General features: G+C 42.1%; 6 protein-coding genes and 1 pseudogene across 39 annotated transcripts; 5 read left to right on the top strand and 2 right to left on the bottom strand.

The window, feature by feature from the left end:
* Window positions 1-3,337: 3,337 nt before the first annotated feature.
* LOC110508603 (dystrobrevin alpha) lies at window positions 3,338-38,984 on the top strand. Of its 23 annotated transcripts, none has more exons than XM_090225466.1 (23): window positions 3,338-3,569; window positions 13,735-13,802; window positions 14,143-14,223; window positions 14,339-14,552; window positions 15,451-15,536; window positions 18,119-18,273; window positions 19,524-19,629; window positions 20,117-20,283; window positions 20,526-20,650; window positions 21,825-21,908; window positions 22,221-22,304; window positions 23,752-23,847; window positions 26,403-26,490; window positions 26,796-26,896; window positions 29,630-29,743; window positions 31,158-31,254; window positions 32,396-32,416; window positions 33,092-33,251; window positions 33,371-33,460; window positions 33,552-33,636; window positions 35,380-35,509; window positions 35,629-35,667; window positions 35,771-38,984. In XM_090225466.1, the coding sequence occupies exons 2-22, from the start codon at window positions 13,736-13,738 to the stop codon at window positions 35,644-35,646; spliced, it is 2,169 nt and encodes a 722-aa protein (XP_090081592.1). In that variant the 5' UTR covers window positions 3,338-3,569; window position 13,735; the 3' UTR covers window positions 35,647-35,667; window positions 35,771-38,984. The 23 variants fall into 23 exon arrangements, with proteins under 23 accessions (XP_090081592.1, XP_090081596.1, XP_090081598.1 ...); XM_036966266.2 differs by lacking the exon at window positions 3,338-3,569 and adding an exon at window positions 9,797-10,072; XM_090225465.1 differs by lacking the exon at window positions 3,338-3,569 and adding an exon at window positions 10,871-11,051.
* Window positions 38,985-42,261: 3,277 nt separating this feature from the next.
* mapre2 (microtubule-associated protein, RP/EB family, member 2) lies at window positions 42,262-60,879 on the top strand. Of its 6 annotated transcripts, none has more exons than XR_016492842.1 (8): window positions 42,262-43,147; window positions 54,126-54,253; window positions 54,849-54,994; window positions 55,258-55,477; window positions 55,967-56,124; window positions 56,519-56,677; window positions 56,963-57,103; window positions 60,399-60,879. XR_016492842.1 is itself a non-coding variant. In XM_090225464.1 (8 exons), exons 2-7 carry the CDS (start codon window positions 54,133-54,135, stop codon window positions 57,041-57,043), a joined length of 885 nt encoding a protein of 294 aa, XP_090081590.1. In that variant the 5' UTR covers window positions 42,262-43,147; window positions 54,126-54,132; the 3' UTR covers window positions 57,044-57,085; window positions 57,178-58,467. The 6 variants fall into 6 exon arrangements, 4 of the variants coding, with proteins under 4 accessions (XP_090081590.1, XP_021444914.1, XP_021444913.1 ...); XM_090225464.1 differs by lacking the exon at window positions 60,399-60,879 and adding an exon at window positions 57,178-58,467 and having other exon boundaries at window positions 56,963-57,085; XR_002471334.3 differs by lacking the exon at window positions 42,262-43,147 and adding an exon at window positions 51,968-52,323.
* A 4,548-nt stretch (window positions 60,880-65,427) lies between these two features.
* Window positions 65,428-67,389, bottom strand: LOC149970728 (E3 SUMO-protein ligase KIAA1586-like; annotated as a pseudogene).
* Window positions 67,390-69,804: 2,415 nt separating this feature from the next.
* Window positions 69,805-155,319, top strand: spidr (scaffold protein involved in DNA repair). Of its 5 annotated transcripts, XM_021589233.3 has the most exons (20): window positions 69,805-70,022; window positions 70,424-70,579; window positions 70,713-70,776; window positions 72,895-73,107; window positions 82,041-82,189; window positions 92,660-92,913; window positions 98,662-98,765; window positions 102,520-102,808; window positions 108,308-108,518; window positions 108,810-109,042; window positions 136,780-136,938; window positions 144,206-144,293; window positions 144,506-144,646; window positions 144,843-144,902; window positions 145,668-145,878; window positions 146,162-146,398; window positions 147,823-147,916; window positions 148,082-148,196; window positions 148,605-148,658; window positions 154,834-155,319. In XM_021589233.3, the coding sequence occupies exons 1-20, from the start codon at window positions 70,005-70,007 to the stop codon at window positions 154,951-154,953; spliced, it is 2,970 nt and encodes a 989-aa protein (XP_021444908.3). In that variant the 5' UTR covers window positions 69,805-70,004; the 3' UTR covers window positions 154,954-155,319. The 5 variants fall into 5 exon arrangements, with proteins under 5 accessions (XP_021444908.3, XP_036822594.1, XP_090081587.1 ...); XM_036966699.2 differs by lacking the exon at window positions 82,041-82,189 and having other exon boundaries at window positions 69,815-70,022; XM_090225461.1 differs by lacking the exon at window positions 92,660-92,913 and having other exon boundaries at window positions 69,815-70,022.
* Window positions 155,320-155,757: 438 nt separating this feature from the next.
* cebpd (CCAAT enhancer binding protein delta) lies at window positions 155,758-156,793 on the bottom strand. Its single transcript, NM_001172499.1, has one exon. It carries the CDS (start codon window positions 156,791-156,793, stop codon window positions 155,879-155,881), a length of 915 nt encoding a protein of 304 aa, NP_001165970.1. The 3' UTR covers window positions 155,758-155,878.
* Window positions 156,794-158,204: 1,411 nt separating this feature from the next.
* Window positions 158,205-173,838, top strand: LOC110508600 (DNA replication licensing factor mcm4-A). Of its 2 annotated transcripts, none has more exons than XM_021589236.3 (17): window positions 158,205-158,539; window positions 159,192-159,291; window positions 159,431-159,586; window positions 162,179-162,342; window positions 162,552-162,653; window positions 162,795-162,890; window positions 163,020-163,115; window positions 163,503-163,641; window positions 166,521-166,741; window positions 167,024-167,144; window positions 170,641-170,900; window positions 171,233-171,598; window positions 171,915-172,042; window positions 172,298-172,505; window positions 172,785-173,013; window positions 173,225-173,358; window positions 173,528-173,838. In XM_021589236.3, exons 2-17 carry the CDS (start codon window positions 159,210-159,212, stop codon window positions 173,618-173,620), a joined length of 2,595 nt encoding a protein of 864 aa, XP_021444911.3. In that variant the 5' UTR covers window positions 158,205-158,539; window positions 159,192-159,209; the 3' UTR covers window positions 173,621-173,838. The 2 variants fall into 2 exon arrangements, with proteins under 2 accessions (XP_021444911.3, XP_021444910.3); XM_021589235.3 differs by having other exon boundaries at window positions 158,207-158,539; window positions 159,171-159,291.
* A 379-nt stretch (window positions 173,839-174,217) lies between these two features.
* Window positions 174,218-190,259, top strand: ub2v2 (Ubiquitin-conjugating enzyme E2 variant 2). 2 transcript variants are annotated; one of them, XM_021588584.3, is made up of 4 exons: window positions 174,218-174,364; window positions 184,862-185,010; window positions 189,190-189,315; window positions 189,457-190,259. In XM_021588584.3, exons 1-4 carry the CDS (start codon window positions 174,349-174,351, stop codon window positions 189,601-189,603), a joined length of 438 nt encoding a protein of 145 aa, XP_021444259.1. In that variant the 5' UTR covers window positions 174,218-174,348; the 3' UTR covers window positions 189,604-190,259.
* Window positions 190,260-243,793: the final 53,534 nt, after the last annotated feature.

The following is a 243,793-nucleotide window of genomic DNA, read 5'->3' as shown; positions in this document are numbered from 1 at the left end:
CAGTACAGCTATGGGCTCATCCTATATTTTATTTATTTCACCTTTATTTAACCAGGTAGGCTAGTTGAGAACAAATTCTCATTTGCAACTGCGACCTGGCCAAGATAAGGCGTAGCAATTCAACACATACAACAACACAGAGTTACATATGGAATAAACAAAACATACAGTCAATAATACAGTAGAACAAAAGAAAACAAAAAGTCTATATACAGTGAGTGCAAATGAGGTAACTTAAGGAAATAAATAGGCCATGGTGGCGAAGTAATTACAATATAACAATTAAACACTGGAATGGTAGATCGGCAGAAGATGAATGTGCAGGTAGAGATACTGGGGTGCAAAGGAGCAAAATAAATAAATAAATACCAGTATGGGGATGAGGTAGGTAGATAGATGGGCTAAGTACAGGTGCAGTGATCTGTAAAAATGCTCTGACAGCTGGTGCTTAAAGCAAGTGAGGGAGATGTGAGTCTCCAGCTTCAGAGATTTTTGCAATTCGTTCCAGTCATGGGCAGCAGAGAACTGGAAGGAAAGACGACCAAAGGAAGAATTGACTTTGGGGGTGACCAGTGAGATATACCTGCTGGAGCGCGTGCTACGAGTGGGTGCTGCTAAGGTGACCAGTGAGCTGAGATAAGGCGGGGCTTTACCTAGCAGAGACTTATATATCTACTGCTGTACACACCTTTCCTATTCCTATACTGTTCATACTGTCTATGTTTATATTCCGGACTCTGATATTGCTCATTATGATATTTCTTTCTTTTGGGATTTGTGTGTATTGTTGGTGCTAGAAACATAAGCATTCAGCTGCACCTGCGATAACATCTGCAAAATATGTGTATGCGACCAATCAAATTTGATTTGATTTGAAGAACTACATCTGCTGGCTGTCTCAAAGTCCACTCCAAACACCCACCAACTAAGTTGTACTGAGAATACCTCAAATTCCTACTTTACAAGCACACAGAAACTGGAAAAGGATTATTCAATGTAACTGAAGGGCTGCATTTACACAGGCAGCCTAATTATTATATAATTTTTTTGCCAATAATTGGTCTTTTGACCAATAAGTGTAGATATTTTGCGAATAATTAGGCAAAAAAAAAAATCGGGGGTGCGTTCAGTTTGATTAATCACTTGCTACGTTGCATGACGGTTTTACTGAAAGACGCATTTTACAAAAACGTTCTTCAACGTTCTTGAACAGACTTTGAGGTACGTTTGCTCCGTTTTGTGGGTGTGGTGGGGTGTGGCTTGAAGCAATGAGTGATGGTATTTAGAGGGCAGCAGAGCGTCCCCAACCCACCATCCAACCCCTTTCTGTTCTGAACGCAGGGAGTTTGATTAATCTCGCCCGGCGCCCGTGTAGATGTGTTTTGCACTGGCTGAAAGTCGAAAGCCCCACTGCAAAGTCGGTTCAAAACAGAAGTGATGTAATTAAGCACGTGTAGTAATGAGTAGGATTCTGTGTTTTCACATGCAAAAGTGATTGCTTTTAATGGAAACGCTTTATCTGCCTTACCAATGGAAACAATTTTGAAAAGTCAAACATTTATTTTTGGGAAAAGATGATGCCCCATGTTGCGTTGTTGGCAATTTGACGAAACTGCATAGATTACGTTAGATTTGAGAAAGGCGCTCCTCTCTTCCCGCTTTCGCCCGATGATGTGACAAGCCATAGCGTGACATGGTAGCGTAAACTATATTTGTATATTTATTTAACTAGGCAAGTCAGTTAAGAACAAATTCTTATTCTTGTTTACAATGACAGCCTACACCGGGCCAAACCCAGACAACGCTGGACCAATTGTGCGCCGCCCTTTGGGACGCCCGGCCAGTTGTGATTCAGTTTGGATTCAAACCAGGGTGTCTGTAGTGACACATCTAGCACTGAGATGCAGTGCCTTAGACCGCTGTGCCACTAGGAGGCCCCATCATTATCTTTGGTAGATTATATTAAATGATATATGTTATTAGTTATTACAACAAGACAGTTAACCCACTGTTTCCCGTAATTGTAAATAAGAATTTGTTCTTAACTGACTTGCCTAGATAAATAAAGGTTACTTTTAAAAATTAAAAATACAATTACATTATATAGACATAGGCCCACTGTAACCAAGTCATCTAAGGAAGTGCTATTTTGTTGTCCTCTGCATCCTCTCTATCTGTGTGAGGTAGCCTGTGCAGCCTAGTAGGGGCTATGGATCTCAACTATTGTCTGGGTTTAATGTGCCCAGCCTAGAACAATCCAGATGTTTCACCGGATGCACAAATCTGAAGCATCCGTTTGGCGTTTCCACTCTTTAGCAAATGTGGTGGTTAGAGGGAGCCCAGTGGCCGGCAGTGGGAGAAAATAGAGCGAGATTGATTTTGGACGACCGGTTCGTACGTAACGCATTCTCTATTCCGGCTGCAAATACATCTGTTTCCTCCTTAACTTGCTTTAATGGTGTGCCGCGTGATTGTTTTTTTAATGTGCGTACTGTATTAATAAAACGTAATTTTCCACCACCATTTTGAGATTTTTGGACAACTTCAGAATGTTTCATACCGCGTTCAGCCAATCCGGTTGCAGCAGTCGGTTGTTTACCCTTAGTTGAGGTGGCCAACATCACGAAGTAGCATTAGCCACTTTAGCATGGTGGTGGAAAATTACGCACATTTTTTCAGTTTTTTCCCACAGTGGCACGCAATTAAAACTAGTTAAGGAGGAAACCGATGACTTTGCATTCTGAATGGAGGATGTTTTATGTACGAACCGTTCGCCGGGGGCCACCAGCGTAATAGCCGCTGGTCACATAGCCTAGATGATAGTGAAGATCAATAGCTCCCACTAACGGTTTCCCAGGCTATGCACGTGGAGGATGTTTTGTCTTGTTTGTTCATTTCTAAACTGTGCTTATCTGACTCCGATGTGATGCAAATTTCTCTCATCAGTTTCTCACCATTCAAAAATGTATTTATCAGATGGGGATTGTTTCCACAGACCCCACAAGCAGTCAGCCCCTGACTAGTACAACTCAGAGACAGGGCAGTCCAGTGTAATACACTCCCAGACAGACAACACCAAATTGTTGAGACTTCTTATTTACTGGCCATATATGTTACAATAAACACTTTGACGTGATACAGATTTCTCTCATCAGTTTCTCACCATGTTTTAATTATTATTTTTTAGATGTGGTTTGGTTTCACAGACTGCACTTATCCTTCCTGTGCATTGTATTAATGGGTTTATACAGTAAGTATATGGCTGAATCAACATGTATTTGTATGTTTATTTTGTCAACTTCAACATTTGTAAAGAATACACTGACGCAAGTGAAGAGATTCCGCATTACGTCATTGTCAGAAGCCACACGTACTCGAGGCAAATGCTGGGTTGCGCTACTCGAAAATTTCCATCACATCACCGCTGCAAAAAGCGTTCGTAATTACAGGAATAGACCGTTCTAGGGGTATTGTACAATTGACCTAAATTAATCGTAATCACATCTATGGACACGGCTGACACGTCTATCCTGGATGTAAACAATGCAGTTTTATTCCTCGAAATCCTGGTAAGTATAGACAGCACAAGTGCACCGGAACGACCTTAATATCACTCCTGTAAAATCCAAGTTACTGTATAGGAACTAGTGAGATCGAGATTTGTTTTAATCCCGAGGCAAATTGCATGTCAACTGTTAGAATTGAAGGATTGACAATTTGGGGGTTACCGTTATTATGCCTCATTTGTAGTGCCTCTGTCGTAACGGGATACAGATTATTGCAATGGATGTGCATATAAATCTGTCATATACAGCCTGTTGTTGCCTTTCTTCACTCATCATGTGTGTTTGACAAGAAATGTTGACAATGATGCTCTTGGTATTTCACACTGTCAACCATAGTGTTTCTCCATTCTTTCTGAAATACACCAGAGCTGAGCAGGATCCATTGTAATTAAAGTAACCAAGTCATTGACATGGCTATCATGGCTAGTTTGTAAAACTGTTATGGCATCATCAACTAACAGTTTGGTACACTACATGACCAGAAATATGTGGACACCTGCTCTTCAAACATCTCATTCCAAAATCATGGACATTAATATGGAGTTGGGCCCCCCCTTTGCCGCTATAATAGCTTCCACTTTTCTGGGAAGGCATTCCATTGGATGTTCCACAAGATGTTCTACAAGAGCATTGGTGAGGTCGGGCATTGATGTTTGGTGATTAGGCCTGGCCTTCAGCATTCCAATTCATCCCAAAGGTGTTCGATGGGCTTGAGGTCAGAGCTCTGTGCAAGCCAGTCAAGGTCTTCCACACCAATCTCGACAAACCATTTCTGTATGGCCCTTGCTTTGTGCACTGGGGCATTATCATGCTGAAACAGGAAAGGGCCTTCCCCAAACTGTTGCCACAAAGTTGGAAGCACAGAATTGTCTAGAATGACATTGTATGCTGTAGCGCTAAGATGTCCCTTCACTGGAACTAAGGGGCCTAGCCCGAACCATGAAAAACAGCCTCAGACCATTATTCCTCCTCTACCAAACTTTACAGTTGGTACTATGCATTCGGGCAAGTAGTGTTATCCTAGCATCCACCAAACCCAGATTAGTCCGTCGGACTGCCAGATGGTTAAGTGTGATTCATCACTCCAGAAAACGTGTTTCCACTGCTCCAGAGTCCAATGGCTGCTAGCTTTACACCACTCCTGCAGATGCTTGACATTGCGCATGGTGATCTTAGGCTTGTGTGCAGCTGCTCGGCCATGGAAACCCATTTCATGAAGCTCCAGATGAACAGTTATTGTGCTGGCATTGCTTCCAGAGGCAGGTTGGAACTTGGTAGTGAGTGTTGCAACCGAGGACAGATGATTTTTACGTGCTACACGCTTCAGCACTTGCCGGTCCCATTCTGTGAGCTTGTGTGGCCTACCATTCCATGGCTAAGCCGTTGTTGTTCCTAGACATTTTTCACTTCACAATAAAAGCACTTACAGCTGACCGGGACAGCTTTAGCAGGGCAGAAATTTGACGAACTGACTTGTTAGAAAGGTGGCATCCTATGACAGTGCCACATTGAAAGTCACTGAGCTCTTCAGTAAGGCCATGTTACTGCCAGTGTTTGTCTATGGAGATTGCATGGCGGTGTGCTCGATTTTATACGCCTGTCAGCAACTGGTGTGGCTGAAATAACCAAATCCACTCATTTGAATGGGTGTCCACATACTTTTGTATATATTGTGTAAATATCAGCATATTCCCACCGATCCAGTTTTTCTGTTGTTGCAGCAATTTCCCGAAGCAGTTTCACTAATCACCTTTGTAAAGCAGCCAGTATCAGAGTTTTTTTTTCTTCCAGTAAGGAGCTCACATTGGGACACAGGGTAAGTTCAGGAACAACAACCACAAACATGTTAAAAAACGGATAGAATGCTTTCTGTATTATGGAGCAAAGAACCATGGGACCAGAGGCCCCACAGGCAGACAGCATTTACTAGTACAACTCAGAGACAGGCAGTGGTGAAAAAGTAGCCAATTGTCATACTTTAGTAAAAGTAAAGATACCTTATTAGAAAATGACTCAAGTAAAAGTCAACCAGTAAAATTCTACTTGAGTAAAAGTCAAAGTATTTGGTTTAAAAAAATACTTAAGTCTCAAAAGTAAATGTAATTGCTAAAATATACTTACGTATCAAAAGTACAAATTATAAAAAAAATCCTTATATTAAGCAAAACAGATGGCACACTTTTCTTGTTTTTTAAATGTATGGATAGCCAGGGGCACACTCCAACACTCAGACATCTTTTACAAACAAAGCATTTGTGTTTAGTGAGTCCACCAGATCAGAGGCATTAGGGATGACCAGGGATGTTCGCTTGATAAGTGTGTGAATTGGACCATTTTCTGTCTTGCTAAGCATTTAAAATGTGATGAGTACTTTTGGGTGTAAGGGGGAATGTATGGAGTAAAAAGTACATTATTTTCTTTAGGAATGTAGTGGAGTAAAAGTACAAGTTAAAAAAAAATAGTAAAGTAATGTGCAGATACCCCAAAAAACGATTTAAGTAGTACTTTTTACTTAAGTACTTTACACCACTGGAGACAGGGCAGCCCAGTGTAATACACTCCCCGACAAACAACACAAGATTGTTGAGACTTCTTATTAACTGGCTCTATAGGTTGCTATACATACATGCAGTACCAGTCAAAGGTTCGGACACACCTACTCATTCAAGGGTTTTTTCATTATTTTTTACTATTTTCTACATTGTAGAATAATAGTGAAGACATCTAAACTATGAAATAGCACATATGGAATCATGTAGTAACCAAAAACGTGTTAAACAAATCAAAATAATTTTATATTTGACATTCTTCAAAGTAGCCACCCTTTGCCTTGATGACAGCTTTGCACACTCTTGGCATTTGCTCAACCAATTTAACCTGGAATGCTTTTCTAACACTATTGAAGGAGTTCCCACATATGCTGAGCACTTGTTGGCTGCTTTTCCCTCACTCTGCTGTCCAACTCATCCCAAACCATCTCAATTGGGTTGAAGTCGGGTGATTGTGGAGGCCAGGTCATCTGATGCATCACTCCAACACTCTCCTTCTTGGTCAGATAGCCCTTACACAGCCTGTAGGTGTGTTGGATCATTGTCCTGTTAAAAAAACTAATGATAGTCCAACTAAGCACAAACCAGGCGGGATGGCGTATCGCTGCAGAATGCTGTGGTTGCCATGCTAGTTAAATGTGCCTTGAATTCTAAATAAATCACAGCCAGTGTCACCAGCAAAGCACCCCCACAACATCACACCTTCTCCTCTATGCTTCACGGTGGGAACTACACACACAGATATCATCCGTTCACCTACTCTGCATCTCACAAGAACACTGCGTTTGAACACGACGAACCAAAAATCCAAATTTTGACTCATCAGACCAAAGGACAGATTTCCACCAGTTTAATGTCCATTGCTCGTGTTTCTTGGCCCAATAAAGTATCTTCTTATTATTGGTGTCCTTTAGTAGTGGTTTCTTTGCAGCAATTTGACCATGAAGGCCTGATTCACACAGTCTCCTCTGAACAGATGATGTAGAGATGTGTCTGTTACTTGAACTGTGTGAAGCATTTATTTGGGTTGCAATTTCTGAGTCTGGTAACTCTAATGAACTTATCCTCTGCATCAGAGGTAACTCTGGGTCTTCCTTTCCTGTGGCGGTCTTCATGAGAGCCAGTTTCATCATAGCGCTTGATAGTTTTTACTTAACATTTTCCAGATTGACTGACCTTCATGTCTTAAAGTAATGATGGACTGTCATTTCTCTTTGCTTATTTGAGCTGTTCTTGCCATAATATGGACTTGGTCTTTTACCAAATAGGGCAATCTTCTGTACGCCACCCCTACTGTACCTTGTCACAACACAACTGATTGGCTCAAACGCATTAAGAAGGACAGAAATTCCACAAATTCACTTTAAACAAGGCACACCTGTTAATTGAAATGCATTCCAGGTGACTGCCTCATGAATCTGGTTGAGAGAATGCCAAGAGTGTGCAAAGCTGTCATCTAGGCAAAGGGTGGCTACTTTTGAAGAAACTCAAATAAAACATATATTTTGATTTGTTTAACACTTTTTTGGTTACTACATGATTCCATATGTGCTCTTTCATAGTTTAGATGTCTTCACTGTTATTCTACAATGTAGAAAATAGTACAAATACAGAAAAACCCTTGAGTGAGTAGGTGTGTCCAAACTTTTGACTGGTCCTGTAATTTCAATATGTGATGGGTGTTTTTGTTGACGATTGTTGTACAGTTAACTTCATTACTGAACAAAGCAGGCAGCTTTACACACAGCTCTACCCTGTGGTTATAAATCTGATATCAATTATATTCTTATGGTGTAAAATAACACTGGGCAATCAGTGGATGTAAGTAAATACATGAACAGCTGCAATATATAGCTGATGTCTAAGTGGGGAAAAATATGGGGAAATACAGGGCCATAACTCAAACAACTGCTCATGTCTCAGAAATACTGTACCCCTTTGCTTTTCTTTCTTTGACTGTGGTAAAAAAAAAAAGAGCCATAATATACAGTGCCTTGAGAAAGTATTCGGCCCCCTTGAACTTTGCGACCTTTTGCCACATTTCAGGCTTCAAACATAAAGATATAAAACTGTATTTTTTTGTGAAGAATCAACAACAAGTGGGACACAATCATGAAGTGTCATGAAGTTCTTTCCACAGATTCTCGATTGGATTCAAGTCTGGACTTTGACTTGGCCATTCTAACACCTGGATATGTTTATTTTTGAACCATTCCATTGTAGATTTTGCTTTATGTTTTGGATCATTGTCTTGTTGGAAGACAAGTCTCCGTCCCAGTCTCAGGTCTTTTGCAGACTCCATCAGGTTTTCTTCCAGAATGGTCCTGTATTTGGCTCCATCCATCTTCCCATCAATTTTAACCATCTTCCCTGTCCCTGCTGAAGAAAAGCAGGCCCAAACCATGATGCTGCCACCACCATGTTTGACAGTGGGGATGGTGTGTTCAGGGTGATGAGCTGTGTTGCTTTTACGCCAAACATAACGTTTTGCATTGTTGCCAAAAAGTTCAATTTTGGTTTCATCTGACCAGAGCACCTTCTTCCACATGTTTGGTGTGTCTCGCAGGTGGCTTGTGGCAAACTTTAAACAACACTTTTTATGGATATCTTTAAGAAATGGCTTTCTTCTTGCCACTCTTCCATAAAGGCCAGATTTGTGCAATATACGACTGATTGTTGTCCTATGGACAGAGTCTCCCACCTCAGCTGTAGATCTCTGCAGTTCATCCAGAGTGATCATGGGCCTCTTGGCTGCATCTCTGATCAGTATTCTCCTTGTATGAGCTGAAAGTTTAGAGGGACGGCCAGGTCTTGGTAGATTTGCAGTGGTCTGATACTCCTTCCATTTCAATAATATCGCTTGCACAGTGCTCCTTGGGATGTTTAAAGCTTGGGAAATCTTTTTGTATCCAAATCCGGCTTTAAACTTCTTCACAACAGTATCTCGGACCTGCCTGGTGTGTTCCTTGTTCTTCATGATGCTCTCTGCGCTTTTAACGGACCTCTGAGACTATCACAGTGCAGGTGCATTTATACGGAGACTTGATTACACACAGGTGGATTGTATTTATCATCATTAGTCATTTAGGTCAACATTGGATCATTCAGTGATCCTCACTGAACTTCTGGAGAGTTTGCTGCACTGAAAGTAAAGGGGCTGAATACATTTGCACGCCCAATTTTTCAGTTTTTGATTTGTTAAAAAAGTTTGAAATATCCAATAAATGTCGTTCCACTTCATGATTGTGTCCCACTTGTTGTTGATTCTTCACAAAAAAATACAGTTTTATATCTTTATGTTTGAAGCCTGAAATGTGGCAAAAGGTCGCAAAGTTCAAGGGGGCCGAATACTTTCGCAAGGCACTGTACATAAGAGACTAATAAGGGAAGGGTTCAGCGTGCCTGAAATTCAGTTAATAACTGGGCAAGAGAGTTTATCTATCCACTGCAGGAAGAAATGTGATAGTTTTAATATTGCTAAGAGAAACTGTCTTTATAGCCTTGGTTTGATTCTGGCAGGGGTGGAGTGTTACAAGTTATCTGCAATGTTTATGGTATACAATGATTTGCTCATTTCAGGGCAGTTATTTTTAATACTGCAAGTGTATGTGACGCTAGCACAGAGCAAGAGTAATGCTCGCTGGGTGGGCGCCAAGTGAGAGGTTGGAAGGGGCTGCAACTGGAGAGCCAGTAAAGCTGTACAAGAATGTCAAGCCTGCTCATTTGAAGTTAAAGATAGAGGCAGCAGCACAACCTGTGTCCTGACAGTTTCTAATTTCAGATATGTGACTGTAGCTAAGCTAACCCTTTCCAACTGGGGCTGGCTGCTTTTTGTTGTCATGTTTGCCTGGTAGAGAGGGCTTTATATACTCTGTACAGTTGTTATCAAGAATGACAAGCCTTTGGAGTAGCACACAGACAGACAAGGAAACAGAGGACCATGGTACATTCTGAAGGGTATGTTCAACATTGAGAAGTTTGTTATCTCCTGAGTTGTGTTGCTTGTGGTTGTTTTCAATCTTCAACAGGGGAATAGTAGTTTGTGTCAATCTTAGCTATTTATTTCACAGATTTAGAATAGCATTTGTAAGGTCAAATACTTGGCACAAGAGCTTGGCTCTGTTCCTTTGTGATATGAATTGGCAGTTTGAGTATGTTACATTGTTATTATTAGTTAGTTGCTATGCGTTTGTTGTACTATATGAGACTCAAGTAGATTGTGCTTGGATGATTAATGAATGATTCACTCAAAAGTGTTTAACATTGTTGTAACTTACTTAAACTAAAACTTGACATTACAAACAGATAATGTTTGTTTGCAGTCATCTTTATTGTGTGAATACAGTGTCTAGGAGTGAATGCGCTACTTGCTACCAATTTGATCCAGTGTTACCATAGAGGGCGTTACTCTGCAGAGAAGGGTCTATGTGCAGAAACTGTTTTCATTTTTTGTGTATGTGTACAGTACCTTCAATTAGCATTTGGCATGAAGCATTTGGAAGTTTCTGCATGTAACCTGAGGCCACTGCATAATATTTTCATATTTATTTAATTATTCAATTAACTTCTACTTCATTGGTGAAAAGTGGCCAGTCGTAGTAGAAAGAGTATAATGAATCGTTTATAATTTTGTTGTCATTGATGTTTTGCTCCACAAAATCTGGTCCCTTTTAAAGTGAGAGAGGGGGGGGGCATTGCACCCTGTTTTTTAGGAATGGAGTGACTGGGTTCTTTGCTACCATGGCAACTTACCACATGACTAGGTGTATTAGATTTCCTTGGACAGTGTGCAGCGAGGCATAGTGTGAGCATTCGCTAGCTGCTGTGAAACGTTCGTCCTTGTCTCGCTCAAGTTTTTCAATGCCCTGTAGGGACTGTCCGCAGGCTACAGTTTTAAAAAAACAACCATTATTTAATATGTCCTGACGGTCACCAGGTAAGAAATGATGTGTCATGTTGCCATTTATTCAAGTGAAAATGGCCAGTGTGAGGTGGTCAAAAGTTATTAGCGTTGATGGAAAAAATGACTGGGTTGTGTCAATCATGTCACAGATTATGTTTAGTGAAGGACTTTTGGTACTAATGATACAGTATCTTGTGGTGATTCAGGCTATGAAGTGAACTGAGATAATAGAGTGTGGATGGGGATACAGTACGTAGAGATAACCAAGAGGATGGTAGTGTTGCTGTTGTAGAAGGGGTGTCAGACACTTAGTACTGTAGTGTTGCATTGAGACTAGCATGTACACTACCGTTCAAAAATTTGGGGTCACTTAGAAATGTCCTTGTTTTCCATAAAAACATACATGAAAATGAGTTGCAAAATGAATAGGAAATAGAGTCAAGACGTTGACAAGGTTATAAATAATGATTTTTAATTGAAATAATCGTTGTGACCTTCAAACTTTGCTTTCGTCAAAAATCCTCCATTTGTAGCAATTACAGCCTTGCAGACCTTTGGCATTCTAGTTGTCAATTTGTTGAGGTAATCTGAAGAGATTTCACCCCAAATTGGATAGGCTTGATGGGCACTTCTTACATACCATACGGTCAAGCTGCTTCCACAACAGCTCAAAAGGGTTGAGATCCAGTGACTGTGCTGGCCACTCCAGTATAGACAGAATACCAGCTGACTGCTTCTTCCCTAAATAGTTCTTGCATAGTTTGGAGCTGTGCTTTGGATCATTCTCTTGTTGTAGGAGGAAATTGGCTCTAATTAAGCGCCGTCCACAGGGTATGGCATGGCGTTCCAAAAATGGAGTGATAGCCTCCCTTCTTCAAGATCCCTTTTATTCTGTACAAATCTCCCACTTTACCACCACCAAAGCACCCCAATACCATCACATTGCCTCCACCATGCTTGACAGGTGGCATCAAGCACTCCTCCAGCATCTTTTCATTTTTTCTGCGTCTCACAAATGTTCTTCTTTGTGATCCGAACACCTCAAACTTAGATTTGTCCATCCATAACACTTTTTTCCAAATTTCCTCTGCCCAGTGTCTGTGTTCTTTTGCCCATCTTAATCTTTTATTTTTATTGGTCAGTCTGAGATGTGGCTTTTTCTTTGCAACTCTGCCTAGAAGGCCAGCATCCCAGAATCGCCTCTTCACTGTTGACGTTGAGACTTGTGTTTTGCGGGTACTATTTAATGAAGTCAGTTGAGGACTTGTGAGGCGTCTGTTTCTCAAACTAAACACTTGTACTTGTCCTCTTGATCCGTTGTGCACCGGGGCCTCCCACTCCTCTTTCTATTCTGGTTAAAGCTAGTTTGCGCTGTTCTGTGAAGGGAGCAGTACACAGCATTGTACGAGATATTCAGTTTCTTGGCAATTTCTTGCATGGAATAGCCTTCATTTCTCAGAACAAGAATAGACTGACGAGTTTCAGAAGAAAGTTCTTTGTTTCTGGCCATTTTGAGCCTGTAATCAAACCCACTAATGCTGATGCTCCAGATACTTGTCTAAAGAAGGCCAGTTTTATTGCTTCAACAGCTTTCAGCTGTGCTAACATAATTGCAAAAGGGTTTTCTAATGATCATTTTGCCTTTTAAAATAAATGATCAACTTGTATTAGCTAACACAACGTGCCATTGGAACACAGGAGTGGTGGTTACTGATAATGAGCCTCTGTACGCCTATGTAGATATTAAAGCAACAATAGTCATTTACAACATTAACAATGTCTACACTGTGTTTCTGATCAATTTGATGTTATTTTAATGGACAAAAAATGTTATTTTCTTTCAAAAACAAGGACATTTCTAAGTGACCTCAAACTTTTGAACGGTAGTGTACATTAAATTATAGTAGTTGCGGCTGAACAGTGGCACTACTATGAGTTATACTACAACTACTAAAGCTGTTGAGTTAGTAGTGTTACGTTAATGTATCTTTTTTTGTAAAATGACCACCTGGGAAGCAATATTGTATTGTCTGCACACAATAATGACCTAATCATTGATCCATTACAAACGTGTCACTATTAGGACTCAAGTACTGAAAGAATAAAATAAATGTGTATTATTTTAATTCAAACTGTCATGGCCCAGTGAGTGTAAGTCATTACTCATGAACAGTTTTAAGAAACCAATAACTAGCCTACTGATTTTGCTGCAGTCGTTATGTCTAGGGGTGTTAGGCCTAGAAACATTGTCTGTAACCTGAATGAATGGCTGCTTGAATGTGAGAAATCAGTGTTTAAGGACCGTGTTGGATGCACATGTGCCCAGAGAGACAGCAACCTTACCTTGGTCCAAGGCTAGCTCTGTCTCTCTTGACCTCTTGGTTTGCCAGTCCAAGCAGATTATTATTTGCTCAGATGGTGACAAAACAGAAATATGTACAAAAAGGAAAAACACCAAAGGCATGCCCAAAGTAAAGACTCAAAAACAAACGGAAAGCCTGATGGCCACCAAGCAAAACCAGCAGCTTCGTGGCTTGCAAGCTGGGACATTGACTGACAATCCTAATTGACAGTACCTGATATGCTTATCGAGCCTTGGCTCAGCACCTAGACACTGCCACCTGTGGGATGGAGTGTGGAAGTGTGTCCTGGATAGTGTGTTTGTCTTTGTCCTAACACTAACCTTCCCTCATATCATCTGTTTCCTCCTGATCAGAATGATTGAAGATCGTGGGAGGAGTGGTGACATAATGGCGGAGAGACGACAACTGTTCGCAGAGATGCGTAAGTGTACAGGCCGATCTCTGAAAAGTAGTGAACCACACTCAAAGTATTATAACTGTTGTATGCATAATAACAACATTCACCAGGTTATTAATAACATTTACCAAGTCATTTACCATGCTACCTCAAAGAAAGATTCCAATATAGGCCAACACAGCTTACTTTCATTAGCAATAATAGACAGGAATCTATTGTTGATGACCACATGGATGCACTCTGCATGGACAGTGTGTGAAGCAACACTCTTCCCCCAGTAGCTCCACAAAGTCTCATCATCACCAGAATTCCTGTGTTACTGTCCGTCATATTACCTTGCACACAAATGTATTTTTTCCTACAGGGGCACAAGAGTTGGATTCCATAAGATTGTCCACGTATAGGACAGCTTGCAAACTCAGATTCGTACAGAAGAAATGCAACCGTGAGTATGGCGTGATGTCCTCTGTCTGAGGTTTGATTGGGATTGTCTTGTGTCTCTAAAAACACGTAGCTAAAAGGGAGACGTGTCTGTGCATTTCTATTCTGTCTTTTCACAGTCCATTTGGTGGACATCTGGAATGTGATTGAGGCGTTCAGAGAGAACGGCCTGAACACCATGGACCTCAACACAGAGTTCACTGTGGCTCGCCTGGAAGCAATACTCTCCACCATCTTCTACCAGCTCAACAAGCGCATGCCCACCACCCACCAGATCAATGTGGAACAGTCCATCAGTATGCTGCTCAACTTCCTGCTGGCTGCCTATGACCCGTGAGGATCCACCATGACCGCATCACTGTGTGACGGTCACTGAGCGTGATGATGGGGCAATTGTGTTGCATGTGTTTGTGTACGTGTGTGGCGTGTGTGGCGTCTGTTCATGGGAGAACGAAATCCAGACTGGCTGTTGTTTTAACAATGTAATGGTCTCACAATAGTCTTGTGTCAAGTGATACATCTTTAGTTCTGATGAAAGACAAGAGAAAGCAAACAGTGAAAATGACATAGTGATGATGATAAATACAGTTGAACCATTTTTGCAGTGTATAAGAGCAACTTAAAGGTGCTACACATAGGATTTTTGGTAATTTTTGCGCTGTAATTTCAGAAAATGTTCATAATATATTTGGCACTAATAGTGGAATAATACTGTTTCACAGTATTACTTACCCGCTAGTGTTGTGATTGGCTGTGATATTCGTCTATTTATTTCTCCTGCCAGAGTATCATCTGTCAAACCGGGAAAGCTGTTCTGACCTTGTTTTCTCACATAAACTGAAATTGAGCAAACAGTGTAGAATTGTAGCAACCGGGAAATGACAGAGCGATTTCCACTAGATAACACAGCCACAAAGTCAGAACAGCTTTCCCAGTTTGACAACAGATGCTGCTCCGGTGGGAGAAATCAATAGGCGAGTATCACAACCATTCAAAAGAATGTAAGTCATACTGTGAAACACTATCATTCCACTATTAGCGCCAGATATATTAATAGACATTTTCAGAAATGATAATACAAAAATACAAAAATATCCTAGGGGTAGCACCTTGAATGTGAAAGTGTTTAGATTATTGCAGGTATTATCATTGTACTGCATATTCTTGACTTTTTCACAAATACACAAATTATACAAATCTGAAAAAATACTAAACACATTTCTTATTTTAGGGAAAGCCTCGGAAAAATCTCTGTCTTTGTTGTGAAGATGGCCCTGGCAACCATCTGCGGAGGGAAGATTTTGGATAAATTAAGATGTAAGATACATGGTTAATATTTCTTAAGATTATAGATTAAGATGAAGATGAATGAATCATTTACAGAGAATGATTTGCCCAACATTACTGTCCAGTGTTTACAGATTTCTATTAAATAAGACCTATAATTAATTACAATATTAGTGAAATAGTTTTCCTTCGAAGAAATGCTAATTGAGTATGCTAAAAAGCATATTTTCTGTGTTGGAATGATGTGGGCATTAGTGGTGCGTGGGTCAGCTGTTTGTGCACCTTCACCCTCCCGCAATTGCTAATAACACATCTGCAACCGCCGGACTATATGTGATAAAGTGAAAATCTGAGGCCTGCACCTGACCCTAACCTGCTAAGACAGAAAATGCCCTGCAGGCTACAGTCAGAGACAGCGGAGTGATTTTTTGACAGGGGGTGCAGGATATTTTTGCCTGATTTAGATATGTTTGTGCATATCATTTCATACATTTTGGTAGGCTATTTGTTTGTCAAATTGTCTATAATTAGATACATGCAGCTTATCTTCTCTTATTATACACTGAGTGTGCAAAAACATTAAGAACACCTTCCTATTATTGAGTTGCACGCACACCTTTCTCCCTCAGAACAGCCTCATTTCGTCTGGACATGGACTCTACGAGGTGTCGAAAGCGTTCCACGGGGATGCTGGCCCATGTTGACTCCAATGCTTCCTACGGTTGTGTCAAGTTGGCTGGATGTCCTTTAGGTGGTGGACCATTATTGAAAAACCTAGCAGTGTTACAGTTCTTGACACAAACCAGTGTGCCTGGTGCCTACTACCATACCCCGTTCAATGCGCTGGTGGCACTTTTTAATTGGATAGGACGGGCTCGTGATAATGGCTGGAGCGGAATCAGTGGAATGGTATCAAACCAAGACATGGTTTAATGCCATTCCATTTGCTCTGTTCCAGCCATTATTATGAGCCGTCCTCCCTCCTCAGCAGCCTCCACTGGTTCAAAGGCACTTAAATCTTTTGTTTTTCCCATTCACCCGCTGAATGGAACACATATACAATCCATGTCTCAATTGTCTCAAGGCTTAAAAAGCCTTCTTTAACCGGTCGCTTTCTCTTCATCTACAGTGATTGAAGTGGATTTAACAAGTGACATCAATAAGGGATCATAGCTTTCACCTGAATTCACCTGGTCGGTCTGTAATGGAAAGATTTCTTAATGTTTTGTATACTCAATGTATGTTGCCCTAGCAGACTAAATAAACCCTTGCTCACCAGAATAATTTTAATAGATGGATTTAATGAAAGCTTCAATCTAGTTGAGATTGGTCAAATTTGCTCTGTCATCTCTGCTTCTTTCATAGATGTTTAGGGACCGGGGAGAAAATGCAATAACCCTAAAGAAACGGGAAATATTTTCTTAGAAACATTTCCAAATTACATCAGTTTGACCGGTTGTAGAAAATAGAAAGCTGTGAAAACGACCCAACATGTTTCTGATAAGATTTCAGTTCGGCTTGGATGCATATTTTATGTGGTTGCAATATGATCAGCTTTTATGATGCTGATTAAGATAGCACCTCTACAGACAATATCTAACTGCACATTCACATTCTCTCAAGATACCAAAATAAATACATTTCTCCACGCCTGTTCCCAAGTTAAAATGTAGCCCACATTTGGTGTATCATTTTACTGCAAGAAATGTTTAATTCTGAGGGAGTTAATATTAAGGCTATGTGAGAGGTTGTAGACCTACAGTCCGTGTTCAGATTTCAGTTTCCATTTAACCAATCTGAACAGTAGGCTACAGTCCTTTTGACGTATCATAGGCCTACAGTCCCGTGAAAAAGTATTTGCCTCTCTTTCTGATTTTCTAAATTTTAGCATATTTTTGATACTGAATGTTATCAGATCTTCAACCAAAACCTAATATTAGATCAACGGAACCTGAGTTTACAAATAACAAAAAAATATATACTACTTATATTTATTTAATTAACAAAGTTATGCAACACCCAATGCCCCTGTGTGAAAAAGTAATTTCCCCCTTACACTCAAAAACTAGTTGTGTCACCTTTAGCTGCAATGACTGCAACCAAATGCTTCCTATAGTTGTTAATCGGTCTCTCACATCGCTGTGAAGGAATTTTGGCCCACTTGCATTCAGAACTGCTTTAACTCAGCGACATTTTGGGGTTTTCAAGCATGAACTGCTCGTTTTAAGTCCTTCCACAACATCTCAATTGGGATTAGGTTTGGACTATATCAACAATGGACAAATAATGAAACAAATACCAAATAACTATTCATGGCTGGGAGAAGTAATTATTTATAATAAAAAGGATAGGGCTTATTACTTAATCCACTAATTTATTGCAGCAGAGCAGCCACAGCTACTCATAGGGAAAGTAAATGATGGGTTAGGGCATTTTAGCTTATGTTTTGTGGTAATTACTACGGATTGCTACCCAGCTCTCATTTGTTTTAGTTTTGTTTCAGTGATTGCACTGCCTATTGCTGCAATTAGCTAACAATGGTGACAGCTGACAATTAATTTGATCAATTAATTATATATTTTGGAGTAACCCCCCCCCCATTTTCTGCCCAGATATTTTTTCACAGATATCAGACCCTGGTGGCATAATGGTATACTCCCAATTTGACCAGTTTCTGAGGGAGGTTCTCAAATTACCAATGACTGTTTTTGAGGCACCTTCCTTTGGCTATACTGAGCAAGCCACAAGAACTTGCTTTGCACAGCAGGTGAGAGTCCCATCTACACAAAAAATGAACATCAATTTTCAAGTAAATTGAATGTACAGTACAGTGCATTTGGAAAGTATTCAGACCCCTTGACTTTTTCCCCTTGACTTTTTCCACATTTTGTTACAGCCTGATTCTAAAATTGATTACGTTTGTTTTATTCCTCATCAGTCTACACACAATACCCCATAATGACAAAGCAAACTGATTTTTAGACATTTTTGCAAATGTATTTAAAAAAAAATGAAATATCGTATTTGCATAACTATTCAGACCCTTTACTCAGTACTTTGTTGAAGCACCTTTGGAAGCGATTACAGCCTCGAGCTTTCTTGGGTATGAGACTACAAGCTTGGTCTGAGAGTCCTTTAGGTGCCTTTTGGCAAACTCCAAGCGGGCTGTCATGTGCCTTTTACTGAGGAGTGTCTTCCATCTGGCCACTCAACCATAAAGGCCTGATTTGTGGAGTGCTGCAGAGATGGTTGTACTTCTGGAAGGTTCTCCCATCTCCAGAGAGGAATTCTGGATCTCTGTCAGAGTGACCATTGGGTTCTTGGTCATCTTCCTGACCAAGGCCCCTTTCCCCCGATCCCTCAGCTCTAGGAAGAGTCTTGGTGGTTCCAAACTTATTCCACTTAAGAATGATGGAGGCCACTGTGTTCTTGGGGACCTTCAATGTTGCAGACATTCATTTTTTGGTACCCTTCCTCAGATCCGTGCCTCGACACATTCCTGTCTCGGAGCTCTACGGACAATTTCTTCGATCTCATGGCTTGGTTTTTGCTCTGACATGCTCTGTCAACTGTGGGACCTTATATAGTCAGGTGTGTGCCTTTCCAAATCATGTCCAATCAATTGAAATTACCACAGGTGGACTCCAATCAAGTTGCAGAAACATCTCAAGGAGAATCAATGGAAACAGGATGCACCTGAGTTCAATTTTGTAAATAATTTTGTAAATAATGTATTTCTGTTAAAAAAATAAAAAAGTTTTCACTTTGTCATTGTGGGGTATTGTGTGTAGGTCGATGAATAAGGCTGTAACGTAACAAAATGTGGAAAAAGGGAAAGGGTCTGAATAGTTTCTGAATGCACTGTATACAACACACTATTGGTATAGATACTGTATGGATCTGTGTATAATTGTGTATAAAACATCCCATCATCCCACTGTATTTTCTTTCTAGTACTACCCCATATGCCAAACCTGTATTTGATGTGTAACCCCGTCCTCTACTGTATGTTGACAGAAAAAGGTCTCCCTCAACACATTCCTGGACACGCTGATGTCAGACCCTCCTCCTCAGTGTCTGGTGTGGTTACCACTCATGCATCGCTTGGCTAATGTGGAGAATGGTGAGCCACCACAGCATATTTAACACATTCATGGGATGGCTGCGGGTAGGAATGATGGGTCATTTTGTCTCATATCATCGCATTGAGTCACTACACAGTAAACATACAGTAGCGAGCACACACACGCAGCCTTCCACCATCGCCCACCTCCCAACCCCTCATGAATGACAAGGAACTGACAACAGAATTAAAGTCTTACACACACTGATGATCACAGAACACCCTTCCTTATTTGATGTAAATCAAAAGAATGCTGTCTAATAGACCTGCAAAACATCCCAGTGCCATTGTTTTTTTTATAAAGATATTGGTTGCACCAAATATGTGTTTGTATCAACAACCTTTGGTGTGTGTGTGTGTGCGTCTGTGTGTGTGGTATATATCTGCACATGTGTGTGTGTATGTGTGTGTGTACGTGCATCCCCATGCACGTGTTTGTGTGTCTGTGTGCGTGCACATGTTTGTGTGTGTGCCATGCCCCCTGCAGTGTTCCACCCGGTCGAGTGCTCTTACTGCCACAGTGAGAGTATGATGGGTTTCCGCTACCGCTGCCAGCAATGTCATAATTACCAGCTGTGTCAGGACTGCTTCTGGAGGGGGCATGCCAGCGGTTCCCATAGCAACCAGCACCAAATGAAGGAGTACACCTCATGGGTAAGGGGGGGGGGGGGGGGGTGACAGCATCAGGCCAGCCAGCCAGTGCAGCAGCCATTTCCGCTTTGCTTCACCCGATGCAGTGCTATGGGGATGGTGATGAGACTGTGATTCGATTCTCTTACATTTTGGTCAATGACATCTAGTCCTGTATCACATTTTTGAAAGTCATTACTCTGTTTTTAAGTGCCTCTCCCTGCCCTCTCGAAATCAGACGTAGCATCTTTTTGGGTTTCTCCCAGAAATCGCCTGCTAAGAAGTTATCTAATGCTCTCAGCAAGTCTCTGAGCTGTGCATCCAGCAGAGAACCTTTACACCCTATGTTTCCCGACATGCCAGAGAAACCTCTGAACCTAGCCCACATTGTGTAAGTATGGTGTAAGTTGTGTAGGTATTCTATTACATTCCTACAGTAATATAGTAAAACTTGTATTCAATAGCACAATCCTCCTTTTCAATTTCAATACATTTCATATCCATCCCATCATCCCTAACTAGCCCCTTATCCCCAAAGTAAATGTTGAAACGTTATGAATTGTACGTACTGTATATCTACATGTTTTGTAATTGCCTTTATATACATTACACTACATGCTTCTAACACTCAAGTAATAACAATCAGTCAGTTGTCGGATGCACATGATCAATTCATGTTAGCTGTAGGAATAACCACAATTGATAAAAACAGATGCTTTATCTTTGCTCAGTTTTTTGCTGGAAAATCAACAGAGACAATATGAAGACAAGGTCTTCTAGAACTACAGTATGTCTTTGATACTTTAACAGCTAAGCTGAGCCCAGTCTGTAGTGTGGGAAACGAGTGGCAATTCATTCTAATGGCTGACAGACAAATATGGATTTGGTCATCTAGACCCTTTTCATGTGCAAGTGAATTCAGTTGTACCACTTCACTGTGGCCTTTGTAGTGCATGAATGGGTGATCGTAACAAATGTCTTTGTTCTTTTCTTGCTGCAAAATAGAGACACTTGGTAAGTTTGCTTTGAATATTTGCCTAGAATATGTAGAATATACCTGTAGTACATTTAATTAGATCAACTCAAGTAATATAGAAGGTAGTGTAATATATTACTAGTAGCTAGTGCAATATTATTTTGTCCCAGTATACTATGCCCTGTAGCTCCTGAACGTCACTTCAGTTTTAGCACAACCTACTTGTGTGCAGTTTACTACCGATTTCTGCATCAGTTATCCCAACTCTCCTTTGTGCCACATGTGAATACCTTTTTAGGTCATGTAAACAATAAGATTATGAGGAGTCAATGACCTTTGGATGAGTGAAGAGGGAATCCACACCCACGCATTGTTTACATAACAATATTGTCACAATCAGAAACTGCCCTGACTCCCCAGACCCATTCAATGCTCCGTCAGCCTTCTGAGACCTAGATCAGAAAGACACAGGCACACACACACACACACACACACACACACATACACACACACACACACACACACACACACACATAGACTCTCTGTCATGTTGGCTGTTTGAACATGATAAAGTTTGTCTCCTGCACAGGCCTCCCAGACCAATGAACAGCACCAATGACTTCATGCTCTCCCACTCCATGCCCACGTCAGGGAACCCTTACTCCACTAAGAAGTAAGTATCTGAGATCAGAAAGACTGCAACGAGGCCGTATGCAGAATCAGGTTACTGTACATATTCATTAAGATTAAAGATTACTACATCCACTTAAGTCCCCTGAAAGTCCACATATACCCGTATGAATTCTACTAACCAGTCCTTATTTCTGTAAACCTGTATGGTTGTATCTGGCTGGTTGGTACAGGGTAGAGTGTTGGTGGAGGTGTGTGTGAGTGTGAGTGTTGTGTTTGTGTGTGCCTGGGTCAATTGTTGTGTTTGTGTGTGTTGCTCCTTTCGCGGTCTCACTCTTTTGTCTGGTGTAAATAGCTTGCCTTATAAAACCAAGAATAATGAAGCTGAGCAGAGAAAACAGTTGGCTAGGGCTGCTCCAGATCTGTTGAAAGGAAGGGGGTAAGTAACCCAGTGATCCAAGGGTGCCTACTGCCTGTGAGAATGGTTTGGTGACTCAAATGCATGCACAAACTAATTTAGATAGATATAGGCTTTAATTGAAATGGAACAATATTCCCTATATAGCGCATTACTTTTGACCATGCTCAGGCCTGTGGGGCTCTATTATAGGGAATGTGGTGCCATTTCAGACGTAGATATAGTCATTATAGAGCGTACACTGTAGTGCTCATTGTCCCAGTGGAGCCATTCACTCTTCTGGTTTCCTACAGTGTAGATGGTTTTACACAGTGATACTCAAGGGGCTATTTGAAAGATGCTAGATAGTGCATGCATAACAAAGACCATTGACCATTCATTAGGGTAGAGTATCTATTACAGTCATTTTCATACGTGTCCCACGTTACCTGGGAGAGTGAAGGTAACTGCTGCAAGTCACTAATATTAGCTTGGAGTCTCTCAAGTTTATTTTACAATGATTAACATACAACTACACTCCTTTTGACTTACTTTTTATATCCTTTTATTTTCTGTTTCGCTGGCTGGTAGCGTCAGCCTTGGACTCAGGAATAGTACAAGTGCACGGTAGATACAGACACACACACACACACACACACACACACACACTGAGCGAGCCAGGGAAATTTACAGGAGAAGTTACATGCATAGTTATCTGGCGTCAGTGAGTCCTCATCTCTATGTATCGTAGCTGCACCTCTACTTGATGCTAGTTTAAGGAAAGAGACAAAGGGCTCCATTGGTTTAAACACTGAACTCATTTGTAGAGCCAGGTTTCTAAAGATATGTACCTTCAGTGGATGTGATGATTAGTAGAGGTTGTACGGGGTCATTTGTTGACGATGTGGTTAAGGTGGGGTTTTGGTCTTGTGAGTCAGTAGTAAACAAACAGTACTTAGCAAAAACCACTCATTCTTGCCTTGACAATCTTATTGAAATCATTAGCTTTATCAGACAGAGTGGCAGTTAGTGCATGACGACGCTTTGCATCTTGGCGCTATGGGTTATTTAGCACATTTTTCAACATGTCAAATGAACGACATATCAATGTTTTGACATTCATTTACTTATAGTACTTTCACAGTTGAAAACCTAAACACTGTCTATTCAGATAACAATTCCCATAAAGGGATTATGATACAGAATTAGAGATATAAATGCATGTTTTTTTTTCTCTTCTTTCTGTACTGTAAATTATTTGAAAATGCAGTACAGGTACAGCATCACATTCCTATCCATAGTATTAGTATCTAAAGAGAATACAACAGGGATAGCATAACACAGTTTCGTGTTTTCTTCTATTGATCATTCAATGACTGAGAAGACATTGTGTCTCTCTCCAGACCTGTTCTTGTCCGGTCCTCTTTTCTCCTTGTTCTCATCATGTGTGCCGTTTGTGTTTGTGTTCTGAAACCCTACACTGTTCCAGGTTAAACTACAGTCTCGATGTGGCCGATAGACTGGCTGATGAACATGTTCTCATTGGGCTGTATGTGAATCTCCTACAACACAACCCCACGTCATGGTTAGTCTGGATTCCTGTCTGTAAAGTAACAGTGGAAAAAAAGTAACAGTGGAAACTACTAGCTACAGTGCCTTCAGAAAATATTCCACATTTTGTTGTGTTGTAGCCTGAGTTCAACATGGGTCAAATATTTTTTCTCTCTCGCCCATCTACACACAATATACCATAATGACAAAGTGAGAAAAAAAAATGTAAGAAATTTTAGCAAATGTATTGAAAATGAACAACAGAAATATCTCATTTACATAAGTATTCACACCTCTGAGTCAATACATGTTAGAATCACCTTTGGCAGCGATTACAGCTGTGAGTCTTTCTGGGTAAGTCTCTAAGAGCTTTGCGTAATTGGCACAGCATCGTCCGGGTTAGGGGAGGGTTTGGCTGGCTGGGATTTACTTGTCCCATTGCGGTCTTGTGGCGGGCCGGGTGCCTGCAAGCTGACTATGGCCACTATCGATGGGACAAAACTGTAAATACCAATTGGATATCACGAAAAGGGGTAAAAGTAAACCCCCCAAAATATATAGTAATTTGAAACACTATTATTGCACACAAAGTTTATGCAACTTATTATGTGACTTGTTAAGCAAAGTTTTACTCCTGAACTTATTTAGGAATGCTATAATAAAGGGGTTGAATACATATTGACTGAAAACAGCTTTTCATTTTTAATTAATTTGTAAATGTCACGGCTTCCGCCGTGTTCGGGCGGCGTTCGGGGGTCGACGTCACCGGTCTTCTAGCCATCGCCGCTCCACCTTTCATTTTCCATTTGTTTTGTCTTGTTTTCCCACACACCTGGTTCACATTCCCTCATCAGACTAAATGTATATTACCCTCTGTTTCCCCCATGTCCGTGTGTGGAATTGTTCTTTGTCTAGGGTGTTACACTACAGGCTGACTTGCGCTAGGTTTGTTTGTTTTGTTTAATCCGGTTCATTGTACCGTGGTTGTGCTTTATGCTGCCTCCTCGCCTGTGCCTTTGGGCCAGGGTGTATATTAAAGTTCTCCTGTTATCACCCATCTCTGCTCTTCTGACTTCCCGGGCAACCAGTCACTCACCCCGTTACAGTAAAAAAATTATAAAAACATAATTCCACTTTGACATTATGGGGTATTGTGTGTTGGTCGGTGACACAAAATCTAAATATAATCCATTTTAAATTCCGTCTGTAATGACAAAATGTTGAAAAAATCAGAGGGTTTGAGTACTTTCTGAAGGCACTGTATTCACATTGTATTTACACCACCCCTGGCACGGCTCTCCCTTTATTAATTGGAGCTACAAGCCTTAATACTGCATACATTACTCACATCAAGCAGAATAAATGAATAATGTCTATTCACAAACCATTGACATGTCTTTTAACAGCTGACATACAGTAATGTAGCTAAGCCATTAGAAAATGTAACACTTTTTTCATTCACCATAATGCTTTTGCCAGCTGTTGTGCTACTTAGCAATCATTTTTGAAGGCTAAATCAACATGATCTTGCTCATTAAGTTGTTACAGGGCTGTAGAAAGTTGCATTTGTTTTGCTCTTCACGTAGTAAAAATCTAGTTTACTGCCCTAGAATTGTCATTTTAATGTGCTTATGATGACAGCTTGGAATTTGCTGCTTTTCCTTTGCTTTGATAAGTGGCAGTAGTCAGTTATTTTCAGAGAACATCTGTGTGTTTATGTTTGTCCTCTATTAGAACAACTTGGGCCGTTACATTAAATTGTTTGATTGGATTTAGATTCTTGGACGTGTTCATGAGTTGCAATAAATGCTGTACAATAGAGCTCAAAGTTTTCAACAGTATTGGGATTGTTCCTTTTCTCTGAAAGAAAACTCAGACCTTAACAAAATGATCCAGTGGAAGCTACTGACCGTTTACTGAAGTATCCATCCAAATGGACTATTTTGTAAGGGTGCTAAGATTGTTGGAATCATCTGCTTTAGTCCTTGCTGTTCCTCTCTCCTGCTGCCTCCGCCTCTCTTGACGCTGTGTAGTAGTATCATCTTAGAGATCTTTCTGCAGATTAAAAATACTTACAGTTTCAATTGCATGTTACCTTCCTTAGCATTTGTATAAGCTTAATGTTGTTCTTTAGTGCGTATAGTGTGTGTGTGTGTGTGTGTGTGTGTGTGTGTGTGTGTGTGTGTGTGTGTGTGTGTGTGTGTGTGTGTGTGTGTGTGTGTGTGTGTGTGTGTGTGTGTGTGTGTGTGTGTGTGTGTGTGTGTGTGTGTGTGTGTGTGTGTGTGTGCGCGCGTTGGTATCTAGCTGCTTTAAGGCTTTGGCAAAATGGCTATGATTTGTCCCTAAATAGCATCTCCAATTGACAAACAAACTAACAGTGTTTGCATGTAAATACTGTGCATTATACTTAACTAAACAGACACACTGTTCCAATTATCATTTCCATGAGGAAATTCCCATGAAATATTCTTTCCCAATGTATATACAGTAATGTAAGTACAGTACAGAACTACTTTTTATATTTGGCTGCGGTAAATATATAGGTGGAAGTGTGACTCTGTCTCCTCTCCTCTCTCCACCTGTAAACAGTTTGCTGGAGAGCAGTAACCACCAGGATGAAGAGCACAGTCTCATCGCCCGCTACGCTGCTAGACTAGCCTCTGACGGAGCCGCCGTGGTGAGACACATGCTCTCTGAGGGCATAGAGGGAGAAAATACCATGATTAGCAACCTGACATCTTTATGTGCACAGCACAAATACACATTTGTTCCAATTGTCTGTCTCTGAAGATAAAAGTTGAGCGTGGGCCCTGAGTCAGGCCACCCAGTCAGGAAAAACTTGTGCCCCTAAGCGTATGAGGTGGTTTATGAGTAGCTTTGAATAAGGAAATGACATCAGCAGGATTAACCTCAGTACAATAGATAATGTCATGTGTGTTATGGTAATGTCATGATCATGTCATGTGCCTCTGTGTTTTACAGCAACAAGCCCAGCAGCAGAGGGTCCCCAACGACATCTCTTTCACTCTGGACGCCAACAAGCAGCAGAGGCAGCTTATTGCCGAGCTGGAGAGCAAAAACAGGTCAGGGATGGATTCCCTCTGAATTCGCTTTTCTCTCTCTGTTCGCCTCTTTTTTTACAAACCTGCCAATCGTGCCAAATTACAAGAATGGTGATAGCTTACTTAATGTTCTACCCAATGTGCTTCTCACACAAGCTGTGGTCGCAAGTTATTCTAATAGGCTGTAGTAGGGCTGTGACAATTATGGAATTTTGGGTAACAGTCAATTGTCATGCAAATAGCCACGGTTATTATCATAATTGTAATTTTTGTTGTAAAGTGTTTTGAACCTCTAATGCATTTTTCAAAATTAGCTACAACACTAAAAAAATGCAACAACACAGCTTTATGAATGGTTTTGACCGCTTGGAACTTTTGGAAATGAAGCATATCCTCCCGACCATGCCGTTCTGCTCGTAAAATGAGCAGAACTGCACCAAACTTTACCCACTTGTACAAATTAAACTGCTATTGGGTGAACTATATCTACTTGAATATAAAGTTGAACTCCCCTTCTTTTAAAATTATTATTACGATTGTGACGTTGTTGTTTTTTCACAGTTATTGTCCATAATTGTCGGTTACACGATTATACACGTTCATACCGTGCCTGTGCCATCCCGGGTATACGGTATTACCGGTGATCCCAAAAAAAAATGTCAATGTTAAAAAAAGTCCCCAATGGGCCTCCCCTCCCGAATGGCGCATGCGGTCTAAGGCACTGCATCACCACAGATCCTGGTTCGACACCGTGCTGTGTTGCAGGCGGCCATGACTGGGAGACCCGTGAGGCAACGCACAATTGGCCAAGCGTTGTCCGGGTTAGGGGTGGGTTTGGCCTTGTCCCATCGTGCTCTAGCGACTCCTGTGACAGGTCGGGCGCATGGGGAAAAAGACCCCAAGAATTCCGTAACCAAAAAGCTAACCAGATGCTAACAAGTACTAAGTATATAGTGGATGCTAGGTAAATGCTAACGAGCTCATAAATGTATTCAAGATTCTGAAAAGGCTACTTACTCACATTTTGCTGCACACACAAAACAAATACAAGACGGCAGGGATGTCAAGCTAGGAGGGGATTGTCTCTACTATTACCAAGATTTAAGAAGCTTGATCTTGCAAGGTAACATCAGCCCCTTGGCTAGCAAGTTAGAAAACCAAGTACGCAGCTGGATAGAATTTATTTGGTAACTTAATAGTGTTAAGATATATAGCTGACAAAACAGTCAATTTCATACAAGTTTAACTTGATCACCTCACTAACTTGCGCTGCAGGGGAATATGACTCTGTTCTGCTTCTTTGTTAACAACCACACGTGACTGGCTCAACAGCTGTTTTGGTGAACTACCGGTAAGCTTCACGATAAAACATGATCTAACAGGTAAAATGAAAAATGCGATTTGCTTCATCTATTTAATGCACAAGTTGACTGCAGGTATTTATTTAAAAAGTACACATTTGAAAATGTATTCAAAAACAAAACAACACATTTTTTCCTACGGTATTGAAAATCATACCATGAGCATTTCAAAATACTGAGGAATACGGTATATATGGTATACTTCCCAACCCTAGTGACAGCCCTTGGCTGTAGCCCTGTTTTCATGGTAGTACCAGAACAATTTGACAGCAAGTCAAATTACTTGATGTGGTTGTGGTAGACTTAATGTAGTCAAGCTAGCTGTTAATAATAATAATAATAATTTGGTGCTTAGAAAATGTCCTATTTCACACATGTATGTACAAGTTTGTATATTATATGCATGTGTGAACTGGAAATCTGTTTTTTTGCATATCCCAACTCCCCCTAAAGTGGTTCACGGCCAGGGTCAGCCATTATCAACAGCAACCCTGGGGCAATTAGGGTTAAGTCCCGTGCTCAAGGGCACATCAACAGATTTTTCACCTTGTCAGCTAGAGGATTCAAACAAGCAACCTTTTGGTTACTGGGCCAACACTCTAACCACTAGGTTACCTGCCGTCCCTAGACCCCACCTGTAAGCCAAAACACACCATCTGAAATGCACAAAACAAAACTATACTGAACAAAAATAAAAATGCAACATTCAACAATTTCAACGATTTTACTGAGTTACAGTTCGTTGAAGGAAATCAGTCAATTTAAATAAATAAATTAGGCACTATTCTATGGATTTCACATGACTGGGCACGGGCGCAGCCATGGGTGGGCTTGGAGCCAAGCCCACCCACTGGGGAGCTAGGGGCAGACAATCAGAATTTTTGCTCACAAAAGGGCTTTATTACAGACAGAAAGACTCCTCCTCAGTTTCGACGGCTTATGGTAAATTATCTTGCAACAATTCTGGTGGACATTCTTGCAGTCAGCATGCCAATTGCACACTCCCTCAAAACCTGAGACATCTGTGGCATTGTGTTGTGTGACAAATCTGCACATTTTAGAGTGTCCTTTTATTGTCCCCACCACAAGGTGTACCAGTGTAATGATCATGCTGTTTAATCAGCTTCTTGATATGCCACACCTGTCAGGTGGATGGATTATATTGGCAAATGAGAATTCACTAACAGGGATGTAAACAAATGTGTGCACAACATTTGAGTTAATTAAGCTTTTTGTGCTTATGGAACATTTCTTGGATCTTGTAATTCAGCTCAGGAAACATGGGACCAACACTTTACATGTTGCGTTTATATTTTTGTTCAGTTATACTTCAAAAAGTTTACATATGTGATATACTAGCTTCAACTGGCATGTGTGTACGTGTGTGTCACAGAGAGATCTTGCAAGAGATCCAGCGCCTGCGAGTGCAGCACGAGCAGGCCTCCCAGCCGCCAACGGGCACCGCCCAACAGAACCCCACTCTGCTGGCCGAGCTACGTCTTCTCAGGTAGACCCATATCAAGTTTCTTTAAAAAAAATCATTCCTGACCATGTAAAGGGACATTTAAATGTGTGCATATAAACTCAATAAAAAAAGAAATGTCCTCTCACTGTCAAATGCGTTTATTTTCAGCAAACTTAACATGTGTCCATATTTGTATGAACGTAATAAGATTCAACAACTGAGACATAAACTGAACAAGTTCCACAGACATGTGACTAACAGAAATGGAATAATGTATCCCTGAACAAAGGGGGTGTCAAAATCAAAAGTAACAGTCAGTATCTGGTGTGGCCACCAGCTGCATTAAGTACTGCAGTGCATCTCCTCCTCATGGACTGCACCAGATTTGCCAGTTCTTGCTGTGAGATGTTACCCCACTCTTCCACAAAGTTACCTGCAAGTTCCCAAACATTTCTGGGGGGGAATAGCCCTAGTCCTTACACTCCGATCCAACAGGCCCCAGACGTGCTCAATGGGATTGAGATCCGGGCTCTTTGCTGGCCATGGCAGAACACTGACATTCCTGTCTTGCAGGAAATCACGCACAGAGCGAGCAGTATGGCTGGTGGCATTGTCATGCTGGAGGTTCATGTCAGGATGAGCCTGCAGGAAGGGTACCACATGAGGGAGGAGGATGTCTTCCCTGTAACGCACAATGTTGAGATTGCCTGCAATGACAACAAGCTCAGTCCGATGATGCTGTGACACACCGCCCAAGACCATGATGGACCCTCCACCTCCAAATCGACCCCGCTCCAGAGTACAGGCCTTGGTGTAACGCTCATTCCTTCAACGATAAACGTGAATCCGACCATCACCCCTGGTGAGACAAAACTCTTCAGTGAAGAGCACTTTTTGGTCTGGGGCTGTTTTTCATGGTTCGGGCTAGGCCCCTCAGTTCCAGTGAAGGGAAATCTTAACGCTAAAGCATACAATGACATTCTAGACGATTCTGTGCTTCCAACTTTGTGGCAACAGTTTGGGGAAGGTCCTTTCCTGTTTCTGCATGACAATGCCCCTGTGCACAAAATGAGGTCCATTTAGAAAGGGTTTGTTGAGATCGGTGTGGAAGAACTTGACTGGACTGCAGAGAGCCCTGACCTCAAACCCATCGAACAGCTTTCGGATGAATTGGAACGCTGATTGCGAGCCAGGACTAATCACCCAACATCCGTGCCAGACCTCACTAATGTTCTTGTAGCTAAATGTTCCAACATCTAGTGGAAATCCTTCCCAGAAGAGTGGAGGCTGTTATAGCAGCAAACGGGGGACCAACTCGATATTAATGCCCATGATTTTGGAGTGACATGTCCGATGAGCAGGTGTCCACATACTTTTGGTCATGTAGTGTGTGTGTATATATATATAAATATAATATATATATATATATATATTATGGTTGTTTTTCCTCAACCAGGCAACGCAAAGATGAGCTGGAGCAGAGGATGTCTGCTCTGCAGGAGAGTCGCAGGGAACTCATGGTACAGCTGGAGCAGCTGATGCTGCTGCTGAAGGTGCGTAAGAACGCACTATGCATGCCATACAGTTTAATTTCTACTATAATATAGGTCTACTAAGTCCCCTCCAGAATTCGCGATTCTGTGATCGCAACATTTTTGCAAAAGTATTTGCGAGGGCTTGAAAATTGTACCAAACACCGCACTATTTCTGCATAAAACTGACCCTGCAGCGCAGTACAAAAAGAGGGCTCGCAAATTCAACCAATCAGCGAACATTTACCACGTTTTTAAAAAAAATATTATTATTTTTTCACCTTTATTTAACTTGGAAAATCAGTTAAGAACAAATTCTTATTTACAATGACGGCCTACCCCGGCCAAACCCTAACGACGCTGGGCCAATATGCTTCAATCAAGTCAAACGTCAACAAACGTTCCTTCGTCAGCGCATTTTTTGCGACAAATTGGACAAAATCATTGCATATTACCATGCTAAATATCAGAATTGCCGCTGCAATATCACGCATTTTTGCCCACAAATATCCCTCCAGCTAAATCCAGGATGGACTGGGGAGGAGAGAAAATAGAACGCACATTTCATTATTTGCCCACTAGAGGGCGCACTTCAACTTTCACTGCGGAATTTCCCTGGTGTTAGTAAATCCTGAGGTGTTGCTCTGGTCTTGACAGGTCTTCCCTTCTCATCCTCTGACCATAGCCCATAACTCTGTCTTTATCAAAAATTACTTTGTGTTCCCCAATTTCTTCCATGTCAAGATATCGAGATATACGCTTTAACAGACCTTCTTCTGGTCTGTCTACCCAAGGACATTGTTTTGATCATAGGATTATGACCACTGACAATATACAACCAACATCACTTTCACATAATAAAACAGTATATAGGATAATATTCAGCCGGAGTCAGTCGCAACAATAATGGATAGAATTCTGACATAAACTGCTTACTCTACTGGATTAAGTGGTAAGGCTATCAATCTAATTACTCAACTGAAAGGATCAATGCAATTCTAGTTAGCCCTACCTAGCATTAGCATGCTAGCATCAGACTTGCTTTAGGCCTAGGCAGAAAATCCCAATAGGTTTTTACATGTGAAAGAAATTGTCTTCATTGAATGATTATGCTATTGTGTGTTTTTTGGGACAGTAAATAAATAACATTTTTTCTTAACAGGAGGAGGAAAGGAAGCAAGCTGTAAGTCTGTCTGTAAAACCTAAAAATAACTAATGCTTCTTTCAAAGAGATGTGAAGAGACTTGAGGACAAATGAATGTGATTATATTGTGTTTGTTTGTGGTTTTGCTGACAATATGTGATCAGCTCTCATTGGAAATGAAAATGCAGCAGTCAGTTGAACTAACAGCATGTTAAATGTTTAGATCATTTTGATTTCATGAAAATTGCTACTAAATGAACTTACAATTCATTATGGCATGTGTGCAATGTTTGTTGCTCACCATTTTTTGATGTATTTTTTAACTATGATTTTATATGCATAACAGCTTTTTCAGCACAGCTGGTCTGAACTTGAGGATTTTTTGCTCCATTACTGGGTCTTATAACATTGTAATTGACATATGGGTATGATAACATATTTATTGGAGGTTTTAAGCAGTGATGATGAGTAGGACCTTGAGCTTTTCTTGACCAAAGCTACAATCCCCACTTTAATTTCCCCATACAGACCTATAGAGATTCATAACAGAAACATTCAGTATAAAAATAGCTCCACCAACATTAGATAGATCAATGTTAATCAAGATAATCACTGGTTGTTACTGCACTGGTGTACTACTACTACTACTACTACTGAAACAGTGACAGGAAGGGACACCTAGAGTCACACTAAAACCCCTACTTCCTGTTTCAGACTCAAGGGCCTGGCTCCCCCCGCTCATCCCCCAGCCACGCAGTCAGCCGGCCCATCCCCATGCCAACCCAGTCAGAGTCTGCCGGCACCACACCCACTCACACCCCTCAGGACTCACTCATGGGTGTGGGAGGAGACGTGCAGGAGGCCTTTGCTCAGGGTAATACACACATGCATGTATTCACACACACACATACACAACTTTACAGATGAGAGTGGATTGGCCTACTCTGGTTCTGGAGAGCCACAGTCTTCACAGAGGCTCTGTTCTATCTCCAGGCCCCAGGAGAAACTTGAGAAATGACCTTCTTGTTGCTGCTGACTCCATCACCAACACCATGTCTTCATTGGTTAAAGAGCTCAATTCAGGTGATACTATAGTCTCACTGTTTCTATCTGACTTTTGAAAGTATACTTTGCTCATCATTTCAACAGTTTAACACTGTGTTGTCTCCGTCAGAGGCTGGAAGTGAGACAGAGAGCAACATGGAACTGGTCTCCTCTCCCACTTCTGATCTTCTAGCACAGATGACCACTAAACCACGGTAAATACAGTATGCCATTGTATAGATGTCGCCGAAAAGGATGGCTGACGTTTTACATGCTCATAACCAATTGTGCTATTTTGTTAGATTTTTGTATTGTTTGTAACTTATTTTTTTACTTATTTTGTACATAATGTTGCTGCTACCGTCTATTATGACCAGCAATAACTTCTGGACATCAGAACAGCGATTACACACCACGAACTTGAAGAAGCTTTTTCCTTTAACGAGTCTGACGAGAAGGATATACTGCTCTCCCGGGAACAGGCCCAGATCCCGGTCATTTGCGTGAAGAAAAGACAGAGTAAAAGAGGACGCAGATCGTGCTGCCTTCTGTGAATCCGTAGACAAGCGATCCATTCTACTTCCTAACATGCTATCATTGGAAAATAAAATTGATGACCTACGATTGCGACTATCCTACCAACGGGACATTAATAAGAACTGTAATGTCTTATGTTTCACCAAGTCGTGGCTGAACAATGGCACAATCGCACTCCACACTGTCCTTTCCCACCTGTACAAAAGGAACACTTATGTGAGAATGCTGTTCATTGACTACAGCTCAATGTGAGCAAGACAAAGTAGCTGATCGTGGACTACAGGAAAAGGCAGGCCGAACAGGCCCTCATTAACATCAACGGGGCCAACGGGGCTGTAGGGGAGTGGGTCGAGAGTTTCAAGTTCCTTGGTGTCCACATCACCAACAAACTATCATGGTCCAAACACACCAAGACAGTCGTGAGGGCACGACTGAGGGCACGACAAAACCCTTTCCCCCTCAGGAGACTGAAAAGATTTGGCAGGGGTCCCCAGATCCTCAAAACGTTCTACAGCTGCACCATCGAGAGCATCCTGACCAGTTGCATCACTGCCTGGTATGGCAACTGCTCGGCGTCTGACCGTAAGGCGCTTCAGAGGCCAAGCTTCCTGCAATCCAGGACCAATATACTAGGCGGTGTCGGAGGAAAGCCCATAAAATTGTCAGAGACTTCAGTCGCCCAAGTCATAGACTGTTTTCTCTGCTACCTCACGGCAAGCAGTACCGGAGCGCCAAGTCTAGGACGAAAAGGCTCCTTAACAGTTTCTACCCCGAAGCCATAAGACTGCTGAACAATTTCTCAAATGTCCACCGGACTATTACATTGACCCCCACCCCCTTCCATATGTTTTGTACACTGCTGCTACTCGCTGCTTATTATCTATGCATAGTCACTTCATCCCTGCCTACATGTACAAATTACCTCAACTAACCTGTACTCCCGCACACTGACTCGTACCGGTACTCCCTGTATATAGCATCATTATTGTTATCTTATTGTGTTACTTTTTATTATTTTACATTTTTTACTTGAGTTTATTTGTTAAATATTTTCTTAACTCTTCTTGAACTACACTGTTGGTTAAGGGCTTGTAAGTAAGCATTTCACGGTAAGGTCTACACTTGTTGTATGTGACAAATAAAGTTTGATTTGATGCAGTATGCAGTATGTGGATCAGTACTTGACTTGGGCAGAAGCTCACCGGAACTAAGTTCTTGCAACTCATATAGAATATTAGCTCAAAAGTATTGAGGGGTTTCTGCACCTGAATATAAATGGTACCGGCACCCAAAATGAGTACTGGCACCTATTTCAGTCCACGTCAAGCACTGGAGCAGATCTAGGAATCTAGGAATCTATAAAGGCTGCACAATCATATACAGTAGATTTTAGTATGGTAATGTTGGATTTACCTCCATAGTGTTGGTGGCAGGAACACTGGTGGAGTTGAGGAGGAGTGCTATGAGAACGACCTGGTTCAGGTGCTGGAGGATGAGCTGAAGATGGAGGAACTACTAAAACACAGACAGGAGCAAGAGAAAACCCGCATGGTGAGCTATGGTTAAATATATTTAAAACGAGGGGAAATGGTGCATTACAAAACATATTCCTTATATTATTATTTGAAATCTTCTCTCTTCGTCTTGGCTATGTTCCTGGTGCTATACAGGTGACATTGCAGCAATGACCATGCTGAACCAGTTTTGTGGTAAAGTAGCCTAATTCATTTCTCTGTGGTCTTCTACATCTTCTCACAATTTCTCACTACACTATATGCCAACTCAGTATTTAACTCCCTATCCTCTGAACAGGTAAACAATATGCGAAGCAACAAAAGTAGAAAAACACTGGAAGATGGATGAGAAGAGAAGGCACTGAGAGGCTTATGAGGAGATGATGGTCCGCAGGCATGCATGATCTCCAAGTCAAGCTGAAGAAAAAGTGACAGGAAGGAAGGATCAAAGTTATGACACTGCTAAATCCAACAATAGAGTACATAGTTATATTATGTAAAGATCTATTTTTAAAACCAACAGCATATTTAAGTGAATACTGTGAACCGATATGGAGAGATCATATAACAACAGAGCTGTCTATTATACCACCGGTGCCATAAAATCAAGTAACTTTATTGGGAAGTATTTGTTGATTTTTAATCATATTATGTTTAGGTAAGAGCTGTTAAAGAATTGTGCAAGTATATGTTGTAGGTGTATGGTGGGCAAACCAGGCAGTTGTGTTTCAGTGAGATTGCTTTTGAATCCAAATATTAACCTGGTGTATGTGTAAACTGAGGCACAACTGTCTATAACCTAGAGGTTAGCTATAGTACGTCTGACCGCTATGACCAGGTTGGCCTACCAGTCCAAGGATTTTTAACTACTGGTGTTGTTTGGCTTTTGTATGTGTTGTTTGACCTTTTATCTTTTGCTTTTAACCATTTGAAAGAGTGGCTTGTCAGAGAATGTATTTCTTTTGACATATCTCATATTGTGTGCACTGCCTTAGCTGATTAGCCTAGCTCACCTTTGGATGGGGTACAGACAAACCTTCAATGCAACATGTAGCTAACATTGTTTCTGCCACTGTTAAAATGCAAATGTTCATCACTGTCAAAATCACATTGTTTAATTCACCCATACATATAGTAGTTAAATAGTACTAGCTACAGTGCCTTGCGAAAGTATTCGGCCCCCTTGAACTTTGCGACCTTTTGCCACATTTCAGGCTTCAAACATAAAGATATAAAACTGTATTTTTTTGTGAAGAATCAACAACAAGTGGGACACAATCATGAAGTGGAACGACATTTATTGGATATTTCAAACTTTTTTAACAAATCAAAAACTGAAAAATGGGGCGTGCAAAATTATTCAGCCCCTTTACTTTCAGTGCAGCAAACTCTCTCCAGAAGTTCAGTGAGGATCTCTGAATGATCCAATGTTGACCTAAATGACTAATGATGATAAATACAATCCACCTGTGTGTAATCAAGTCTCCGTATAAATGCACCTGCACTGTGATAGTCTCAGAGGTCCGTTAAAAGCGCAGAGAGCATCATGAAGAACAAGGAACACACCAGGCAGGTCCGAGATACTGTTGTGAAGAAGTTTAAAGCCGGATTTGGATACAAAAAGATTTCCCAAGCTTTAAACATCCCAAGGAGCACTGTGCAAGCGATAATATTGAAATGGAAGGAGTATCAGACCACTGCAAATCTACCAAGACCTGGCCGTCCCTCTAAACTTTCAGCTCATACAAGGAGAAGACTGATCAGAGATGCAGCCAAGAGGCCCATGATCACTCTGGATGAACTGCAGAGATCTACAGCTGAGGTGGGAGACTCTGTCCATAGGACAACAATCAGTCGTATATTGCACAAATCTGGCCTTTATGGAAGAGTGGCAAGAAGAAAGCCATTTCTTAAAGATATCCATAAAAAGTGTTGTTTAAAGTTTGCCACAAGCCACCTGGGAGACACACCAAACATGTGGAAGAAGGTGCTCTGGTCAGATGAAACCAAAATTGAACTTTTTGGCAACAATGCAAAACGTTATGTTTGGCGTAAAAGCAACACAGCTGAACACACCATCCCCACTGTCAAACATGGTGGTGGCAGCATCATGGTTTGGGCCTGCTTTTCTTCAGCAGGGACAGGGAAGATGGTTAAAATTGATGGGAAGATGGATGGAGCCAAATACAGGACCATTCTGGAAGAAAACCTGATGGGAGTCTGCAAAAGACCTGAGACTGGGACGGAGATTTGTCTTCCAACAAGACAATGATCCAAAACATAAAGCAAAATCTACAATGGAATGGTTCAAAAATAAACATATCCAGGTGTTAGAATGGCCAAGTCAAAGTCCAGACCTGAATCCAATCGAGAATCTGTGGAAAGAACTGAAAACTGCTGTTCACAAATGCTCTCCATCCAACCTCACTGAGCTCGAGCTGTTTTGCAAGGAGGAATGGGAAAAAATTTCAGTCTCTCGATGTGCAAAACTGATAGAGACATACCCCAAGCGACTTACAGCTGTAATCGCAGCAAAAGGTGGCGCTACAAAGTATTAACTTAAGGGGGCTGAATAATTTTGCACGCCCAATTTTTCAGTTTTTGATTTGTTAAAAAAGTTTGAAATATCCAATAAATGTCGTTCCACTTCATGATTGTGTCCCACTTGTTGTTGATTCTTCACAAAAAAATACAGTTTTATATCTTTATGTTTGAAGCCTGAAATGTGGCAAAAGGTCGCAAAGTTCAAGGGGGCCGAATACTTTCGCAAGGCACTGTATATTAGGTAAGAACTTTGTGGCAGAAGGACAATGTTATTTATGTCTTCTGCATTTTGTGTTTGCCACATTGCATATTTAACTGAATTCCACCTGGTGTATTGCGCCTGTAGGTGATACTAAGCGAATGAGACCGTATAGGAAGAACAAGCTGAACTTTTTATAAATCTGATGCTGGAAAGTGATATTGTCTACTGAGGGATTTCATTAACTAATAGCTATATGTTGATGAAGAGTTATAGTTGAGTTTATTTTACTAATACCTGCTTGAGATTTAAAGATGTGATGACAGACATGAAATTGGAGTAGGAAGTACAATACCTTAAAGAAGAATAGAATGGAAACATTGTTCATAGCACTTCAGTTTCAAAGGTTTACACTTGCAAGAATGGAGAACATTGTTTGTTTCCCATGTTTCAGAATCAATATCTACTGTCTTACCATAGATTTTGAAGTTGCTTTGTCATTTAAATGTTCTGACCAAATTATTCGCATTTTTCTGCTCACTCACACACAAATCTCTCTCAAACATACACTCAAAGACGCTCACAGTCACACTCTTGATACCTGAGATCTGTGTGTGTAAAATGTTACCCAGTCACTTTTAAATAAGTGGTGCAAGCCAATTTGAAATCATAAATGTGTGAAATATATGTAGTATGATTTTCGAGCTAGTTCATATCAGTGATTTTGCATGTTGGTGATGATGCATAATAAAGAATTGACACAACATGAGAATGTTGTCTCTATGAGCTCTTTCTTGCTTCTTTTTTTCCATCACTTATGAAAGGCACCTGGCACTGCATAGCCTGGAATCAACTGAAACAATGGTGAAATGGAGCACATCAGTTTGGATTCTGGGCTAGCACTATGAATTCCCATAGGCATGGTTAACTGCTCCACATTTATTGTCTGATACTAGTTCACTGCTGACAGCTCACTGCATCTAATTCATCACATACCATCCCAGCTAGAATAAAAAAAGCAGACAACCATTGCTAGATGAGATCATTGCACTCATACTTTTGAATAACTGCCCACATACAGTAGGTGTGTATCTCTTGGCTTTTATTTTTATTTCACCTTTATTTAACCAGGTAGGCTAGTTGAGAACAAGTTCTCATTTACAACTGCGACCTGGCCAAGATAAAGCATAGCAGTGTGAACAGACAACAACACAGAGTTACACATGGAGTAAATAATAAACAAGTCAATAACACAGTAGAAAAAAAAGAGTCTATATACATTGTGTGCAAAAGGCATGAAGAGGTAGGCGAATAATTACAATTTAGCAGATTAACACTGGAGTGATAAATGATCAGATGGTCATGTGCAGGTAGAGATACTGGTGTGCAAAAGAGCAGAAAAGTAAATAAATAAAAACAGTATGGGGATGAGGTAGGTAAATTGGGTGGACTATTTACCGATGGACTATGTACAGCTGCAGCGATCGGTTAGCTGCTCAGATAGCAGATGTTTAAAGTTGGTGAGGGAGATAAAAGTCTCCAACTTCAGCGATTTTTGCAATTCGTTCCAGTCACAGGCAGCAGAGAACTGGAAGGAAAGGTGGCCAAATTAGGTGTTGGCTTTAGGGATGATCAGTGACATGCGCGTGCTACGGGTGGGTGTTGCCATCGTGACTAGTGAACTGAGATAAGGCGGAGCTATACCTAGCATGGACTTGTAGATGACCTGGAGCCAGTGGGTCTGGCGACGAATATGTAGCGAGGGCCAGCCGACTAGAGCATACAGGTCGCAGTGGTGGGTGGTATAAGGTGCTTTAGTAACAAAATGGATGGCACTGTGATAAACTGCATCCAGTTTGCTGAGTAGAGTATTGGAAGTTATTTTGTAGATGACATCGCCGAAGTCGAGGATCGGTAGGATAGTCAGTTTTACTAGGGTAAGTTTGGCGGCGTGAGTGAAGGAGGCTTTGTTGCGAAATAGAAAGCCAACTCTAGATTTGATTTTAGATTGGAGATGTTTGATATGAGTCTGGAAGGAGAGTTTACAGTCTAGCCAGACACCTAGGTATTTATAGATGTCCACATATTCTAGGTCGGAACCATCCAGGGTGGTGATGCTAGTCGGGCGTGCGTGCGGGTGCAGGCAGCGAACGGTTGAAAAGCATTCATTTGGTTATAATAGCGTTTAAGAGCAGTTGGAGGCCACGGAAGGAGTGTTGTATGGCATTGAAGCTCGTTTGGAGGTTAGATAGCACAGTGTCCAAGGAAGGGCCAGAAGTATACAGAATGGTGTCGTCTGCGTAGAGGTGGATCAGGGAATCGCCCGCAGCAAGAGCAACATCATTGATATATACAGAGAAAAGAGTCGGCCCGAGAATTGAACGCTGTGGCACCCCCATAGAGACTGCCAGAGGACCAGACAACACGCCCTCCGATTTCACACACTGAACTCTGTCTGCAAAGTAGTTGGTGAACCAGGCAAGGCAGTCATTAGAAAAACCGAGGCTACTGAGTCTGCCGATAAGAATATGGTGATTGACAGAGTTGAAAGCTTTGGCCATGTCGATGAAGACGGCTGCACAGTACTGTCTTTTATCGATGGCGGTTATGATGTCGTTTAGTACCTTGAGCGTGGCTGAGGTGCACCCGTGACTGGCTCGGAAACAGTAAGCTATTGTCAGTAAAATAGGATCCCTGTCAAATAGGGAATTATGTCAACTTGAAGACTAAGAATTAAAAACAGTCTAGAAAAACATGCAGGCATCAGCTGGTATTGAACATCTGAAAGTCTGTCAAATAATCCCTTGGGCCAAAGAAAAGGCCTTTGACTAACTTCAGCCAAGGTCATCTTAAATGCTAATGTTTTTCATGCTTTCTTGCTCCTGATTTTTGAAACGGATACCATCGTCTCATTGATTTGCCAGCTCTGTCCTCTGTGTCTGCTCCCCTGCTCTTGCTTGACATGCCACTCCATCATCTGTCTTCCTCCTTTCTACGTAGGACTTGATTGCCTGCCCCCTGCAGAGGAAGAAGTATCTCAGCACCAAGAACCAAATAATGTCTGCAACACAACAATTAGCTGTGTTTCTTTCCTACAAGCAATGGTTCAACCAGCTGTTGGGTCCAAGACAAATTATTCCTCTTGTTATTCACTTTCATAGTTTTTTTTTTTTGAGTGCCTGCACAGACATTGCTACACACGCTGTGATGATATATACCTGAGAACCTTAATGGCCCGTTTCCTAGACACATATTAAGCCTAAAAGCGTTCTTAATGGAGATTATCCATTGAGTTTAATCTGTGTCTGGGAAACAGGCACCAAGAGTAGTTGTTTCCCCCCTTCTAAAACCAAAGTTGCACCCCTGACCCAGAGTATACACTTTTGCAAATGGCACACTATGATTGACCAATATCTGATAGATTTTCTGTGACAATTTATATAATTTCTGTGTGCTAAGAGTAATGCCAAGGGAAATATTTTTTTATGATGAGTGTAACCGATGTGAAATGGCTAGCTAGTTAGCGGTGGTACCGTTAATAGCGTTTCAATCGGTGACGTCCTCGCTCTGAGACCTAGACGTAGTGGTTCCCCTTGCTCTGCAAGTGCCGCTGCTTTTATGGAGCGATGGGTAACGATGCTTCGTGGGTGTCAGTTGTCTATGTGTGCAGAGGGTCCCTGGTTCGAGCCGGGGTAGGAGCGAGGTGACGGATTAAAGTTAAACTGTTAAAATTAGAAAATTATATATGGTATTCCTAGCCTTACAAGATACGTTTAAACAAACACATGACACTTGTTTGGATTTAGAGCTTAATTTAGCAAATGTGGAAACTAAATGTACTGTACTTATCATATCCAACTTGGAATAGGAATCTTGAAGATTAAACCCTTCATTTGAAGTACAAGATGCATAGTTGCGTAATTTAAAATAAATATAAAACATGAAGCATTAAGAAATTAAATAACATATTGCATTATCTGTAAAAATGGTGTTATTGTATGATAATAAAATAAATGCGCGCATGCATTATTTATCATGTACAAAACAAGGAGAGAGGGAGAGGCACTTGAGCGCTTAGGTTACTTCGATGCCCACATACAGCTGTCCTCAATGAGCAACGCATCAAGTTATGACAGGTCGAAATCACTCCAGATCAAACCCATCAACTTCAGCAACGCTTGTCGAAGAAAATATGTGTCGGTTGTCCACGTCATCAGCTTCTACAATCGGTGGATTCGATTATGCTGAGCCGCGTGACACCAATCTATGGCCCATGACGTGACCGGGCAAAAGCGGTGAGTGAGTAGCACCATTCTCAAATCGAACAGTAATCTGCGAGGCTGTGCTGCTGGGTCATGTTGTCTACAAGGCAGCTTGGTGCATTGTCCAGAAACATACAGCATCTATTTTCCATAAAATATAGGCCTATGCTATGTTTGAATTTTCAAACTAGTTTTCATTGGGAAGGCAGATAAAGGGTTTTTATCAAAAGCAATCACTTTTGCATGTGAATCCCACTCATTACTCCCAGTGCTTAATTAAATTGCTTTGTTTTGAGACGACTTCACCCTGACCGTTTTTGTTCAAAAGAACTGGGAACTCGGAAATCTCCGACTTCCGACTTCAGTACGTTCAAGACAACTGGGAACTCGAGAAAAAACTCTTGACTGGGAAAATCGTTTTAAAAACGGTCATCCAACTTGGAATTCCAAGTCGGAAAATCTAGCATATTTTTTTTCTAGAGCTCCAACTTTATGGCCTGAAGATAACTGACATCATGATTTTACCTAATTTTTTCCCGACTTCCGATCAACTTTCACCAGTTGCAAAACACTCCTACACGGGAACCCGGGCCGGATTAATCAAGTCCCTTCATTGAATGGATAGAGCCGTTTTTTTTAAGACGAAGTAACCTGGGACCTGAGTTCACTGGTGAGTCAAAGATCTACGGTTGCAATGTGTGATAAAAAAAATATATTCATAATAATAAACGTGTGGGATATGTTTCAGGACATGTACACTTCAGTGTTATGTTTTTGAATTATACTCGATGTAATGTGGTAAATATCTTGGCCACCAGTTTCTGTCAAAGTGAGTTTGTAATTATTGCTAACTGGTTAGCTAGTCCAGTGTACAGTACACTAGCAAAGATGGTGGATAAATGAAGATGTCCCACTTTGGCCGTTTACCGTAGAAAAAATGGGTCAGTTCCGGTCATCTTAACGGGGCACCAATGCATTAAAGCAGCTAAGGTCTGGTCTGCTAGTTAATTGACAGTATATGAACCAGAAAAAATTAGGCAGTTGGATGTCTCGCTTCCTCTTCCGCCTCTGGTGCTAGCTACCGGAGCCGATGTTGACTAGGTATGCCTTGATTAGTTAGCTAACTAGCTGGCATGCTAACTGTTTGGTTTGACAGCTGGCCAACTAGCAAGCAAGTTTCAGTCACTACTCCACTTTCATTTTGGTCTGTGTCGTTTTCACAATTGACACTTAATGCACATTTAAACCACTGTGCGCGGGACAGGGGACTGCACATTTGTAGCCAAAACTCTCTTGCTAAAGTTGCAAGAATGTCAAACTTGGATATCGAAAACCAAGCAAAAGCTTGTAAAAAATGACGTTCAACTATTAAGTTCATTGCAAGTCTCAGCCACCAGAGACATATCCTAATTGTATTGTTGTTCGGGTTCAACACATTTAACAATGACACCACAATGGCACGGTGCTAATCAATGTTGCAATTCAGCTGCAGCCAGCAAGGTGGCCGAGACAGCTGATGCCGCACAGCAGCTGCTAAAAAATGCATGTTGAGATCTGAAATTCTCAGGTCAACTTGGCATTTTTGCATTATGGCATGATTTCTGCAGTCATTATGTTTGCATGGAGAACACCTATGTGGCAAATCACAATAATTCCATGCAATCTCTTTGGACATTATTTTATTAATCATGTGTGCGTGCACTGACTGAATAGTCCACTGTGTTGTAGTTTACCAAAAATAAAGCGTGTGCACAGTCAGAAGATTACAATTTAGGCTGGCTTCTATTTCATTCCAATTGTATATATAAAAACAAAACAAGTTTCAATTCATTGTTCAGAGATGATCAAAATATCCATTCTATATTCACACACTGAGGTATGTCAATTATGCATAGGGTTGCAAAACTGGAAACTTTAGAAGTTTACGAGTAAACTAAAGTAGACTACATGACCAAAAGTATGTGGACACCAGCTCATCGAACATCTCATTCCAAAATCATGGGCATTAATATGGACTTGGTCCCCTCTTTTCGGCTATAACAGCCTTCACTCTTCTGGGAAGGCATTCCACTAGATGTTGGAACATTGCTGCGGGGCACAGATGTTTGGCGCTTATGCCTGGCTCGCAGTCGGCGTTCCATTTCATCCCAAAGGTGTTCGATAGGGTTGAGGTCAGGGCTCTGTGCAGGCCAGTCAAGTTCTTCCACACCGATCTCGACAAACAATTCTGTATGGACCTCGCTTTGTGTATGGGGGCATGCTGAAATAGGAAAATGCTGAAATAGGAAAAGGCCTTTACCAAACTGTTGCCACAAAGTTGGAAGCACAGCATCATCTAGAATGCCATTGTATGCTGTAGCGTTAAGATGTCCCTTCACTGGAACTAAGGGGCCTAGCCCGAACCATGATAACAGCCCCAGACCATTATTCCTCCTCCACCAAACTTGACAGTTTTCGCTATGCATTCAGGCAGGTAGCGTTCTCCTGGCATACGCCAAACCCAGATTAGTCAGTCGGAATCCCAGATGGTGAAGCGTGATTCATCACTCGAAAGAACGCTTTTCCACTGCTCCAGAGTTCAATGGTGATGAGCTTTACACCACTCCAGCCCAGAGTTCAATGGTGATGAGCTTTACTCCACTCCAGCCAACGCTTGGCATTGCACATGGTGATCTTAGGCTTGTGTGTGGCTGCTCGGCCATGGAAACCCATTTCATGAAGCTTCCGACAAACATTTATTGTGCTGATGCTGCTTCCAGAGGCAGTTTGGAACTCGGTAGTGAGTGTTGCAACTGAGGACAGGTGTTTTTTACACACTACGTGCTTCAGCACTTCTGTGCGCTTGTGTGGCCTACCACTTCGCAGCTGAGCCTTTTTTTGCTCCTAGATGTTTCCATTTCACAATAACAACACTTACAGTTGACCTGGTTAGCTCTAGCAAGGCAGAAATTTGATTTACTGACTTGTTGGAAAGGTGGCATCCCATGACGGTGCCACGTTGAAAGTCACTGAGCTCTTCAGTAAGGCCATTCTACTGGCAATATTTGTCTATGGAGACTGCATGGTGGTGTCCTCGATTTTATACACCTGTCAGCAACGGGTGTGGCTGAAATAGCTGAATCCACTCATTTGAAGGGGTGTCCACATACCTTTGTATATACACTGCTCAAAAAAATAAAAGGAACACTTAAACAACACAATGTAACTCCAAGTCAATCACACTTCTCTGAAATCAAACTGCCCACTTAGGAAGCAACACTGACAATACATTTCACATGCTGTTGTGCAAATGGAATAGACAACAGGTGGAAATTATAGGCAATTAGCAAGACACCCCCAATAAAGGAGTGGTTCTGCAGGTGGTGAACCCAGACCACTTTTCAGTTCCTATGCTTCCTGGCTGATGTTTTGGTCACTTTTGAATGCTGGCGGTGCTTTCACTCTAGTGGTAGCATGAGACGGAGTCTACAACCCACACAAGTGGCTCAGGTAGTGCAGCTCATCCAGGATGGCACATCAATGCGAGCTGTGGCAAGAAGGTTTGCTGTGTCTGTCAGCGTAGTGTCTAGAGCATGGAGGCGCTACCAGGAGACAGGCCAGTACATCAGGAGACGTGGAGGAGGCTGCAGGAGGGCAACAACCCAGCAGCAGGACCGCTACCTCCGCCTTTGTGCAAGGAGGAGCAGGAGGAGCACTGCCAGAGCCCAGCAAAAGGACCTCCAGCAGGCCACAAATGTGCATGTGTCTGCTCAAACGGTCAGAAACAGACTCCATGAGGGTGGCATGAGGGCCCGACGTCCACAGGTGGGGGTTGTGCTTACAGCCCAACACCGTGCAGGATGTTTGGCATTTGCCAGAGAACACCAAGATTGGCAAATTCGCCACTGGCGCCCTGTGCTCTTTACAGATGAAAGCAGGTTCACACTGAGCACATGTGACAGACGTGACAGAGTCTGGAGACGCCGTGGAGAACGTTCTGCTGCCTGCAACATCCTCCAACATGACCGGTTTGGCGGTTATCCTCAGACCCCTTGTGAAACCATATGCTGGTGCGGTTGGCCCTGGGTTCCTCCTAATGCAAGACAATGCTAGACCTCATGTGGCTGGAGTGTGTCAGCAGTTCCTGCAAGAGGAAGGCATTAATGCTATGGACTGGCCCGCCCGTTCCCCAGACCTGAATCCAATTGAGCACATCTGGGACATCGTGTCTCGCTCCATCCACCAACGTCACGTTGCACCACAGACTGTCCAGGAGTTGTAGGGAGGTCATACAGGCACGTGGAGGCCACACACACTACTGAGCCTCATTTTTACTTGTTTTAAGGACATCAAAGTTGGATCAGCCTGTAGTGTGGTTTTCCACTTTAATTTTGAGTGTGACTCCAAATCCAGACCTCCATGGGTTGATAAATTTGATTTCCATTGATCATTTTTGTGATTTTGTTGTCAGCACATTCAACTATGTAAAGAAAAAACTATTTAATAAGCATATTTCATTCATTCAGATCTAGGATGTGTTATTTTAGTGTTCCCTTTATTTTTTGAGCAGTGTATATTGTATCTCTGTCCCTCTGTATGGCCTTAACACGTGAAATATATAAAATAATCAAATAAGATGATAAAAACATTTGGACAAACCTGTAAAACATTATCCTAAATATAAACCAACTTAGTGAATACCATTGGTGTTTAATATGAGGGTTTCAGCATGAAATATTCTTCATTTCTTTCACACACTTATTTATTTTGCAATGTTAAAGGTCCAATGCAGTCATTTTTTATCTCAATATCAAATAATTTCTGGGTAACAATTGAGTAACTTACTGTGATTGTTTTCAATTAAAATGGTTAAAAAGAAACAAAAATAGCATGTTTTTTTTCAGAAGGGGAGTTGGCCTACATGTAGCTATCTAGTCGAGCTATATTTAGGCCTACACAGCATAAAAAAAAAGGAAAACACGCCTCACGATTGGTGCAGCGGTCTAAAGCGGGGCAGCGGTCTAAGGCACTGCATCGCAATGCTAGAGGTGCCACTACAGACCTGGGTTCGATTCCGGGCTGTTCGCAGCCGGCCGCAACCGGGAGACCCACGGCGCACAATTGGCCCAGCGTCGTCCAGGTTAAAGGAGGGTTTGGCCAGCTGTGATGTTGTTGTCCCATTGCACTCTAGTGACTTCTTGTGGAGTGCCGGGCACCTGTACGCTCACTTGTGTCGCCAGTTGTATGGTGTTTCCTCAGACACATTGGTGCACAGCAGTGCGGCTTGGCAGGGTCGTGTTTCAGAAGACGCATGGCTCTTGACCTTTGCCTCTCCCGAGTCCATACCGGAATTGCAGCGACGGGACAAGACTGTAACTACCAATTGGATATCATGAAATTGGAGAGAAAAAGGGGTAAAAAGTACAAGGTAAAGACAGTCAGGCTGTCAATAGCAAACATTGGCTATTGTTGGGAGGCAGAGTTATTTTTTCAGCAACTCTGGCTATGTGTCAGCATAAAGCTTTCATCATCACACAAAACGCTGATAGTTTTGCCCCAATGCAATGTGTAGACGGCATCTTGCTTGTTCTATGGCAATATTCATTAGAACAGACAAAATGACTACAATTGCAATAGATTGCCATATATAACCTGTTAATGACCTAAATTACCATAGATTCCGGTCATTTTAGTAAATTGCTGGTAGCTTTGCAACCCTAACTCTGCATGACAATAATCATTGGAATGGTTGGAATGTCTAACCCTGGGAGAATCTGTCGGGATTCACAGGAATCAGTCAACTGGCAACCAGAGGTTACTGGCATCACTTTCTCAGGTGCAACCTACAACTATTGTGTCCTTGAGCAAGGCAGGTCTTTACGCGCCCGGCCTAACCAGGTGCTGCCCTACAGCTGACCCTTTACTGCTCCCAGCCTGCCATGTGGCGTGTCAGTGGGGCCAGTGCGGCCCGCTATGTACAGTACATTCAGAAATAATTCAGACCCCTTTAAATTGTTTTTTCACCTCATCAATCTACACACAATACCCCATAATAACAGGTTTTTAGACATTTTTGCAAATTTATTAGAAATAAAAGACTGAAATATTGCATTTACATAAGTATTCAGACACTTTACTCAGTACTTTGCTGAAGCACTTTTGGCAGCGATTACAGCCTCGAGTCATCTTGGGTATGACGTTACAAGCTTGGCACACCTGTAATTGGGGAGTTTCTCCCATTCTTCTCTGCAGATCCTCTCAAGCTCTGTCAGGTTGGATGGTGAGCGTCGCTGCACAGCTATTTTCAGGTCTCACGAGAGATTAGATCGGGTTCAAGTTCGGGCTCTGACTGGGCCACTCAAGGACATTCAGAGACTTGTCCCGAAGCCACTTCTGTGTTGTCTTGGCTGTGTGCTTATGGTTGTTGTCCTGTTAGAAGGTGAACCTTCACCCCAGTCTGAGGTCCTGAGTGCTCTGGAGCAGCTTTTCATGAAGGATCTCTCTGTACTTTGCTCCATTCATTTTTGCCTCAATCCTGACTAGTCTCTCAGTCCCTGCCGCTGAAAAAAATCCCCACAGCATGATGCTGCCACCACCATGCTTCACCGTAGGGATGGTGCCAGGTTTCCTCCAGAAGTGGCCAAAGAGTTAAATCTTGGTTTCAACAGACCAGAGAATCCTGTTTCTCATGGTCTGAGAGGCCCTTAAGTGCCTTTTGGCAAACTCCAATTGGGCTGTCATATGCCTTTTAATGACAAGTGGCTTCTGTCTACCACAAAGACCTGATTGGTGGAGTGCTGCAGAGATGGTTGTCCTTCTGGAAGGTTCTCCCATCTCCACAGAGGAACTCTGGAGCTCTGTCAGAGGGACCATCGGGTTCTTGGTCACCTTTAAACTAGGAAAACAGACTCTTAATCTTATACTTGGGACCACACAGCCACTCCACTGAATAGCAGGCTAATGATTGCTTTGCAATGCTTGCAGTTAGCCACTAAATCCTTCCAAACCACTCATTGTTGAATTTGCGATTTCCTACTTGTTGTGTAATTTTTATGTCCAATGGCCCAGGAGCAACTTAACATTTTAACTATAATTCATCTTCATTATTTCTCTTCATATGACAAGGATTAAAAAGGATTTGCCAGTAGATTGTCGACTTGATTCATGATGATGTCTGCTAGCTAAGATTTTAAAAGTGTGATGTTGACATGATCAGTCCAATCAAAGCTACTGTAGATAGAATGACGTCAAATCACGTTATATCTGTGGCCAATGACCTTGAGCCTTCTTGGATGGGCACTTCTAATGTAACTCTATGGTAGCACTCAAGGGGTTTGAATTTCCGAGCTCTACCCATAGTGTCCCCATTAGTGACAGAACACTGAGCCAATCAAGCCGCAAAGCTCCGTATTTTACGATGGCTTGCCCCACCACCACACAAAGCATTGAGCTAGGCTGAAACACCTGCATTTTGGAGCCTCCTTACACTTCGATCACACCGACAGCGTCATTGCACAAAATAGTACACAGCATCATCTGAATATGTATGCAACAAAAGTTCAACATTCACCTTCTGCTACCATTTCTGTCAAGCCGTCTACGCATACAGTTTGACGCATACGTTCGATAAATCCAACATTTGCACCACTAGGCAAGCGCAGCGTTTCATTGGAAATTAATGTGATTCTGGTGTACCAAAATGCAATGACGCTGTTGGTGTGATCGAAGCGTTACTCAAGACAACAAAAAAGAGACCATGTTTGTATGTGGCTTTATTAACTTAATGATATATATTTTTACATTGTTTGCTATATGATATGTGACACGTATTAATGCCAAAATAACCTGCAAAACAGGCAAGCCTAAAAAAAATATGATTTTGTATTTTTTTAATGTGGGGCTCAAAACAGTTGAATGACAAGTCGCCACTGAGCACAATAGATGCATAATCTTATAATTTAGTCCTGTCATTTAAATATCTACAAGTAGACCAGCTATTGAAGCAGAGACACAAAATAAAGAAAGCATTTTAGCGTATGAGTGAGAAAGTGGCCATATGCCCCACGCTCCTCTCAATTTACATCAACAACATAGCTCTGGCAGTAGGAAGCTCTCTCATCCATTTATATGCAGATGATACAGTATTATACTCAACTGGCCCCTCCCTGGATTTTGTGTTAAACACTCTACAACAAAGCTTTCTTAATGTCCAAAAAGCTTTCTCTGCCCTTAACCTTGTTCTGAACACCTCAAAAACAAAGGTCATGTGGTTTGGTAAGAAGAATGCCCCTCTCCCCACAGGAGTGACTACTACCTCTGATGGTTTAGAGCTTGAGGTCTAAAGTTTGAGTGTTTGGCTAGACGGTACACTGTCCTTCTCTCAGCACATATCAAAGCTGAAGGCTAAATATTTTTTAAAGATGTTTTAAATGTAAGCTTTATTTAACTAGGCAAGTCATTTAAGAACAAATTATTATTTACAATGACGGCCTACAGGGGAACCGTGGATTAACTGACTTGTTCAGGGGCAGAACAACAGATTACCTTGTCAGCTCGGGGATTCGACCCAGCAACCTTTTGGTTATTGGCCCAAAGCTCTATCCACTAGGCTACCTACCACCCCTTAAGGTAAATCTAGAATTGGTTTCCTCTATCGTAATCGCTCCTCTTTCACCCCAGCTGCCAAACTAACCCTGATTCAGATGACCATCCTACCTGCTAGATTACGGAGACGTAATTTATAGATCGACAGGTAAGAGTGCTCTCGAGCGGCTAGATGTTCTTTACCATTCGGCCATCAGATTTGCCACCATTGCTCCTAATAGGACACATCACTGCACTCTACTCCTCTGTAAACTGGTAATCTCTGTATACCCTTCGCAAGACCCACTGGTTGATGCTCATTTATAAAACCCTCTTAGGCCTCACTCCCCCCGATCTGACATATCTACTGCAGCCCTCATCCAACACCCATTCTGCCAGTCACATTCTGTCCCCAAAGCACACACATCCCTGGGTTGCTCCTCTTTTCAGTTCACTGCAGCTAGCGACTGGAACGAGCTGCAACAAACACTCAAACACCAAAACACTCTAATTCAAAGACTTATTCAATGACACTCTTACTGACAGTTGTGGCTGCTTTGCGTGATGTATTGTTGTCTCTACCTTCTTGCCCTTTGCTGCTGTCTGTGCCCAATCATGTTTTACCATGTTTTGTTCTGCAGCCATATTGTTGCTACCATGTTGTTGTCATGTTGTGTTGCTACCATGCTATGTTGTCGTCTTAGGCCTCTCTCTATAGCGTGTTGTCTCTCTTGTGTGATGTGTATTTTGTCCTATATTTTTATTTAATTTATGTATATTTTTAATCCCAGCCCCCGTCCCGCATGAGGCCTTTTGGTAGGCCATCATTGTAAATAAGAATTAGTTCTTAACTGACTTGCCTAGTTAAATAAAGGTTTTTATATATATATATGTATGTATGTATGTATGTGTGTGTGTGTGTGTGTGTGTGTGTATGTATGCTATGTCCCTTCGTTTTCTATTCGTGGAATTCTCCGTCCACTGTCCAAGAAGCGCGCCCCCATCACCAGTCACGTGGTTGGTTAGGGTGCACCTACGTCATCAGAGTCAGATTTGTGAAGAATAAGCAGACAGGAGAACGAGCCCGAGGTGCGGCACTTTATATCGCATCGTCCTTTCATAGAGAGAGAACAGGTAATCTGTTCAATATTTTAGAGACCCAATGCCAGGGCCCACCCAAGCACTGTCCCCAAATGGAGAGAATAACAACGACATCATCCCAACGGATGGATCCAACTGCATTCCTTACAGAAAAAATACAGTGCGAGGAGAGCGCGCCTACAGGTAAATCAGTGCAAATGCCGCATTCGGCGTGGCTTCACAGCAAGGCTTTGAGCAATAATAAGGTTGCTGCAAAACTCTGAACATTTGTTTCAGGAGCATTGGATTTTTCCACGCCATCCGCTCGCTCCTTTTCAATTCTGTTACAATGTATCAGCTCGTGCATAACGTTGGATGTATTTCCTTCTTGGTGACTGTTTCTTGACCATGGCGTAAATTGTCTTGAGGAGGCCCATGCAAGTTCACAATAATGCCAAAGCGAAATCGGTGACATTTAAACATAAAATAACACACATTGTCTGGCCAGTTGGAAAAGGGACCGCTGTGGGGAAAAACTAGCAAGTTAGCTTGCTTCATTGTCAAATACAGTCACTGTCTTGACTGTAATGATAGCAATAGCTGCTAGAATATTCTTGTTGGCCCCACGCTACCCAATCGTGTGTTCTGGGAAAAGGGTCACCGTTATAAAAAATATATATAAACTCGTTTGTTTGGGTCAAGTAGAGCCAATGAGCTAACAAAGCTAGCAGTACATCCGCTTTGTTGACACGAGAACGGCTGTCCGATTTTCTGTCTCAGTGCGCAATCAATGGAAGAGGATAGTTGGAAAACGAAACTCCAGTCCACATCTTGTCAGCTTTTGCCATTCATGTTTAGGGTTTAGCTGTTAGGATGTTGACTATGCGCTTGATGTAATTGTAGACTAACGTTAGCTGTTACCATATTTTTATCAAATGGAAATGCATTGTCCGTCGCATTATAGCCAGCCCTCCGTGTGTGACAAACGATTTAAACTCATTAGCTGAATGTTTGCATTTGGAATGGTGGAGTGATAGATAGTGGTAACGTTAGACATTTGGCTCATATGTCCTAAGCACCAGGCCCGTTATTTTCTTCGGGTACCCATTGGCGAATATGATATGTTGCAACAGCAATTCAGGTCTTACATTTTGACCTTATATGCTCCAGCCTGCCTCATCATTAGAATGAAAATATACCAAATACCAAAGCTGTGAAAAATGTTATTTTTTTGCTGCACTTTACAAGGCGTTTGCATAATGTAGGCTACACTTAAAGACCATTTTTGCATTTACTGTGAAGGGTGGTCAACAGTTTCAAACATTTGTTTGCAAGTCATCACTTTCATGTCACTTTGCTCTGTTGATGTTTCTGAAGATAACATCTCAACTCTTCATTATGAAAATGACAGTTTTTTGTTGTTGTTCATTCTCATCCAATCTGTTCCTCATCCCATATAGATTTTGTGCTACACCCACACTCAAACTCCTATGAGTGTGTTTACAAGAGTCTGTATACATTTCAGCTAAATTGGGCATCCCAATATTATAACCGCATTACAAACATGTTATTACATTACTGGACCTAACATGTGATATGCATGGAGATAAATTGTAATAGATGTTGTTAAGCAATTTGACAGTGGAAATTGGTTGGAATGAAAATCAGCATACACACTGATCTCACATAATTTGATTTGAGACCAGTGTGCCTTTATTTCGTTACTAGTAGCTCTGGTTATAGGCCTAGGTTTACTGGCTTGCTGTCGAGTTTCCCCTTGATGGTTTGTATTGTTGTTATCTGCCTTGCTTTACATTTACATGTAATGTTAGTAGTTGAAATTATATGGTGGCTTTTATCTGTTGGTCAACAATTGTGTGTACAGAACATGTTGGCTAACCATTCTGTAAAAGAGATTACAAAAAAAAATCCTCATTTTGAGATGGTAATGTTTTGGAGAAAATGAATTGTAACTAACTGCTTAGTGCCTTTTCTGTCTTTTGCAGTTGGGGAATGGCGGTCAATGTATATTCTACCTCAATAACCCAGGAGACTATGAGCAGGCATGACATCACTGCCTGGGTTAACGATCTTCTCGGTCTGAACTACACTAAAGTGGAGCAGCTCTCCTCAGGTAAGAATAATTACCCTGTTAACCTTGCTGTAAACTGTTCTTCCTTCCAGACCCAAGGACCTCATTATGGGCTCAGGATATAGGCTTAGCATAGAAAGGGAGATGCAGGATGAAAGGGAGAGTGATGCGGTTTTGGCGTGGGAGAGATATGTCCATGCTTTTCCTCTGTTCCACACCAAGCTTCTGCCAATGATCTAGTAATGTGTATAGTCAAAGAAACCTGGTGTAAACCTAACCCTGCTCCTAACCTATCCTTGCTCTGACAGAGAAGACGGACAGTGCTATAAATACAACTAGTTTGCGCACTTGCTGTGGCTACCATGCCATGGCTGCCCCAAGTAATCCAATCTCTGCTGAACCACACACAGTCCTGTAGCAAGGTGTGCTAATGGTACTATTTTGAGGTTAAAGCCGCTTGTCACTTCCAACGCTGTCAAGCCTGTTGTGTCTGGTCTGCCGTAGGTAGTGTTGTGCTAGGTTGGCTGAAAAATATAATTTGTTCATTATCATTAGTTTCGAACCTGTATCAGAAGAGAAACAATTTGTAGTTTTGTGTCACATCTTCTGACGTGGTTTTGTTTTCATTCACTTGTAGGAGCGGCCTACTGCCAGTTCATGGATTTGCTCTTCCCTGGCTGCGTCAGTCTTAAGAAGGTTAAGTTCCAAGCTAAATTTGAGCATGAGTACATTCACAACTTCAAGCTACTGCAGGCCTCCTTCAAGAGAATGAATGTGGACAAGGTGAGAGAATGAGGCTGAGTGAGTAGTGTCCTGACGGGACCTACTGTAGCTACTTATAACAGTTTACCATTAGATAGGGCTTTTCTTTAGTTACTATGGCTAGCCCAGGCTATATTTGATTGAACAAACACACACACACACGCGCTCACTTTGCTCCTAAAAAATATTTTTAAATGAAGGTGTCATATCACGTGAAGTGCAGATTATAAAACAGGTACCCCAATTTTTTGTTCTTGATCATTTCTTTCCACTTCTCTATGAAGATTATTCCTGTGGAAAAGCTGGTGAAAGCCAGATTTCAGGACAACCTTGACTTCATCCAGTGGTTCAAGAGGTTCTTTGACGCCAACTACGACGGTAAAGATTACGACCCACTTCAGGCCAGACAGGGTCAGGATGCCATCCCCCCACCTGACCCCGGTGAGCAGATCTTCAACCTGCCAAAGAAGTCTCAACACCACGCAGCCAGCTCCCCCACTGCAGGTAAGAAGACCAGCCGCCTGAAGGGTATAATACAAAGCACGATCAATGAGTTAGCCAGTTTACTTGCCTAAATACTCTGAAATAACAGTTTTATTTTTGAGAAATAAGCTTGAAATGGGTATGGTCTAATTGACTTGACAACCAAAAACAAAGTGTAGCTTTCTTAATAAACCAGAAAATGTTAGCTGGCCAGGAGTTTTGAAATAGGTGGTACACATGAGTAAGATGCCTGTAAAGGGGGCTCTGTCCGCCCTCGGACTCAGAGATTTTTGCATTTTTGAACACCTAACTGCCATTTCCTGCAATCTCGAGCCTTAAATGATAACAAATAAAGTTTACATAGTGGCACAGCAAGTCCACAAGGTAGTGCAGCGCCCATCTTATATTATTTTGGAAGAACTCTGCGTTGATTGTAGTATACCCCTCTGTACAGCAGACATTGTTTACGTAGATTAGGAAACTGACTGACTAACCTATATTTGTGTTCAGGAGCAACCAGGGCGAGCGCAACAACGCCGAAACAAAACCCTTGCAGCCCCCATCCGTCCTCCAGACCATCTTCAGCCAAAAGAATCCCAGTTGCAACGACAACTCCGGCCAAAGGAGAGCGGGAACTGGAAGCACAGGTCACATTGCTCAATGACCAGGTAAAAAGCCACTACTACTGCATCATAACAACTTCATATATATAAGTTACTACAACCACGTCATTACAACTTAATATATCTAAGTTTGGCAGAACCAAAATGATAAGTAATTCCAAACTGCCTTGAATGATAATTCCATAATCTTGATTTTACAAGGATTAGATTAACAGAAACATGAAAAGGGTCCGAGAAACAATAAGTTGGGGATCAGAGGAGCAGCAGTGTATAACAGCAATAGTTTTATGATGGTGCACGTGACCATTTGGATTTGATTGACAATAGAAAAATCATTAATACTGCAAGAACAGTTTACACACAGACAAATGTTGTTGTTTAAAGTCAAATAGCAAGATATGAAAGGAATATAAATTTGTCTGTCTTGTTTTGTGTGCAGGTGAACACATTAAAACTTGCACTGGAGGGGGTGGAGAAGGAGAGGGATTTTTACTTTGGAAAGCTGCGGGAGGTGGAAGTGCTGGCACAGGAGCAAGGTCAGGAGAGCGCACAGTTCGTGGAGAGGCTAATGGAGATCCTGTACTCTGCAGACGAACAGGTCAATCGGCTGTTATTGACTCTTCAGTGATTATTCATAGGAGATTCCCGAAGGGGATTGGGTGTGGGATGTTGTTGTGCAACATTTGTTTTAGATTCTAGAATGTTCGTACTGGATTGGGCAGTAATTATCTCCCTTCTTTTCTAGGGAGATATTTTCTTTGTAATCACAGGCCTTTGATTAATTGAGCAATTGATTTAGGTTACCTAATGCTGTTAATTACAAGAAAAGATCTATGGCGGTTGTTGCCCTAACATTTTGCTATGACCGCTTGTGTCCCCTTAGGAAGGTGCAGGAGAGGGGGAGGACGTGGACCCAGGGGTCCATGAAGAAGAGGTTCCTGATGATCAGCAGGATGAGTACTGACTGCCATCCCTCCGTGTCCCCACCACCATGCCCTTTTACTTTGTGAGAACTTTGTTACAGGTATCATTTTTTTGTTTCTTTTTATTACATTTTTTTTTCTCCTAATGGTTTGTTTCTTTTTCGTTCTCTTGAAGACTGAGCACATGAAGCAACCTCGTGAAAAGAAGCACGACCCTTGTTTTTTATTTTTTAGATATCCCTCAGACGTTCTGCGTTCTGTGTGTTTTGTTGACTGTCGGTGAAATGCTGTGGCCAGGTTGCTGTTATTACATACCGCCACATGCAGAAAAGCTCAGACCATCACAGAAGTTTCCAAGGCCATTGAAAAAGGGTGAAAAAAGTATGTAATTCAAAATTCTCTATTTGATGAAATTGTAATATGGAGTAGACCGTGTTTTTTATCTGACAGCACGTGTTAAGTATGTTGCCAGTCTCGGTCGGTCCCATGATCCATCCATTATGTACGTTGTTTCAAAGTTATTGTTTATTTTAAGACTTGTACATATTAATCATGAGAACGCAATAAGCTAAACCCTGAAGGGCCGGTAGTAGCTCCTATTTAACCTTCCTCCATATGTTGCACTGTAATTTGACTCTGGAATGGACAATCTGTCCATAGATTCTCACAATTCACACTTACAAATTGAATTGCAAAAATGATATTTATTAAAAACTAAGGAGACTTGATATTGCCTTTATGCGATGGGAGGCAGTTTAGTCCATGAGAATTATTAATGAAAAGTAGTAGTAAGTTAGACAAATTATGAGTAGCATGTGACTGTCTTCAGCAATTCAAAGAATTTTGATAATCAGTGCGTACTCAAAAATGCCTTATTTGGTGCTACAGTGACAGAAACAAGGTTGATTCATCAGTATGGCTTCATCATACGGGAAAGGGTTAGTGTAGACTAGAATGATCACAGTAAACATTTTTTTTAAACTTCAAGAGCAACTAGCCACCATCGTATTCAATGGAAGTCGGGTATATTTCAGATGTTTTCATGACTTTTGAACCACAGGTCTTAGGGAAAGTTGTGAGTCAGTTCACTGAGTAATTTGACATACTATATTCCAAGTACGTATATTGTATACCCTTTCTTAATGTTGCATTTATTCTTATTGAACTCAGCAGTGCACCATAATACTTTAGTCGTATGTTGTGTAAATGAAAAGGAATGTAAACATGTACTGTCAATAATTATAAATAGATCATGTTTTTCTTCTGATGTCCCACTCATTATGCATTCCCCAAAATGTGTTGCATGTTTGCATTTTATTTGTGAATAACTTGACCTGCTTTTTACATATTTAATAAAAAACAACTATGTTAAGTGAGCTGTGTTTTGTATGTTTAACTTGCTATTTCAAACTGTTGAGATTTGGATGGATTTGCTGTAATAAAACCTTTCACCTTTTCAGTCAAAGGGAGTGTTTCATTACGTTGTCTTATCCATCAAATAACCAACCTTCACTCCTGCTCCCCCTCGCCGGCGCTCAACGTCGCCAGTCTACTCACCACCGGTCCTGGCAACCCATCTATACGCACTCCTGCGTCTCATCAGTCACACCTGGACTTCATTACTCCCTGAATACTTACCCTTTATATAGCACTTGTTATCAGTTACCAGGCAGCATTGGTTGTTAGCTTGTCAGACATTTCTCTACCACAAGTCGAGCCAGCACCCCAGCCCATCCAACAGTCTGCCCAAGTCAGTGATGCCCGTTTGTCCCTCTCAGACAAATATGACGGGTCTCCCTCCAAATGCTGTGACTTCCTACTCCAGTGCTCCCTCTATTTCACTCATCATCAGATGGGAGCCCCCACTACGGAGAGGTCTGAGGTTGCCACGGTTATTTCCCTGCTGACCGGACGGGTGTTGGGAGTGGGCTACTGCTGTCTGGGAGAGAAGAGGAGCTGCGTTCCTATGAGGGGTTCATGGCTCTGTTCAGGGGGGTCTTTGACCATCCACTGGAGGGCAGAGGAGCAGGGGGGGGGGGGGGGGGAGCTCCAGGCGAAGTTGACGTACTGAGATGCTAATCTAACCTTGGACACACTCATCGCGATGGCCATCTGTCTGGGCAACCTTCTTCGGGAGTGCCGGCACCTCCATCACCTCTCTCCCTCCTTCGTTGACCGTCAGAGCCTGAACCCATGGAGATAGGGGCCACACGTCTCCCCGCGGCTGAGAGACGCCGTCAGAGACAGTTAAGGCTCTTACGACCGGGAGGGGCATCAGCTTCAACGGTGTCCGGTATGTCCCAAACCGGAATCCACGAGAGCAGAGGGACGGCCCCGTGATCATCCATCTCCTATGTTAGGCATGAGTTCTCAATCACCTTTTTTAGTCTCGATTTCACTCATCTATTGTTTCTATAGCTCTAGTGGATTCCGGTGCCGCAGGGAATTTTATTGACCAGGCCCTTGCCTCCTCCCTGCACTACACCTCGTACCCGTTCTCCACTTCGTTTCCGGTCCAAGTGTTGGATATGCGACCATTGGGATCCAGCACTATTACGCACGTCACAGCTCCACTCACCCTCACCGTGGGAACCAAGCACCAGGAAAGCCTTTCCTTCCTCATCACTTACGCACCCGTGCACAAAGTCATCCTTGGCCTCCTGTGGCTCCAATTCCTGGTCAGAGAGGAGGATTACTGCCTGACGGAGCGCATCTACGTCCCCACGGGGGTCAGAGATCGGTTGCTGACCTGGGCACACACGTCCCTCACCACTGGACACCCAGGTACCACCCGCACCAGTCAATCCCTTTCTGAGAAATACTGGTGGTCCACTTTGGCGCAGGACGTTGCACACCATGTCTACTCATGCTCAGTATGTACTTGATCTAAATCTCCCTGGCACGCTCCAGCTGGAAGACACCTTCCCCTTCCCGTGCCTCAGTGTCCCTGGTCTCATCTGCCCATTGATTTTGTCACTGATCTCCCCTCCTCTGATGGTTTCACCACCATTTTGGTGGTTGTGGATAGATTCTCAAAATCATGCGGTTTCATCCCTCTCTCTGGTCTCCCTACCGCTGAGGCATTGATCCAGCAACTCTTCCAGCACTATGGCCAGCAGATATGGTCTCCGATCGTGGCCCCCAATTCACATCACGTGTATGGAAGGCTTTCATGGAGAAGCCTGGGATCACGGTCAGCTTCACTTCTGGGTACCGGCCTCAATCTAACGCGCCTGGCTCTCCACCAGGAACCTCCCTCTCCGCCTGTCCTGTAAGAAGCTGAGTCCCCGGTTTGTGGGGCCGTTCAAGGTCCTCCCGAGGGTCAACGAGCTAACTTACAGATTACAACTCTCCACTAACTACCGTATCTCACCATCCTTTTCATGTTTCCCTCAGGCCGGTGGTTCCTGGTCCCCTGGCTGATGCCGTCCCCCACGACACCCCTCCGCCTCCCTTGGACATCGAGGGGAGCCCTGCCTATGCCGTCAGATCAGTCCTGGACTCCCAACATCATGGGGGTTGGCTCCAGTGCCTGGTGGATTTGGAGGGGTACGGACCAAAGGAGTGGTGCTGGGTTCCAGTGGACGACCTAGATCCCAACCTCACCCAAGAATTCCACCTTCGCCGTCTGGACTGGCCCGCTCCTCGTGCTCTACGTCAGTGGTCTACTAACCATTGGTCCTGGCAACCAATCTTTACACACTCCTGCATCTCATCAGTCACACCTGAACTTCATTACTCCCTGATTACTTACCCTTTATATAGCACTCTTTTGTATCGATTATCAGCCAGTATTGGTTATCTTTCCTTGTCAGACGTTTCTCTTGTTTTGTATCATTGTATGTTCATTAATATTAAACTCACTAAGAGCACCTGCTTCCTGACTCCCTGTGTCGACGTTACACCTGAGTTTTGATGTAGGAATCAATCAAGAGGTATTGATGACCAAAACATGCTCTGCCTACCTGTGTGTGTACTGAAGGAACTGACTCCATTTGGGTTGAGAGAGTATAATTGTTCTCATGCTCCTGTTCCTGTCTATGGTATTTAAATAAAAGTAGGGCACTGTAGAGTATACAGAAGTCATTCAAATGATCTTGCCCCAATGAAGCCTCTAACATTTGTCAATTTAGAACCAAGTTATCAGCCGCAGACTCAGAGGTCAGACGGTGGTAGATAAAGCCTCTTGCTATTCACTTGCTAAGTAATTAAACATCAATAAATCATCAAATATACTGAACAAAAATAAACGCAACATGCAACAATTTCAAAGATTTTACAGAGTCAGTTCGTATAAGGAAATCAGTCAATTGAAATGAATTCATTAGGCCCTAATCTATGGATTTACATGACTGGGAATACAGATATGAATCTGTTGGTCCCAAATACCTTAAAGGTAGGGGCGTGGATCATCAAACCAGGAAATATATTGGGGAATACATTGGGCCTCAGGATCTCGTCACGGTATCTCTACATTCAAATTGGCATAGATAAAATGCAATTGTGTTCGTTGTCTGTAGTTTATGCCTGCCCATATCATAACCACATCATGGGGCACGCTGTTCACAACTTTGACATCAACAAACCGCTCGCCAGGCACAACGCCATACACGTGGTCTGAGGCTGTGAGGCCGGTTGGACGTACTGCAGTGTTTCCTCTGGAAAATGTGTTAGCTGTGGGGGAAAAGTTAGCTGGGGGGGGGGGGGGGGGGGGGGGGGGCGATCCTGTGATTTTCTTTAAGGAAAAAAATTCTAATAAACCATCTGAAATATAATTTCCACCCCCAGAATTGAGCTCAATAACGTATTGGTAAAATTATTATAGTATACAAAATGCAATTTAAGGTTGAGTGCTGCAGCTATCTAAAGTTTATCATCTTGACAAAATGAACAGAGGAACATTTGATTGAACATGAATGAGAGTTCACTAAGAGCCCACTCATGAGAGCCCACTCATGTTCATACCTAAAGGAGGACGTTGGAAATCTCTTTCCAGGTTCTGACAAAAACCTAGTTCTGACGTAGTTTACAGTCTTGGTCAGAGCCCTTTATTATTCTGGGCTTTTGGAAAAAGATTTCCAAAGCCCTCCTGTAATTGAGCTCCTTGATGGGAGGGCCGTTGATGGAGAGCCGCATGCAGGCGGCTAGATGCTCTCCCTGCACTCTGTTCCTTAAGTCTGTTTTGTGTTGACCCTTCTTTTTCAAGACCTCTGCGATCCGCCCTGGCATGCTGTCAATTAACTTCTGGGCCACATCCTGACTGATGGCAGCCCATTCTTGCATAATCAATGCTTGGAATTTGTCAGAATTTGTGGGTTTTTGTTTGTCCACCCGCCTCTTGAGGATTGACCACAAGTTCTCAATGGGATTAAGGTCTGGGGAGTTTCCTGGCCTTGGACCCAAAATACCGATGTGTTGTTTCCCGAGCCACTTAGTTATCACTTTTGCCTTATGGCAAGGTGCTCCATCATGCTGGAAAAGGCATTGTTCGTCACCAAACTGTTCCTGGATGTTTGGGAGAAGTTGCTCTCAGAGGATGTGTTGGTACCATTCTTTATTCATGGCTGTGTTCTTAGGCATAATTGTGAGTGAGCCCACTCCCTTGGCTGGGAAGCAACCTCACACATGAATGGTCTCAGGATGCTTTACTGTTGGCATGACACAGGACTGATGGTAGCGCTCACCTTGTCTTCTCTGGACAAGCTTTTTTCCGAATGCCCCAAACAATCGGAAAGGGGATTCATCAGAGAAAATGACTTTACCCCAGTCCTCAGCAGTCCAATCCCTGTACCTTTTGCAGAATATCAGTCTGTCCCTGATGTTTTTCCTGGAGAGAAGTGGCTTCTTTGCTGCCCTTCTTGACACCAGGCCATCCTCCGAAAGTCTTTGCCTCACTGTGCGTGCAGATGCACTCACACCTGCCTGCTGCCATTCCTGAGCAAGCTCTGTGGTGCTGAATCAACTTTAGGAGACGGTCCTGGCGCTTGCTGGACTTTCATGGGCGCCCTGAAGCCTTCTTCACAACAATTGAACCGCTCTCCTTGAAGTTCTTGATGATCCGATAAATGGTTGATTTAGGTGCAGTCTTACTGGCAGCAATATCCTGCCTGTGAAGCCCTTTTTGTGCAAAGCAATGAGGACGGCACATGTTTCCTTGCAGGTAACCATGGATGACAGAGGAAGAACAAGGATTCCAAGCACCACCCTCCTTTTGAAGTTTCCAGTCTGTTATTCGAACTCAATCAGCATGACAGAGTGATCTCCAGCCTTGTCCTCATTAACACTCACACCTGTGTTAACGAGAGAATCACTGACATGATGTCAGGTGGTCCATTTGTGGCAGGGCTGATATGCAGTGGAAATGTTTTTGGGGGATTCAGTTAATTTGCATGGCAAAGAGGGACTTTGCAATGAATTGCAATTCATCTTATCACTCTTCATAACATTCTAGAGTACAGTGCCTTGCGAAAGTATTCGGCCCCCTTGACCTTTGCGACCTTTTGCCACATTTCAGGCTTCAAACATAAAGATATAAAACTGTATTTTTTTGTGAAGAATCAACAACAAGTGGGACACAATCATGAAGTGGAACGACATTTATTGGATATTTCAAACTTTTTTAACAAATCAAAAACTGAAAAATTGGGCGTGCAAAATTATTCAGCCCCCTTACGTTAATACTTTGTAGCGCCACCTTTTGCTGCGATTACAGCTGTAAGTCGCTTGGGGTATGTCTCTATCCGTTTTGCACATCGAGAGACTGAATTTTTTTCCCATTCCTCCTTGCAAAACAGCTCGAGCTCAGTGAGGTTGGATGGAGAGCATTTGTGAACAGCAGTTTTCAGTTCTTTCCACAGATTCTCGATTGGATTCAGGTCTGGACTTTGACTTGGCCATTCTAACACCTGGATATGTTTATTTTTGAACCTTTCCATTGTAGATTTTGCTTTATGTTTTGGATCATTGTCTTGTTGGAAGAAAAATCTCCGTCCCAGTCTCAGGTCTTTTGCAGACTCCATCAGGTTTTCTTCCAGAATGGTCCTGTATTTGGCTCCATCCATCTTCCCATCATTTTTAACCATCTTCCCTGTCCCTGCTGAAGAAAAGCAGGCCCAAACCATGATGCTGCCACCACCATGTTTGACAGTGGGGATGGTGTCTTCAGGGTGATGAGCTGTGTTGCTTTCACGCCAAACATAACGTTTTGCACTGTTGCCAAAAAGTTTAATTTTGGTTTCATCTGACCAGAGCACCTTCTTCCACATGTTTGGTGTGTCTCCCAGGTGGCTTGTGGCAAACTTTAAACAACACTTTTTATGGATATCTTTAAGAAATGGCTTTCTTCTTGCCACTCTTCCATAAAGGCCAGATTTGTGCAATATACGACTGATTGTTGTCCTATGGACAGAGTCTCCCACCTCAGCTGTAGATCTCTGCAGTTCATCCAGAGTGATCATGGGCCTCTTGGCTGCATCTCTGATCAGTATTCTCCTTGTATGAGCTGAAAGTTTAGAGGGACGGCCAGGTCTTGGTAGATTTGCAGTGGTCTGATACTCCTTCCATTTCAATATTATCGCTTGCACAGTGCTCCTTGGGATGTTTAAAGCTTGGGAAATCTTTTTGTATCCAAATCCGGCTTTAAACTTCTTCACAACAGTATCTCGGACCTGCCTGGTGTGTTCCTTGTTCTTCATGATGCTCTCTGCGCTTTTAATGGACCTCTGAGACTATTACAGTGCAGGTGCATTTATACGGAGACTTGATTACACACAGGTTGATTGTATTTATCATCATTAGTCATTTAGGTCAACATTGGATCATTCAGAGATCCTCACTGAACTTCTGGAGAGAGTTTGCTGCACTGAAAGTAAAGGGGCGGAATAATTTTGCACGCCCAATTTTTCAGTTTTTGATTGTTAAAAAAGTTTGAAATATCCAATAAATGTCGTTCCACTTCATGATTGTGTCCCACTTGTTGTTGATTCTTCAAAAAAAATACAGTTTTATATCTTTATGTTTGAAGCCTGAAATGTGGCAAAAGGTCGCAAAGTTCAAGGGGGCCGAATACTTTCGCAAGGCACTGTATATGCAAATTGCCATCATACAAACTGAGGCAGCAGACTTTGTGAAAATTAATATTTGTGTAATTCTCAAAACTTTTGGCCACGACTGTATAGTCAGTACGATTGCTGCCAGCTGGCTAAAGCAGGGGTAGAGCTGCCCCCATTCATCAAACTGCGAGGCCAGCTTTGTCATTGTCGTCAGTTGGTCCAACCCCTGAAATACATGAAACACTAAAAGACGTACAACATTATAGAAGAGCCAACAGAGTGGTAGTTCAACAGGAAATAGGGTTGGCCAACACTGGCCTAAAACGTTATCTTCAAAAGATTGTCACACTCATGCCATACCTTGAATGCTCCAACTAGCACATGTTGCTTGTGAGAGTGCCACTCTTGCAGCACAGCAGCCTCTGGCGCTTGCAATAACTGCCTGGAGAGGAGGGCCAGGTTAAAAGGTGTTTATCCTCTCACTAGAGAACACAGCCTAAGGTTGGAACCTCTGGTCTAGGCTGTCCTGGAGGCCAACAAGATATGGATCCATGACCTAATTACAGCACAAAACAGACAATAAATTATTAATAGCTGTTTGTTTTAGTTTATCCAACACCCATGATGTAACATTGGTTTCATCACAGCATTTGAAAACAAATGTTCTTACCTCCTCTCTGAACCGAGCCCAGAACTGCTCCCTGGTCTTGGTCTTCTCCACCTGGCCTCTCCCTCTCCCTGATGTTGAATGCCCCTAGACCCATTGGGTCATCGAGGTCCTGGTGGAGTTGGCTCAGAATCATCAGCATTTTTTTTATGGCAAGGAGTGATGCCATTGTCACAGGGACCTACAACACAAGAGTTATTTTGCTTGAAGTTATTATAATGAAGTGTTAGTAGTTCTTAAATATTTAATTGAGTCGTGCTGTTAAACTGAGACATTTGCACACATTTGAACATGAAGATAGAAAATAATGTACCCGCTCTTTTATGGCCTGGAAGTTTACATCCTCCTTTTGGAATACTTTTGAAAGCCACGTCAGGCGAGGCAGCACGTCCGCCTGCAGGTAAAGTCCTGCCACAAATCTGTAGAGTTAAAAAAAGTGTTTCACTCCACAATGATACATCAATTGACAGTACAAAACAGGTTTTAAAAGCCACATTGTGGACCATTCAAGTAAGAGTTTTGAGACACTGAAAGCAGTAATAGCATCATAGTACATTTATTTAATTTGAGTCCACTATAATCTATAATACATTTAGGCCTACCTGTATGTGGCACAGAAAGCATAGTGGCCCTAAGCAGTTGGGCACCTGTTCACCTCCACCTCCTCAGACTATGCAGCCAACACTGCGCTGAGGTTTCGCTGAAGATTAGCCGCGGCCAGGTGCTGGGACAGTCAGCGAACATTCTTTACTTGCTACAAAATACATTTATTTTGAGTGTAGATGCAGTAGGTAAACAAGAGGAGACCAGACTAGCCAAGTGAAGAAATTTGATGCATAATCTTACCTTAACTTTTAAGTACTGAAGGCCCAGGGTCGTTGAAGCAGCTTTTAAGACTTCTGTCTTGTTACTGCTTTTGGCAAATTAACTATGAAGCTGCTGCAGGTGCTCCTTGAAAGTGTCCATATAGGAGACCTCAGCTGATGCATCTTTACAGGCCAGAACAAGACTATGGGCTGCACAAGCCACAGACGCCATCCACGGGAAGGCATCCTTTAGCTGTTTTGCCAAACCACTATGTTGTCGTGTTCGAAGACGAGGAAAATGATTTGTATCACAAGACCTACCGTAAAAAATAATAATAATAATCATTTAATTCTAAGACCTTGTGTTGTGTCCATACCAGTCATCACTGTAGCTCTATCAGTGCCCAAGCCGTACAATCTCTCTGTTGGTATCTTTCTGATGTGCAGCACCTCCTTGATGGCAGGAGTGTCTGCCTTGCCATCAGGGACTGACACCAGGTCCAGGAACTGGTTGTAAAGTTGAACCTCTTGGTCCATGTATCTGGAAAACATAAAAAAAATCCACACACATTATTAGTCATGTGACTGTAGAATATCACTATTAAAAATCATTTTGTAACTCTTATTGAAATAATACCTGACATGTAAATCCAGCTGCTTATTAGTTGCCATATCTGTAGTTTCATCAGTATCCAGGCCAATGGCTACAGATGTCATGACATTGAGGATAGGCTCCTCCACAAGTTGAGCCAGAATCTTCAACATTTCGTCCACTATTATGTAGGACCTGTAGTTTGTGTTCTTGTCAATCTTTAAGTAAATGAGAACAATGTGAAATAAGTCCGGTGACATTTAAAAATCAAGTGAAGAAAACATTAGCAAAAACACAGAATTGCGGAGCAGTCATTCACCTTGAGCTTTGTGAAATAGTCACAAGCAACCCAGCAATTCAGCAAGGTCCAGCAGTTCTGGAAAGTTTGTGTGATGGTGCAGACATTTAAAACCCCCAATGACGGCCTCGTGCTCAAGCACTGTGGTTGGCTAGATGCAACCATGACTGAGGAACCTGTGAACAGCAACAGGCATAATGTGTTATTATTGAGCCACAATTAGTGCACAACCTGAGACATCTTTTACATTAGAAGACATTTTGAGAAATGGAAGGATCCAATAAAACAATCTTTACCTTTTGCCAGCATTGCATGAGCCCTCATACTTTCCATGTGGTGCTCTGTCCCTGGGTACTGGTTAATATAGTCCAGCTATAGTTATGTAGAGTGTAGTTTAGTGGAATTACTGGTGGCTGGAGCAATACCTATTACAGATAGAAAGCATTACAACACTACACATAATGCTACAAACTAGTACAGTCTAAATATGCAGAAACATTTTTAGCCCTTAGCCTAATTAAAGGAAATATGACTAACAATGTGGTGTATTATATAGCCACGGCTTCAGTCTGTCAATTTTAAGCCACTTTGGGTCCCATCCGGATTGCCGGTGGTGCACACTTGGACTTACTACTCGCTCCTCTCCTTTTATCAACTCCTTCCCTCTGCTCTCCTCTCTCCTTTTCTCCTTCCATCTGCCCTCCTGGCTCTCGCCTTTCCTCTGTTCCACTCTGCTCTCCTCTCTCCTTTTCTCGTTCCATCTCCCCTCTTGGCTCTCTCCTCTGCTCTATTCTGTCCCTTATATGCCCCTACCTCACTCCCCGGATTATGCCTCTTCTCTGTCTAGTAAAGTAAGCCATACACTTGTTATAAAAACGATAGCTTAAGCTTTTAAAGAGTTAGCTAACTAAAGAAAGTTTAATTTAATTCAGGCTGATTTCACATTAGCTAGCTAAGTTAACATTAGCTGATGCTCTTGTCCCTGCTCCCTCTTTCTCTTTCACTGCTGTGGCTGGAAATATTTCAATAAACTCATCTGAGAAAGAAAAAATCTAATCGAAGACAGATAAATGTAACTATCTTGCTTGCACTTGATACAGTTCCAAATTAACTAGCTAGCTAACTTGCTAGACTAGTAACATTAGTTAACCATGTTTCTGTCATCAACATACTTGTGGATATTGGGTAGCTAATTGCCGTTACAATTGTGGCAGCAATATTATAGATCTAAATGATGTTAGTAGGTTATAGCTAGCTTATGTAGTTAACTAGTTGGCTAGGTAATGTTAGTCAAACAAACAAACTAACATGAACGTCTTCCTATCACCATAAAATACCGCCATGAATTAACATGGACTGTCATTGGAGAAAAGTTTTTTTTGTAAGGCGTCGAGCTGCTGAAGGGTTCACGTCACGTTCATTTCACGTGACACGTACACGTCATGTAGACGTAGTAAGGCGACATGTTAGTTAAACGCAGACGTCCATAGACATTAGTAAGGTGTTGGTATCGTGTCATATCAGTCAGATGTTCAATGGTAGGCGACAGCCACACGTTGGTACGGTTGCCTAAGCTTAATTCTGGCATGTATCACCCCCCATACAAGTGCATTCTGAAGTGATTCAAATCCAGAGTCTTTATCAAGCACTGGTCACTCGCACACTGGTCACTGGCGCACTGTGTTTCTTGAGTTGCAGGCTGCCTGCCACCACTCACAGAGCTAAATAACCTTCAGAACTGTGTTGAACCCAGACATATTATCTATTTACCAAGAAAAGCAAATGTGCTTTACATAACTTTATTGAAACTATGTTTGGTAGAAATAGGATGTTTATTTTTGTGCGGCGGCAATGATTCTGCTGTGGCACAGCGCCACACTTAAATGAATGCAGAGGAAACACTGGGTTGTACGGGCAAATTCTCTAAAACAACATTGGAGGCGGCATATGGTAGAGAAATTAACATTACATTTTCTGGCAACAGCTCTGGTGGACATTCATGCAGTCAGCATGCCAGTTGCACACTCCCTCAAAATTTGAGACATCTGCACATTTTTAGAGTGGCCAATTATTGTCCCCAAATTGCAATGGTGCAATGATTGTGCTGTTTAATCAACTTCTTGATTTGCCACACCAGTCAGGTGGATAAATTATCTTGCCAAATGAGAAATGCTCACTATTAGGGATGCAAACAAATTTGTGGACAAAATTTGAGAGAAAAATGATTTTGTGCGTATGGAACATTTCTGGGATCTTTACATGTTGCGTTAATATTTTTTTGCTTCCAGCATCTTCCCCTGGATGAATCTAAGGACCGTGCTACAAGCAAATTACTGGAGTAAAGATGCGTAACAAACCTTTAGTACTGCATTTCCCAGGAGCCAAATAAGATTTGACCACTTCCGGAAAGCTTCACGTGAACAAACGTCGCCAGTGGCGCGCCAAGAAGAAAAGTTGTGTAGAAGGCAGCTACCGTTAGTGGTCATTTCATATACTGGCTAAAATACTGTATATCACAATATTTTAATATGTTTGGACATTTTATGTCATACCCACTCATACAAAACGACATGTAACCATTTGCCAACATGCCTTTTCAAGGAAAGGTACGTTTCTCTAAGTCTATTCTGCTTGGTAGCTAACGTTAGCTAGCTAACTTAGACTGCTCTGAGTCTGGTTCAATTGTGCGACGACAACAACGTTCTAAGGATTTTCTCAGAGAGGGTTTTCCCCACGATTCATGTTTAGTGACTGGCATCATTATACTTTAGTAACTCACCAAAGTGAATGTTGATAGAATGCAGAGCCAAAATACGAAATAAACTAATTTTGAGCACGCCAGAATAACTTCGGTCCACGCGTTTTCTGGGATGCGAATGCATCTGGTAGTGCAGATCCGACGCTTGCACATGGACCAGAGTTATCTAGCTAACTAGCCAGCTATCTAGACAGTTTAAGTAAATATCAACTTTGCACTGTTTTACATATGAAGTCATTTATTTTTCAGCGCAAAAGATATTCCAAGGACATACAGTGTATGTTATTTCCTGATGTCAAAGTTGGTGTCAGAAAAGTGGGACGAGGGCCTTCAATCACTGACAGTTCTGCTACCAAGTCCTGGGAGAGTTGTGGAGACAGCTTTTTGGACACTCCTGTGATAAAGGTGGGTAATGTACACAGACTATATGATCTAGAAGCAGTCTGAGCTACTGTACTTCATGTTGTCATTCCAATTCATCTCCATGATGCCGAGTTTCTCATATTGCTTCAAACATATCATTGTGGATTTATTTTAGAACCTAAGTTCATCTGGGAACAAATGGCGAGCTGTACGACGACTGGCACAGTCACCGGCACAAGGTATTGTAAACAATAGTTGAATAGTCAACAATACGGTTGGACGATATTATTATTCTTGGTCTATCGCCGATTGACAGCCATCTTCGATGGTGACTACATCGGGACGATCGTTTATACTATTTTAAGTTGACTGGCTTCCCTATCTGCTATAGCCTATTTCAATAAATATGTACAGAACGACACAGAGGAATGGAGGCTCAAAGGTTTAAGGGTTTTTCTTTATTTTTACTATTTTATACATTGCAGAATAATAGTTGACAACAAAACTATGAAATAACACATGGAATCATGTAGTAACCTTTTTTTTTTTTTTTTAACAAATCAAAATATGTTTTATATTTGAAATTCTTCAAAGTAACCACCCTGCCTTGATGACAGCTTTGCACACTCTTGGCATTCTCTGAACCTGCTGTTCCCAAATATGCTGAGCACTTGTTGGCTGATTTTCCTTTACTCCAACTCATCCCAAACCATCTTAATTGGGTTGAGTTTGGGTGATGGTGGAGGCCAGGTCATCTGATGCTGCACTCCATCACTCTCTATAAACTGCGTGTACAAAAAATGTCCATGTCATTGACTGACCAGGTGAATTTAGGTGATCACTATGATCCCTTATTGTTTTCACTTGTTAAATCCACTTCAATCAGTGTAGCTGAAGTGGTGGAGACAGGTTAAAGAAGGATATTTAGGCCTTGAGACAATTTAGACATGGATTGTCTATGCGCCATTTAGAGGGTGAATGGGCAAGACAAAATATTTAAGTGCCTTTGAACGGGGTATGGTAGTAGGTGCAGGGGCACCGGTTTGTGTCAAGAACAGCAACGCTGCTGGGTTTTTCATGGTCAACAGTTTCCCGTGTATCATGAATGGTCCACTACCCGAAGGACATCCAGCCAACTTGACACAACTGTGAGAAGCATTGGAGTCAACATCTCAAAGTTTGAATATCCTAAAAACACAAGGTAGCCAAACTAAAGATTAGCATGAGCAAACAATATCAATAGCCTATTGAAAAATCGAATGACAAGTTTAATCAATTTAAGTTTATTAAGAAGGAAATGATCCATGCAGGGAGGAAAAATTCCTCCATGCCAGGTTGAAAACCAAATGGCCAAATCCTCCTACAAAACCTATCATAAAAGCTTTAAGACAAGGTAAAGTAATGAACAGTAGCCTATTTCCCAAATATTGTAATAGCTTAAGGTGTCCAAAAGTTGCCACTTTCAAAAAGAACAAGAATGAAAGTTTGATTCTATAGGCATAGGCTTTTCTCAATCACAGTTTTATGAGAGATCCAGAGATTAAACAATGTTAAGAGAGGCGGATTACTCAAATAAAGCAAAAATTATCCAGTTCTGAAGACGATAGACTTTTAGCTTTTATCCAGCCCATGATTTATAACATTGCCTAACTCACTACGGCAAGGCAATGCGTTCATCATTGGAGACGGACAAACCTGTTTCATGCTGAACCTCCACCAGAAAGGAATATTAGAAAATATTTCCCTGCCTCACCAGAAGGGAATATTATAAAATATTTCCCTGCTTCACCAGAAGGGAATATTATAAAATATTTCCCTGCTTCACCAGAAGGGAATATTAGAAAATATTTCCCTGCCTCACCAGAAGGAAATATTAGAAAAGATTTCCCTGCCTCACAAGAAGGGAATATTAGAAAAGATTTCCCTGCCTCACCAGAAGGGAATATTAGAAAAGATTTGCCTGCACTTAGCCTCTGTCCAGGGTTTCAACAACATTCTCTTCTGTCATGATTCGTCTAGTTGTAGAATGCAATTTCATACTATAGCCCAACAGTGGTTAAGCTGAGTTTTAAAATAACAAAAATATTTGGTTGGCCAATAGGGGGCGATACCATTGCATATCAATGTTTTATGAGTACCTAATCACAATAGGACAACAATGCTTCATGATGTTTACTTGTCATTTGTGTCTGTGTCTAGTGATAACTAACTTGTCAAATACGTTTTACTATACTGACTTAAAATATGTATTGGAAGGTTCTATAAGTGCCTGATGCAAATCCATTGACAATCCATTATTACTGAAAATGCTTTATTATTATCCATGAACATCCATTAAAACTTTGTATCGCATCCAGTGCAGTGCAGTGGTCTGCAGTGTGATGAGGACCCAGTGCACATCGCCTGGAGCTCCAGTGAGAGTGAGTCTTCTGACAGTGAGCCCCAAGGCCAGCAGCCTCCTCCAACTCCCCCCAGCAGCATTGTGGCTCAGGTGCACCGCGGGCCCGGGAGACAAGGAGCCTCCATCCAGTCCTACAGCCGAGCCCAGCGCATGCTCAGCACTGAAACAGGTACTTGAAACGGGTGCAATGTTTAGTGCTCTGTTTGCATTCAGCTTGCATTGTATGACACAATCTGGTTGGTATTTTGATTTCAATATGTATTTGTCTTTAAATGGCTTTCAGAGAATATACATCAATGCCTCCGAAAAGGTTGTAATTAAGAATTGAATATACTGTTGGGATGGGGGAAAAATCGATTTAGTAGAGTATTGCAATATTATTTTTGCAGATTTTATATCCATACTGTGATACTTTTTTTCCTGGGTAGTTAATGCCTGTACCTGCACCAAAAATGTTTTTTTTTTGTGACCAACTTTTATTTAGTTTGTCATCTTTTCAGAAGGGTGGTACAGGTATAACATCCAAAGTAATATTCATTCAGATATATTCATATATTTTTGCATTTTGATATTTTCTTGTACCTGTGTGCTGCCACAAACAAAACAGAAATATGAGAAATGCAAATAAAGAACAGTATCAACAGTTTTGTATTATTTTGTATGCAAGGAAAATAAACAAAGGCTCCCCCCCCCCCAATAATGACCAGAGGACCCTCAAAAAGCATTTAACTGCATGGCACTCCCGCATCATGTGAAGGAATGTGCCTACCTGATTTAGCGAACAGAGTGAACATAAGGGGACAATTTCATTTATACATCTTTATTGTGTGTTAGTCATAGCTGACCTAAATTGGAGATAAAGAAAAAAAGAGTTACCTTGTAATATAAATGCTTCTTTCAGATCTTGGAATGTCTTCAAACCATTACTATCCAAGATATCGGCAAGGGTTCGGATACCTCATTTGGCCATTGGGGCGATATGAAAGGCCGTCCTTCTGATTGCAATGTGTTATTGTTAAATATAGAAGTCATGGCATACCATTTTTCTTCCTAGTTGCATAGTTTTTAAATTTTGCGCCAAATAGAAATAGTGTGAGAAATTATAGGGCCAAAGCGTAAAGATTTTAAATGCAATCGCATGTTAAACTTTGGTGACCACGATTTAAAAAGGAGCAATTTTTTTATTTTCAATCTCAACTTGTAAAGCGTGCCTCCCATTCGCCATTCGGATGCATAGGCTATAGCCAGCCTACCGTTGACTATCAACGCGTCACCCACCACTTTACAACTTGAGCTTGAGGCAGCATAATTGTTTGAAACCTGAACCTTTTACTTTAAATCCAATAATGAGGCATTTCTTACCTTGTTTCAAAGTAGCCTTTCGAAAATCTATCCATAGAAACGTGGAGGCAACATCCTCATGCCATTAAACAGCATTTCTCTCCTGTTTTATATTAGTTTTCCAATCAACTTCAGTTCGTTCTCCAGAAGCCAAAGGCACAATCCTAGTCTTATTAGCAACCCATGCTAGTTGTTGCTATTAGATTCCCACTCTTTCTAAGTTTCTAACAGAGATTTTCATCTGTCACATATGGAACCCCTCGCATTAGGTGCGCAGTTTAGAACTGTGTTTTCCGCGAATTGCATTTTGGCAAATGTTTACAAATTACGTTTTATTAGCTGCTTCAATACAGGAGTTACATGATCAATAATGGGCTATAGCCTTTGTGGCGCAGCGGTCTAAGGCACTGCATCTCCTTGCAAGAGGCGTTACTATAGTCCCTGGTTCGATTCCAGGCTATTTCACATCCGGCCGTTATTGGGAGTTCCAAAGGGCTGCGCACAATTGGCCCAACGTCGTCCGGGTTTGGCCTGGGTAGGTCGTCATTGTAAATAATAGATTTTTCTTAACTGACTTGCCTAGTTAAATAATAAATTGTATTTCCTGTTGGTCACGTCATTTTACTGGTACAATTTTTTTTTTTTACCCTTTGTTGACCAGTTAACGAGGGTCAGTTAGTCGGCAGCAAAATTGACCGAAATGTGCATCCCTATCTCATACCTTTCCATATACATTTTGAAAACGCACTGTGGATTTTATCCAACGAGCCGGAAGGGTGAGACATGGGAACTATTGAGCTCAGAAAATTAAACCGAGGCAATATATTCATTTTCACAATAGAAATTCTTCTGGTTAGAGCGACTGGGATGTTATTCCATCTACTGAGGTCTGATTGAATTTATTTGAGTAGGTTACAGTAATTTCTGTTAGTGCATTCAATATATTATTACAGTGTTAGTATTGTCCTTGTACGAGTGGACAAGTTGTTTGCGGAGCGCATAACCTAGGCTATACATTTGAGAAAAGTTTTGGTTTATTTCATTCCATTTACTAATTTTCAATTTATTCATTGTCAATTTGTTTGGAGCGCTCTTGTCAATCTTGAGTAAGGACACACACCTGATTACGCATAGAAGTAGGCTACCTGGCCTGTGTGCAAATGTAGGCCTATAAATGTGCTGATTTGGGGATCTGATACTATTTCTGATTGTCTTAACTCACCATCACTGTTAAGCTTCTCAGATAAAACATTTCTTTGCCTCAAACAGCAAGAGTAAGTCTTTTTACATCCTTGAGAACAATAAGTTCCTAAACGTAGCCTATTTGAAAAATCTTTCGATAACTACTCAGCGTGAAAGGGTAAAAAATGTCATGCTCTGATCCGGTGGAAACGTCATAAAATAGTTCTACCTGATTACTTCTTATCCCTTGCACAAATAGCCTACAACTCTGTCTGTCCGGAGATCACTGGCTCATGAAACTGAGGGTCCAAAATATTTTATACAATGTTGTACTTTTGCTAGCACAGCCTTTGGGCTAGACCAAGTTAATAGTTGATACAATGTTTCAAGTTCCTTGCATATAGGCCATGTGTAGCCAATGTGATTCATAAGCTATTTATTTTTATCAGGATATGTTTTACCTGTGGGCTGCAATGTTTTTATTTGTTGGCTTTATGTAGGCAATTTTTACATATTGGCAATAGAAGTTACTTTTAGATGTATTATTTTAATTTACAGTGCATTCGGAAAGTATTCAGACCCCTTCCCCTTTTCCACATTTTGTTACGTCACAGCCTTATTCTGAAATTGATTTAAATGACATTTTCCCTCATCAATCTACACACAATACCCCATAATGACAAAGCGAAAACAGGTTTTTAGAAATGTTTGCAAAAAATGAAATACCTTATTCACGTATGTATTCAGACTCTGGTATGAGACTCGAAATTGAGCTCAGGTGCATCCTGTTTACATTGATTCTACAATTTGATTGGTGTCCATCTGCGAGAAATTAAATTGATTGGATATGATTTGGAAAGGCACACACCTGCCTATATAAGATCCCACAGTTGACAGTGCATGAATGAATGAAGGGGTGCCAATAATTGTGGCACAAATACACTGCTCAAAAAAATAAACGGAACACTAAAATAACACATCCTAGATCTGAATGAATTAAATATTCTTATTAAATACTTTTTTCTTTACATAGTTGAATGTGCTGACAACAAAATCACACAAAAATGATCAATGGAAATCAAATTTATCAACCCATGGAGGTCTGGATTGGAGTCACACTCAAAATCAAAGTGCAAAACCACACTACAGGCTGATCCAATTTTGATGTAATGTCCTTAAAACAAGTCAAAATGAGGCTCAGTAGTGTGTGTGGCCTCCACGTGCCTGTATGACCTCCCTACAATGCCTGGGCATGCTCCTGATGAGGTGGCGGATGGTCTCTTGAGGGATCTCCTCCCAGACCTGGACTAAAGCATCCGCCAACTCCTGGACAGTCTGTGGTGGATGGAGCGAGACATGATGTCCCAGATGTGCTCAATTGGATTCAGGTCTGGGGAATGGGCGGGCCAGTCCATAGCATCAATGCCTTCCTCTTGCAGGAACTGCTGACACACTCCAGCCACATGAGGTCTAGCATTGTCTTGCAGTAGGAGGAACCCAGGGCCTACCACACCAGCATATGGTCTCACAAGGGGTCTGAGGATCTCATCTCGGTACCTAATGGCAGTCAGGCTACCTCTGGTGAGCACATGGAGGGCTGTGCGGCCCCCCCAAAGAAATGCCACCCTACACCATGACTGACCCACCGCCAAACTGGTCATGCTGGAGGATGTTGCAGGCAGCAGAACGTTCTCCATGGCGTCTCCAGACTGTCATGTCTGTCACATTTGCACAGTGTGATCCTGCTTTCATCTGTGAAGAGCACAGGGCGCCAGTGGCGAATTTGCCAATCTTGGTGTTCTCTGGCAAATGCCAAACGTCCTGCACTGTGTTGGGCTGTAAGCACAACCCCCACCTGTGGACGTCGGACCCTCATACCACCCTCATGGAGTCTGTTTCTGACCATTTGAGCAGACACATGCACATTTGTGGCCTGCTGGAGGTCATTTTGCAGGGCTTTGGCAGTGCTCCTCCTTGCACAAAGGTGGAGGTAGCGGTCCTGCTGCTGGGTTGTTGCCCTCCTACGGCCTCCTCCACATCTCCTGATGTACTGGCCTGTCTCCTGGTAGCGCCTCCATGCTCTGGACACTACGCTGACAGACACAGCAAACCTTCTTGCCACATCTCGCATTGATGTGCCATCCTGGATGAGCTGCACTACCTGAGCCACTTGTGTGGGTTGTAGACTCCGTCTCATGCTACCACTAGAGTGAAGGCACCGCAAGCATTCAAAAGTGACCAAAACATCAGCTAGGAAGCATAGGAACTGAGAAGTGGTCTGTGATCCCCACCTGCAGAACCACTCCTTTATTGGGGGTGTCTTGCTAAATGCCTATAATTTCCACCTGTTGTCTATTCCATTTGCACAACAGCATGTGAAATTTATTGTCAATCAGTGTTGCTTCCTAAGTGGACAGTTTGATTTCACAGAAGTGTGATTGACTTGGAGTTACATTGTGTTGTTTAAGTGTTCCCTTTATTTTTTTTAAGTAGTGTATATTAGAGAAAAATATTTGTTTTATGATGAATGTATTTTTTTATTTAAATTATTTTACTTCAAAGGTTTGATTTTTGTGAATATTTTGAATGAAAGACTAAGAGGATAAACAGCAAAGGCATTTTTTTTCACTGCCCATTTTGCTCATATTTACTAATGGTGCCAATATTGCAAATAAGGCATTTCTGTTTTTTGTTTTTAATACATTTTTCAAAATTTCTTAACATGTTTTCGGTTTTTCATTATGGGGTGTTGTGTGTAGATTGAGGATTTTTAAAATGTAATCCATTTTAGAATAAAAATTTTAGAAAAAACTAAATGTGGAAAAGGGGAAGTGGTCTGAATAATTTCAGAATGCACTATATATGGAAAAATACACGTAGAAATGTTGGCCAATTGACTGGTCGAAAGAACAGATGACTCTCGGTCGACCAAAATTGTTTTTAGTCGGGGACAGCCCTAGATTCCATAAGTACAAGTGTGGTTCTCTGTCAGGCTCTTGAGTGGGAGGGAGTAGGGTTAGATTTATTTTTAAACTTGAGATGGAGCTGAATTTGTCTATGATCGTCAAAGCGTTTGGGAGAGATTGAGATACATTGTCTAGATAAAGTAAGATGTCGTCTGCGCATAATGAGATGACGTGATCTGTAAACCTGAAAGATATTGGTGTAATTTGCCTGGGAAAGGGGCTCCATAGACAATAGAAATAGTGCAGGTGAGATGGGATCACCTTTCCTGCTACTTCCATTTATTCTGAACAGGATGGTTGAGGGATTAACCTTTTAGTATTTTAATCATATTATTGAATTTGGAGCTAAGTCCCATATGTTCTGAAACCGACCAAAGATATGACCATTCTTGCCTATCAAAAGCTTGTTCTGTGTCCAGAGAGAGAACTGCTCAAAGAGCTTTGGTTTCTGATGAAGCATGTTAGATATGTAATAGATGACGGAGGTTATCTGAGGAGAATTGATATTGAACAAACCCACAATGGTTTGTATATACCATTTTGGTTAAGTAAGTTTCGAGATGGGATGACAGAATTTTAGAACATCTTTTTTTGAGTAATAGTGGACCTAATTGGTTCCAAAATGTTAAATGGACCTCAGGAGGAATTCCTTTCCAAACAGGTGATTTGCCTTTTCATGTTATCCAATGCCCTTTTGTGTTCAAGTTGAGAGAAGAATAGTTCTTATCTTTTAAACAGGACTCAATCTGGCTTGGTGTGGATTTACAATCAGGTGTATAATTCTTTATAGAAACCGGAGAATCTTTGGTTGATTTAAATTGGGTTCTGATAGTAATTCACCTGATAGTAATTCACCTGATTTTAGATTCAATGGTTGCAATATCTGCTAATTGATCATTACTCCCTAGCCAGTAAAAGAATGGGATGTGTACCATGGGAGTATTGGAGAGCCGATAATATACACCAACACTAGACTACTGTCAATAAAATTAGCAGTAAACATGTACAAGTTAAACTTCTAAACAGATATTTGTATTATTGTGTAAGTGTTTATTCCTTTCTTTGATTTGCACAACGTGCTCCCACAGTGCTTATAAGCTCGAACAAAAAGTAAATGTGTCCTATGAAAAGAATAACCCACATTTGTATATGCTAAAAATGACAAAATAAATAAAGCAAACAAAATAAGAATTAACCAAATAAATTACAGTGCAAATAAGTTTAAGGCACACAACATAACAAAATAACCCAAGTTCTCCTGACCGAAGTTCATAGAAATGACTACTCATAAAGGTCAAAACTCTAGTATTTCTCATCCTATAGCTTGTTCTCCGTCTTCTTCTTTACTGTTTTAAATGGTGAGCCAACATGTTTTGGACACTTATCTCAAACTTGTTTCTCATGGCTCTCTTTTCACTCTTCAGCAGACATTGAGAAATGTGTTTGGAACATTAAATCTCAGTAAATTCGCAGTATCGAATCGCAAATCATATTGTATCGATACCTAACTATCGTGATATCATATTGTGATGTCCCCATCAATTAACAACCCTAATATTTTGTGTATGTTCATTATGTTATCAGCCACATACAGTGGGGCAAAAATCTATTTAGTCAGCCACCAATTGTGCAAGTTCTCCCACTTAAAACGATGAGAGAGGCCTGTAATTTTCATCATAGGTACACTTCCACTATGACAGACAAAATGAGAGAAAAAATCCAGAAAATCACATTGTAGGATTTTTAAGAATTTATTTGCAAATTATGGTGTAAAATAAGTATTTGGTCAATAACAAAAGTTTATCTCAATACTTTGTTATATACCCTTTGTTGGCAATGACAGAAGCCAAACGTTTTCTGTAAGTCTTCACAAGGTTTTCACACACTGTTGCTGGTATTTTGGCCCATTCCTCCATGCATATCTCCTCTAGAGCAGTGATGTTTTGGGGCTGTTGCTGGGCAACACGGACTTTCAACTCCCTCCAAAGATTTTCTATGGGGTTGAGATCTGGAGACTGGCTAGGCCACTCCGGGACCTTGAAATGCTTCTTACGAAGCCACTCCTTCGTTGCCCGGGCGGTGTGTTTGGGATCATTGTCATGCTGAAAGACCCAGCCACGTTTCATCTTCAATGCCCTTGCTGATGGAAGAAGGTTTTCACTCAAAATCTCTCATGATACATGGCCCCATTCATTCTTTCCTTTACACGGATCAGTCGTCCTGGTCCCTTTGCAGAAAAACAGCCCCAAAGCATGATGTTTCCACCCCCATGCTTCACAGTAGGTATGGTGTTCTTTGGATGCAACTCAGCATTCTTTGTCCTCCAAACACGACGAGTTGAGTTTTTACCAAAAAGTTATATTTTGGTTTCATCTGACCATATGACATTCTCCCAATCTTCTTCTGGATCATCCAAATGCTCTCTGGCAAACTTCAGACGGACCTGAACATGTACTGGCTTAAGCAGGGGGACACGTCTGGCACTGCAGGATTTGAGTCCCTGGCGGCGTAGTGTGTTACTGATGGTAGGCTTTGTTACTTTGGTCCCAGCTCTCTGCAGGTCATTCACTAGGTCCCCCCGTGTGGTTCTGGGATTTTTGCTAACCGTTCTTGTGATAATTTTGACCCCACGGGGTGAGATCTTGCGTGGAGCTCCAGATCGAGGGAGATTATCAGTGGTCTTGTATGTCTTCCATTTCCTAATAATTGCGCCCACAGTTGATTTCTTCAAACCAAGATGGTTACCTATTGCAGATTCAGACTTCCCAGCCTGGTGCAGGTCTACAATTTTGATTCTGGTGTCCTTTGACAGCTCTTTGGTCTTGGCCATAGTGGAGTTTGGAGTGTGACTGTTTGAGGTTGTGGACAGGTATCTTTTATACTGATAACAAGTTCAAACAGGTGCCATTAATATAGGTAACGAGTGGAGGACAGAGGAGCCTCTTAAAGAAGAGAGCCAGAAATCTTGTTTGTTTGTAGGTGACCAAATCCTTATTTTCCACCATAATTTGAAAATAAATTCATAAAAAATCCTACAATTTGATTTTTCTGGATTTTTTTTCTCGTTTTGTCTGTCATGGTTGAAGTGTACCTATGATGGAAATTACAGGCCTCTCTCATATTTTTAAGTGGGAGAACTTGCACAATTGGTGGCTGACTAAATACTTTTTTACCCTACTGTATGGTAAAAATCACTGTCCAGTGTTTCCAGATTTCTTTCCAAAAAATTGTAATTATATATGTTAAAAAGCAGCTTTTCTGTGGTTGAATGGTGTGGTCCCAACCCAACAACAGAATGTTGTCGGCGTATACTGGTAATTACAAATATTAATGTGAGAAGACCACTGATTTGCCAGCTAAGCCTCAGGAGGCTGACATGTTCTATGAGGAAATGGCAAGCATTTTTGAAGCAGCCTGTTTGAGATACAAGTTTTAAGTTTTTTAAATGTAAAAAAAAAAAAAGTATCTCCAAATTATGCTTAAACCACGTACGAACGAGTATAGGGAATAGTCAACTACATCATTTGGGTATCAGTTAACAGAATAGGAACTTTTATAGAGTGAGATTTTCAGTGGACACTTGTTTAAAAAAAATATATATATTTATTTTTAGATGAGCTTCCGACGATAGACACGGATAGCGATGTGGATGAGGCTGAAGATGATCAGGGAAAGAAGGAGGATGGTGTGGGGGAGATCTCTGACTGTGAGTCGGAGCCCTGCGCTCGGGAACCGAAAGAATCATCACCTAAACCTACAACTGTGAGTAAATGAGAGGTTTACTCACACTTTACCAATACTACAAAAAACTATATAAAATACTGTATGTGTAATCACACCTAGAAATACTAAACAAAAATTATAATCTTTATTGAAATAAATAGAAACTCAGACATTTCACATTGTTTAAGACAAATATACTATTGCTAAAATACTGGACACAAACAATACTTTACATCTACAAAAATGTACAGAGGCACATTAACAGCTATGGCATTATGAGTTTCAGCCATGTTCAATGACACTAGGTGGTGCTATGCACCTTACAGTGCATTGTTTTGTTCCCTCTTCCTTTATATGACAGTGCTGTGTTTACAATTGTCTACCCCCAGTTTAATCTAACCTCCCTTCACTCAGTATGAGCGTAAAGGTAAATATGTGCACGTGTATAGCAACATGTCAATAGCGGCATGGTGGTTTTCCCGTACCACCTGTCAGTCAGTATGTCCGCAGGGCCACATGGTTTGCCCATTAGGCTACTGCCCTTCCCACTCAACTCATGACGCATGTAAACACAACACTGTGTAATATACATTTAAGGAAACATGACTTCACATATATACATTTGAATGCAACATGACTATTTTATAGCACTAATCTGAACATCAACAAGGTCTAGTTAGTTATATTTTTATGATATACCTTTTTAGATATTCTACCACTAGGTGGAGTATTCAAAAACAAACTGACAGAATAGGTCTGACAGGCCAATACCAACACAGTACAATGCAGTGCACTTTCCTCTGTAGCTCAGTTGGTAGAACATGGCGCTTACTATGCCAGGATAGTGGGTTCGATTTCCGGGACCATCTGTACGTAAAATGTATGCACGCACTACTAAGTTGCTTTGAAGAAAACATCTTCTACACTGAGTATATGTAACATTATGAACACCTGCTCTTTCCATGACATAGACTGACAAGGTTAAAGCTATGATCCCTTATTTATGTCACTGGTTAAATCCAGGATTTTCAAGCCTTGAGACAATTGAGACATGGATTGTGTATGTGTGCCGTTCAGAGGTTGAATGGACAAGACAAAATATTTAAGAGCCTTTGAACGGGGTATGATGTCAGGTGTGTTAAGTGTTAAGTGTGTCAAGAACCACATCGCTGCTGGGGTTTTCATGCTCCACAATTTCCCGTGTGTATCAAGACTGGTCCACCACCCTAAGGACTTCCAGCCAACTTGACTCATGTGGGAACTGTGGGAAGCATTGGAGCATCCCTGTGGAAAGCTTTCTTTCGACACCTTGTAGAGTCCATGCCCTTACGAATTGAGGCTGTTCTGAGGGCAAAAGGGGGTGCAACTCAATATAAGGAACATGTTTCTAATGTTTTGTACACTCAGTGGTGTATATTATAAGTTCAGGTCATGTTCTAAATTGTTACAGTTCATAAGTTGACCCCAAGTGGTTTTGCTGAATGGAGCACTGTCTATGTGGGGAGAGAGTAGGGAACGTTCCCAAACGGCCAGCAGCCACTTAACCAATGTCCATGTATCAATAAACTCAAATCTATTTCAGGTAATATACACATGTTTAACCTAATTTTTCTGGAAGGTAGAATTTTTTTCGCCTCTAAAGTTGTCTATATTTAATTGTGTAAAGGGGGATATTTTTTTGTGCTGCCTCACCTAGGTTATGTTATTTACATCGTGAGATACAAACAGCCTATTAGATGACAGATACATTGTTAGTGTTTGACATATGTCAATCTATTATATTTTATGATGGAAATATGTTTATCTTTAGCCTACCCGCTCACTTGTAGTGACTGAACAGGGAAAGAAAGGTGCCTTTATCTCATGTGTTGTACAGTGGAGGCTTGCATTATGTCCGTCTTCAGAAGTCATTCAGGGGTGTTTGTTAAAGGTTGGCCAGGCACCTTGAGAATGTACAAGGAGTGGTGCTCTGTTCACTCCGATGTTTTCCAAAGTTCTAGAATATTCTACTATGTGGCTTTGGGATTGTTCAACTAGCGGCCCACCTGTGATCTGTACTGGTTCCCGCCCACCATGACATTTGATTGATCAATTAAGTCATCGATTGGTTAAAGCTTAGAAGGTAAGGATGGAAAAAATAGACTCTGACCCTCTTGAGGACTAGAGTTGTGTTGAACCCTCCAGATGAGGATTAAAGTGCCTTCAGGAAGTATTCACACCCCTTGACTTTTTCTACGTTTTATTGTTACAGCCTGAATTTTAAATGAATTAAATTGAGATTTTTTGTCACTGGCCTATACACTATACCCCATAATGTCAAAGTGGAATGAGGTTTTCACAAATGTTTACAAATTAATAAAAAATGAAAAGCTGAAATGTCTTGAGTCAATTAGTATTCAACACCTTTGTTATGGAAAGCCTAAATAAATTCAGCAGTAAAAATGTGCTTAAAAAGTCATAGTAAGTTGCATGGACTCACTCTGTGTGCATTAATAGTTTTTAACATAATTGTTGAATGACTACCTCATCATTCATCATACAGCAGGTAGCCTAGTGATTAGAGCTTTGGACAAGTAACCGAAAGGTTGCCAGATCGAATCCCAGAAAAATCTGTCGTTCTGCCCCTGAACAAGGCAGTTAACCCACTGTTTCTAGGCCGTCATTGAAAATAAGAATTTGTTCTTCACTGACTTGCCTAGTCAAATAAAGGTAAAAAAAATTAATAATAATAATAAAATATCTCTGTATCCCCCACAAAATAATCTAAGGTCCCTCGGTCAAGCAGTGAATTTCAAACACAGGTTCAACCACAAACACCAGGGAGGTCTTCCAAAGCCTCTCAAAGAAGCGTACCCATTAGAAAATAAGTTAAACAATAAAAATTAGGCAGGCATTGAATACACCAGTCACTACAAAAATACAGGCGTCCTTCTTAACTCAGTTGCCGGAGAGGAAGGAAACCGCTCAGGGATTTCACTGTGAGGCCAATGGTGACTTTAAAACAGTTACATAGTGTAATGGCTGTGATCGGAGAACTGAGGATGGATCAACAACATTGTAGTTACTCCACAATTCCAACCTAATTGAGTGAAAGAAGGAAGCCTGTACAGATTACAAATACAGATACACAACATGTATTCTGTTTGCAATAAGGCACTAAAGTAAAACTGCAAAAAATATGGCAAAGAAATTAACTATATGTCCAGAATACAAAGTGATATGTTTGGGCAAATCCAACAACACATTACTGAGTACCACTCTCCATATTTTAAAGCATAGTGGTGGCTGAATGGTGTTATGGGTATGCTTGTAATCGTAAAGGACAGTGGAGGTTTTCAAGATAAGAAAATCAAATGTAATAGAGCTAAGCAAAATCCTAGAGGAAAACCTGATTCAGTCTGCTTTCCACCAGATGCTGGGAGATGAATTCACCTTTCAGTAGGACAATAACATAAATTGTGCTGAGCGATTTCGTGCTTTTTGAGGTCTGTTCGATTTCAATAATTTGTTTTACATAAAATGTATTATCAAATAAAATATAATAGTATTAGTCACATGCGCAGAATTGTAGACCTTACAGTGAAATGCTTACTTACAAGCCCCTAACCAACAGTGCAGTTTAAAAAAATACGGATAAGAATAAAAATAACAACATTTACAGGGGGGTGCCGGTACAGAGTCAGTGTGCGGGGGCACCGGTTAGTTGAGGTAGTATGTACATGTAAGTGGAGTTAATTAAAGTGACCATGCATAGATGACATCTGAGAGTGGCAGTGGTGTGGAGAGGGGGGGAAATTTAATTAGTCTGGGTAGCCATTTGACTAGATGTTCAAGAGGCTTATGGCTTGGGGGTAGAAGCTGTTAAGAAGCCTCATGGACCTAGTCTTGGCGCTCCGGTACCACTTGCCGTGCGGTAGCAAAGAGAACAGTCTATGACTAGGGTGGATGGAGTCTGACCATTTTTAGGGCCTTCCTCTGACACCGCCTGGTGTAGAGGTCCTGGATGGCAGGAAGCTTGGCCCCAGTGATGTACTGGGCAGTTCGCACTATCCTCTGTAGTGCCTTGCGGTCGGTGGCCGAGCAGTTGCCATACCAGGCAGTGATGCAAACAGTCAGGATGCTCTCGATGGTGCAGATGTAGAACCTTTTGAGGATCTGAGCACCCATGCCAAATATTTTCAGTATCCTGAGGGGGAATAGGTTTTCTCGTGCCTGCTTATTATGTGGGTTGAATGATGTAACACAGAGTAAAACAATAAGTCACATGATGGTAGTAACTGCCCATTACTGCTCATCACTTAACCATTTATTCACAGTATATTAAGAAATATTTGTTTTGTTTGTCTTAATTTAAAGTCATCTAATTTCTATAGAGCTGCTGCCTATGCTGTCTGACCAAATCACATTTTTTTTAAAGTTCTTCAAATAAACTTTTGACTGCTGAATACCAACTATCAATCACTTAGATCATGTATACTCAGGCTCTCAAAGCAACTGCTTTCTATCCCTGTAGGTTGCACGTTCTCTCTTCTCTCAGTCTCCATGTCTGCTCCGCACAGACCGAGTGCATTGGATTATGGTCATTGTAGTTAATTACTACGTTTTCTACACTAAACTAACCAAAATGGCGGTTAATCGCTCAGCACTACCAAATCTACACTGGAGTTTCTTAACAAGAAGAGTGAATGTTCCTGAGTGTCAGACTTACAGTTTTGACTTAAATCTGCTTGAAAATCTATGGCTTGGAAATGGTTGTTTAGCAATGAATAACTACCAATTTGACAGAGCATGCATTGAAAAATGTCAAACATGTTTTCACTTTGGGGTACTGTGTTAAAAAGGATGATTTTATATATATTTTTAATCCATTCTGAATTCAGGCTGTAAGACAACATTTGGAATACGTCAAGGGGTGTGAATACTTTTTGAAGTCACTAAGGCACTTAAGCCTATGTTTAATGAAGATACTGAAATATGTATGGCCAACGAGAAGCTACATATTAGCCCTAGCTCTGTTGCCAGAGACCATGTTAAAAGGAATACTGTTGCTTGAGATTGTTTGCTGTATGCACACTGGATTGGAGTTACATTGTATTTATGTGTTGTCTTGACAAGTTAGAATGTGCCTCTGAAGGAGTTCTCTGTTAGTTGTAATGCAGTCGAGGCAATGTTCGTGAGGAAACCTCATGCATGTAGTCAGATAATCATCACCCCCACAGACCGTGTAGCCATTTCCCTCTTACTTTCACAGCTGCTATCAGCATTCTGGGAGTCAAAGGTTACCTATCTAACCTCCCTGAACTGGAGGCTTGTGGTCTGAGGCCTCACAGAAACCAAGAGATTATCTCATAAAGCTGAATTCACCTAACATGTGAAACATTAAAAGTTGAAAGTTTTTCTTAAGATCGGGTTTTGATGTCAATGGGAGATTTGCTTGAAGGTTTGAGTTATAGCCTAGGTTATTCTCAGGTTTGTCCTATTTTCAGTGTAGCTTTTTCTGTTCTTTTGAAGCCCTGGTTTAATTTGGGGTTACATATATTTTACATTTATGCGTATAAATGATAAAAATAAAATCTAAGTTGTCACGTGCTCCGAATACAACAGGTGTAGTAGACCTTACAGTGAAATGCTTACTTACAGGCTCTAACCAATAGTGCAAAAAAGGTATTAGGTGAACAATAGGTAAGTCAAGAAATAAAACAACAGTAAAAATACAGGCTATATACAGTAGCGAGGCTATAAAAGTAGCGAGGCTACATACAGACACCGGTTAGTCAGGCTGATTGAGATAGTATGTAGATGTGGTAATTGCCATACCAGGCAGTGATGCAACCAGTCAGTATGCTCTCGATGTTGCAGCTGTAGGACCTTTTGAGGATGTCAGGACCCATGCCAAATCTTTTTAATTTTCTGAGGGGGAATAGGCTTTGTCGTGCCCTTTCACGACTGTTTTGGTGTGTTTGGACCATTCTAGTTTGTTGTTGATGTGGATACCAAGGATTTCGAAGCTCTCAACCTGCTCCACTACAGCCCCATTGATGAGAGTGGGGGCGTGCTCGGTCCTCCTTTTCTTGTAGTCCACAATAATTTCCTTAGTCTTGGTTCTGTTGAGGGATAGGTTGTTATTCTGGCACCACCCGGCCAGGTCTCTGACCTATCTATAGGCTGTTTCGTCATTGTCGGTGATCAGACCTACCCTGTTGTGTCGTCTGCAAACTTAATGATAGTGTTGGAATCGTGCATGGCCATGCAGTCGTGGGTGAACAGGGAGTACAGGAGGGGACTGAGCACGCAACCCTGGGGAGCTCGTGTTGAGGATCAATGTGGCAGATGTGTTGCTACCTACCCTCACCACCTGGGGGCGGCCCGCCAGGAAGTCCAGGATCCAGTTGTAGAGGTAGGTGGTTAGTCCCAGGATCCTTAGCTTAGTGATGAGTTTTTGAGGGTACTACGGTGTTGAACGCTGAGCTGTAGTCAATGAATAGCATTCTCACATAGGTGTTCCTTTTGTCAAGGTGGGAAAGGGCAGTGTGGAGTGCAATAGAGATTGCATCATCTGTGAATCTGTTTGGGCGGTATGCAAATTGGAATGGGTCTAGGGTTTCTGGGATGATGGTGTTGATGTGAACCATTACCAACCTTTCATAGCACTTCATGGCTACGGACGTGAGTGCTACGGGTCTGTATTCATTTAGGCAGGTAGCCTTTGTGTTCTTGGGCACAGGGACTATGGTGGTCTGCTTGAAACATGTTGGTATTGCAGACTCAATCAGGGACATTTTGAATATGTCAGTGAAGACACCTGCCAGTTGGTCAGCACATGCCCGGAGCACACGTACTAGTATCCATTTGGCCCCGCAGCCTTGTGTATGTTGACCTGTTTAAAGGTCAACGAAGGGCGTGATCACACAGTCGTCCAAAACAGCTGATGCGCTCATGCATGCCTCAGTGTTGCTTGCCTAGAAGCAAGCTTAGAAGTGATTTAGCTCGTCTGGTAGGCTCGTGTCACTGGGTAGCTCGTGGCTGTGCTTCCCTTTGTAGTCTGTAATAGTTTGCCGTCCTTGACACATAAGATGAGCGTCGGAGCCGGTGTAGTATCTTAGCCCTGCATATCAGGATTTTTTGTAAGCTTCCGGGTTAGAGTCCCGCACCTTGAAAGCGGCAGCTCTACCCTTTAGCTCAGTGCGAATGTTGCCTGTAATCCATTGCTTCTGGTTGGGGTATGTACGTACAGTCATGTAGGGACGACGTCCTCGATGCACTTATTGTTAAAGCCAGTGACTGATGTGGTGTCCTCCTCAATGCCATCGGACGAATCCTGGAACATGTTCCAGTCTGTGATAGCAAAATAGTCCTGTATTTTAGCATCTGCTTCATCTGACCACTTTTTTATAGACATAGTCACTGGTGCTTCCTTCTTTAATTTTTGCTTGTAAGAAGGAATCAAGACCATAGAGTTGTGGTCGGATTTACCAAATGGAGGGCGAGGGAGAGCTTTGGACACGTCTCTGTGTGTGGATTACAGGTGATCTAGATGTTTTTTCTCTGGTTGCACATTTAACATATTAATATTTATTTGGTAGAACTGATTTAAGTTTCCCTGCATTAATGTCTCCGGCCGCTAGGCGCGCCGCCTCTAGGTGTGTGTTTTTCCTGTTTGCTTATTTCCTGAGTGCGATCTTAGTGCCAGCATCTGTCTATGGTGGTAAATAAACAGCCAGAATAACAACTACTCTTGACATGAATGGATGCAGATTTAACGATGGCAATCATTTAAAAAGCTACACTGAACAAAAATATAAACGCTACATTTTTCAACGATTTGACTGAGTTACAGTTTATATAAGGAAATTGTAATTTTTGTATTTTACCTTTATTTGACCAGGCAAGTCAGTTACGAACAAATTCTTATTTTCAATGATGGCCTAGGAACAGTGGGTTAACTGCCTTGTTCAGGGGCAGAACAACATATTTTTACCTTGTCTGCTTGGGTGGGGATTCGATCTTGCAACATTTCGGTTAATAGTCCAGCGCTCTAAGCACTAGGCTACCTATTATTCAATTTAAAATATATTGAAGGCCAGCATCCCGGAGTTGTCTCTTCACTGTTGCCGTTGAGATTGGTGCTTTGCGGGTACTATTTAATATAGCTGCCAGTTGAGGACTTGTGAGGCGTCTGTTTCTCAAACTAGACACACTTATGTACTTGTCCTCTTGCTCAGTTGTGCACCACTCCTCTTTCTATTCTGGTTATAGCCAGTTTGCGCTGTTCTGTGAAGAGAGTAGTACAAATCGTTGTACGAGATCTTCAGTTTCAATTTCTCGCATGGAATAGCCTTCATTTCTCAGAACAAGAATAGACTGTCGAGTTTAAGAATAAAGTTTTTTTGTTTCTGGACATTTTGAGCCTGTAAATCAAACCCACAAATGCTGATGCTCCAGATACTCAACTAGTCTAAAGGAGGCCAGTTTTATTGCTTCTTTAATCAGGACAACAGTTTTCAGTTGTGCTAACATAATTGCAAAAGGGGTTTCTAATGATCAATTAGCCTTTTAAAATGATAAACGTGGATTAGCTAACACAACATGCCATTGGAACACAGGAGTGATGATTGCTGATAAGTGGGCCTCTGTACACCTATATAGATATTCCATTAAAAATCAACCGTTTCCAGCTACAATAGTCATTTACAACATTAAGAATGTCTTCACTGTATTTCTGATCAATTTGATGTCATTGCAATGGACAAAAAATGTGCTTTTCTTTCAAAAACAAGATGTTTCTAAGTGACCCCAAACTGGTGAATGGTAGTGTACATTGTAGGCAGCTTATGGTAGAGAAATTAATATTAAATTCTCTGGGAAAAGCTCTGATGGACATTCCTGCAGTCAGCATGCCAATTGCACACTCCCTCAACTTGAGACACCAGTGGCATTGTGTTGTGACAATTGTGTCATTTTATTGTCCTCGGCACAAGGTGCACCTGTGTAATGATCCAAATTTGAGACAAATAAGCTTTTTGTGTGTATGGATAATTTCTGGGATGTCAGCTCATGAAACATGGGACGAACACTTGTTCGTTTATATTTTTGTTCGGTGTAAAAGCTAGTGTTTCCCTATCCTATTCTGATCAGTGGCTATCCATTTCGCTTTCCTTTGACTACAGTTTGGGTCAGAAGGGTAAGAGTTAGTACTTCCTACTCTCTGCAAAGGATGAGGTGGTTACTATCAAACTGTAAATCAAACTGGATCTAACAGGAAATGGACTTTGAGGTCTCAATCCAAAAGGACCGATTTATTGTTCCATATAAAGCTATGCCCTGCGACGAACAAAACACAAAACGCTGGCAAACACTTTATCTGTGTTTGCCAGCGTAGTACTCATTTCGTTTTTATTGTTGATCTAGAACTGTGTGGTTGGTAGCGAGGAAGAGGAGCATACCTACTGATGCTTTATTTCAAGAGTACATGAGGATAGCCAGCTAGCCACTTCCCAGATGAAGGCAGATCCAAGCTCAAGCTAAACCTCCAAAGCCAAGACCTGGGTTTAATATTATTTGAAGTATTTTTCAAATAGGTGTGATTGATTGAGTGGGATAGAAAAGTCTCCAAAAGTACAAACTCCGCCCACCTGGGCTGGCATTCCAGGCACTGGCAGTCTAAAGTGATCACTCAAACTATTTGAATGAGTTCCAATAGTATTTGAACCCAGGTTTGCCTCGGCTGTCAGCAGCCAACAGGGTTAATAACCTGCACCCCATCTGCGCCGTGCCATCAGGGTTGTAAACTTGCCTTTTACTACTGTTGGTTCAGCAACAACATGTCAGCTAGGAGGCAGGACCTCTCCCTCATAGGCTGTGTGAGAGAGCTGTGTGAGCTCTGTATTTACTTACAATGCATCCAGTGCCGTGCAGGCAGGGTGAGTGAACACATTTTTGAGCACGGGCCAGGAACATCGTGTTCCTGCTCTCTAGCTAGTTAGTGTGACATCTGCTGGCACTCCGCCTAGCAGGGTCAAGTTGAATCAAATAAGAGAGCACGCTGCTCGGCTGCTGCGTAGGCTGGGGTGGTGTGGGTAGCTAACAGGGAAAGGGGGCTGGTATGCTGGTCTTGTCTGCACATGACAGGGTGGAGAGTGTTTTGGATTTCTCTACATGGGAACTGATATCCTCAGGTGTGCTGTGTGTGTGCCCAATAAGACAGAGCGTTCTGTTATTGTTAGTGTAACGGCTTGTTCCTATCTGCCCGCTCTTAATGGTTCCACATGTGTACCTTAATCCTCATTGATGACAGTTTTTAAGAAGGGTTTTTGATCAGATTGTACATAACACTTGATAAGTGCTGATATGCCACATATTAGCACCCAAGTGTTAGATCTAAGATGAAAACATACTCCTTTGAATGAAGGAAAATACTTCTGCCAAAGTATGACCTTTTGGAATTAATATATTGCACTGATATCATGTTATGTGTAAAGCTCATAATAATAATAGACTAATCATCCCCAGGTGACAGACACTGACATCTCAGACTACCTGTCTGATGGAGAGGAAGAGAGCCATGACACCCTGAGCCTGAACAGACTGGAGGCTGGGGTTGTGGCTGAATGTCCTCTGCAGGCTGGGGAAGGGGAGGGCAGCAGAAGGTCAGTCGGTGACTGGGTCAGGTCCGCTCAGGCAGCGCTGCAGACGCCCCAGAAACAGACAGACAGGAACTCCAAGACCCCAGAGGACTCCAGCAAAAAGAAAAGGACGTTTCAAAGGTTCGACTACTAAAGAAAAAATATTTTTAAGAATCATTTATGATCTCATAATAGGTTCGATCAGGGATAGGCAACCCTGTACCTGGAGTGTACTGCAGGATTGTGTTCCAACTCGGCACCACACCCGACCGACCAACTGAGCTAATTGATCAGTTCTGTGATTGCCTAAATTCAACACACTTGGTCTTCCAGGTCGGGTAAATCAAAAACGTTAAGTCTCTGCTGCATTCCAGGACCAGGGTTGCTTACCCCTGGGTTAGCTCTTGGATAATGAGAAGCAATGCGAGAGAAATAATCATCATGATCATCTCGAGTCACATTCACACACACACCGTCTGCGGATGTTTCCAGGGCGATGCTGCTGATCAAAGGGCCACCTGGGTGACGACATGTGGGTGCCAAATGTCACTGTCATAGTTAAGACCCTCGGATAAGACAATCTTTCTCCACAGAGTACCATAACAAACTACTGCTTTGTGATTCCTTTGTATTTCTACAGTTGATCAAATAGAATTGTATTTGTCAAATGCGCCGAGTACAACTGGTGTAGACTTTACCGTGAAAGGCTTGCTTACGAGCCCTTCCCAACAATGCAGAGTTTAAAGATAAGAATAAAGTAGTAACACGGAGAATCAAATAAAATACACAAGAATGGAGCTATACACAGGGCGTACCAGTACCAGATCAATGTGTATGAGGTTTGAGGTAGATAAGTACATGAAGGCAGGATAAAGTGACTATGCGTCAGGATAGATATTATTATTACTATTATTATTAAGAGTAAAATAAAGAACAGAGCAAAATAAGCAAAGTATGAGTATTAGCGTGTGTGTGTGTCTGGTGTCAATCTGCATGTGTATGTAGTGCGTGTGGGAGTGTCAATGTATTGTGTGTGTGGTTTGTACACTGAACAAAAATATAAACACAACCATTTCAAAGATTTTACTGAGTTACAGTTCATATAAGGAAATCAGTCAATTGAAAAAAAGGAATTAGGTCCTAATCTATGGATTTCATAGGACTGGGAGTATAGAAATGGATCTGTTGGTCACAGATAGCTTTTTTTAAAAGGTAGGGGTGTGGATCAGAAAACCAGTCAGTATCTGGTGTGACCACCATTTGCCTCATGCAGCGCGACACATCTCCTTCGCGTAGAGTTGATCAGGCTGTAGATTGCGTCCTTGTGGAATGTTGTCCCATTGTGGCCTGGTGGAATGTTGTCCCACTCCTCTTCAATGGCAGTGTGAAGTTGCTGGATATTGGCGTGAACTGGAACACTGCTGTACACGTTGATCCACAGCGTCCCAAACACAGAAGAACTGGGACGTTTTCAGCTTCCTGGAATTGTGTACAGATCCTTGAGACATGGGGCTGTGCATTATCATGCTACAATATGAGGTGACGGCGGCTGATGAAGTGCTTGACAATGTGCCTCAGGATCTCATCACAGTGCATTCAAATTGCCATCGATAAAATGCAATTGTGTTCGCTGAATGTAGCTTATACCTGCCCATACCATAACCCCGCCGCCACAATGGGACACTCTGTTAACAAAGTTGACATCAGGAAAAAACGCTTGCCCGTATTTTGGACAACTTTTACTTGACTGCATTTCTAAAGAAAATGATACACTTTGTACTCCATACATTTTCCCTCACACCCAAAAGTACTTGTTACATTTTGAATGCTTAGCAGGACAGGAAAATTGTGAAATTCTCACACTTATCAACATCCCTGGTCATCTCTACTGCCTCTGATCTGGCTGACTCACTATACACACATGCTTTGTTTGTAAGTTATGTCCGAGTGTTCCACTGGCTTTGTGTAAATAAAATCGGGTTTACTTAAGATAAGGAACTTAAAATGATTTCTACTTTTAATTTTGATCCATAATTATGTTTAAAACCAAATAATTTTAGACTTTCATTCACGTAGTATTTTGCTGGGTGAGAGAATTTTGTTCTCTGTGTGTACAGTGCAAAAATGATCACATTTACAGTTTTCAGACCCTTTACTCAGTACTTTGTTGAAGCATCTTTGGCAGCGATTACAGCCTCGGGTCTTATTGGGTAGCTCTGGAGCACGTTTTCATCTAGGATCTCTGTATTTTTCTCTGTTTATTTTCCCCTCGATCCTGACTAGTCTCCCAGTCCCTGCCGCTGAAAAACATCCCCACAGCTTGATGCTGCCACCATGCTTCACCGTATAGATGTTGCCAGGTTTCCTCCAGATGTGACTCTTGGCATTCAGTCCAGAGTTCAATCTTGGTTTCATTAGACCAGAGAATCTTGTTTCTCATGGTCTGAGAGTCTTTTAGGAGCCTTTTTGGCAAACTCCATGTGGGTTGTCATGTGGCTTTTGCTGAGGAGTGGCTTCTATCTGGCCACTCTACAATAAAGGCCTGATTGGTGGAGTGCTGCAGAGATGTTTGTCCTTCTGAAGGTTCTCCCATCTCTGCAGAGGAGCTCTGTCAGAATGACCATCTTGACCATCATTGGTCAACTCCCTGACCAAGGCCCTTCTCCCCGATTGCTCAGTTTGGCCGGGCGGCCAGCTCGAGGAAGAATCTTGTTGATTTCAAACTTCTTCCTTTTAAGAATGATGGAGGCCACTGTGTTCTTGGGGACCTTCAATGCTATAGAAATGTTTAGGTAACCTTCCCCAGATTTGTGCCTTGACACAATCCTGTCTCGTAGCGCTACAGACAATTCCTTCGACCTCATGGCTTAGTTTTTGCTCTGACATGCACTGTCAACTGCGGGACCTTTATATTGATAGGTGTGTGCCTTTCCAAATCATATCCAATCAATTGAATTTACCACGGGTGGACTCAAATCAAGTTGAAGAAACATCTCAAGGATGATCAATGGAAACGGGATCCACCTGAGCTCAATTTCAAGTCTCATAGCAAAGGATCTGAATACTTATGTAAATAAGGTATTTCTGTTTTATTTTTTTATTCCCCAAAATTATTTTAGCCGTTTTAGAATAAGCCTGTAACTTAACAAAATGTGGAAAAAGTCGAGGGGTCTGAACTTCCCAAATGCACTGTATACTGAACAAAAATATGAACGCTACATGTAAAGTGTTTGCCTCATGTTTCACGAGCTGAAGTAAAAGATCCCAGTAATGTTCCATATGCACAAATGTTTTCTGTCATTGGGAAGAAATTTGTTTACATCCCTGTTTAGTGAGCATTTCTCCTTTGCCAAGGTAATCCATCCATCTGCCAGGTGTGGCATATAAAGAAGCTAATTTAAACAGCATAGACATTACACAGGGGCACCTTGTGCTGGGGACTCTAAAATGTGCAGTTTTGTCACAACACAATGCCACAGATGTCTCAAGGGAGTGTGCAATTTGCATGCTGAACAGAAATGTTGCCAGAGATTTGAATGCAAATAACTCTACCATAAGCCGCTCCAACGTGGTTTTAGAGAATTTGGCAGTACGTTCAACCGGCCTCGAGAATTTGGCAGTACGTTCAACCGGCCACGAATTGGCAGTACATTCAACTGCAGGCCACGTGTAACCACTCCAGCCCAGGACTTCCACATCTGCCTTCTTTACCTACAGGACTGTCTCAGACCAGCCACCCGGACAGTTGATGATACTGAGAATTTATGTCTATAATAAAGCCCTTTTGGGGGAGGGAAACTCATTCTGATTGTCTGCGCTCCTGCCCAGTCATGTGAAATCCATAGATTAGGGCCTAATTTTTCCAATTGACTGATTTCCTTATATGAACTGTAAAATCGTTGAAATTGTTGCATGTTGCGTTTTTATGTTTTTGTTCAGTGTAAACAGTGCCTTGCGAAAGTATTCGGCCCCCTTGAACTTTGCGACCTTTTGCCACATTTCAGGCTTCAAACATAAAGATATAAAACTGTATTTTTTTGTGAAGAATCAACAACAAGTGGGACACAATCATGAAGTGGAACGACATTTATTGGATATTTCAAACTTTTTTAACAAATCAAAAACTGAAAAATTGGGCGTGCAAAATTATTCAGCCCCCTTACGTTAATACTTTGTAGCGCCACCTTTTGCTGCGATTACAGCTGTAAGTCGCTTGGGGTATGTCTCTATCAGTTTTGCACATCGAGAGACTGACATTTTTTCCCATTCCTCCTTGCAAAACAGCTCGAGCTCAGTGAGGTTGGATGGAGAGCATTTGTGAACAGCAGTTTTCAGTTCTTTCCACAGATTCTCGATTGGATTCAGGTCTGGACTTTGACTTGGCCATTCTAACACCTGGATATGTTTATTTTTGAACCATTCCATTGTAGATTTTGCTTTATGTTTTGGATCATTGTCTTGTTGGAAGACAAATCTCCGTCCCAGTCTCAGGTCTTTTGCAGACTCCATCAGGTTTTCTTCCAGAATGTTCCTGTATTTGGCTCCATCCATCTTCCCATCAATTTTAACCATCTTCCCTGTCCCTGCTGAAGAAAAGCAGGCCCAAACCATGATGCTGCCACCACCATGTTTGACAGTGGGGATGGTGTGTTCAGCTGTGTTGCTTTTACGCCAAACATAACATTTTGCATTGTTGCCAAAAAGTTCAATTTTGGTTTCATCTGACCAGAGCACCTTCTTCCACATGTTTGGTGTGTCTCCCAGGTGGCTTGTGGCAAACTTTAAACAACACTTTTTATGGATATCTTTAAGAAATGGCTTTCTTCTTGCCACTCTTCCATAAATGCCAGATTTGTGCAATATACGACTGATTGTTGTCCTATGGACAGAGTCTCCCACCTCAGCTGTAGATCTCTGCAGTTCATCCAGAGTGATCATGGGCCTCTTGGCTGCATGCATCTCTGATCAGTATTCTCCTTGTATGAGCTGAAAGTTTAGAGGGATGGCCAGGTCTTGGGAGATTTGCAGTGGTCTGATACTCCTTCCATTTCAATATTATCGCTTGCACAGTGCTCCTTGGGATGTTTAAAGCTTGGGAAATCTTTTTGTATCCAAATCCGGCTTTAAACTTCTTCACAACAGTATCTCGGACCTGCCTGGTGTGTTCCTTGTTCTTCATGATGCTCTCTGCGCTTTTAACGGACCTCTGAGACTATCACAGTGCAGGTGCATTTATACGGGGACTTGATTACACACTGATGGATTGTATTTATCATCATTAGTCATTTAGGTCAACATTGGATCATTCAGAGATCCTCACTGAACTTCTGGAGAGAGTTTGCTGCACTGAAAGTACTGAATAATTTTGCACGCTCAATTTTTCAGTTTTTGATTTGTTAAAAAAGTTTGAAATATCCAATAAATGTCGTTCCACTTCATGATTGTGTCCCACTTGTTGTTGATTCTTCACAAAAAAATATTGTTTTATATCTTTATGTTTGAAGCCTGAAATATGGCAAAAGGTTGCAAAGTTCAAGGGGGCCGAATACTTTCGCAAGGCACTGTATATATGGTCTAGTGAGTGTGTGAAATTTCAGTGGAAGATAGTCAGTGCAGGTAGTTTGGGTAACATTTAATTGACTATTTAGCAGTCTTATTGCTTGGGGGTAGAAGCTGTCTCAGAGGCTGTTGGTCTGAGAACAATGCTCTGGTACCATTTGCCTGATGGTAGCAGTCTATGGCTTGGGTGCACTGCACAGTTGGATGCACAGCACAGAATAATGTTCACTTCTTTAAAATCGATTTAAATTACCTTAGCCTGTATTGAGCGCTGTTTATACAGTATTCTTGAGGATATTGACGTTGTGTGTGTGTGTGTGTTTCCTACAGTGGCGGCATGGCAGAGCGACTGAACCGACTCCAGTGCAGACAGAGGTCAGCCATCAGCTTCTGGAGGCACCAGTCCATCTCTCACACTTCTACTACAGCCACAGGTAATACAGACAACAAACAAACGCACCAGTCTGTGTTTGACACCACTGTAGTAGGGCTGGCAGTGGCCAGGGACCTCACGATACGATAGATGTGATATTATAACGATACTTTGGTGCCGGCACGATATGTATTGCGATTCTCACGATTCGATATGTATTCTGTTTCGACACTGCAAATTTATTGCGAGTCGATGTTCCAAACATATTGCTCACCGTATGTCTGCTGCAGAGGGACAAGAGAGAGCCATGAGAACTAGTTTTGATTGAAAAACAAAATTGTCTCTATTTAAAAAGATGGACAAGACGCTATGAAGGAAAAATACTGAACTTTTGGTAAAGATACAACTAACTAGCGAAAAAATCGTGATGCGATGGTCAAAACAATACGATATATTGTCAAAAATAATATCCTGATTTGTTACTGTATGGATTTTTTTCTCTCCCCATTACTACACTATAGGCACAGGTATTAGGCTACAGAGCTTTTTATTTGACATGTAAAACTGAGAAACAGCAACAGACATGCAGAAGTAACCATGTGCTCTGCGAATATAGAAACCCAGACGGGCTTATGAAAGGATCCCCAGTCACCGTTACCACACATTCCTATATACGCTAAGTATTCTCCGTTAATGGTTCAAGATTAACTTTGATTTGATGCATTCTCTGAGACAGAAGTCAATCTCTCAGGCAGGCGTGATTTTTCTGCTCAGATCTGTGGTCACGTGAAGACTGGAGTTGGAGCGCGTGGAGGAAGTGCTGGTTGCTCGTTGATAATTGTGACAGCAGTGAATTTGTTTGGTCGGGGCCAGTATGTAGGTGACAGGAAGCACTCTGCTTACTGACTTATGTTTTCTTTCCATGGTGCTATCAAAGCACGAGTCTACCCTCATTGTCATTGGCTCCTAGATAATTAGGTTAAACCACTATTTTAATGTGACAGTTGATCGTGGAAAAAAACAACCCAAAAAAAAACGTCTACCTTTTCCAACTCCCGTTCAGTCTGTAGGTCAGTTAGATGGCTTGATTGTCTTTCATCAGAGTGCGAGAAGAACTTGTAGAAAATAGAATGTTAAGGAGAAGAAGTTTGCTCTAACTTGGCCTCATTTTTAGACTCGTGACATCTAGTGAGAGTATTTGGCCCTCGTCCTGGATCATAACAATGTTCTGTGTGCTATACTGCGTACTAGTGTTGGCACTTTTGTTTGTTGACTTTCTCACCTTGATTTACGAGCACCTGCACTTAAACAATAACACCGGCAGTTATTACAACACAACTAGCTTCACCTATTATTAGTGCTGAGCGATTAACAACTAAAACTTAAGTTTAATTATTTGAATTCCATCAATAAAAAAATATATGTATATATATATTGTGTGCTCATTGCTCAGTTTCTTTAGATCAAGCACAAACTGTGTGATTTAGTAGGTACTCGTAGTTTCCAACCGGCCAATATTCAACATAGTTTATAGCAGAAAACATGTTAATTAACTACAACGATCATAATCCGTTGCGCGCCTACTTAGCCGATCTGTGTTTTTTTTTTGCATGATACATAAGAGACAAGAATGCGCAATCAAGAGGGATCGAGAGCAGTTGCTTTGCACGGTGCAGTATCTTCCATGAAAGTACAGTATCTAAGTGATTGATAATTGGTATTCAGCAGTCATAAAAGTATGCCGTATTTACTTTGCAGAACTAGTCAGATTGATTTTGTCTGACAGCAGCTCTATAGAGATGATGATGACTTGGAATTAAATAAAGTCATCAATTAAAACAAAGTGATGAGCAGTAATGAGCAGTCATTACTATCATGGGACTTTTATTAATAGTTTTATTCTGTGTTACAGCAGTCAACCCACAATGAATAGTGCATTTAATGTTTTTTTAATTTAAATTATTTTTTAATAATTGAAATGAAACTGAACCAACCTCAAAAACCAATAACCGCTCAGCACCAGCTATAACAAGCATGTTCATCCTCACGAGAATAAGCTGTGTGTGTGTTTGGCAAAAGTGTGTGCGTCCGTCATTGATGTTATTTCTTCACACACTATTCGACTTTAGATTGATTAGTTTATTGCAGGTCAGAAGGAGGACTCCATTCAGGCTTTCCTGTATTCACCTGCCCACTAATAAAGGGTTCACTATCATTGTTATATACTGAACACAAATATAAACGCAACACATAAAGTCATGTTTCATGAGCTGAAATAAAAGATCCCAGAAATGTTACATACGTGCATATAAAAAGCTTATTTCTCAGTCCTGTTTACAGTCCTATTAGTAAGCATTTCTCCTTTGCCAAGATAATCCATCCATCTCACAGGTGTGGCATATCAAGAAATTGATTAAACAGCAGGATCATTACAGAGGTGCACCTTGTGCTGGGTACAGTAAAATGCCACAGTTTTGTCAGAACACAATGCTAAGTTTTTGTGGGAGCGTGCATTTGGCATGCTGACTGCAGGAATGTTCCAATGCTGTTGCCAGATACTTTAATGTTCCTTTCTCTACCATAAGCCACCTGCAACTTCGTTTTAGAGAATTTGGCAGTATTTCCAACCGGCTTCACAACCGCAGACCACGGGTAACCACGCTAGCCCAGAACCTCCATATCTGCCTTCTTCACCTGCAGGATCGTCTGAGACCAGCCACCCGGACAGCTGTTGAAACTGGGGGTTACCTAGACTAAGATTTTATGCACAAACTGTTAGAAACCATCTCAAGGAAGCTCACCTGCGTGCTCGTCATCCTCACCAGGGTCTTGACCTGACTACAGTTTGGCGTCGTAACCGACTTCAGTGGGCAAATGCTCACCTTCAATGGCCGCTGGCATGCTGGAGAAATGTGGGGGAGTATTTCTGTCTGTAATAAAGCCCCTTTTTGGGTAAAAACAAATTCTGATTGGCTGGGACCTGGCTACCCTGTGGGTGGGCCTATGCCCACCCATGGCTGCACCCCTGCCCAGTCATGTAAAATCCATAGATTAGGGCCTAATGAATTTATTTCAGTTGACTGATTTCCTTGATGAACTGTATATCGTTGAAATTGTTGCATGTTGAGTTTATATTTTTGTTCAGTGTAGTATTATAGTATGTCTTGTGTGCCAAATGGAGGAACATATCTCTGGATATGATACATGTTCTAACAATTCCTTCCACTTAGTGCTGACTTTGATTTACTCTCCTGTTGACAATCCCCTCAGGCAAACATCAGTGATAGTCACATACTCCAACGTAGAGCTGCTTTGTCTTGCATTGAATTGGAGTGCACTGATATGGTCTTGATTCACATCACAAACGGCATGATAGATCGTCAGTGTTACACACATTACATTGAGCTAAGTCACACTCTGCTTATTTGTTTATGACAGGTTTGTTTGAATTGGGACGTTGGGCATGTTTTGTTCTTTAGAGCCACTCTCAGCTTGCTGGATGCGGCAGGCACATAAGATTGACCCAATAGCATTTTGCAAGAACCTCATTGAATGTATGAGCTTTCCAGTTTCTGCATTTCATAATAGTTATCGCCTACTTTATTAATTCACATAATCACTGTCATAAGAGATATTACATTATGAGTGACACTGAGTGAAACTGTTCTGGAATACTTTTTTCAGATCCAGGAAGTGAATTTCTATTTATTAACTTCCTTAATTGAAAACTGAATTGACCCTAACCCTGTGAGGCAAGTGACCCACATAGACACTCACATCACACACCATCTGTGTTGTTCTTGTCTCTCCTCCAGTTGATAAGCCTGGGGTGCTGGTACTGGAGGTCCTGTCAGTCCAGGAGGAGAGCTGCATGCAGCTGGCCCTGTGTGAGCAACACCACCCCCCTGCTACAGGCCACCACAGGCCTCCATCCAACACCACCACCACTATGACAAGACCTGAACAGCACAATCCCTCTGCTACAGACCACACCCCCCCTCTCTCCACCAGAAACGGAGCTCGGGTCCTGGTACTGTTCAGTAAGGAGACGACTGCTCAGCTCATGCCTGTGCCTCGAGACCTCATCCATATATACCCACCATGGTGAGAGAGCATTAGTCTGCAATAGTTAATAATGCAAAGTTATGGTGTCCAGTAAAAAATGTAATATTAAAAGGGGAAATGCCCAAGTCATTATGTTATCTACACATCTTCCTCATGCAGAAAAACTAGTCATTACGTTTCCTGCACTTGTCTTTTCCTACTATCACTGACTTTGCTGATAATTACTTTGAGGGAGAATGTACTTTGACTGTGATATGTGGTTGTCTCACCTAGCTATCTTAGAGGGATAGTTACCCAAATTGCAAAGTTATACTGATCATAATCGGCGTGAGGTCAAAATCAAAGTAAGCATATGGCGTTTTAAAACACCTGATTTTCTGAGCAATAAAAGGCGTTCCAGTGTATTTGATCTGTGCCTGTGCTAGCACTAGCCGAGCGAGCCTCCCTCGTCAGCGCAAGTGAAGAGTTCAGAACTACTGAATGTATGCGTCTTAGAAGTAGTTTTCACATACAAACTTTATATGTCCGAACTCCGAATCAAATATGCTTCCCAAATATAACACGGTTGCTGTGGTATAACGCTTATTTAGATTTTCTGCATTTATCAGTGCCATCGGGTAGCTTGATTTCAGATGTGTCCATGTAAACAGGATTATTTGGGAAATAGTTCTTCTTCCAGAGAATGTAAACATTTTACTCAAATTATTATATTAATCTGACTATCAGCAATATTCGCATTATTGTGTAAAAGTACTCACTGTAAGCAGTCTATTGACAAGGTATGACAGCAATTCATGCTTTGGTTTAGTTTCCCTGGCACTGTTTCCACATACTACAGTTTTAGCATTTGTGGCACAAATCCCATTAAAGTCATGGGACCGATATTAGCATTTTTCACGCACCATATCCAAATCATCCAAAAGTATCTCAAATTGATTGTGAAGCGCAACAATCACTTATACAGTGCATTTGGAAAGTATTCAGACCCCTTCCTTTTTCCACGTTACGTTACAGCCCTGTTATAAAATTGATTAAAAAAACATTTCCCTCATCCATCTACACACAGTACCCCATAATGACAAAGCGAAAACAGGTTTTTAGAAATGTTTACAAATGTACCTCGAGAGGATCTGCGGAGAAGAATGGTGGAAACTTCCCAAATACAGGTATGCCAAGCTTGTAGCGTCCCCAAGAAGACTCAATGCTGTAATCGCTGCCAAAAAAGTACTGAGTAAAGGGTTCGAATACTTGTGTAAATGTGCTATTTCAGTTTTTATTAAAAAATAAAAAATAATCTGCAATTTCATGGTATCCAATTGGTAGTTACAGTCTTGTCCCATTGCTGCAACTCCCGTACGGACACGGGAGAGGCGAAGGTCGAGAGCCGTGCGTCCTCCGTAACACAACCCAGCCAAGCCGCACTGCTTCTTGACACAACGCCCGCTTAACCCGGAAGCCAGCCGCACCAATGTGTCGGAGGAAACACTGTACACCTGACGGTTGCCTGGCCCGCAACAGGAGTCACTAGTACGCGGTGGGATAGGAACATCCATGCCAGCCAAACCCTCCCCTAACCCGGACGACGCTAGGCCAATTGTGCGCCGCCCCATGGGTCTCCCGGTTGCGGCCGGCTGCAACAGAGCCTGGACTCAAACCAGAATATCTAGTGGCACAGCTAACACTGCGATGCAGTGCCTTAGACCACTGTGCCACTTAGAAGGCCCCAGTCTTATTTTTAATGTTTAAAAATGTCTACCTGTTTTTGCTTTGTTATTATGGGGTTTTGTGTGTAGATTGATGATGGAAAAAAAACAATTTATTCAATTTTAGCATAAGGCTGTAATGTAAGAAAATGTGGAAATAGTCAAGGGGTCTGAATACTTTGAATGTACTGTAGAAAATCTGAATATGTGTGAAAAGTGCTAATAACAGTCACATGACTTGAATGCTAGAACATTTGCATGTGAAAACAGTGCCAGGGAAACTAAACCAAACCATGCATTGCTGTCATACCTTGTACATTGACTGCTTACAGGGTAAGGAAACCAATGCCATTTTGTAATGTTAATTTGGGTGAACTATCCCTTTAAGATGAATACACTAATTGTAAGTCACTCTGGATAAGAGCATTTGCTAAATGACTAAAATGTTAAATGTAAATCTCAATGATATTTTCTAATATAGGCCTACCTGTACTTTCTGTTTCAAAATGTGTAATGCGTTACTGGAACTTATGCAATGGTGTAGTGTATACACAGTCAGAGTAGTTGGGGTGTGTGAAGTTGTTTGGGCGCAAGATAGAGGCTGGTTCCAGCTGTTGGGGGTTTAGTTTGGGAGTCCAGCATGCAGCTCTGGAATATCCAGGTTCTGAGCTGGCCTGGCGGAAGTCCAAGGGCCTACTCGGTGCTCTGACGTCAAAAGCTGCTCCAGGGAATGCTGCTTCGGATTCCTCTTCCTGGCAGTGGAGTAGTTAGGTCATTTCCAGCAAGCCGGCCCGGGAAAAAACACTGGGCTTTTTTTCTGGAGCATTTGGGAACAGAGTGGAAGAAGTCAAGAGGACAGGATTGAAAACACATGCAGCTCTTATTACACACACACACACTACACTATGTGTGTGTGTGTGTGTGTGTGTGTATCAGTGGTTTAGCAATATCATAGCAGTTCTCTTTTCTCTGTATTGTTTTTCACCAGCAGTGGAGAAGAGTAGTCTCCCACTGACTTATTGAAAGCAAAATCAATCATTTATACTGAACAAAAATATAAACGCAACATGTAAAGTGTTGGTCCCGTTTTGTTTTTTTTAGCTGAAATAAAAGTTCTCAGAAGTGTTCCATATGCATAAAAAGTGTATTTCTCTCAGATTTTGGGCACAAATGTATTTATATCCCTGTTGGTGAGCATTTCTCATTTGCCAAGATAATCCATCCACCTGACAGGTGTGGCATATCAAGAAGCTGATTAAACAGCATAATCATTACATAGGGGCACCTTGTGCTGTGGACAATAAAAGGCCACTCTAAAATGTGCAATGCCACAGATGTCTCAGGTTTTGAGGGAGTGTGCAATTGGCATGCTGATTGCAGGAATGTCCACCAGAGGTATTGCCAGAGAATTGAATGTTAATTTCTCTACAAGAAGCCACCTCCAATGTCGTAGAGAATTTGGCAGTATCTCCAACCGACCTCACAACCGCAGACCACGTGTAACCACGCAAGTCTGAGGAGTATTTCTGTATGTAATAACACACTTTTTTGGGGGAAAACTCATTCTAATTGGTTGGGCCTGGCTCCCAAGTGGGTGGACTTATGGCTGTGCACCTGCCCAGTCACGTGAAACCTTATATACAGTTCATATATTTCCTTATAACTAATTTCTTGTAACTCATTTAAATTGTTGAATGTTGCATTTATATATATTTTTTCAGTGTATAACCTACAGAATCTGTTCTTTAGACCCAATTTCATATTTTGGTAATGAGATATAGATCAACTATTAATCTAGCTTATTTGCCTAATGCTGAACCTCGTAGCCATTCATTCTCTTACATTTCAAATCAAAGTTGATTTGTTACGTACGCGGAATACAACAGCGAAATGCTTACTTACAGACTCAAAAAAGGTATTAGGTGAACAATAAGTAAGTAAATAAATAAAAACAACAGCAAAAAAGACAGTGAAAAATAACAGTAGCGAGACTATAACAATAGCCAAAAAGAACAGCCAGAAGTGGAAAAACCCAGGAATTCATCAAATTAGCGATGCTTGTAAAATTGATCTTTTGTCTATCGGCTTCCTGTGTGACACGTGAATTGTTCCCTCCCCCATACTCCTTCACTGAGTGGGCCGGGCCCCTCCCTCCTTCCGCCTCCCACTCCTTGTGAGTGGGCAGAGAGCACAGACAGCCAGCAGCAGAGTGGAAATACCTGCAGACATTATTCACCTCACTGACTCGGCCTCTGACGAAAGCAGCCACTCCTTAACCTAACTACCTGTCTGATGACACGTAGTGAACGTGTACTAGTTCCCAACAGTCACCTGCACTGTGCAGGGTCACACTTCCTGTTGCTCCTTTAGGATAGCCTTGACACTGATAGATTAAATGTAGAAAACAGGTTTTTCAAAACCTTGATACTGACACTAATTGAGTGTAATGAAGCACCCTATTTATATTAATAGGCTTTATTAACATTGATAAGTCTTAGGCTAAATGATAACTAAAACATTGCACGTGTGGAACTATAGTGTGTGCACTTGTTCACTTCTGGACAACATTTAAAACAATCTATTATTTATAATTTCCTGATGATTGACACTACCAGAAATGTGCACCTACTGAATATTAGATAACTTATTTTTTTTTTAAAGTTTACTCAATTACCTCAAATATCAAATTTGTTATATTGAAAGCAACTGTAGTCTACATTGTATGAAGTGTGATTTTATTACCCTGGCTCCTCCATCTTATCACCAGTCAGAGGCAGGCTGGCACATGTAAGCTGAAGCCACAGAGACTGCGGTTGACCCTGAGTCAACTATAAGCCATGTTATTACCTATGTCACATCAAAATAAATATTGAGTCAGACCTTTGTATCATCCACATAATAAACACTTAGAGAAATAATGCGATCTGAATTAGATGGATTGCTTTCAAAGGATGGACATTGTCTGGTAAATTATTGTTCACATGGGTGTGAAGTGAATATTCTTAACAAGCTGAAATGCTTGACTGTTGATAAAACATGTTTTAAGTATTTTTCTCTAGCTACTTGATTAATGTGAGTATGGTTTCTCCTGATATAAAAGGGAAACAAAAAATAGACATTGATCAGCCTCATTACATGCAAAGGATCGTCAAATGACATGCAATGCACACATTTCCTTTCTAGTTTTATTAAGCCCCAACTGAAATGTACGCAGGCTGCTATTCTGAATTTGAATTGAGGGTGTTTATAAAAAATAACAGGAAGAAAGAAAGTGTTAACAACCACATAAAAAAAACAGCTCCACTATCTCTGAGGGATTTGGAGCGTACTGTGAAGCATGTTTGGTCAGGCTTGCCGCTTTTCACAGTATCCGGAACAGCCTGTCTGAATTCACTGTTGTGGAAATGAAAAATGCAGCTTTCTATACAGCGAAAGATTCCAAACTTATCAGTTCAATTGCATTTTTCCATGGAGCATGGGGGCAGGCTAACCCACCTGAATCTGCTACGTGCCTGAGGGTAGGGTGTTTAGAGAGTGAGGAGACCGATGGAGGTGGAGGCGGCTGCCTGCTTATCAATCGATCTACATTTGACATTCATCATACGTCTTCTTCAGCCTTCCTGCCGCTGCAGTCTTATGCAAGAACAGAGCCCCCCCCCTAAAATCTATACTTTTAGTTTACTCAATCTTTCCACTCCTTTTAACCTGAATGTTGCGTGTGTGACAGATGACCGAGTCAAATACCATCTATAGTTTTCTGTCAATTTACTAAACAAGATTTGGTACAACACAACTTCTACTCTATATTTCAAAATGAACCTTTTTTTCTCTACAGGCAAAGTCTCATGATTGAGGGCCAACATAATAGAATTATTCTCAACACACACTTCAGCCAGAAGGTATACTCTGACACCAAGCAAACCAGCATGTCCCTCCCCAGAGCCCTTGTTCCAGTGGAGAGATGCAACCCATACTCTCTGACCAGGTCATTTGGCCAGCTTGAGATCAACAAGACTTCACCAGAGGGAGATGGCACGGTCAAACAGGTGGGTTGGGTTTCACTATATTTACTGGCAGATATTCCACCTAGAATGGACAATAAAGTTATATTCTATTGATGTTAACCCAGGTTTGATTAGCCCTATTATTTTGGTGGTCTGCACTCTACAGTCACAATTAGTACCAGTGGGGTAAAGTATAGTGTGGAAGAAGACCTGCTATGTTGTCAGTGTCTCAAATCTTAATTCGGTAACACAAATATTCTCCCATGTTTGTCCAGGTACAATATGATGTCCGAGTCCAATAATTGTGTTTTTTTCCTCTATCCAAATCTCCAGTCTTTATGCAGCCAGGGTGGCCCAGGTGCAGCCAGCAGCAGAGGGTGTCATTCGCTCCTAGAGGCCATCGAGGGCCTGGGCCAGGCTGGGTCAGTGGGGCAGGATGTGGAGGTGGTGGTTCAGAGGGTCTACTGTACCCCCATCAGGGAGCGCTCCACTGGGGCTTCACTCAAGTCCAGAGCTCCTGGTCGATCCCCTAGAGTGCCGCCTCCTCTCCAGAAGGGCAAGAGCAGGTAGAGTTCAGCAACATGTCTGATATATTTTTTAATCTACCATGAAGTCCCTATGAGGTTGAATATGATGGCCTGTTGTGAGTGTTTACATGGTAAACTAACTGTAAAGCCGGGCGTACACTACAAGATTTTGGCCCCGATTTAGCTGTCCCAGACAAGTTTATGAGATCCGAGAAAATTCCTCTACTCGGGTCGTGCAGTCTCCTCTACTCTCGTTTAATGTGAGCAGGTCAGAGACACAATCTGAGGGCTACTGATCCCGTCTTTGAGTTGTCCCAGACGTCCCGTAGTTTGAGATGTGCAAGTTTTGAGAACGGTGACCAGCAATAGCCAATGAGAGCTCGTCAGAGAAGAAGCCAGTGAGGTGACAACGTTGTATCTCATCACCCAGAATGTGTAGATTACTTGAGCAGGGGAAATGACTACTACTAGTATGCATTTGTAGCCTACTTGCCTTTAACCAAAGCCAAAGTGTCTCGTTGCTTGTGAACTTCAGAGCTGTAATGTTATTTAATAAAAAATGTATTGGCTGGAAACATTTGAGGCTGCTTTGAGTCAGGCTCGTTTTAGCTATGTTAACAATCTAATCACATTGTTTTCACAAGACTACGGGGTATGTAGAATCCTCACAAAGGGAAGAGCCGGAGTTCTTACTGGTTGGTAGGTGATCAAATACTTATGTCATGCAATAAAATGCAAATGAATTACTTAAAAATCATACAATGGGATTTTTGTTTTAGATTCCGTCTCTCACAGTTGAAGTGTACCTATGATAAAAATTACAGACCTCTACATGCTTTGTAAGTAGGAAAACCTGCAACATCGGCAGTGTATCAAATACTTGTTCTCCGCACTGTAGTTGATTCCCTACTAAGGTCAATATATTTTTTTATATTGTTGATTTCTGTTTTTATGGCTGGATTCTGTGAGGGCACAAATTTTCCAAAATTTGGACCAGAATGAGGCTCTCCGTATACCTATTGTTCCTGCAGTGATGAAAAAAAAAATATATTTATATATATATATTTAATATTTTATTTTACTAGGAAAGTCAGTTAATAAGAACAAATTATTATTTACAATGACGGCCTACGTCGGCCAAACCCAGACGATGCTGGACCAATTGTGCTATGGGACACCCAATCACGGCCGGTTGTGATACAGGCTGGAATTGAACCAGGGTGTCTGTAGTGACTCCTCAACCACTGAGATGCTGTGCCTTAGACCGCTGCGCCACTCAGGAGCTTTCTTCATCAAATGTTTTCATAATTGATCTGCAGATTATCACCAAAAGGCTTTTGCCTACTGATGGATTCGGTAGGCTACATCTTTCACATAGGATTTATGGTATTTTGCTTGTTTAAAAAAAAATGACCAACCAGCTTCATGAGACAGTCACCTGGAATGCATTTCAATTAACAAGTGTGCCTTTAAAAGTTCATTTGTGTATTTCTTTCCTTCTTAAAAACTTCTTAGGGCTGCAATCCCGTTAACGGGATCGATATGACAACAGCCAGTGAAAGTGCCAAATTCAAAACAACAAAAATCTCAAAATTAAAATTCCTCAAACATACATGTATTTTATACCGTTTTAAACGTAATCTTGTTGTTAATCCCACCACAGTGTTCGATTTCAAATAGGCTTTACAGCAAAAGCACAAACGATTATGTTAGGTCACCACCAACTCACAGAATAATTCAGCCATTTTTCCAGCCAAAGAGAGGAGTCACAAAAAGCACAAATAGAGATAAAATTCATCACTAACCTTTGATGATCTTCATCAGATGACACTCATAGGACTTCATGTTACACAATACATGTATGTTTTGTTTGATAAAGTTCATATTTATATCAAAAAATCTCAGTATACATTGGCGCGTTACGTTCACTACTTCCAAAAACATCTGGTGATATTGCAGAGAGCCACATCATTTTACAGAAATACTCATTATAAATGTGGATAAATACAATTGTTAGACATGGAAATATAGATATACCTCTCCTTAATGCAACTGCTGTGTCGCTATCATGTGAAATGCGCTTGACCAGGACCTGGCTCTCTGCCAGACCACTGACTCAAAGAACTCCCATCTGGCTCCACAACACAGTAGAAGCCTCATTCAAGTTTCTAAAGACGGTTGACATCTAGTGGAAGCCCTAGGAAGTGCAACTTTATCCATATGCCACTGTGTATTCAATAGGGGCTGGTTTGAAAATCGACCAACCTCCAAACTTCCTGTTTGGATTTCTTCTCAGGTTTTCGCCTGCCATGTGAGTTCCGTTAGACTCACAGACATCATTCAAACAGTTTTAGAAACTTCAGAGTGTTTTCTATCCAATACTAATAATAATATGCATATATTAGCAACTGGGACTGAGGAGCAGGCCGTTGACCCTGGGCACCTCTGGGCACCTTTCATCCAAGCTACTCAATACTGCCCCTGCAGCCATAAGAAGTTTTAATGTGTTTGAGCCAATCACTTGGCCCAAGCAAGTCTCTTCTTATTATTAGTGTCCTTTGGTAGTGGATTCTTTGCAGCAATTCTACCATGAAGGCCTGATTCACACAGTCTACTCTGAACAGTTGACGTTGAGATGTGTCTGTTACTTGAACTCTGAAGCATTTTTTTGGGCTGCAATCTGAGGTACAGTTAACTCTCATGAACTTATCCTCTGCAGCAGAGGTAACTCTGGGTCTTCCTTTCCTGTGATGTGGACTTGGTCTTTTACCAAATTTGACTATTTTCTGTATACCTACCCTACCATGTCACAACAAAACTGATTGGCTCTTGCATTAAGAATTTGTTTTTTATCAGCCACACCTGTTAATTATAATGCCATCCAGGTGACTACTTCATGAAGCTGGTTGCGAGAATGCCAAGAGTGTGCAAAAGCTTTCATCAAGGCAACGGGTGGCTACTATTTTGGTTACTACATTATTCCGTTAGTGTTTTTCCATAGTTTAGATGTCTTCACTAATATTCTACGATGTAGAAAATAGTCAAATGAAATAAAAACCCTAGAATGGGTACGTTTGTCCACACTTTTTACTGGTACTATATACAGTTGAAGTCGGAAATTTACATACACCTTAGCCGAATACATTTAAACTCAGTTTTTCACAAATCCTGGCATTTAATCCTAGTAAAAATACCCTGTTTTAGGTCAGTTAGGATCACCACTTTATTTTAAGAATGTGAAATGTCAGAATAATAGTAGAGAGTGATGTATTTCAGCTTTTATTTCATTTGATCACATTCCCAGTGTGTCAAAAGTTTACATACACTCAATTAGTATTTGGTAGCATTGCCTTTCAATTGTTTAACTTGGGTCAAACGTTTCGGGTAGCTTTCCACAAGCTTCCCACAATAAGTTGGGTGAATTTTGGCCCATTCCTCCTGACAGAGCTGGTGTGACTGAGTCAGGTTTGTAGGCATCCTTGCTCGCACACGCTTTTTCAGTGCTGCCCACACATTTTCTATTGGATTGAGGTCAGGGCTTTGTGATGGCCACTCCAATACCTTGACTTTGTTGTCCTTAAGCCGTTTTGCCACAACGTTGGAAGTTTGCTTGGGGTCATTGTCCATTTGGAAGACCCATTTGCGACCAAGCTTTAACTTACTGACTGATGTCTTGAAATGTTGCTTCAATATATCCACATCATTTTCCTGCCTCATAATGCCATCTATTTTGTGAAGTGCACCAGCCCCTCCTGCAGCAAAGCACCCCCACAACATGATGCTGCCACCCCCTTCACGGATGGGATGGTGTTCTTCGGCTTGCAAGCCTCCCCCTTTTTCCTCCAAAAGTAACAATGGTCACTATTTTTGTTTCATTTCTCCAATACGTACAATCTTTGTATCCATGTGCAGTTGCAAACCGTAGTCTGTAATTTTTATGACGGTTTTGGAGCAGTGGCTTCCTCCGTGCTGAGCGGACTTTCAGGTTATGTCGATATAGGACTCGTTTTACTGTGGATATAGATACTTTTGTACTGGTTAACTCCAGCATCTTCAAAAGGTCCTTTGCTGTTCTGGGATTGATTTGCACTTTTCGCACCAAAGTATGTTCATCTCTAGGAGACAGAACGCGTCTCCTTTCTGAGCTGTATGACAGCTGTGTGGTCCTATGGTGTTTAACAAATGCGCATTTGCGAAAAAAATTTAATCGTTGCACGTATGTAGCTAACCATAAACATCAATGCCTTTCTTTAAAATCAATACACAAGGATATATTTTTAAACCTGCATATTTAGTTAAAAGAAATCCAGGTTAGCAGGCATTATTAAACTAGGGAAACTGTCACTTCTCTTGCGTTCATTGCGAACTAATTTGCCAGAATTTTGCGTAATTATGACAATACATTGAAGGTTGTGCAATGTAACAGGAATATTTAGACTTATGGATGCCACCCGTTAGATAAAATACGATAAAATATTTCACTGAAAGAATATTTTTTTATTTTTGTTTTCAAAATTAGTTTCTGGATTTGGCCATATCTGGATTTGACAGTATTTCTGTGTGTTATTATGTTATAATTAAGTCTGATTTGATATTTGATAGAGCAGTCTGACTGAGCGGTGGTAGGCAGCAGCAGTCTCGTAAGCATTCATTCAAACAGCACTTTCGTGCGTTTGCCAGCAGCTCTTCGCTGTGCTTCAAGCATTGAGCCGTTTATCACTTCAATCTATCAACTCCCGAGAACAGGCTGGTGTAACCGATGTGAAATGGCTAGCTAGTGAGCGGGGTGCGCGCTAATAGCGTTTCAATCAGTGACGTAACTCGCTCTGAGACCTTGAAGTAGTTGTTCCCCTTGCTCTGCAAGGGCCGCGGCTTTGTGGAGCGATGGGTAACGATGCTTCGAGGGTGGCTGTTGTCAATGTGTCCCTGGTTCAAGCCCAGGTAGGGGTGTGGAGAGGAATTTCCCTCACACTTCATAAAACGTGGCACCACTTCTCCTCGCAGACCCTCACTGGAAAGCTCCGCAGGCAGAATCAATCATCCTGTTTGTTGACGTCAAATTGTTGTGGAAATTTTACACAGGGACACTCGAAGTCAGTCTTAAATTAATTATTCTGTTTATTATCAGCAAGCTGGAGAGGTTCCAACCAACTGAGTGCAGCCAGTATACATGTCGATCAGGAGCTGCAATGGGGCAGTCCCGTTAATTATTTTATTTACTGACACACAAAGTAATAATTGCATGATGTTGCTTATTCATTATTCATAATTATTATAAGCGGAGACCTTGAAACTGAGAGATCGTTCTCAAATCATGGGTTTGGGAGTACTGCCAAATTGCAGATACTACAGTGAGGATTTCTCCCTGGTGTTAATTTGCATGAACACAGAAATTGGTTATTAAAAAAGCACAAACATAAAAATGTCCATCACAGTGCTTAACGGTATTGCAGCCATAACAAGTTAATCGAACAAAAGGACCATTTGTGATGTTTATGGGACATATTGGAGTGCCAACAACAGAAGCTCGTCAAAGGTAAGGCATGAATTATATTTTTATTTCTGCGTTTTGTGTCACGCCTGCAGGGTTGAAATAGGCTTTTCTCTCTTTGTTTACGGAGGTGCTATCCTCAGATAATAGCATTGTTTGCTTTCGCCGAAAAGCCTTTTTGAAATCTGACATGTTGGCTGGATTCACAACAAGTGAATTTGTGATTTAATGAAAGTTTGATTTTTATAGTAATTTATTTGAATTTGGCACTCTGCATTTTCCCTGGCTTTTGGCCAGGTGGGACACTAGAGTACCATATATCCCAGAGAGGTTAACGGGATAATTGTCATCAACAACCGCTTAATTGCATAACGCCACATTCAAACAATATTACTAAAAAGATTTATATTCATGAAATCACAAGTGCAATAAAGGAAAACACAGCTTAGCCTTTTGTTAATCCACCTGTCGTGTCAGATATTGAAAATATGCTTTACAGCGAAAGCAATCCAAGCGTTTGTGTAAGTTTATCGATCGCTCGACAAAACATTATGTACACTTAGCATCAAGTAGCTTGGTCACGGAAATCAGAAAAGCAATTGTTTATCTTTGATGATCTTCGGATGTTTTCACTCACGAGACTCCCAGTTACACAATAAATGTTCCTTTTGTTCCATAAAGATTATTTTTATATCCAAAATACCTCCATTTGTTTGGCGCGTTATGTTCAGAAATCCACAGGAAAGAGCGGTCACGACAACGCAGACAAATACCAGATAGTTTCCGTAATGTCCACAGAAACATGTCAAACGTTTTTTTGTAATCAGTTTTTAAATTATATAATCGATAATATATCAACCGCAACTGTATTTTTCAGTAGGAGAGGGAAAGGCAATGGCTGCCCAAACTCTGTTGCTCATGCGAACACCTGACGCGATGTTATCTTTCTGGCTCATTTTTGAAAATAAAAGCCTGAAACTATGTCTGAAGACTTGACACCTTGAGGAAGCGATAGGAAAAGGAATCTGGTTGATATCCCTTTAAATGGAGCAAAGGCAGGCTATGGAACATGGAGTTTTCAAAATAGAAGCCACTTCCTGGTTTGATTTTCCTGAGGGTTTCGCCTGCAAAATCAGTTCTGTTATACTCACAGACAATATTTTGACAGTTTTGGAAACTTTAGAGTGTTTTCTATCCAATACTAATAATAATATGCATATATTAACAACTGAGACCGAGAAGCTGGCCGTTTACTCTTGGCACCTTTTCATCCAAGCTACTCAATACTGCCCCTGCAGCCATAAGAAGTTAATTCCGTCGATATATATCCAAAATGTCAATTTATTTGGCGCGTTTGATCCAGAAAAACACCGGTTCCAACTTGCTCAACTTGACTACAAAATATCTCAAAAGTTACCTGTAAACTTTGTCAAAACATTTCAAACTACTTTTGTAATACACCATTATGTATTTTTTTACGGAAAGAATCAAAATTGAAGACAATGATCTGTGTTCAATACAGGAGGAAAACAAACTGTAGCTAGCTTTCTGGTCATCCGCCTCCATCTAACAGTACACTTCAAGTGACCCTTGTTCAAGAATTCCGTACTTCTTCATTACACAAAGGAAAAACCTCAACCAATTTCTAACGACTGTTGACATCCAGTGGAAGCTAGGAACTGCAAGAAGGTCCCTTAGAATTCTGGATTCCCAATGAAAACCCATTGAAAATATAAAAAAATCTGAATGGTTTGTCCTCTGGGTTTTGTCTGCTAAATAAGTTCTGTTATACTCACATACATGATTCAAACAGTTTTAGAAACTTCAGAGTGTTTTCTATCCAAATCTACTAATAATATGCATATCTTATCTTCTGGGCATGAGTAAGCAGGCAGTTGAATTTGGGCATGCATTTCATCCGGACGTGAAAATACTTCCCCCTGTCACCAAGAAGTTAAGGTTGTTGTCCTGTTGGAAGGTGAACCTCCGCCACAGTCTGAAGTCCTGAGCGCTCTGGAGCAGGTTTTCATCAAGGATCTCTGTACTTTGCTCTGTTCTTCTTTCCCTCAATACTGACTAGTCTCCCAGTCCCTGATGCTGAAAAACACACCATGCTTCACCGCTGGGATGGTATTGGCCAGGTTTCCTCCAGATGTGCCGCTTGGCATTCAGGCCAAAGAGTTCAATCTTGGTTTCATCAGACCAGAGAATCTTGTTTCTCATGAGTCCTATTGGTGCCTTTTGTCAAACTCCAAGCGGGCTGTCATGTGCCTTTTCCTGAGGAGTGGCTTCCTTCTGGCCAATCTACCATAAAGGCCTGATTGGTGGAGTGCTGCAGAGATGGTTCTCCTTCTGGAAGGTTCTCCCATCTCCACATAGGAACTCTGGAACTCTATCAGAGTGACCATCGGGTTCTTGGTCACCTCCCTTACCAAGGCCATTCTCCCCCGATGTGCCAGTTTGGCCGGGCGGCCAGCCCTAGGAGGAGTCTTGATGGTTCCAAACTTCTTCCATTTTAAGAATGATGGAGGCCACTGTGTTCTTGGGACCTTCAATCATTTTTTTCATACCCTTCCCCAGATTTGTGCCTTTGCACAATCCTGTCTCGGAGCTCCACAGACAATTCCTTCAACCTCGTGGCTTGGTTTCTGCTCTGACATGCACTGTCAACTGTGGGACCTTATATACACAGGTGAGTGCCTTTCCGAATCATGTCCAATCAATTGAATTTACACAAGTGAGCTCCATCCAATGCTGGATCGAATCCCCGAGCTGACAAGGTAAAAATATGTCGTTCTGCCCCTGAGCAAGGTAGTTAATCCACTGTTACCCGGGCGCTGAAGACGTGGATGTCGATTAAGGCAGCAGCCCGCACCTCTCTGATTCAGAGGGGTTGGGTTAAATGCGGAAGACATATTTCAGTTGAATACATTGTTGGACAACTGACAATATATCTCCCTTTCCAATCAACTTGTAGAAACATCTCAAGGATGATCAATCGGAACAGGATGCACCTGAGCTCAATTTTGAATACTTATGTAAATAAGGTATTCCTGTTTTTTATTTTTTATGAATTAGAAAAAAATTCTAAACCTGTTTTCACTTTGCCATTATGGGATATTGTGTGTAGATTGATTGGGGAAAATGTTATTTAATACATTTCAGAATAAGGCTGTAATGTAACAAAATGTGGATAAGGTTACATATAACAAAATGTGGAAAAAGTTACATATAAAAATACATATTTTGACCAATCGAGTTGTCGAAAGAACAAACTACTTTTCGGTCGACCAAGATTTTTTGCAGTTGGGGACAGCCCTACAAATATACAAACGGAGATTCGGTGAAAACAAAAATCTGACATTGATTGATTTATCGAGACGAGTTTCCACACTTGTCTCAAAGCAGCGCGATGGCACTGTCCTAATCAAAATCGTGCTGAAATTATCATCTGGTTTTCCACACGTGGGTAGGCTATTGCTTCAAATGTATTAGAACGGTTGGATGACTTTGGGAGTTTCAGTAAGCAACAATTTGATACATGCCTTCAAATGCATTAGCCTACTTTATTCCAATATTTTCAAAATTCATTGATATTTATTCCCACATTAATTCTTTATGGATCCATCCAGTTGTGGTTAAGAAAACAGCGCATGCTTAGTGGTGGGCTATGTGAAGAGATGGTAGAAGTGAAATGCTTTGCAAAGTTAACTACTGGCAGGAGGATGGTTAACTGGCGCTGCTTAGCAACCATCAAGAGTTTAAGAGCGTAGTGCGTGCCAATGCCGCCTCAGCATTACGGCTACGTTTCATACTAAGCTGTAGCAGAAGTTTACCGCACTGAACAAAAATATAAAGAATTTCAATGATTTTCCTGAGTCACAGTTCATATAAGGAAATCAGTCAATTTAAATAAATTAATTAGGTCCTAATCTATGGATTTCACATGACTGGGAATACAGATATGCATCGGTTGGTCACAGATACCTTAAGAAAAAGGTAGGGGCGTGGATCAGAAAACCAGTCAGTATCTGGTGTGACCATTTGCCTCATGCAGCCCAACACATCTCCTTCACATGGAGTTGATCAGGCTGTTGATTGTGGCCTGTGAAATTTTGGCCCACTCTTCAATGGCTGTGCGAAGTTGCTGGATATTGGCATGAACTGCACCATGCTGTCGTACATGTCGATCCAGAGCATCCCAAATATGCTCAATGGGTAACATGTCTGGTAAGTATGCAGGCCATGGAAGAACTGGGACATTTTAAGCTTCCAGGAATTGTTTACAGATCCTTGCGACATGGGTCCATGCATTATCATGCTGATGGCGGTGGATGAATCGCACGACAATTGTCCTCGATCTCGTCGTGGTATCTCTATGCATTTGTCAAATTTCTATTGACAAAATGCTATTGTGTTCGTTGTCAGTAGCTTTTGCTTGCCCATACCATAATTCCACCGCTTGCCCATACCATAACCCCACCATCACTACAACGTTGCTGATGTCACAATGTTGAAATCAGCAAACTGCTTACCCACACAACGCCATACACGTGGTCTGCGATTGTGAGGCCTGTTGGACATACTGCAAAGTTCTCTAAAACAGCGTTGGACGTGGCTTATTGTGGAGAAATGTACATGCAACGTCTCTGGTGGACATTCCTGCTGTCAGCATGCCAATTGCACACTCCCTCAAAACTTGAGACATTTGTGGCATTGTGTTGTGACAAAACTGCACATTTGAGTGGCTTTTTATTGTACCCAGCACAAGGTGCGCCTATGTAATGATTGTGCTGTTTAATCAGCTACTTGATATGCCACACCTGTCAGGTGGATGGATTAACTTGGCAAAGGAGAAATGCTCAGTAACAGGACTGTAAACAAATGTGTGCACAGAATTTGAGAGAAATACGCTTTTTGTGCATATGGAAAATGTATGGGATCTTTTATTTCCGCTCATGAAACATGGCACCATGTTATTCAAGTCTTGCTCTTCATGCGGGCAGTTGCCTGGCCTACTCCCAACCAAAAGCCTGTGACTTGTCTGATTATCAATCAATGTGATTTTTTTTCACTGAATCTGTCTATATATTTGGATCATTTATCTCTGTCAGGACAAGTGGAAGTGGTATCTCATTTATTTGTTTGATCATCTATCTGATCAGAAACTTTTAACATGCAATAATGTAGCCTAAGTCAAGTGTATTATTAATATATTTATTGACTCATGTAGTAAAAATATAAAGAATTGGGACGATAAGAAACTAGCCTAGGCTCTACATGTGGCTATATAAGGCCCATACATGTTCCTTATATAGCCACATGTAGAGCCTAGGCTAGTTTCTTATCGTCCCAATCCAACAAACTCAAAATCATGACTCCTGTCTCACATGAAAATTACTTACTTTATTATGTAATCCATATGTTGCATTATCAAAGCATGTCTTGCCTTTACATGTCAAAATACCGCTATAACATGTCCCACGCTTCTCTGTGCTGTCTCGTAATTGCTGCCCATATGAGAGCTTCGGTATAGAATGTGTGATCAACGAACGTTATGAGAGTAGAATGGTCCCCGTTAAGATACCTTGATATTGAAACAATTTCCTCTCTTCATCTCGCTGTTATTCATGTCCTGATCTGCTTTCTGTATAATCATCAACTCGATTTTGCCAAATAGGACATTCTGTCATTCGTTAGAATTTATCTCGCAACCTTAGCAACTTTGGTCATTAAACTTTTGTTTGACTGCCGTTACAAAGTTTGTATGATTTGACAACTCTATAGTCTACTCTGGGTGCGTCCTGAGAGTGCTATGTGTCTAGATAGCCTCGACCTACTGCTGAAATTCACAGAATTAATTGAGGAACATTATAATGCTCTGAAATTATGAGCGGCCTGCTTCAAAATGTACAACGTCATTGGCGATCAAAGTTACACTATCATTACTAAATATCAGGTTCACTTGATGTGAAATCTTTGTGGCGTAGTGACATGAATCCTTAGTATTGACCACATCTTTACTAATGCTGCAGAAATGTGCTCTAAATCAGTATCCACACCCATCAGATATAGTGATTATAATATAATAGTCATATCTGGGAAAACTAAAGTTCCAGACGGAATCAAAAATAGTGTGCAGTCGTGGCCAAAAGTTTTGAGAATGACACAAATATTAATTTTCACCAAGTTTGCTGCTTCAGTGTCTAGATATTTTTGTCAGATGTTACTATTGAATACTGAAGTATAATTACAAGCATTTCATAAGTGTCAAAGGCTTTTATTGACAATTACATGAAGTTGATGCAGAGTCAATATTTGGAGTGTTGACCCTTCTTTTTCAAGACCTCTGCAATCTGCCCTGGCATGCTGTCAATTAACTTCTGGGCCACTGATGGCAGCCCATTCTTGCATAATCAATGCTTGGAATTTGCCAGAATTTGTGGGGTTTTGTTTGTTCACCCGCCTCTTGAGGATTGACCACAAGTTCTCAATGGGATTAATGTTTGGTGAATTTTCTTGCCATGGACCCAAAATATCAATGTTTTGTTCCCCGAGCCACTTATTTAGGACTTCTGCCTTATTGCAAGGTGATCCATCATGCTGGAAAATGCATTGTTCATCACCAAACTGTTCCTGGATGGTTGGGAGAAGTTGCTCTCAGAGGATGTGTTGGTACCATTCTTTATTCATGGCTGTGATCTTAGGCATAATTGTGAATGAGCCCACTCCCTTGGCTGAGAAGCAACCCCACACATGAATGGTCTCAGGATGCTTTACTGTTGGCATGACACAGGACTGTTGGTAGCGTTCACCTTGTCTTCTCCGGATAAGCTTTTTTCCAGATGCCCCAAACAATTGGAAAGGGGATTCATCAGAGAAAATGACTTTACCCCAGTCCTCAGCAGTCCAATCCCTGTACCTTTTGCAGAATATCAGTCTGTCCCTGATGTTTTTCCCGGAGAGAAGTGGCTTCTTTGCTGCCCTTCTTGACACCAGGCCATCTTCCAAAAGTTTTTGCCTCACTGTGCGTGCAGATGCACTCCCACCTGCCTGCTGCCATTCCTGAGCAAGCTCTGTACTGGTGGTGCCCCGATCCCGCAGCTGAATCAACTTTAGGAGACGGTTCTGGCGCTTGCTTGACTTTCTTGGGCGCCCTGAATCCTTCTTCACAACAATTGAACCGCTCTCCTTGAAGTTCTTGATGATCCGATAAATGGTTGATTTAGGTGCAATCTTACTGGCAGCAATATCCTTGCCATCTGAAGCCCTTTTTGTACAAAGCAATGATGACGGCACGTGTTTCCTTGCAGGTAACTGTGGTTGACAGAGGAAGAACAATGATTCCAAGCACCACCCTCCTTTTGAAGCATCCAGTCTGTTATTTGAACTAAATCAGCATTACAGTGATCTCCAGCCTTGTCCTCGTCAACATTCACACCTGTGTTAACGAGAGAATCACTGACATGTCAGCTGGTCCTTTTGTGGCAGGGCTAAAATGTAGTGGAAATGTTATTTTGAGATTCAGTTAATTTGCATCGCAAAGAAGGACTTTGCAATTAATTGCAATTCTTCTGATCACTCTTCATAACATTCTGGAGTATATGCAAATTGCCAACATACAAACTGAGGCAGCAGACTTTGTGAAAATTAATATTTGTGTCATTCTCAACTTTCAAACAAGGTTTTGAAATTATTCCTATTTTGAAGATGTGAAAAATATTTGTTGGTCTGATGTGTGTAATGAGGAACATCCCGATGCTGCACTTGAATAATTTACTGAATTGCTTATTTCAGTTACTAATAAGCGTGCACCCATTATTAAATGACTGTAAAAACTGTTAAATCCCTGTGGTTTGATGAGGAATTTAAAAATGTTATGATTGAATTGATTTTTTTTGTGTAACAGACAGATCACTTAAGTATTAATTAAAACACTCGATGGTTAAAAACAATTACACATATAATGATTGAAATGCAAGAAAAAATTATAAACAACCATAAATACATACATTTATATTGAAATCATGGAATGTGGCACTATTAATTGCACTTTTCCCTAACCTTAAAAATCAACCGATTAACTTCCGGCGCCGACAGAGATGGCCGCCTCGCTTCGCGTTCCTAGGAAACTATGCAGTTTTTTGTTTTTTTACGTGTTATTTCTTACATTAGTACCCCAGCTCATCTTAGGTTTCATTACATACAGTCGAGAAGAACTACTGAATATAAGATCAGCATCAACTCACCATCAGTACTACCAAGAATATGTTTTTCGCGACGCGGATCCTGTGTTCTGCCTTACAAACAGGACAACTGAGTGGATTCCATGCAGCGACGCAAAAAAAAAAAAACTCCGAAAAAGAGGGAAACGAGGCGGTCTTCTGGTCAGACTCCGGAGACGGGCACATCGTGCACCACTCCCTAGCATTCTTCTTGCCAATGTCCAGTCTCTTGACAACAAGGTTGATGAAATCCGAGCAAGGGTAGCATTCCAGAGGGACATCAGAGACTGTAACGTTCTTTGCTTCACGGAAACGTGGCTCACTGGAGAGACTCTATCCGAAGCGGTGCAGCCAACGGGTTTCTCCACACATCGCGCAGACAGAAACAAACAACTTTCTGGTAAGAAGAGGGGCGGCGGCGTATGCCTTATGACTAACGTGACATGGTGTGATGAAAGAAACATACAGGAACTCAAATCCTTCTGTTCACCTGATTTAGAATTCCTCACAATCAAATGTAGACCGCATTATCTACCAAGAGAATTCTCTTCGATTATAATCACAGCCGTATACATCCCCCCCCAAGCAGACACATCGATGGCTCTGAACAAACTTTATTTAACTCTTTGCAAACTGGAAAACATTCATCCGGAGGCTGCATTCATTGTAGCTGGGGATTTTAACAAGGCTAATCTGAAAACAAGACTCCCTAAATTTTATCAGCATATCGATTGCGCAACCAGGGGTGGAAAGACCTTGGATCATTGTTACTCTAACTTCCGCGACGCATATAAGGCCCTGCCCCGCCCCCCTTTCGGAAAAGCTGACCACGACTCCATTTTGTTGATCCCTGCCTACAGACAGAAACTAAAACAAGAGGCTCCCACGCTGAGGTCTGTCCAACGCTGGTCCGACCAAGCTGACTCCACACTCCAAGGCTGCTTCCACCACGTGGACTGGGACATGTTTCGTATTGCGTCAGACAACAACATTGACGAATACGCTGATTCGGTGTGTGAGTTCATTAGAACGTGCGTTGAAGATGTCGTTCCCATAGCAACGATTAAAACATTCCCTAACCAGAAACCGTGGATTGATGGCAGCATTCGCGTGAAACTGAAAGCGCGAACCACTGCTTTTAATCAGGGGAAGGTGTCTGGTAACATGACCGAATACAAACAGTGCAGCTATTCCCTCCGCAAGGCTATCAAACAAGCTAAGCGTCAGTACAGAGACAAAGTAGAATCTCAATTCAACGGCTCAGACACAAGAGGCATGTGGCAGGGTCTACAGTCAATCACGGACTACAGGAAGAAATCCAGCCCAGTCACGGACCAGGATGTCCTGCTCCCAGGCAGACTAAACAACTTTTTTGCCCGCTTTGAGGACAATACAGTGCCACTGACACGGCCGGCAACGAAAACATGCGGTCTCTCCTTCACTGCAGCCGAGGTGAGTAAGACATTTAAACGTGTTAACCCTCGCAAGGCTGCAGGCCCAGACGGCATCCCCAGCCGCGCCCTCAGAGCATGCGCAGACCAGCTGGCCGGTGTGTTTACGGACATATTCAATCAATCCCTATACCAGTCTGCTGTTCCCACATGCTTCAAGAGGGCCACCATTGTTCCTGTTCCCAAGAAAGCTAAGGTAACTGAGCTAAACGACTACCGCCCCGTAGCACTCACTTCCGTCATCATGAAGTGCTTTGAGAGACTAGTCAAGGACCATATCACCTCCACCCTACCTGACACCCTAGACCCACTCCAATTTGCTTACCGCCCAAATAGGTCCACAGACGATGCAATCTCAACCACACTGCACACTGCCCTAACCCATCTGGACAAGAGGAATACCTATGTGAGAATGCTGTTCATTGACTACAGCTCGGCATTCAACACCATAGTACCCTCCAAGCTCGTCATCAAGCTCGAGACCCTGGGTCTCGACCCCGCCCTGTGCAACTGGGTACTGGACTTCCTGACGGGACGCCCCCAGGTGGTGAGGGTAGGCAACAACATCTCCTCCCCGCTGATCCTCAACACTGGGGCCCCACAAGGGTGCGTTCTGAGCCCTCTCCTGTACTCCCTGTTCACCCACGACTGCGTGGCCACGCACGCCTCCAACTCAATCATCAAGTTTGCGGACGACACAACAGTGGTAGGCTTGATTACCAACAACGACGAGACGGCCTACAGGGAGGAGGTGAGGGCCCTCGGAGTGTGGTGTCAGGAAAATAACCTCACACTCAACGTCAACAAAACTAAGGAGATGATTGTGGACTTCAGGAAACAGCAGAGGGAACACCCCCCTATCCACATCGATGGAACAGTAGTGGAGAGGGTAGCAAGTTTTAAGTTCCTCGGCATACACATCACAGACAAACTGAATTGGTCCACTCACACAGACAGCATTGTGAAGAAGGCGCAGCAGCGCCTCTTAAACCTCAGGAGGCTGAAGAAATTTGGCTTGTCACCAAAAGCACTCACAAACTTCTACAGATGCACAATCGAGAGCATCCTGGCGGGCTGTATCACCGCCTGGTACGGCAACTGCTCCGCCCTCAACCGTAAGGCTCTCCAGAGGGTGGTGAGGTCTGCACAACGCATCACCGGGGTCAAACTACCTGCCCTCCAGGACACCTACACCACCCGATGTCACAGGAAGGCCATAAAGATCATCAAGGACATCAACCACCCGAGCCACTGCCTGTTCACCCCGCTATCATCCAGAAGGCGAGGTCAGTACAGGTGCATCAAAGCTGGGACCGAGAGACTGAAAAACAGCTTCTATCTCAAGGCCATCAGACTGTTAAACAGCCAACACTAACATTGAGTGGCTGCTGCCAACACACTGACACTGACTCAACTCCAGCCACTTTAATAATGGGAATTGATGGGAAATGATGTAAATATATCACTAGCCACTTTAAACAATGCTACCTTATATAATGTTACTTACCCTACATTATTCATCTCATATGCATACGTATATACTGTACTCTATATCATCGACTGTATCCTTATGTAATACATGTATCACTAGCCACTTTAAACTATGCCACTTTGTTTACATACTCATCTCATTTGTACATACTGTACTCGATACCATCTACTGTATCTTGCCTATGCTGCTCTGTACCATCACTCATTCATATATCCTTATGTACATATTCTTTATCCCCTTACACTGTGTACAAGACAGTAGTTTTGGAATTGTTAGTTAGATTACTTGTTGGTTATTACTGCATTGTCGGAACTAGAAGCACAAGCATTTCGCTACACTCGCATTAACATCTGCTAACCATGTGTATGTGACAAATAAAATTTGATTTGATTTGATTTGAACCATATTCATTGCACATTTCGATGATTGAGAGGGATGAGGCAAAAAGATCTGGTTGCACAGCTGATTGGCTACCTTACTGTAAATTGAGAAATCATGTGACTAAACTTAACAAAAATGATAAACTGTACTATGAAAAAAGAAAAAAAGAAATATATATATATATATATATATATATATATATATATATATATATATATATATATATATATAATATGTATAAAGAATGATAATAAAAATAATTTGCGACCTTAAATGAAGTTTTGGGCAAAAAGGCAAACTCGGCTCCATTCATTGAATCAGATGGCTCATTCATCACAAAACCCACTGATATTGCCTACTACTTTAATGATTTTTCTATTGGCAAAATTAGCAAATGTAGGCATGACAACAAGTTCTGAACCTACACATCCATACATAACTGACCAAATGCAAGGCAAACATTGTAATTTTGAATTCTGTAAATTGAGTGTGGAAAATGTGAAATATTTGTTTTTTTCTTTCAACAATGACATGCTGCCTGGGTCTGACGACTTGGATGGAGAATTACTAAGGATAATAGCGGACTATATTGCCACTCCTATTTGCCCTCTCTTTTATCTAAGCCTACAGGAATGTGGAGGCCTGGAGGAAAGCAAAAGTCTTTCCGCTAATTGCAAATCACCCTTTACTGGCTCAAACAGCCGACCAATCAACCTGTTACTAACCCTAAGTAAACTTTTGGAAAAATGGTGTTTGACCTGATACAATGCTATTTCACAAACAAATTAACAACATACTTTCAGCACGCTTATAGGGAAGGGCTTTCAACATGTGTATTGTACCTTACACAAATGACTGATTTTTGGATGAGAGAAATTGATAATAAGAAAATTGTGGGAGCTGTTTTGATAGACTTGTTAGGAATACATGTGTGTTATGGCTTTATATCTCCTGCTATATTGTGGATTGAGTTACTTTTCTAACAGGACACAGAGGGTGTTCTTTAATGTAAACCTCCAACATAATCTAGGTAGAATCAGGCATTCTCCAGGGCAGCTGTTAAGGCCCCTTCATTTTTTCAGTCTTTACTAATGACCTGGCACTGAGTAATGCCTGTGTGTCTATATATGCAGAGGACTCAACACAATACATGTCAGCAAACAAAGCAAGTGAAATCACTGCAACAGTTAACAAAGAGCTGCAGTCAGTTTCAGAATGGGTGGCAAGAAATAAGCTGGTCCTAAATATTAAGCAAACTTAAAGCATTGTATTTGGGACAAATCATCCACTAAACCCTAAACCTCAACTAAATATTGTAATGAATAATTTTGTCATGGTCAAAAGTCTCTGTTGAAGTCTCTGAGCTGTCTAAGCAACTAGCGCACAGCTCACACACCCATACATACCCCACAAGACATACCACCAGAGATCTCTTAACAGTCCCCAAGTCCAGAACATACTACGTGAAACGCACAGTACTACATAGAGCCATGACTACATGGAACTGTGTTCCACATCATGTAGCTCAGTCAATCAGTAAAATCTGATTTGATAAAACTACACCTTATGGAAAAGTATGGACTGTGACGAGAAACACACACCCACAGCATTCGCAAACATATGCGAACAGACACACTACTCACACACGCATTTTAAAATTGTTATTTTGCTGTATTGATTTTGGATTGTATATATGTTATGGTAGAGTAGTGTGTAATATTGTGGTGTAATGTATTGTTTTATTATATGTAATTTTGCTGGACCCCAGGAAGAGTAGCTGCTGCAAAGGCAGCAGCTAATGGGGATCCAGAATAAAAAAAATACAAATACCATGGCATGGACGTATAACCACGTTGCATGATTTATGAATGGCAAATGGAATAGGAGATCAACTTTATTTCGTCCGTTCGACAGTTTTTAAAATATTTTTTATCAACTATAGTCAACACTTGCTGTTCATTTGTCAATCAACGTACTGTAAATATGCGTCATGACTCCTCGTGGCTGGCTATGTGAAACACTAGCAAAATAAATGAATGTGTGAAAACAATTAAGCTGAGTCGTGGATTTTGATTCATTGTTACCACCTGCAAAGTCACGAACATCATGCTCTCTCACCTCCATGTAGGCCTAAAGAAATTTGCCTGCAACCAGAGATCTGTATACAATGACGAGATGCTAATGTCTCTGCCCTAGCAATGGCAGTTGAATACTCTCTCTACGCCTCTTCCTCTCTGCTGCGTTTCCGTGTCATTGCACAATTTGTGTCTGACAGGCAGGTGCCTCCTATCAATAGATCCCTAGAAAATGCAGATTGTTCATTCTAGTAGGTTCGACAGAGTAGCGAATTTAAACTTTTAAATAAAAAGTAGCCTACTTACTGAAAATGAGTCAACCGACTGATTTAGCCGACAGCCGGCGCTAATGGAAAACACTGTAAGAGCGTCTGTTAAATTACAAAATATAAATGTAAAAATGTAATGGTAGAGAACTTCAGAGAAAGATGTGAATCGCTTGCTATTTTCTGATGCTTACTGAAGCCCAAACTGTGTGTTGGCTATATAGGCTGATACTTCCCCCTTTTGATAATGTCACTTTCTAATGTTATTTTGGTTCTTGACCATATGCAATGTTTATTCCATTGTTTATTCTTTCCTGCAGCAAGTTGTTCTGCCTCTCCATGGACATTTGCCTCGCCTTGGTGGCAACATGTGCCCCAGCTTAGTTCTGTTAACTCATACTCAAATAATGTTGTTGACTCATCCTATACTTGCCTTTGTAGCCAACACATAAATATGAGAAGGAAAAAAACTAACATCAACAGACTATTTAAAAAATGCTTGCTATTTCCTCATAGGATGATGTCATCCTCCCGAGGAAAGATGAGCTGGCCAATCAGCAGACCATTCTCACAAATATTTTTATTGACCGGTATACACCCACAGTGTTCTTTTGTTGTGGTATTCCCACACCATTCCAACACAGATAAACTGCTTTTTGAAGTACTTAATTACAATTTCTTGGAAGGAAAATTATTTTACACATATTGTTATTAATTATAAGTCATAGTTCATAGAAATCTCGAAACACTGGACAGTTAGCTGAACAGACCCCCCTCCACAGAGGGCTGTCTCTTAACTCTCCAGCCATATGGCATTGCTTGACAAAGGAAATAAACATTTATAATTGAAGCCAGACCTGCTGTGCTGTCGTGATCCACCAGGCCAATTCTCTGGAACAAAAGACGACATGTTGTTGAGCTCCAGGGAGGGTCCTGCTGGGTCCTGGCTGCAGCAGTAGGTGAGGGAGGGGATGCCCAGTAATGCCCACTGGCCACAGGGTGGCACAACGCTGCCTAACCTATAGCTTCCAGGACTGCCAGCAATAAACTTTGATTGACGAGCAGACTACATAAAACCAATTTCCATTTAATTACCTTGTTCAGAGAGCGAATGGCTATTTGCTTGAGGGGAAAGCTTGTTTTTTTTAAGCTATTTTTTTATGTTAGACAGACTTGACAGTTGCCTGAACATGGACCCTGGACTGGAGCTCATGATAGAATGCATGGTCGTTGAGAGTACTAGTAGTACTTCCCTTTATTATCCCACAATGGGAAATTGTTTTGCGGCAGTTTTCAAGAGACAAACATGAAAATCATAACATAAAATATATATCACTAAAATACATCTTTACTGAACAAAAATATAAAGGCAACATGTAAAGTGTTGGTTTCATAAGGTGAAAAAATATCCCAGAAATTTGCCATAAGGACAAAAAGCTTTTCTCCCCCAAAAATTGTGCACAAATTTGTTAACATCCCTGTTAATGAGCATTTCTCTTTTGCCAAGATAATTCATCCAACTGTCAGGTGTGGCATATCAGAAGCTGATTTAAACAGCATCATCATTACACAGCTGCACCTTGTGCTGGGGACAATAAAAGGCCACTCTAAAATGTGCAGTTTTGTCACACAACACAATGATGTCTCAAATGTTGAGGGTGCGTGCAATTGGCATGCTGACTGCAGGTATGTCAACCAGAGCTGTTGCCAGTACGTCCAACCGGCCTCCCAACCGTAGACCACGTGTAACCACACCAGCCCAGGACCTCCACATCCGGCTTCTTCAACTGTGGAATTTTCTGAGACCAGCCATCTGGACAGCTGATGAAATTGTGGGTTTGTACAACCAAAGAATTTCTGCACATATTGTCAGAAACTGTCTCAGGGAAGCTTATCTGCATGCTCGTCGTCCTCACCAGAGTCGGGACCTTACTGCAGTTTGGCGTTGTAACCAACTTCAGTGGGCAAATGCTCACTTTCAATAGCCACTGGCACGCTGGTGAATCCCGGTTTCAACTGTATCAGACAGATGACAGAGTGTATGGCGTCGTGTGGGCAAGCGGTTTGCTGATGTGGGGTTATAGCATACGGACAACGAACACGATTGCATTTTATCGATAGCAATTTGAATGCACAGATATACTGTGATACCTGTCATCCGCCGCCATCACCTCATGTTTCAGCATGCTAATGCACAGCCCCATGTTGCAACAATCTGTACACAATTTCTGGAACCTTAAAATGTCCCAGTTTTTCCATGGCCTGCATACTCGTAGGACATGTCACCCATTGAGCTTGTTTGGGATGCTCTGGATCAACATGTACGACAGTGTATTCTAGTTCCCACTAATATCCAGCAACTTCGCACAGCCATTGAAGAGGATTGGGACAATATTCCGCAGGCCACAATCTACAGTCTGATCAACTCCATGTCGAAGGCGATGTGTTGCGCTGCATGAGGCAAATGGTGGTCACACCAGATACTGACTGGTTTTCTGATCAACGCCCCTACCTTTTTTTTAAGGTATCTGTGTTCCCAGTCATGTAAAATCCATAAATTAGGGCCTAATGAATTTATTTCAATTGAATGATTTCCTGATGTGAACTGTAACAGAATTTGTTCAGTGTGTGTATATACAAATTGCACCGGATGGACTGGAAAAAAGTGCTGGGATGTGCAATCATGGCTTCTGCCATTTGAAGTATTATGTTTCTTTAGGAGCCATATTGTTGAATTGCTACCATGCTTTATTACCTTTAATCAGCCATTAGTCATATAATTAATTACCTCTGATGTTGAACCCAAGATATCATTGACAATTATTACACTCAAATTGTAGGTGACTTTAAAATTACTTTTATTGAGGGATGGGATCCGAGGCAGGGTGCGGAGGGGGATCACTGTGAGCTGCACGTGGGGACTAGAGTGGTATTTTAGGGTGGTACTGGAGTGGTACAAGAGGGTAGAAGAAGGGGAGTCCCGGTCAGCTGACTAGGCTGTCACTAATTGACTGACCGGCAGTAGTAATTTGACACCTCTGCTCCTGTCCCCTTTGCTCCTGCCATGCTGCTACAGCTTGGTAAGCAAACACCACCTCTCACAGGAAACACATGCACGCACACTTTGAAGCACACTTTGTAACACAGTGCACAGCCTTCAGCCTGACTGCCTCCTTAGTCAACAACCAGATTGAGCTGGCTCAGGTGGGGGTGTGTCCTGGATGTGGCCATGAGGTCTGGAATTTCAGAATGAACGCCTGCCTGCCTGCCTGCCTCTGCTCGAGTCTGTTAGTCAGTGTCCGTATTGCACACTTTGTTGAGGAATAAGAATTTGCCATCTCATCTAGTCAATTTAAATGATAATGTAGTAATGTGTACTTTGGCTGTAGTAATCCAACATTTGAAATCTTTGTTCTGATATTTTAATTTGAATTATTATTATTATTTTTTATTTATTTGTAATACAGGTTAGTGCAATGTAGGCCTAGTCCATAATCCACTGGCCCAACGTCCACATTTAAGTGATCAAAGAAAGTAGGATGAGTGACCTATGGACCTCTGTTTCCCTCTCCCCAATGTCTATCTCACTATTCTGGGTAGCCACTTTTCTCTAGTCCTTTTTGTTGTTCGATTTTATAGCCTGTTCCTTTCACATACACAGGGGAGAGAGGAAACCAGGATTATATTTATGCTAGAAGATGTTTAGTTCCAGTAAATTCAGAATTGAATAAACAAGAAGATTAACTGTTTGCAGGGAGGGAGTGGGGAATAGAGAAGGTGGGGTAGGAGGAGAGGCAGAAGAGAAGACAAGATGAGGGGGAAAGGAGAGGGAGGGAGTGAGGAGGAGGAGAGCATGGGGAAGGAGAGGAGGAGGAGGAGGCTGGCTATTTTCACAGAGCTTGGAACACAATGTGCTGCAGGGATCCTGTTACAAGCATGTTTATCACTCTGCGACGTGATTGGTGGACGGTGCAGAGGAAGGAATCCCTCCTCAATGCCCCCTGTCAATGAGGCCTCTCGGCTGTGTTAATGTGTGGGTCTCTTACTTACTGTGGGGCCAAGTGGTGTGTGTGTGTGTGTAAGAAGGTGTGTGTGTCTGTGTGTGTATTTGGACACGCTCAATGGATCGTAATTCCTGGAAGAACCCCCGAGTTGCTGAGAGTTCTTGTGATTGCTCACAATAACAAATTCTGAAATCAGCCCGTGACTGAAACTGAGTGGTACTGGAAAAGGCTAAAAAGAGAGGCTGAATGGGGTATAGTTTTAGTTTAGGGGCTGGAAAGATGGGTGGTTATGTCAAGATGGTAATACCACAAGACTCCCTCCCCCCTCTTACCTTTCTCCCAACTTTCTCTCTCTCTCTTCACCGATTAGCTTTCACTTAGGATTTCAGGTTTGAACAGGCTCTGCTGTTAAAAAAAGAAAAGAAAGAGAAACCTGTGTAGGCTAAGTTTTGTGCCGCAGTTGACTTTAAAACAGCGACTGTTTACATTGGACAAAATTAGCTATTCCAGTTAAGACTATTTTATGCATGCTCTGATTTTAGATCTCTGTGGTTGTTTTTCAACATTTGCAAAATAGAAGTTTAGTCAGAGAGTACTACAGGATATTTTTCAGTTCTGCCCAAAATGATAAATCTCCCAAATGAATGTAGCTATTAATGTGTATTTGGTGGAAAATATGCACGAAGAGAAACAAATGCACAAATGTCTTGACCGGAGCGCAGAGATACTAGCTGTAACTGGAGACAAGTTTACATATGTCAACACTATATTTAGTGTCACTGTAAACAATTTAATACTAGACTGCTTCTCTGTCCCTCCCTGTGTTGTTTTATTAATCATATTATATTTAAAACAGATAGGATTACACTCTTATAACTGAATGCAGCATAACTATGTATGGAGGATGATTACCTGATTACAGCCTGAAAGTATTCAGACCCCTTGACTTTTTCCACATTTTATTACTTTACAACCTTATTCTAAAATGTGAGATTATTTTTGTTTTAATCCATCTACACACAATTGAAGAAGCAAAAATAGTTTTTTATACTTTTTTGCAAATGTATTAAAAATAAAAAAGCAGGTAACTAAGTTTTCAGACCCGTTGCTATGAGACTCGAAATTGAGCTCAGGTGCATCCTGTTTCCATTGATCATCGTTGCGATGTTTCTACAACTTCATTGGAGTCCACCTGTGGTAAATTCAATTGATTGGACATGATTTGGAAAGGCACACAACTGTCTACATAAGGTCCCACATTTGACAGTGCATGTCAGAGCAAAAACCATTTGTGCAGCATGGAAGGTTCCCAAGAACATAGTAGCCTCCATCATTCTTAAATGGAAGTAGTTTGGAACCACCAAGACTCTTCCTAGAGCTTGCCGCCCTGCCAAACTGAGCAATCGGGGGAGAAGGGCTTTGGTCAAGGAAGTGACCAAGAACCCGATGGTTACTGATAGAGCTCCAGAGATCCTCTGTGGAAATGGGAGAACCTTCTAGAAAGAAAACCATCTCTGCAGCACTCCACCAATCAGGCCTTTATGGTAGAGTGGTCAGACGGAAGCCACTCCTCAGTAAAAGGCACATGACGGCCTACTTGAAGTTTGCCAAAAGGTACCTGAAGGACTCTCGGACCATGAGAAGCAAGATTCTCTGGTCTGATGAAACCAAGATTGAAGTATTTTGCCTGAATTCCAAGCGTCACGTCTGGAGGAAACCTGGCACCATCCCTACTGTGAAGCATGGTGGTGGCAGCATCATGCTGTGGGGATGTTTTTCAGCGGCAGGGACTGGAAGACTGCTCAGGATCGAGGGAAAGATGAACGGAGCAAAGTACAGAGAGATCCTTGATGAAAACCTGCTCAAGACCTCCGACTGGGGTGAAGGTTCACCTTCCAACAGGACAACGACCCATAAGCACACAACGCAGGAGTTTCTCTGAATGTCCTTGAGTGGCCCAGCCAGAGCCTGGACTTGAATATGATTGAAAATCTCAGGATTGATCTGAATAAAGCTGTGCAGAGATAAATGTTTTATAATTTATTTGCATTTTTTTTTATTGTGTGTAGATTGATGAGGGGGGAAAAAACGATTTAATACATTTTAGAATAAAGCTGTAACCTAACAAAATGTGGAAAAAGTCTAGGGGTCTGAATCCTTTCTAAATGCACTGATTGATAGATGCCCAGTGTCTTAAACGGTGTTTAGTTACGATCAGTATTCCGATTAGGATAACTTTAGATTGCTTCACCCAAGAGCAGTGTTTTGGCTTGATCTGATTGACAGCAGATGATAATATTTACCACGCAAAAGTTCAATTTCTCCCCTTAGGTCATTGTTAGATAAATTACCTGACAAATTGTTTTCCCTAAAATCTGTATGTTGTTAATGGAGATACACTGAGTATATCAAACCTTTGGAACAATTTCCTAATAATGAGTCGCACCCCCCCCCCCCCCCCTTGCCATGAGAACAGCCTCAATTCGTCGGGGCATGGACTCTACAAGGTGTCAAAAGCGTTCCACAGGGATGCTGGCTCATGTTGACTCCAATGCTTTCCACAGTTGTCAAGTTGGCTGGATGTCCATTGGGTGGTGGACCATTCTTGATACACACGGGAAACTGTTGAGCGTGAGAAACCAGCAGCGTTGCAGTTCTTGACACAAACCGGTGCGTCTGGCACCTACGACCATACCCCGTTCAAAGTCACTTTTGTCTTGCTAATTCACCCTCTGAATAGCACACACAATGCATGTCTCAATACTTTAAAATCCTTCTTTAACTTGTCTCCTCCCCTTCATCTACACTGATTTTGGAGTTGATTTAATTAACAAGTGACATAAGTAAGGGATCATAGCAGTCACCGTAATTCACGTGATCAGCCTTTCATGGAAAGACCAGGTGTTCTAAATGTTTTGTATGCTCTCTGTATATTACCATGAAATACATCATGATCCACATATTCAGACTTTTTCAGACATTCCCCATGGACCTCCCATGTATGCAGTTCCATAATTTAACTGATTACACCTTATAGTGTAGAAGAATGTTTCTTCTTTGGATTATTGGACTCAGCCATTTACAGCATTGTGTAAGTAGGTTATGGATTGGTAATTGTTAACAATAAAACGCTGTACTGTTCCCTAGCAACTTGGTATGATGTAGATAAGAAATAAACACAGACCAATGTTTACCAACACAGTTTATATAGCCAAGCAGGTGGCTGGAATGGAAACCAACAGACTCAAAACGTTCCTAGTGTCTGGGAAATGCAAATGCATGGTTAGCCTTGAACTTTCGTCCATTACACACCTCTCCTTCCTACTCCTCCCACTGTTTTTCCTCCCCCTCTACTGACGGAGGGTATAGAGCACTAAGAGTCCACTCCCCCCTCTGGTATCTTTTAACTGGGGGTTATGAACAGCACTGTTTACCCTCTAAGGACTGGTACAGTACAGCGGCTGTGTCTGGACTTGAAGGGCTGACTTGAAATCCTGTCTTTTTCTGCTATCTCCTTCTGCTAACTCATATTAACTCCTCCTGTTGACTCCCTCTGATATCCCGCTGTTAGTCCTAGTAACTCCTTATGATACCGGTTTTATAGCTGCACCATCGAGAGCATCCTGACGGGTTGCATCACTGCCTGGTATGGCAACTGCTTGGCCTCCGACCGCAAGGCACTACAGCCACCCTCTTCTACGCTGCTGCTACTCTCTGTTATTATCTATGTATAGTCACTTTAATAACTCTACCTATGTGTACATATTACCTCGACCCCAGTGCCCCCGCACGTTGACTCTGTTCCGGTACCCCCTGTATATAGCCCCGCTATTGTCATTTACTGCTGCTCTTTAATTATTTGGTATTCTTATCTCATACCTTTAAAAAAACATTTTTTTTATAGGTATTTTCTTAAATCTGCATTGTTGGCTAGGGGCTTGTAAGTAAGCGTTTCACTGTTAGGTCTACACCTGTTGTATTCGGCGCATGTGACAAATACAATTTGATTTGAACTCCTTCTGCTATCTCCTAGTAATTCCTTCTGCTATCTCCTTATCTTTCTTGGTTGCTGAGAGCAGCAGAATTCTGTGGCAGAACAGCACATCTTGTTTACTAGGCCAACGGGTCTCAATCTCAGCAGCCAGCCTGTCAAACCAACCTCTGACACCTCAACTTTAAAATGTCAATATAAGCCCAAATCACAAAGCTTTGAGTTTGATTCATAATGTGTGTTCAGTTAATGTTGTATTCTTACACCCTCACCAACACACATTAATATATCAATACAGATTTGAAATAATAGTCAATGGACTGGCAAATGACTAACTTGTCTTGCAACCCTCAGTTTATTTAACTGTGTGTTACGTTCTCCCTGTGTTTGTGTGTTCCAGGCTGTGTGTGCTGGTCCAGGACGGCTATGGGATGTTCAGTATGGTCCAGCTCCACCCTCTGCCGTCTGAGGACCCTCTCCACCTCTACACCAGGAAGTGGGAGGGCCGGACCTGCATCCTGCGAGCCATCAAAGTGGTGCAGCGGGTCACTCGGGAAAGGTGAGAGAGTCACACACACACTGCAGGCCTTTCGCTTGAACTTCAACCCAGGGCTACAGACTATTGTTAGCCAGAGGTATGTATTTTCCTGTATTAAGATTAAAATTCAAATATGTATTAAGATTTTGATGATTATTCGTGAGGTTATCTGTTCTAGGTCCCGAACAAGGCCAATGTAGTCCTGGGCTTAGGCCTGAGGTTAAAGCTACAAAAACAGGTGTGAACTGTGAACGTTACATATCTACCATTTGTGTCCCTGATATGAAATCCATGGCCAGTTTCCACTGCCTTCATTTAACCTAGAGTGCATTCGGAAAGTTTTTAGGCCCCTTCACTTTTTCCACATTTTGTTACGTTACAGCCTTATTCTAAAAATGGATGAAATTATATTTTTTTCTCATCAATCTACACACAATATCCCATAATGACAAAGCGAAAACAGGTTTTTAGAAATGTTAGCAAATGTATAAAAAAAATCATAACAGAAATACATTATTTACATACAGTGGGGCAAAAATCTATTTAGTCAGCCACCAATTGTGCAAGTTCTCCCACTTAAAACGATGAGAGAGGCCTGTAATTTTCATCATAGGTACACTTCCACTATGACAGACAAAATGAGAGAAAAAATCCAGAAAATCACATTGTAGGATTTTTAAGAATTTATTTGCAAATTATGGTGTAAAATAAGTATTTGGTCAATAACAAAAGTTTATCTCAATACTTTGTTATATACCCTTTGTTGGCAATGACAGAAGCCAAACGTTTTCTGTAAGTCTTCACAAGGTTTTCACACACTGTTGCTGGTATTTTGGCCCATTCCTCCATGCATATCTCCTCTAGAGCAGTGATGTTTTGGGGCTGTTGCTGGGCAACACGGACTTTCAACTCCCTCCAAAGATTTTCTATGGGGTTGAGATCTGGAGACTGGCTAGGCCACTCCGGGACCTTGAAATGCTTCTTACGAAGCCACTCCTTCGTTGCCCGGGCGGTGTGTTTGGGATCATTGTCATGCTGAAAGACCCAGCCACGTTTCATCTTCAATGCCCTTGCTGATGGAAGGAGGTTTTCACTCACCCCACGGGGTGAAATCTTGCGTGGAGCCCCAGATCGAGGGAGATTATCAGTGGTCTTGTATGTCTTCCATTTCCTAATAATTGCTCCCACAGTTGATTTCTTCAAAGCAAGCTGCTTACCTATTGCAGATTCAGTCTTCCAAGCCTGGTGCAGGTTTGTTTCTGGTGTCCTTTGACAGCTCTTTGGTCGTGGCCATAGTGGAGTTTGGAGTGTGACTGTTTGAGGTTGTGGACAGGTGTATTTTATACCGATAACAAGTTCAAACAGGTGCCATTAATACAGGTAACGAGTGGAGGACAGAGGAGCCTCTTATAGAATAAGTTACAGGTCTGTGAGAGCCAGAAATCTTGCTTGTTTGTAGGTGACCAAATACTTGTTTTCCACCATAATTTGCAAATAAATTCATTAAAAATCCTACACTGTGATTTTCTGGAATTTTTTTTCTCATTTTGTCTGTCATAGTTGAAGTGTACCTATGATGAAAATTACAGGCCTCTCATCTTTTTAAGTAGGAGAACTTGCACAATTGGTGGCTGACTAAATAATTTTTTGCCCCACTGTAAGTATTCAGACTCTGCTATGAGACTCAAAATTGAGTTCAGGTGCATCCTGTTTCAAGTGATCGTCCTTGAGATGTTTCTACAACTTGATTGGAGTCCACCTGTGGTCAATTCAATTGATTGAACACAATTTGGAAAGGCACACCTGTCTATGTAACATGGATGCAAACTAGACACTTTTTAGCGAAATTCAACGTTTTTAATCCAAAATAGGTAGACTACGAGATTACTGTAGATCTGATGAGTAAATGTAAAAAAAATTGGGTGCGGGCTTGTCTAATATGCGGGTTCGGGTAACTAATGGCTGTAAGTAGAACCAGTGATGCACGTTTGGAGCAATACTGTATGTATCCAAGCATGCGACTGAAGAGAGAAGAGACAGCCAACTTGCTAGTTACAGCTTCAGCGCGCTCTCTGGAAAGACAGCGGACAGTGGGAAGGCAGTTTGCCACATACAACACACTAGTGCGTCCCCTGAATGACAATGAAGAGGTAGGTGAGAAGCCTAGAGACTGAGTTGAGAAGGTGATGCAATGCAGATGTTGAAGCACGGTAGCTAGGGAAAACTCCCTAGAAAGGCCAGAACCTAGGAAGAAACCTAGAGAGGAACTAGGCTCTGAGGGGTGGCCTGTCCTCTTCTGGCAACAGGTCACACCTCAGGAGTAAATGTCTGTTGGCTTTTCATAGCCGAGCATTCAGAGGTTGAGACAGCAGATGCGTTAGAGAGAGAGTCCAAAACAGCAGGTCCGGGACAAGGTAGGACGTCCAGTGAACAGGTCAGGGTTCCATAGCCGCAGGCAGGAGAGTTGAAATTGGAGGAGCAGCATGACCAGGTGGACTGGGGACTGGCAGCAAGGAGTCATCAGGCCAGGTAGTCCTGAGGCATTGTCCTAGGGCTCAGGTCCTCCAAGAAAGAGAGAATTAGAGGGAGCATACTTAAATACACACAGGACACCGGATAAGACAGGAGAAATACTCCAGATATAACAGACTGACCCTAGCCCTCCGACACAAACTATTGCAGCATAAATACTGGAGGCTGAGACAGGAGGGGTCGGGAGACACTGGCCCTGTCCGATGACTGGGCCAAACAGGCAGGATATGACCCCACCCACTTTGCCAAAGCACAGCCCCCACACCACTAGGGGGTTATCTTCAACCACCAACCTACTACCCTGAGACAAGGCAGAGTATAACCCACAAAGATCTCCCCCACAGCACCAGCCCGAGGGGGGCGCCAACCCGGACAGGAAGATCACGTCAGTTACTCAACCCACTCAAGTTACGCACCCCTCCTAGGGGGGAAGGGTCCCAAAAAATATCTGCAGCATTTAAGGTCCCCAAGAACACAGTGGCCTCCATCATTCTTAAATGGAAGAAGTTTAGAACTACCAAGACTCTTCCTAGAGCTTGCTGCCCGGCCAAACTGAGAAATTGGGGGAGAAGGGCCTTGGTCAGGAAGGTTACCAAGAACCCGATGGTCACTGACAGAGCTCCAGAGTTCCTCTGTGGAGATAGTTTTCCTTCTGGAAGGTTCTCCCATCTCTGCAGCACTCCACCAATCAGGCCTTTATGGTAGAGTGGCCAGACGGAAGCCACTCCTCAGTAAAAGGCACACGACAGCCCGCTTGGAGATTGCCAAAAGGAACGTAAAAGGCTCTCAGACCATGAGAAACAAGACTCTGGTCTGATGAAACCAAGAATGAACTCTTTGGCCTGAATGCCAAGTGTCACGTCTGGAGGAAACCTGACACCATCCCTAAGGTGAAGCATGGTGGTGGCAGCACATGCTGTGGGGATGTTTTTCAGCTGCAAGAACTGGGAGACTAGTAAGGATCAAGGGAAAGATGAAGGGAGCAAAGTACAGAGTGATCCTTAGGATCTCAGACTGAGTTTAGGATCTCAGACTGTGATGAAGGTTCACCTTCCAACAGGCAGCGACCTTAAGCACACAGCCAAGACAACACAGGAGTGGCTTCGGGACAAGTCTTTGAATGTCCTTGAGCGACCCAGTCAGAGCCTTGCCTTGAGCCCGATCGAAATCAAATCAAATCAAATCAAATCAAATTTATTTTATATAGCCCTTCGTACATCAGCTGATATCTCAAAGTGCTGTACAGAAACCCAGCCTAAAACCCCAAACAGCAAGCAATGCAGGTGAAGAAGCACGGTGGCTAGGAAAAACTCCCTAGAAAGGCCAAAACCTAGGAAGAAACCTAGAGAGGAACCAGGCTATGTGGGGTGGCCAGTCCTCTTCTGGCTGTGCCGGGTGGAGATTATAACAAAACATGGTCAAGATGTTCAAATGTTCATAAATGACCAGCATGGTCGAATAATAATAATAAGGCAGAATAGTTGAAACTGGAGCAGCAGCACAGTCAGGTGGACTGGGGACAGCAAGGAGTCATCATGTCAGGTATTCCTGGGGCATGGTCCTAGGGCTCAGGTCCTCCGAGAGAGAGAAAGAAAGAGAGAATTAGAGAGAGCATATGTGGGATGGCCAGTCCTCTTCTGGCTGTGCCGGGTGGAGATTAAAATCTCTGGAGAGACCTGAAAAAAGCTGTGCAGCGACACTCCCAATCCAACCTGACAGAGCTTGAGAGGATCTGCAGAGAAGCATGGGAGAAACTCCCCAAGCACAGGTGTGCCATGCTTATAGCATCATACCCAAGCAGCTCAAGCTGCTTCAACAAAGTACATAGTAAAGCGTCTGAATACTTATGTAAATGTGATATTTCAGTTTATGTATTTTTTTGGTTGTCATTATGGGGTGTTGTGTGTAGGGGGAAAAAACGATGTAATCCATTTTAGAATAAGTCTGTAACGTAGCAAAATGTGGAAAAAGTTGAGGGTTCTAAATACCTTCCGAATACACTCTTAACTCTCATAACTTTCCAACCTGAGTTCAAGATGGCCACCCGCTGATCATCCTGCCATGTCACTGTCCCATGTTTACATGTAAAGTGATACATCATTGGTGCTCGCACTGGACCTATGATTTACTTTCTACAGTCAGGAGCTCAGATTAGAAACATTTTGGAGAACTGGTGTGGGGACATTTAGAGGAGGGGTTAGTGTGTTTACGGCTTCATTTATGCCAGAAAGCATCCCATAATGTGGTGGTGGTGGTGGGGAGGCGGGGGTTGTTGTCTACAGTCCGCCATGATGGATATATCCCCTTCAGGAGCAAGCACCTCTGCCCTATGCACTTGAGGTCAAGGTGGTGCGATAACTATATTACTTACACCTGTAAAATCCTCTGATTTCCTGAAGTGCGTAGTTTAGGTGTCAATTTGGGATTGGTCCAAACGCATGTAGGCCACCATCTTATACTCTTATCTTAACAAAACATTCCTGCCATATCAGGGCTCTACACTGACTTTAAAAAAATATATATATTTTTTTTTACAAGGAACACTTATGCGGCTAAGTTGAAAAATGTAGGCGCACACAAATAAATATAGGAGCACAATGAAAAATATTTGAGGTATTAAAGCTATAATCCTTCATTTTTCTTGGCGGACTGGGGCTCCTAAATTAAACTTCCAGGTAGCACTGTGGAACCCTGCATATACAGTAGCTGGGGCTTGATCTTTTTATAAGCCTTTATCAAAGCTTAAACAAGTGTTTTTGATGTGTTGGCACTTAAGAATCTCAATTTTAATCATAATTAAATCGACAATTAGATCATGTTACTGTAATCAATCTTTTCAGTACTCACATACTACTGTACTTAAACAGCATTCTTCAGTAGGCAAATCAGCCCACTTGTACAATGTTACAATAAAGCTACAGAAAGGTCTCGGTAACAAAGTCAGTGTTGTGTGAGTTGAGCTCATTCTTCATCCTGACCTGTTGGACCAGCCCGGGGTGCAGAGCCAGTTCTGTACACAGACACCCTGTGGAACCGGTTTTTAACAACCAATGAGGCAGACTGAGTTAACAGCACCAAAGAGGAGGAATAGTAATGACATCAACCCAACCTCTCACACACACACACACACACACACATACACTGACTAACTGGTGGCCCTGAACTCAAGGACAGGTTTAATTTATTTTGTTTCTGGGCATTTAAGTTGGGGTTGAAGCATCGCTATTTTCGGTCTTCCTCTGTTGGTCCCCTAGTTGGATTTTCTAGACGGGGCACCTCAAAGCAACACCCAGGCCCTCAGGTGTCAAAATTGTCAGTTGAAACCAACAATTGAAACCAATAGAAGCCAGACTTGTTTTTGTGTGTGATTTACATAGCGGGGGTGAAAAGATGCTTTGATGATGAAATTTCACTTCATTATGTTATAAAATACATTTTACCAAGACAAATCTGATTCTTCATGTTCTGAATCGTTCAGTGGGGTCTTTCTCTAACATGTCATTAACATTAAATCCAAGAAGTCGGATTTCGTAACATAATACATCCGATAACAAGTACTCTGCTCTGTTGCCCCGAACTGAATGAATTGTTAAAGGTTTTGACAATAAAAGTATTGTGGTACGCTCAGTGCTCTGTTGACATTTCAGAGATACGCTTGTTTTTGTGAGAACTCTTTTAAAACTGTTGCATTAATATGAAAAGCTTATACTAAAATATGAAAATGTTTAGTGTCACGTCTCAAAATCGATATCTATCTCACCTCTATGTGGTTTTATGTCCTCCGGATTTGAGAAGAAAGACAAGTTCAACGGTGAGCCTGTCAGACTAAATTCTCGCGCAGCATCTGTGCTAGCTGACACAATGCTATTTTCCAGATTTATTAGCACTTTTTTTTTCTCTGGCCTCCATTGATTTAGTCACTCTAATTTTGGCCAGGGTAGTAACTACAATAACTTTTGAATGGATTATGATCGAGACATAAGGTTGGGACCATTCATTTTCTTAGAAGAGTATCTACACAATTAAAATGATTTTACTCATTGGTCTAAATATGTGTTTTTGATTGGACACCCTACATAAGGTGTTTGCTCGGTTAAATGTTTTGGTGTGTGTAAGAAATGTTTTCTTCACATACACAGTTTACAGCGGGTATGAAAGGTGCAGCGAAATGCTTATGTAATACTCCCTCAACAATGCAGTACATTAATCAATAATAGCGATGAAAAGAGTCGCAATAACAAGTAGTAGAAGTAATAGACAAATTAAATTGGTATGCATAGTAATAATGGGCTGTATTTACACTGTATTTACAAATATAAGGTGGGTAGTGGAATCAATAGTATATAAAAGAACAGCAGCAGTGTGAGTTCTGAGTGGGGGTGTGTTTTGTTTATGGGTGTTTGTGTGTAAGGGTTGGATGTGTGAAGAGTCTGTGCAAATCATCTCTAAGGTGCATATAGGCTCTCTGCAAAAAGTCTACGCTGCAGGTCTATGCAGGGAGACGGCTAGGCTTGTCTTTTCAGCAGTCAGATTGCTAGTGATAAAGAGGTGCGAGAGTGTCTCTCTCGCACCAGTCTCGGCATGTTTTCTGTTGATTCGGTGAAAGCTAAAAAAGTGCCCTGTCTTAACAGATCTGTCATTCCGTAAAAGGGAAACCAACTGATATTGTTGCACCTCCCTCTCTGTATACCCTGTCGTTCACTGTCTTTTCCCTTTCCAACCCCTCTCTCACTTTCTTCTGCTCTCGCTCTCACAGGTGGACCAGACTCTTCAGCCTGATAGACAGCCTCTGGCCACCAGTGATGCCTTTCAAAGTACTTGGAGAAAACCAGAGCTGTCAAGGTGTAGGTTATTCAATATTCCGTTGTGAATCATACCCTGCCTTTTCCCGCAATTGAAACTCAATTACGTGAATAATGTATATACAGTATTTCCATTTGATATTGAGAACCCATGTTATTATGGTTAATTTATGTTACAATAAGAAACTGGCTATGAATACTGCCTGCACGTAGTGGATTATAATCTTGACTCTGTGTGTTTGTTTTGTTTGTAGGACAGCAGACATAAAGGCCCAGCCCCAAGCTTCTGTTATCTGCTGTCAGGCCAAGAGGGCTCTGTGGAGCCTGTAGAGGGACAGCCTTTGTCCTCTCTATACCTGCCTCCTACAGAACAAACTCTCAGAGACATACTGCAGGTAACTAGTGACACACAGAGAGAGAGAGAGAGGGCGAGAACTGAATTCTAACTCTCTGTTTACCTCCCCAACTATTCCTCCAAACATTTGAGTTGTTGAGACCAGATGACACATTTTTCCTTCGCTCTGACTTTGTTGAGCCAGTGGCAATCGATCAAATATGAATTGTAGTAACGGCCTGTCACATCTATTTCAGTGTGAGCTCAACAGCCATCGTTGTAGCTTTGTCGCCACTGTCATCTACAAGAGAACGCAGGTACTTTCAAATGCATCCTTGGATTTCAATGAGAATGTATAGTCTGACTGAGAAACTGTTATCTGTATCTATCTTATTAGAGACAGGTAGATGTAACACAACATATTTAAAGAGTTGACAGGAACATGATCACATCCTGCTGCGGTGGACAGTGGGGAATCATTTGAACTTGCTGTGTTGACAAGACGAGGCAAACACCATCTGTATGAATATTAACCTACATTATCTACCAGGTGTTTTACAATTTTTTTTTTTACTGTTGATCAGTGAAACCTTTACACTTTGACCACCGGGAGGGAGATAACAGGCCCAGAACAGAGCGTGTGGCGAAGTCCAACGCTTTTTGTCTATACCACTCTGCTTTTTATGTCAGTCATCAAATGGATGATTCCGAGCAACCAGACTGAGCCAGCAGAGACTCATGCTTTTTGTTTGATGCACATACAGACAGAAAGGTGTTTATTCACTAAGACACTTAGAATTTAGAAAGTAAGCTCATAGTCTCCCACACCATGTTTCTCTCTCTCTCTCTCTCTCTCTCGCTCTCTCTCTCTCTCTCTCTCTCTCTCTCTCGTTGTCTCACACTCTCTCGTCTCTCTTTCTTGCGTTTTCTCTCGCGCGTTGTCTCTCTCTCGCCTTGTCTCTCTAATAATCTACACTAACGACTGATCCCCTCTTTCTTGTCCTCTCTTTATTATCATCTTGGTTGATATGAATGATAGCCCCCACCATCTCTCTCTGTCCCCCCATCTCTCTCCCCTCCAGTCTCAGAGTAGTGATCAGAGCCCAGGGGAGGTTTGGCTGGTGGTGACTGACCCCAGTTTGCAGGAAGAGCAGCAGTCCGATGGGCCACCATGCAGACGAACGCTGGCTGTGTGTGTGACCACTTCCTGTGTGCTCACTTCCTCTGTCGCCAAGGCAATAAGCACCCCCAGCACCTTCCGCTTGTCATTCAGGGACGCAGTCAGAGAGCATGGTACTGTTTTACTGCAATATCATGGCTACTCCCCAAATGGCAAACTATTCCCTATGTAGTGCACTTCATATGGAATAGGGTTCCATTTGGGACACATACATGGTGTTATTCATCTAGTCTGTCACTATATAGTGTATATTGCATTAGCCACTATGTATTGTATACTGTAGGACATCTGAAGTCACATACATGGCTACTGCTTCCCCAAAACGTAATAATGAAAGCACCTCCAATGTCAGGTCAAACTACTGTTTTATGAAGCTATGCAATGATTTCTCTCCAGGTGGGATCCTGTGTGTGGAGCAGTCAGTTGTGCAGCTGCGGCCTCTGGTATCAGTGTGCTGCCCACATACCGAGAGCACGCTGGGCTCAGGGTCTCTGTCATTGTCCCAGGCAAAGCCCTTACCTCAGCCCCTACCTCAATCCCAGCCCCATGTCCTTCCTCAGGCCTTACCACAACATGTGACGCTGGATCCCCTGGGTCCGGAAACACCACCCAACTCCCTCTGCACGTTCTCGGGTCAGTCACGCTCTCCTCTTTGATCAATTATTTTTCAGGGTTAGCCCGGATAATTGTTTTATTGGAGAGACAGACAAACGGTTTTGAGTGTGTTGTGGCTGTTGCCTGTTTGTATTTGCTACTTTGTGCGAGACAGATAGGCCTTCTTGTGTTTAGTCGAAGGCATTGTGTTCTTCCACTCTCATTCACAGTTTCCCTCAAGTGGTTGAGCCACTGGTAGTGACAACCTTTCAAGGCCCACCAATACAACTAGCTGTGGACTATCTATCTGTAATCAAGTGATGATACTGTTATCCTAAACTCAGTGATAATGGTATGAATCTGATTAAGAGATCCAATCAAACTACAGAGCCCTTAAGCCCTGAAGATACTGGCACAAAATGCATTCACTGTCTGTCTACAGTCTATTTTATATGCAACTCAGGGAATCTTGAGTAAGTCATGATAAGTTGCATCTGTTAGCACCCTGTGTCACAGGAGAGATCAAAGGTGAAACTGTGAACCCTTTGGATTAGTTCAGGTCTCTCTCACTCGTCTTCCATGTTGGATCAGCTGGCTGAATAAAACAAACACCAATGCCTGATTGACACTATTCACGCCAACCCGAATGCTGTGCTGAACCCGTGCTTTGCTGGTTCAGATAGTTTATTTTCAAATGGTCATTTCCAGCACGGCTCCAGACGCTATGGTAGATGCATAACCAGGCCAGCACGGTACAGTTGTGCTTGGCTCTGTAGTGTAGAATAGGGTATTTTTTCTCTATTTTTATTTTTTTTACCTTTATTTAACTAGGCAAGTCAGTTATGAACAAGTTCTTGTTTTCAATGATGGCCTAGGAACCATGGGATAACTGCCTTGTTCAGGAGCATAACAACAGATTTGTACCTTGTTAGCTCGGGGATTTGATCTTGCAACCTTTCGGTTACTAGTCCAACACTCTAACCACTAGGCTACCTGCCATATAATGTGTCTTTATCTGCACTCGTAAGCAAGTTCTAACTTATGGCAGTTTGCCTGGCTCTGTGTGAAGGCAGAATTTTTATTTTTATTGGTTGGTAAATATGGTATATATTTTACATAAGCTGTGTGTTGGGGGGGCATATCTCTAGTTGTTAACTATGATTGTGTCAGTTCTTTAAGGGAGTAAACACTTGCTATCCATTTCAATGCACAGATAAGAATATCTGGGGCTGCAAACTTGATTGTTTTCCCTTTGACCCTAAAATGTCATTCTTATCTTCTTACTGAGCTTGTTTTATCTTTCCTTTTTTAATCCATACCACAGTGACCTCAAGAATATTGGTACAATTGTTACACTGCTCAGTCCCAGTTTCCACCCATGTTGCTTGCCAGTTTAGTCAGTGTGGTGCCCTATAGAGGTTTGTTTCTCTGGCTAGTGCTGATGGTTGTGTTGGTGATTGTAGGTGTGATAGTTGGTGTGGATGAGGACACGGCCTACTCCTGGCCAGTCTGCAGCCTGTGTGGGAGTGACCGCTTGGAGATGGCACCCCAAAAGCCGTAAGTCTTCAATTCACCTGCTGATGACCTATAGGGGATTAGCCTAATTAACTGATTGAATCTTATTGGTTTACCAATAGAATAACTTCATTTTTTCGCAAAGGGAACTTGTGTATTGTGGTTGAAATGTGATGTCAGTATCTGCATTATGTCTGTTGTCCCCAGTCAAGCATTCCTTTGTGTTGCTTGTGATTCACTGGTTGACCAACCAAATATGAACATGCAGCTTGAAGTGTTCATGAATTGTTCTACACTGAGAGACTTCACTGTGAAAGTAAAGGTGAGACAAGATTTTGAGTTTAGGTTGTGTTTTGGCAAATGTCTGTATTTTCAATGTGTGACATAGCAGTGCATAAGTATAAAGTAATATAAAGTGAAGGTTGATCTAATCTTAATCAAGATGTGGTCTCAGATCTTTTCACTTGAAGTGTATACCAATAGTTCTGTATTTTCTTAGTGTCACTGTCAAATATAGTCTTAGATTGTATCATTAATGGAAACATAAAACTGTTGAAAACGCGATGACAAAGTCAATGCTCATAACAGCTTATTACGTTATTATAAGGTATGTGCTGTAATGTAACATGACATCATTGAATAAAACCGCTAATATGAAGAAGCTTAGTTTGACAGTCCAGTCCAGACCATTTATTCAACTAGTATGGTGACTATTCTCTCTGTTTTCTAGCTTCAGCAGAGCACCATCATGTCTGTGTTGAACTGTGCAGCCTCTGGCCATGAGGTGAGCTCTCTCTCTTTCTCACATGTTATGTAATACGCTGTACCTGCCTTTTTATGCAGACAGTACTTACCTCTCAGTTTAGTGCACCGATATAGCATTTTGATCCTCCTATGCGTCAGACTGTCAGTATGTTTGCTGAAAGTGACATCATTGTCATCTGTCTGATATCCCATAGTTAGACTGTGTTAAGGGAGCTGTTTAGAACAATGGCGGGACTTACTCACACAGATCAATACTGTAAGAAGAGCCAAATGATACTAGTATCGCTGGAGTTGGATCTATATTTCCTTCTAATCTACAACCACTGGTATCACCACACACCACCATAAAAGCCAAATATCTAAATATAAGGCTGAGACATCTAAATATATGGCTCTGACCACCATATACAGTGCATTCGTAAAGTATTCAGACCCCTTCCCTTTTTCCATATTTTGTATTGTTACAGCCTCATTCTAAAACTGATTCGATAAATAAAAATCCTCATCAATCTACACAAAATACCCCATAATGACAATGTGAAAACAGGTTTTTAGAAATGTTTGCAAATGTATTAAAAATTATAAACAGAAATACCTTATTTGCATACAGTACCAGCCCAAAGTTTGGACACACCTACTCAAGGGTTTTTCTTTATTTTTTAACATTTTCTACGTTGTAGAATAATAGTGAGACATCAAAACTAACACATATGGAATCATGTAGTAACCAAATAAGTGTTAAACAAATCCAAATATATGTCATATTTGAGATTCTTCAAAATAGCCACACTTTGCCTTGATGACAGCTTTGCGCACTCTCGCCATTCTCTCAACCAGCTTCATGAGGTAGTCATCTGGAATGCATTTCAATTAACAGGTGTGCCTGGTTAAAAGTTAATTTGTGCAATTTATTTCCTTCTTATTGCGTGAGCCAATCAGTTGTGTTGTGACAAGGTAGGGTTGGTATACAGAAGATAGCCCTATATGGTAAAGGACCAAGGCCATATTATGGCAAGAACCGCTCAAATAAGCAAAGAGAAACGACAATCCATTACTTTAAGACATGAAGGTCAGTAAATCCGGAACCTTTCAAGAACTTTGAAAGTTTCTTCAAGTACAGTCGCAAAAACCATCGAGCTATGATGAAACTGGCTCTCATGAGGACTGCCACAGGAAAGGAAGACCTAGAGTTACCTCTGCTGCAGAGGATAAGTTCATTAGAGTTAACTGCACCTCAGACTTCACCCCAAATAAATACTTCACAGAGTTCAAGTAACAGACACATCTCAACATCAACTGTTCAGAGGAGACTGTGTGAATCAGGCCTTCATGGCCAAATTGCTGCAAAGAAACCACTACTAAGGAAACCAATAAGAAGACGAGACTTGCTTGGGCCAAGAAACACGAGCAATGGACATTAGACCAGTGGAAATCTGTATTTTGGTCTGATGAGTCCAAATATCACCCCTACCTTGTCACAACACAACTGATTGGCTCACACATTAAGAATGAAAGAAATTGCACAAATTAACTTAATTAACTTTGTTAAGCTGATTGAGAGAATGCCAAGACTGTGCACAAAGCTGTCACCAAGGCAAAGGGTGGCAACTTTGAAGAATCTCAAATATAAAATATATTTTGATTTGTTTAACACTTTTTTGGTTACTACATGATTCCATATGTGTTACTTCATAATTGTGATGTCTTCACTACTATTCTACTATGTTGAAAATAGTAAAAATAAATAAACTAAATGAGTAGGTGTGTCTATACTTTTGACTGGTACTGTAAGTATTCAGACCCTTAGCTATATGACTTGAAATTGAGCTTAGGTACATCCTGTTTCCATTGATCATACTTGATGTTTCTACAACTTGATTGGAGTACACCTGTGTTAAATTAAATTGATTGGTCATGATTTGGAAAGGCATACACTTGTTTACATAAGGTCCCATAGTTGACAGTGCATGTCAGAGCAAAAACCAAGCCATGAGGTCGAAGGAATTGTCCATAGAACTCTGAGACAGGATTGTGTCAAGGCATAGATCTGGGGAAGGGTACCAAAACATTTGTGCAGCATTGAAGGTCCCAAGAACACAGTGGCCTCCATCATTCTTAAATGGAAAACGTTCGGAACCACCAAGTCTCTTCCTAGAGCTGGCTGCCTGAACAAACTGAGCAATCGGGGAGTTGATCAATAACCTGATGTTCACTCTGACAGAGCTCCAGAGTTCCTTTGTGGAGATGGTAGTACCTTCCAGAAGGAAAACCATCTCTGCAGCACTCCACCAATCAAGCCTTTATGGTAGAGCTGCCAGACGGAAGCCACTCCTCAGTAAAAGGCACATGACAGCCTGCTTGGAGCTTGCCAAAGGGCATCTAACCATGCGAAACAAGATTCTCTGGTCTGATGAAACCAAGATTTAGCTCTTTGGCCTGAATGCCAAACGTCACGTCTGGAGGAAACCTGGCGCCATCCCTACGGTGAAGCATGGTGGTGGCAGCATCATGCTGTGGCGATATTTTTCAGTGGCAGGGACTGGAAGACTAGTCTGGATTGAGGGAAAGATGAACAGAGCAAAGTACAGAGAGAACCTTGATGAAAACCTGCTCCAGAGCACTCAGGACCTCAGACTGGGGTGAAGGTTTGCCTTCCAACAAGACAACGACCCTTGGCACACAGTCAAGAAAACACAGGACTGGCTTTGGGACAAGTTTCTGAATGTCCTTGAGTGGCCCAGCCAGAGCCCGAACATGAACCCTATCGAACATCTCTGAAGAGACCTGAAAATAGCTGTGTAACGGCGCTCCCCATCCAGCCTGACAGAGCTTGAAAGGATCTGCAGAGAAGAATGGGAGAAACTCCCCAAATACTGGTGTGTCAAGCTTGTAGTGTCATACCCAAGAAGACTCAAGGCTGTGATCTCTGCCAAAGGTGCCTTAAGAAAGTACTCAGTAAAGGGTCAGAACACTTATGTAAACGTTATACTTTTTTAATTATTTTTTTTTTAAATAAATGAGCAAAAATGTCAACCTTATTTTTGTTTGTCATTATGGGGTATTGTGTGTTGATTGATGAGGGGGGAAAACGATTTAATCTATGTTAGGAAAAGGCTGTAACGTAACAAAATATGGAAAAAGTCTAGGGACCTGAATACTTTCTGAATGCACTGTATCATCCAGCATTCTAGAATGGATATTGTTGAAAACCTGGCTTACATCCATTATTGAGAACCAGGGCAAACCAACAATCCAGGTTAATTGAGGTGGATCAGCTCCACATACCCAATACAAATATTTTCTATTGAGTTTTTGCACTGGATGCCCCCCCCCCCAATCTAATAACAATATATTGTCATTGTAAATTATATTATAGAGTGTAACTAACTTTTGACGCTTAGCTTAGCTCCAACTTTTGTTCTCATTGAGCATGTCTAACTTGTGTTTTTACAGTTCGATGTTTACATACACATAGGTTACGCTCTTCTTGACATTTATGTTGCCTATTTGTATAGCTTCACAGTGTTTATTGAATGTTATTAGGTAACATGTTTATTGTTAGCATGAGTGCTAGTTGTGACTCGGGTTACTACAGTTGAAGTCGGAAGTTTACATACACTTAGGTTGGAGTCATTAAAATTAGTTTTTCAAACACTCCACAAATGTCTTGTTAACAAACTATAGTTTTGGCCAGTCGGTTAGGACATCTACTTTGTGCATGACACATCTCACCGAGCTCTAGCTTGGCTTCCTGAACTCGTTAGGAACTCACCTTTCATCTCATATTAATATTCTCTGTCCATTTTATTCTAAAAAAATACTGGACCTTTATTTAACTAGGCAAGTCAGTTAAGAACAAATTCTTATTTACAATGACGGCCTAACCCGGACGACGCTGGGCCAATTGTGCACCGCCCTATGGGACTCCCAATCACGGCCGGATGTGATACAGCCTGGATGTAACAATGAGTACGGTATGACTACGACAAACAGAAAATGGTGTTTGTTTAAAATCTATGAATTACTTTAGATTACTGGCTATAAATCAATCTATGAATGTGCTACAGCAACGAAACCATCTCCTGCTGCGTTACGATGTGTTGTTGTTTGTGACGTAGGGTTCAGAGTTGATGGACAGTCGGAAGAGGGAATAAAATGTTAAACACTATTATTGCACACAGAGTCCTCGCAACGTATTATGTGACTCGTTAAGCACAGTTTCACTTCTGAACTTATAGTTTGGCTTGTCATAACAAAAGGATACTTTTGAATTAATTTAAACATTTCCAAAAACATTCCAATTTGACATTATGGGATATTGTGTGTAGGCCAGTGACAAAACTAAATGAATACATTTTTAATTCAGGATGTAACACAACAAAATGTGGAAAAAGTCAAGAAGTGGGAATACTTTCTGAAGGCACTGATTGATACACCAAATAATGTGATTTGAACCAAACAGTTTTGGTATCCATTACTGGGAGTTTCAGGTTAGGTACACTTTGGTGTAGCACAGAGAATTTTCAACCAACCTTAACGATACTATCTTTGTATTATTTTCGGCAAAACATACTGTATCTTCTAAATGTTCTGCGTCCAGTTGCTGGTGGTGCGTTTGAATTCAGAAAATGCTCAGTTTTTAAAATAAATACTTTTTTTTGGTCCATGAAGTAATCAAATAATGAGTACGGTTACATGCACACAATGTGATTATTGTGGACAGTTAGTCGGAAGTTTACATACACTTAGGTTGGAGTCATTAAAACTCGTTTTTCAACCACTGCACACATTTCTTGTTAACAAACTATAGTTTTGGCAAGTCAGTTAGGACATTACTTTGTGCATGACACAAGTCATTTTTCCAACAATTGTTTACAGACAGATTATTTCACTTATAATTCACTGTATCACAATTCCAGTGGGTCAGAAGTACATACACAAAGTGTACTGTGCCTTTATACAGCTTGGAAAATTCCAGAAAATTATGTCATGGCTTTAGAAGCTTCTGATAGGCTAATTGACATAATTTGAATCAATGGGACAACACCATGGGACCACGCAGCTGTCATACCGCTCAGGAAGGAGACGCGTTCTGTCTCCTAGAGATTAATGTACTTTGGTGCGAAAAGTGAAAATCAATCCCAGAACAACAGCAAAGGTCATTGTGAAGATACTGAAGGAAACGGGTACAAAAGTATCTATATCCACAGTTAAACAAGTCCTATATCGACATAACCTGAAAGGCTGCTCAGCAAGGAAGAAGCCACTGCCTCAAAACCGCCATAAAAAAAACCAGACTACGGTTTGCAACTGCACATGTGGACAAAGATCATACTTTTTGGAGAAATGTCCTCTGGTCTGATGAAACAAAAATATAACTGTTTGGCCATAATGACCATCGTTACATGTTTGGAGGAAAAAGGGGGAGGCTTGCAAGCCGAAGAACACCATCCCAACCGTGAAGCACAGGGGTGGAAGCATCATGTTGTTGGGGTGCTTTGCTGCAGGAGGGACTGGTGCACTTCACAAAATAGAAGGCATCATGAGGTAGGAAAATGATGTGGATATATTGAAGCAACATCTCAAGACATCAGTCTTGGTCGCAAATGGACAATGACCCCAAGCATACTTACAAAGTTGTGGCAAAATGGCTTAAGGACAACAAAGCCAAGGTATTGGAGTTGTCATCTCAAAGCCCTGACCTCAATCCCATAGAAAATGTGTGGGCAGAACTGAAAAGGCGTGTGCGAGCAAGGAGGCCTAAAAACCTGTCTCAGTTACACCACCTCTGTCAGGAGGAATGGACCAAAATTCACCAAACTTATTGTGGGAAGCTTGTGGAAGGCTCCCCAAAACTTTTTACCCAAGTTAAACAATTTAAGGTAATGCTACCAAATACTAATTGAGTGTATGTAAACTTCTGACCCACTGGGAATGTGATGAAAGAAATAAAAGCTGAAATAAATCATTCTCTCTATTATTATTCTGACATTTCGCATTCTTAAAATAAAGTGGTGATCCTAACTGACCTAAGACAGGGAATTTTTACTAGGATTCAATGTCAGGAATTGTGAAAAACTGAGTTTAAATGTATTTGGCTAAGGTGTATGTAAACTTCCGACTTAAACTGTAAGTCTTACTCTTAGACTAGCCTATGCCTATCCATAGTTAGATTGATTGTTCATGTGCTGCAGTTCCCAGGTTACGAGGTGGAAAATGTGCTGGGGAAGGAGGTGGGCCCCCTCAGCGCTTACGTCCGCGTGGTCACCAGGAAACCTGCCCTGTCGATCGGCCTGGAAGAGATCTGCCTCTGAGGCTGTCAAAGTGTGGAGTGGGATCCCGTGAAATCAATCTGTAGGACTAGGAGGTCTCCTCAGCCCAGCCAGGCCCAGTCTCTCTGTACAGCGCATGAATAGTTGGCTGGAAAAAATAGATCTGTTTGTGTGTTACTGATATGTTAGGACCCTGGAGATGACAGCCCAAGGTTAGAACTGAAGGACCAGAGAGGAGTAACATATGTCAGACTTTGTCACGTGGGTCCAAATGGTGACTGTAAAATATGCCTGTTTGCTGTATATAGCCGCACATTTCTTTCAAAGTGTTCCCTTGAATATCTCCCCCCTAATCTTTCTCTGAAGATGAATGGTGCTTATACTGTGTCAATAAACCTTGTATTATAAGTTGGTGTATTTGTTTACCTTTTTCTGTACTTTCTTCCACTAGCTGTGAAAATGTTATTCTAGAGAGGTGGCCCAACTCCAACTGAGGTAGATTCTTGGCACCAGCAAATCCATATAAAACATACTTTAACCATGCCAAGTAATTTATAATCACATATGTACTAATATGTTCATCCCAAACACACTCATAGACGATGTTGATTTGTATGACTTTTCAGCACTTTTATTAGAGATTCCATAATAGACAAATATTTAATGTTTTTTTTATATAAACTATATAAAATTCAAACATGCTCTTGCTCTTACAAAGTTTGGAATTATAAAACATGTACCATATCTGGTATAACAACAACTAAATGAAGTAGTAAAATAATTTAATATAGAAAAAAAAAATCCCCCCAAAAGATTATGGCAACAATATGGGAGGAAGCCTACGTTTCCAGTACATTTCCAGTGCCATAAATGTAAGCTTGTTTATAATGCATCTGTTACAGATGGTAAGTCTGTGTTGAGGTATGTATTTCAAAAGTTCAGTTAATTAGAAAGTAAGATTAATTGGTCACCGCCTGGCCCCACCCGTGGTCCCCAAAAACGAGGAGCTGTGATTGGGAAGCTGCTTGAAGAAATCTCTCAGGCCAGTGAGCTCACTGGTTAGTTGATCGATAGTTTTGTGTAATCTGTCATTCTCTGAACCCAGTTCAAGCATTTTTTGCTGCATTTCCACGTTGCGTTGCTTTGCTTTGTCCCTACTTTTCCTCACTGCAACGTTATTCCTCTCACGTCTCTGGCGGTACTCTTGGCTGTACCTGTCAAAATTCTTTTTCCCTTTCTCCTTGCCGACCTTCCGAGGAGAGGAGTGGGCTGATTGGCTTGAGAGGGGCTCTGGGGTTGATGGTGGAGTTGGTTGTCCCATGGGAAGGCTCACGGAGGTCTGCGCGCAGTTTTTGATCTGGGAAGGTAACGACGAGGACATGTCATTGTCGCTCCAGTCCGATTCCTGTTTAATCGGTGCACTGAAGACCCCCTTGTTGTCAAATCCACCCTTGAGCTTCCTCTCGAACTCTTTTTGGCTTCCAACTGGGTATGCGTTGGTTGAACAGTTTGACAGCTGCTGCATATTGCTGGACGACGTAGTCGAGCTTGGCATGTAGAAGTCTGTCTTCTCTTGCTTCACAGTGTTGAATAAGTCAAGGAAAAGTTCATCGTTGCAGAGTTCCAGGTGTGGTACTGCTGTCATCGACTCTATGTAGGAGCTGAAGTCGATAGCACTCTCGTCGTCGTACATTGCAGGGGCTGTGTTCAGCTCGGCCATGGTTGTGTCCTCGCCCGTGCCATGATCACTTCTCCCGGGTTTGCAGACCCCCTGGAGACCGCTGCTCAGCTTATTGTCGTAGAAGTTTGTAGGCTCCATCGCCCAACTCATGTTGCATTGTGGAGACACGCACTGAGAATCCAGGCTGTATATATCACACATGAACTCTGCTTTCTGCCCTCGTGGGATCGGACGTCAATAGATTTCGTTACTTAGTAGCCAAGTAGTTGGAACAAGCTTGATACAATGTATCACGCTCACTCTGTATTACTGGAGCGTCCTCTTCCCTTTCCCCAACGTTGCTTCTTTTAAGTGGTGTTTAGGTTTATTCTAAAATAGTGGCGGTATATTAAGGTCTGTAACTTCTCTGAAGTCTCTGTATTTCGCGGAGTGTATTTTGTATCTTTCCTCTGCTTACGTCAAAGTTTTACCTCCCCCTTTGACAAGCCAGTAGAGTCTAGTTTGAATCACGTGGTCTCCCTAGCTCCCATTTGAGGAGAGAAGGGTGTGCGCACATGCCACCCTCTTTCTATACTACGAGTGCATTGGGGGGATTCGATTATGCTGATCCGCGGGGCACCGGTCTATGACCCGTGAGGTCAACGGGCAAAAGAGATGAGGTAGCTGCGCCCTCTCAAATCGAACAGTAATCTGCGCCGCTATGCCATGTCAACGATGCAACATGGTGCATTGTCCAGAAACACATCACTTTTCTATAAATAGATGTTTGAAAATTCAATCTAGTTTCATTGGTAAGGCAGTTAAATAAGTGTTTTTCTCAAAGTGATCACTTGCATGTGAAAACATAGAATCCTACTCATTATGTCACATGCTTAATTACTTAACTTTAGTTTTGAGGCGACTACGCCGTGGGCTTTAAACGGCGAACCTGGCTCACGCCCGGGAGGAAGCCCGGTTTCAAAACGAATGCAATCAACTTTCACCCAGGGCAAAAGGCGCCCGGGCCAGATGAATCGAATTCCCTAACTGACAAGCGCACAATTTCATGCTGCGTATGTGGAGCCAGCGCTTTTATAGGCATCATCATGTAAATCAGTGGTTCCCAACCGTTGGTACCCCTAAAGTACCCCCTCATGTAGTTTTTACCAGTAGGCCTATGGTCTCATGAGTCTTCTCAAGTACCCACTGTGGGTAGGCCAAGTACCCTTGGTTGGGAACCATTGATGTAAACTGTCAAGTGCACGTCTCTGGTCATATGACATTGTGGGCAGTGGAAATGTTACATAATGAACAATATTTTATATTCACCGATTTTTGTGTACAGTACATGCCATTGTCTATACAATAAATTAAATGTCATTAATGGCCCTGGAAAGTAGGTTATCATGGTTATTAATTTGATATAAAGGCATTGTTACTATATAGAAGAATGCAGAGTAATTACTTATGGTAAGAGAAATTCTGCATGTTTGATGTGTTCCCGGAATTTGTTTCATGCCATTCCCATAAATTCTATGAACATCTAAAGAAATGCATTCTGTATTTTTCGAGTGATCGTCGAAAAATGTTGACACGTTTCTCATGGCACATGCGCCACCTTGTGGTAAAGGTTTACACTAGCCCCTGAGTGGGAACATTTCGGGTGAAACGATGTCAGATTGATGGGGGGATTACCCAGACCTTTAGGTGAACACAATTATTACAATGCAAACTCCTGAACTAATAATGAAATACTTACAAAAATTATTAATGTATTAAAGTATTAATTTATTCAATTTAAAATGTTAACGGTACTGATTGTAAGACACTCCGGGACCCCCTTGATGTGCAAATGCTAATGGTTAGCGCACAAGTATTTAGCTTCGCTATTGGTGCAACGTTTCCCGGGACTAAAACGTCACACCCACCATTTCGCGCCAAATTCATTGCGGTATCACTACGTAGTAGGTAAGAAAAGTAATTTTAAGATACTGTAGCTAGCTATTTCTAAGGTTTTCAAAAGCTAAATGAACTAGGTCGTTGTTTATTAAATGTTTTATGTTAGAGCAAATTCAGATGACCTAATTTATGTGTTTGGGAGTGTTCACCAGATTTTTTAAATAAAATCAGACTGGGTTTCCTCGGCAAGTAGTAGTTGGTGCCTTTCATGCAAAGATACTAACATAGTAGCTTTCTCTCTATTGTTAACTAGCACTAGCTAGCTACTGTTTTACAATGAACATGCCAGCCATCAAAGTATTTGATAAAAAATTATTAGGAATATATTATTAGAGAATGTACCTAGTTAAGGATTTACAATCAATATTTTATTTTTAGTTTACAAGCTCTTTCGGATGTTTAGTTGACTTCCCAGCTAGCCTACTGGCTAGGATGCATTGTTTCATTACACGTCGAAAAGAATGCAAGTAGCTACCAACAATTAACTCGTTAGCTAATGACATAACTAACTACTGGCTTTGTTATTAGCTAATTCAAGCTCAACTCCGCTATGTGTTACTTACTGGTTGTATTATGTTATTTTACGAGTCAAAGACGCATACATTTAACGTTATTTAACTTTTTTTTTTTTACCGTATAGTCAACCAGATTTCTTTTCTAGGACCTGTGATCATTCAGAATGTCTTCACCAACATCAACTCCCGGTAGACGCAAGCGCAACAGGGATGACATTCCAGCCACTCCTAAGTCGACAGCAAAAGGTTCTGAGTACCATAAACTATATTTACAGTTTGTACAGAGATATTCTGTTTTTAATTTAATATGACACCCAAGGACATATAAATCACATGAAAGGAAGCAGTCTAACCTAACCAACAATGTATTTTTCTGTCTCTGTAGCTGGCAGTGATGGCCTGGTCTCCCCTCCTTCCCAGCGGCGGAGAGGTCAGGACTCCTCCAACGGGGATCTGCCGGCCATGCCCACGTCTCCAGGCACAGACATTGCCAGCCCTGCTGTCCATGACACCTCTCTGTTCTCCAGCCCGCGCCGCTCAGGTAACTAACTGCCTCCAGCATTAACACACAGAATGATGCTGTTTAAGTTAGTCTTTTTTCTTTGTAGTCGCATAAATATACAGTACCAGTCAAAAGTTTGGACACATACTCATTCTAGGGTTTTTCTTTATTTTACTATTTTATACACTGTAGAATAGTAGTGAAGACATCAACACTATGAAATACACACATGGAATCATGTAGTAACCAAAAAGTTAAACAAATCAAAATAGATTTTATATTCTTAAAAGTAGCCACCCTTTGCTTTGACAGCTTTGCACACTCTTGGCATTCTCTCAACCAGCTTCATGAGGAATGATTTTCCAACAGTCTTGAAGGAGTTCCCACATATGCTGAGCACTTGTTGGGTCCTTTCCTTCACTCTGCTGTCCAACTCATCCCAAACCATCTCAATTGGGTTGAGGTCGAGTGATTGTGGAGGCCAGATCATCTGATGCAGCACTCCATCGCTCTCCTTCTTGGTCAAATAGCCCTTACACAGCCTGGAGGTTTGTTTTGGGTCATTGTCCTGCTGGAAAACCAATGACAGTCCCACTAAGCGCACACCAGATGGGGTGGCATATCTCTGCAGAATGCTGTGGTAGCCATGCTGGTTAAGTGTGTCTTGAATTCTAAATAAATCACAGACGGTGTCCCCAGCAAAACACCATCACACCACCTCCATGCTTCACGGTGGGAACCACACATGCAGAGATCATCCGTTCACCTACTCTGCATCTCACAAAGACATGGCGGTTGGGACCAAAAATCTCAAATTTGGACTCATCAGACCAAAGGACAGATTTCCACCGGTATAATGTCCTTTGCTTGTGTTTCTTGGCCCAAGCAAGTCTCTTCTTATTGGTGTCCTTTAGTAGTGGTTTCTATGCAGCAATTCGACCATGAAGGCCTGATTTCCCACAGTCTCCCCTGAACAGTTGATGATCAGATGTGTCTGTTACTTGAACTCTGAAGTATTTATTTGGGCTGCAATCTGAGGTGCAGTTAATTGCCCATTTCTGAGGCTGGTAACTCTTAATGAACTTATCCTCTGCAGCAGAGGCAACTCTGGGTCTTCTTTTCCTGTGGCGGTCCACATAAGAGCCAGTTTGATGTTTTTTGTGACTGCACTTGATAATAAAATATATTTTTTGTTGTTGTCAATTGCCACTCCAATTCACATACCACCCTAACAGATCCACAGATGATGCAATCTCTTTTTCACTCTACACTTCCCTTTCCCACCTAGACAAAAGGAAAAACCTATGTGAGAATGATATTCATTAACGACAGCTCAGCTGTCAACACCATAGTGCCTTCCAATCTCATCACTAAGCTAAAGATCCTGGGACTAAACACCTCCCTCTGCAACTGGATCCTGAACTTCCTGACGGGCTGCCCCCAGATGGTAAGGGTAGGCAATAATATGTCTGCCATGCTGATCCTCAACACTGGCCCCTCAGGGGTGTGTACTTAGTCCCCAGCTGTACTCCCTGTTCACTCATGACTGCATGGCCAGGCACGACTCCAACACCATCATTAAGTTTGCTGACGACACAACAGTGGTAGGCCTGATAACCGACAACGATGAGACAGCCTATAGGGAGGTCAGAGAACTGGCAGTGTGGTGTCAGGACAACAACTCCCTCAATGTGATCAAGACAAAGGAGCTGATCGTGGACTACAGGAAAAGGCGGGCCGAACAGGCCCCCATTAACATCAACGGGGCTGTAGTGGAGTTGGTAGAGAGTTTCAAGTTCCTTGGTGTCCACATCGCCAACAGACTATCATAGTCCAAACACCAAGACAGTCGTGAAGAGGGCACGACAAAACCTTTTCCCCCTCAGGAGATGGGGAAAGGAGCTCGGCATCTGACCATAAGACGCTACACAGGGTAGTGCGTACGGCCCAGTACATCACTGGGGACAAGTTTCGTGCCATCCAGGACTTATATAATAGGAGGTGTCAGAGGAAAGCCCATAAAATTGTCAGCGACTCCAGTCACCCAGGTCATAGACTGTTTTCTCTGCTACCGCACAGCAAGTGTTACCTGCGCGCCAAGTCTAGGACCAAAAGGCTCCTTAACAGCTTCTACCCCCAAGCCATAAGACTGCTGAACAATTAATCAAATGGCCACCGGACTATTTACATTGACCCACATGCATAGTCACTTCACCCTTACCTACATGTACAATTACCTCAACTAACCTGTACCCCTGCCCGCACACTGACTTGGTACCGGTACCCCCTGTATATAACCTTGTTATTGTGTTACTTTTTATTTCTATTTTTACTTTCTAGTTTATTTGGTAAATATTTTCTTAACTCTTCTTGAACTGCACTCTTGGTTAAGGGCTTGTAAGTAAGCATTTCACGGTAAGATCTACACTTGTTGTATTGGGCGCATGTGACAACTAAAGTTTGATTTGATTTATATGGACAGATCCAAGATCAGCACTCCTACTCTGAGATGCTTTGTGGAGATGGGCCCAGATCATTTGTGCAGCACAACTGCAAAAAATAAACTGGAACTGTACCTAAAAGAAGTGAGATTTTGACCCTGTGATGTCACTCGGAATGTCTTCTCCTCAGTTCTCCCAAGTGAGGTGGACATGAGCTCCCCTCTGATGTACGGGACTCCGAGCTCCAGGGTGGAGGGCACCCCCCGTAGTGGTGTGGGTGGCACCCCAGCCAGACAGCGCCCTGACCTGGGCTCCATCAGGAAGGCCCCCCAGGTGGACCTTCACCCTGAGCCGGTGAGTAGAGAAACTCCTATATGGAGAATGATAATCAAGAAATGTATAACCACTAATGCTATATAGATTGATATTGTTAGCAAATCTGTAACAGCTAATGCTATTTATTTTAGAAAGTTGGCGTTAGAGATTTGCTAACGGCTTATGCTATATAGAATGACATTGTTAGGAAATCTATAACAGCTAATGCCATTTTTGTCCTCCACCAGCCAAGTGCAGATGGTGCAGTAGCCAGTGAGCAGGCACTGGGTCAGAAGCTTGTTATCTGGGGCACTGATGTCAACGTGGGAACGTGCAAGGAGAAGTTCCAGGTATGGAAATGAGGGCTTTAGGGCTTTGCTTTCATTGGTGTCGAAAAATAAATAATACAAATCTAATTGATAAGAAAAAATGTGAGTTCAATCTGTTAGATCATTTTATCTGAATGCTATTATTGTTCATTTTCCCCACAGAGATTCCTGCAGAGGTTCATTGACCCGGCTTCCAACGAGGATGAGAATGCTGGTTTGGACCTGAATGAGCCTCTCTACATGCAGAAGCTGGAGGAGGTAGGGTCCCCCTCCCCCTAGCACCATGTGACACCAATAACAGTGATCAGCCATTAACATCTTGTCTTGAGACTAGTATTGCACTTATTATTTTGCAGTGATAAGTTTCTATTTGTGTTGTCCCTCTAGATCAGTGTGGTTGGTGAGCCTGTGCTGAACGTCAACTGCAGCCATGTGCAGTCCTTTGACGCAGACCTGTACAGGCAGCTCATCTCCTACCCCCAGGTAAACACGCACACACCAGACGGTCTCACATATGAACCCTCTCGAGTCTAAGTGGTGTGTGTGTGTGTGTGTGTGTGTGTAAGTTCTACTAAGCTAGCATATGGAATTACCAAGGGTCATTTAGATATTTGATTTCTAGCTTTAGGACCTCTTTAATATTAATGGGAGATGATGGGCTATGAATGCTAACTTAAAATGTTTCCCGTATGACAGCGTTAAATCAAATTGTAACCGCTAGCAAAGGTGGGTTGGTGTAATATTTGTCTGCTAAGTATTTTTCTACCATTTATTACCATGGGCATAGAGATTACAATATGTTTAATTACGTGTGGCATACCAATAAGAATGGTGATTCACAATGTTGTTTTTCCTATATCTCTTTCACAGGAAGTCATCCCCACGTTTGACATGGCTGTCAATGAGCTGTTCTTTGAGCGTTTCCCAGACTCCATCTTGGAGCACCAGATCCAGGTGCGGCCATACAACGCCCTGAAGACCAGGAACATGAGGAGCCTGAACCCTGAAGGTAATAGGACTGTGGCGGTAATTACATTTTGTCAGCCGGTAACTGTCATGCAAATAACTGCTGGTCTCAATGTTGTTCACCGTTAATTAACATAAACACGTTTAACCTCTTAGAGCTCCCCCCCTACTTTGTGCAATTTCCGCCTGAAGACATACCCAAATCTAACAGCCTGTAGCTCAGGCACAGAACCAAGGATATGCATATTCTTGGTACCATTTGAAAGAAAACACTCTGAAGTTTGTGTAAATGTGAATTGAATATAGGAGAATATAACACAATAGATCTGGTTTAGATAAAACAATGGAACAAACCATACGTTTTTTATTTTTATTTTTGTATCATCTTTAAAATGAACAAGATAAAACAAACATTCAGATAGGATGATGGGGACAATTCCAGTGAAAAATATAAGAGGGCAACAGTACTTGTGCAAAGTTTCAGAATGATAACTTCCAGAATGAGTGTGCTACATGGCATTTATCATGAAGTCACCCAGGTGTCCCACACAAGTAGCCCAAATGTACCCAAGTGGCCAAATTGGTGAAGGTATACATTTTGAAACAAATAACTATATACAAAATACCATTCTAACTCACACCCCCCCCAAAAAATTAGAATAATAAATGAAAGAAAAAAATAATAACATTGATTAAAAAAAATATATGAATAAATATGTGTATATACATTTACAAAATAACATGGGTAACTATTTACACACTTTCAATATTTAGAAGACCCCAGTCCTCTATCAAATCAAATCTATTTATAGAGCCCCAGCCTAAAACCCCAAACAGCAAGCATTGCAGGTGTAGAAGTACGGTGGCTAGGAAAAACTCCCTAGAAAGGCAAAAACCTAGGAAGAAACCTATAGAGGAACCAGGCTATGAGGGGTGGCCAGTCCTCTTCTGGCTGTGCCGGGTGGAGATCACAGTGGTTGTAGAGGGTGCAACAGGACAGCACCCCAAGAGTAAAAATGAACAGTTTAGGGTTCCATAGCCGCAGGCAGAACAGTTGAAACTGGAACCGCAGCAAGGCCGGGTGGACTGGGGACAGCAAGGAGTCATCATGGCAGGTAGTCCTGGAGCATGGTCCAAGGGCTCAGGTCCTCCGAGAGAAAGAGAGAGCAGACTTAAATTCACACAAGATACCGGATAAGACAAGAAAAGTACTCCAGATATAACATACTTACGCTATCCCCCACCCACTTTGCCATATAACCCCACCAACTTTACCAAAACTCTAGACAATATTCTGCTGCTGATGCCAGATGCCATAGCAGTCTCTTTCTGATGTAAAGCAGAGGGTCACTGAGCATGTGGTGCATATGATGGGAGACTTCATCTGGCAAACAACACAGCAACGCCTCCATGCTGTGCCCTTAGGCACATCCATGCCTGCACAAATATATTTGAGCAGATGAACACTTGTGGCAGGAGCAGAAGGGACAGGGCTTGGTGCAGTGGTGCTGGAGCCAGCAAGCTCCTTGATGCTCCCTCTAATGTAGACTGATTGGAGGAAGCATGCTGGCTGTGTTGAGATGTATGGGTTTGCATTCTACACCATACCATTTATCTATATCAGTGGTTCTTAACCTGGGTTCGATCGAACCCCAGGGGTTTGGTGAGTCAGTCTCAGGGGTTCGGCGGAGGTCAAGACACACATCCGACTCATATGATTCGTGATGACACACCCCGCTTGGCCATCATTGGCTGCAGGTGATCACGCTACATCGCTTGGCCTATCTGTGCTGCAGGGAATTTGGTGCGCTCAGTAGTCGACTTGTGATTTCTTTCTTAATATTTTAATCCGTTCATACTTACTATGTTGAGCAAAAAAAGAAAGTGGTCGGACGAATATGTACAATATGGATTTGCATGTATAACGGAACGTGATGGGAGTCAGCGTCCTAACTGCATGATTTGCAATGCCAAGTTGAGCAATTCTAGTCTAGCACCGGCAAAACTAAGAGAACACTTCCTTAAGCTGCATGGAGATGCAAAATACAAGATCACAACTCTCGCTGAATTCAAGGTGAAGAGAGCCAGATTTGATGAAAAGGCTACTCTGCCTGTTCTTGGATTTGTACCCATCAACAAACCGATCCTCACAGCATCGTACGAAGTTGCTTACCTGATCGCAAAGCAGGGCAAACCACACACCATTGGTGAAACACTCATACAACCAGCTGTGTTGAAGATGGTGAATATCATGCTGGGAAAAGAGGCTGAAGTTAAGTTATCCCAAATTCCTCTTTCAAATGACACCATCAATCGACAGAATAGAGGACATGAGCAAAGACATCTTGGCTCAAGTAGTTGCAGATCTGATTTCAAGCCCGGCAAAATTCAGCCTTCAACTCGATGAGACTACAGACGTTTCCAATCTAAGCCAGCTTGCTGTATTCGTGCGCTATGTGAAAGACGGTATAATGGACAACAGAAAGGAAAATGCCACACACTGCTGCTCATGCTCCCAGGTGTTAGCTATTTACAACGTTTCCATCCGTAGGGTCTTCATCAGGTTGTCTGATGAAGACCTACGGGTCGAAATGTTGTTAAAAATAAATATCACCTGGGAGCATCTGATGGATGTCTAGCTTCCCTGAACAACACATGAACATCTATTGCACTATAAACCATATGAAGAGTGAATTATACTCAATTTAACATTGATTTTCTTTCCAAATTGAGCGTTTGAATGAGCCTGCGGCCTAGAGTGCCAGATGATTTGTACTTTTGGGGCTGACATTGATTCCATTTGTCCCGGGCAAGCTCAGTCAACCATATCTAAAATGTTTGAAACAAGCACAATTTGAAGCCATATCTGGTGCTATAGTGCTCAGTACTTAATACAAACTTCCTCTGTCCCTCTCCTTCCAGACATTGACCAAATGATCACCATCAGCGGCATGGTGATCAGGACCTCCCAGCTGATCCCAGAGATGCAGGAGGCCTTCTTCCAGTGCCAGGTTTGTGCTTTTTCTACCCGCGTGGAGGTGGACCGCGGCCGCATCGCAGAGCCTGCCGTGTGCCGCAACTGCAACACCATCCACAGTCTGGCCCTCATCCACAACCGCTCAGCCTTCTCCGACAAACAGATGGTGAGATATGGGGTGAAAGCATTTTTTAAAAGTTGGTCAAGATCTGTTATACTTTAAGACAGTCTGCTTACTTTAAATAGAAGATTATATTTGTTTGGATGCTGCTGAACAGAAAACTGAGGATAGTGGTTTAGTTCCGATACCCGTTAGTCCATAAAAGCTTGTCTTCCTGGGTTAGAACACAAATCCAATTCTAGTGTATTCCCAGACACAGCTCTGAAGAAGCAGAGCTCCTGTTTTCACTCGGATTCCTTTTTTTCCCCCTCCATCTCCCCTTTTCAGATCAAAGTGCAGGAGTCTCCTGATGACATGCCTGCTGGGCAGACCCCTCACACCACCATAGTGTACGCTCACAACGACCTGGTCGACAAAGTACAGCCAGGAGACCGCATCAACATCACTGGTGAGCTGTTTACCCCGTAGAAGGACTGGCTGTGAAGCGATAATGTATAGCTTAGCTGTTGGATATGGTATGTGGAAGAGAGCAACCCGGCTCTACGTTTTTTACTGGTTTGTGACCCACTGACGCCGTCCCCGGTTAGAATAAAGCAGCCCAAGAGTTAGCACACATTAACTTTATTTAAACACTCTGAGAAAGGTCCTGTAAAGGTACAGAGAGAAGATGAATATGCTATACAGGATATAAATACACTGCATAGATATGTGCAGAGTGCAATAGAATGAGAGAAGCTATGTATGAAGGAATGATGATGAATACAACTGGAGCAGAGGACTATCTAATAACCATATATTACATAGAGTTGAAGTCGGACGTTTACCTGCACCTTAGCCAAATACATTTAAACTCACTTTTACACAATTCCTGACATTTAATCCTAGTAAAAATTCCCTGTTTTAGGTCAGTTAGGATCACCACTTTATTTTAAGAATGTGAAATGTAGCGTATAGTATCTTTCATCACATTCCCAATGGGTCATAAGTTTACATACACTCAATTAGTATTTGTTAGCATTGCCTTTAAATTGTTTAACTTGGGTCAAACGTTTCGGGTAGCTTCCCACAATAAGTTGGGTGAATTTTGGCCCATTCCTGCTGACAGAGCTGGTGTGACTGAGTCAGGTTTGTTGGCCTCCTTGCTCGCACACGCTTTTTCAGTTCTGCCCACACATTTTTAATGGGATTGAGGTCAGGGCTTTGATGGCCACTCCAATACCTTGAATTTGTTGTCCTTATTAAGCCATTTTGCCACAACTTTGGAAGTATGCTTGGGGTCATTGTCCATTTGGAAGACCCATTTGCGACCAAGCTTTAACTTCCTGACTGATGTCTTGAGATGTTGCTTCAATATATTCACATACTTTTCCTGCCTCGTGATGCCATCTATTTTGTGAAGTGCACCAGTCCCTCCTGCAGCAAAGCACCCTCACAACATGATGCTGCCACCCCTGTGCTTCACGGTTGGGATGGTGTTCTTCGGCTTGCTAGCCTCCCCCTTTTTCCTCCAAACATAACGATGGTCATTATGGCCAAACAGTTCTATTTTTGTTTCATCAGACCAGAGGACATTTCTCCAAAAATAAGGTCTTTGTCCCCATGTGCAGTTGCAAACCGTAGTCTGGCTTTTTTTATGGCGGTTTTGAGGCAATGGTTTCATCCTTGCTGAGCGTCCTTTCAAGTTATGTCGATATAGGACTAGTTTTACTGTGGATATAGATACTTTTGTACCTGTTTTCTTCAGCATCTTCACAAGGTTCTTTGCTGCTGTTCTGGGATTGATTTTCAGTTTTCGCACCAAAGTAACGCTCATCTCTAGGAGACAAAACACGTCTCCTTCCTGAGCGGTATGACGGCTGCGTGGTTCCATGGTGTTTGCACTTGCCAACTATTGTTTGTACAGATGAACGTGGTACCTTCAGGCATTTGGAAATTGTGGTAGTGAATTATAAGTGAAATAATCTGTCTGTAAACAATTGTTGGAAAATTACTTGTCATGCACGAAGTAGATGTCCTAACCGACTTTCCAAAACTATAGATTGTTAACAAGACATTTGTGGAGTGTTTGAAAAACTAGTTTTAATGTAAACTTCTGACTTCAACTGTAGTAACCCGAGTTACAACTAGCGCTCATGCTAACAATAAACATGTTACCCAATAACATTCAATGAACACTGTGAAGCTATACAAATAGGCAACATAAATGTCAAGAAAAGTTCATCTCTACTTGGAGCACATATGTGGTAAACACGTCCAACAGGCATAACAATAGTGATACAAACTTATGTTTTCACGCATCCCCATATCCACCGGTTCACCCATGCTCACAGACTGGGAAAAGACTGTTTGAGTGTGGGTCAGGCTGGTTAGCCAATCAGGGCTCGGAGAGACTGCATGGCTAGAGCGTGCCCAGGGGTGGGATACATGTCTATTGTCTAGTTGGCTGAAGCCACGAGCTGGAGATGTTCAATCTCTCATGCGAGGGAGAGAAAGGGGTGAGTGAGAGCCAGACAGCGCGGCTCCAGAAAGCAAATAAACAAATGCGCACACAATGATGTGGCGCCCACGGCAACGGGATTCTGTAACAGGCTATAAAGTGCTTTCCAAAAAGTGTGCTCTAGTTAAAAGAGCAATCTGAAGTTGCCGCATCCATTTTTGGACTTATAAATAAATGATATTCAGTGATTTCTTGTAGAATATAACTTGTAAGTGCCTCATGCGCTTAGTGCAACTACCGTATCCCATGTTAGTAACAAACACTGTTTCGACTTAAAATATGCTTAACTATAATTGTGATATTTTAGTGGTCAGTCCTTGCAATCAATAGCGCTTTGTTTGTTTCAACTGCTGTTTGTCGACCCCCCCCCCCCTTTAAAAAAAAAAAACAGCCTATAACCGTGGGCTTAGTTTTTCTGGTCAGGTCACGTGGTAAGGAAAAACAATTAGCCGTAGTCATGCATACTGCTGCTGTGCCTTACTAGAGTTTGAATAAGAAGACATGGTTCTATAGACTAATTTCTCTGCTGCGTCATGAAAAGTTGAGTGTGCAGTTCGTCATCTGTGTACCTAGCAGTGGATACGATCGCGTGCAAGTAAAAAAAATAAAACATACTCAGATGGTTACCGTCAACAACGCAGATGTCAGAGGATTGATAACCTAGCAAGCCAACAAGGCAAGGGGAAATATCACAAATAAAGCTAGATAAAGCCATAAGAATAATATACTTGTTGAACATTAGAAACAAGTTGGAACGACCAAACATTTTTTTTAAGAAACAGAACCGAGAATAAAAGTGACCTTTTACTGTTCTGGAGCAGTAAAGAGAACAGGTGAAATAAAATGAGTCATGATCCAGGGCTAGCTCTGGTCCAACATTACGATAACTCTCTGAAGTTACGTTCCTTCATAGAAGTCACTCCTCCGTAGGTATAATTATGTGGGCCTAATTCAAATAATGTATGTCATATCAACAAGTTACCCAGCGCTTCATGCCCAGTGCTCTCCTCACCCACAGCATTTCATTCACATGTCGCCCCCTACATTTGTCTGTAGCTTGCCTGCTCCATAGCAAGCTCCCGTATCCATTGGTGAAGTCATTTCATGTCGAGTTGAATGTAAAAAGGAACAGAAATGAACAATATAAACGTTACATTTTTTTGGTTCAAATCGGCCCAGAACTTTATTTTGCTGGTTGGAACAGTGTAACGAAACCCAAAAAATAATGGTTCTGTTCAGAACTAAACGATTGGGGAATAATTTTGGTTCCATCCCTGCATAGCAATAGCCGTCAGTCTTGTGTGTTTTCATGGTCATCACTGTTCAATTTCTCAAGGTCCTGAGACTCCCGACATCCGTGTTAGCTGTCCTGCTACAGAGCTTTTTGATGTTGGGATGCAAGAAAATGGTCCTATTGTCGTGACGAAACTCCTCAACTGCCCCACAGGTATCTACAGAGCGGTTCCTATGCGTGAGAACCCTCGCCAGAGCAACGTGAAGTCTGTGTACAAGACCCACATCGATGTCATCCACTTCCGCAAGACTGATGAGAAGCGCCTTCACGGGCTGGATGAGGATTCCGACCAGAAGCTTTTCACTGAAGAGCGCGTCCAGATACTGAAGGAGCTGGCCTCCAAACCAGATGTATACGATCGTCTCTCCTCCGCCCTGGCCCCCAGCATCTATGAACACGAGGACATCAAAAAGGTCAGTGAAAGCAAAGTTGTAGCACAAAGATCATTTTCTATATTGCCTGCTATGTAATTAAGATGCTTGTGCTACAACGCTTTTGGGAAACTCACCACGGGATCGTTGTCTCGTCAAATGAACGTGGGGTCCTCTGTTGCCAGGGATGTGGAACTGCTGTCTTTCAGATTACAGTGGATTTTGCTTTCCTTCAACATCCATGAACAGTACTATAAAGTTTCATTCTTTTCCCAGGGTATTTTGCTGCAGCAGTTGTTTGATTTTTGACTGAGTTTAGATTAGACTTTTATTCAAAATGCACAGTACTATAAACTTTCTCTTCTTTTCCCAAGGGTATTCTTCTCCAGCTGTTTGGGGGCACCCGTAAAGACTTCAGCCAGACAGGCCGCGGTAACTTCCGTGCCGAGGTAAACATCCTGCTCTGTGGAGACCCCGGCACCTCCAAGTCCCAGCTGCTGCAGTACGTGTTCAACCTGGTGCCCCGCGGTCAGTACACGTCTGGGAAGGGCTCCAGCGCCGTGGGCCTCACAGCCTACGTGATGAAGGACCCAGAGACCAAGCAGCTAGTGCTGCAGACGGGGGCCCTGGTGCTCAGTGATAACGGGATATGTTGTATTGATGAGTTTGACAAGATGAGCGACAGCACGCGCTCTGTGCTGCATGAGGTCATGGAGCAGCAGACTCTCTCCATCGCCAAGGTTGGTTTAAAAAAAAAAGAAGAACAATAAGATCAGGGGATGGACTTTCCTTGTTAAAGGTTAAATAAAAAAGTGTACTGATGTTTAAGTTTCAGCACTAGGTTCAAGACTATTCACAGAAACGATGCACTTCACAGAAACTTATAGGCTCTTCTTGAATTTTAATGTTAAATGTGGTGTTGCTAACATCGAATTATTAAATAGTTTCACTACTGGAGAAGCATTATGATTTTGTTTTCTGTTTTGTAAATAGTCTGTTAGTAACAGTGAACTACAGGGTAGTTTCTTACAAAGCTCTCTCTTTATTTTTGTGCAGGCGGGAATCATTTGCCAGCTCAATGCACGCACTTCCGTCCTGGCAGCAGCCAATCCCGTGGAGTCTCAGTGGAACCCCAAGAAGACGACCATTGAGAACATCCAGCTCCCTCACACACTGCTCTCAAGGTAAATATTACCTGATAGATCAACCACCCTGGACACTCTTATTGATAAATGATATTGATTGTCAATAATATACTTAGGGTCACTGAACCCCAAACAATGACTTCTCCACTGTAACTAAATGCACCATGTTGCCAAAAAATATATAAAATAAAAAAATAACTCACAACATGCATATGACCTACTATTAAAAAATGTAGTATGTGAGGCATTAAACATAATATATAAAAAAAATAAAATGCTATTTTCCCCCTACAGATTTGATCTGATCTTCCTGATGCTGGATCCTCAAGACGAGGCATACGACCGTCGCCTGGCTCACCACCTGGTGGCGCTCTACTACCAGAGCGAGGAGCAGATCGAGGAAGAGTTCCTGGACATGGCTGTGCTGAAGGACTACATTGCATACGCTCGCACTTACATCAACCCCAGACTGAACGAAGAAGCCAGCCAGGCACTCATTGAGGTACGATATAGGCATATAATAATAACAAATACTCTTAAGTTGAAAGGGGTTGTGATGTAGATGTAACTTCAGGGCCTGAGCACCAAATACTGGTAAAAAAAAGTATTAAGTGGCTGGCTAGGTTTGTTTCAGGCCCTGAATGTAACAAGTTCTGTGCTGGTTCCAGGCTTAGGCTATATTAAGCCAGATGAAGCCCTGGTCGATATCCTGCAGTAGCATTCAACATTGTAAAGGTTTTATAAATAAATTGTATTGATTGTATGGGTATCTTTCTTCCAGGCCTACGTGGACATGAGGAAGATTGGCAGCGGGCGGGGGATGGTGTCTGCCTACCCCAGGCAGCTGGAGTCTCTGATCCGCCTGGCTGAGGCCCATGCCAAGGTGCGCTTCTCTGACAAGGTGGAGACCATCGACGTGGAGGAGGCCAAGAGACTGCATCGCGAAGCCCTCAAGCAGTCCGCTACAGACCCCAGGACTGGCTTTGTCGACATCTCCATCCTCACAACCGGTATGGAGGATTTAGTCTATTTGTAATTATTTACTATGACAGCTCTTCAAATTCCTTTCGGATGTCTGCCATGTTAAATGTTTCAAATATGTTTTTGGATTGGTTGGATGTGCGAACCCAACCATGTTATGAATTTGTATGTGTCAGTGTCTTTGATAATGTGCAATATGGTGCAAATATTATCTTGTCTTTTTGTTTTTACTCAACCCAGGAATGAGTGCCACGGCCCGTAAGCGTAAGGAGGAAGTGGCCCGGGCCTTGAAGAAAATGATCCAGTCCAAGGGAAAGACCCCTGCCATGAAGTACCAGCAGCTGTTTGATGACCTCCGAGGACAGTCTGAAGCTGTAAGTAGTACCTCCCAGCTCTGCTTTTCCTGTTGAGAACTATCAAAACAGTCCTCACAATTACCCTAAAATAAGATTTAAATGTGTATTTTTCTGTACATTTGAATTGGATGGTAAGCATATCCATCTTCTGAATAGTGTTTCTGTCTCCTAATGTGTTAACTTTCAGGCAATAACAAAGGACATGTTTGAAGAGGCTCTGCGCGCCCTGGCAGATGAAGACTATCTGACTGTCACTGGAAAGACTGTTCGCCTGCTGTAAAGAAACTCACTCCTTCCCTTACCTTGTACAGTCATTGCATTTGCACTTATTTCCCAGAACCAGCAGCTTTCTCTACAGAATACTGATCTGTGAAGAATGTTTGACCACATTAATGTTAATGACTCAGTCAGGACTAGCATTGTATGCTTCATGATTACTGATAGTGCTTGGTTGCTTTGATGTTTTGGTGAGCAATAAAGAAATGCTTTTATATGTCATTTGGGATGTTTCAGGTTTGGAAGAATGCTGATGCCAGGGCTACAATGCAACACTATGACAAGGTGTGCCATGATTACAGGCAGTGTGCACTTAGGAATACTGTGTTACCCAGCACATGGCAAAAGCATAGTAGACAGGAAAAACTCCCTAGAAAGGTATAAACCTTAAGAGGAACGGGGAAGAGATCTGGCTTTACCAGTTTGAGGTACTGTCTGTTCATAGCATTCTCAAGCTTAGTTCGTATGCAGTTGGTGTAATGTGCCTCTCCTGATTCTCCCAATGCAAGACCACCTTGTCAGCCACATTCTTGGTATGCCTTTTGGCTTTAATTGAATCTTGTCCAACCCCCCCAATTTAACCCCCTACTTAGTAGTATATTCGAATACATGGAAAGACCCAGCGGGGCCTGAGCCGTTTCTGCATACAAGCCTGAGGCCCAACACACCCCTATTTCATAGACTGCGGTCAGATAATCGTGATGTCACTGCATCTGGATTTGGCTGAAGAAGATGGCGGCCTCCTCAGGTTTGTCTGCTACACACTGGGCAATATGTAAAGATTCTAAATGATTATTTGTCCGTGTGAGTCATAGTATGTATTTACTTGAACACAATCTGAAAGATGCAGGGGGTCTGAAATGCTTGCAGCAAGCTAGCTATCGGCAATTATTGGTGAAGGTTTGCTAATTTGTTAGTAACAAACTGTTTTGCTAACAGCCACCAGATTTATCTGATAAGATGTGTATTTTCATTATATGAAGTTGGTCAAACTAGCATAATGATTTGATCGGTCAACCTAGCCTACCACCAAGTAACTTAGCATCTCTTTGCTACAGTAACGTCAGTTAACGGTTATATAGCTAACTTGGATCATGGATGTTACAATTAGCTTGCTAGTTAAAAGCAAACAGAATTTGCCCTATTTCAGAATAGACCACTGGTTTTCATAATTTGCTAGCTAACGTTTCTCCACACGTGTGTGCATCACTAGCTACAGAATAATACAGATGTGATTGAACAAAATATTTTTGGTATCAATTATTGCTGGGAGGTTACCGAACTGTACTGGATGGCTGAGGAACGTTCAATTCAGTCGATACTTGTAAGAATATACCTAATGAAAACGCTTACCTGTACCTATGTTTGTCCTGTACAACCGTGGTCCTTCTGCAGTGTGCTCAAATGCATACTTTTAATAACATTTATCGAATATAACCATTGACATTTTTCATAATTTCTGTTCAACTGTAGACATAGCGGCCTTGAGTATGTAAGTTGAGCAAAACAAATGAGGAAAAAGTCAGTGGTTGTATTCAATAAAACTTAATTTAGTATGAATTTCAGCTCAGAAAGACAGCGGTTGTACAGGACAAATAGGCTTAGCCGTGGTATATTGGTTCGTTATTACAGGACTAAAGGCCCACTGCATTACTTTTTAGATTTATGCTTTTATTATTCTGATTCTTCAGTGGCCTACTTCCCGCGGCTATAAACATATTGTTGGTACAGGTTTCAGAATTGACATTTTTACAAGTAACGTTGACTGATGGTGACTCAATGTTGTTGCTATCAAATCGTACGAACGGTTATAAGAGAACGGTTTGGTGTAGCACCGACAATTCTAGACCAACCTTAACGTGGCAACATTATCTTTGTTCTCGAGCTGCCAAACATATGTCTTCTAAAATTGCCGTGTCCAGTTGCATGTGGTGCGTTTGTATTTAGAAAATGTTCCGTTATATTTATTTTTATTCAGGAGGTAATCCAACAGTGTGTACTCCATTTAGTCAATTTCAAATCTTCTCTCATTGATTGAGAGAGGTGGATCTAATTGATACAAATTCACATAAACACATTACCGTGACTTTTTTTTTATGTACAATCCCTTAACCAACAATGCAGTTTATTTTAAAAAGCACGAAAAATGTGCTAAATTGAAAAATAGTAACACAAAATAATGAGGCAATATGCAAGGGGGTATCGGTACGGGTTAGTCAAGCTAATTGTGGTTAAATATTAGACACATCCTCTCACTGTCAACTTTATTTTCAGGAAACTTAACATTTGTAAATATTTGTATGAACATAAGATGCAGCAACTGAGACATAAACTGAACAAGTTCCACAGACATGTGACTAACAAATTGAATAATGTGTCCTTAAACAAAAGTAACAGTCAGTATCTGGTGTGGCCACCAGCTGCATTAAGTACTGCAGTGCACCTCTTCATGGACTGCACCAGATTTGCCAGTTCTTGCTGTGAGATGTTACCCCAGTCTTCCACCAAGGCACCTGCAAGTTCCCGGACATTTCTGGGGGGAATGGCCCTAGCCTTCACCCTCCGATCCAACAGGTCCCAGACGTGCTCAATGGGATTGAGATCTGGGCTCGTCGCTGGCCATGGCAGAACACTGACATTCCTGTCTTGCAGGAAATCACGCACAGAATGAGCAGTATGGCTGGTGGCATTGTCATGCTGGAGGGTCATGTCAGGATGAGCCTGCAGGAAGGGTACCACATGAGGGAGGAGAATGTCTTCCCTGTAATGCACAGCGTTGATATTGCCTGCAATGACAACAAGCTCCGTCCGATGATGCTGTGACACACCACCCCAGACCATGATGGACCCTCCACCTCCAAATCGATCCCGCTCCAGAGTACAGGCTTCGGTGTATCGTTCATTCCTTTGACGATAAACGCGAATCCGACCATCACCCCTGGTGAGACAAAACCACGACTCAGTGAAGAGCACTTTTTGCCAGTCCTGTCTGGTCCAGCGACAGTGGGTTTGTGCCCATAGGCGATGTTGTTGCCGGTGATGTCTGGTGAGGACCTGCCTTACATCAGGCCTACAAGCCCTCAGTCCAGCCTCTATCAGCCTATTGCAGACAGTCTGAGCACTGATGGAGGGATTTTGCGTTCGTGGTGCAACTCAGGAAGTTGTTGTTGTCGTCATCCTGTACCTGTCCCGCAAGTGTGATGTTCGGATGTACCGATCCTGTGCAGGTGTTGTTACACGGTCTGCCACTGCAAAAATGATCAGCTGTCCATCCTGTCTCCCTGTAGCGCTCTTAGGCTTCTCACAGTACGGACATTGCAATTTATTGCCCTGGCCACATCGGCAGTCCTCATGCCTCCTTGCAGCATGCCTAAAGCACGTTCATGCAGATGAGCAGGGACCCTGGGCATCTTTCTTTTGGTGTTTTTCAGAGTCAGTAGAAAGGCCTCTTTAGTGTCCTAAGTTTTCATAACTGTGACCTTAATTGCCTACCGCCTGTAAGCTGTTAGTGTCTTAATGACCGTTCCACAGGTGCATGTTCATTGAACAAGCATGGGAAACAGTGTTTAAACTCTTTACAATGAAGATCTGTGAAGTTATTTTGATTATTATGAATTATCTTTGAAAGACAGGGTCCTGAAAAAGGGACATTTCTTTTTTTGCTGAGTTTGTGTGTGGGGAGTCAGTGTGCGTGTGTGTTGGAGTGTCAGTGTAGTATGTGCGGTTAGAGTCCAGTGAGAGTACGTCGAGCCTGTGCAAGAGAGTCAGTGCAAAAAATAAGAATACAATAAGGGGGGCAATGGAAATAGTCAGCGTAGCCATTTCGTTAACTGTTCTGCAGTCTTATGGCTTGGGGGTAAAAGCTGTTAAGAAACCTTTTGGTCCCAGACTTGCTGCTCCAATACCGCTTGACGTATGGTAGCAGAGAGAACAGTCTATGACTTGGGTGGAAGGAGTCTTTGACAACTTTTAAGGCCTGGCCTCCCGGGTGGCGCAGTGGTTAAGGGCGCTGTACTGCAGCGTGCCATCAGAGTCCCTGGGTTCGCGCCCAGGCTCTGTCGTAACCGGCCGCGACCGGGAGGTCCGTGGGGCGACACACAATTGGCGTCGTCCGGGTTAGGGAGGGATTGGTCGGTAGGGATCTCCTTGTCTCATCGCGCACCAGCGACTCCTGTGGCGGGCCGGGCGCAGTGCGCGCTAGCCAAGGTTGCCAGGTGCACGGTGTAGCCTCCGACACATTGGTGCGGCATCTGTGACCCCTCAATGCTGTCTCATCGGCGATCTGGCCTACCACCGTTGTGTCGCCTGCAAACTAAATTATGGTGTTGGAGTCGTGCATTAACAAGGAGTAAAGGAGGGGACTAAGCACTCACCTATGAGGGGAGGCCCTGTGTTGAGGGTCAGCGTGGTGAATGTGTTGCAGAGGGATTTGTTCAGTTTCAGGGTACTTAACCTGTCTTTAACCCCCCCCCCCCCCCCCCCGCAACAGCAAGTGAAAGTGCAGGGCGCCAAATTCAAAACAACAAAAATCTCATAATTATTCATAATTATTTTACACCATTTTAAAGATAAAATTCTCATTAATCCAGCCACAGTGTCTGATTTCAAAAAGGATTTACAGCGAAAGCACCACAAACTATTATGTTAGGTCACCACCAAGCCACAGAAAAACACAGCCATTTTTTCCAGCCTAAGAAAGTAGTCACAAAAAGCAGAAAGAGAGAAAATGAATCACTAACCTTTGATGATCTTCATCAGATGACACTCATAGGACTTTATGTTACACAATACATGTATGTTTTGTTTGATAAAGTTCATATTTATATCAAAAAATCAAAGTTTGCATTGGTGCGTTACATTCAGTAGTTCAAAAACATTGTGCAGAGAGCCACATCAATTTACAGAAATATTCATAATAAACATACGACTATTATACATGGAACTTTAGATAAACTTCTCCTTAATGCAACCGCTGTGTCAGATTTTTTAAAAACGTTATGGAGAAAGCAAACCATGCCATAAGTACAGCCTTTGGACAACAAAGCAGCCAAAAGATACTGGGTAGTCAACATTACTCAGAAATAGCATTTTAAATATTCACTTACCTTTGATCTTCATCAGAATGCACTCCCAGGAATCCCAGTTCCACCATAAATGTTTGATTTGTTCGATAATGTCCATCAGTTATGTCCAAATATCTTCTTTTGTTAGGGCGTTTGGTAACAAATCCAAAAGCGTGTTCAGGTTGCGCCGAACATCGGACGAAAAGCTCAAAAAGGTCCGTTACAGCCCGTAGAAACATGCCAACCTAAGTATGGAATCAATCTTTAGGATTTTTTTTACATAAAACTTCATTAATGTTCCAACCCGGAATGAAGTGGAACGTAGCTACCTTTCACGTGAGCGCGCCAGACAGAGGCTGTGGCACTCTGCCAGACCACTCACTCAAAGAGCTCTTATGAGCCCCTCCTTTGGAGTAGAATCGTCAAAACAGGTTCTAAATACTGTTGACATCTAGTGGAAGCCTTGGGAAGTGAAACATAACTAATATCACCCTGAGTTGAAAAACTACAAACCTCAGATTTCCCACTTCCTGGTTGGATTTTTTTTCTCAGGTTAGGGCAGGGGGCAGATTATGCAATAGTCATGTAAACACCTTTCTCTTACCTTAATTGGCATGAGGTCCAAATTAAAGTAAGCATACGCCAATTTAAACACCTGGTTTTCTGAGAAATCTTTTGAATTAAGACATGTAAACACCTTAATCTGCGTTCCGACGTATTTGATCTGTGCTAGCACCAGCCAAGCGAGCCTCCCTCTTCAGCGCAAGTGAAGAATTCAGAACTACTGAATGTATGCGTCTTAGAAGTAGTTTTCACATACAAACTTTACTTCCAAACTCACAATCAAAAATGTTTCCCAAAAATAACTGTCGTGGTGGTTGAAAGTTTATTTTGATTGGCCATTTTCTGCATTTACCAGTGCCATCAGGTAGCCTGATTTCAGATGTGTCCATATAAACAGGATTATTAGGGAAATTGTTCTTCTTGCAAAGCAAGTAAACATTTTAATCAAACTATTATATTAATCCACAGTTGAAGTCGGAAGTTTAAATACACCTTAGCCAAGTACATTTAAACTCAGTTTTTCACAATTCCTGAAATGTAGTCCTAGTAAAAATTCCCTGTCTTAGGTCAGTTAGGATCACCACTTTTATTTTTAGAATGTGAAATGTCAGAATAATAGTAGAGTGATTTATTTCAGCTTTAATTTCTGTGATCACATTCCCAGTGCGTCAGAAGTTTACATACTCAATATTTGGTAGCATTGCCTTTAAATTGTTAAACTTGGGTCAAACGTTTTGGGTTGCCTTCCACAAGCTTCCCACAATAAGTTGGGTGAATTTTGGCCCATTCCTCCTGACAGAGCTGGTGTAACTGAGTCAGGCATGTAGGCCGCCTTGCTCGCACATGCATTTTCAGTTCTGCCTACATATTTCCTATGGGATTGAGGTCTGGACTATGTGATGGCCACTCTAATACCTTGAATTTGTTGTCCTTAAGCTATTTTGCCACAACTTTGGAAGTATGCTTGGGGTCCTTGTCCATTTGGAAGACCCATTTTCGACCAGCTTTAACTTCCTGATGTCTTGATGGTGCTTCAATATAGCCACATAATTTTCCAGCCTCATGATGCCATCTATTTTGTGAAGCGCACCAGTCCCTCCTGCAGCAAAGCACCCTCACAGCATGAGACTGCCACCTCTGTGTTTCACGGTTGGGATGGTGTTCTTCGGCTTGAAAGCATCCCCCTTTTTCCTCCAAACAGTTATATTTTTTGTTTCATCAGAGGACATTTCTCCAAAAGTACGATCTAGGAAATAGAACTCGTTTTACTCTGGATATAGATACTTTTGTACCTGTTCCCTCCAGCATCTTCACAAGGTCCTTTGCTGCTGTTCTGGGATTGATTTGCACTTTTCGCACCAAAGTACGTTCATCTCTAGGAGACAGAACGCGTCTCCTTCCTGAGCGGTATGACGGCTGTGTGGTCCCATGGTGTTTATACTTGCGTACCATTTTTTATACAGATGAATGTGGTACCGTTAGGCATTTGGAAATTGCTTGAACCAGACCTGTGGAGATCTAAAAAAAAAATCTGACTTCTTGGCTGATTTCTTTTGATTTTCCATGTTGTCAAGCAAAGAGGCACTGAGTTTGAAGGTAGGCCTTGAAATGCATCCACAGGTACACCTCCAATTGACTCACATGATGTCAATTAGCCTATCAGAAGCTTCTAAAGCCATGGAATTTTCCAAGCTGTTTAAAGGCACAGTCAACTTAGTGTATGTAAACTTCTGACCCACTGGAATTGTGATACAGTGAAATAATCTGTCTGTAAACAATTGTTGGAAAAATGACTTGTGTCATGCACAAAGTAATGTCCTAACTGACTTGCCAAAACTATAGTTTGTTAACAAGAAATGTGTGCAGTGGTTGAAAAACGAGTTTTAATGACTCCAACCTAAGTGTATGTAAACTTCCAACTAACTGTCCACAATAATCACATTGTGTGCATGTAACCGTACTCATTATTTGATTACTTCATGGACCAAAAAAAAGTATTTATTTTAAAAACATGAGCATTTTCTGAATTCAAACGCACCACCAGCAACTGGACGCAGAACATTTAGAAGATACAGTATGTTTTGCCGAAAAGAATACAAAGATAGTATCGTTAAGGTTGGTTGAAAATTCTCTGTGCTACACCAAAGTGTACCTAACCTGAAACTCCCAGTAATGGATACCAAAACTGTTTGGTTCAAATCACATTATTTGGTGTATCAATCAGTGCCTTCAGAAAGTATTCCCACTTCTTGACTTTTTCCACATTTTGTTGTGTTACATCCTGAATTAAAAATGTATTCATTTAGTTTTGTCACTGGCCTACACACAATATCCCATAATGTCAAATTGGAATGTTTTTGGAAATGTTTAAATTAATTCAAAAGTATCCTTTTGTTATGACAAGCCAAACTATAAGTTCAGAAGTGAAACTGTGCTTAACGAGTCACATAATACATTGCGAGGACTCTGTGTGCAATAATAGTGTTTAACATTTTATTCCCTCTTCCGACTGTCCATCAACTCTGAACCCTACGTCACAAACAACAACACATCGTAACGCAGCAGGAGATGGTTTCGTTGCTGTAGCACATTCATAGATTGATTTATAGCCAGTAATCTAAAGTAATTCATAGATTTTAAACAAACACCATTTTCTGTTTGTCGTAGTCATACCGTACTCATTGTTACATCCAGGCTGTATCACATCCGGCCGTGATTGGGAGTCCCATAGGGCGGTGCACAATTGGCCCAGCGTCGTCCGGGTTAGGCCGTCATTGTAAATAAGAATTTGTTCTTAACTGACTTGCCTAGTTAAATAAAGGTCCAGTATTTTTTTTTGAATAAAATGGACAGAGAATATTAATATGAGATGAAAGGTGAGTTCCTAACGAGTTCAGGAAGCCAAGCTAGAGCTCGGTGAGATGTTCACAGCAATGAAAAGATGCACATTTTCTCTAACACTAAATACACAAATATGTATTTTACAGTTGTAAGGCAGTTGAAATCTTAGTTATTCATTTTATAAATTGATTATACTATATTTTTATTTATTCTAAGTCATTTCAACCTTTATACAGTTTTGTTGAAGAAATACATCATACAATTTCATATTAACATATTTGTAATGTGTACATGAGTTTGTCATCAAAAGTGACCACACCTCAGCAATTTATAACTATTTTTACCAGAAAGGTTAGATTTGAACCGTTCTTGGATTATGCAGCATTACTAGTAATTGTTTATGGCACTTTCATGATAAATAATACATTTTGGGGATTATGTAATTACATTTAGTTACATTTAAGAGGTTTAATGGCTGAGGATGGATCAAATCAAATGTATTTATATAGCCCTTCTTACATCATCTGATATCTCAAAGTGCTGTACAGAAACCCAGCCTAAAACCCCAAACAGCAAGCAATGCAGGTGTAGAAGCACGGTGACTAGGAAAAACTCCCTATCAAGAAACCTAGAGGAACCAGGCTATGAGGGGTGGCCAGTCCTCTTCTGGCTGTGCCGGGTGGAGATTATAACAGAACATGGCCTTACATATACTTAGAAAATTTACTCAGACATCTTATGAGCATTTTGCATGCATTTAATTTCAGAAACTCACATTTTTTATGAGGTGCGAGACTCTTTCATAGGAGTAGATTTCCGTTTTTACGGGCTGGTGAGATCAGCCGTTCACAGGTGTAATTTGATGGTGCAATTACAAAGATTGGGCCCCCCTTTACCTCCAGAACAGCCTGAATTCTTCAGCGCATGGAAACGTTACTCAACCCGAGATGACAATGTAAAAATCTGTCATTCTGCCCCTGAGCAAGGCAGTTAGGCAGCGATGATGTGGATGTTGATTAATGCAGCCCCCCGCACCTCTGATTCAGAGGGGTTGGGTTAAATGGGTTAAAAGACACGTTTCAGACACGTTTCAGTTGTACAACTGACTAGGTATCCCCCTTTCCAATTTGAATGAAGGGACCTAATGTGTGCTAGGAAAACATTCCCCACACCATTACACCACCACCACCAGCCTATACTGTTGACACCAGACAGGATGCGGCTGTGGACTCATGCTGCTTACACCAAATCTTGACCCTGCCATTAGCCTGACGTAACAGGAACCGGGATTCGTCAGGCCATGTTTTTCCACTCTTCAATTGTCCAGTGTTGGTGACTGTGTGCCCACTGGAGACACTTCTTGTTTTTAGCTGATAGGAGTGAAACCATGTGTGGTTGTCTGCTGCAATAGCCTATCCATGACAAGGATTGACGAGTTGTGAGTTCCGAGATGCCATTATGCACACCACTGTTGTACTGCGCCATTATTTGTCTGTCTGTAGCCCGCCTGTTCGCTTGCAGGATTTCTGCCATTCTCCTTCGACCACCATTCTCGGTAAACCGTAGACACTGTCGTGCGTGAAGCCTGGGGGGGGGGGGGGGTTGTTTCTGAGATACTAGATCTGGTGCTCCTGGTACCGAACGATCATACCATACCCAAAGTCGCTTAGGTTACTCATTTTGCCCATTATAAAGTTAAATCGATTAGTAACTGAATGCCTCAATGCCAGTCTAACTGCTTTATTAAGCAAGCCACGGCCACGTGACTCACTGTCTATAGGAGTGATCCATTTCGTGATCGGGGTAGTGTACCTAATACCACTGAAATATATTTTCAGTAACCAGAAATAATGTATTTTTTGCTGTTTGAAGCTAGTTACAAAACCGAAAGTAAAAGACAAAAGTGAAACTTATGCACGGGAAGCATAGAAATAGTGCATAAAGAACAGATCTACCGCTTCTAAGACGTGCTTTCAATGAGTGACAGATTTTGGTCAGGTCGCCCAAAAAGTTACATATTGCAGCTTTAAAATCGTCAGAATTTGAATCAGATTGTTTGGGAGTGGCAGCAACAATTGAATATAGTGGAAACACTGCTTTCACAGTTGGCTGTTTGGCTTGCGCCTGTTTTCAGCATAAAGGAAGTTGCCCCTTACCAGGTCTGATAGTGCAGTGGTGGATTTTGAGGAATCACGACAGCTGCATTCCATTACTTTCAGAGCCAAGCACAGAGTGCCATCTCTGTTTCCACCCTGGCATGCAGAATGATCCAGAACACAATACCCACACTGACACACCCCACTTAAAATTGCACATAGACATGTACCTCATTATCCCCTCTCTGGAATCATGTAGGATGAGGTTAGTCCTGTTCCATCACTAATTATCCAGTGTTCAATAGGCTACAGTGTTCGGATGATCTCTTAATGATGAATTGGAAAGATCGAGGCAGGTCAGAATTTGATACTTTGCCATCAGTGTACAGTTAAAATGCTAACCTACACTGACATCGCATTTACCCATTAGAAGGAAGTGTTAATTCCAGCGACTTACAGCACATGGGATGATGACAGTGATAGTTGGTTGCCTGTTTTCAGCCACTAGCAAATACTAAATTCAATAAGTAGTTGCAGATAACTTGTTGAGTCAGGAGTTATATATGGTTTTGTTGTGCAGTGTTGCGGCCTGAGCAGTTGTTAGCATGGGGGTAGCATGGACAAACCCGCCCCAGGATAACCTGTCTTCTAGTTTTTAATCTTGTATTGTTTTTATTTCAGGAGTTAAAGTTCCACGTAATTTTCGCTTGTTGGAAGAGCTTGAAGAGGGTCAGAAAGGTGTTGGAGATGGGACAGTCAGCTGGGGCCTTGAAGACGATGAAGATATAATGCTAACACGGTGGACGGGCATGATCATCGGACCGGCACGAGTAAGTGTGACTGCAGCAGGAGTAAGTAAGAGTTGTCTACGTGCCACATTACTGTGTAAAAGTCAGCTGAGCTAAAGTAACAAAAGTCTCAGGCAAGGTTACACAGCACTAAATGTTTGTTCAGATGGTGGATAAATGAAGATGTCCACTCAGACTGTTTACCTTTTTGAAAAAAAATTTCCCGTCTGCTTAAAGAATGACTGCCCCCCCCCCCCCAAAAAAAAAACTAATCCCTTTGAAAACAGTATATGTGGCATTGATATGAGTCAAACATTTATTGTAGTTTTAAAATTGACTACAAAATGTAAATATAATTTTGGGCATGAAGTCAGTTACGTCTAAAACAGATTTGAACCAGATTTTACGAGGAAATTAATGTTAGGTTTGGATTAACATTATGTCAACAATTCATCCCCCTTTTGCCTATTAACACGTAGTGTTTGTTCTTTGGGAAAAGAACGGGCAAGTATGCTTTGCATGGTCCGGTGCCCCGGGTGGGCGGAGACCTTTCCTTAGAAGGACTATGAGCAAACCCCGCCCACCCGGGGCACCGAGTCACGGAAAACAAACTCGCCCACTGGAACGTCTTCCCCAGATAGTGGTTAGTACTTGCCCATGGTCAGGAAATGCCTACTCTAGGGAAAACGGGCTTCCATAAAGTTGTTCAACAATCTTGGCCGAATGCCAAGGATATGGATTAAGTCCGATGAGCTTCGGCTTGGCCTGTCAACCGTCAAACCTCAGACAGGTGTGTTGTTGGTTAATGTAGCTACATTTTGTTAGCTAATAGCATTATGTCATTATTTGATAGCCTAGTACCATAGGGGCATAGCCTAAATACATAGCCTATCCCTTACATGTAATGTGAGAGGAAGATTTGCATAGCTAATGTTGCACCTGAAGACAGGTTTGAGCCCTGCTAGTTCTCACAATCAAGCAAACCCGACGCCATGTTTTATGCAGCTTTCTTTCAATAAAGTTTAAACTCGAACTGGCTAGCTACTGTCCTTGTTTGTTGTGATTGACTGGATAAGACACAACCAAGAAACGGCCATATCAAACCACACCCCCAGGACAACTCTCATTTGCCTTCTGTCATGGTATTTGTTCATGAGCATTGATGAAAAACGAGGCTAAATCAGGAAGTGCAGTTGACCTTTAATGGGTCACTGCACTTCTTTTTTCATAATTTATTTTACCCCCTTTTCTCCCCAATTTAGTGATTACTAACATGTCTCATCGCTGCAACTCCCCAAAGGGCTCGGGAGAGGTGAAGGTTGAGTCATGCGTCCTCCGAAACATGACCCGCCAAACCGTTCGTCACCCGCTCACTAAACCCGGAAGCCAGCCTGCACCAATGTGTCAGAGGAAACACTGTTCAACTGAAGATCAGCCTGCAGGCACCTGTCCTGCCACAAGGTGTCGCTAGAGCGCGATGAGCCAAGTAAAGCCCCCCCCCCGGGCAAACCCTACCCTAACCCGGACAACCCTGGGTGCCTGCAGGCTGATCACGGCCGGTAGTGAGATCAAACCCCAGGCTGTAGTGACGCCGCAACACTGCGATGCAGTGCTCTAGACTGCTGCTCCACTCAAGAGGCTCTGTACTTCCTGTTTTGCCCTAATTTTAGATTTGGTTAATTAAGAAATGCTAGGGGCCAAGACTGAATTCAAACATGAGTTGGTTTTGTGGTGTGGTTTGATGTGGGTGTCTCGTATATCTTTGCAGGTAGAAGAGTTAGCCAAATTATTTCGCCAATTAGCTTCAGCCGGCTGGTGTCTGACCGTGGCAGTTCGTTTGACTAGTTTGGCTATTTAAGGACCGTCAATAAATTACACAATGTAAATGGGACAATATTTTAATGTAGAACATATTTAGGTTCTAATACTTTGAATATATGTATATACATTGCTACAATTTTATAGTTGGTTTAAGGTTTTTTAATAATTGAAAATTGGAGCTTTTTGAATTTAAACATTGTCCCATGTACATTCTGTAATTTACCAAAGATCCCTAACTAGCCCCATAGGGATATCCAAAGTCAATTCAAATTTACCATGGGCATTACGATTGGGTTGCGTGCAACTGCACTCCAAATTGATGATTACTTGTGTGTTGTGGGCAGGATTGAAACAAACCCAACATTTATTTATTTTGTGATGTAGTCACGACCACAAATCTGTTTTGGACAAGACTGACTTCATGACCAAAAGTATCCTATTTACAGTTTGTAGTACATTTTTATAAATGTTTCGGACTCATATTGATTTTCTAAATGAGAAGTTGTTTTTTAGGGGCAGTTGCTTTTTAAGGGGGTGGCTCTCCCATAGGCACCAATGCATTAGCAGCTGGGTCTGGTCTGATTAGTTTATTGACTGTATATGAACCAGAAATAGCGAGTGGGATGTCTTGCTTCCTCTTGTCTCTGGTTTGATTACCGAATCACCTCTGTAACATAAGCACCTCTAAACGTGTTTCCACCAGGGAAGTGGAAGAGTAATGTGTGTAAGACCACACTGTGTCTGAATTGTGTTGTTGAAAATTCTTGAAAAATAAGCAGTAAGTCAAAACCGGCATTGTAATGTACATACAGTGAGGGGGGGGAGTATTTGATCCCCTGCTGATTTTGTACGTTTGCCCACTGACAAAGAAATTATCAGTCTATAATTTTAATGATAGGTTTATTTGAACAGTGAGAGACAGAATAACAACAAAAATCCAGAAAAACACATGTCAAAAATGTTATAAATTGATTTGCATTTTAATGAGGGAATTAAGTATTTGACCCCTATGCAAAACATGACTTAGTACTTGGTGGCAAAACCCTTGTTGACAATCACAGAGGTCAGATGTTTCTTGTAGTTGGCCACCAGGTTTGCACACATCTCAGGAGGGATTTTGTCCCACTCCTCTTTGCAGATCTTCTCCAAGTCATTAAGGTTGAGGCTGATGTTTGGCAACTCAAACCTTCAGCTCCCTCCACAGATTTTCTATGGGATTAAGGTCTGGAGACTGGCTAGGCCACTCCAGGACCTTAATGTGCTTCTTCTTGAGCCACTCTGTTGCCTTGGCCGTGTGTTTTGGGTCATTGTCATGCTGGAATACCCATCCACGACCCATTTTCAATGCCCTGGCTGAGGGAAGGAGGTTCTCACCCAAGATTTGACAGTGCATGGCCCTGTCTATTGTCCATTTGATGCAGTGAAGTTGTCCTGTCCCCTTAGCAGAAAAACACCCCCACAGCATAATGTTTCCACCTCTATGTTTGACGTGGGGGTGGTGTTCTTGGGGTCATAGGCAGCATTCCTCCTCCTCCAAACACGGCGAGTTGAGTTGATACCAAAGAGATCCATTTTGGTCTCATCTGACCACAACACTTTCACCCAGTTGTCCTCTGAATCATTCAGATGTTCATTGGCAATGTATATGTGCATGTATATGTGCAGGATTTCAGTCCTTCACGGCGTAGTGTGTTACCAATTGTTTTCTTGGTGACTATGGTCCCAGCTCCCAGATCAGTTCTGCGCTGATTCCTCACCGTTCTCATGATCATTGCAACTCCACGAGGTGAGATCTTGCATGGAGCCCCAGGCCGAGGGAGATTGACAGTTATTTTGTGTTTCTTCCATTTGTGAATAATCGCACCAACTCTTGTCACCTTCTCACCAAGCTGCTTGGCGATGGTCTTGTAGCCCATTCCAGCCTTGTGTAGGTCTACAGTCTTGTCCCTGACATCATTGGAGAGCTCTTTGGTCTTGGCCATGGAGGAGAGTTTGGAATCTGATTGATTGCTTCTGTGGACTGGTGTCTTTAATACAGGTAACAAACTGAGATTAGGAGCACTCCCTTTAAGAGTGTGCTCCTAATCTCAGCTCGTTACCTGTATAAAATACACCTGGGAGCCAGAAATCTTTCTGATTGAGAGGGGGTCAAATAATTATTTCCCTCATTAAAATGCAAATCAATTTATAACATTTTTTACATGCGTTTTTCTGGATTTTTTTGTTGTTATTCTGTCTCTCACTGTTCAAATAAACCTACCATTAAAATGATAGACTGATAATTTCTTTGCCAGTGGGCAAACGTACAAAATCAGCAGGGGATCAAATACTTTTTTCCCCCTCACTGTAACTGATCACCTTTACCCTGACCAAGCAATGTTTGTTTGTTTTGTTTTCCAGACTAATTATGAGAACAGGATATACAGTCTGAAAGTGGAATGTGGTCCAAAATATCCTGAATCACCACCGGTCGTTAGATTTGTAACAAAAATTTGCATGAATGGGATAAATAATTCCAATGGGATGGTAAGTTACATTACATACACATTTTTGCTCGTACAAATGATAGACCTAAATCTGTGTAGACCATAGACCATCTATCTATGTTCTGGTAAATGTAGTGCTCTTCAAAGGATGTTCACTGATTTGCCGCTCTCTCTCTATCAGGTGGATACACGAAGCATACCAATTCTATCTAAATGGCAAAATTCTTATAGCATTAAAGTTGTTCTTCAAGAGTTAAGGCGTCTAATGATGTCCAAGGAGAATATGAAGCTCCCACAACCACCAGAAGGACAAACCTACAGCAATTAATTGTTCACGGATTGTTTACTTTTGACCCCTATTGTCTTAAACCTTATTCTCTTATAAGAAATATTCCCTCCACCATTCCAAGAATTTAGACAGAGCCCGGTTGAATATTCCTAAAATTGGACATTCCTTCTAGATAGCTCATTCTAGAATGTCCCCACTGAGAGTGAAATGATGTTAAGAACACAGTTATTCCTCTTCTATTGACCTTAGTGTGACCATTCACTTTCTGATCAAGAGATGTGTCAAGTTGGCTTCCCAAGAGAAGCATAAGCACCAAGTGGATACCCAAGTCAGAACAATTTCTTTCGAATGGCAGGTCACTGAAATAAAGAATTGAGGTGTGTGTATGATGGCATGCTCCAACTAAGAAATAGACAAACATACACCAGTTGTAATTTGTTGATACATTGAATTATTCTGAAGATTAAAATGTGGCTGTAGGCCAGACGTAGTGTCACCGGGTGTGAAGGATTTGTTTTATATTTTTTATTTGACACAATGCCAATGTTTCTGTTCTGCTGCTTTTTGACTTGTAACAGACCTTAAAGCCTGTTTGGTTCCGAAAAAAATACCCCTTGCATTTAACTTTTAGTGAAAATGACAAGTGTATGTATGACATTGTGATTTTTCTGACATTAAAATCAATATCTGAAAAATATGTTGCAAACTGCATACATTTTTACCCAATCTATTATGAAATATCTGTTGAATATTATACTGTAACAGTTATTTAAGTAATAAGGACTGAGGTGGTGTGGTAAATGGCCAATATACAGTGGGGCAAAAAAGTATTTAGTCAGCCACCAATTGTGCAAATTCTCCCACTTAAAAAGATGAGAGAGGCCTGTAATTTTCATCATAGGTACACTTCAACTATGAAAGACAAAACGAGTAAACAAAATCCAGAAAATCACATTGTAGGATTTTTAATGAATTTATTTGCAAATTATGGTGGAAAATAAGTGCCCCACAACGCGGAGTGCCTGTATACAGCCCTTATTCGTGGTATATTGGCCATATACGGCAAGCGGTACCGGAGCGCCACGTCTAGGTCCAAAAGGCTTCATAACAGCTTCTACCCTCAAGCCATAAGACTCCTGAACAGCTAATCAAATGGCTACCCAGACTATTTGCATTGTCCCCCCCCCCCCCCCACCCCCTCTTTTATGCTGCTACTACTCTGGTTATATATGCGTAGTAACTTTAATTATACCTACATATTACCTCGACGAACCTGTGCCCCCGCACATTGACTCTGTATCGGTACCCCCTGTATAAAGCCTCCACATTGACTCTGTATCGGTACCCCCTGTATATAGCCTCCACATTGACTCTGTATCGGTACCCCCTGTATATAGCCTCCACATTGACTCTGTATTGGTACCCCCTGTATAAAGCCTCCACATTGACTCTGTATTGGTACCCCCTGTATAAAGCCTCCACATTGACTCTGTATTGGTACCCCCTGTATAAAGCCTCCACATTGACTCTGTATTGGTACCCCCTGTATAAAGCCTCCACATTGACTCTGTATTGGTACCCCCTGTATAAAGCCTCCACATTGACTCTGTATTGGTACCCCCTGTATAAAGCCTCCACATTGACTCTGTATTGGTACCCCCTGTATAAAGCCTCCACATTGACTCTGTATTGGTACCCCCTGTATAAAGCCTCCACATTGACTCTGTATTGGTACCCCCTGTATAAAGCCTCCACATTGACTCTGTATCGGTACCCCCTGTATAAAGCCTCCACATTGACTCTGTATTGGTACCCCCTGTATAAAGCCTCCACATTGACTCTGTATTGGTACCCCCTGTATAAAGCCTCCACATTGACTCTGTATTGGTACCCCCTGTATAAAGCCTCCACATTGACTCTGTATCGGTACCCCCTGTATATAGCCTCCACATTGACTCTGTATCGGTACCCCCTGTATAAAGCCTCCACATTGACTCTGTATCGGTACCCCCTGTATATAGCCTCCACATTGACTCTGTATCGGTACCCCCTGTATATAGCCTCCACATTGACTCTGTATCGGTACCCCCTGTATAAAGCCTCCACATTGACTCTGTATTGGTACCCCCTGTATATAGCCTCCACATTGACTCTGTATCGGTACCCCCTGTATAAAGCCTCCACATTGACTCTGTATCGGTACCCCCTGTATAAAGCCTCCACATTGACTCTGTATTGGTACCCCCTGTATAAAGCCTCACTAGTGTTATTTTACTGCTGCTCTTTAATTATTTGTTATTTGTATTTTCTACTTCACTTATTTTTCTTAACTGCATTGTTGGTTAAGCATTTCACTGTAAGGTTTACTACACATGTTGTATTCGATGCATGTGACATACAAATTGATTTGATATACCACAAACACCCTTATTGCTCTGTCCATTTAAAATAACATCAAATTGATCAGAAATACAGTAGACATTGTTAATGTTGTAAATGACTATTGTAATTGGAAACGGCAGATTTTTTTAATGGAATGTCTACATAGATGTAATCGATCCCACAAATGCTGATGCTCCAGATACTCAACTAGTCTAAAGAAGGCCAGTTGTATTGCTTCTTTAATCAGAACAACAGTTTTCAGCTGTGCTAACATAATTGCAAAAGGGTTTTCTAATGATCAATTAGCCTTTTAAAATTATAAACTTGCATTAGCTAACACAACGTGCCATTGGAACACAGGAGTGATGGTTGCTGATAAGTGGGCCTCTGTACGCCTATGTAAATATTCCATTTAAAAATCTGCCGTTTCCAGCTACAATAGTCATTTACAACATTAACAATGTCTACACTGTATTTCTGATATATTTGATGTTATTTTAATGGACAAAAAAAACCTTGCTTTTCTGTCAAAAACAAGAATTTCTAAGTGACCCCAAACTTTTGAACGGTAGTGTATATATAATATTTCATAGATCTTGTTAGCCTTGATATACAATTGCTTTCATGCTTTAAATGGGGTTCAGGGATTAACCACTAGCAATTGGCACCAAAACAATTACAGTGGTGATATCAGGCCATTTGGACAGTGTTTAATAGCCATTTGCCAAGCCATAGCAGATAATTAGAAAAGGATCCGTTGGACTGAAAACACAAGCTCTTTTTCTTCATACAGTTGAGTTTTATGTGCAAAAGGCCATTAACTTTGATTAATAATACTGATTCATTCATGATTTTGGACAGTGATTATACACTTTTTTCATATACTGTCTGTCAGAACTCTGGATTGCAGGAGTCAGTATCGTAAAACAGTACAGTACTGCTTTCATGTTACAGAGGATTGTGTGATGTGACACTCAGGGTGATAGACTGTAATGGTTAGTGACTGTAAGGCCACCATGCCAGTCCTCGGCATGGCCTGACCACCATAGATCTCTCCCACTGCAGTGGCCTGACACAGAGCAGCTTGACTGTCTTGGGGCTGAGCATCACATTCACTGCAGACTAGTAGACCGCCCACATCGCTGTGGACTGGACACCACATCTCACACACACACACACACACACACACACACACACACACACACACTACATAACCTCAGTATGGGAGAGCTCATTGTCAGCCACAGAAACATTTCCTTTGTTAGATGTGTTCATTCATTCTCTCTGCTGTATTTGTGTATATATCTCATCTCAAGCTGATAGGTTTACATAAACAAAGGATATATTCGCAACAGAACAACACAGGATAAATGGTATCCCAAAAGACGAGAAGGACAACAAAGCCATATCCCATATCCAAATATTTTCTGTATTGTAAATAACACTGGCGTTGACCTATGCACCGGCATGGCCATCTTAGTAACAGCAGAATAACTAATAAATTAAAACAACCTAAATATACAAAGGAAGCATCTACTCGAAAAGCACACAGTATAAAAATGTGCTTAGTCATATGTACAGATGCTGGGAGGAAACCATCTTTGAAGAGAGTGGTTGTGGGAAGAGTTGGTGGAGGATTTCTTCCCTGGTGGACTAAATCAAAACAGTGGTGGAAAAAGTACTTGAGGAAAAGTAAAGATACCTTAATAGAAAATGTCTAAAAGTAAAGATACCTTAATAGAAAATGTCTAAAAGTAAAGATACCTTAATAGAAAATGTCTAAAAGTTAGTCACCCAGTAAAATACTACTTGAGTAAAAGTCTTAAAGGTATTTTGTTTTAATGATACTTTAGTATCAAAAGTAAATATAAATATGTATCAAAAGTAAAAGTATATGTTATTTCAAATTCCTTATATGAAGCAAACCAGCCAGAACAATGTGTTTGTTTTAATTTACAGATAGCCTTGGGCACACTCCAACACCCAGACATGATTTAGGGAGTACTATTGGGTGCCAGGGAAAATGTATGGAGTACAAATGGATTTATTTTATTTTGGAATGTAATGAAGTAAAAGTTGTCCAAAATATAAATAGAGTAGAGATACCACAAAAAACGACTTAAGTAGTCATTTAAAGTATGTTTACTTAACTACTTTACACCACTGAATCTAAATAGTATTTCCTTGATTCCTTTTGTCCTCTCCATCCTGGACCTCCAATGTGATTTGAGAAGGAGCTCAATGAGGAATCAACTAAATACAATTGATATTCTCCATGAGGAATCAAGGAAATAGGATTGAGATTCACCCCGTCTTGTTATCAAAATTCAGCCATTCTATAATTAATCAGCTCTGAAACCATCCCCTAGAGGGAGCTATATGCTTGTGAGTTCACACTACTTGGTGTTCTTGGAGCGCTTTCTATTCTAGCTGGGGTTTCTACTCTTGGGGTCATAACTGTTCTGAAAGGCAGGGGCAGCAGTATGATGCTGCTTAGGTTTGTCTCCAGTGCCTCCATTGCCGCATGTTTACATTACTCTTTAGAAAGAGATGCTTTAGACAGAGCTGCTCACCAAAGGGAAAAATGATATGCATGATCTTGTTCAAAGATGGCAGCGCAGTAGGACGTGTATATCTGTCTTTGTCTTATCCCATGTCCTATCCCTTGTAAATAGCCAGTCTTTTTCGTATATATCTTAATCTCACGTTATATCTACGAACGAAACATACTTTCCTGCAACCCGCCTCACCCAAGGTCGTACGGATAATTGCTAAATTGTCATTATTCCGCCACTATGGCTTATTGATAGGCCTTACCTCCCTCACCTTACTTCATTTGCACACACTGTATATAGACTTTTCTATTGTGTTATTGACTGTACGTTTGTTTACTCCATGTGTAACTCTGTGTTGTTGTATGTGTCGAACTGCTTTGGTTTATCTTGGCCCGGTCGCAGTTGTAAATGAGAACTTGTTCTCAACTGGCCTACCTGGTTAAATAAAGGTGAAATAAAATGTAAAAAATAGAAGTATTTGCACTAGCTACTCGTGCTGTGCAGTGCTGCCTGCCTGGTAGCTGGCGTTCACCACTAGCTACTCGTGCTGTGCAGTGCTGCCTGCCTGGTAGCCGGCGTTCACCACTAGCTACTCGTGCTGTGCAGTGCTGCCTGCCTGGTAGCCGGCGTTCACCACTAGCTACTCGTGCTGTGCAGTGCTGCCTGCCTGGTAGCCGGCGTTCACCACTAGCTACTCGTGCTGTGCAGTGCTGCCTGCCTGGTAGCCGGCGTTCACCACTAGCTACTCGTTCACCACTAGCTACTCGTGCTGTGCAGTGCTGCCTGCCTGGTAGCCGGCGTTCACCACTAGCTACTCGTGCTGTGCAGTGCTGCCTGCCTGGTAGCCGGCGTTCACCACTAGCTACTCGTGCTGTGCAGTGCTGCCTGCCTGGTAGCCGGCGTTCACCACTAGCTACTCGTGCTGTGCAGTGCTGCCTGCCTGGTAGCCGGCGTTCACCACTAGCTACTCGTTCACCACTAGCTACTCGTGCTGTGCAGTGCTGCCTGCCTGGTAGCCGGCGTTCACCACTAGCTACTCGTGCTGTGCAGTGCTGCCTGCCTGGTAGCCGGCGTTCACCACTAGCTACTCGTGCTGTGCAGTGCTGCCTGCCTGGTAGCCGGCGTTCACCATGTGTCTTCATTGTGCTTTTGAAGTGGTGTCCAAAGCAAAGCACCAACTATGAATGATTAATTTATGTAATTAAGGCGTCATTCTGGACACCCGCAAGTGATTATTTCTCTCACAAGCTGTCCTCTCTTGGAGACTTAAAAGCAACCAGATAGAGAACACAATTATTCCATCATTTGTCAGGAGCCTTTGAATGTAGTTGTCTGAGTGCTGATATATTTGACCACGGTTTTGTATCAATAGATGGTTTCACAGGAAAACTAGAGAAGTACAGTATGTTACATTATATTAGAAGTATGGTAACGTACTGGAAGCATTGCTAGTATAACTTCTTACTTGATGTGACCTGATGTGATATGGAGTTCCCTACGTGCAAAGCCCCAAGCCAGTAGCCCTGTGGGTTGGCTGTTGGGTGGTGTATGGGTTAATTATCACAAGAACGGGGAGTAAGGTCATTGTGCATTTTTACTAGTCATTACAATACAACGCAATTTTCTCGATAAGTTCTTGAATCTGGTCTCAGAACATGCAATAAAGTACCTGCTGCTGAGGTTGGATGACGAGGATTTGTTTTTTCTAAATAGGAGTGCGAGGTAAAGACATCCAACATACTTTTTTTCTTTTTACCACAATAACCATGCATTTACTGCAAGTAAATCCATTTGAAGTCATTAGTAGAGCTCAGATTTACTTTCCCCAAATTTGAAGAACCTTCCAAATTCCCAGTTACACGCAGAGGAAATACACTGAGTGTGCAAAACATTAGGAACACCCGCTCTTTCTATAACAGACTGATCAGGTAAATCTAGATGGAAGCTAAGATCCCTTATTGATGTCACCTGTTAAATCCACTTCAATCAGTGTAGATTAAGGGGAGGAGACAGGTTAAAGAAGGATTTGTAAGCCATTCAGAGGGTGAATTGGCAAGCCAAAACATGTAAGTGCCCTTGAACGGGGTATGGTAGTAGGTGCCAGGTGCACCGGTTTAAGTGTGTCAAGAACTCAGTGTATGTCTGAAGATAACGTAGGGGCTGTTGTAAAAGGTCCACTGTAGCGGTTTCCATTTAAAATGGTCAAAAATAAACTAAAATAGCTTCTTAACAAAGAGTCATTTCTCAAGCAAGAATGGACTGTTGGGGTGGTTTGAGTGTGGAGTGGAAAACGGAAAATTTGCTGTTATTGGCAGAAAGGTTTGGAACTCTTAAACAGGCGGAAATTTCAAACAGCTCTTACACTAAAAAGGGCATTATCATCCTTTTCACAATTTCACAGTGTCAAGAATGGTCCACCACCCAAAGGGCATCCAGCCAACTTGACACAACCGTGGAAAGAATTGGAGTCAACATGAACCAGCATCCCTGTGGAACTCTTTCAACACCTTGTAGTCCATGTCCCGACAAATTGAGGCTGTTCTGAGGGCAAAAGGGGGTGCAGGTAAATATTAGGAAGGTGTTTGTAATGTTTTGTACACTCAGTGTATATTATTGCATTCTAACAGAATGTGTTTACTAAAAAGGCTGTCTTATGAAGATTTCTCTGCACATAATATAGTATTTAACCTGAGAGAGATTCATCTTAACAATAGGAGCAGCAAATCCACACCTGACTGTTTAACCTCCAGCACCGTCACGCTAATCTGAATTTCAACTCTGAACACCTCAATAAAGACTTCAATTTTAATCCTTTTTCTTATTTTCTCAAGGCTCTCACTCTCCCCCTCTGCAGGAAGCTCAAGTGGAGGCTTATACTGACATTGTTTCACTTTTTACATCCTCTGTCCTCTCACGCTCAGCTCTCTACCCATGCAGTCAGGCAACCAGTCTCCCACCTTTTCGAAAACGTGTGAAATTAGTAAATGTTGCTTTGTGTTTGAGTGACTGAGCTGAATGTAGCCTGCGAGCGTTTCAGTGATCTAAGTTGGGAAGGAATGTGGTGAGGAGGACATGATGCTAGTCTACAGACTGGCTTCTGGAGCCAGCCCTTCTTAGTGGATTCCCAGAGTTCTCACCTTCTGCCCCCCTGGGACAAAAGGTCACATCTTCCGTCTGTCCATACTGTTAAAAGCTTTGTCTCTTTTTACAGCCCACAGGACAGGAGGAATGAGTGGAGATGGAGAACGTGTCTACCGCAGAAACAGTTTCGCATACATTTCACAGGATTTACCCCAGTGATTGTCTGAGCTTGTGCAAATTGAGAGTTAACATATACAGTGCCTAGAAAGTCTACTTGGATTACTTCATATTTTATTGTGTTAAAAAGTGGGAATCTACAAAAAAACGTATCCTTTGTCAAGGTGGAATCAATGTACAGTTGAAGTCAAGTTTACATACACTTAGGTCATTAAAACTCGTTTTTCAACCACTCCACAAATGTATTGTTTACAAACTATATTTTTGGCAAGTTGGTTAGGACATCTACTTTGTACATGACACAAGTCATTTTTCCAACAATTGTTTACAGAGAGATTATTTCACTTATGATTCCCTGTATCACAATTCCGGGGGTCAGAAATGTACATATGCTAAGTTGACTGTGCCTTTAAACAGCTTGGAAAATTCCACAAAATTATGTCATGGCTCTAGAAACTTCTGATAGGCTAATTGACATAATTTGAGTCAAATGGAGGTGTATCTGTAGATGTATTTGAAGGCCTACCTTGAAAATCAGTGCCTCTTTGCTTGACATCATGGGAAAATCAAAAGAAATCAGCCAAGAGCTCAGAAAAAGAATGGTAGACCGCCACAAGTCTGGTTCATACTTGTGAGCAATTTCCAAACGCCTGAAGGTACCACGTTCATCTGTACAAACAATAGTACGCAAGTACTGTCACGATCGTCGTACGAACTGGAAATATACTCAGACCAATGTGCAGCGTGATTTGGGTTCCACATGTTTAACAAAGGAAACTCACAAAAACAGCAAACGAAACGTGAAGCTCAAACAGTGCTCACAAGCAACTACACAGAAACAAGATCCCACAAAAACCAGTGGGGAAATGGCTGCCTAAATATGATCCCAATCAGAGACAACGATAAAAAGCTGCCTCTGATTGGGAACCATACCAGGCCAACATAGAAATAAATGCACTAGATCACCCACCCTAGTCACACCTCGACCTAACCAAAATAGAGAATAAAAAGGCTCTCTATGGTCAGGGCGTGACAAGTACAAACACCATGTGACCACTCAGCCATCATACCGCTCAGGAAGGAGACACGTTCTGTTTCCTAGAGATGCAAATCAATTCCAGAATAACAGCAAAGGACCTTGTGAAGATACTGGAGGAAACAGGTACAAAAGTATCTATATCCAAAGTAAAAACGAGTCCTATATCGACATAACCTGAAAGGCCGCACAGCAAGGAAGAAGCCACTGCTCCAAAACCTCCATAAAAAAGCCAGACTATGGTTTGCAACTGCACATGGGTACAGGGATTGTACTTTTTGGAGAAATGTCCTCTGGTCGGATTAAATAAAAATATAATTGTTTGGCCATAATGACCATTGTTATGTTTGGAAGAAAAAGGGGGAGGCTTGCAAGCCGAAGAACACCATCCCAACCGTTAAGCATGGGGGTGGCAGCATCATGTTGTGGGGGTACTTTGCTGCAGGAGGGACTGGTGCACTTCACAAAATACAGTGCCTTGCGAAAGTATTCGGCCCCATTGAACTTTGAAAACTCTCTCCAGAAGTTCAATGAGGATCTCTGAATGATCCAATGTTGACCTAAATGACTAATGATTATAAATACAATCCACCTGTGTGTAATCAAGTCTCCGTATAAATGCACCTGCACTGTGATAGTCTCAGAGGTTCGTTAAAAGCACAGAGAGCATCATGAAGAACAAGGAACACACCAGGCAGGTCCGAGATACTGTTGTGAAGAAGTTTAAAGCCGGATTTGGATACAAAAAGATTTCCCAAGCTTTAAACATCCCAAGGAGCACTGTGCAAGCGATAATATTGAAATGGAAGGAGTATCAGACCACTGCAAATCTACCAAGACCTGGCCGTCCCTCTAAACTTTCAGCTCATACAAGGAGAAGACTGATCAGAGATGCAGCCAAGAGGCCCATGATCACTCTGGATGAACTGCAGAGATCTACAGCTGAGGTGGGAGACTCTGTCCATAGGACAACAATCAGTTGTATATTACACAAATCTGGCCTTTATGGAAGAGTGGCAAGAAGAAAGCCATTTCTTAAAGATATCCATAAAAAGTGTTGTTTAAAGTTTGCCACAAGCCACCTGGGAGACACACCAAACATGTGGAAGAAGGTGCTCTGGTCAGATGAAACCAAAATTGAACTTTTTGGCAACAATGCAAAACGTTATGTTTGGCGTAAAAGCAACACAGCTGAACACACCATCCCCACTGTCAAACATGGTGGTGGCAGCATCATGGTTTGGGCCTGCTTTTCTTCAGCAGGGACAGGGAAGATGGTTAAAATTGATGGGAAGATGGATGGAGCCAAATACAGGACCATTCTGGAAGAAAACCTGATGGAGTCTGCAAAAGACCTGAGACTGGGACGGAGATTTGTCTTCCAACAAGACAATGATCCAAAACATAAAGCAAAATCTACAATGGAATGGTTCAAAAATAAACATATCCAGGTGTTAGAATGGCCAAGTCAAAGTCCAGACCTGAATCCAATCGAGAATCTGTGGAAAGAACTGAAAACTGCTGTTCACAAATGCTCTCCATTCAACCTCACTGAGCTCGAGCTGTTTTGCAAGGAGGAATAGGAAAAAATGTCAGTCTCTCGATGTGCAAAACTGATAGAGACATACCCCAAGCGACTTACAGCTGTAATCGCAGCAAAAGGTGGCGCTACAAAGTATTAACTTAAGGGGGCTGAATAATTTTGCACGCCCAATTTTTAAGCTTTTGATTTGTTAAAAAAGTTTGAAATATCCAATAAATGTCGCAAATGGGTCTTCCAAATGGACAATGACTCCAAGCATACTTCCAAAGTTGTGGCAAAATGGCTTAAGGACAACGAAGTCAAGGTATTGGAGTGGTCATCTCAAAGCCTTGAACTCAATCCTATAGAAAATTTGTGAGCAGAACTGAAAAAGCGTGTGCGAGCAAGGAGACTTTCAAACCTGACTCAGTTACACCAGCTCTGTCAGGAGGAATGGGCCAAAATTCACCCAACTTATTGTGGGAAGCTTGTGGAAGGCTACCCGAAACGTTTGACCCAAGTTAAACAATCTAAAGGCAATGCTCATAAATATTAATTGAGTGTATGTAAACTTCTGAGCCACTGGGAATGTGATGAAAGAAATAAAAGCTTAAATAAATAATTCTCTCTATTATTATTCTGACATTTCACATTCTTTAAAAAAGTGATGATCCTAACTGACCTAAGACAGGAAATTGTTACTAGGATTTAATGTTAGGAATTGTAAAAAACTGAGTTTAAACGTATTTGGCTGAGGTGTATGTAAACTTCCGACTTCAACTGTATATACAGCGGGGCAAAAAAGTATTTAGTCAGCCACCAATTGTGCAAGTTCTCCCACTTAAAAAGATGAGAGAGGCCTGTAATTTTCATCATAGGTACACTTCAACCATGACAGACAAAATTTTAAAAATTCCAGAAAATCACATTGTATGATTTTTAAAGAATTTATTTGCAAATTATGGTGGAAAATAAGTATTTGGTCAATAACAAAGGTTTATCTCAATACTTTGTTATATACCCTTTGTTGGCAATGACAGAGGTCAAATGTTTTCTGTAAGTCTTCACAAGGTTTTCACACACTGTTGCTGGTATTTTGGCCCATTCCTCCATGCAGATCTCCTCTAGAGCAGTGATGTTTTGGGGCTGTTGCTGACTTTCAACTCCCTCCAAAGATTTTCTATGGGTTGAGATCTGGAGACTGGCTAGGCCACTCCAGGACCTTGAAATGCTTCTTACGAAGCCTCTCCTTTGTTGCTCGGGTGGTGTGTTTGGGTTCATTGTCATGCTGAAAGACCCAGCCACGTTTCATCTTCAATGCCCTTGCTGATGGAAGGAGGTTTTCACTCAAAATCTCACGATACATGGCCCCATTCATTCTTTCCTTTACAAGGATCAGTCGTCCTGGTCCCTTTGCAGAAACACAGCCCCACAGCATGATGTTTCCACCCCCATGCTTCACAGTAGGTATAGTGTTCTTTGGATGCAACTCAGCATTCTTTGTCCTCCAAACACGACGAGTTGAGTTTTTACCAAAAAGTTATATTTTGGTTTCATCTGACCATATGACATTCTCCCAATCTTCTTCTGGATCATCCAAATGCTCTCTGGCAAACTTCAGACGGGCCTGGACATGTACTGGCTTAAGCAGGGGGACACGTCTGGCACTGCAGGATTTGAGTCCCTGGCGTCGTAGTGTGTTACTGATGGTAGGCTTTGTTACTTTGGTCCCAGCTCTCTGCAGGTCATTCACTAGGTCCCCCCGTGTGGTTCTGGGATTTTTGCTCACCGTTCTTGTGATCATTTTTACCCCACGGGTGAGATCTTGCGTGGAGCCCCAGATCGAGGGAGATTATCAGTGGTCTTGTATGTCTTCCATTTCCTAATAATTGCTCCCACAGTTGATTTCTTCAAACCAAGCTGCTTACCTATTGCAGATTCAGTCTTCCCAGCCTGGTGCAGGTCTACAATTTTGTTTGTGGTGTCCTGTGACAGCTCTTTGGTCTTGGTCATAATGGAGTTTGGAGTGTGACTGTTTGAGGTTGTGGACAGGTGTCTTTTATACTGATAAGTTAAAACAGGTGCCATTACTACAGGTAACAAGTGGAGGACAGTGGAGCCTCTTAAAGAAGAAGTTACAGGTCTGTGAGAGCCAGACATCTCTCTTGTTTGTAGGTGACCAAATACTTATTTTCCACCATAATTTGCAAATAAATTCATAAAAAATCCTACAATGTGATTTTCTGGATTTTTTTTCTTATTTTGTCTGTCATAGTTGAAATGTACCTATGATGAAAATTACAGGCCTCTCTCATCTTTTTAAGTGGGAGAACTTGCACAATTGGTGGCTGACTAAATACTTTTTTGCCCCACTGTATATGTACAGTGGGGAGAATAAGTATTTGATACACTGCCGATTTTGCAGGTTTTCCTACTTACAAAATATGTAGAGGTCTGTAATTTTTTGTTTATCATAGGTACACTTCAACTGTGAGAGGCGGAATCTAAAACAAAAATCCAGAAAATCACATTGTATGATTTTTACGTAATTAATTTGCATTTTATTGCATGACATAAGTATTTGATCACCTACCAACCAGTAAGAATTCCGGCTCTCACAGACCTGTTAGTTTTTCTTTAAGAAGCCCTCCTGTTCTCCACTCATTACCTGTATTAACTGCACCTGTTTGAACTCGTTTGGACTCCAACCTCTCCACAATGACCAAGACCAGAGAGCTGTGTAAGGACATCAGGTATAAAATTGTAGACCTGCACAAGGCTGGGATGGGCTACAGGACAATAGGCAAGCAGCTTGGTGAGAAGGCAACAACTGTTGGCGCAATTATTAGAAAATGGAAGAAGTTCAAGATGACGGTCAATCACCCTCTGTCCGGGGCTCCATGCAAGATCTCACCTCGTGGGGCATCAATGATCATGAGGAAGGTGAGGGGTCAGCCCAGAACTACACGGCAGGACCTGGTCAATGACCTGAAGAGAGCTGGGACCATAGTCTCAAAGAAAACCATTAGTAACACACTACGCCGTCTTGGATTAAAATCCTGCAGCGCACGCAAGGTCCCCCTGCTCAAGCCAGCGCATGTCCAGCCCCGTCTGAAGTTTGCCAATGACCATCTGGATGATCCAGAGGAGGAATGGGAGAAGGTCATGTGGTCTGATTAGACAAAAATAGAGCTTTTTGGTCTAAACTCCACTCGCCGTGTTTGGAGGAAGAAGAAGGATGAGTACAACCCCAAGAACACCATCCCAACCGTGAAGCATGGAGGTGGAAACATCATTCTTTGGGGATGCTTTTCTGCAAAGGGGACAGGACGACTGCACCGTATTGAGGGGAGGATAGATGGGGCCATGTATCGCGAGATCTTGGCCAACAACCTCCTTCCCTCAGTAAGAGCATTGAAGATGGGTCGTGGCTGGGTCTTCCAGCATGACAACGACCCGAAACACACAGCCAGGGAAACTAAGGAGTGGCTCTGCAAGAAGCTTCTCAAGGTCCTGGAGTGGCCTAGCCAGTCTCCAGACCTGAACCCAATAGAACATCTTTGGAGGGAGCTGAAAGTCTGTATTGCCCAGCGACAGCCCCGAAACCTGAAGGATCTGGAGAAGGTCTGTATGGACGAGTGGGCCAAAATTCCTGCTGCAGTGTGTGCAAACCTGGTCAAGAACTACAGGAAACGTATGATCTCTGTAATTGCAAACAAAGGTTTCTGTACCAAATATTAAGTTCTGCTTTTCTGATGTGTCAAATACTTACTAAATCAATACAATGTGATTTTCTGGATTTTTGTTTTAGATTCCATCTCTCACAGTTGAAGTGTACCTATGATAAAAATGACAGACCTCTACATGCTTTGTAAGTAGGAAAACCTGCAAAATCGGCAGTGTATCAAATACTTGTTCTCCCCACTGTATATATTATTTTTTAGATTCATGTTAAATAATGTTAGAAACACCTTTGGCAACAATTTCAGCTGTCAGTCTTCTTCTTAGGGAAGTCTCATAAGAGCTTTTACACACCTATATTATGCAATATTTTACCCATTTAAACTTGTTATGGCTGCAATCCCACTAACGGGATAAGTGTCATCAACAACCGTTGAATAGCGTAGCGCTACATTCAATAAATATTACTACAAATATTTATATTCATGAAATCACAAGTGCAATATAGGAAAACACAGATTAGCCTTTTGTTAATCCACCTGTCGTGTCAGATTTTGAAATTATGCTTTACAGCGAAAGCAATCCAAGCATTTGTGTTTGTTTATCGATCGCACGACAAAACATTAAGTACACTTAGCATCAGGTAGCTTGGTCACGAAAATCAGAAAAGCAATCAAATTAATTGTTTACCTTTGATGATCTTTGGATGTTTTCACTCACAAGACTCCCAGTTACACAACAAATGTTCCTTTTGTTCCATAAAGATTTTTTTCTATCCAAAATACCTCCGTTTGTTTGTCGCGTTATGTTCAGAAATCCACAGGAAAGACCGGTCACGACAATGCAGACGAAAATTCCAAATAGTTTCCATAATGTCCACAGAAACATGTCAAACGTTTTTTATAATCAATCCTCAGGTTGTTTTTAAAATGTATCATCGATAATATATCAACCGCAAATGTCTTTCACAGTAGGAGAGGGAAAAGCAATACCTATCCAAACTCTGTTGCCCGAGCAAAACTCATGTGACCACTTGACCCGATGTTATTGTTCTGGCTCATTTTTCAAAATAAAAGCCTGAAACTATGTCTGAAGACTGTTGACACCTTGAGGAAGCTGGTTGATATCCCTTTAAATGGAGCAAAGGCAGGCTATGGAACATGGAGTTTTCAAAATAGAAGCCACTTCCTGGTTTGATTTTCCTGAGGGTTTCGCCTGCAATATCAGTTCTGTTATACTCACAGACAATATTTTGACAGTTTTGGAAACTTTAGAGTGTTTTCTATCCAATACTAATAATAATATGCATATATTAGCAACTGAGACTGAGGAGCTGGCTGTTTACAATGGGCACCTTTTCATCCAAGCTACTCAATACTGCCCCTGCAGCCATAAAAAGTTAATATTTTCAAGCTCTGTCAAGGTGTTGGAGATCATGGCTAGACAGACATTTTCAAGTCTGGCCATAGATTTTCAAACAGGTTTAAGTCAAAACTGTAGCTTGGTCACTCAGGAACATTCACTGTCTTGGTCAGCAACTCCAGTGTAGATTAGTCTTTGTATTGTAGGTCATTGTTCTGCTGAAAGATGAATTCTTCTCCCAGTGTCTGGTGTAAAGCAGACTGAAGCAGGTTTTCCTCTAGGATTTTACCTGTGCTTAGCTTCATCCTGTTTCTTGTCATCCTGTAAAACTCTTTGCCGATGTCAAGCATACTCATTAGCATGATGCAGCCACCATCATGCTTGAAAATAAGGAGGCAGTTACTCAGTGATATGTTGTATTGGATTTGCCCCAAACATATTTTTTTATTTAACCTTTATTTAACTAGGCAAGTCAGTTAAAAACAAATTCTTATTTACAATGACGGTCTACACCGGCCAAACCCGTACGACGCTGGGCCAATTGTGCGCCGCCCTATGGGGCTCCCAATCACAGCCGGTTGTGATACAGCCTGGCTTTGCATTTCGTCCAAAAAGTGTATTCCTTTGCCGTGATGTTTTGCAGTATTATTTTAGTGCCTTGTTGCATACATATGCATGTTTTGGACATTTTCTTTCTGTACATTTTTATTTTGCTTTTCACTCTGTCATTTAGGCCATTAGACCACTCCCGAGTGGCGCAGCGGTCTAAGGCACTGCATCTCAGCGCAAGAGGTGTCACTGCAGTCCCTGGTTTGAATCCAGGCTGCATCACATCCTATGGGAGCCCAATTGGCCCAGCATCATTCGAGTTTGGCCGGTGTAGACCGTCATTGTAAATAATAATTTGTTATTAACTGACTTGCCTAGTTAAATAAAGGTTACATAAAATATATATATTTTTTTATTGTGGAGTCACTACAACATTGTTGATCCATCTTCAGTTTTCTATCACAGCCATTGAACTCTTGTAGTTGCTTTAAAATCACCAATGGCCTCATGGTGACATCCCTAAGCAGTTTCCATCCTGTCCTGCAGTTCAGTTCAGAAGGACGACTGCATCTTTGATGTGTCTGGGTGGTTTAATACATCATCCACAGCATAATTATTAACTTGACCATGCTTAAGGATACAGTAAATTCAATGTCTGATTTGTTATTGTTACCCATCTACCAATCACTGTTCTTCTTTACGAGGCTTTCGAAAAGCTCCCTGGTCTTTGTAGTTGAATCTGTGCTTGAAATTCAATACTTGACTGAGGGACCTTACTGATGTTATGACACAAAGCAAGACCCAGATGCACACACAGGAGGCAGATGGTTGGAGTCTTACAATGTTTATTCATCCAAAAGGAGTAGGCAAGAGAATGGTCGTGCACAGGCAAAAGGTCAAAACCAGATCAGAGTCCAGGAGGTACAGAGTGGCAGACAGGCTCATGGTCAAGGCAGGCAGAATGGTCAGGCAGGCAGGTACAAAGTCCAGAAATAGGCAAGGGTCAAAACTGGGAGTACTAGAAAAAGGAGAATAGCAAAAAGCAGGAGAACGGAAAACCGCTGGTTGACTTGGAAAAACATACAAGACAAACTGGCACAGAGAGACAGGAAACACAGGGATAAATACACTGGGGAAAATCAATGACACCTTGAGGGGGTTGAGACAGTCACAAGGACAGGTGAAACAGATCAGGGCGTGACAAGATGTTGTATGTATGGGGGACAGAAGAAGGGGTTGTCATTCAAAAATCCAGGTGACTTATTACGATTTCTTAAGCCAAATTTTACTTCTGAACTTATTTAGGCATGCCTAAACAAAGGGGTTGAATACTTATGCAATGACTATATTTGAGTTATTTACATTGTATGTAACGGCCGTCGTCGGTGGAATAAGGTGAGGACCAATGCGCAGCGTGGTACATATTCATATTTTTAATAAAGTAAACTGAACACTGAATAACAAAACAACAAAGAAACAACCGGAACAGTTCTGTCTGGTGTAGACACACAAAGACTGAAAACAACCACCCAAAAAACACAATCGAAAAGATCAATTACATTTTTAAAAAAATGAATTCTATTTCAGTCACAATTTGTAACGCAAAAGAAAATGAACTTTCTGTAGGCACTGTAATAGGCCTAGTTGAAGTCGATAAACAAAACAAAAATATAAAGATAATTTACTTGTTCTAAGATTGAAGCAATTTGAGGCCCATTTTCAGAGAAAGGAGGCACACACTGTATTACAACAATGGTAACCTGGAACTACAGAGAACAAGATATTTCTCACTATTGGGCTTGTTATTTATCTATACATGAGAATTTTTTGATGTTGATGATAACAGAAAAAGGCATGGTTTTCTACTGAAGGGGGGGGGGGGGGGATTTGCTCACACATTCAAGTGCTGCATTTACAGTGGTGAGCTAGTACATGAATGGCCTCTTCTCATTGTGAGAAAAGGGACAGATTGGAACCGCATGTCTGCTTGCCAGGGATATTGACAGGCACTTCACAGACAAAGTACAACACTCATGCAGAGAGCTGGGCTTCAGTCAGCCTGTTTATACTTACAGCACGTTGTGCTCACGGCTATTGGAATCCAAGATCCATAGAATGATATATCAGTTAGTCAAGGGGAAGTTCGCTGATATCTTATGGCTGATGTTGTATGATGATAATAAACATACTATCTGAAACATCAATTCAAATAGCCTATTTATTGCCACTTAATATGTGGCCAGTGTGATATTAAAGAGGGCCTCACATCAACTGACTGAATGTTGAGAAAGGAGGTAAAGAAAAAAAATATGAACAAATAAGCTGTGTACTTATTGCATTCCAAGTTATTTATACAGAGGAGAGAAAAGTCAGTAGACTTCATGTCTCTACTCTGCGGGAACTATTAAATTACGTCTGGATGTTTCTAATTACCTCACTATAAATGTTGGAACACAACACTTCTCCAGTGTTAGAGGGCCCTTATAATGCCTCTTCGTATGTTTAGGGAAGCACTGGCCCATGGTGGTCCTTGTATATGTGTTTCTGGCATTTGGAATGTGGCTTTTAGTGAAAGAAAAGTGAGCATTCCTGCTGCTGGCGCAAGGGGAAAGGAAATGGGTAATAAACCCCCCCCCCCCCCCCCCAAATAACCTCCCTCGCGCCGCAGCACGCTGGAGCCAGTGATTCTGACTGGGATCCACTTAATTGCTCTTAAATGAAAAAGATTGTTGCCTTCCCATTTTTCTGATGTTTAAGAAAGTCAAGTCAAATCCCATGTGTATGGCAGCCAAAGCAGGGACCGCTGCGGCCGGCCGGCGACTCTCATCCAGCAGTTTAAGCACTAATCCTGCTCTCAGTGCGATGCCATCAGTAACATTATTATTAGTATTGAGCAGAGGACTGTGTGCAACAGCAACCAAACTCTGGAGGAGTCAGAATGTCCAGCCTGCTTTGCTCTTAAACCTACGGCCATATGGAATGTGCAACATGTTGAGGTGGTTCAGTCCATCACGTCATTTCCCCCAGTGTTATATAAGGCAGTCTATGTATAATATAACATTTGGATGATATTCTGTATCCGTATTGACCTGTGACGAGCGCATTCTGTTCATATTCAGAACCAAAATACACTATATATACAAAAGCATGTGGACACCCCTTTAAATTAGTGGATTTTGCTATTTCAGCCACACCCGTTGCTGAAAGCTGTATAAATATGAGCACACAGCCATGCAATCTCCATAGACAGACACTAGCAGTAGAATGGCCTTACTGAAGAGCTCAGTGACTTTCAACGTAGCACTGTCATAGGATGCCACCTTTCCAACAAGTCCGTTCATAAAATTTCTGCCCTGCTAGAGTATCCCCGGTCAACTGTAGGTGCTGTTATTGTGAAGTGGAAACGTCTAGGAGCAACAACGGCTCGGCCACACAAGCTCACAGAACGAGACCCTCCAAGTGCTGAAGTGCGTAGCGCATAAAAATCGCCTGTCCTCGGTTGCAACATTCACTAAACTGCCTCTGGAAGCAACGTCAGCACAAGAACTGTTCGTTGGGAGCTTCATGAAATGGGTTTCCATGGCCGAACAGCCGCACACAAGCCTAAGATCACCATGCACAATCCCAAGTGTTGGCTGGATTGGTATCAAGCGTCCCGCCATTGAGAGCATTGGAAATGCGTTCTCTGGAGTGATGAATTCCGCTTCAATATCTGGCATTCCGACAAGACAAATCTGGGTTTTCGGTGGATGCCGGGAGAACGCCGACTGCAAGCCAGTCCTAATCGGCCAACATCAGTGCCCGACCTCACTATTGCTCTTTTGGCTGACTGGAAGCAAGTCCCAGCAGCACTGTACCAACATCTAGTGGAAAGCATTCTAAAGTAGCAGAGGGGGGACCAACTCCATATTAATGCCCGTGATTTTGCAATGAGATGTTTGACGAGCAGGTGTCCACATACTTTTGTAGTATGTAGTGCATCTAACCGTATAAGTTCACTTTTACATACTGCGGGATAGATAGTAAAATAGGCCTATCACGACAAATCTGTCAGACAGAGTCCATCATGACTTTAATGTCAAGTTAGACTTTCATGTCGTGTCAGGCGTTTTGCTTTGTCATGTAGTTAATTGTTGAGGAAAAGAAGTGTGTCACATCCCCAGCAGTCATTGGTCACATCCAATAAAGCTGAGCTGAGCTGACTGCTGCTGTCTGTCCCCATTGTCACACTTCCATGCCCAGGGCCTTGGGCATTGGCTGGTTAGTTGGTTGGTGCTATTGTGGCAGGCAGTGGCTACAGGACCACAGAGAGCTGGGACCCTGGCCTTGCAGGATGTCAAACAATGCTGGGAAGGAAGAGGAGGGAATCCTGGGCTTTGTGTTAGATGGAGCCTGGTGGTCATCATCAGCCCTGGTTGTCTTGAAGAGAGGAGCCTCCACCCCATAATGACTCCTCACCAGTGGAGGCTGGTGGGAGGAGCTATGGGAGGACAGGCTCTTTGTAATGGCTGGTATGGAATGAATGGAACGGCATCAAACACATCAAACATATGGAAACCAGATGTTTGACTTAGTTCCATGTATTCTATTACAGCCATTACAATGAGCCCATCCTCCTATAGCTCCACTCACCAGCCTCCTCGGCTCCTACATCACTGTCCCCCCGGGTCCTCTTGAAGAGAAGAAGACAAGAGAAGAGTGAACAGAGGATAGGAGGGGAAGGGAAGGGAAAAGAAGAGAAGAGCTTTTTATTATATGAACGACTCCTCACTGTCCCCGGGGCTTGGCTTGAGTTAGCTTGGTCAGCATTCATCAGTCTCTTGTTGCATGCTCTGTGAATGATAATGAAGTCTTCTGTCTCTGGTTCGTGCCAACGTCTTTGATTAATATTTCAGCGTTTGGTTTGCTTTATTCTTTTCAAAACAGTATTTTCCAAAGCATTGACACAGAGCTGACATCATTGCATTGTTGTTGTTCTCTTCAATGTAATTCACCTGTCATTCAACAGGCCCATATCTGTCAAATCTGCAGCATTACCCGGCTTGTCACAGTACTAAGGAGATGAAACCTACACGGAGGCCTGATTTTCATGGTACTCTCATGTGCTCAGGGGAGTGGCGTGCCCGGTCAGACCAGACCCCATCTGCCACAGAAGGGGGGAAAAGTGGATTACGTCAAAATAATTCTCATGCGTTGATAACCAATTATAGCTGGAGTCTCTACACTCCAGAGCACATCAAACAAGATCAAACAGTGACCTTATACAGCTAGCTGCCAAACGGAAACCATGTTTACAGTTTATAGCTCTTTGCTGTTATTTCATTGTGGAACATTGTGGTATATGATGAATCAATGTTCATATTCAGAGTTAAGAAAGGACATGGCATCAGGATTTGGATGACATATGCGTCAGCCTTACGGGACAAACTGGGATGCTGGGTCACATTTTTCTCATGTTGAGCGGTTGAAATGCAAGAAAAACAAGAGAGGCCAAACTTCTGAACGCTCTGCCTCCCTCAAGCCACATGAAAACGTGCCTCTTAACCACACAAAAAAAATGATGCAGTTGGTTACATCGCAGACGAGCGGAGGGAGCAAAAAAAAGATGTCCAAATATTTCCATGGCTCCTGTGGCCTTCTGCTAGCATACTTCGGGCATGAGCCCATGTGTGCTGTGGCTAGTTTGTGCTCTCTCAGCACTGTTCCATTCCTATAACTATCAGTGTCTTAGCTCAACTAGCCATCTACATTATCATCCAAGATGCTTTTCTCACTCACTCACTCACTCACTCACTCACTCACTCACTCACTCCCCCTGAAACACCCTTGGGAGTGTTGTTCCACTGAGAGCCCAGGGTGGGGATTTTTTTTGTGAGAGGACATCATAGCCTACATAGTTATTCCATACGCTGAAACTGAACATGTGCAGCCAGAGTATCAGCTTTATCAAGATATTTATTTAAAATTAGGTTTTAAACATTGGTCCTCAGATGACAGTGGTCCTCAAGGGCTTGGGAGTCCTTATGCTTACTTATAAAACTCAGGAGTCAACTGTTTCAATAAACTGTCTCTACCCTTTTACTGCATGTAATTGTGACTACAATTAGGGCTTATGAAACACTTATTCTTTGAATTCTTCCTGCAGTTATTTTTGTGAGCCCTGCATGATCCAAATGGGGGAAGAAGTTTAGAAAATGTGGCAGAAACCTTTTTTTTTCAGGGGGTTGGGGGTTGAGCTTTTACTTTTCAACTGGATCGAGAGCAAATCTCAATAACAAAGAGTCTCTCTGTGGTATTAACCAACCATAAATTGACATGAAATGTATTCCTGATAATGCAACCATTGGGAACAGAGGAGCCAGAAATAACTCTCTCATGCAAGATGTGGAAGAGATTAGGACTGAACCAAGCAGCAAGTGGAGGCGGGGGTTGAAAAGAAGGGTGGAGGGAGTTAGGGGTGGAGGTGGAGAGTGGCGGAGTGTCACTCCACTACTCTGTGGAGGGTTAGAGAGAGAGAGAGAGTGAGGAGAAGAGAGGGGGGTGGCCCTGTGAAAAAGAACTCATAAAAGTCCCATTTGTTGGTGATGCATGAGGAAGTGAAGCCAGCTTTTACACATGTGTCTGTGGTGCTAAATTAACTGTTAACACAAATAATCAAAGTGCAGGGCCCATTGAGAGCTGGCGCCAGTGAAATGAGGGGGAGAGGCTGGCTTTGGAGGCGCCTCCATCCCTCCTTCCCTCTCTCTCCCTCCCTCTCTCCCTCCCTCTCTCCTTCCCTCTCTCCTTCCCTCCGTCCCTGGGCTAACTAGCAGGTGGAGGTCTACCAGGGGCTTTCACAGGATGGAAGTGCTTACAAAACAGGCTGGCGGCCCACTGACAGAGGAAAGCACCGCAGCACTCCTGCTTTCCAGCTATTGTGTAGAAGTGTGCTTCTCTTTTTAGAACCTCACCTTTGTACAGTTAAGCACCGACACAGCTCTGAGAGCCGGAAGAGACACGGCACTGAGAACTACCTCACCTACTGTAGCTACATGCCTGCCTTAAGTTAATTACCATGTCACTATTAGACCTTGACTTTATTATTTTTAACGTGGTACAGTACAATTACTGCCCTAGCTCACTGGGGCAGAACGCTTTACTGTAATATCACAGTGAGAATTAGGTAACACTTTATTTGAAGGGTACCTACATGAAGACCTAGCCTATACATAACACATCCATAAGCTGTATATAAGCGTTTCATAAACGCTTATGTCGACAACCTCAATGTAGGTGAAAGGGGGAGGACTGTTGTCTGATGGAGATAGTAGGGGTGCAAACTGTGGCCACAGAGCTGCTTCCTGTGTCGAAATGCTTCTCCAGACTCCTGTTGCCAATGGGCTGTAGAGAGAGGCTCCACAAACACAGATTTAAAAATGTAAAAAATCCTACTGAAGCCTTCAAGGTCTGTTAATATCTCAAAGTTTGTTGCCCATGATCCTAGAAAATAAATAGCTGCTAGTGTAATTATATTACTTGATATTATTATGCACATTTTTAAAAAGAAAATACACAAAATCAGTATTGAAATAGATGATGAAATGATGGCAAAAATGGAGTTTAAACTGTAAAACAAAAGTCATCTTAGTTAATGGTTTTATTCGAATTTCGACCCTATGACACCATTGCCATTTTTTCACATACTGTCTGGATTTGGGTTGGAAAATAAACAGATCAAGGGAAGATGTGTCGTCAGATAAGCTGTGATACTTATGCTATGTATTACAGCTTTAGAAAGCTTTTCTATCAGATTGAATAAACAAAAGTATTACTGCTGCAGCTACAAGACCATTTCAGTTGTGCTGAGCTCCGTACTCTTCCAAAAACAATCGAAGTCGCGAGGGGAAAATAAATAGAACAATTTGGAAAAAGTAATGCCCTGCAGTCTTGTAGCCTCGATGCTATGTGACATCAGCATAAAGGAAGCACGGCCCTGGCCGTTGATCCCCACTTCCCATGCAGCCCAGGCAGCAGCCCACAAATTCTGGCTGCAACCTGGACTCAAGGGTAGACGTAACATAGTAAAAGTGAATCCGGAGCACTCCAATTATTATGATATGTTACGGGGTATGGATTAATTTGCAGATGTCCATCATTCATTTAGTATGATATGTTACACATTTAAATTCGTATGATATGTTATGAATTGCAATTCTTACAATATGTTAAGAATTTGCAAAACGTATGAATGCTCCGAATTCCAATTTGTTGTGGCTAACATTAGCTAGATGGCTAATGCTAACGTTAGCTGGGTTAGGGGTTAAGGTTATGGTTAGAAGTTAGGCTAAAGGGTTTAGGGTTAGGGGAAGGGTTAGCTAACATGTTAAGTAGTTGCAAAGTTGCTAAAATTATAAAGTTTTCCGAGATGAGATTCGAACATGCAACCTTTGTGCTGCTAGACGTTTGCATTAACTGCCCGCCCATCCACCCTTTTGCCTTAAGTAACCTTCTGTCTTATGTAACCATGTCAAACGTAACATATCACACTCATTTGAGTATCTTGGAGATACTTTTATTATGTTACGTCTAGTCTATGAGACCAGGCTGCACAACTGGGCCCTAGACCTAGGTTCCCTGGCGCCACAGTCATCATGTGTGTCAGTCACTTGCAAAACGCTCTGTTTTCCTTAGAGGATGAGCTAAGCTCCTCCTTTAGCCCTAACGATTTATTTTAGATTCAGAGTCCAGAGACCCACTTTCTTGAAAATCTTTCGTTTATCTTGGCCATGTTGTTTCAATATGAACCAATCAGCTTAGCCTTCACTGGAATGTCCCGTGAGACCCGCCTTTGGTTTCCCAATAGGCCCATTCATTTTGAGGACACAAGTTTAACATCTGGTTCGTATTAGCAGCTCTTACAATAGCTCTCATCTAGGGGCTCCCTCCTCCGGCGTCGCTCACTGGGACAAGAGGGCAATCAGTCCCTCAAGAAACATTATTTGATAGTAAATCCTAAAGCAGACATGATTGACTATTCCCTTTTTATGCTGAGTCTGTGTTTTTGTTTTACTTGTTAACTGTTGCAGCTTATCAAGGTATGAATTTTGAAAACTTTGTAAAGTGGACTAATTTGACATCTATATAGATATTTGCAATTTGCTACAGTACGTGTTGAAATACTTAGATAAGGTGGACAGAAGATAGATCATGCCAATTTTGTGATGAAGCTGTCACATAGGGGAAATAAACCAATGAACAGACACACAAACAGTAAATTGTTCAACATGTTCAAATACCATTGAACCGCAGTGACAGCATTTGAGTTAATATCTTTGAAAAGTCCTAAAACATGAGCATTTAAGTACCCGAATGATCGCCATTTAATAGGAATGAAAAGGAGGAATTAAATCCCTGGTATGATGTGACCTAAATCCAACTTCTCTGTGTATTTATGATGTATTTTCATGGTGAGTGCATTGTAATCACTCTTTTCACCCCTAGTGTTGTTGTCATTCAAGATGCCTGGTTGGGTTGCACTTGTGTTTCAGGTAATCTCTGCTCCCAGCCACTGATATGAGCTGTGTTCATCCTCCCCTTCTCTATCTTTTGCCCCCCCCCTCTCCTCTCTCTCTTTCCCTCGCTCCCTCTGTCTCTCTCTCCCTCTCTCTGTCTCTCTCGCCCTCTCCGTCTCCTCATCTCTCCCCACGTCACTCTGGCAGCCAAAGTCTGGGCTTGATGTTCATTTACTCTGTTGCTAGATCATTATATTCCCTCTCTTATCCTCCGGGACAACAGTGGAGAGAGAGGTACACTGAGGTGCTTGCCAGTGTACGCTGCTCGCCAGATGATTAAAAAGGAAGTTGAGAGAAAAAGCTTGTTAAGTTCCTTATCGAAGCCTTTGTCTGGAATGTCTTTTTTTTAAATGTATTAATATAGGGAACGTCAGATGACTGTATTGATTTAATTTGGACATTGATCAGAAAATGTGTTTTTAAAACCACTGTGATAATGGTCTACTGACTTTCTCAAACACATTTTCAAAAGCATTTTCACTTATCAAATCTGGATCTCAGACACACAGAGTGGCTATTGTGCTTTTCATTATTTGAAATTAGCCTTTCAACCTCTCTCTGTCTGCTGTAGTTCCTGTTAAAGTCTTGTTTTTTTTGGGGGGGGGGGGGGCTGGACATTTCTGGAAATTGTTATTGGCCTAATTTGAGAACAAATCGACACTGTGATTGCTACACTACAGTAAGCCTACAGGCTCTAGAATACAGCATCTCGTTTTACCATTAGCTACGTTCAACACCTGCCATGGATGGGCCTGCAGCCTCCCTTAACTGGCTCTACAGGGTTCTACCTGAGTTATCCTCCACCTATCTCACATCACCAGACTCACTAATCTACTATCTGCTTTGGGGAATACTTCTAGATCAAATCGGGTGTATTACCTTTTTCTCACAGCAATTTCACAAGTTCCGGACTTAATATACGTGGTCCCAACCAACCAAGCACATGACCAAATGGACAACCATTAACTAAGTTGAGTTCACATACAGTATGTGAAACACAATGCGATGAGGGGTGGCAAAAGGGTATTGATTGGAATTAAATTGATACCCCAGGTTTTTATAAATAGAGAATGTCAACACAAACATCACAGATGACATACATTCAAACGTAAATGCTATGCTGTTACATAACGTTTAATCACATAGCTAACTAACCTAGCTGTCTGCAACTAGTATTCTTTTGCAGCCCTTTCAGTGATCATGGTTTTAAATTTCATGACTAAATGAGCTTGTTATTATCATTACATAAGTTTGATTTAGTCTGCCAACAACAATCCACATCAGTGTGTGTGTGTGTGTGTGTGTGTGTGTGTGTGTGTGTGTGTGTGTGTGTGTGTGTGTGTGTGTGTCTGTTTGTTGTGTGTGTGCGCTTGTGTGTGTGTGTGTGTGTGTGTGTGTGTGTGTGTGTGTGTGTGTGTGTGTGTGTGTGTGTGTGTGTGTGTGTGTGTGTGTGTGTGTGTGTGTGTGTGTGTGTGTGTGTGTTCCCTGAGAATGGAGCTCCCTGATGGCCAAAGTTGGGGCTGGGGAGAGGTCATTGATTCAAGGGCTGTAACTATGTGACAGGCTTCATTGTAAATCCTTGCCATGCTTCACCCATTGGCGTCTCTCTGAAGCCCAAACATTTCAACCTTTGACCCCCAGGGAGGTTTGGTTTACAGCCGGCGTTAACAACCTTGATAGCCTGCTGAGAACCAGCCCATTTGATCCGAGGGACAGAGCCCCTATTTACAATGAATATCATTGGACACTGGGACCATTTGTCGACCAAATTGTTGATCTGGTGCATTTCTTTTCTTAACATTACTGACTTGACTGATGTTTTTAGATGCATTTAGGCTGTATTGTTTTGGTAAGTGCACCTTTTATCAGTAAAACAGAACACACCTCTACACAATTACCAGCTTTACTCTAGTGACAGGTCACAATAATACACAATAATGGTGTTGAACAACCTTTGTGTTGTGTAGTGTTTAATTAGTAAAAAAAAAATGAAAAGGGTAAAAAACGTTGTCTGTGGCTATCCTGAAAAAACAAAATAGCTTTTTCTACTGAACAATGACTCTGTGAAAAACACAATGAACAGTAAGTGGCCATTTAAGGGCCCCACATTAAAACCACCTACTCCCGACTATTTATCACACACGTTTATTTCCCAATTAGCAGCACCCACTCCTCTGAATGGCTGGCAGAGAGCGAGAGAATGAGCTGGCCACTTGGAGTTATAGCTACGATTAGGTTAGCATTGTGAAGTCTTCAGGGCCAGCCAGCTCCTGTGGGGGATAGTGTTTTATTTGTCACATGGGACCACTGCTCGGAGGGCCAGGTCACAGTTCCACACAGCAGGGACCTTGTAAAATGCCTGTTGCTGCCGCCTAGGCTGACATGCAACAGGGCTGCCATTCAACCATCCTGCTGTAGGAATATCTCCCGCACCAGTGGGGGTGTCGGGGGAGAGTAAGGGAGGGTCGGACGGAAGTCAGATCTGGTTTAAAGAGAAGAGAGAGAAGGATGGGATGAGCTTTGTGTGCAGACAGTGGTTGCTTTGAAAGAGCACTCAAAGCATCCATTGACAGGATCACTCTCTGTGTTGGTCAGCTGATTGCTGAAGTCTTTTAAGTAACACTTTCATCTGATGGTTAGCTGAAATACGTTTAACTGGAAAAGTCCCAAGTGCCCACCATGCAAGGTCATCTGTGTTGTTAATTTGGTCAACCTCATTCTGTTGTGGATTATCTGCAAAAGGAGACAAATGCTGAATACACACAGTATCAGTCAAAAGTTTGGACACTACTCATTCACTCATTCAAAGGTTTTTCTTTATTTTTTAAACTATTTTCTACATTCTACATCAAAACTATGAAATAGCACATATGGAATCATGTAGTAACCTAAAAAGTGTTAAACAAATCAAAAAATATTTTATATTTGAGATTCTTCAAAGTAGCCTCCCTTTGCTTTGATGACAGCTTTGCACACTCTTGGCATTCTCTCAACCAGCTTCATGAGGAATTATTTTTCAACAGTCTTGAAGGAGTTCCCACATATGCTGAGCACTTGTTGGCTGCTTTTCCTTCACTCTGCGGTCCAACTCATCCCAAACCATCTCATTTGGATGGGGTCCGGGTGATTATGGAGACCAGGTCATCTGATGCACCACCATCACTCTCCTTGGCCAAACAGCCCTTACACAGCCTGGAGATGTGTTTTGGGTCATTGTCCTGTTGAAAAACAAACGATAGTCCCACTAAGCGCAAACCAGATGGGATGGCGTATCACTGCAGAATGCTGTGGTAGCCATGCTGGTTAAGCGTGCCTTGAATTCTAAATAAATCACAGACAGTGTCACCAGAAGAGCACCATCACACCTCCTCCTCCATGCCTCATGGTGGGAACCACACAAGCGGGGCTCATCCGTTCATCTACTCTGCGTCTCACAAAAACACGGCGGTTGGAACCAAAAATCTCAAATTTGACCAAAAGACAGATTTACACGGGTCTAATGTCCGTTGCTCGTGTTTCTTGGCTCAAGCAAGTCTCTTCTTCTTATTGGTGTCCTTTAGTAGTGGTTTCTTTGCAGCAATTCTACCATGAAAGCCTGATTCACGCAGTCCCCCCTGAACAGTTGATGTTGAGATGTGTCTGTTACTTGAACTGTGTGAAGCATTTATTTGGGATGCAATCTGAGGTGGAGTTAACTCTCATGAACTTATCCTCTGCAGCAGAGTTAATTCTGGGTCTTCCTTTCCTGTGGCGGTCCTCATGACAGCCAGTTTCATCATAGTGCCTGATGGTTTTTGTGACTGCACTTGAAGAAACTTTAAAAGTTCTTGAAATGTTCCAAAATGACTGACTTTCATGTCTTAAAGTAATGATGGACTGTCATTTATCTTTGCTTATTTGAGCTGTTCTTACCATAATATGGACTTGGTCCTTTACCAAATAGGGCTATCTTCTGTATACCACTCCAACCTTGTCACAACACAACTGATTGGCTCAAATGCATTAAGAAGGAAAGAAATTCAAGGCACACCTGTTCATTGAATTGCATTCCAGGTGACTACCTCATGAAGCTAATTGAGAGAATGCCAAGAGTTTGCAAAGCTGTCATCAAGGCAAAGGGTGGCTACTTTGAAGAATCTCAAATATAAAATATATTTTGATTTGTTTAACACTTTTTTGGTTACTACATGATTCCATATGTGTTGTTTCATAGTTTTGATGTCTTCATTATTATTCTACAGTGTAGAAAATAGTAAAAAAAAGAAAAACCCTTGAACGAGTAGTTGTGTCCATACTTTTGACTGGGACTGTAAACAGGAAACTGTTACATTTCTGCTTTGATTTCTTGCTATTGAAATCGTGCACAATCAAAACTAGTGCAAAAAATAGCACCAACATAATACATGTAACTGCCAAAATAAAGGAAACACTTGAGTAAATGAGGGATGCAAAGTATATTGAAAGCAGGGGCTTCCACACAGGTGTGATTCCGGAGTTAATTAAGCAATTAACATCCCATTCTTTAGGGTGATGTATAAAAAATGCCCAGTTGCACATTATTTTGTCTTTCATGGCTAGAACAAGAGATCCCAGTAACTTTGAAAGCGGGGTCTCAAAGGACCATAGTAGATTTAAAGGGTGTGTGTCTCTCATTCACCAGATCCAAACCCAATTGGACACTTATGGGAGATTCTGGAGCGGCGCCTGAGACAGCGTTTTCCTCCACCATCAGCAACCAACCAAATTATGGCATTTTAGAATCTATGCCACTTATAGAATCTATGCCAAGGCACATTGAAGCTGTTCTGGTGGCTCATGATGGCCCTTTTAGGACACTTTATGTTGGTGTTTCCTTTATTTGGCCAGTTACCTGTACATGCATATATTTAGTTAGCTAATACACAAAATCATGTTGACTAGATGTTTGTGGGATGAATTGCCCCCAAGGAATAATAAATACTTTACTCTACTCTATACTGCTACTAGAAATGTCCCATACATTCTCATGGTTCTCAGTAGGGAATATGACATTTGTGCTGAGGGAATGTCTCTGAGAGTTAGATGCTGAGGGTCATTCCAGAGTAGACTCTTGGCTGATCATATCCATGGAAAAGGGGTGAGACACACACAGCCCAACTCCTGCCAACAGCACCAAGATTTGTGCGTCATCAAATTACCAAAAAAGGGTTGCCAATCGCAATTGCTGGGTAACATAATGACTGTGCTTTCACTGTAATAGGGAATGATTACATTTCTAATGGTGTGGCATGTTTTTCTGAACTGTACAGCGTCTCGTTAATTTATCTTTGGTTTCACCACTGACACACAGCACTTGAAAACACTGTCTAGCTTGTTTTTTTCATTGGGGTGGAGCCTTCATAAGCCTTGCAGATTTATGAGGAATGTATTGCCGTGCGACATTGATGCTGAGTGAAATGGTTACCTCCAGGTGGCCTCTATAGAATTTTTATAACATGAATGCTATTTACAATTGTCAATAATCCAGCAAAAAAAATACAATTAAAAGTATTACAATTACAAAGTCCATATACTGTATCAAGGATCTAATAACAGTGTTGTTGCCTACCCTTACCATCAACCCGTCAAGAAGTCTAGGATCCAGTTGCAGAGAGAGGTATTTGTCACAGGGTCCTTAGTTTAGTGATGAGCTTTGTGGGTAATATGGTGTTGAATGCTGAGATGTAGTCAATGAACAGCATTCTCACATAGGTGTTCCTTTTGTCCATGTGGGAAAGGGCAGTGTGGAGTGCGATTGAGATTGCGTCATCTGTAGATCTGTTGGGCCGGTATGCTAATTGGAGTGGGTCTAGGGTTTCCGGGATGATGGCGTTGATGTGAGCCATGACCAGCCTTTCAAAGCACTTCACGGCAACCGACGTGAGTGCTACGGGGTGGTAGTCATTTAGGTAGGTTACATTCGCTTTCTTGGCCACAGGGACTATGGTGGTCTGCTTGAAACATGTACAGTTGAAGTCTGAAGTTTACATACACCTTAGCCAAATACATTTAAACTCAGTTTTCACAATTCCTGACAATTAATCCCAGTAAAAATTCCCTGTCCTAGGTCAGTTAGGATCACCACTTTATTTTAAGAATGTGAAATGTCAGAATAATAGTAGAGAGAATGATTTATTTCAGCTTTCATTTCTTTCATCACATTCCCAGTCGGTCAGAAGTTTACATACACTCAATTAGTATTTGGTTGCAATACCTTTAAACTGTTTAACTTGGGTCAAACGTTTTGGGTAGCCTTCCACAAGCTTTCCACAATAAGTTGGGTGAATTTTGGCCCATTCCTCCTGACAGAGCTGGTGTAACTGAGTCAGGGTTGTAGGCCTCCTTGCTCGCACACGCTTTTTCAGTTCTGCCCACACATTTTCTATAGGATTGAGGTCTGAGCTTGTGATGGCCACACCAATACCGTGACTTTGTTGTCCTTAGGCCATTTTGTCACAACTTTAGAAGTATGTAGGGGTCATTGTCCATTTGGAAGACCCATTTGCGACCAAGCTTTAACTTCCTGACTGATGGATTGAAGCAACATCTCAAGACACCTACATAATTTTCCTACCTCATGATGCAATCTATTTTGTGAAGTGCACCAGTCCCTCCTGAAGCAAAACACCCCCACAATATGATGCTGCCACCCCCGTGCTTCACGGTTGGGATGGTGTTCTTCAGCTTGCAAGCATCCCCCTTTTTCCTCCAGACATAACGATGTTCATTATGGCCAAACAATTCTATTTTTGTTTCATCGGACCAGAGGACATTTCTCCAAAAAGTTCAATCTTTGTCCCCATGTGCAGTTGCAAACCATAGTCTGGCTTTTTCATGGCGGTTTTGGAGCAGTGGCTTCTTCCTTGCTGAGCGGCCTTTCAGGTTATGTCGATATAGGACTAGTTTTACTGTGGATATAGATACTTTTGTACCTGTTTCCTCCAGCATCTTCACAAGGTCCTTTGCTGTTGTTCTGGGATTGATTTGCACTTTTCGCACCAAAGTATGTTCATCTCTAGGAGACAGAACGCGTCTCCTTCCTGAGCGGTATGATGGCTGCGTGGTCCCATGGTGTTTATACTTGCGTACTATTGTTTGTACAGATGAACGTGGTACCTTCAGGCGTTTGGAAATTGCTCCCAAGGATGAACCAGATCTGGCGAGGTCTTGGCTGATTTCTTTTGATTTTCCCATGATGTCTCGTGAAGAGGCACTGAATTTGAAGGTAGGCCTTGAAACACATCCACAGGCACACCTCCAATTGACTCAAATGATGTCAATTAGCCTATCAGAAGCTTCTAGAGCCATGACACCATTTTCTGGAATTTTCCAAGCTGTTTAAAGGCACAGTCAGCTTAGTGTATGCAAACTTCTGACCAACTGGAAATGTGATACAGTGAATTGTAAGTGAAATAATCTGTCTGTAAACAATTGTTGGAAAACTTACTTGTGTCATGCACAAAGTAGATGTCCTAACCGACTTGCCAAAACTATAGTTTGTTAACAAGACATTTCTGGGGTGGTTGAAAAACAAGGTTTAATGACTCCAACCTAAGTGTATGTAAACTTCCGACTTCAACTGTAGGTATTACAGACTCGGTCAGAGAGAGGTTAAAAATGTCAGTGAAGACACTTGCCAGTTGGTCCACGCATGCTCAGAGTACACACCCTGGCAATCCGTCTGGTCCAGCGGCCTTGTGAATTTTGACCTGTTGAAAGGTCTCGCTTATATCGGCTGCAGAGAGTCTGATCACACAGCTGATACTCTCATGGTGTTTTAGTGTTGCTCGCCTCAAAGCCAGCATAAAAGGCATGTAGCTGGCAAACAATGTGAAAAACACGTAAAATAGCACAATTGGTTAGGAGCCCGTAAAATGGCTGCCATCCCCTCCGGCACCATTGTACAGTCTCTTTTCTTCATTTTATTTACCTATTTTTCTCAGTATCCAATTGGTAGTTACAGTCTTGTTCCATTGCTGCAACTCCCGTACAGACTCAGGAGAGGCGAAAGTCAAGAGCTGTGCGTCCTCAGAAACACAACCCAGCCAAGCCGCACTGCTTCTTGACACAATTCCCGCTTAACCTGGAAGCCAGCCGCACCAATGTGTCAGAGGAAACACCATACACCTGGCGACTGTGTCAGCGTGCACTGTGCCTGGCCTGCCACAGGAGTCGCTAGTGTGCAATGGGACAAGAACATCCCTTCCGGCCAAGCCCTCCCCTAACACGGATGACGCTGGACCAATTGGCTGCGACAGAGCCTGGACTCTAACCAGGATCTCTAGTGGCGCAGCTGGCACTGTGATGCAGTGCCTCAGACCAGTGCGCCACTCGGGAGGCCCGAACACTGTCTCTTTTTTTCAGTATCCAATTGGTAGTTACAGTCTTGCATCAAGTTTGTGATGATGATATGCAAGAAATCTGTCATTCGTTCATTGCTATGATCACTGATCTCTCTTATGAATGTAAAATGTGCCTTCCCAATCCACAATAGGATGAAAAAAATGTTGTCTGAACAACAGTACTTTGTCCCTCTTTTCAAAGCTTTGTGTAAATTTTGGTTAATTAAATATTAAACCAAATCAAAAGTGCTGCGGCAAATGCCAGCTTGCCACACGTTTGCCGGGGGAACTGAGCTGTGCTGATCTCTGGAAAGATGGAAATCGCCACACAATGCTACAAATGAAGAAACGCATGCTATGTGTATGATCTACTATCTAAAATATTTTAGATAGTATATCACCATTTTTAGACACTAAATTTTTTTTAAATGGTATCGGGAATGGGCTTGCATAAATCAACAGCAACATGGCGCCGACACAGATGGTCACCTCGCTTCGCGTTCTTAGGAAACTATGCAGTATTTTGTTCATCAAAAGATGTATAATTTCTTACATTGTTACCCCAGGAAATCTTAAGTCTTATTACATACAGCCGGGAAGAACTATTGGATATAAGACCAACGTCAATTTACCAACATTACGACCAGGAATACGACATTCCCGAACCGGATCCTCTGTTTGGACCACCACACAGGACAATGGATTGGATCCTAGTTGGCGACCCAGAAGGGGCAGACGGAGCGGTCTTCTGGTCAGGCTCCGTAGACATGCACATCGCTCACCACTCCCGAGTATACTATGCGCCAATGTGCAGTCTCTTGAGAACAAGGTAGACTAAATTAAATTCGAGCAAGCGTTGCCTTCCAGAGAGACATCAGAGATTGTAACATTCTCTGTTTCACGGAAACATGGCTCCCTCGGGATACGTTATCAGAGTCGGTACAGCCACCCGGTTTCTTCATGCATCGCGCCGACATAAAGCAAGTCCTTTTGTTCACCTGACCTAGAATTCCTTACATACAAATGACGACCACATTACCTATAAAGAGAATTCTCTTCGATTAGAATCACAGCCGTGTATATCCCCCCCCCCCCCCACACACACACACACGACTGACCACGACTCAATTTTGTTGCTCCCAGCCTGTAGACAGAAACTGAAATAGTAAACGCCCAATGCTCAGGTGTGTTCAACGCTGGTCCAACCAATCTGATTCCACACTTCAAGATTGCTTCGATCACCTAGACTGGGATATGTTCCGGATAGCCTCAAACAACAACATTGATGTATACGTTGATTTAGTGAGCGAGTTTATTAGCAAGTGCATCAGTGATGTTGTACCCACGGTGACTATTAAAACATTCCCCAACTAGAAACCGCGGATTGCTGGATGCGTTTGCACAAAACTGAAAGCACAAACCACTGCTTTTAATCATGGCAAGGTGACCAGAAATATGACCAAATACAAACAGTGTAGCTATTCCCTCCGCAAGGCAATCAAACAAGCTAAGCGTCAGTATAGAGACAAAGTAGAGTTGCAATTCAACGGCTCGGACACGAGACGTATGTGACAGAGTCTACAGTTAATCACGGATTACAAAAAGAAAACCAGCCCCATTGCGGACACCGACCTCTTGCTCCCGAATTCACTAAGCAACTTCTTTGTTCGCTTTGAGGACAATACAGTGCCACTGACACGGCCCGCTACTAAAACCTGCTGGCTCTCCCTCTCCTTCACAGCAGCCAATGTGATTAAAACATTTAAACGTGTTAACCCTCACAAGGCCTCCCTAGACGCTTCCTCAGAGCATGAGCAGACCACCTGGCTGGTGTGTTTACGGACATATTCAATCAATCCCTATCCCAGTCTGCTGTTCCCACATGCTTCAAGAGGGCCACCATTGTTCCTGTTCCTAAGGTAACTAAGCTAAGGTAACTGAGCTAAACAACTATCGCCCCGTAGCACTCACTTCTGTCATCATGAAGTGCTTTGAGAGACTAGTCAAGGATCATATCACCTCCACCCTACCTGATAACCTAGACCCACTACAATTTGCTTACCACTCCAATAGGTCCACAGACGACGCAATCGCAATCACACTGCCCTATCCCATCTGGACAAGAGGAATACCTATGTAAGAATGCTATTAATCAATTACAGTTAAGCATTTAACACCATAGTACCCTCCAAATTCGTCATTAAGTTCGAGACCCTGGGTCTCGACCCCGCCCTGTGCAACTGGATCCTGGACTTTCTGATGGGCTACCCCCAGGTGGTGAGGGTAGGAAACAACATCTCCACGCCGCTAATCCTCAACACTGGGGCCCCACAAGGATGCGTTCTCAGCCCTCTCCTGTACTCCCTGTTCACCCATGACTGTGTGGCCATGCACACCTCCAACTCAATCATCAAGTTTGCAGACGACACTACAGTGGTAGGCTTGTTTACCAACAACAACGAGATGGCGTACAGGGAGGAGATGAGGGCCCTCGGAGTGTGGTGTCAGGAAAATAACCTCACACTCAACATCAACAAAACAAAGGAGATGATCGTGAACTTCAGGAAACAGCAGAGGGAGGGACAGTATTGGAGAAGGTGGAAAGTTTTAAGTTTCTCGACGTACACATTATGGACAAACTAAAATGGTCCACCCACCCAGACAGCATGGTGAAGAAGGCGCAACAGCACCTCTTCAACCTCAGGAGGCTGAAGAAATTTGGCTTGTCACCGAAAACACTCAAACTTTTACAGATGCAGAATCGAGAGCATCCTGTCGGGCTGTATCACCGCTTGGTACGGCAAATGCTCCGCCCACAACCGTAACGCTCTCCAGAGGGTAGTGAGGTCTGCACAACGCATCACCGGCTGCAAACTACCTGCCCTCCAGGACACCTACAGCACCCAATGTCACAGGAAATTCAAAAAGATAAATCAAGAAGGCAAGGTGCATCAAAGCTGGGACCAAGAGACTGAAAAACAGCTTCTATCTCAAGGCCATCAGAATGTTAAACAGCCATCACTAACATTGAATGGCTGCTGCCATCATACGGATTTTAATGGAGTGCTGCAGAGATGGTTGTCCTTCTGGAAGGTTCTCCCATCTCCACAGAGGAACTCTGGAGCTCTGTCAGAGTGACCATCGGGTTCTTGGTCACCTCCCTGACCAAGGCCCTTCTCCCGCGATTGCTCGGCCAGTTGGGCAGCTCTCGGGAGAGTCTTGGTGGTTCCAAACTTCTTCTATTTAAGAATGATGGAGGCCACTGTGTTCTTGGGGACCTTCAATCCTACAGACATTTTTGGGTACCCTTCTCCAGATCTGTGCCTTGACACGATCCTATCTCGGAGCTCTACAGACAATTCCTTCGACATCATGGCCTGTTTTTGTTTTTTACTCTGATATGCACTGTTAACTGTGGGACCTTATATAGACAGCTGTGTGCTTTTCTAAATCATGTCCAATCAATTGAATTTACCACAGGTAGACTCCAATCAAGTTGTAGAAACATCTCAAGGATGATCGATGGAAACAGGATGCTCCTGAGCTCAATTTCGAGTCTAATTGCAAAGGTTCTGAATACTTTTGTAAATAAGGTATTTCTGTATTATATTTGTTATATTTGAGCAAAAAATTCTAAAAACCTGTTTTTGTCTTTGTCATTATGGGGTATTGTGTGTAGATTGATGAAGAATAAATTTAATTTAATCCACTTTAGAATGAGGCTGTAATGTAACAAAATGTGGAAAAAGGGAAGGGGTCTGAATACTTTCTGAATGCACTGTATGTAATGCTTGTCTATTTTGTCTAGTAGTAGTAGTAGTGGTAAAATAACAAAAACAAAAACTAGTTTAACTAGAGGAAAAAAACTGCAAGAAAAGACTGACATCCCATATTTCATGTAGTGATTGAACAACAAAAACTGCATTCCCACACCTCAGCTCTAAAGTTTTAGTGTCACGGCAGGTCACCTGTCAAGTCAGTCAGTCATCAGTCAGTCAGTCAGAAATTGCTGCAGATGTGCTCAATAGTGTTGACAAATATTGGAATAAAAAAAGCTTAGATTTTGGGTTCTGATTGGGTACGACCAGGGAAGAAGGATCGTGCCCTTTCATTGAGTAATGAAGTACAATGTCGTTCGCACTATTGCAGGCTGTTGTTTTCAGAAAACAGGATCCCCTGTTATACTGTAGGCAATGGGAAAATGGCAATCTTCATTGTCAATATTATTACAATTCTTTTTCAAAGACAGTCATTGTACTGTCATCAGGGTTGGGGAGAATGCATTCTAAAAAAACGGTAACTGTAATCCGTTACGTTACCAGCAAAAATATTGTAATCAGATTACAGATTTTTTGGGAAAAACTTGATGATTACTTCAAGGATTACTTTTAAATTCAGAAAGGATGTTTGCAAAAAAAAACATTTGACACTTCTCTGTTTTCTCAATGACATTCAAATCAGCATTGAAAAAGGTGCAAATTCAAATTTGTTCCACCTGAGCGAGTCTGACCACAAGTCAGAGACCACTATGATGACACACCAAATGGGTTTGATGGATCGTGGGAAAAGTGGGCTACAGTCCAAGCTTTGTATGGCGATACAGATCTATGGTACACAGTACATTGATGTGAATCACACTGCTGCTCTCTCATTCAGCTATTTGCACCTTACGGATTGTGGTTGTTGTGGATGGCTGATCACAAATCGAAATGTGTCTTTTGAACCCAATAATGGTTGAGTTCAAGATGTTTAAGCTGCCTATCAATCATTGTTTTTGAAACCAGTGGACAGCCAGTGAAAAACGCGCTCTTGCAACAGCTGCATAGTGCGGAGCCAAGCCTACGGAATTAAAATGGGGCTTTTATTGCTCAATCTAATTCATGCTGATCTTTTTTCTTTTTTCCATAGGCCTAGTGCAGACACGCTTAAACATTTGATAGACTTAAATCATTTTGATAGACTTAAAGCGTCAATCTGTAGTTGCTACATCCATTTTTGGAGTTATAAATGATATATATTAATGTAAAGATATAATTGAATCGTATTATTGTGTAGAACGTGATGGGTTAGAAGAAGTCCACACAACCAACCCATAAAGTAACATTTAACATCCATATATGGGCAGCTATGTGATTTATTTATTTAGCAATAGATGTCGTTCAATTGGTAACATACATTTTTGTCTTCTTCTAATGCCTCTTAAAGGGAAAATAATCTAAAAGTAACTGAATGAAATTAGATTACGTTACTGAGTTTGGGTAATCCAGAAGTTACGTTACTGATTACAGTTATGGACAGGTAACTAGTAACTGTAACAGATTACATTTAGAAAGGAACCTACCCAACCCTGACTGTCATCTGTATCTTAGCTTCCCCATTTTTTTCCTGTATGTGCATTACTTCCTTAGCACTTTGTCATCAATTTCCCTTTTTTGTAGTCAGGTGCAAAGTGTATTCTCTGCCATATAGCCCACTGATACACTGTATAGTTTTGGAGGATGTTGTTATTTACTATAAATATTCTGGAGATTTCGTTGTTCTTCGTAATTGATAGAACATTTCATTTCTATCTCAGAATCTGTCAATATGACATGTCAGGTGTAGGTAGGATGGATTTATCTTGCAAACATTTAGCTTTGACATTGAGAACATTAGCATCATAGCAACCTGCCAATACAATCAAGGTTACAAACTGGGTATCCGGTCTTCCTGTCCAGTATGCCAGTTGATAGTGGGCCTAGCCCTTAGCCTCTGTATGTTTGTCCAGTATGCCAGTTTGTGATGGGCAGAGCCCTTAGCCAAGCCAGTGTGTGTCGCTTTGCTAGAATCAGGCCAGTCGGACCGTGAAAGGTTTGAAAGGGAGGTGGCAGTAGAGGTGGTGGTGGGGTGTTTTACTGCTGCTCTGTGGACGGAGCAAAGGTATGGAGGATAGACCCTCAGTGTTTGTGGAGGGACGCCGGCCAGCCAGCTCTGCTTTGGGGAGGTGAGGCTGGGGGCTCTACGGGGCTCGGTAAGGGAGGGAGTTAGGGGAGGGAGAGGAGAGGGCCGTAGCCCAGAGACTGTAACTCATTGTAGCCTGACTCCGCTGGCTTGTGTGGCAAAGATCGTGAAGTCCTGGACATTCATCAACCTGCCGAGGAGGGCCGCCTGACTGGAGCCAGGGCCTGTTTTCTTCCCCCCTTCCTCTCCTTTCCTCCCTCTCGCTCCCGCTCTCTCTTCCCCCTTCCTCCCCTCTCTCTCGCTCCCTCCTTCCCTTTCCCTCACTCTGTGTCAATGTGATCCAATGCAACTGTGCCGGCCGAGGTTAGCCGCCTGGCCCTGAGGAGACAGACCTAGGTCAGTGCAAATAATCAGGTCTCTGACGCCTTGGCTCGTTACTGGCAGGGAGAGGGTGGAGGGGGATACCCAGCGGGCTGCAGAGCATAGGGGATCCCACAGGAAACGCAGGACAGGGCTCTCCCAGTGGTAGCCTGTCAGCCAGGGGACGAGAAGGTTAAGATGTGGCTGGGCCGACTGGCCATCCACGCTAGGAAAAACAAGCACACAGAAGAACTCCAGAGCAGGAATCATCCCTAACCCTAAACTATCATTACAGTAAGGATGTAGCTAAAATGTACATTTACAGCTGACCAACATCTAGAGGTGACTTATGTGATGGTTTACTTTATAATACATTTAAGAAGATTTTTTAAATAATCTCTATCATATATCGGGGCCACAATATCATCATGGCTGATCTTTGATATATATTTGAAAAATCCTTGATTGAAAAATCCAATGAAAAGATCAAAGCTTGTAGACTAGTACTGAGTCAAGCTGGCTCTAACGTCAGTTTTGGCTTCACACTGTAAGTCATCAGTGGCTTGTTTCCTATGACATGGTCTCAGTTATAGCCTAACCATGCTGAGTCAGGCCCTTTGCAGTAAGCATGGGAAAATCCGTAGGCTTGGAATGTGTGGGGGAAAGTCTGTCTGAACTGAAGACACGCCAGAGTCTGCTCAGAATCCTTTGATAAATCATAGCTCATCTCTCTTTTTTACGACTTTTAGTTTTTAAGGGCTTTCACAATAACGTTTCAAGGGATGTCGCATCATCATCACCGCTCTTTAGATTAGTTGGTATTAGCACCAATTATCAGTCGGTATTAATTGCAGGGGATAATAAGGTCAACTATGCATTTGATGAGTTTTACTTCAGTATACATGGCAGCTAAAAGCTGCATTTGTCACACCCTGATCAGTTTCACCTGTTCTCATTATTGTCTCCACCCCCTCCAGGTGTTCCTTGTTTTCCCCAGTGTATTTATCCCTGTGTTTCCTGTCCTGTTTCCTGTGCCATTTAGTCTTGTATGTTAGTCAAGTCAACCAGCGTGTTTTTCCTGTATTCCTTTCGCTATTCTCTTTTAGCCAGTCCTCCCGGTTTTGACCCCTGTCTGACTCGGAACCTCTTTCCCGCCTGCCTGATCATCCTGCCTGCCCTGACCTAGATTCTGCCTACCCTTCGGTACCCTTTGGACTCTGAACTGGTTTTGACCTTTTTGCCTGTCCACGACCATTCTCTTGCCTTCCCCTATTGGATTAATAAATATTGTAGGACTCCAACTATCTGCCTCCTGTGTCTGCATCTGGGTCTCGCCTTGTGTCATGATACAATTACATATACAGGAAATTCAAGATAGTATATTGGGCTATTTCAACTGCAAAAAATATTGTTTTTGTTTCTATTGTATTTACTGCTTGTCAGATCATTGTGACAGTGAGCCAACATACTCATATAATGTTATCTGGCTTTCTTGGGAGGGAGGCCAATGAGATTGAGTATCATGTTATGTGTTTTATTGTGTTTGGAAGCTGAATTGATTTAAAGCATGTTACAAATGGTCCAACAAAGCTCCACTTCCGCAGCTTCACTTTCCAGTTCAATAATGAATCAATTTGCCTGTGAAATTCGTCACTGTATTGGCTTCTTCTTCGTTGGCCTAATTTTTCCTCTATTTTAACACTGTGAGAGCGAGCCAATGGATATCATCCCACCACCCTTGTAAAATAATTTCCTGACATTTTGTAGCAGCTTCTATTGTAGAATGTTCACAATCCCATGTCCCTCGCTGATCATCAGGTTCTTCTCAGATTGGATTTCTTCTCACATCTCCCAAGTCCACCCCCTCCCTTCCTTCCCTCCCTTCCCCCTACCCCGACACACCTCCCCCAAGTCTCATGGGACCTCGGCAGTACAAATTTCCATTTATGCCAGTGGCTGGGGCTGACGACACCACAGCGCTCTATCCCACAGATTGACGAGGCCTCAGATGCCGATTTACTGTACATGGCAGCCACTCTGGAGCCGCCGCACATCTGGAGTGGAGTACGCTTACTGAAAAACAGGGGCCAGCCTTGGCTCGAGCAAGTGTAGCAGAGCACAACCGATGAAAGCCCCCCCCCCCCCCCCCCTCCTACCGGCTCCTAACTCACCAAGCTCTCTCTCCTCACTCTAGTCTCAAGCCATTACAAAGACACTGGGAGGACTTAGTTCTGTAAGCAAAAATTTGAGAGCTAAGCATTTTAGAAAGCAGGCTGCGAGCTAATGATGTGATTGTGCTGCTGGGAATGTCTTCAGAGGGCTAGCTGCTGCTACAGTCTTAACTGTAAACTTGTGTATGTGTGTGTGTCATGGTAAATGCTATCCAGGTTTGCAACAGTAGACTCACATCTACGGAAAAAAACTTATCAGCAGCAAATCATTTAACTTGACAACTTGAAATATTAGTAGAGGTCGAATGTCGTCCATAATTCAAATTCTAATCATGTATTTCTAAAAAATAGGACTACAAATCCTCGGCATTAAAATTGTATAAGAACTCTAAAACACGGACAAGTAAATATGTTTTGAGGTTTGATTGAGGAAGCTGATGTCCAAGATGATCCTTAATCATTTTCATCAGAAGAATAGCAAAGTGGTGTTGAAACTGTAGGTGTTTCTGCATCTGGCTTTCTGATATGAAAGATACAATGATGTTTAGTTGATCATTTCAATGATGAAAAAGTTAATTCAAATGGGATTATTTAACTCAGTTGTGCTTCTCATTTGGTCCTTATGCATGATTCAATTATTGAAGTGTTTTAAAATCATGAGTTAATTAAAAGTGTAATCCATTGGTTGATAGTCAGTTGATTGCAATTTCATCATGGAAATGCAAATTGATACACTCTAATATACACTGCATTTAGAGTGAAAAGTCTTCAATCGGAATTAGCTGAATTGGTTTTTCGAAGGATATGCGTTAAATGTCTGATCTATGCTTTCATGTTTTAAAAGCCGGCTGGACAAAGTCTCCCCTGAGCTGCTCTTCATTCCTCAATTTAAAGTTCACTGTAAATCCTTCCAGTGTTAGTATTAGCTCTGGTTGTCGATGAGAATAAGGAAAAAAACAGAGGGAGCGAAGGCATCAGTGTTCTTTAAGTGTGTCCAAAGTGTGTGTTGGTTGGAGAGAGAGTGTGAATAAGTATGCTTGCTTAGTGTGTGTATGTGTGTGCATGAGGAGGTAAACAGTGTCAAGGAATTCAATGACTGTCCTCCACCTGTTATTATTCTGGTCCCAATCAACCTGCTAGCCAGTCTGGAGCCAGTGGCCATCTGGAAACACTGCTCTGTTTATAAACTTGGCAAGGATCAGCACTCCGGGACCCTGACCTCCCACACAAATCTGGAAACAATTAGAGCAAGACAGTCTGGCTGATTACTGCAAACGGGCCCAGTGTGGATCTCACTGACGGCTATGGGGACCATAGGATCTTGTTAGAGAAAACGCTAACTCAGTTTTTGTTACATACACAGATTGCACACATACACATATTGTTCACACACACACACACACACACACACACACACGCGCACACGCAGACGCACGCACACACTGGGCGTTGGGTCAGTAACCGAAAGGTCACTGGTTCGAATACATCTGCCGATGTGCCCTTTGCTCCAGGGGCACCATACTACTATGGCTGACCCTGTAAAACAACAGTTCACCATCATCTACCACCCTCTGACCAGCTCCACCCGTTCAGGCCATGAACTGGCCCTCTCTCTGCTGCAGTTTTCTATTTCCATTTAAAATACATTTTACTAGTCTCTAACCAACCAATCATTATTCATGGGAGATTTTTATTTTATTTTTATGATGTCAAAAATGCTCATGTTGACTATTTAAAGAAGCAGACCCCTATAACCTCTATCCACACGATGAATCACACTAGACTCATTGCCTAGTGCCTACATGCCACACATCCTACAGTCTACATTTAGGAACTTAGAAAGATTATTGCATTAGTTGGAATAATCCTTTCCATGTATTGAATCGGTAGACAATACACACACAGTCATATGACTTACTCTGAACAGAGCTTTTGAACGTATTTCAGTTACGTCACACATCACACACACCATCTGTTTAATAGCAATATTTTGGATCCAGTACTTGGGAGAGTTTCAGAGAAGAGAACACATAGGTGAACACTTCCATGGAGCAGAATTAAATGGAACTTTGAGAAGGGTTTTCCCCTCATGATTGAGCAGCCAGAGAGGTGTATGAAGGGAATTGAGCCTCCCAATCAGTAATTACAGTAATCCCGTTATCTAACTGGCCTGCCTGGCTGCCTACTCTCTGGATGTTGAGAAGTTCCTGCTGAGATTATGTGATTAATACTTGGCCAAAAGTCGTCGGGAGTTCAATCAACCATTTGATTAATTTGTGATTTACACGGGTTTCATTTAACGTGTTTCATTTTCAGTGTAATTTGTGGGTCTTAATTATAAAATAATTCAAAGTTTATGGCTAACGGAAATAAACACAAACATTTCTCTCAAAGCCAAATGATTCCCAAATACTGCTATAATGAATGAGTCTGACTGTGCTCTGATCCATTTACTAAATCAATGCCCATATCCATAGGAATGAATACACTAGGCATCTTTGGTGGCGCTTGTTTCTCATGGAGCAATGAGACTGATCCTAACCCATCAGAAAACCCATTTTATCAACCTGGATTGAGTAACAATATGATTGTTATGATTAATAATATACCCATATAATACTGCCAAATATGGACTTGAGCCCATTGCAGTGTCTTCTGTGCCACACCCCTTGACTTTTTTCACATTTAGTTGTTTTTCAGCCTGCATTTGAAGTGGATTAAATTGACATTTTCTGTAACTAGCCTACACACAATACCCCATAATGTCAAAGTGGAATTATGCTTTTAGAAATGTTTACAAATAATACAAAATGAAAAGTTGATATGTCGTGAGTCTAAGTGTTCAAACCCTTTGTTATGGCAAGCCTAAAAAAGTTCAAGAATAAAGATTTGCTTAACAAGTCACATAAATTGCATTGACTCACTCTGTGTGCAATAGTGTTTAACATGATTTTTTGAATGACTACTTAATCTCGGTATCCTACACATACAAACACAGATTCTACCACAAAGACCAAGGAGTTTTGGGTAAAATGATGGGTAAAAAAAAAGCAGACATTGAATATCCCTTACTTTGGATAAATACACCCAGTCACTACAAAGATACAGGTGTCCTTCCTAACTCAGTTGCCAGAGAGGAAGGAAACCGCTCAGGGATTTCACCATGAGGCCAATGGTGACTTTAAAACAGTTCCAGAGTTTAATGGCCATGATAGGAGAAAACTGATGATGGATCAATAATATTGTAGTTACTCTACAGTACTAACCTATTTGACAGAGTGAAAAGAAGGAGATCTAAACTGTCGCGTCCTGTCCTTAGTTCCTTTTTTTATGTCTCTATTTTTGGTTTGGTCAGGGCGTGAGTTGGGGTGGACATTCTATGTTTTTGTTTTATGTTTTGTATTTCTGTGTTTGGCCTGGTATGGTTCCCAATCAGAGGCAGCTGTCTATCGTTGTCTCTGATTGAGAACCATACTTAGGTAGCCTGTTCCCACCTGTGTTTGTGGGGAGTTGTTTTGTGTTTTGTGTGCCTTCACCTTACAGAACTGTTTCGTTTCGTTCACTCTCTCTCTTTGTTGTTTTTTGGTAATTGCAGTGTTCAGTTTATTTATTAAAATTAACATGGACACTTAACCACGCTGCGTTTTGGTCTGATCCTTCCTATTCCTCATACGAGGAGGACAACGATCGTTACAGAACTACCCACCACAAACGGACCAAGCAGCGTGGTAACAGGGAGCACAGGCTGGGGAACATCGCCACCCCAAAGAAGAACTGGAGGTAGCTAAAGCTGAGCGGAGGCGATATGAGGTAACGCAGTGCAACAGGCACGAGAGGCAGCCCTCCTGGGGACTGGGGAGTTTTTTTTAGGATAAAAAAGAAACGGAATGGAGCTAAGCACAGGCAAAATCCTGGTGGTTCAGTCTACTTTCCACTAGACACTAGGAAATGAATTCATCTTTCAGCAGGACAATAACCTAAAACAAAGGCCAAATCTACATTGGAGTTTCTTACCAAGAAGACAGTGAATGTTCCTGAGTGGCCGAGTTACAGTTGACTTAAATCTGCTAGAAAATCTATGGCAAGACATGAAAATGATCAACAACCAATTTGAAAGAGCTTGAAGAATTTTGAATAGAATAATGGGCAGACATGGCACATTCCAGGTGTGGGAAGCTCTTAAGCCTTGTTCATATTGCAGACCTTATTGTTCAAATCATTTTTGTTTTTCTGTTTTGAAATGCTGACTGTCTAAACAGCAAGTTACGAATGACAACAGTCATTCGCTAACATGGCTATGCTATGTTAGCCATGTTGGGCTTGTGCACGGTGGTGGTGTAGGCTGATTGGTGGTGGTGCTCGTGGTTCCTATCACTCAGAAGTTATGTAGCAAGCTAAGGTGACAACAATGACTGCATTGGACATTTCACAGTTGCTTTCACTGTTCAAAATCATAGTGGAAGAACACTTTTAAAGGCTCAAAGGATAAGATGATCCCACTTTCAAAAGGAGTCCTTTTTGGCTAGCCACAGCAGTCAACTAGCTAGCTAGGTAGCTGTTTATCTTTCTAGCACATTCACTAATGTGTTTGTAAAACAATTGATAAGCTAGTTAGCTACCACATGTTCTTGTCAAACTGTCAACAGAGTAGCTAGCAAGCAACAATGTATGCCAAATAACAGTCAAAAACCACTTCAGGGCAGGTAAATCAGATTTGACTGTTGTGTGTGTTTTTTTTATTTTAATTTTACCCCTTTTTCTCCCCAATTTCGTGGTATCCAATTGTTTTAGGAGCTACTATCTTGTCTCATCGCTACAATTCCCGTACGGGCTCGGGAGAGATGAAGGTGGAAAGTCATGCGTCAACCCAACCCATACACAACCCAACCAAGCCGCACTGCTTCTTATCACAGCGCGCATCCAACCCGGACGCCAGCCGCACCAATGTGTCGGAGGAAACACTGTGCACCTGGCAACCTTGGTTAGCGCGCAATGCGCCCGGCCCGCCACAGGAGTCGCTGGTGCGCGATGAGACAAGGATATCCCTACCGGCCAAGCCCTCCCTAACCCGGACGACGCTAGGCCATTTGCGCGTCGCCCCACGGACCTCCCGGTCGCGGCCGGTTACGACAGAGCCTGTGCACAAACCCAGGGTCTCTGGTGGCACAGCTGGCACTGCAGTACAGCGCCCTTTACCACTGCGCCACCCGGGAGGCTAGATTTGACTGTTCAGACACACGTCACATGGCCAGGAATCAGATTTGTATCTGACTTCAAAGCACCTATAAAGGTTGTGAAATGTGGCTTGAAATATCCAATTCCATGTGGTTTTTGGCTGTTCAGACTGCAGGAAAAATACCAGATTCTAATCAGATAAGCAAAAAAATTGGATTTGAGTAATTTCAAACTGTCAATGTGAACAAGGCTTTAGAGACTTACCAAGAAAGACTCACAGCTGTTATCGCTGCCAAAGGTGATTCTAACATGTATTGGCTCAGGGGCTTGAATACTTACAGTATCTAATGAAGACACAACAATAACATGTGTAAAAAGTCAAGGGGTGTGAATACTTTTTGAAGGCACTATCAATGAAATATTTTTGTATTTCATTTTCAATACATTTGCAAACATTTCTAAAAACATGTTCTCACTGTCATTATGGAGTATTGTGTGATGGGTGAGAGAAAACATATATTTAATACATTTTGAATGCAGGCTGTAACACAACAATATGTGGAATAAGTCAATGGATGTGCATAATTTCTGAAGGCACTGTATCTTGTCGATTGCAATATTATACACCCAACCTGCAAATGGAAAGTACAGTATAGTAACATGGTAAACAACATGATGGTTTGTGAATATCCAATTCCTTGGCTGTGTATCCCGTAAGCCTACAACTACTACATTAAATATTGATATTATGATTAGTACTTACATCATTACAACTCGGCTACTACTGAACAACCACTGCTACCTTACTGCTTCTTTTTACAACACATACAGTGCCTTCAGACCGCTTGACTTTTTACACATTTTGTTAGGTTACACCCTTATTCAAAACATTATTACATTTTTTTCCCCCTCATCAATCTACACACAATACCCCATAATACAAAGCAAAAACAGGTTTTCAGAAAATAAATGAAATATCACATTGACATAAGTATTCAGACCCTTTACTCAGTACTTTATTGAAGCACCTTTGGCAGTGATTACAGCCCCGAGCCTACTTGGGGATGACGCTAAACGCTTGGCACACCTGTATTTGGGGAGTTTATCCCATTCTTCTCTGTAAATCCTCTCAAGCTCTGTCAGGTTGGATGGGGATTGTTGCTGCACAGCTATTTTCAGGTCTCTCCAGAGATGTTCGATCGGGTTCAAGTCCATTTAGACACTTTTCCCGAAGCCACTCTTGCCTTGTCTTGGCTGTGTGCTTAGGGTCGTTGTCCTGTTGGAAGGTGTGCTCTGGAGCAGGTGTTCATCAAGGGTCTCTCTTTATTTTGTTCCGTTCATATCTGCCTTGATTCTGACTAGTCTCCCAGTTCCTGCCACTGAAAAACATTCTCACAGCATGATTCTGCCACCACCATGCTTCACCGTAGGGATGGTGCCAGGTTTCCTCCAGACGTGACACTTGGCATTCAGGCCAAGGTGTTCAATCTTGGTTTCATCACCCAAGAGAGTCTTTAAGTGCCTTTTGGCAAACTCCAAGTGGGCTGTCATGTGCCTTTTACTGAGGAGTGGCTTCCGTCTGGTCACTCTACCATAAAATATCACGTTTCAGGAGAAAACCCAGATGCAGACAGTGTCGAAGTAACAAAAGTTTATTACTAGAATAGGGGGCAGGCAAAACAACAGGTCAAAGGCAGACAGAGGTCAGTAATCCAGATCAGAGTCCATAAGGTACAGAACGGCAGGTAGTCTGGGGGTCAGGGCAGGCATAGGTCAATAATCCATGGTGGGATAACAAGGTACAGAACGTCAGGTAGGCTCAGGGTCAGGGCAGGCAGAAATGGTCAAAACTTGAAAAATAGAAAACAGGAAATAGAAAAAGAAATGTTTTGGTACCCTTGCCCAGATCTGTGCCTTTCATAGCAAAGGGTCTGCATACTTATGTAAATACGTTTTTTTTAATTATAAATCTGTTTTTTTCTATTTTTTTTTATTTGCAAAAATGTTTAAAAAAAACTTTTCTCTTTGTCATTATGGGCTATTGTGTGTAGATTGCGAAGGATTTTTTTTTATTTAATCCATTTTAGAGTAAGTCCGTAACGTAAGAAAATGTGGAAAAAATAAAGGAGTCTGAATACTTTCTGAAGGCAATGTACTTATCCCAATGCTTCTAATGCTAAACTACTATCATTAGAAAATGTTAAGATTGCATCAGGACCATAATAAGGATGATTTTTTTTGTTTGTAGCAGCTATTATAGTCTCCCTTATATAAGGCCTTGTTGTGCGTTGTGCAATGCATGTGAATAACTGAGGATGGGCTGTTTTTAATAAGCAAAGATTGTAGGAAATGGGACCAAAGCCCAATAGAACATTTCCAGCTGGAAGTCCATCCGCCCAGCTCAAAGTAGAGCAGAAAACCAGCTCATAGGGCTCAGCCCAAGAGAGAGGATTACTGCATTCACTCAAGATATACTGTATCATACTGGGGACTTTCCCCCAATGCTACATTGCAGCCTGGCCATATAGACCAGACGTAACATATTAAACGTACATTTGTGCACCTCAAATTAGTATGATATGTTACATTTTGTATGGTTACATAGGACAGTAGGTTACTTAAGCCAAAAACAAAAGTAGGGAGGTTGGTCGGGGAGAATGGGTGGGGTATAACACGAGGAGGATACGTGGGCGTATAACACTACCATATAGCAACCCAAAGGTTGCGTGTTTGAATCACATCACTGACAATTTTTCCCACTTTCCAACTACTTTTGAACTACTTTTGAACTACTTACCATGTTAGCTAACCCTTCCTAAGTTCAGGTTTTGCATTTCTACAGAAACATAAAGTGGTGCATAACATATAAATTCTTATTGCTATCTGAGAGTGCACAGATTATTCAGCTTTTTCTTAAAATGGTGTATCAAATCAAACCAAATGTTATTAGTCACGTGTCGAATACAACAGGTGTAGACCTAACAGTGAAATATGCTTACATATGAGCCCCTAACCAACAATTCAGTTTCAAAAATAAGAATAAGAGGTAAAAGTAACAAGTAATTAAAGAGCAACAGTAAAAAATAACAATATACACAGGGGTGTGCCGGTACAGAGTCAATGTGTGGGGGCACCGGTTAGTTGAGGTAGTGGAGTGAATTAAAGTGACCATGCATAGATGACAGAAAAGTGGCAGTGGTGTGGAGAGGGGAGGGGAGCAATGCAAATAGTCTGGGTAGCCATTTGACTAGATGTTCAAGAGGCTTATGGCTTAGATGCTGTTTTAGAAGCATCATGGACCTAGACTTGGCGCTCCGGTACCACTTGCCGTGCGGTAGCAGAGAGGACAGTCTATGACTAGGGTGACTGGAGTCTTTGACAATTTTTAGGGCCTTCCTCTGACACCGCCTGGTATAGAGGTCCTGGATGGCAGAAAGCTTGGCCCCCGTGATGTACTGGGCCATTCTCACTACCCTGTGTAGTGCCTTGCGGTCGGAGGCTGAGCAGTGATGCAAGTAGGCAGGATGCTCTCAATGGTGCAGCTGTAGAACCTTCTGAGGACCTATGCCAAATTTTTCAGTCTCCTGAGGGGGAATAGTTTTTGTCGTGCCCGCTTCATGACTGTCTTGGTGTGCTTGGACCATGTTAGTTTGTTGGTGATGTGGACACAGAGGAACTTGAAGCTCTCTCCACTGCAGCCCCATCGTTGAGAACGGGGGAGTGCTCGGTCCTATTTTTCCTGTAGTCCAAAATCATCTCCTTTGTCTTGATCACGTTGAGGGAGAGGTTGTTGTCCTGGCACCTCCCTGTAGGCTGTCTCGTTGTTGTCGGTGATCTGGCCTACCACTGTTGTGTCATCGGCAAATGTAATGATGGTGTTGGATTCATGCCTGGCTGTGCAGTTATGAGTGAACAAGGAGTACAGAAGGGGGCTGAGCACGCATCCCTAAGGGGCCCCTGTGTTCAGGATCAGCATGGCGGATGTGTTGTTACCTCCACGTACCACCTGGGGGCGGCCATCAGGAAGTACAGGATCCAGTTGCAGAGGGAGGTGTTTAGTCCCAACCTTGGCTTATTGATGAGCTTTGAGGGATCTATGGTGTTGAACGCTGAGCTGTAGTCAATGAATAGCATTCTCACATAGGTGTTCCTTTTGTCCTGGTGTGAAAGGGCAGTGTGGAGTGCAATAGAGATTGCATCATCTGTGGATCTCTTTCGGCGGTATGCAAATTGGAGTGGGTCTAGGGTTTCTGGGATGATGGCGTTGATGTGAGCCATGACCAGCCTTTGAAAGCACTTCATGGCTACAGACGTGAGTGCTACGGGTCGGTAGTCATTTAGGCAGGTTACCTTAGTGTTCTTGGGCACAGTCACTATGGTGGTCTGCTTGAAACATGTTGGTATTACAGACTTGGACAGGGAAAGGTTGAAAATGTCAGTGAAGACACTTGCTAGACGGTCAGCGCATGCTCGCAGTACACGTCCTGGTAATCCATCTGGCCCTGCGGCCTTGTGAATGCTGACCTGTCTAAAGGTCTTTCTCACATCAGCTGCAGAGAGCGTGATCACACATTCTTCCGGTGCAGCTGGTGCCCTCATGTATGTTTCAGTGTCATTTTCCTCGAGGCGAGCATACAAATAGTTTAACTCTCTGGTAGGCTTGTGTCACTGGGCAACTCTCGGCTGTGCTTCCCTTTGTATTCTGTAATGGCTTGCAAGCCCTGCCACATCCGACGAGCGTCAGAGCCATTGTAGTACGACTCGATCTTTGTCCTGTATTGATGCTTTTCCTTTTACATGGTTCGTCGGAGGGCATAGCGGGGTTTCTCATAAGCTTCCGGGTTAGAGTCCCGCTCCTTGAGCTCTAGTCTTTAGCTCAGTGCGGATTCTGCCTGTAATCCTTGGCTTCAGGTTGGGGTATGTACATACAGTTATTGTGGAGACGATGTCATCGATGCACTCATTGATGAAGCCAATGACAGATGTGGTGTACTCTTCAATGCCATTGGTGGAATCCCGGGACATATTCCAGTCTGTGCTAGCAAAACAGTCCTGTAGCTTAGCATCTGCTTTATCTGACCACCTTTTTATTGATCTACTCACTGGTGCTTCCTGCATTCATTTTTTGTTTTGTAGCAGGAATCAGGAGGATTGAATTATGGTCAGATTTGCCAAATGGAGGGCGAGGGAGAGCTTTGTATGTGTCTCTGTGTGTGGAGTACAGGTGGTTCAGAGCTATTTTCCCTCTGGTTGCACATTTAACATGATGGGAGAAATTTTGTCAAACTGATTTAAGTTTCCCTGCACTAAAGTCCCCGGCTACTAGGTGCGCTGCCTCTGGGTGAGCGTTTTCTTGTTTGCTTATGGAGGAATACATCTCACTCAATGCTATCTTAGTGCCAACCTCTGACTGAGGTTGTACAGTTGAAGTCGGACGTTTATATACACTTAGGTTGGAGTCATTAAAACTTTTTTTTCAACCACCCACAAATTTCTTGTTGACAAACTATAGTTTTGGCAAGTCGGTTAGGACATCTACTTTGTGCATGACACAAGTAATTTTTCCAAAATTGTTTACAGACAGATTATTTCACTTATAATTCACTATATCACAATTCCAGTGGGTCAGAAGTTTGCATACACTAAGATGACTGTGCCTTTAAACAGCTTGGATAATTCCATAACACGATGTTGTGGCTTTAGAAGTTTCTGACAGGCTATTAGACATAATTTGTACCTGTGGATGTAATTCAAGGCCTACCTTCAAACTCAGTGCCTCTTTGCTTGACATCATGGGAAAATCTAAAGAAATCAGCCAAGACCTCAGATTTTTATTTTAGACCTCCACAAGTCAGGTTCATCCTTGGGAGCAATTTCCAAATGCCTGAAGGTACCATGTTCATCTGTACAAACACTAGTACACAAGTATAAACACCATGGGACCACGCAGCCGTCATACAGTAAAACAAGTCCTATTTCCTAGATCGTACTTTTTGGAGAAATGTCCTCTGGTCTGATGAAACAAAAATATAACTGTTTGGCCATAATGAACATCGTTATGTTTGAAGGAAAAAGGGGAGGCTTGCAAAACAAAGAACACCATCCCAACCGTTAAGCACGGGGGTGGCAGCATCATGTTGTGGGGGTGCTTTGCTGCAGGCAGGACTGGTGCACTTCACAAAATGGATGGCATCATCAGAAGGAAACTTATGTGGATTTATTGAAGCAACATCTCAAGACATCAGCCAGGAAGTTAAAGCTTGGTTGTAAAATGGGTCTTCCAAATGGACAATGACCCCAAGCATACTTCCAAAGTTGTAGCAAAAT

Source organism: Oncorhynchus mykiss, chromosome 28 (genome assembly GCF_057628025.1).
Source record: "Oncorhynchus mykiss isolate SJ-2025 chromosome 28, ASM5762802v1, whole genome shotgun sequence".
NCBI lineage: Eukaryota > Metazoa > Chordata > Actinopteri > Salmoniformes > Salmonidae > Oncorhynchus > Oncorhynchus mykiss.
This window is presented reverse-complemented; position numbering and strand designations above follow the sequence as displayed.

Bases quoted from the DNA above. Each gene is read 5' to 3' on its own strand.
- mapre2 (XM_021589238.3), top strand. From the start codon at position 52,202: ATGCCAGGGCCCACCCAAGCACTGTCCCCAAATGGAGAGAATAACAAC. The intron at 52,324-54,125 runs GTAAATCAGTGC...TGTCTTTTGCAG, and splicing joins CGAGGAGAGCGCGCCTACAG to TTGGGGAATGGCGGTCAATG. The intron at 56,125-56,518 runs GTAAAAAGCCAC...TTTTGTGTGCAG, and splicing joins TCACATTGCTCAATGACCAG to GTGAACACATTAAAACTTGC.
- LOC110508600 (XM_021589236.3), top strand. From the start codon at position 159,210: ATGTCTTCACCAACATCAACTCCCGGTAGACGCAAGCGCAACAGGGAT. The intron at 172,043-172,297 runs GTAAATATTACC...TTCCCCCTACAG, and splicing joins CCTCACACACTGCTCTCAAG to ATTTGATCTGATCTTCCTGA. The intron at 172,506-172,784 runs GTACGATATAGG...TCTTTCTTCCAG, and splicing joins CCAGCCAGGCACTCATTGAG to GCCTACGTGGACATGAGGAA.
- LOC110508603 (XM_036966266.2), top strand. The intron at 32,417-33,091 runs GTAAGTCTGTCT...TTCCTGTTTCAG, and splicing joins AGGAGGAAAGGAAGCAAGCT to ACTCAAGGGCCTGGCTCCCC. The intron at 33,461-33,551 runs GTGATACTATAG...TGTCTCCGTCAG, and splicing joins GGTTAAAGAGCTCAATTCAG to AGGCTGGAAGTGAGACAGAG.
- spidr (XM_021589233.3), top strand. The intron at 98,766-102,519 runs GTAATACAGACA...TCTCTCCTCCAG, and splicing joins CACTTCTACTACAGCCACAG to TTGATAAGCCTGGGGTGCTG. The intron at 147,917-148,081 runs GTAAGTCTTCAA...TGTTGTCCCCAG, and splicing joins GAGATGGCACCCCAAAAGCC to TCAAGCATTCCTTTGTGTTG.
- cebpd (NM_001172499.1), bottom strand. From the start codon at position 156,793: ATGTGTGATATATACAGCCTGGATTCTCAGTGCGTGTCTCCACAATGC.
- ub2v2 (XM_021588584.3), top strand. The intron at 185,011-189,189 runs GTAAGTGTGACT...TTTGTTTTCCAG, and splicing joins TGATCATCGGACCGGCACGA to ACTAATTATGAGAACAGGAT. The intron at 189,316-189,456 runs GTAAGTTACATT...TCTCTCTATCAG, and splicing joins TAAATAATTCCAATGGGATG to GTGGATACACGAAGCATACC.